The 284683-nt window shown below is 44.5% G+C and overlaps 1 protein-coding gene across 1 annotated transcript; it reads left to right on the top strand.

Annotated features, from left to right (window-relative positions):
- Positions 1 to 41467: 41467 nt before the first annotated feature.
- WNK3 (WNK lysine deficient protein kinase 3) lies at positions 41468 to 256055 on the top strand. Its single transcript, XM_077478893.1, has 24 exons — positions 41468 to 41999; positions 63419 to 64007; positions 109158 to 109330; positions 123257 to 123477; positions 128715 to 128872; positions 142132 to 142220; positions 145139 to 145358; positions 151481 to 151772; positions 157454 to 157650; positions 170256 to 170351; positions 173962 to 177522; positions 179044 to 179093; positions 181413 to 181539; positions 183742 to 183858; positions 201236 to 201379; positions 209409 to 209463; positions 209948 to 210061; positions 215335 to 216131; positions 220681 to 220771; positions 221361 to 221488; positions 228002 to 228483; positions 239075 to 239286; positions 244529 to 244731; positions 255216 to 256055. The coding sequence occupies exons 2-24, from the start codon at positions 63480 to 63482 to the stop codon at positions 255519 to 255521; spliced, it is 8361 nt and encodes a 2786-aa protein (XP_077335019.1). The 5' UTR covers positions 41468 to 41999; positions 63419 to 63479; the 3' UTR covers positions 255522 to 256055.
- The last annotated feature ends 28628 nt before the right edge of the window (positions 256056 to 284683 follow it).

The raw sequence follows: 284683 nt of genomic DNA, 5'->3' as shown, positions 1-284683 counted from the left end.
TGTAACTCTAGTTGTCTTCTAATTGCTTTGAGCTCGACATTGAGTAGTCCTATATCTTGGGAGTTTTTTTCCATAACATCATTTATTAAACTAGTGTAGTTATTTAATTTGTCCATCGTGGTTATGCCCCATCCTGTCGAGGATGGAAACCATGTCCATGACTTATCTGAAGTAGAAAACATAGGTGGGGTTTCTCTCTTGTATTTATAAGTTAACCTATGTACTGGACTTGAAGTAACTTGTATGTGATGTTCCTGATTCTGGCCTAGGGCTGACATGACTGGTACCAACTGTGCTAAATAACACCATCCTTTCACTCCTGCGGGGATCCATGGGTAACAAATTTTAGCACAGCATACATATGTATTGTTTCCCAATGAAAAACTTCTTAGAGAACTAGGTTGGGGCTCAGTTCCAGCCTCAAATGCAGCACTAACAAGTTTACTCACAAGTATCCCAGAGGTTGTGTTCCTGTATGTAGTAAGTTCACTAATGGTGTTGTTAAGGGATTGATTTTTGTAACTACACATATGACCCATGATAATGTTACTGGTGTGGAAGGGAATACCCTTTGAAATGTTAAATACAGACTTGGAACACATACCTATTCCGTTGGATGTATTGCCTAACTGAACACACCACTCAGGTTCATGTGTCTTTCCTAAAGTGTAAAACATAATACTCTGATTGCGGTACCCTTCCGAGACATTCTTAATACTTAAGACTAGAGTATTTTCCAATAATGACTTGAGGTTCAGAGGGACAGCTAAGAGTGGGATTTTAGCAGTTTCTGGGTGCAACTTACTACAAATCCAGCATTTTTCATATCCCGACTTTCTAGCGTAAGCATATTTAAATTTTAACAGTAACATTTTTCCAGAAAAACTTGTTTCTTTGATCAATTCATTAGAGACATCTCTTTTACTGCGATTTCTGAGGTGAAAGTCAGTATGGTTGGTGTGTATTTCGCTTTTACCACATATGAGTTTCAAGGCACCTAAGTCTTCAGGATGAAAAATACAGTTAGTTATTATCCACACTGGGACAAAGATCAGAAGTAGAAACATCACCAGAAGGCAAAAGGCCTTCCCAGAAGTCTGTGGTGAAATGAGTGACATCACTGTCCTTTATGTCTGTGCTTGTCTTTTGAGGACTTAAAACACCTGCTTCACCTCTTTTCAGCCTTTCTTGAATTCCTGGGCTTAGATCAACCTTCTTTACTCTGCTGGCATGGATCCAAGTAGGACTTTCCTCTGTAAGGATGGCGGTCCTGGTGACGGCTACCACTTTGGTCACTGGTCCGAATGGAACCTCTTGCGGCTTTCGACCTTTCTGAAGCCTCTGGACCACAACTTGATCACCGACCTGGAACGGGTGGGTTGGTACCTGTGAAGAAGAAGGAGAGGTGCGAGCAACTTTTCTTTCGACAATATCAAGAGTTTCAATCAGTTTTTTTTTACATATTCCTCCTGTATTTGTTCCAAATCACCTTTCTCTACCATCAAGGGATGATTAGTCCACGGTGTGGGGAATGGCCTACCCATGAGTACCTCAAAGGGGGAATAACCCGTCACACTGTGAGGGGTCATTCTGATTTCAGCTAATACAGCTGGGAGAACTTTTTTCCACTTGCCAAAATTCCCACCCGTAGCTTTCCTTATCCTGTCTTTAATTGTTCTATTCATTCTTTCTACAATTCCTGAACTCTGTGGATGGTAGGGGAGGTGAAATTTCCAGTCTATTTTTAGTACTTTTACAAGATCTTGGCAGATTTTAGCTGTGAAAGCTGGGCCATTGTCTGAATTTATTTGCAATGGACACCCCCATCTAGGAATAATTTCCTGTGTGAGGATCTTCACTACAGTTTGTGCGTTTTCATTGTTCGTGACAAAAATTTCTGGCCAGCGTGACATTATGTCCACGATAACCAAAAGATATTGTTGTTTCTTTCCTTCTTTGGGCATATGTGTAAAGTCTATCTGTAAATGGGTAAACGGTGTTGTTGGGTACTCAAGATGTTCATGCTTTGATTTCTTTGGGTTTGTTGGATTGTTCCTAATGCAAGTGACACATCTCCTTACAAAAGCTTTGACTAGATTAGGTAATCCTGCAATGAAAAAATCTGCATCTAGAAGTTCACATGTGGCATGCCATCCCTTGTGACCCAGTCCATGGTATTGTGCAATGAACAGGGGGGCGCTAGCAACAGGAATACACGGCTTCCCCTCTTTGCAGATTAATCCTGTTTTAGGATCCTTTTGTACCATCCCATCACAGTTCCATTGCGCAATATCATCAGGGGTGGCAAAAGCCTGCAGTTCTGTGAGCCAATGTGTCTCTTTCAGGGAACATGGCTGAGGTGTTAGCATGGGCATTTGAATGTTTGCCTTTTGTGTAGATGCAGCTTCTTTAGCTATTCTGTCAGCTAGTGCATTACCTTTGGCTATATCAGTCATTTGGCCTGTATGTGCCTTACAGTGCATGATAGCTAGTTTTGAAGGCAACTGAATTGCATCTAGTAATGCTGTGACTAGGTCAGAGTGTGAGATGCTCTTTCCATCTGCTGCCACATATCCTCTGCGAAGCCATATTACACCATGGTCCCAAACCACACCATGAGCATACCTGGAATCAGTGTAAATGTTTACCTCTATTCCTGCAAACAGCTGGCATGCACGGGTTAATGCTATCAATTCAGCAGCTTGTGCAGACTGATAGGGTATTGGATTGGCCTCGAGGACAGTATCCGGCAGTTGGTCAACAGCATATCCTGCATGATAGACATTATCACTTGGTCTGCTGCAAGAGCCATCAACAAAAACTGTTTGTGCAGTAGGAATTGGTACTGAAAGCATATCTGCTCTAGGTGAAGTGTCCTGATGTATTGATTGTGTACAGTCATGAGGTGGTGGTAAGTCATCCTGTTCTCCTTTAAGACCTAATAAGGCATTCAAAATTGGAGCTGGGCCAGAGTTTATGTTTGAACTTTTTATTTTCAGGTTTGGATTGGACAGGAGGATGACTTCATACCCACTCAATCTTTGTGCTGACATATGCTGAGTATGTAAAGTTTTGAGGAGTGTGGTAACGCTGTGTGAGGTGTATAAAGTAGTGTTATGGCCCAAGGTAAATGGTGCTGCCAACTCTGCGACCATAGAACAAGAAGCCAACGCTCTGAGGCAAGCAGGCATGCCTTGCACCTGCACTGGAACCACCTTTGAGAAAAAAGCTACAGGGCGCAGTCTCCCACCATGTTCCTGGGCCAGTACTCCCGCCATGGTTCTGCAATTTTCCCTAGCAAACAAGTGAAACATTTTGCTAAAATCAGGGAGGCCGAGGCTCGGGCTGGTAACCATTGCACTTTTCAACATGGTAAAAGCATTTAATATTTCATCAGACCATTTTACAATATCAGACATTTCAGAGAGGGTTGCTTGTCTCAATATATTGTCATAGAAAGAGCAGTCAGGTATCCATTGGCGGCAGTAACCAATCATTCCAAGAAAGGTTAGCAGGTCTTTCTTGGTAAGTGGGCGGGGCAGACCCACTATAGCAACAATTCTTTTGTGACTGACTTTCCTAACTCCCGGAGACAGCACAAACCCTAGGTACTCAACCTCCTGTTTACACCATTGTAATTTTTTCTTAGACACTTTGTGACCACACGTATGTAACCATTTCAATAAGGATAGGCTATCAGCTCGGCAGTCCTCCTCTGAAGAACTACAAATCAAAAGATCATCAACATATTGCAACAGTACAGAACCATGAGGGGCAGTCCAAGGCCTGAGGGTGGCTTGGAGTACTATAGAATAGACCACAGGTGAGTCTATATATCCCTGGGGCATTCTACACCAGGTAAAGTGGCGATTGTGTTGGTCAATCGACACAGTAAAAGCAAAAAGTGGCCTTGTCTCCTTGTCTACAAGGACAGAGAAAAAAGCATTCTTTAAATCAATCACAGTAAAACATTTGGCTGTTGCTGGAATGGAGGACAGTAGAGATGGAACATCAGGTACAATGGGTGCTATTGGGACTATGAGGTCATTTATGGCCCTCAAGTCCTGTACAAATCTGAAGGAGCCATCCGGCTTCTTTACAGGGTTAACAGGTGTGTTGTATGGAGAAATAATTTCCTCCAGGATTCCATCCTGCAGAAACTTTTTCACCATTGGCACTATGCCATCCATCTTTTCTTTAGAGAGTGGATACTGTTTGTGATAGATAGGAAATGCACCTTCTTTGAGAGTGGCCTTGTATGGTGTGCATGAAACAAGTCCTACATCCAGATCTGATGTAGACCAGACCTGGGGGTCTATATCCTCAAAATCTTCTTCACTATTTTGTTGTGACAGCATCAATGAACCTGGTTTGCATGCTACTATAGTGATTTTATCTGAGGAAATGTCTAGACCTCCTTCTGAGTTGGTTCTAATTGTGATTCCTAGTGGCCCAAACAAGTCTCTTCCCAACAAATTTACAGGACACCTTGGTATTATCCTGAAAGAATGTGTGCATATGGTGTACCCTTCATCATCTTCTATTGGTAGGGGTGGAGTCCTATATGTTTTTGTCAGTATCCCATTAATTCCCAAAGAGGGTTCTGCTGGTTCCCATTTGCCTCTGAAATGATCTTCACAAATAGTACTCCTAGTGGCCCCGCTATCAACGAGATAGGGGAGGAGTCTCCTATTTATTGAAATAGCAACCATTGGACTGTCAGTGAAATCATCTGAGACAAAAGGCCCCATCATTGTTGTTGATTTCCCCATTTGATTGGAAATGTTGGACCTTGTTGGATGGATGCCTGTGGTTGTTGTGTCTGGTTAGGGACAGACCTGGAATCGGGAGTCTGAGTAGCGGTGGGGTGAGGACACTGACTCACCCAGTGATCCTCAGCACCGCAATTGAAACATCCATTGTTTCTAGGGCGACTCATCCCTCTTCCATTTCTGCCTTTAAATCTGCCTCTAAAATTTCCTCTGCCTCTAAAGTTCCCCTTCGTATTCCCTTGTAAATGTTGTGTGGAGACATCTTTTTGTGAAAGAGCTTTGCCAAAGTCAGTTCTAGAAAGTGTTGACCATTCAGTAATCATTTGTTTGACTGGGACCACTAAATGGGGTTTGAGATTACCCAGGAAAGTCTGGATCAATAATGGATCCATAATTGTCAGAATACCCAAACCGGCTTTCTGTCCATCCTGCCATATGATCCACCTAAGGGTTAACTAGGCATTGCTCCGTACATTTAATTTTCCTATGAAAACAAAACAATTTACCATGCTTGACTGCCACCTAGCGGTGCAGACAATCAGACAACGGTGTGAATCAGACAATTAGACAATACCTCAACTTAGATTCCTTTACCAAAAAGAAATCAGTACTGTCCGTGATACTTTTTTGTACTAATACAGCTACAATCACTTCAAGACTGTAACAGAATAAATTTGGAACAAGTTCAAGAGTATTTTAGACATACAATAAACACACAATCTTGCTCATGGAGCTGCTGTTTTGTTTCAGACAAATTTAAACCACAGATGAATTTAACTTGCAATGTACATTAATCTGTTTACCTTTCACAAAATAGCTCTACCCAAATTGTAACTTTATAACCTTCAGGAATACTACTCACCAAGTATGCCTTTTGGTTCTGGAAACAAAATAGCAGTCCACATATACACACTCAGCGCAATTCATTCAGCGTGATACATTTAAAGCAAAGCAGTTATACAATCATACACAAAGCTTACACAATACATTGATCATCAGTCACCAGTTCTGTCCCGAACAGAACTAAAACTCTAGAGTACTCTGTAAATTTTTCTAGGTCCCCAAAACCTATTCTTCTAAGATCGCCAAGATCTTTTCTTTTAAGGTCACCAAAACCTTTACAAGTGTCCCCAAAACACTATATGACCTCCAAGGTCATGACCGGTCAACTTATGTATACTTATGAGAGGTTCTATAACCCAACAGCAATCTCTGTGGGATGGAAGCCAAGTCACACACCTGACACCTGGACTCCGGCAAGTCAATTTCACTCAATAAGAATAGAATTCACTTACAGAGCCGTTAAAAGTAGCAGCTTTCCACGTCCATTAAGGGTAAATAAACATCCATCCCGGGACGAGCCCTCAGTTCAGTAAGGGTTAATCCTGTGTCTAGGGTGGTCCCTTCAACCTCTCAGACCTTAGATCCAATGTATTGTATAAATTCAGATATATCTGGAATCAATTCTCAAAGGACAAATAAAACCACACACACACCATGGCGTCCTTCGAGAACTAATTGTATTGAGTTATTACAAAGCAATTGATATAGGATATTTCACGTCATACAGAATAAGACATGCGCAGTAGACATCAAGACGATTACAGCTGGTCAAGACAAAAACGCTATTGTTCTTTGTTCTAAGCTAGCTGAATTAATATAAGAAAAGATACATAATTCCTTCTGTAGCTAAAAGATGCTGAGAAACAGTGTGAAGGTTATAGATAAGTGTGTGAGAACACATGTGTTAGAAGAATCTCATGTTGAGACAGTTATCTGAGAAGTTAAAGGGGTGTTCAAACTGTACATATTGTGAAATGGAAGTTTGTGAATATTAAGATGGCTGACAGAAACAAGATGGATGCTTAACATAACCTTTCAGCCATGTCCAAGCCACGCCCCCCAGAAGAATCCCATTTTACCAGTGAAAGTGCCCAGAGCCTCATTGGGGAGATAATGTGGTGCAATCGTGATTTAGAGAATATACAAAAAAACATCAATGATGTTCAACAAAAAATTAAGAACATCATTGATGTTTTGGGGAGAGTCTGAAACACCCCAAACTAGCTAGGATCGTTTTTAGAATTTCAAAAATGCTTTAATATTTTTAGAAAAGCCAAATTTGGAAGATGCACACAGTGTGTCAACATGTACTATCTCCCATCATGGGGGATCAATGTACGCGTTTTGTGGGTGCAACCCCTTCCTTGCTACTACATGTACAATGTACATGTTTTGCACCCCCAAAACATGTACATTGATACCCCATGATGGGAGATAGCACATGTTGATATTAGGCATGGGATCAGGAGGAAACTGGCCACTTTTTGATTCACAATTTGTGTGCATCTTCCAAATTTGGCTTTTCCAGGGGTGACACCCCATCCGATGAAGGCAATATCAGCACAGTTTGTACATACTCATGTCTGATATTGTCTTCACTTTTCAAAGTTGAACTTTGTAAGTTCCTGTGTTCTGTATGTTATGCTCTAATACATGCCTGTTTACACAAAAATGTTACCCAAAATAATGTTTTCTATACACCAAATATGTTGGTTTGTTGTAAAACCATTTTCTAACCGCACATGTGAATGTGCTTTGAGTAAAAAGTGAAATTATCAACAATGTGTGGCTTCCTTTTTCAATGTGCAAAAGCAGTATTTGGAGTAAAGTTGTTGTTTTCTGTGGCAATGGGTGTTATTTACTAAAGGCAAATCCACTTTGCACTCCAAGTGCAGTTTCAGGTGCACTTTTGAAGTGCACTTGTAGTGCATAGTGTATTTGACTTTAGTAAATAACACCCACAGTGATGTTAAAATTTCCACAATCACGCCATTTTCATGACCCCACATATTTCTGTCATGGTGCTGAAAATGAGTAATATTTTTGTCAGTAATGCACCACATACATTATCAACAAAAACAAGGTGTGTGTGTAGCAGACCCACAACATAATAAGATTATCTGAAGTCACCTCATCTTGCTCAGAACTTGGGTTTGCACTGTTCTTAAAAAAGGCCCAAAAAAAAACAGCAAAAATACCTATGAGACACCTAAAACAAAGCCAAGCAGTAAATGAAAACAAAGATTATTGGAGTTTCAAAGAAAAATGTATTAAAATAATGCCTCTCAGACATTGTCTGGCATATCAATGGCCCCCCTACCCACAAAGTACTCCATGTATTGGTTTCTGACCTCGCGGGCGCTTGGGGGGGGGGGGGGCAAGCCAGGATGAGCAGCTTCAAGGGCCGTAAGGGTTGACATTTTCCGGCAAGTCTGCCTCTGGGCCAACTGAGACCACATAGTTTGATGAATGTTTTTTCAAAAAATTGTGCAGAACACAGCAGGCAAGCACAATGTTATTTACCGTATATACTCGAGTATAAGCCGAGATTTTCAGCCTCTTTTTTGAGGCTGAAAGTGCCCCCTCGGCTTATACTCGAGTCACCGCTGTCTGACTGCTCGATCAGCGTATCGAGCAGACAGACGGCGGACATTAAAATTCAAAAGCCGCGCCTCCTTCTCCGCCTCCGCCTGTGATAGGCGGAACACTGAATTTCCCAGCAGTCAGTGTTCCGCCTATCACGGACATCCGTTCATTCTCATACTACGGACGAGTATGAGAGGATGTCCGTGATAGGCGGAACACAGGCTGCTGGGAAATTGAGTGTTCCGCCTATCACAGGCGGAGGACGGAGGCGCAGCTTTTGAATCGTAGAATGGCCGCCGAGAAGAGCGGCGATCCATCGGCACGACACGGGACGGAGGAGGCACGGGACAGAGGAGGCACGGGACACCGGAAGGCACGGGACAGAGGAGGCACGGGACAGAGGAGGCTCGGGACGACGGCGGCTCGGGACGGAGGCTTGGGACACAGGTAGGCTGGACACACACACAAGGCTGCACGGACACACACACACACACACACACACACACACACACACACACACACACACACACACACACAGGGATGGATGGATGGATACACACACACACACACACACACACAGGGATGGATGGATGGATGAATACACACACACACACACACACACACACACACACACACACAGGGATGGATGGATACACACACAGGGATGGATGGACGGACACACAGGGATGGATGGATGGATGGATGGATGGACACACACACAGGGATGGATGGACGGACACACACACAGGGATGGACGGACACACAGGGATGGACAGCCATGTCTCACCCTCGGCTTATACACGAGTCAATAAGTTTTCCAGTTTTTTGGGGGTAAATTGGGGGCCTCGGCTTATATTCGGGTCGGCCTATACTCGAGTATATACGGTAGTTTATATTCCGCCATGTGTATTGGCATCAAAAATAGGCGGAACCGGCTGACCAGTATTCCGAAAGTGTTCTCCACGACTCTTCTGGCTCTGGCCAGCCATACATTAAAGATCCTCTAAACCGGGGTGAGGGTCCTCATCGGGAAAGGCCGCATCAGGTGGTTTGCCAGAGCAAACGCCTCATCCGTGACGAAAACGAACGGGAGTTCTTCTACATTCTCCTCTGGAGGTGGCAAGCCCAGACTGCCACTCTGGAGACGCCAGTAGAATTCCGTCCGTGCTAACACTCCACCATCAGACATCCGGCCATTTTGCCCCACGTCCACATAAAGGAAGTCATAGGTCGCTGACACCACCGCCAACATCACGATACTATTAAACCCCTTGTAATTATAATAGTACGACCCCGAGTTGGGGGGTGGGACGATGCGGACGTGTTTCCCATCAATTGCACCTCCACAATTGGGAAAGTCCCAACGGCTGGCAAAGTGGGAGGCCACAGTCTGCCATTCCTGTGGCATTGAAGGAAACTGTGGAGTGAAACAAGAAAAAAATATAGTAATTTTGCACATCAACATTGCAAGCAAATTAGACACAAACATTTTTGGACAATATCAGTATAAAATTTTGGGAAATTAGTATTTAAAGCATAAAGTATAAGGTCCCCTTATCAGATTCATCTCCCCCCCCCCCATCCCCCCCATCTGATGGGCCATTGCAAAAAATGAGCAGGGGATGTTTTGGACAGGTAACCCTCTCCACTACATTGAGAGCTGAATGCATAAATAATGTGTGATACTTTGGCCAGCCCCTCCTTACTTACACTATTGGCAGCCCACCGGACAGGTAAGAAGTGTCATAATACAAAAAAAGGAACAAATGGAAGCACATTTTATCAAGATAATAATAGGAGAAATATTTTTTTAAAGTGTAGCATTTGAAAGTATTGAGACAGGCCCTTGCACTACATGCTTTGGTGAATTAATCCATAAATCTGACCAGAAAAAATGTAGGTATAGTGTGTATTGGGTTTGGCAAAGTCAGCAGATAGAGGATTGCTATCAGCTGACCTAGCAGTTGGGGGGAGAGGGTTTCCTAATGAGTTTGGCCTAACCAAAAAAAAAAATCTGTCACTCTGCATGAATTTAAGCACACACATAACATTTGTACACATTTTAGGGGGTGTTAGGGGAAAGCAATACTATGGAGCTGATAAAATACATTGCTAAGTGACTAGACTATAGGTTTATAGCCCCAGAAGAGCATGCTGGGGAAGTTAGTGAAGGCAAATATGCATGAAGGACAAAAAAGGAACTTGAAAAGCTTCCAGCATGCATGAGGACAAAGGGGCACAACATATCAATTAGAGCATATTGCAATCATGGTAATTAGGGAATGAGGAAAGAAATCCAATACATTAGCAATCATTAAATACATAGAATGTGATGTTAAAGGAGAAAACCTACCTTCATATAGTTCTTCTGCAGGACCTGATGATGGCAGAACAGGTCTCTGGAATAATGATCCCCAGAGCCTGGGGGGAGATGCCTGTCGAGAACTTGAGGTCCTGAAGGCTTTTCCCTGTCGTCAAGTAGCGCAACGTGGCGATGAGCCTCTGCTCCGGAGTGATGGCTTGCCGCATGCAGGTATCCTGCCTGCTGATATAAGGGGACAGCAAAGCCAGCAGACGGTGAAAAACGGGGTCCGTCATGCGGAGGTAATTCCTGAAATCATCAGGATTATTCTCCCGGATCTCACGGAGCAAAGGCATGTTTGAGAACTGGTCACGCTGGAGCAACCAATTCTTGGTCCACGAACTCCTCCTCACTAGGGATGAGCTTCGTGTTCGAGTCGAACATACGTTCGACTCTAACATCGGCTGTTCACCCGTTCAGCGAATTCCGAGCGTTATGGGCCGTTTGCGCCAAATTCGTGTGGCGCTCACGGCCCACAATGCACTGCGATGGCGCAGTGCATTGCTGGCTCATGATTGGCCAAGCATGCACTGTGACCCCCGCATGCTTGGCCAATCACAGCGCCAGCAGCGAGGAGAGCCATGATTGGCCACAGGCAGGATGCCTGTGGCCAATCATAGCTCCGGCTGTGTAGTACACGCCCCACACTATATAAGGCCGCCAGCGCGGCGGCCTTGTGTAGTGTGTTGGCGTCTGAAGCAGTTAGTGGGTGTTCTGTGTACCTTCAACACAGTATACACTGATCGTTATTGGCCTTGATCTTGATCTTGCTCTTCTGTAGTGGTTGTTGTCTGTGTGCTCTGACCGCAGTATACACCGCTATATTCACCTCACCTATATAGCTAGTGATCTATCTTTTATAATAGAGCTTGCAGTCAGTAGTGTTAGGAGCTTGTGCGTGCTGTCTGCATGCTCTGTACCCTGTACACACCGCTATATCCACCTACATAGCTCTTCTCTATTTGAGCCAACTTGCCATCTGCAGGAGTTATTGGAAGTTGTGTGTGCCTCCAGCACAGCACAGTATACATCTGTATATACCCCTTTATCTCTGGTGTTCTATAAAAAAGGCATCTGCAGGAGTTAGTGGGTGTTTTGTGCCTCCAGCACAATATACACCTGTATCTACCCTTTATTGCTGTTCTCTAATAGAGCCATCTGCAGGGCGTAGTGGGTGTTGTGTGACTCCATTACAGTATACCCCTTTATCTCTGGTGTTCTATAATAAAGGCATCTGTAGGGCTTAGTGGGTGTTGTGTGACTCCATTACAGTATACCCCTTTATCTCTGGTGTTCTATAATAAAGGCATCTGCAGGAGTTAGTGGGTGTTGTGTGCCTCCAGCACAATATACACTACCCAACTGCTGTTTTACCCAACTCCCTTCAGGCCATTACCATGTCTGGAAGGCCAGCAAGGAGAGGCAGACAGGTGCGAGCCGATCAAAGAGGGCAAGCAGGCTCTGTGTCTAGAGACAACAGTGCTGGTCGTGGACGCGGTGCATTGTCATCAGCATGTGGCCATGGGACACGCTTGTCCTTCTTTTCGGCAGATGGACATGTTGAACCGCAACATGCCAATGACTTGGTAGAGTGGATGACCAAGCCCTCTTCATCCTCCTCATCCTCTCTCACCCAGTCTCAGGGTACTAGCAAAGCAGCTGCCAACGCATCGTCTTCCCTCGTCTCAATGTCATCATCAGTGACTCCTTCCCTAGACCCACCACGTCCTCCTGAGGAGTCTCCTGAACTCTTTGAGCACAGTGTTGGGTACATGCTCCAGGAGGATGCCCAGTGTTTTGTAGCCTCTGATGATGACACTCAGCTAGAGGAAGGCAGTAGTGGGAATGCAGAGAGAGGGGATGCTCAAGAAGGACAGCAATCTGGCAGTCATGTTCCACAAGCTGCAGCATATTGCCAGGTTTGCTACAGCGATGAAGAGGGAGGGGATGATGAGGGCACTGACTCCACGTGGGTGCCTGGTAGGAGAGAGGAGGAGGAGGAGGATGAGGAGGCACATGTCTAACGAGGCAGGATGCCCTCCGGGGGCCAGCTTAGGGGCAGCACACTGACTGAATCACACCGCAGAGCTCCGTCTGTGCAGGGCGCTGCCTCTGCGCGTTATTCTAAAAGTTCTTTGGTGTGGGCCTTTTTTGAGACGAGTGCATCAGATCGCACTGCTGCCATTTGCAACATATGTCTCAAGCGTATCTCGCGTGGCCAAAACATCAGCCGCTTGGGCACCACATGCTTGACCAGACATATGTTGACCTGCCATGCAGCTCGTTGGCAAGCGTACCTCAAAGACCCACACCAAAGAACAAAGCGGACCTCTCCTTGCTCCTCATCAGCTGGCATCTCCAACCCCACATGCCCAGCGGTTGAATGCTAGCTTGGCTAAATTGCTAGCACTTCAACTGCTGCCTTTTCAGTTGGTAGACTCGGCCCCCTTCCGTGAGTTTGTACAATGTGCGGTTCCTCAGTGGCAGGTCCCCAAACGCCACTTTTTCTCACGGAAGGCGATTCCGGCTCTCTACTGGCATGTGGAAGGCAATGTCCTTGCCTCGCTGGACAGGGCGGTCAGCGGTAAGGTGCATATTACCGCTGACTCATGGTCCAGCAGGCATGGACAGGGACGTTACCTGTCTTTCACGGCCCATTGGGTCACTCTTCTGGCAGATGGGAAGGATGCAGGACAAGGTGCCTCCAAAATGCTACTATTGGTTGTGACACACCTCTCTCCTCCACCCCCTCCTCTTCTTCTTCTTCCATGGCCTCTTCCAGTGCTCTGTCCTCAGAACCAGCGGTGCTCTGTAGGCGTTCCAGGGGCTACGCAAGTACGCAGGCAAAACGATGCCATGCCGTGCTTGCGCTGGTTTGTTTGGGGGACAGGAGCCACACTGGGGCGGATGTTTTGTCAGCTCTGTAGGGGCAGGCCGAGAGGTGGTTGATGCCACGCCAGCTTAAGCCAGGAATGGTGGTTTGCGACAATGGCACCAACCTCCTCTCCGCCCTCCGACAGGGACAACTGACCCATGTGCCCTGTGTAGCTCACGTCCTTAACCTGGTGGTGCTGCGGTTCTTGGGCAGGTACCCCGGCTTACAGGATGTCCTGAAGCAGGCCAGGAAAGTCTGTGTGCATTTCCGCCAATCATTTAATGCCTGTGCTCGGCTGGCTGAGCTCCAAAAGGAGTTGAACCTGCCCAAGAACCGCCTTATATGTGACATGCCCACCAGGTGGAACTCAACGTTGGCCATGCTGCAGCGGCTGCACATGCAGCAGAGGGCCATCAATGAGTACCTGTGCGACTACGGCACCAGGACAGGGTCAGGGGAGCTCGGTTTTTTCTCACCACGCCAGTGGGGCATGATCAGGGATGCATGCACTGTCCTGTCACCGTTTGAGGAGGCCACAAGGATGGTGAGCAGTGACAGTGCATGCATCAGTGACACTGTACCTCTTGTCCACCTCTTGGAGCATACGCTGCGTGGAATAATGGACAGGGCACTTGAGGCAGAACAGAGGCAGGAAGAGGAGGACTTCCTTGCCTCTCAAGGCCCCCTTTATCCAGACAGTGTTCCTGCTGTGCCACCCATCACACAGGAAGAGGATGAGGAGGAAGAAGAGGAGGAGGAGGATGATTGTGTCAGCATGGAGGTGGAGGCTGGCACTCAGCATCAGCAGCAGCAGCAGCAGTCTTGTAGGGATGATTTACAGTCCCAAGAAACACGTGGACTTGTACGTGGCTGGGAGGAGGTAGCTGCGGATCATGTTGTCCTTAGTGACCCAGAGGACTCCGGACCGAATGCCTCAGCTAACCTACGCTGCATGGCCTCCCTGATCCTGCAAAGCCTGCGGAAGGATCCTCGTATTCTTCGGATCAAGGAGAGGGACCATTACTGGCTGGCCACTCTCCTTGATCCACGGTACAAGGGTAAGGTTGCCGACCTTATCTTGCCATCGCAGAGGGAGCAGAGGATGAGACATCTCCGGGAGGCCTTGCAGAAAGGTCTGTGCAACGCGTTCCCAGAGACTGGGAGGTTACAAACTCCTGGTCCTGGACAACGTGTTGCTGAGGCATCGGTCAGAAGGAGCGGTGGGGAAGGTGGCCGTCTGACTGATGCTTTCAGACAATTTTTTAGTCCGCAGCCCCAAGGTATGATCGGTTCCAGCAACCATCGCCAGCGTCTGATTTACATGGTGTAGGAATACCTAGGGGCAAGGTCAGACTTGGACACCTTTCCCACCGAAAATCCTCTGGCTTACTGGGTCTTGAGGATGGATCACTGGCCAGAGCTTGCACAGTATGCAATTGAGCTACTGGCCTGTCCTGTATCCAGCGTTCTTTCGGAACGCACCTTCAGTGCTGCTGGTGGCTTTGTTACCGATCACAGGGTGCGCCTGTCCACCGAATCAGTTGATCGACTGACCTTCATCAAGATGAATCAGTCTTGGATCACCCACAGCTACCAAGCACCTGAAGCTGATGTAACCGAATAATTTTTTTTGAAATATCACATCTCTTCAAGACTGCCTATGCTGATGCTGAGTGACTGTCCTGTTATGTTGATTGTCTATCCACTTCCTCCTCCGCTGATATGTTGGAAGAACATTTCTGGCTCTGGATGATGCCATCAGCCCAATTTTTCTGCCCCTGTTTAACAGGGGCGTTTAATTACAATTTTTGATGCAATGCTTTGCAGCAGGGCTAATTCCTGCAATAAAACTAGAGTATATGGGAGAGGTTGCAGTGTGGTGGCACCAGCACCAGTGCATAAGGCCCAATTTTTCTGCCCCTGTTCAACAGGGGCGTTTAATTACAATTTTTGATGCAATGCTTTGCAGCAGGGCTAATTCCTGCAATAAAACAAGAGTATATGGGAGAGGTTGCAGTGTCGTGGCACCAGCACCAGTGGCTAAGGCCCAATTTTTCTGCCCCTGTTTAACAGGGACATGTAATTACAATTCTTGATATAATATTTCACAGGAGGGCCCGTTACTGTGCCCACCCAGAGTAACTGTGAGGACTTATAGTGTTGTGGCACCAGCACCACAACCACCAAAGGTCAATTTTTCTACCACTGTTCAACAATGGCATGTAATTACAATTCTTGATATAATCGTTCACAGCAGGGCGCTCCAGCGCCCACCAAGAGTCACTTTGAGGGCTTACAATGTTGTGGCAAAACCAACACCTTGTTCCGCCATTTCTGCAGAGCATATAGGGCAGGCCCCTACTTTCAAACGTCCAACTTACAAACATCTCCTACTTGCAAACGGAAGGAGACAACAGCAAGTGAGATGAAAAAAGATGGATGACAAAACAAATTATACAGGGGTGATAACCCTTCCCTATGTTTTCCAAAAAGCTTAAAAATATTTTTTTTGACTGGAGCTACACTTTAAAAATGTACCAGTTGAAAATTACAAACAGATTCAACTTAACACAACAAACCTACACAGTCCCTGTCTTGTTTGCACCGCCTGTATACTGCTGTTCTGAGTATATAGGGCCTGGGGGCCACACGCATTTCCTTTTTTTAATATGGGTACTGGGTTCCCCTTAATATGCGTACAAGACCCAAAGGGGCTGGTAATGGGCAGGGAGGGCTACCCATGCCATTTTTCTCAATGATTTTCAACCATATTGCAGGAACCAGATATAACATTAAAACCGCAAGCAGTTTTAAATGGTGTTATTTCCATTTAATGTCATTTTGTGCAGGGACTGTTCTAAACACGGGAAACACGTGGCACTTCACAGGCATACTACAGACACCCCCCAGGCACCATATTTAAAGGAATATTTCACTTTTTTTTTTTTACTTTAATCGTCATAAAAAAAAAATCAAAATCTGGTCAGAACAGACAACAGAAAGCACCGATAAACAGCAATGCCTGAAAGAACGACCTGAAAACCAGAAATGGCTTGAAAACGGTCGGCTGGTCAGAACAGACAACAGAAAGCACCGATAAACAGCAATGCCTGAAAGAACGACCTGAAAACCAGAAACAAGCAGACAATAAGCAATGAAAATCAAAGCGTACTATACCAATATATAGTCCACAATGAGCAAAAAATGCTAACTGAATACACGCACTAATAAGCAGATATGCACCGACAAGCACAAACTGTAGAGCAGTAACGAACTGAAGCATAAATCTGAAAAGCGCGAATCATCTCTAACCAAACTTCTACTAACACGCGATAAACACGAGATCAGCAGAAGGAGCCCAAAGGGTGCCGGACGTGGTGCTGTACTTCCCTTTTATAGTCCCATCGTACGTGACTTACATCACCGCGTTCTTGCCAACCGGAAATTCCGACAACTTAGTCAGACCGTGTGTATGCAACACCACTTCCGGACCACTTGTCAGAATGTCTGACCGTGTGTAAAAGGGCTTAGCCCCTGTACACACTGTCGGAGATTTCCACAACCAAATCCGTCGGATTTTGTCCGTCGGATCTTGTCCGAAACTGTTGCATACACACGGTCGGACAAAGTTGGCGAAAAATCCGATCTTTCAGAACGTGATGACGTCATTTTGTTACGATGGGACTACATTCAGGCTAGTAGCCAATAGCTTTGATGTAGGAATTTAATCTGAGCATGCGTGGCACTTGGGCCGGTCAAAATTCTGTACACATGATCGGAGTATGTCCGATCGGCCCAGTTGGTCGGGAAATATTTCCAACATGTTGGAAAATTGGGTCCAACGGATATTCCGACGGAATCAGTCCGATGCATACCACACACAGTCCGACGACACGGTCCGATAGGACACATTCCGACGGATTCTCCGACCGTGTGTACAAGAGCTGAGAGCTGCAGCCCCTGATGAGTGTATTTTGACAATAGCAAGTGCTGTTGGGGGGGATTCCTCTATCCACCCTGTTTGTGTGTTATTATTTTTTCTTTAGTTTTTAGGCAGCAAATAAGAAACCCAGTGGCGGCCGATGGGATTTTTTTGGGGCCGGGGGGGCATGGCAAACACTATGCCACCCCCATTCCCCCCGGTCTGTCGGTAGGTCAGTAGCACTTACCTCATCACTGGCGGCTTTCACTGCTCGGTGGCCTCCCGTTCTCCCACTCTCCACGGGTCATCACAGCGACTGCGGCTTCCTTTTACTCCCTCCTCCTCTGCGGCCAATCGGGAGTCTTCTCATTTTGGCAAATCCGAAATTGGCTGGATTGGCTGGATTGAGGATCAGTGTTTGAACAGCGAATATAAAAAAAAGACCAAAAATAATTTTTTACTTACTTTCTGTCAGTAAATTTTGCAATTAAGTATATTTCCCCTTCACTGATGTGCGCTGATGAGGAGGGACTAATGGGCACTGATAGGCTGAAATGGTGGGCATTGATGAGGCGGGACTTATTAAGTGCACTGATTAATTGGCACTTATGAGGAGGCACTAATATGCCGCACTTATGGGCATTGATATGTGTCACTGATGATCACTGATAGGCGGCACTGATAGGCACTAATAGGCAGCACTGGTGGGCACTGATAGGTGGCACAGATGGGCATTGATAGGTAGCACTGATGGGTATTGATGGGTGGCACTGTTGGGCAACACTGATGGGCATTGATGGACAGCAGTGATGGAAATTGATGGGCAGCACTGATAGGCGGGACTGATAGCCAGCACTGACTGGCATCACCAATGGACACTGGTGGCACTTGCGGGCAGTGGTGGGCACTGATTGCTGGTACTGGTGGGCACTGATTACTGGCACTGGTGGGCACTGATTGGTGACACTTTTGGTGCTATAATATTTACATGATTACATGTTTTGTTGCCCCCTGCAAGGAGATGCTGAATGCCTCTTCTCGCCACACACTCTGTCAGTGTGAAGCGAGGAGCACCGATTAACGGCTTACATGTGACCGGCTGCATGCCCCCACGGGCGTAGGAGAGCAGCCGTTCTGGGATGCCGTTATATATGACGGTATCCCAGGACGGTGCCGCCCTGCCATCATTTGACAGTGGGCAGGTGGCAACTAGTTAAAGTGAAAGAAAATCACACATTTTCCACCAGAAAATAATAGAGGGTAAATCTTCCAATGGGGACACTAGTTCTGGTGACCTGGGGGTCCCCAAAGAATTCCCTTAATTTGCAGGGATTTCCTCTCACTTCCTGTTTGGCTATGGGACAGGAAGGGAAGGGAAATCTCCATAATGGGACACAGATGCCGAAAAAAAAAATCTGACAGGGGTTATAACCCTTCCTTTGCTCTATCCAAAAAAAAAGTTTTACCTATAGTTAACACCATATGTGTTGAGCATTGTTGACCAACACTATCTCAATGCATAGGCAAGGCAATTTTGTTGGGTAGGTGTGAACTGAAAAAAGTAAAACATACTGCATTTTTGCACAGCGCATTGTGACATACTACACTATGCTGCAGTGCATAGATATGTAATGTCAATTGGGAAAAAAAAAGGAAAAGGTAAACATTTGTAACAATACATTGAACTGTCTCTACACAACGCACATCAGCTGGTGAGAATAGGCCTGCTGCCATGTGATTGGCTGATTAGATAGTTGCATGAATCAGCAGAAGTACAGGTGTTCCACATACATTTCTCAGGTAATGTATGTATGTATCCATGTAGCAGAGATTACAATAGGCATAGCGAGTTATGCAAACATTATCAGCAGCTGGTATTGTGAAGGGAATGTCAGTAAAAAGGTCTTTTGAGGCCACATCCTCCTCTCAGACATAAAAAAAATTATGACCAGGACTGGTAAGAGAAATGAAGGTAACTGCATAAACAACACTATCCCTTCTATCCAGATATTGCTTTATTTGGAACTAAAAGCACAATTACCTACCTTTGATTCATGGTTCATTGCCCCCGAGGTCCCTCGCCAGCGCCCGCATCTTCTTCTCAGCTTCTTCCAGGTGTTAGTCTTCTTGATTGGCTGGTGCAGGATGATGTAATTCCTGCTCATGCTTACAAGTCATTCATTCTGTCACACTGGCACCAGTGTTACCAACCAATTAGATTGAAATTTACTGACAAGACACCTGAAATTTACTGGCACAGCCACGTTTTTACTAGTTTTTCCAAAAGTTACAAAATTACAGTTTTAAGTGCAAATTTCAGTATTTAGGCTACACAAAAATTACGGTATGCAATATGTAATTTAAGGTAGATATTACGGCACAGAACATATTTCTTGTTTTATTTTCAATATGATAAGTAGCTCAGGGGCAGGGGGCAAGAAATTAGAATGGGTGGGCACAAATGAAATTGACTCTCACATTGACACTGACAGATTTGCAGGAGCACAGATCACAGACACGTACCCTTCCTGAGTCCCAGTGACAGCCTCTCTCCACGCCAGGTGGTCCCTTCAACCCACTCTAGTCCAAACAGCACTGACAGTTCCTCTCCTGGCTTGCCTTGCTTCTGTCTCACAGACCCGCACATGGGGTTTCCGGCCTCTCGGCTCCCTTGCTCCATGACATCACACAACGCTCTCAGGCACCCCCTTTGCCAGGTCCCCCTGCTGCCAGTGCCACAGACAGATTTTTTTACTGGCAACCTTTTCCTGTCACTGCATTTACTGGCAAGAGAAAAGTGCCCATTTTTTACTGGCTGCCAGTAAAATTACTGATAGTTGGCAACACTGTCTGGCACTATGCTGGGAATGTAAACAGAGCGGCGCATACGCCGCTCTGTTTACATTGTGCATAGGATTATGATTTATTTTTGGAGAAGAGACATTGGGGTTGATTTACTAAAGGCAAATAGACTGGTCACTTTGCAAAGTGCAATTGCTCCAGAGCTTAGTAAATGAGCAGAAGCTCCGCTGGCTTCCATCATCCAATCATGTGCAAGCAAGAATGCTGTTTTGCTTATTTTCCTTCATGTGATTGGGTATTTTTTGCAAAGTGAAGCTTTACCTCATTTACTAAGCTCTGGAGCAATTGCACTTTGCAAAGTGACCAGTCTATTTGCCTTTAGTAAATCAACCGCAATGCCTGCTTGTTCGCATTTTATTTTTTCTGTTATTTTTTTTAGTTCAGTTACGCTTGTATGTATAACTGAAGGTGAACTGACACTTGATGTCAGCATACTATACAAAACAATAATAACCTGATGCAGTTCAACAAACCAGGGTTTCTCAACCCATGGTACGCATACGCCTGGGGGTACATACACCAAGGGTAGGGGGTACGCCCAGGGGTCAAGTCCTGGGGAAAAAAGTGTGGGAACTCCCACCCAAGCTCCACTCCCCCACCAAAAAAAAAAATGATACGCTCATATGCACAAACGCTTCAAAAGTGGTATTTTTCATCCAATTTTCGTATTGTGTGTATGAAGCTTAACTGTTAGTACATTAAAAAAAAAAACAATTCTCAATAAACATAAATACAGTATTTCTCTGAATAATCAGCATTCAGTCAATTGTGCTTCCATGCAAATGTGAATATCATGTTCTGATCTTTATTGGGGAATGTTATTTTGTATATAGAGTGTTTATGTGGTAAGTTTACACTTTTCATTGAACAGAGTTTGGATAACACAGGGTTAAACGGAAAGGTCATAAATGAAGTGCACATTATCTGGACAGAATGCTTGCAGAGATAGTGATGTGTTCCTGCTTAGGAGATCTATGTTAGCATGGGGGGGCTGCAGACTCTGCAGGGGCTCCAACACACACTCGCTGCTATTCCAACTCTTCACATATTTCCACATAAACTTCCCTCCTGGCATTAAACTTTGCCAGGTATTGTGCTCAGCTTACCACCCCAAACTGATGTTCCTCCCTCAGCTCACCTCTCTCCCTGCATGTCATGTGAGCAGAATAGCTGTGCTCCTCCTCTGGGTTCTCTCATCATATGGCACTGAAGATAGAGGAGGGGGGGAATTCAGCGGGACACACAGAGCAAGTAGGGGGGAGGATGAGGAGACAGAAAATCAGGAGGGGCCGGCGGGGAGGAGCGCATCACGAGAGGTCTGACTAAATACAATCTCTTAGCAGCAGGGACCTGATCTACCCATCAGCTAGTTGTGATTGACAGGTAGATCGAAGCAGAAGCTGTCATGGGGCCCCCTACTGGCAATGCCTGAATGGTCAGGTGTGCGGCACTTACTATTGCGAGCTGTGTCGGCAGCTGCTGGTGTAGCACCTGCCACACAGCGCGCATACTTCAAAGTCTTGCAGGACATGGCTGCTAATGGGAACTGAGTTCCTGTTGTGGAAAAAGTACAGGGACTCCAGTCCCATGCGTTCCCGCAGGACTTGAGCCCTGGGTACGCCCAGTGCTGTGTCTCCTGAGCCCCACCTCCAGCACACATACAGTCCCCGGTGGCTTGCTGTAGCACTGCACTGTGTTATCAATGGGGGAAGCGGTCCACCCCGTGTGTGTGGTTGTGGTGGGGAGGGGGGGGTGTCAGGCCGGCCGCAGCTGCCCGGCATCCTGACAATGTAATGGAGCCCATTGCGCTGCCTGCAAGATGTTTACCCGGCCAGTAGGCGGCCCCATGCCCTCCCATCTCCTGGCTTCTCCCCCTCTCCAGCGTGCCTGAGATCTCCTGCCATGTGTGAAGAACCCGTCCGGCCTATGACTGCTGCGGCTCCCTGTCCTCCTCGCCACTCTGCAATCCTGCACATAGCCAGCACACTGCAGACAGGAAAAAAAGGTGAGTTCTGCCTGTCACTTTCCCATCTCCCTGTGTCTGCTCAGGAATTACACATCTCTGTCTCCCTTTATAGCGTAAAGCACTGTGCAAACTGTTGGTGCTATATAAATCCTGTATAGTAATAATAATTTTGTGAGCATATAATACACAAAATACTTGGAGGCACTGAGATCAACTCACAGGTTTTATGAATTGCCGGATCTGTTGACCGTTTTTGTTTAATGTTGCATTATTTCCTTTCCAAAGAGCACACCATTGATCATACGGGGGGGGATGTAGTTTGTAATACTGGATGTTATGCTTATGAATATAAATCATCACTGCACACAGATATATGAATAGTGGGAAGGAAATAGGTTACATAGAGAAAACTTGTTAAAACCAATCATATGGCTGCCCCCATTTCCAGCACATGTATGTGCTCTTCCTGGTCATTCTGCACTGCAGCTGTTCTTCCTCTTATGGTCTTTATGCACATGATGACTAAAGCAGATGGCATTCATATACCAGGCTTGAAGTACACTCAGTTAACAAGTTGCTGTTTCCAGTATGGACTGCAGTCACTTTATTCAGTGCTGCACATTCTCCCTTTCTGAGTAATATAAAGGTGGTGCATGGAGCCAGAATACACATAGGCTCAGATACCAAGCTAATATGTCCAAAGTATGTAAAAATTAGAGTAATGGAGAACTTTATAAGATTTTATGGGCCAGAGGCTGCTGTGATCTCCCACTGAAAATACAAAGTTCTATTGAACATCTTTGTGGCTGTGTTCTGCATGTAGAGCGGGCCATTTATTTCTATGGGCTGCAGTACCTGCAGAAACGCAAAGAAGTGCCCAAGCCTTTTTTTATTGTACTGCATCATACTGCATGGTGCCACACTGTGGTTGCCAACATGTTAGGATGCCATTGACGAGTCTGATATCCCATCAAGATCTGTAGGAGCAAGTTGCAACACTGGGCAGAACTGACAACCTTGAAAGGGATCTTCTGCTCACTGTGCAGGTGGTTTATGGAGTTGATGTGGAGGGTGGAGGGGTAAGTCTGGATTATTAGGTAGGAATATGGGTTACTGTAGTCAGGGGGAGTGGTAGGGGCTCACAGAAAAGGAAGGTCAGTCCTGGGTTTGAGCACTCAAACAGATTTGCCAAGTTGGGTAAAGATGTGGGGATGGCAAGCTCAGAGGGAAGAAGGACTGATAGAATAATTTGTAACCAGGATTGCCTCAACCAAAAGGTTTGCTGTCTCCCTGGTGCCAGGGTTCTGCATGAGGTGGACTGGGTTCACAAAAGACTGGGAGGGGCTGGGCACGACCCAGCTGCCTTGGTCCATGTTGGAACCAGTGACAAAATACATGGAAGGTGGAGGCTCTTTAAGATCAATTTAAAGAACGAGGCTGCATGTTTGTGATGGATTAGAACTATAAATTAGTTCTTGGTTATCTGCTGCTATTCCTAATTAAAAAGTATAAATGTGCATGCACATTAGAAGTAAACACTCTCTGAGATATGTTCAGCTCAGGCTACTTCTAAATACTGATTTATTCGTGGGCGGTGTTAATATTTTATACAGAAAGATACGTCATTGCTATGTCAGTCTAATTGGTACATCTTATTGGTTACAATACAAGAGAAATGAAGAAACTTGATGCTTGAAGTTTGGTTGAAGCTGGTTCTGTTATCTCGAATGCATTCTTTTAATGCGGGGGATGTAGGGTATAGACGCCATCTTGGCTCCGCAGAACAGGGTCAATCTGTATGCTACATAATAAGTAAGGAGCATGGGAACATGTATACACATAAGCAAATAGACATTTTCTGATTATCATTATGTACATTGGATTCCTTAACATGTTGAAGGGTAAGGCCTCCAAGGTGATATTCTCTGAAATATTGCCTGTGCATGGCGCAACACAGGAAAGACTAAGAGATTGGAGAGCTGAATGCTTGGCTAAAGACCTGGTGTAAGAGGGAAGGGTTTGGGTTTCTAGAGCACGGAGCTGAATTTTCATTGGGGTACAACATATATACTAAAAATGTTTGGCATCTAAATGGAAGGAGGTCTGCTGTGTGTATGTGTGTGTGTGTGTGTGTGTGGGGGGGGGGGGGGGGTTTATGGGAATTCTGGAGGAGTATTTAAACTAGGGTTGAGGGGAGAGGGAGAATAAGATTATATTGTTGCAGACAGGTCAGATAGGGGTCAGTCCCTATTGGTGGGTGGAATGGGTAAAGATGGGGGAGGGCTATGGCAGGTGATAAGAACATTCCCATGTTACAAACAACCACTGGGAATGGCACTATTTGTACTAAAATAAAAAGTATGCTCCCCAGGCGCGGGCGTCACAGACACCGACCCCATTGGTTTGGGCAGAGGAGTTTAAATATCTGGGGGTGGTGATCGCGAGGGAGACTCGGGCGTTTCGTCGGCTCAATCTTCAGCCCCTGGTGGCGAAACTTAAGGACCATTGCGCTAAGTGGAGAGACCTACCCCTGTCCCTATTGGGACGGATTAACATTCTCAAGATGATGTTCCTCCCGCGTTTTTTGTATATGTTCCGCAACTGCCCGGTGTGGCTCCCTGGTTCCTTTTTTTGGGAACTGGAGGGACACATGAGCGCCTTTCTGTGGAGTGGCGGGGTCCCTAGACTGGCTAGAGCAACCCTGCAGCTGCCGGTTCGGTGTGGGGGATTGGCTTTGCCGAACTTACAAGTTTATTATTGGGCGGCGATCCTAGTATCAGTGAGATGGTGGTTTGAGCAGTCTGGGGCCAATGCGGCGGTGGGCCTGGAGGCGGCGGCCTTGGGCTCCATGCGAGAGCTCGGGAATCTGGTGTACAGGGGCCCCAGGGCGTATCAGTCTCTTCCGTCTTCTACCGAGACAACCTTACGGGCATGGGCGGTGGCTAGAAAGCGGTTCCTTCGGGAGGACCAGTATTCGCCCTTTGTTCCGTTGTGGGGTAACCCGGGCATCCCCCACTTCCAGACGGTTCCGGATCCGCAGCTGTGGGCCCGCTACAACATTCGGACCCTCAGGGATATTTATGCCGAGAGGACCTTACTTCCCTTTAGAAGTCTAGTGGAGGGGTCGGGGCTTCCTGGGTTTATGCTTTTTCGATATTACCAATTGCGACATGCGGCCAGGGCCCAGTTTCCCAGGCCTATTGTGCTGCGGGCGGACCCGGTTGAGGACACCCTGGCGCAGGAATCCCTTGGAAAGACCCTTACCACGCTGTACCAGGTCCTTTTGCGCTCCGATTCTCCTAGGATGAACACCCTCTGGGACAAGTGGCAGGCGGACATCCCTAGTCTGGACAGGCAGGATTGGGAGGAGTGCTTTAAGGACGGGTCCCGGCTGCTGATCTCCTCTAGGGACCGGCTGATCCACACAAAATTCTTACACCGCGTGTACTTCATGCCGCAGAGGCTGCACAGAATTTATCCCCATAGGTCCCCGGAATGCCCCAGGTGTCATTCCCCCGAAGGTTCTTTCCTACACATGTTCTGGGAATGCCCCCATATTGCAAAGTTCTGGAGGGATGTTTTCGATTGTATTAATATTAGGTTGCAACTGGAAGTGCCTATGATACCCGAGTTTGCCCTTCTGGGGATTCAGGAGGATGAGCAGCGACCACGGTACAGTAAGCTGTTGCTTTTCCTCCTGGCATTTTACGCCCGGAGGGAAATTCTTCGGCACTGGATATCGTCTTCGCCCCCTACAGTGGAATCGTGGGATGCAGCGGTTAATGCTGTCCTCCCCCTGTATAAGCTGACTTATCTAGTTAGAGGGTGCCCGCAGAAGTTCAACCGTGTATGGTTACCTTGGGTGGAACAGTTTTGAATTCTTATGGTATTGAAGGTGGGCCCCCCCTCCCCTCTTCCCCCTCCCCTCTTCCCCCTCCCCCTCCCCCTCCTTTCCCTTTCCTTCCCTTCCCCTCCCCTCTTTCCCCCCCCCCCCTTCCTTCCTCCGTGCTTCTATTTATTTTAGGGGCATATATGTGCCCGACTGTGAGCCCGCTTGATCAAGAACATTTTTCTTTAATGTAATCTTTGCTTCATTAGCTCTCTAGTTATGCTGTATTACCTGTGGATAACCTTTGTACTGTACCAGTCTGTTGTGATGTCTGCATATGGCTTGTTCTGTACTGTCTTCTCAATAAAACCAACCGTGTTGTTAAAAAAAAAAAAAAAAAAAAAAAAAAAAGTATGCAAAATAAGTGCGCAAAATTAAAATATGACAATGAATTAACCGCTAGAGATCCGTGCTATAGCCGAATGACGGCTACAGCGTGGACCTGCTTTGCCGGGACTACATCTATTGACGTCGTCCCGTGCACGAGCGGCCTGTGCGCCCCCCCTGAGGGGTGCGTGCGGCGCGTGGCACGCTCTGTGATCAGCGAGTCTGTGAGACTCGCCTGATCACAGATCGTAGTAAGGGGTCGATCCCAACCCCTTACCACGTGACCAGCTGTCAGCCAATGACAGCTGATTATATGATGACAACAGAGCCGGTTATCGGCTATTTTTACTCCTCGCGCTCACAGTGCAAGGAGAAAAAAAAAGCCGATCACTGGTGGCCGTGAGAGGGACTTCAGTCCCGATCACGGCGAGCTTGCGCCAGCTCATCAGTGCCCACCTGCCGCCTGCCAGTGCCACCTAAGGAAAGGCAAAAGTGCCACCCATCAGTTCAACCCATTAGGGCCCATAGTGCCACCCATTAGTGCCCACAGTGCCAACCATTAGTGCCCACAATCTGCCTCAACAACAGTGCTGTACCTCAGTGCCACATATCCGTGCCCATCAGTGTCATCTACCAGTGCCCATCAGTGCCGCCCATCAGTGCCCAGCAGTGCCACCTATCAGAGCCACCTATCAGTGCCACCTATCAGTGCCCATCAGTCCCATCTATCAGTGGTACCTATCAGTGCCCATTAGTGCCACCCATCTGTGCCACCTTATCTGTGCCCATCTTTGCCCATCAATGCCGCCTTATCTGTGCCCAGCAGTACTGCCTTATCTGTGCCTATTGGTGCCACCTTAACTGTGCCTATCAGTGCCCACCAGTGCAGCCTATCAGTGCCCACCAGTGCTGCCTCATCAGCGCATTTCAATGAAGGAGAAAAATTACCTGTTTTCAAAATTTTATAACAAACTATTAAACATGATTTTTTTTTTTGCATCTTTTTTTGTTTGTTTAGCAAAAAATAAAACTCCCAGCTGTAATTAAATACCACCAAAAGAAAGCTCTATTTGTGAGAAAAAATTGATAAAAATTTCATTTGGGTACAGTGTTGTATGGGTGCGCAAATGTCATTCAAAGTGCATTAGCGCTGAAAGCTGAAAATTGGTCTGGGCAGGAGGGTGGTTTAAGTGCCCAGTAAGCAAGTGGTTAAAGTGCTTGTTCACCAATGCCAGAAGACAAGCAAAATAGGTGGGTTGGAAACTTGGTGCATGAAGAGACCTATGATTTAACCACTTAAATCCAGGGCACTTCCCCCCTTCCTGCCCAAGCCAATTTTCAGCTTTCAGTGCTGTTGCTGTTTAACGACAATTGTGCGGTCATGCTACATTGCATTCAAACAAAATCTATATAATTTTGTTCCCACAAATAGAGCTTTCTTTTGGTAATATTTTATCACCTCTGGGGTTTTTATTTGCTAAACAAATAAAAAAATAGTTGGCACTGATGGGCATTACTGATAAGGTGGCACTGGCAGGCATTAGTGATGGGCACTGATTGGTACCATTTGTGGGCACAGATTGGCATTCCTGATGGCCATGGGTGGCATACCTGGTGGTCATCAGTGGTAGCTATCTCTGGTGGTACCGGTGGCATCCCTGGTGGTCTTGGGTGGGCATCCTTGGGGGAGGGGGGTCTGCGCTGATAATCAATCAGCAGAGATCTCCCCTGTCAGGAGAGCAGCTGATCGGCTCTCCCATACTCACTTCTATCAGACACGAGTGAGGAAAACGCAGATCTTCCTGTTTACATCGTGATCAGCTGTGATTGGACACGGCTGATCACATGGTAAAGAGTCTCTGTCAGTGGATTGCAGTGGATTTTCACAGAGCAGCCCGGATCCCCTTCTTCTCGGGTTCTTCTGTGCTCCTCCCTCCTGTTCAGTGCCTCAACAGCAAGCAGCTTGCTATGTGGACACCCGAGCCAAGTCACAGTTCCCTGTGTCCATTCAGACACGGTGCTCCAACCCAGCCCCACCCCCTCTCTCCCCTGATTGACTAGCTGATTTTGATTGACAGCAGCGGGAGCCAATGGCTCAACTGCTGTGTCTCATCGAATCAAGAAGGAGAATATCGGACGGATATAGATGCATAGAATGCATTAAGCTAAGAAAACCTTCTGCCTTTACAACCCCTTTAATAAAGCAAGATCAATAGTGAACAACTACAAGTCTTCCGTTGGCACACATAAGATATTGGAGCATTGTGGCCTTACTCTTTTAAATGAGTGCCCCACACGTTTTTCAAGTAATACCACTAGTACATTCAACATGATCGAAAGACTCCTCAAAACTGAAAGAGTCGGTCTGCCAAATCGCAAACAACATTGGACGGGACAGCTTGCTCACTAATTAAATGGAAAAAGCTCACATCATTTCATAGCCGTCTTTTGCAGAGCAGAACATACTAAAACCCTCCAGAGTGACACCATGTCCATATCCCTACACTCTTTGATTTACTCAGCCACCTTGAGGACTTTAAACAGAACACTAGCTACCAAGACCTTGCCACAATTGCACAGGAAATGAAAGAGAATGTGAACCAGCGTTTTGCTTCATTTATTTTTAGATCCAAGTAACTGATGAAATGTTCTCTCCATTTGCAGCAGCTGCTTGTTTTGTCAACCCTTCTGTCTGTGGAAACCCTTGTTGATGGCTAATATTCAGGAACTGCTTAAGAGGGCAGAGGAGTATGACCATGCCGTAAGAAAATCCACATTGCCCCACATACACGATAGAGATCTATCTGACCCTGAAGATGATGTGTAAGAGGAGAAAATTGAAAAATCACAGGAAGTGGAAGAAGCACCATCCACAACTAAGCAGCCAGTCCTTCAGTTTATTTCAAAATGCCACAGAAGACCCAGGCAGAGCATCTCCCCAAACAGGCCGCATAGGGCAGCAGATCAGTCTGACTGGTGGTCCGGTGCACACAATCCATTCTGCTATGGCCTTCTCCCTGGCCTCAGTGGCCTGTTGTTCCTTAGAGTCAATTTTGTATTTTGAAGCACTTAAAAGACCAGTGCAAATGGTTTACTGTGGTGGTGCACTGGCTTGACTTGGCCCGTCATTAGAGGTTTTCTGTATTTGCGGGGTTGAATTAGGGAGAAAGAATCAAGTTATTCTGATTTTACTTTCTCTCTCAACCACACAGTCAGCTCTAAGTTGTCTCTTTATAATATACTACATGTATTGTCCTCCCCAGGGCTGGCCTTAGGTCTTTAGCTGCCCTGTGCCGTGCCAAAATTTAATGACAGTGCCCCTCCCAGTAACCACATCCCTCTATATATATTTCTGAAGATACACAAATCACAGTCCCTTTACCTAGTGTATCATCACAGCGCATCTTCTATATATAGTTTGGTGAGAAACTTCAATTCGGGGGAAGCAGCAGCTGTGTCAGAAATCATGAATCAGACTGGGACACAAGTACAGTTAAATCTCACTTGTTTAAAAAAATAAATAAAGGTAAATGGAGTAAACATAGTCAAAACATAGTCAGAGTTCAGGAACTGGAACGGATAGTTAGGCAAGCCAAAATGTCAGGGAGCCAGAGATGAGCGTAGTAGAACAGCAAGCAGGATCTGGAACCAGAAGGAATTTCAGCCAGTCTTTAACAGGAACACAGGAGAGCATCTCTAGAGATGTGAACAAGGCAAAGGCAGAGATCATCTGGGCTGGACGGCTTAAAGAGGGAGTCCACTGGAAAAAAAAGTATTAAAAGCCAGCAGCTATAAATACTACAGTACTACAATACTTTAATAAATGGACACTCACCTGTCCCAGTGTCCAGCGATGTCCCCAGCCAAGGCCGATCAACTGCTCGGCTCTCGGCTGCTGCCGCCGCCATTCTCGTTGAGGGAATCAGGAAGTGAAGGGTTGCGGCTTCACTTCCCGTTTCCCTACTGCGCATGCGCGAGTCACGCAGTGCAATAGGAATGGTCCGCGCTGTCTCTGGGACCCGTGTGTGTCCCAGCAGACAGCGTGCTGGGCCAGAAAGAAGCATAGACTCCCGTGGGAGTCTATGCCCAGAAGTGGGTGCAAATACCTGTCTTAGACAAGTATCTGCACCCCCCCTGCCCCTGAACCCCTGAAAGGTGCCAACTGTGACATCGGAGGGGGGAGGGTTCCGATGAGCGGAAGTTCCACTTTAGGGTGGAACCCCGCTTTAAGTAGGCAGGACTGATGAGCAGGATATCATCAACAGGTAAGTCACTGTGGAGAGAGATGGGATCTGGCAATTATCCGACAGCTGAGCAGCCAGCTCAGAGAAGGAAGGGCTGAGCCCAGCCCTGACAAGCTGATAGATATTATGAAATCAGTCCCTTTAAGATTCAATGACTAAGTGCACAACATGACCAACAAACAAACAGCTATTTTTTCAGAATAACAAAAGATATGTAATCTGACTGCAAGAATGTTTGTTAAAAAAAATCCCTGCAACGTACATAGATAAGACTATTCTCAACAAAAGTGTATTTAAGTGTGCTGTGCTGGAAATATCTCCTAAACCTTCATGGTTTAGGAGATATTTACCATATAAGCTTGTGCCAACGTCATCGGCGCATGCGCACTGGACAAAAGGCATGATTGTGCCATTTCTAAAGGGCCCGCACCATCATCGGCAGCTTATGCATGAGAGTGATGTCACGTGACTCTGGCCAGTCACTGACCTGGAGTCCACGGCCCCGGAAAGAAGGGGGGTGAAGATGGATGCAGCCACCAGTGGGGACATCGGGGAAATCGCTGGCTTTGTTTGCAGGTAAGTGCAACATAATGGGCATGCGATGCTACAGATGGTGTGCTTGTTACCGGATGGAGGGTGACAGCTTCCAGTTAAGTAAAACGGGAGGGCTGGGGGGCTGCAGAACTAAAAAAAGGTTTTTACCCTTAATGCATAGAATGCATTAAGGTGAAAAACCATGAGGGTTTACAACCCCTTTAAGAGCTATAGGGGGGAATGCGCGTGTGCCAGCCGCTGGAGCCAATGCACGTGGACGGCGGCCCCGATGTCTGCCGGTGATCCGCAATCGTTCTTTAGAGAGCCAGAATGGGGATTGTCAATGTAAACAGACAGATCCCCGTTCTGACAGGGGAGAGAGATTTGCGGTTCATAGTGATCTGTCCGCAGCAATGTCGCAGTCCCGCTAAAAATCGCTGCTCACTGCCATTACTAGTAAAAAAAAAGATATATATTATTAAAAATGCCCTAAATATATCCCCTATTTTGTAGACACTATAACTTTTGCACAAACCAATCAATATAAACTTTGTTGTGAGTATAGTATGGAATCTTAATAATACATATGAGGAATTTGAATTACATAACATTTTTGTGTTTTGCGCAGTGCCTCCAACCTTACGGTAAAAATGTGAACTTTGTTCAGACAATCAGTAACAATCAGTAATTTCCTGAGTTTGTTAATCTGTGGGGAATTCTTACCAATGTATAAATATCTCCCAATAAAATTAATAAGTAAATAATTTACAATTTACAAGTATAATTATACAATTTTATACAGAAACGGGATTTCTGATGATTAATATTTCATACACTCTACCAAAGACATCAACATGGCAATAAAACTATTTTACTTAATATTTGATAAATAAGGGTAGCCCAAACATCTGTGTTAAGAAAAAAATTGCGGTAGTCGAGCCTGAAGTTCAAAAACACAATATCTCTTGTTGCTTTGAAAAACAATCCTCTGAATTTCTCCGGCCGGAGGGAATACGAAGTATGTCTCGTGGAGTCAACAGATATATAGTATGAATTTGAAGGAAATATTAATTTAATAGAGCTACCAGATTGAATGGGGCAATAAATAATTTCCATGGGACCGCAGTAGCCAAATTTGTTGTAATACAGGTTGATCTTGATTTCACCCACAAGCGGCTTCAACACACAAGGCCAATAACATGGGACAATTATTAAATACCGTACTAAACTACCCTTCACACAGTATTGGATAAGATAAAATGTAAAAAGTAAAATACGTTTCCTATAATCTTCTTTTCACACAGTATTGGATAAGATAGAATGTATACAGTAAGATGCAGTTCCTATGATTTTAGGAAAAGAAAATATTATCAATAATTATATGGTCGGTATCTCACCACTATTTAAAGGAAAGGATGTATATTCGATTCGCCCTAGCAGCAATGTCCAACGAGATGGAGAGTGGTCGCTTAGTACCAAATTTGTGTCTGTCCAGAGGTTGTATGTCAGCGTATGGCTCTGTGGTCCTTCTCCCTGTGCCACCTCACATACTTTATACCATCTGAGACAATAAGCTCATAAAATTATAATAAACTCAGCTCAGAAGCTATGGCTTATTTTCCATTGATTGGAAAAATCTAATAATTTACTTTGATGAGTTCAGGTAATATCACCTTCAACCACTAGGCATGTCTGAGGCCAGAAGAACATGTTCTGAACTATCTGTTAAATAATATGTTCTCTTTTCATAATGTGTATCTGTTTGTATATTGGTGCTGGAATATATATATTATTTAAGTACTCTGGTAACCGGTCCAATATAAAATACGCTCAGTATAATTTTGATGAATCAATATCACATAAAATGGTTTTATATATATATATATATATATATATATATATATATATATATATATATATATATATGGACATTGATCCACTGCTTTTTGGCAGGAAGTTGCTCTTAATACTCTAACTAACCTCAGCCTTCCTTCTATTCCCCTATCCCCACCCTCCAACATGCTCACACTAATCTTTGTTATAACGTTCTCTCTCCTCAAACTCTCATTTCTCTATCCGCCCTCTCCAGCCCCCAACCTTTACATATCTCCCTCTCTTCTTCCCACTCAATATCACTCCACTTACCACCTCCTGTTCATTCTAAGCCCACACAGTATCACCACGTTCATTCCACCACAGCATCTGCCCCCCTATAAATCCCACTCCCGCCTTACCACCCTCACCCTCCTACTGCTCCTAATGTCTGATGACATCGCACAAAACCCCGGCCCTCCCACATCCAATTCCCACCCCCAAAATATGCTGTCTACCTCCTTCAACTGTTGTAACCCTACCTTCTCACCCCAATTCCCCTAATTCCACAAGTCGGCCCCCCTCTTTCATGTGCCCTCTGGAATGCCCGCTCAGTCTTCAACAAACTAACCTCTACCAATGACCTTTTCCTCTCCAAATCCCTTAATCTATTCGCTATAACTAAAACTTGGCTCCAGGAATCTGACACTACCTCTCCAGCTGCCCTGTCCCACAGTGGCCTCATTTGGACTCAATCCACCAGACCCAATGGACGAAAAGGAGGTGGTGTCGGACTTCTCCTCTCCCCACAATGCACCTTTCAGGTACTTCCCACACCTCTCTTTCCCCCTGCTCTTTCGAAATGCACTGCATTTGTCTTTTCTCTCCAGTTTGTCTGAGGGTCGCAGTTATTTATTTATCGACCTCCTGGACCAGTGTCATGCTTTGTGGATGACTTCTCTGCATGGCTACCCTATTTTCTCTCATCTGAAGTACCTGCTATCATGCTAGGTGACTTTAAAATTCCAAACAATGTTAATACTGCTACCACTTCTAAACTACTCAACCTAACCTCCTCTTTTAACCTAACACAATGGACACAAACCACCACTCACTCCAACGGTAACACACTCGACCTCATATTCTCCCATCGCTGCACTCCCTGCAATTTCTCTAACACACCCTTTCCTCTCTCTGATCACAACCTTATACTTTTCACTCTGACTTGGAGCCCCTGATAGAGCTGACAGGAAGAACCGAGATGCAGAGTCGCACGAGTGCCTGGCGGGATCGCTGATCCTGGAGCAGGATTGGAGCACTCGGCCGGGCTGTAGAGGTGTTTGTAGGAATCCCAGAGCAGTGGTAGGCATGTAGCTGGAACAAGTAGACAACCGGTCCCCACAGGCAGGAGTGCAGATGCAGCAGAAGGGATGGTGGCATCCTCAAGGCTGAAGAGAAGGCAGGTACAGGCAGGCCGGGTCATACACAACGGGCACGTCAGGAACAGGGGCTGAAGCAGAAGCGGAATCAGATTACAGGCCGGGTCGTCAACAGGCTGGCAGCGCAGTGGCAGAAGGAGCAGGCATGTGCGGAGTGGGGGATAAGCCGGGGTCAGATGCAGGCAGGAAACAGGAACGTCAGGCAGCAAGCCGGGTCACAACAGGAATAGAAGGCAGGTAAGTAATTGCAGGTTACACAGGGAATGCTGTAGAGCAGACAGCACTGAGTCTGGAAACTGGCTGAGTTTAAATAGCCTGTTTGGGCGGCAAAAGCTGTCACATGGTGCGTGCGCACCAATAGCATCCTGACAGGGGCAGAGGTAACAGGTCATCTTCTTCTGCAGCCATCTTTGGTGCTGGCATGCCCTTCCTGACATGAAGAGGTAACAGGTCGTCTTCTTCGGCAGCCATCTTGGGTGCTGGCATGCCCTTCCTGACACCTACATCCCATGCTGCCAACCTACAAATCACTACCCGCAGAAACCTTCGCAACCTCAACCCTTCCCTTCTTCATTCTGCTATTGATGGCCTTTATGACAAAATCGCACCCCTGTCCTGCCCAGACCTAACCACTTCCATCTACAACAACACGCTGTCATCCTCCCTAGACATACTTGCTCCTCTTTCTACTCGCAGAACAAGGCCTCGTCTGCCACAACCCTGGCAAACAGACGACACCAGAAGTCTCAGGAGACACAGCTGTGCTCTTGAGCGAGCGTGGCGTAAATCTAAGTCCCTGCAAGATTTTACCCTCTACAAATCTGCCCTTCTCAAATACAACTCCTGCCTCCACACTGCTAAACAAACCTATTACAACACTCTAATCAAAACCCTCTCATCCAAACCTCCTCAACTCTTTTCTACCCTTAATTCCTTACTTCACCCCCCACTGCCCCCACCCACCAACTTGCTTACCGCTCAACAGATTGCCAACCATTTCAATAGCAAAATTTACACAATTCGCAAGGAGATATCCAGTATTCAACTTCCTCCCCTACCCAACACTGCAGGTCCAACACCACGCTCAATACTCTCTTCTTTTTGCCCAGTTACCACAGATGAAGTTAATAAACTCCTCTCCACGGCCCACCTCACTACCTGCTCCCTGAACCATGTCCCCTCACAATTACTGCTACCACCTTCCCACCTCTATCCTTAACTCCCTAACCCACATCTTCAACCTCTCCCTCTCCTCCAGCACCTTTCCTTCTCTGCTCAAACATGCACTGGTTACCCCCATACTCAAAAAACCCTCACTAGACCCCACCTGTTTGAACAAATTAAGACCCCTCTCCCTGCTCCCGTTTGCCTCCAAGCTCATTGAATGCCTTGTCCATGACCAAATGAGTCGCTACCTCATGGACAACAACCTTCTCGACCTCCTACAGTCTGGCTTCCACCCACAACATTCTACTGAAGCTGCCCTACTAAAACTCACCAATGACCTACTAACGGGTAAAACCAACGGCCACTACTCCATACTCATACTTTCAAGGTTGAATATTTGTTTATTCTTACAATTCAGGTAACATTTTAATACAGTAAGAATGGAGGGAAGGAGGGGGGTACAGAATAAAGAAAGTTAGGGAGGGGGGACAGGGTAGGGAATGCATTGTATACACGACATCTTATAAGCATCCTAAGAATTCGTACAGCTGTTCGTCCAGTCATAACCGCTCAAAAAGGTGATACTCGGAAGGTCTCCCATGTGGTGTCAGCTATCTATGGACCAAACAGGTATGGGACAGGTCAACTGTACGTGTGACCTTACGGGTCATACTCATACTTTTAGACCTCTCTGCTGCCTTTGACACAGTTGACCACCTGCTCCTCCTCAGCAAATTACGCTCTCCTTGGCCTCTGCGATTCTGCTTTATCCTGGTTTTCCTCCTACCTATCTCAGTGCACTTTCAGTGTCACTTACAACTCCAACTCCTCCGCTCCCCTTCCTCTTTCTGTTGGGGTACCCCAAGGTTCTGTCCTTGGGCCCCTCCTATTCTCGCTCTATACCTCTTCCCTGGGCCAGTTGATAAGCTCCCATGGTTTCCAATACCACCTCTATGCCGACGACACCCAGATCTATCTCTCCACTCCTCAACTCACCCCCTCAATCTCCTCACAGATCTCCAACTTACTGAATGACATACCTGTATGGATGTCACACCACTTCCTCAAACTCAATCTTTCTAAATCTGAGCTTGTTATATTTCCTCCTTCACGATCCCCCCCCTGTGACTTCACTATTAATATCAACAACACAACCATTGGTCCCTCCACACATGCCAGGGTCCTGGGTGTAATCCTTGACTCTGACCTCTCCTTCAGCCCCCATATACAATCACTGGCTAAATCCTGCCACCTTCACCTCTGCAACATCTCCAGAATTCGACCCTTCCTGACTAATGACACCACAAAGCAACTAGTTCACTCCTTGATTATTTCCCGCCTTGACACCTGCAACTCTCTCCTTAATGTCCTACCCTTAAGCAGGCTATCCCTCCTTCAGTCTATTATGAATGCTGCTGCTAGACTAATACACCTCACCAATCCTTCCATGACTGCTGCCCCTCTCTGCCAATCCCTTCACTGGCTTCCCCTACCCCACCGTGTAAATTTCTAAATGCTAACCATAACATACAAAGCCATCCACAACATCGCCCCCATCTACATCACCAACCTCATCTGCAGATATCGCCCAAATCGTCCCCTCCGCTCCTCCCAGGACCTCCTCCTTTCTAGCTCCCTTGTTACCTCCTCTCATGCTGGCCTTCAAGACTTCTCCAGAGCCTCTCCCATCCTCTGGAACTCCCTGCCCCAGTCTATCCGATCAGCCCCTACCCTGTCCACCTTTAGGAGTTCCCTGAAAACTAATTTATTCAGGGAAGCCTATCCCACACCCACCTAACTGTCCCCGAGCCACCCCCATCAAACCATTCTTTGCAGCTATTACCTTTTGTACCACCACCCCCTCCCTTTAGAATGTAAGCTCTAAGCGCAGTGCCCTCCTGTACCTTTTGTATTGTACTGTAATTGTGTTGTCCCCCCATACATTGTAAAGCGCTGCGTAAACTGTTCGCACTATATAAATCCTGAATCATAATAATATAGATAAATGTATAATTCTGGTATATCCTGTGAATACTGGTTTATCTAGGAAAACACATGCTAGAGGTATATTTTTATACGGTTAGAGTCATGATTCATATGTCTTTCATAACACTGATTGGCATTTTAAAACAATTCTCACTTCTAATTTGTTCTTACATCTAATGCCCTGTACACATGGTCGAACTTTTCGACGGAAAATGTGCGATCGGATTGTGTTGTCCGAAATTCCGAAAATTTATGACACACTAAGTTTGAGATCTGGATCTAAAATTTTCTGACAACAAAATCCGATTGTTTAAATTCCGATCATGTGTATACAATTCCAACGCACAAAGTGCCACGCATGCTCAGAATAAATTACGAGAAGAAAGCTATTGTCTACTGGCCTCTTTATAGTCCCGTCGTACGTGGTTTACGTCACCTTGTTCTGAACGATTGGATTTTCCGAAAACTTTGTGCAACCGTGTGTATGCTAGACAAGTTTGGGCTTAAATCCATCGGAAAAAATCTGACGGATTTTGTCGTCGGAATCGTGTGTACAGGGCATAAGTCTTATGTTTTTACCATTAGCTCTTGTACACACGGTCGGACATTCTGACGTAAAATGTCCGATCGGACCGTGTTGTCAGATAATCCGACCGTGTGTGGGCTTCATCTGACTTTTTCCGTCGGAATGTCCGACCAACAAAATTTGAGAGCTGGATATAATAATTTTCCGACAACATGATCCGATCGGACTTAGTCTGATCGTTTGTAGAGAATTCCGATTAGACAAAGTGCCATGCGTGCTCAGATCAAATTACGAGACCAAAGCTATTGGCTACTAGCCGCAACGTAGTCCCGTCGCAATGAACGAATGTCATCACATTCTGAACGATCAGATTTTCTGACAACTTTGTCCGACCATGTGTATGCAACACTAGTTTCAGACAAAATCCGAAGGATTTTGTTGTTGGAATGTCCGACTGTGTGTACAAAGGCTAAGAGAGAATTATTATTGGGTCAGTAGACACTAAAATCATAATTGTATCCGTGACCTGGAATATAATATATCATTTGAGTGACTTATAATCAAATATAGGTATTTCAAAATAATGCTAAATGCACAACTTTCAAATATCTTCCTAAAAGTCTTTTGAAGTGAACTTTGGACAGACTCAATGAATGTTTAGATTTAGAGTTTAGATGTATACGCAATTCCTAGAGTCTTAAAAATGCGTTCCGTTAGATAAGGGTGAATTCTCTATGAGAACCTTTTATGGCAGTGTTGGGTTTATCCTTTTATCTACCCAACAAGGACAGGTAAATATCTTTGATTTCTGCTTCACAATGAGGTAATTGTCTGAAGAACCAGTTTCTCTCTATTCTTGTCTTAAGTGGTTTCGAAAAGAGAACAAAAGAGCTAAATATCTATTGTTTTTGTGAAAAGGGGACGTATTGTTCAGGTGACTTTGTTTCAACATAAGGTTTGTGTGTTGACCTCCACCCTCCACTTCTAGAAGATTTTCTGGTGTGGGGGGTATGAGGACTCCTTAGTTGAGTGTTTCATTAATTCTGAATTTTTTTTCTGTATCCCAGCCATGACAGAGGAAGAAATAATTATTTGTATTTGAATATTTTTTTTTTTTTTTTCAAAACCGTCTGTCTTTTTTTTTTATAGTGTGAAAACTAAAAACTACAGAGGTTATCATATACCACCAAAAGAAAGCTCTATTTGTGGGGAAAAAAGGATGTCAATTTTGTTTGGGTACAATTTTGCATGACCACACAATTGTCAGTTAATGATGATGATGCTGTTTATTAACCACTTCCGGACCACCGCATGCCGATATATGTCCTTAGACCCCTTTCACACTGGAGCATTTTACAGGCACTATAGTGTTAAAATATTTAAGAGGTTGTGTTATGTTTTCTATTACGAGGGATGTTTACATTCCTTTTAATAGGAATAAAAGTGACACAATTTTTATACATAAAAAACAGTGTAAAAATAAAAGGAAAAATAAATAAGAGAAAAAAAATTTAAAACACGTCCCGTCGAACTCACGTGCAGAAGCGAATTCATACGTGAGTAGCGCCCGTATATGGAAACAGTGTTCAAACCACATATGTGAGGTATTGCCGCGATCTGTAGCGCGAGAACAATAATTCTAGCACTAGACCTCCTCTCTAGCTCAAAACATGCAACCTGTAGAATTTTTTTAAACGTTGCCTATGGAGATTTTTAAGGGTAAAAGTTTTTTGCCATTCCACGAGCGGGCGCAATTTTGAAGTGTGACATGTTGGGTATCAATGTACTCAGCGTAACATTATCTTTCGCAATGTTAAAAAAAATGGGGCTAACTTTACCGTTGTCTTATTTTTCAATTCACAAAAGTGTATTTTCTCAAAAAAAAAGCGCTTTTGTAAGACCGCTGCGCAAATACAGTGTGACAGAAAGTATTGCAACGACCGCCATTTTATTCTCTAGGGTGTTAGAAAAAAAATGTATAATGTTTGGGGGTTCTAAGTAATTTTCTAGCAAAAAAACAAACAAGCTGTTTTTAACTTGTAAACAACATGTCTATAAAAGAGGCTCAATCCTAAACTGGTTTCCGACCGGCGCACACCGATGTATGTCAGAAGAATCGTACAGCTGGGCAAATGGGCGTACCTGTACGTCCCATTCAATTTGCCGTCATGCCATCGCGTGCGCGCTGTCGGCCGGGACCTCCGTGAGTTGGGCCGCGGGGATACCCACATTCGCTTCACGGAGAGGAAGAACGGGGAGATGCTAATGTAAACAAGCATCTCCCCGTTCTGCTTAGAGACAGTGTCACTAATCTCTGCTCCCTGTGATTGGGAGCGCTGATCAGTGACGTGTCACATGTATGCACGCCCCTCCAAAGTTAGAAACACTCCCCAGGGCACACTTAACCCCTACACTGCCCCCTAGTGGTTAACCCCTTCACTGCCAGTGTCATTTACACAGGAATCAGTGCATCTGTATAGCACTGATTGCAGTATAAATGCCAATGGTCTCAAAAATGTTTCAAAAAATGTCCAATGTGTCCACCATAATGTCCCAATCACGATAAAAAAAAAAAATCGATGATCGCCGCCATTACTAGTAAAAAAAAAAAAGATTAATAAAAATGCCATAAAACTATCCCCTATTTTGTAGACGCTATAACTTTTGCGCAAACCAATCAATAATCTCTAATTGCGATTTTTTTTAACCAAAGATATGTAGAAGAATACGTATCGGCCTAAACTGAGGGAAAAAAATGTTTTTTAAAAATATATTTTTGGGATATTTATTATAGCAAAATGTAAAAAAAAATGTTTTTTTTTTGTTTTTTTTTAATTTATGCTTTTTTTTGTTTATAGTGCAAAAAATAAAAACTGCAGAGGTGATCAAATACCACCAAAAGAAAGCTCTATTTGTGGGGAAAAAAGGACATCATTTTATTTGGGAGCCACGTCGCATGACCACGCAATTGTCAGTTAACACAACGCAGTGCCAAATCGCAAAAAAGTGCTCTGATCTTTGGCCACCAAAATGGTCCGGGCTGAAGTGGTTGAATATTGATGAATTGTTGTTCATCATTGTTGAATGATGAATATAATTAGTAGTGTTATATCAGCGTATTGTTATCGTCATCAGTAGACACAGTGCTGTTGTAGTACCATTAGTGTCCACCAGTAGCGCCAATCCCCGAATTCAGCGCCCCCCTTGTGCCGCAGGTAAGCCTCCATCCCTCCTCCTTTTCTCTCCTCGCACAGACTACATCTCCCGGCATCCTCCACTCCCGGCGTCGGACGTACCCCCCCCCCCCGTCCGCGCCGGGCGCGCGCCTCCCCTCAGTCCTCCTGCTGCAGTTGAGCCAGACACGCGCGCGAGGCGAACAGGGTGCGCGCTCCGGCGAGAAAGCGGGGTAAAGCGCGGGCACGGCAGCACAGTCACGGCTCGCAGAACCCGTTTCATTGTCCGTTAAGTGTGTGTGTGTGTGTGGGGGGGAATAATGATTTGTATATAGGCCGGTGCGGGCTTTTCCCTCACACACGCACAGCCGCGCCTCCGTCTCCTCCATTGTCTGCCCCCCCACCATTCATCCCGTTTTGTTTAATTTACCGCCAACCAGTATGAATTATTAATCCTAGTCATCTACGGGGCTTTTTTTTTTTGTTATCGGGGACGCGCGTGAGAGAAGTGCGCGCTCCCCCTATTCGCCCCCGCGTGCGCGCTCCTGTCGGTCGGTGTGAGGTGAGAGGCGGCGGCTGTATAAGAATCGGCGCCCCCCTCTCCGCACCGTACACACCCCCTCCCCCTTTACCGAGAGGATTCCCGGATCATCCCCTTTCCCCCCTACAACTACCAGGAGAGGGGGGCGGCCGGGGACCCCCGACACCAAGCCGGTGAGATGTGTGTATGTGTGATGGGAGGGGGTCATGTCTGTCTGTCTATGTATGTGTCATCACCGATCTCTATAGATATCACATTGGGTACAATGCACATCCTCTCCCCATCTCATCTGTCATTGATCTCTAGAGGGATTAGATGACTTCCACATTGTTTGCATATCGTCACTTCATTTCAGGTCAGTCGTCTGAACAACTCCTTTAGACTCAAGAGTCTTACCTTTTTGGGGGTGGAAAGTTCCTTTAAATCCAATAGATTGGCCCTTTTGGTTAGGGTGGTGGACAGTCCCGGGCAGAGTCTTCCCTTGAAAGAGTGGACAACTCCTTTTAAAAGAGTTGTCCACCCTTCCACGTTTGGACTATATTGAGGTTAAGAGTTGTCCACCCTTCCACGGGAAGACTCTGTTGAGGTTAAAGGGGAGAGTTGTCTACCCTTCCAATCACTCTGTTGAGGATAAAACAGTTCAAGGGAAAATTCTATTGAGATTAACCTCAATAGAGTCTTCCCTTGGAAGGGTGGACAAGTCTTTTAAATTCAGACTCTTTACCTTTTTGGGGATGGAAAGCTCCTTGAAATCTATTAGGGCCTTCCGGGGGGTTAAGATGGACAGCCCACTTAAACTCAAGGGGCTGTACATCCTTGTAGGGTAGATTCTGTTGCGTTTGAAGAGAACGGTTTTGTTTCTTCAGAAGGAGATTCTGTTGAGATGAAGGGTCCTGTCTACTCTAAGTTGGAAGGGGCTGTCCACCCTCCGAGGTGGAATTCTATTGAGTGGTCTCCCTTTTACCCTCTTAAAGGGTAGATTCTGTTGAGTTTGGTAGAGACTGTGTACTTTTTGGAGGCAATTCTGTTGAGTTGGAAATATCTGCCCACTTCTTGAGGGGAGATTCTTCTTGGTTTAAAGGGGCTGCCCACTCTTCAAGGAGGGGGGGTTCTGTTGAGTTTTAAGGGACAGTCAACTTTTCAAAGTTGATTTTGAAGTTTGCGCGGGGCTGTCTATCTTTCAGAAGGAGATTCTGTTGATGCGGAAGGCTCTTTTCACTTTCTGTTGAGTTTGATGGGGCTGTCTACTCTTCAGGAGATTCTATTAAGGTGGAAGGTTCTGTTCACTCTTCAAGGGGCGATTCTGTTGAGTTTGAAGGGTCTGCCCACTCTTTGAGAGGAGACAATACATTGTTTAAAATGACTATCCAAGGGGAGATTCCATTAAGTTTAAAAGTGCTGTTAATTTGATGGGGCTATCCACCTTCCGAGGGGGGGGGGAGAGATATTGCGTTTTGAAGAGGTTATTCATTCATCAAGGGGAGATTCTGTTGAGTATGGGGCAGTCCACTCTTCAAGGGAAGATTCAATGGAGTTTGAGAGGGATGTGCACTAATTGAGGGGAGATCCTATTGAGTATGAAGGGGCTGTTCGTATATCAAGGAGAGATTCTGTCGAGTATGAATGCGCTGTCCATTCTGTGAGCAGAAATCTAGTTGAGTTTGAAGGGGCTGCCTACTCTTTAAGGGGAGATTCTATTCGACGGGGTTGTCTACCCTTCAAGAGTAGATTGTATTTGTAGGGGATGTTCCTTCATTAAGGGAGATTCTGTTCAGGTGAAAGGGGCTGTCTACTCTTTAGGTCAATAGCCTATTGAGTTTGCAGAATCTGCCAACATATTTGAGGGGAGATTCTGCTGAGCCTGAAGGGGCTGTCCACTCTTAAAATGTCTTGATGTGGTTTTCCACCCTTTTGAAGGGGGTGATCTACTGAGTTGGAACAGGCAGGCCACCCCTCAAGAGGCGTGTCTACTGAACTGGGAAGGGGTTGTCTACCCCTTTGAGAGGAAGGTCTACTGAGTTTAAAGGGTGCTGTCCACCCTTTAAGAAAGGGTCTTCAGAGGTCTTTGCATTTTGAAGGGGCTGCCTACTCTTCAAAAGGAGGTTCTATTAAGTTTAATTGAATATACATGATTTACATGCATGTAGTTGTGTACTTGCATACATATTCTACTTATCTTTTTGTTTTTTAGTTTTATAGAGTTTGGTTATATATGGTGGCTGCACATCTTTTCAGGAATAGTTGTAACCTGCAGCGTCAGATCTGCCCAGCCCATAAATAGAAGCACATTTAAATAAAGTTCTCCTTTTTGGATATAGTGGTAAAGGCTTAAAACCCCTGCTAGGTTTTCCTGCTGTCCGGGAATTTCCTCTCGCTTCCTGTTCTGGTGACAGTTTGAACTTGTGAGAATTGAGTTAAAATATTCAATAGCAACACGGGCAGAGTTAAAAGGGGAATACTAAAACTGTCAGCTTTTTTCTGTTTCCTTGTATATTCCTATTTGATCTCGTAATAAGTGTCACCGGGAGAAGGAAGTGAGGGAAGATCTCGCTAATGGATCCCCAGAGAGCTATAAAATCTGATAAGGTTCTAACCTTTACACAATCCATCCCGAAGATTTTTGGCTGTAGATATCCTGTAGCCATTGTTCACATTAAAGCGATTTTTGTTATGCGATTTGACAGGTCAAATTTTATGCTGAGTCGCAGCCTGTTGCCGGCGATGGCACTGTTCTAATCTGTGCGATTCCGACTTTGTGGTGCCGCACTGTTTTGCAACAGTAGCTCCTGCACTACTTTTGGAGTATATATATAATTATCTCTATCCAAATTTTATTTTTTTCGTTGTCTTTAAAGTTGGACCTGAGGTCGCACTGAAATGTGGCTTTGAAATCGTTTAATTTCTGATGAAGTTGCATGATTTCAAAGCTGCATTCAATGTGAACGAGGGCTAAAAGCAGTTTAAAACATAAAAGCAAACCTTTTTATTATCTAGCAGTTTACCAATTCTTAGATGTGATGGCTTTGTTATGTATTTTTTTTTTTTTTTTTTGGTGTCAGGCTTGATTCACTCCTATGCATTTTTAGTGCATTTTGCAGATTTGCACTGTAGCCCATTTTAACATGGTTTCCTATGGAAGACTTTCTGTAGAGCAAAATGCACTAAAAATGCTTAGGTGTGAATCAAGCCTTATGCCCCATACACACGATGAGATTATCGGATGAATGATCGTCCGTTTTTTATTGCATGCTAATCTCGGATCGAATCTGATGAGTTTACTAAAGTCACGAAAATTCCCGCACGACAGAAAAAAAATTCGGAAGTGATGTCATGTGTTGTAATGCATTTGTATTGCATTTTCGAACGATGGCTGTACTGATTAAACGAAAATCGTACGATTTGGCATCGTACGAAAAAAATTTCCGTGCATGTCCGATAGAATAATATCGGATGTACTGTTCTAATCGGCTCTCGAAAGCTCTGTACTAACGATCCGATTATCGTACGATCGCTTCGAAAGCGTTATTTTCCGTACGATTTTCGAATCGTGTGTACGTGGCATAAGGCTTTCTTTCTTTTCTATTTTCATCTGGTGATCCAGACAGCAAGTCTGTTTTTCAAAAGCACAAGTTCTCTAAATTGAAACTTTAAAGTTATCAGCTTCAATCCCAAAAGGGGAAAAAAAAAAAGTTTTTGCTGTACCTGGTTATAAAGGGTGAGCTGGAGCTTGGTGTCAAATTGTTACTGTATTTAAATGCGCAAATACATGTAACACTCTCCCCCCCAGACTGACAATGCGGCCGTGCCTCCTGTTCTCACTCCTCCAGAGTTGCCTCTCTAATACAGGTTTGTTTCTGACCAGATCGCCAGGTGGAAACGGTTGGGGGGGCAGCCAAAGAAAAGAAAAGAAAACAAATGCAAACACCACATCTAATGATTGGTAAGCTGCAATATATTGTAATCTGTTGGCACTATATAAATCCTGTATTATAATATAATTACATTATTGGGGTTATAGGTTTAATACCCCTTCAAACTTTCCAAGTAGAAATTTTAAAATGGTGAGGGGGGGTGTTATATGCCATAATGTGTTAGTATGCGTTGCATAGGAGCGCATTATGGCAGACTTGCCCTACAAAAGAAGCCCTCCAGCACGGAGCTGTCACTGCTTTCCGGTGTACACAGATTCCGAAGCTGAACGGCGCCTGTGCCATGAGTCCAGGTTCTAGCCCCACCATCCAAGTGGACATAGAGTTAGAATAAAAAGAGCCGAGCGCAGCGAGCCCATGCACGAAGCTTGGCGAGGGGCCCTCTAATATCGGCAGCCCTATGTCCACTTGGAAGGTGGGGCTACCACCTTCACTCATGGCGCAGGCGCCGTTCATCTTCAGAGATTTTCCAAAGCTCCTTCTGCTCCGTATTGCACAAGCACTGCGCCTGTGCAGTACGGGGCGGACAGTATCCGATGGCCGACGCTATATGCCAGAACACTGGCACTTTAATCTTTGCCTGTTCCTCCTTCTGGGTCTTTTTTTTTAATTTTTATTCTCCCTCTTGCTGTTTGAATGACGTTACAGCGCGATCTGTATTCATGACACGCTCAGTGGCCTGTGAATTCAGAGAGTTCTGCACTTGCGCCAGTGATGTTATCGGCTGATGTCAATATCTACTAAATGATACAAGTTCAGGATGTTTCCTTTGTCCTACAGGTGAGGCTTTTTGTAAGCTTACCTGTAAGTTAAAGTGATTATAAAGGCAGTAGGTTATATATACATTTTTTTTCTTTTTTTTTTCTTTATGCATTAAAGGGGTTGTAAAGGTAAATGTTTTTTCAGCTTAATGCATTCTATGCATTAAGGTGAAAAAACATCTCACAGTGCCGGTGTTCTGCCATATAGTGTCCGGCCATCATATAGTGTCCGTGCCATACTGCGCATGCGCAGTACGGAGCAGACGAAGCTTCGGACAATCTCCGAAGCTGAACGGCGCCTGCACCGTGAGTGGAGGTGGTAGCCCCACCACCCCACCATCCAACCCGACATAGGGTTGTGAATATTAGAGGGCCCCTCGCGGGCGAGCTTCGCTCACCTCGCTGAGCTCGGCTCTTTTATATTCCTACTCTATGTCCACTTGGATAGTGGGGATAGAACCTGGACTCACAGCGCAGGCGCCGTTCATCCTGGCCGTTCATCCTGGCCGTTCATCCTGGCCGTTCATCCTGGCCGTTCATCCTGGCCGCTATCGGATGGAGGACCTTATATGATAAGACACCGGCGCCCCTAGCCCCCCGTTTTGCTTACTTGACCCCTCGAAAGTCCCACACTCGCCCCGCCATCCTCTTCACCGCTCGGCCTGGCCGCTGATTGGCTGGAGTGGATGGATTGAAGGCAGCGCAGCCATTGGCTCGTGCTGCTGTCAATCACATCCAATGACGCGGCGCTGTGTGATACAGCAAGTGGCTATATCACGGGAGCGTGCCCGCAGGTGCTTCTCACCATGCGAGGGAGCTCGCATTAACGTGAGAAGTACCTGCGGGAAGAAGCAGAGACAGCTGCCGAGGGACCCTAGAAGAGCAGGTTTGGGGTCACTCTGTGCAAAACGAACTGCACAGTGGAGGTAAGTATAACATGTTTGTTATTTTAATAAAAAAAAAAAAATTACTTTACAATCCCTTTTAAGGTAAAAAGCCTTCTGTGGTCAGCTAACCCTCATCTGAGATCCCTCTCTGTCCCGTGTTTTCCACGATTATCTCAGCCGTCCGAGATTCTCCCTCCTGATTTGCTGAGACACACTGGCAGCATCATTGGCTGCTGGCAAAGTCGGCTAGCTAATCAGGGGAGAGAGGGGGTTGGGTGTCTGAATGGACACAGGGGAGCTGTGACTCAGCTCGGGTGCCCCCCATAGCAAGCTGCTTGCTGTGGGGGTCACTCAACAGGAGGGAGGGACCAGGAGCACAGAAGAGGGACCCGAGAAGAGAAGGATCCAGGCTGTTCTGTGCAAATCCACTACACAGAGCAGGTAAGTACAACAAGTTTGTTATTTTTATAGGAAAGACTTTACAATCCCTTTTAAACCTTTCACTCCAATAACGCTTTACCTGCATGATTTATTATGCTTTTTTCCTGGTATTGCCTGAAATGCCATCTTCAGAATGTGTGGGATATGTACGTTGTGCGAGTGTTGCACTAGTCTGCAGACGTTGTGTTCAGTATAATTGATAAATCTTAGCGATTAGCGTTTATCTTTATTTACACTGTGAACAAGGCAGTTATTTGGCTAATGATTGATCAGCCGAGCTCTTTATGTCTCCATAATGTCGACTTTCACGTTAAATGTAAGCCCAGCGGCACGGCACCGTGGGATTATTGCCGCCGGGAGTCAGCGTGGCTTTGTTTCTGGTTTTGGATTTTGTTTATTTTATATACGCCAAACTCCACCTTTTTGTATCATTGCCTGGTGTAATGAATAAGTTATGTAATTTGCATTGATTGAGGTTCCTGAGTATACCGTGTGATTAAATGTCATTGGAGTTAAAATGATAACCGGTTTCCACCGTCTGCCTTTTTTTCTTTCTTTTTTTTTGTAATCCATTTTCCGAAATGTTTCTCTTGGTGCAGATAAAAGTGTTTGCTTGTGTGTTGCCAGTTTACAAAGCCTTGCCGCTGAAAGCTTAAGCAGGGATAGCTGGGCAAACAGCTTTGTCCGTGCAGCCTGCTGTCTCCAGTGTACACTTCTCCTTCCTTTTTTATTTTTTTCTTCTCACACTTTTGTTTTTAGTGGACTTGTCACAGAAGAGTCTGTTGCATATGGTGTGCCTTCTCCTGCCAAACCAGCCATTGATTATTTCACACCATGGCACAATGTGCTCTCGTATTTGTTTTATTCCATTGTAAGCATTCCAGAAGTGTGGTAGTGATCATTGAGCATTACCGTTTGATGTATAACTCCACTTTTGTGCAAATATTGGAGGAAAAAAAAAACAACAAATCCAGCATATGCTATTGTGACATAGGCCATATTGCAACCCTTTTACACCTCATGCGGTTGGATGCATTTTGGACTGCACTCCAATAGCATAGACAGTCCAAAATCCAGGCTATCCTATGGGCATAGTTTACACCATTGCAGTGCATAAAAGTACAGCATGCTGCATTTAAAAAAAAAAATAAAAAAATTTTCCCCCCGTTCTGCGAACCTGTGAAAATGCATGCAAACACACTCCAACGCATCACAGTGCACATAGAAGCCCAAGGAAAGAAGCAAGTGACCTCCATAGGACAAATGCAGATGGGGAAAAGTGCATCAAATGCATGCATAGGTACAAGGAAAAATCTCGCCCTTACTTAGAAACTGCACATACTGTAACTGCGTTTTTTGACTGCATGTTTACATGCATTTGAAGCACGCTTGTCTGTGTTTTATTTATTTTTTGCACATATTTGCAGTGCATTTTTCTAGGTTTTTGGGCTTGGCTTTCTTGGCTGCTTTTGAAGTGAGATTGAAGCGTGTTCTCTGCATTTGCAGTGCAGAAAAATGCTGCATACTCTACTTTTATTTTATTTTTTTCCCTGCACTTGTGTAAACTCTGCCCATAGGATTACCTTGATTTTGGGCTGTCTATTCCATTGGGATTTCGGGGTTGTGCAGTTCAAAATGCAGCCAACTGCATCCAAGTGCGTTCGATGTAAAAGGGCCCTTAGGCTGCTTTCACACTGAGGCACTTTACAGGCGCTACAGCTCTAAAAATAGCGCCTGTAAAGAGGTGCTCCTGTCTCTCCAGTGTGAAAGCCTGAGTGCTTTCACACTGGAGCGGTGCACTTGCAGGACGTTAAAAAAAAAAAAAAAAAAAAAAAAAACTCCTGCAAGCAGCATCTTTGGAGCATTGTATACACTGCTCCTAAACCACTTCTGTCAATTGAAATCAATGGGGCAGCGCTGCTGTAGCAGTGCTTTTGTGGTGGTTTTAACCCTTTCTCGGTCGTTAGCAGGGGGCTAAAAGTTCCCAGATAGCGGCCGAATAGCGCAGAGAAATTGACGGTAAAGTTCTGCTAAAAATAGCGAAGCTTTACCATCGACCCACCCACCGCCCCAGAGTGGAAGTGGGGCCGTAGGGCTTAGTCACACATTGTGCAGTGGCATACGTATTTGCTGCATTGTAAAATGCCTGTCACCACAAGGACGCACAGAAAACAATTTTCTTATGTGTCCCGTTCACACTACAACACAGCAAAGAGCTGCGTAGCTGTGTGCTGTGATAAAGTGCAGACTTGCTGCATTTTACTGCAGTGCACCATAGACAGAATTTAATGTTGCTGTACAGCGGCATGAATGAAGTGCAGGTTTTGTACACTTCAAATAAAGTTTGTTTAAAAAAACAAAAACAAAAAAAACTGTGTGATGTGCTGAATCCGGCACCACACTGCCCCCTACCGCTATCAGCAACGGACAGTTGATGGATTGCTCTGCTGCTACGGCAGTTGTCCATAGCTGTGTGACACCCCCTCCCCCGTGTCTTATTGTTAAAAATTACTTTCCTTTTCAATCTGCAGCTCTGCGAGTCTCTGTAAAATACAATTCACTATGGCAAACTGGCGGCCCTCCGGCTGTCGCAAAACTACAAGTCCCATCATGCCTCTGCCTGAGGGAGTCATGCTTGTAATTGTCAGCCTCGCAATGCCTCATGGGACTTGTAGTTTTGCGACAGCTGGAGGGACGCCAGTTTGAGACCCCTGCACTATGGCAACCTGGAGGCACAGTTGGTGTTCCTGCTTGTGTGATTGGCTCACTGACATTTTATTTATTTTATTTTTTTCTTCACAGTAGTCTGCATGAAGATACAAGTCAAGTTTTAAGCATTTTCTGTAACAGAAATTTTGATAAAATGCTTCTAGGGTTACTTCTTAAGGGATATAGACCCTGCCACACTCGCCATTGCATTACAAATGTATCAGCTAATGAAAAAAAAGTCTCCTATTTAGGCTGCTTTCACACTGGGGCGGTATTCAGGCGTTACAGCGCTAAAAATAGCGCCTGTGTAGAGCCTGAAAAAAACCGGCCCCTTTCACTCCAGTGTGAAAGCCGGAGGGCTTTCACACTGGAGCGATGCGCTGGCAGGACGGTGAAAAAAGTCCTGCTAGCCGCATCTTTGGAGCGGTGAAGGAGCGGTGTATTCACCGCTCCTAAACCGCTCCTACCCATTGAAATCAATGGGACACCGCGGCAATACCGCCAGCAAAGCACCGCTGCAGCGGCGCTTTGCGGGCGGGTTTAACCCTTTTTCGGCCGCTAGCGGGGGTTAAAACCACCCCGCTAGCGCCCGCAGACCGCCGCTAAAACGACGGTAAAGCGCCGCTAAAAATAGCGGCACTTTACCGCCGACGCCGCTCCCGCCCCAGTGTGAAAGCAGCCTTAGGATCAGTCCTAAACAAGACATGACCTAAAAGAGAGCTCTTCCTTCAGAGCAGAAAACATTAACGTCCTTGCAATGTACATGGATCAAAAGTGGAGTTTCTTTAGCTTATCGCTGGAGAGAAGATCACCCTCCTCCCACCCCCTGCTAACTGATCTCTGGACTACAAAATAAAAACCATTCAGAATGATCTTTTTACTTGCCTGAAGCCACAGTCTTGTCAAAATTCCATCCTGAGTCTTTGTTGGGTCCTTCTTCAGGTAGCCATGTTATTGCCTGCGTGACATGCACACTTCCTGTCAGCTGTCCAGCAGCGCAGTGCTCTCAGTATCCTGAAGAGGAATAAAAGCAATGGGACTGTAGGGTTCCTTCTGAATTCCAGTGCATGTATCTCCTGGTTAACGCTTCAGGAATCTTAGATCTCCTGGAGATCTCAGTATTTCTCCTGACAATGACTTTGTCTGGTTTTCTCTCCTGGAAGCCTCCCAGGGTCAGTATCTACTTCCTGGATTAAGATGCCAGCTTGCTTGTTGGCAGTGAATTTCTGAAACGGATCAGCTCCTGCTTTTTGTAGCCTTTCATCTTGTGATTTGCTCTAAAGTTATGACGACCGAGGAAATGTTTCCTACTAACTGCAGCAGAGTTATGACATCAGCCTAGACCAGTGATGGCGAACCTTGACACCCCAGATGTTTTAGAACTACATTTCCCATGATGCTCTTGCACTCTGCAGTGTAGTTGAGCATCATAGGAAATGTAGTTCCAAAACATATGGGGTGCCAAGGTTCGCCATCACTGGCCTAGACAGAGTCCCAGAATGGCTTTTTTTAAAGTTCAAAATTTCAAAAACCTCTGACAAAAAAAAATCCTAATGGTCTTTTCTTTCATAAATGCTAATGATCTAACACCGCTGATTACTTGGTTCTCAGAACTCCATGAGCAGACAGGCAATGAATGTCAGATATCACTGTCTGCTCTTCCTAGCTCACTGATGCCCTGGGCTAGGGAGAGGGTGTGTCAGGCTGTCAGCGGCTCGCTGATAGTCTGAGCCGGGTGCTGTTCCAGGCATGTAGGCAGATCCCGACTCCATTATCACAATCTGGCCCAAGTCTGTACCGGCTCTGATGACAGCAGACTTCAGCCCGCTGTCTGCTGAAAATGAGTCACAGGAGTGAAGAAATAACTGGGATCCATAGGAGGAGTACAGCCAACTGTGGCTGTACTTCTCCTTTTAAGGTGTAACAAAACTGTATATGAACCCCACAAAGCAAAAACCCTATTTAAAGAGGAGTTTCCCTTTAAAAAAAAAAATTTTTTTTTTAAAAGTCAGCAGCTACAAATACTGCAGCTGCTGACTTTTAATAATCGGACACTTACCTGTCCCTGGGTCCAGCGATGTGGGGCAACGAAGCCCGCTTGTCCACCCCTCCTCTCGGCAGCGCCGGCATTGCAACTGTGGGCACCGGCTGTGGTTTCACAGCCAAACACCCACTGCGCATGCGTAAGCAGTGCCGTGATTGGCCGTGCAGTCATCTGGGACCTGTCACGTGTCCCAGATGACTAACAGGAGGGAGGGGGCGGGGTTGAGCCCCTCCTGCCCACGAGGGAAAGTGACGGCAGGAGCCAGACTACGAGGGACCCCCTAGCAACAGGCATTTAGAGGTGAGCTTTATTTTTTTATTTTTGGTTTGTGGAACACCACTTTAACTTTAAATAAAAAAACAAAAAACTTTTTTTTTTAACCGCTTCTGGACCGGCTAATGACGATATGTCGGCACATTGAAGAGGAATATTGTTGTTATAACAGCAGTTGGCTACCATAACCCCAATATTCTCTTCTTCAGAGAGGGGTCTGGTTTCAGAATAAAGTGGTCTCTGCGGTGGATTCACGCTAAGATTGCTTTTATCGGGGGGCGGGTGAGAGCCTCCCCGCCGCACTCCGGTCGTCTCCGCCACTTACTGGAGCTGTCAGTAGCGGCAGAGACGATCGTGTCCTCTTTGCTGGCTGCAGAGTAAGGGGAAGATGGTCTCCATTAGGCTCCACCCATTGACTGGCGGAAGTGACGTCAGACATTACTTGCACCCAATGCTCTTAAAGGAGAATTTTGTTTTTAATTTTTTTTCAAATTACTTTTTTTTATTGCATTTTAGTGTAAATATGAGATCGGAGGTCTTTGACCCCAGATCTCATATTTAAGAGGTCCTTTTTTATGCTTTTGTTTCTTTGTTTCTATTACAAGGGATGTTTACATTCCTTGTAATAGGAATAAAAGTGACACAATTATTTTTAATTAAAAGTTTGTCGCCATTCCACGAGTGGGCGCAATTTTGAAGTGTGACATGTTGGGTATCAATCTACTCAGTGTAACATTATCTTTCACAATCTAAAAAAATGTTGCAGGAGAGTCTTGGCTATACGGGGACTCTCCCTCATCGGTTGAAACAGCAGCAGAGTGCCATTGGCTCCTGCTGCTGTTAAAGTCATGAAAGAGGAAGTGGCGTGGCTGAGCTGCGTCTCCATGGCTGACTGGACACAGAGCAGTGGCTGGTTTCGGGTGCCCCTATAGCAGGCAGCTTGTTTGGGGAGGCTCACTCAACAGAAGGTAGGGGCCTGGAGCACTGCAGGCGGACCTGAGAAGAGGAGGATTGGGGCTGCTCTGTGCAAAACCATTATACAGAGCAGGTATGTAAGTTTGAAATAGAGAAAAAAAAAAAAAGACTTTAGCATCACCTTCAAACAAGTAAAACTAATAATACCTGCCTATCTATTTACTAACGCTAGCAGCAGAAGTATTTAAAGGGATGATGTTGTTTCAGAGTTTTGTGCCACTTTGAATTGTCTGTGTTAATCGTGGGAAGTGTGTGTGTGTGTGTGTGTGTGTGTGTGTGTGTGTGTGTGTGTGTTTGTTTATATATTTTTAATTCATTTTGCTACATCTTGCGTGGGGAATGGTGGTTTTCATATGCGGTGAAAAGTTTTATATAAAATGTTAATCGTTTCCTGAACGCCTATATTATGCAGCTAGGGATTGTTTCTGGCCTTCCTATCTGCATAGGTCATAACCTGTAGCTGAACTCTGTTTCTTCTTTTGGGGCCCGATGAGCTCACCCAGAATGAGAGAGAACTGGTTTAGCTAGTATCTAAACTTGATAGTTTCCTTAGGCCAGCTGCCTGTATTCTTCCATAGAGAATCTCTGTCCTCCTTTCTGCACTTTCAAGTTCTCTCTGACACTTGCCATACAAAGACTGCGTGGTGTAGGACCGGCCGGGGAGAGGAGTCTATGGGGATTATGCTGGTGTGAGCTCAAACCGATCGCTGCTTTTTTCCATTCTCACTGGTAGCTGTATTTGTATACCTTTTTTTTTTTTTTTTTTTTTTTTTTTTTGTCCCTCTCTTGGAGTTAAGCCTATTACTTTTTTTTTGTTTTGCACTTTTTTTTTATTTATTTTTGTAGATCAGCTGAAGTAGCACTGTGCTAGTCTGTTTTTTTTTTTTTTTCCATTGCATTCTTTTAGAGTTTTCATTCGCTTTTGCTTTTATGTACAGAAAGGATTCATTTAACACAGAAGGGTTTACTATGGCAGCCATGGGGTTAAGTGATTCATAAAGTACTATTGAGCGCTTGGTAGCATTACTATGTTGTCATATTATTCTTATCACTGTTGGTTTTGGAACAGGATCCCGCTATCTTGGGACGTTGCCCACTCTCAGTATATATAACACAGCACTATTGACTGCGGTAGGAGGCGGCGCTGTAGTATGACAGGGGGACTGCTGTGTGCATCTTTTATTTGAACATTGATTTGTCTGTACGTTGTTTCATGCATGGTATATTTCTTTTATGTTGTTGGCTAAAGCTATGCTATCTTTTTCATCTTTCATATTCTGCAGTTCTGGAGCTGTTTTAACCACTTAAGTCCCAGGCTAGTTTGCTGACTAGAGCACATTTTGCGATTCGATACTGTTGCTTTAACTCGCAATCGTGAGATCCTGCGACGTGGCTCCCAGACCAAATTGACGTCCCCCTTATTCATTTTTTATTTTTCCCCCCCCCCCACAAATAAATATTTCTTTTGGTGGTATTTGATCACCTCCTGAGGTTTTTATTTTTTGCGCTCTAAACAAAAATAGAGCAACAATTTTGAAAGAACACATATTTAACTTTTTGCTATAATATAAATAATATAATATAAATATAAAAAAAATACAATTTTTTATTTATTTTTTTTCCCCTCCAGTTTAGGCCTTCCAAGTATTTTTGGTAAAACAATAAGAGTTTGGTTTTCGCAGAAGTTATAGCACCTACAAAATGGGGTTTAGTGGCATTTTTTTATTTTATCGGGACTGCGACATTATGGCGGAAACATCGGACAATTTTGACACGTTTTTGGTACCATTGTCATTTTTGCAGCGATCGGTGCTATAAAATTGCACTGATTACTGTGAAAGTGGCAGTGAAGGGGTTAACCACTAGGGGGCTAGGGAGGGGTTAAGTATGTCCTAGAGAGTGATTCTAACTGTTGGGGGCTTGGATACAAATGACACTTCACTGATCATAGTGCCCAATCACAGGGAGCTATGATCAGTGTCACTAGGCAGAACGGGGAGATGCTTGTTTACATTAGCATCTCCACGTTCAGCTTCGTGAGACAAATGTGGGCGTCCCCACGGGCATGGAGTATGCAGGATCCTACCCGTGGAGCTTATATTTATATATATATATATATATATATATATTAAACATGTGGAGCAACTTTTAGAAATTCAGACTGATGATATCCTGTTTAATATATAATATCCACTTCCTAACCTCACCATAGCAGATTTACTGATACATGGTAACTGTTATGTGCAGAATCACATGAGTGTGTGTATATATAATCTGTGTGTCTATATCTATCTCATTCATACACACGTGTGATAATGCACTTGTGCCGCTTCTACTGTGAATAGTCACAGCAGATGCCTATCAGCGGGTGTCGGCCAATGGATATCCGCCGGCACCCACTTATCGGTGAGGAGAGGCTGGACAGAGCTCTGCATATGTAAACAAGGCAGAACTGTCAGCGGAGATGTGATGGATTTTCTTTCTCTACAAAGCAGGGAAAGCATATCCATTACATCTCTTAGAAAAAGCAGGCACCATCCTACACAAAACACTGGCTAGGCACACATTTAAACCTTTGATCGCCCTAGATGTTTAACCCCTTCCCAGCCAGTATTAGTACAGTCACAGTGCATATTTTTGGCACTGATCACTGTATTAATGTCACCATCTGATTATTTATTTTTTGTATGCTGCAATATCGCAGTCACTTTATAAGTTGCTGATCACCATCATTGCTAGTAGTGCAAAAAAACAAATGCAGAGGTGATCAAATACCACCAAAAGAAAACTATTTGCGGGGGAAAGACATACACTTTTTTTGGTACAGTGTTGCAAAAACTCCCCAAAAATGGCTCTGGGGGGGGGGGGGGGGGTGTAAATCTCCCAGAGGTCAAGTGGTTACACACACTGTATATGTGTGTGTCTGTGTGTATATGTATATATGTGTATGTGTATATATATATATATATATATATATATATATATATATATATATATATATATATATATATATATATATATATAATATAATTATATTATACTTTTTTTTTATTCTGTAGCAAAAAAAGTAAATTAAAAATGGGAAGTAAAATATAGAATGTCAAAGAAGTCCAGGGAACTTTTTTTAAAGAGGAACTAAAAGTCAGCAACTAAATACTGTGGCTGCTGACTTTTGACCTCCCTCCTCCCCCCCCCCCCCCCCCCCCCCAGGGAAGGGGTTAATATCAACTGCAATAGAATGGTTCAGTGTGGACCTTGGCACCCCAGATGTTTTGGAACTGTTTACCATGATGCTCATGCACTCTGCAGTGTAGGTGAGCATCATGGGAAATGTAGTTCCAAAACATCTGAGGTGCCAAGGTTCGCCATCACTGTCCTGGGGGGGGGGCTTTCTTACTGTGTGACTTACTGGGCCTGCCTGATTACATACAAATTGAAACTCCTAAGGTGTGACCTCATATTATATGGTTTTGGTAAATCTGAAGACAAAAATCAGCAGAAAATATGATAGTGTGTATGGGGGCTTTACTGTGGGGGGGGGAGTGCTATGACTGAAGGAAAACAGAGATTCGTGTTTCTGCTTAGCAAAAACACAAGGTCTCGCTCTTCCTCTCTCACAGACCGCCGTTCTGCCTCTCCTGTAAACGATCAGCTGTGTCCAATCACAGCGGGTGCTGGAATCCGATGGGATGCACGTCCCAGAGGAACTTAACTGGCCTGCACAGAGTCCTGACCTCAACCCGAACATCTTTGGGATGAATTAGAGCGGAGACTGCAAGCCAGGCCTTCTCATCCCACATCAGTGCCTGACCTCACAAATGCACTTCTAAAAGAATGGTCAAATATTCCCATAGACTCACTCCTAAACCTTGTGGACAGCCTTCCCAGAAGAGTTGAAGCTGTTATAGCTGCAAAGGATGGGCCAACTCAATATTGAACCCTACAGACTAAGACTGGGATGTCATTAAAGGTCATGTGTGTGTAAAGACAGGTGTCCCAATACTTTTGGTAATATAGTGTACCTTCCTGTCTATCTACTAATTATAGCTATGCAAGGAATATAAATGGTTCATGTTAGTTTAGAAAGTAACGTTCCACTGTAAAGCTGTGATGTGTGCAGTAATCCAATGTGAGACTTTCCCTCTGTGCAGGAACTTCCTGTACTAAAGATCAGTCACTGCTACTCACAGGCAGCCTGTAGTGGGTGGGACCTGCTGTCTGTACAAGTGGTGATGTCACTGGTACTTTTACAAAGTAATATTTGGGTTTGCAAAGGCATTTGGTGTTACTTTCTGGATTTATATTCTTTGTGGCTTTTAAAGTGGTTGTAAACCCTTACAAACCACTTTGACCTACAGGTAAGCCTAGATTAAGGCTTACCTGTAGGGCCAATAAATATCTCCTAAACCTATACAGTTAAGGAGATATTTACAAAAAGACAGCGGCGCGCACGGGGCAGGCCACAGATCGCGGCGATATGCCACGAGTGTCGGCTCCCGTGCGCATGCGCGGGAGTGACGTCATCGCTGCTCTGACGAATTACAGCGCCAGAACAGCGAGACCCGGAAGTCACTCCGGGATCCATGGCAGCTGCAGATATGAAGACGGAGGACGGCTTCGGAGGCTTCGTTCTCAGGTAAGTGAAAACACGAAGGTTTACAACCCCTTTAACCCCACTGCATGTCTCTTCTGCAATTGAAACCCGCCTGCTCGCAATTTGCTTCAGTGGAACTTCAGTTCTGCTTTAGTGAGATTGTTCCACAGATGCAGTGTTTCAAATTCTTTATAGACCATTTGCATTTTCTGCCTGAAATTAGGACTTGTCAGACTATTTGTTTTGCAATCTTCAGTTGTCTTGTTCTTCTGATTCATGGCCTGCTCTATAGTCCAATGTGGCCTAAGCTGCTGGCATGGTCTACCATTGCGGTGTCTTAGTCTCTTCAAAGTTCAACATGGGCGTTAAGAGATGACCTTGTGTACATGGAGGAGCCCTTGAAATTAACTTTCCAGTGACAAGGAACCCGTGCTTAAAATGACTACATCTACAACTCATGAGACATTTGCGTAATGATCACAGGGAAGGATGCCTCTTACATTTGTGGTCAGTGTGAAGAATTCAATGCTTACAGCTGGCTAAAATATCAGTGGTGTTGGGTTATTCATCTGAGTGGCAGAAGTTGCACATTGCTGAAGGAACCCCCTAACAACCTTTTGGAGGAACCCTAGTTGAGAAAGCTCACTGGGTGTCTTTTTATTTTATTTTTTATTTTTTTTATTCTTAGTTGTAATTGTTGGTAACAACGTGGTGGAAATGCTTCAGGATGACTATATTTTATATAATTAGATTGCTACAAACGTTTGACCATTTTTGTTTTTACTAAACTATTTATTTATTTTTTTTTAGAGAGAAATAAATGTGTTTTTTTTTTTTTTTTTTTTTTTAAACTTAAGGCTAGGTTCACACTGCTGCGATGTCCATAATCGGATGTGATTCGCACCACACTGCAGTGCAAATCACATGCGATCTCTGTGTGATGCGATTTCAGCTATACAGATAGTATGGCTGAATTCACATCGCATCCGCCCCAAATTCGTACAGGACCCTTTTTTTTGGTCTGCAGCAGAATCGGATCGCATGGGTGTTCACACCATGCGATCTGATTCCTGTCCGAGTTTGCAGATTGCACTGCTATATGCGAACTGATTTGGAGGTGTCATTAACTTTTAACTGACACTCCCAGCAGTTCGCATAGGGAAGTGTGAACTGCCGCCGTGAGACATGCGATGCGGGAACCCGCAGTGGATTCGCAGTGTTCCCGCATCGTGACAGTGTGAACCTAGCCTTAAGCACAACTAGCTAAATCTTATTTAAAAGTAACTTGGGCATATGTGGGAACATCTCTAGTTTTTATCATGAATCTTTGTTCTCATTAATGAGATCTCTTCACTCCGTGTTTGATCATCAGGATGGGAGGTCACATGACTAACTTTAGGTATCTGGCTTCTTAAAAAGGAAGTACACCCCCATTAACCACTTTCAGACCGGACCAATTTGCTGGTCAAAGACCAGACTACTTTTTGCGATTCGGCACTGCGCCGCTTTAACTGACAATTGCGCGGTCGTGCGATGTGGCTCCCAAACAAAATTGACGTCCTTTTTTTCCCACAAATAGTTTTCTTTTGGTGGTATTTGATCACCCCTGCGGTTTTTATTTTTTGCGCTATAAACAAAAATAGAGCGACGATTTTGAAAAAAACGCATTATTTTTTACTTTTTGTTTATAATATCCCCCAAAAATATATAAAAAAAAAATTTTTTCCCTCAATTTAGGCCGATACATATTCTTCTACATATTTTTGGTAAAAAAAATCGCAATAAGCGATTATTGATTGGTTTGCTCAAAAGTTATAGCATTTACAAAATAGGGATAGTTTTATAGCATTTTTATTAATAATTTTTTATTATTATTTTTTTTTTTACTAGTAATGGCGGCGATCAGCGATTTTTTTTTTTTTTTTTTTTTTTTTTTTTTTTTTTTTTTTTTTTTTATATTGTGACTGCGACATTATGGCGGACACATTTTTGGGACCATTGTCATTTATACAGTAATCACTGCTATATAAATGCAGTGATTCCTGTGTAAATGACACTGGCAGTGAAGGGGTTAACCAGTGGGTGGCAGTGTAGGGGTTAAGTGTTCCTAGGGGTGTGTTACTAACTGTGGGGGGTTGGGCTTTCATTTAGTGAACACTGATCTCTGCTCCAATCACATGGAGCAGAGATCAGCGTCACTAGTTGCTAGGCAGAATGGAGAAATGCTGTTTTCTGTGTGTGTGTGTGTGTGTGTGTGTATATGTGTATATATATATATATATATATATATATATATAATATATATCTATCTATCTATCTATCACACCGAAATTTTGGCCGCCGAAAATACCGATTTCGGCAAGTTTCCCACCACCCCACCCCCCCCGGTGCCGCCCATCATGAAAAGATATATCGTGCTATAGTGCAGGAGAGCCGCCTCCACCACCTGTTTGATCACAGCACGGGAACATCACAGCTGTGTGTTCCCGGCTGCGCGCCGTCACGTGCAGCCCCTCCCCCTTGTCCGAGCACTTTGATAGACAGATAGATCATCCGTCCAATCCTGCGGGTTATCTGTCTATCAAAGTGCCCTGACAAGGGGGAGGGGCTGTACGTGACGGCGCGCGGCCGGGAACACACAGCTATTGAACTGAAAGCTGTGATGTTCCCAGTCTCGTACCACGTCCCCAGTCTCTGACCGTCTCCTGTACCACGTCCCCAGTCTCTGACCGTCTCCTGTACCACGTCCCCAGTCTCTGACCGTCTCCTGTACCACGTCCCCAGTCTCTGACCGTCTCCTGTACCACGTCCCCAGTCTCTGACCGTCTCCTGTACCACGTCCCCAGTCTCTGACCGTCTCCTGTACCACGTCCCCAGTCTCTGACCGTCTCCTGTATATGTATGTGTGTGAGAGAATGAAACTGGCAGCCGTTTACCATAGAGCTGGCTGGGGACCGGATAGTCCCTGGCCATTTTTATAACCCTCAGAGGTCAGAAGGGACATAACTTCCTTCTGGCGCCAGTGGATATAAACTCCGCTTGTTGTTTTATTTTATTTTTTTCGATATCTCAGGCTTTTCAGTATAGAGGAGAGATGTGGGGACTTATAGACCCCTGATCTCTCTGGAAAGAGGACCCATCATTTCCTATTACAAGGGATGTTTACATTGATCATAAAGGAAAAGTGTGGGAAAAAAAAACCCTCCTTGTGCTTGCACACAGAAGCAAGGGCTATGTAGGTCGCACCCGCATATGTAAACAGAATTCAAACCACACATGAGGTGGGAGCAATAATTCTAGTGGAAGACCTGCTCTGTAACTCTAAACTGGTAATCCCCCCCCCCCCCCCCCCCCCAATACAATCACTTTTAAAAAATCGCGCAAATAGTGTGACATAAAAAAAAAAAATTGCAACAACTGCCATTTCATTCCCTAGGGCAGTGATGGCGAACCTTGGCACCCCAGATGTTTGGGAACTACATTTCCCATGATTCTCAACTACACTGCAGAGTGCATGAGCATCATGGGAAATGTAGTTCCAAAACATCTGGGGTGCCAAGGTTCACCATCACTGCCCTAGGGTCTCAGATAAATATCTAATGTTTGGGGATTCTAAGAAATGTTCTAGCTAAAAATAAACACATTTTTACATATGTGAGTGAAATGTCAGAATTGGCCTGGATGGCAAGTGGTTACGTTTGTTGGATCCAGGTGGTTATATTTACAGCAGCTGTGGACTACCACTTGGCAAACCAAGATTGTAGAATTTGGGGTTCGGAATGAGGCATTATCGATTGGCTTATAACAGGGATATGCAATTAGCGGACCTCCAGCTGTTTCAGAACTACAAATCCCATGAGGTATAGCAAGACTCTGACAGCCACAAGCATGACACCCAGAGGTAGAGGCATGATGGGACTTGTAGTCTTGCAAAAGCTGGAGGTCCACTAATTGCATATCCCTGGCCTATAATATGTATGAATACACAAATCACTCAGGGAATGTTACACTCAATACTCTGGAAGTGGAATTTTCTTTTCTTCCTCATCCTAACCCTCCCGGTTGACACAGGGGCGATTTGTCAGGCGACTTAGCCGACCTGACGAGTCACGCTCTTTTCTGTACTATGGAACCCTTCTAATAGGAGCGACTTTTACTACTTTGGGACGACTTCAGGGCAACTTCTATACAGAAGTCAGTTTGCAAGCCGCCGCTGAAGTCGTGTGCAGATCGCCTTGCAAAGTCGTGCTGCCCTGTGTGAAACGGCACTAAAAGGTCATAGATCTTGGCACCAGATGGTTGGTTTTACATTCAAATGAGTGGACTGTCAAAATCCACCTCACAGGGAAAGCGCAGGTTCCTATGTGAGCCGGCCCTAAATGTTGATGTTCTGCTTTATGATCGCCTTTTTTTTATTTTATTTTATATATATTTTTTTTTTTACATGGCTCTTTTTTTTTAGGCTTGTTTTGCTACCTCCTTTTTTGACGTATAAAATTTTTAGCTTGACACACGTCCATCTGCTCATAGAAAAGGAGTGCAGTTGAATGCAGAACATAAAATGCAGGCTTATCGCTCGTGCTTTGCTTTTTGAATTCCTTAATCTGATTCAGGTGGCGATTGCATAGCAATGGTTTAGGGACAAAATGGGACATTGTTATCGCCGAGCCCCCAAGCTATTGCTGCATAGCTTAGCTGGCATACAGCTAGAAGTCCATGAATTCTAAACATGCCGGGATCGACCATGTGTTTTACGTTGTTATTTCTCTTTTCCTGAACAGTTAATTTGGCTTGCTTATGAGAGTCCTGACTTCACGGTTTTGTTTACTGTGTCTATATTAAAATACACAGAAGAATGCCATGATTATCATTCTGCCCTGGAGCACTTTTATTATAGTTCTTTGTAACTTGCTGTTATATGCACATACTTCAACGTTGCTGGATAGATCCTAATAACATGTTACTTTCTATTTCTGCAGAATTTGTAAAGGATTAGCTCTTCTACATCGAGTGCACATTTGAACCGCAAATCTGAGGAAAATGGCTACCGACTCCGCAGAGCCTGCCACCGATGAATCTGATAAACCAGCTGGATTTTCTGCAGAGAGGAATTTGGCCCCTCAGGACTCTTCCTTGGCCAGACAGGCAAGCGTAGAGAGCGCGGACATGCCCAGTTCTGCTTCAGGCACTAGCGAGAGAAAAAGATTCTTTAGGAAGAGCGTGGACATTACTGAGGATGATAGGATATTGGAGCAACCCCTCAAAGAGGAGGAGAAGGCTCCTTCCTGTGGTGGCCAGCAGCAACTGGATGGTCATGTATCGAATGCTACAGACTTGGTGCAAGAAGGCAAGAGTGAATCCAAAATGGTATCGGAGGCCAGTAAAGACACCCCCAGAGAAAAGACTGAAAAAGAGATGGAGGAGGAGGCCGAGATGAAAGCCGTGGCAACGTCACCCAGCGGACGATTTTTGAAATTTGACATCGAATTAGGCCGAGGGGCCTTCAAAACTGTTTTCAAGGGCCTGGACACGGAGACTTGGGTTGAAGTCGCATGGTGCGAGCTGCAGGTTGGTCCAGTGTTGTTGAATTCACAGTTTACAGATGGCTTTTTGTAGAGTGTGGGGGTTTTTTAAGCTGCACGGCTTGCTAAATCCTGTGTTTGTTTGCTTTTGAACTTCCTGGAACGTCATAGGGTTATGACTGTGCCTTTCATTGACTTTGGAGGCAGTGGTGAGGTATATGTTCACATTTATTAGAAATTGGAGCCAACGAGGAAAAAAGAAATATTGAGGTGGAATGTATGGGGTTTTTTTTTTTTTTTTGCCAGTGCTTTTTGTGGAAAAATGGAATTCAATGTTTTCATGACCAGAGGTTTGAAGCATAGACATCCAGACCAGATGTCAATACACCTCTGTTAACTTGATAAATGCCCCGCTCAGGTTTTTTTTTTTTTTTTTTTTACCGATTAAATGGATGGAAATGTGATGTTTAAAGGGTTATTTCGCCTTTACTAAAAAACTGCCTATGCAGGTAAGGGGCAGCTGTAGATGAAAACAAACTATGCAGCTTTGCCCGAAGTTGAATAATGCCATTGTTATAGGTATAGGACATTTTATGTACCTCATGAAGCCTGACTGGAATACTCCCAGGACATTGCTAAGTGAAGCCTACTTGTTAGTGCTTATCTCCACCATGACAGGAGTGAGCCTTTTCTCTGTTGCAGTAGCTCTGAGCTCAGAGTTTGAGAGCTCACTCCTGTGATGGTGGGGGTGATAAATAATGACTAGGCTTCACTAAGCAGCATCCTAGCAATGTCCTGGGTGTATTCCAGTCAGGGGTTCTTCTATAAACCTCCCTGCCTCTCCTATCTGTGAGCAGACAAATCTGACAACCCCTATAGTTGCGCCCCTGATCCATAGCAACCACTCATATGATGGTATATAAAAACCTAGTTGCTATTGTACTAAAAGTATAGCTGAATATACATTCAGATATCTATATTATGGCTGGAGAAAAAATCGATTTAAATCTTGAATCGAGTTGAGAGGTCAAATCGATTACTTTTTTTTTCCACCAAGAGCTGCGGGCAGGAGTTTTTAGGCGCGGCTGCGGCTTCGGTCTGGTCCGCAAGGCCGGACGCTGTGGACTAGGTCGAAGTTGCGGCCTCGCCTAAAAACTCCTGCCCGCAGCCCTTCAGGACCGGCATGGTGTCAGCAAAAAAAATTCAAATCATCCAGGATTGTTTTTAAATCGCAGAATTAATTTTTTTTCTCGAGGGGAAAAATCACACAGCTCTAAAAAGAAATATATAGAACACTCACTCACTCGCTTCTGACTTCTTTCCTTGAGCTTTGTAAGATGTCATTACAGGTCCAGACCAGTGTAAACATTGGGTTTCTTTCCATGTAGCCTGTCTATAGCTGCCCTGTTACTCCAAGCATAGAGTGAGGACAAAGGACGCATTTGGTTCACATACCTATTTTAATCCCTCCCTTCGCTGCTAAGAGACATGCACAAGAATATCAATCCTAGGTTCTGCTAAGCCCTGCTTAACCACTCATTTTGGTGTGGTCCCTAATATCGTCTACTGGTTTAGAGATCTATGAGGGATGAGTTACTAAATGCCAAATAGACTGTGCAGTTGCTCTAGAGCTTAATAAATGAGGTGAAGCTTCGCTTTGCAAAGAATACCCAATCACATGCAAGGGTGAAAAAGGTTTGCACATGATTGGATGATGGAAGTCAGCAGAAAGTCCCCTCATTTACTAAGCTCTGGGGCAATTGCACTTGCAGAGTGTGCAGTTTGCTTGTCTTCAGTAAACCAACCCCATGGTCTTTTTATACTGTAGCTCAACACATGTAGTCGCTACTTGCTTCTAGAAGCTTTGTGATCTTCAAAGGTTGCATGAATTTACTGCAGAAATATTCCTTTCATTGCCTACTGACAGACTTTGGATCAAATAGTCCAATTCTGAAGTTACTATCTAGAGGCAGTCGAGCCGAATGTGGACAGAGCAATGTTTGCACTTTCCTAGATCTGTGATAAACGCAGGCAAAGAAAGTAGTAAGGTATAGTAGGCTGTTTTGTTTTTCTGATTACTTTAGGGTCACAGCAGTGTGAAACGAGCCTTAAAGTCCTGTGACTTCCAATGTGACTTTGCATTGCGACTTGATGCAAGTTTGATGTTTTGTGACTTTGGCAAAGCATACCAGTGCAGAGTGTGACGCCTTACTTAACTTATAAAACCCTCTAAAATTGCAGCCAATGTTACAAAGATAAGACAAACAACTTCCTTGTGACTTTTTTTTTTTTTTTTTTTTTTTTTTTTTTTTAGTGATTGTAAAGTCTTGTTGTTTTTATTGGGTAAATTTTTTTTTTTTTATACTTGCCTCCTTTGTTGCAGTGGGTTTGCACTGAGCAGCCTGGAACCTCCTATTCTTGAGTGCCTCTTTGGTGCTCCTGGCCCCTCCCTCCTGTCGAGTGCCCCCACAGCAATTAGCTTGTTATGGGGGCACCCGAGCCGAGTCACAGCACCGTGTGTCCATTCAGACATGGAGCTCCGGTCCGGGTCCACCCCTCTCTCTCCTGATTGGCTGAGTGACTTTGACAGCAGCGGGAGCCATTGGCACCACTGCTGTTTCAGCCAATCAGGAGGGAGCACCTCAGACCGCTGAGACACTCATGGACATCGCTGCACAGAAATGGACCTCAGGTAAGTATTAGGGGGTGCTGGGGCGGCTGTTGTGCTCAGAAGGCTTTTTATCTTAATGCATAGAATGAATTAGGGATTGACCGAAAATCGGTAAGGATGGCTATTGCAGGCCGATATTGGCATTTTCCCAAAAATTGGTATCGGTCGCAAACTAGACCCATATTACAAATATTGGGTCTAGGGTTTTACCAGTGTGATGCATGCAGCTGCAAGCATCGCCCCGCTACCGTTCTTTAGAGTGGATGGTCAGCTTCATTGTAATAACTGATGTGGCTCAGCAGCCGCTGAGCTTTTTTTAATTTTTTTTTTTTACGAGCTACAGGAGGGGGGAGACTACCCCCGCCGCACACCCAGGCTCTCGCGTCAAAAACGCTCATCTTGATGTTTTGAATACTGTGAAGAGGATAGGTTTGGGGTTTTAAAGGCCCCCAATCCCTTCATAAAGAGAACCTGTCACTGCCTATTACTGTCACATTCCTTGTGACATTGTTTACATTCCTTCTGACAGTAATAACAGTGGTAAAATGTTAAATGTACAGAATATTGGCACATAGCAGCTATCGGCCTGAGAGATGGCCGAAATATCGGTGTCTTATCGGCACTGAAAAAACAATATCGGTCAATCCCTAGAATGCATTAAAGAGGAAGTAAACCCTGATGGGTTTTACTTTCTCTTTGTTTCCCTGCAAAGGTAAAGCATAACGGGCTACTATGCATTGCATAGTAGCCCATTATGTGGCACTTACCTGCAGGAGAAGCCCGCGATGTCCCTGTCTTCCTTGCTAGCAGCGAGCGTACATTCTTCACACCCCTTCCTTTGCGGGCCCGCAAACTCTGGCTCTGTAACAGGCCAGAGTCGTGTGACATCACGCGGGAGCCGCCAGTCACAGCATGACCCGAGCGAGAAATGGCACTGCATGCCATTTCTAACTCCGACGGATGTGCAGAAGAAATCACTGCACACCGATTTGCAAATATCTCCTAGACCGTGTAGGTCTGGGAGATATTTCAAACACCTACAGTTAAGCCTTAATATAGGCTTACCTGTAGGTTAAAGTGGTCTGTAAGGGTTTACAACTAACTGCTTTAAAGATAAAGGAGTTGTAAAGTCAGAAGGTTTTTTAATGGTGCATGTCGGAGCACAGTCGCTGCAACCTGATTAGCAGCAATTAAGACGACACCCAATGAAATGAATATGTTTTGACTTGTAATGTGACTTTGTATCACCAGTCACAGCAGTGTGAACCAGGGATAAAAGTGCCTGGGTTCTTACAGTAGCCCTTTTTAAAGAAAACTAATTCTGAGAAATATTGGTGGACTGCTATTGCTGATCTCTCATGAAAATGCTGGCTGCATGTTTTTCCCAGATGATTGATTTGGGTACTGAAACAAACAAACAATGGGTAAAATCTTGAAGTCCACAATGGCAGCCTGTGTTTTCTGTCAGTACTAGATTCTGTTCTTTTTCTCAGCTTAGATGTCATTAAATTAGTAATAAAGTCCTATCTTTGGGTTACACTGCATTCATCATCACTTAAACTTTTTTTGTGGCACAAGTTTTTTCTTCAGCTTTTGAATCTTAGTTTTCAGATTACTCATTATCTAAGAAAAAAAAGGTCCCTTGGAGTGGTATACCCTTACTGAAATCTGAGACTTTCTTTGCTGAGGCTGATTCTTGCTGATGGAGGTCCCCTATGTTACCATACTAAACCTTGGCTTCCCTTTTAGATGTTGAGGCCTAAAAACGGAATGGGATGGGATTACTAGCTGCATGTTAAATCAGTCCTCACTGTCTGCTCATGTTTCTTTTTACTGAAGGCAATTACAAAATTAGGTTCCATTCCTGTGCTTTCCGTTATGTTTAAAAAAAAAAAAAAAAAAAAAAATTACGTTCTACATGTTAAAAGTAGGTTACATGCTGTAAGTGTTATAAAGAGACCATTGGGAAAATGGTTTAAGTTTGTGATTTCACCTTCATTATATCTGCCTTTTCTGAGAAATTATTTTTTTATGTATCATCCTCGCCTTAGAAGTTTGAAATAAACCTTTCCCCAAAGAGACATGGCGGATACCAAAGCTATCTTATGTAAAAGCTAGTTTCCCAATTGTTATGCTGCCCCCTTGTTTCAATGCAATAAGTTACTAACCCCCGACTATCCTGATTTGCATACTTTTCTTTTTTGGTTAGAAACTCACATTTATTGAAGGTGCAGGGTTCATTGGGGGTCCGTAAGTCTATTGGAAGTACTTCTGCAGGCCTACCTGGGCCCGGAACACGTCGCAGACCAACCGCAGGCCTACCTGGGCCCGGAACACGTCGCAGACCAACCGCAGGCCTACCTGGGCCCGGAACACGTCGCAGACCAACCGTGCTTTTTAATCTAAGCAATAGTAAACGGTCAAGACAAAGATGGAGTATGTGTAGAAGATCGAGAGAGCCAGTCTAGGAAGGAGGCATAGCAGTGTGACAAATAGCCAGGAGGCTGAAAAAAATCTTTGGGGAGGTCTCGTGGTGAAAATCCCCTTCATGGGAAGAAGCTCCCCCATTCTACTCTGTTGACAAATGTTGTCAGGAAGCCATAAAATGCAGGTAGTCAAGTAAGGCTCCTTTCACACTTTTGCGACTTATCCTGTGACTTGAGACTGCAAAGTCGCATGACAAGTCATACTCCACGATTTCCAGTGAGTACTATTCATATCTGTGCTACTTCAAAGTAGTCCCTGCACTACTTTTTGTCCGATTTTAATGCATCTTGAGGTCCATAGACCTCCAAGATTACACTGGCATTGCTTTAAGTCGAGCGACTTTCAGGTCGCACAAGTTTGAAAAGCGCCTAATTGAAATGCTTTTTTTTATTTTTTTTTTTTTTTTTTACCTTACAAAATAGATGTACGTGCTTTTAAAAATAAACTTTTCATTAAATAACAAAGCATTCCTAAAGCTGTTTGGGTTGGGTAACAAGCCAGAGCAACAGACTTTCTGCTGGTCTTGCAGCACTCTGTCTCATTGAAATCACGCAATGAGCCATTTTATAAGGGACAATTTGCTGTATATAAACGGAGAACGGGCTGTAAATGGATAAAACTGAGAATGTGAAAAGTAGCCAAGAAATCCACCTGCTGGCTAAGGAACGAAAATATTAAATATTAAAGCCTAAGTGCAGCTAAAACAAAAATCAGCACATGGGACATCATTTAGGAAGTGTCCCTTGTGCTGATTCTTCTATTTAGTGAAAATCTTCCTCCACCGTAGAAGACGAGCACAAGGCATCAAAAGATGAGGACCACACTCTTTTTTCATGGTGGTAGATGGGTGCTCATGATTACTAAAGCAGATGATTCTGCAAAATTCTCAGTAAAACAATGAGACGTCACCAGCATTCTACTATCCAAATAACAGACCACACACGGCTCACGGTTTCCCCATGATTAAAGTTGAGTTTCAGTCCCCCCAGACACCTTAATTTTTTCTTTGACTGCTCTGTACTTGTTCAAACATGAACTTTTAGAAAAGGGATGCCCAACCAGTGGCCCGCAGAGCCCTCTGATGTGGCCCACGACCTCCTGCTCTGGGAATGAATAGAAAGAATACGTTATTAAAGGTCAGTTTATTACTAAAATCAGTGTATATATGGGCATATCTGTTCTGCAGTGGTTACTGGGCTGCTTTCAAACTGATCGGCCGGTGCAGAGCAGTTTACCTGCGGGTTACCTGCACTGAGCCATATGCTTCTATTACCTGCGAGTTTGGTGAGCTTTCTGAAAGTGCACCAAACCTGCAGAATATAATAGAAGTCTTGCAATCTGCTGGAAAGCCAAAGGTACACTGCGTTGCACACGTGGTGTGGGCAAACCGCAGCGCATCAGTGTGAAAGCAGCCTTGGACCCCTTTCACGCGGTCAGTGCGACCAATTTGACCCTCCATTCACCTCTAAGTAGTGGCAGACATAAACCGACTTGTGTTCTACCTCCAATACGATCCGTCAAAAAGTATCGTGGGCTGCATCTGTGTCTGCGCTGCAAATGCAGCGTGGACACGGATATGCCATCCACCCGCTCCGCTCATTGTGGCCCACGACTGGGTTACCAAGTCGCTTAAGTGGCCCTCGCTCTTCAAAAGATTGGGCAACCCTGTTTTAGAACCTGTCATGTGTTTTATTTATTTATTTATTCTTTCTGTAAAAATAGTTTAATACTAGCAGATCCCGGAAGCAGGCAGGTTCCATGTTGGCTGTGGGCATCTAAAGCCCTCATGTCTTAATTTCTGGGATTACCGTGCAGCTGGCTACCCAGCATGCACCTCCCGAACTCCCACATGCGCAGTAATGCCGCTGTGTGGCTCTCAGCCTTCCTGACAGGTTGCCAATGTGAGATTTCAGCAGTAGGCAATTCACAAGGAAGGACTCCTGGAATACATGATGCTGGTATCCCAGGAACCCTTGCAAATTGCCTAGTGAGGTAATCGTCTAGGCAGGGACTGCCGGAAGTGCAGGAGAGAAAAGCATCTCAAAAGTATTTCCATTTCAGGGGAAAAAAAAGGATTTGCATTGGGAAAAGGATGCGCAAAGGGGATTCCATAGAGAATGCATAAAATGGGTGGAACTCCGCTTTAAAGCGGGGTTCCACCCTAAAGTGGAACTTCCGCTGATCTGAACCCACCCGGCTGATTGCAGGGAATTAAAGGTGATAAAGGCTAGCCTATGAGTAGTGAAAGGCATTGGGTTCATCACCAGTACTCTGTATCAAACATATACAGTAGACCAATTTATTAGTGCAATGTCACATTAGTCATTGGTCAAATAAATGAAGCACAAGGGACACATCTCAATAAAGGTAATGTCCGTTTATGTTTATTTTTTTATTTTTTTTTTGGCTTAACTTTTGCTTTATTCTAAACTTTTGGGTCCAAAAATAAATAAATAAATAAATTCATCATTATACATAGGATATTTGTATAATGTCCAGTCTCTCTGCCCTGCTGCTGCCCCCCCCCCCCCCCCCTGTACAGCAATTGCCGGTGTCATGTCAAATCGTGTCCCCTGTGCAGTACACATGACAAACAGATTCCAAAAATATCCGAAGATGAACGGCGCTTGCACCGCGAGTCCAGGTTGAAGCCCCACCATCCAAGTGAACATAGGGTTAGAATAAAGAGAGCCGAGCAAAGCGAGCCCGTGCCCGAAGCGAGCCTGCGAGGGGCCCTCTAATTATGTGCAGCCCTATGTCCACTTGGATGGTGGGGCTTGCTCCTGGGCTCACGACGCAGGCGCCATTTATCTTCGGAGATTGATGTTACGTTTGTCCAATTCTGTTAATTCATCTGCAGATCAAAGGAGTTGGCTTAGATTTGCAGATAAATATATATTAGAAGCAATTTTTTTTATTTACAATATTATTTATGTTTAACCCTTTACAATCACTTTAATTAGGGCGAAGAGTAAACAAAGTCTTGTTTAAAAAAAAAAAAAAAAAAAATCACAAACTTGTTATTTATCTGCTCTGTGCAGCTGGTTTTGCACAGAGCAGCCCTGATCCTCCTCTCCTCAGGTCCCTCTTCTCTGCTCCTGGCCCCTCCCTCCTGTTGAGTGCCCTCACAGCAAGGCGCTTGCTATGGGGGCACCCCAGCCAAGTGACAGCTCTGTGTGTCCATTCAGACACCGAGCCCGGACACGGCCCCTTGGCTGTTAATCCATTAGCCAATAGCGCCGCTGATGTGGCTCAGCCAATCAGGAGGAGTGTCCTGGACCGTTAAGACACTCATGGACATTGCTGGAGAGAGATGGGGCTCAGGTAAGTAATTAGGAGGTGCATAGAGTGCATCAAGATAAATAACCTACTGCCTTTACAACTCCTTTTAACGCTTTATTCTCCTCCCTTCAACTATTTTCCTGCTGATTTTTTTTTTTTTTTTTTTATTTTTTTTTTTTTTTAAAGCCCTGCAAAGTAAAGGCATAATGTGCTAGTATGCATCACATTCTGGCACGTTATGAAATACCTCAGAACAAAGCCCTGCACCGCCACGCCGTGAGCTCTTACAGACACTTCCATCTTTATCCGGTCTTCCTTCCGGGTTCGCATCTTCTGGCCATCTGATTTGCCATGCCGCGATGACGTCACTCCCATACACTCCCTATGTTTATTTCATAGTATTTACTTGATAAGACATGGAGAGTGTGCCGTAAATCTGGGCACGCTCAGTGACGTCATTCTAAAGAACAAAAAGGATTACAACAATGCTAAGCAAGTAAGGAGATATCTACAAGCCATGTTCATTAGGGTTTTTTTATGCTGATTCACATGGGAAAAAGTTGTAGGGGAGGGTGTATAACCACTTTAAGGGAGTGGGCAACTGCATGGCAATTGAGATTTAATGTAGAAAATGTAAAATAATGCATTTAGGTGGCAAACATGTCAATGCAATCTACTCACTGGGGGAGGGGAAGGGAACCTCTGGGGGGAATCTAGGATGAAAAAGAACCTGGGGGTCCTAGTAGTAGATGCTAGGCTCAGCAATTGCAATCAAAACAAACAGAATATTGGCATTAAAAATTAGATTCACTCCAGAGATAAAACAATAATTCTCTCGCTCTACAAGACTCTGGTCTGGCCGCACCTGGAGTATGCTGTCCAGTTCTGGGCACCAGTCCTCAGGAAGGATGTACTGGAAATGGAGCGAGTACAAAGAAGGGCAACTAAGCTAATAAAGGGTCTGGAGGATATTAGTTATGAGGAAAGGTTGTGAGCACTGAACTTATTCTCTCTGGAGAAGAGATGCTTGAGAGGGGATATGATTTCAATTTACAAATGCCATACTGGTGACCCCACAATAGGGATGAAACTTTATTTTTTTTCTGTGAAAGGGAATTTTAAAGACATGCGGACATTCACTAAAATATTGGAGGAAAAGCGATTTAACCAGAAACTGTGTAGGGGGTTCTTTACGGTGTAAGTGGTAAGAATGTGAAATTTCACAAGTGGTGGTTTCAGCGGGGGGCATCGATAATTTAATTTAATAAAATGATTAAAGCACCTAAACGACCACAACATACAGGGATATACAATGTAATACTGACATATAAACACACACACACACACACACACACACACACACACGTTGGACTTGTCTTTTTTTTTCAACCTTACCAACTATGTAAAGTTTCAGGTTGATAACGGCACAGAAGGTTTTTATTTTTATTTTATTTTTTTAAGCCCAAACGACACATTGGAAAGTTCTATTTTCTAATTCGCAGCTAGCTTCCTCTACTATAACCCAGTACAAAAAAACACTGGCTTTTTGCCTATAATGGCAGCTTACATCCAGCCAATAGGATGTAGAATAATGAAACCAAAGTTTCATTATTTGTCAGAACTCAGCTTTTTACGCATCTTTTACACCATGCCCACACAATATTTTATTTTTCCGCTTTGGTAAATCGTGATTGTTTTAGGGCAAGATACGTGTAGCAGAAAGTTGGGAACGGATGCAGACCTTTATTGCAGATACCATTCACAGTTTAAAATATGTCCTGTTTGTGAAGGAAACCAGCAGATTGCTGCACACAAAGGCTTGTAGTTGGTGGGCAGCTGCTGCAACCAGTCATGTTCTGTGAATTGTGAAACCGGAATTTCCAACTGCTGACCTTCTTGCCACTTTTTTTTTTTTTTTTTTTGTGTCCACCATTTGCTACTTGGAGACATATGGAGAAATATATTACACCTATTTTGACAGCTTGGGCACACACATTGGTGATACGTTAAAGTAAATGTACATTTAGTTTGCTAAAGCACTGTGTATGAGCAATAGTGGTGTTTTTAATTTTTTTATGCAAATGGGAACACTTCCCCTTTTTTTCCATCTGCTGTTAAATTCTAGGTCTCGTTCACACGTGTGTATCGAAACATACATCCGTGAAGAGGGCCATGTTTGCCTGCATGGGAGGCACAGGTATTGAGTGTATGTATGACAGTCCCATTCATGTCTGTCGGTGTGCAATGGCTGCACATACACAACTGTTGGTCCCAATTTGACAGAAGTGTGTCCCGGAACTGCATTTGGGGACACGGTACCTAAACCTGCATGGGTGGCAGATTGGGCCCAGCGGCAGTGTCAGTATAGCCAGTGCACTACAATAGACAACAGAGCAAGCAGACTGGAGAAAGAGAGCATGGTGACCTGACGTGTGAGGTGACGTTTGTGACATCAATACGCTTCTCCTTTAGCTATCATCTGCTCACTCTGTTCTCTCCTCCTGTCAGCTTGTTCCCTCTCAGTACATGTGCATGCAGTAGAGCCTAGTTGGCTCCTATCCTTTCACAGTGCTGTCATTTAAAAAAAAAAAAAAAAAAAAAAAAAAAAAGACAGCCGATATCGCAACTGTTTTTAAGGTGGTTGTAAAGGCTGAAGTGTCTATTTTATTTTTTAACCTTTTCTATGCGCTAAAGCGTTTGTTACCCTACAAAAATAAAAACTAAAAACGACAGAGTTCCCTTAAAGCATGAAGCACAGCAGAGTGATTGTGCTGTGTAATTTGGCCCATTCTATCATCAAAAAAAACCCTAGCTGATCCTGCCTGGTTATACCCACCCCCCCCCCCCCCCCCCCCGTACATTGACCACGGTTTATCATGGCTGCTAAGCCCTGACACTGTGGTCAGTTTACTTGCCTCGGTCAGCTGCAGCCTGCTCTGTCCTTGTCAGAAACCATGAATTAGACCGAGACAGAACTACAGTTAAATTACACTTGTTTAGTAATGAAAGTAAAAATAACAAACGTAGTCAAAACATAGCCAAAGTTCAGTAACCGGAACGGGCAGTCAGCCAAGCCAGAAGTCAGGGATCAATGTAGTGGAACAGCAAGCAGGATCTGGAGCCAGAAGGGATGTCAGCAAAGCCAGTCTTTAACCACTTAAGCACCGGACCATTTGGCTGGCCGAAGACCAGAGCGTTGTTTTGCTATTCGGCACTGCGTCGCTTTAACTGACAATTGCAGTGTCGTGCGGCGTGGCTCCCAAACAAAATTGACGTCCTTTTTTCCCCACAAATAGAGCTTTCTTTTGGTGATATTTGATCAACTGTTTGTGTTTTTTTTGTTTTTTTTGTTTTTTGCGATATAAACAAAAAGCAACAGTTTTAAAAAAAATCACATTATTTTTTACTTTTTGCTTTGATATTCCCAAAAAGTATATAAAAAAACATACGTTTTTCCTCAGTTTCAGCCAATACGTTTTCTTCATAATTTTTCTTAAAAAAAAAAAAAAAAAAAAATCGCAATGTGTTTGGTTTGCGCAAGTTATAGCTTTTTCTAAATAGAGGATAGTTTTATGGCATTTTTATTAATATATTTTATTTTTTTATTAGTAATGGCGGTGATCAGCGTTTTTTTTTATTTTTTATTTTTTGGGACCATTCAGTTATCCAGCGATCAGTGCAATAAAAAAATGCATTGATTACTGTGTAAATGTGACTGGCAGTGAGAAGGGGTTAAGTGTGTCCTAGGGAGTGATTCTAAGGGGGGGGGGCTACATGTGACACATCACTGATCACCGCTCCCAATTACAGGGAGAGCTGATCAGTGACAGTGTCACTAGGCAGAACGGGGAGATGCTTGTTTACATCAGCATTTCTACCTTCTTCCTCTCCGTGAGACATTTGCGTGTATCCCCACGGACATCGAGTCCGCGTGACCCGCGATCACGCTCATGAAGCTCCCGGCAGACGTCCTCTTAAAGGACAATGTATAGGTACGTGATTCTGCCTGTACGTGCCCTTCTGCCGCATTATATCTGCGTGAGGCGGTCGGGAAGCAGTTAAACGAGAACACAGGAGATGTTTCTTGTAATGGTGACCAAGGTGAAGTCAGCGCTCCTCCTCTGGACGGCCAATTCAGAGAAGGCAGGCCTGAGCCCAGCCCTGACTGTCCTTCCCTGTCACCCCCCCCCCCCTTCCTGCCTGTCTGCTCGTATCAGTGCCTGCCCCCATTCCTCCTGCTGCTATCATAACTACAATGAAAACATCCCATCACCTCTGTAACATAATGTTATGTGTTCTATAAAAAAGATGCCGATCCGTACCCTATATCAGAATGCCTCCCGGCGTTCACATGACTCCTCGGCCCTCTCTTCTCTTTCCTCCCCGGCTGATGTCAGAGGGAGTGCTTGGCCCACCTGCTATAGCTGAGTAGAGAGCCGAGGAATCGCATGAGCGCCAGGAAGAGCTCTGATATAAGGTACAGATCGGCAGCTTTTTTATGTAACAGACACTGGGGCACATAACGTTTGAAATAAAAACATCCCAACTCCTCCATTTCATATCGTCGTGTGTGTGTGTTTTTTTATTTTTTTTATGTTTTTTCACGTGAACAAAAGGGAACAATTAAACAGTCTGTCATGCAGTAATACACGGTGATAAGCATTTGAGTAAGGGTGCTTGACAAAGCAAATTATCAGATATAAGTGAACATTATAAAATACAAGTACCATGTATAGGGTGTGTGGTGTCACTCCACCCCTCGGGCACCCCATCTGGGAACAATCTGTGCCAAGGAGACGGGAGACAGCACAACCCAGCCCAATCCTACTGGGTTTCCATACAAGCAGTGAGTTATTCTCATGTATGTTACTACTGCGAAGGCATGCAAGATTGATGTAAACGTGTGAAATCGATTTAAACACAAAGAACATAACACAACTAAACGTGGGTGAGAGCACAGTCATTGTAGGTTTCGTGGAAATTATAGATGCAGATGGACTTGAAAGCAACCACTTTATGGGTGTTGATGTTGAGGCATTCCATACCTCCCAGGTTGAGCTCACTATCTGATATTTTCCCACCAATAGATTGGAATGTTTTTATTGTAGTGGCTTTAAGCGAAGGTTCACACAAAAATTGAACCTCCGCTTTTCAGATACCCCCTTCCCCCATCGCCCCCCCGGTGTCACATTTGCCACTTTTCAGGGGGGAGCTGGCAATCCACAGCGCTAATCACAGGGAGTGAGATATTTCCCAATCCGTAGCTGTACAGATCGGGAAATGTCTTGCTACCTGTGATTTGCGCTGCCGAGTGTCAGCTTCCTGGCAGACGCGGGCACGTGGATTTGCAAACACGCCTGAGCTCATCCTTGGTTACAACACATCTGCTGGTGTGCGGTGCAGTTGGATCTCCTCAGTGCTGATTGCAGTGCATTACACTAACTTATATATTTTTTTTTTCTTTTAAACTAGCGTTGTACAAAGACAGATATCAGGTTCAGTGCCGATACTAAGCATTTGCATGAGTACTTTTACTTGTACTGCGGCTAGCCCGCCCACACATATGTGAACTGGTGCCATAGAAGGCCAGTTAGGTTTGCCTATCATGTGAATCGGAAACAGTCACATGACCCTAAAAATATGCATTGGAAATTGGTGATTACTTGAGAAAAAGTATTGGTAGTCCTACTTAGTCTTTAAAAACAAACAATGGTATCGGTGCAATCCTATTTTAGGCTGGATTCACACCTATGCATTTTTAGTGCTTTTTGCAGATTTGGACTACAGTCCATTTAACATGGTTTCCTATGGAACACTATCTGTAGTGCAAATCTGCAAAATGCATAAAGCACAAAAAATGCATAGGTGTGAATCCAGCCTTAAAAAAACTTTATTGAAATGTCACACAGTGACATTTTGATTAAGTTGTTTCGGCCGCCGTGCAATGCGAGATGGTGGATTGGCTCTCATTGCGCTGCTTTGAGAAAAAAAAGTGCGGCCTGCCATACTTTTTCACCACACAACACCCCAGTATAATGCAGTGGTGTGAACCGGGCACATAAGAGACGTGGCATTTTACGTGGTGGTGGTATTGAACCCAATGCAGTCCCGTCATACCTGCTGTGAATAGACCCTGAATGTTTTTTTTTTTTTTTTTTTTTTATATATGCATGGAGTATAGCTTTAACAAACTGTACAGCAGCTATGAAGGGCTCCAATGGCTACCATATGCAGTCCCCCCCGAGTAAAGAATAGCTGATAGTCTCTTTTACATGGTTTACTAGTCTTTAAAATGAAGAGTATATAAAGATTTCTTTCAAGGAGGTTCCAGAACGGAGCAAATGCATATGTAAGCCTTAGACTTTGGGCGCCAGCTGACCTTTGTACTGCGCCCTGACCTCTGTGTAACTTTTAGTGCTGTCTATCTTTTTAAAATCATCGACTCTGCTGCCTTTCTCGTTACATCATCCGTTGACTGTAAGCAAACAAAGCCAAAGTTACCCTTCTGTTTATTTAAAAAAAAAATGTTTGTACAGGATGTTGGCACGGACATGTGCCAGCTCAACATTAGCAAAGCTCCTAGTTGACAGCAGAGGTCCCGCAGTACAATACATGGCAGTGTACTGAGGTTATATAATAAGAACTAGCCATGCGAGGCATGAAACTTTTCAATGAATCCTGAGATGATTAAACAAATGCCTCAAAGTATATACACCGAGAACCAGTCAGTCAGAAGAGCACAGTTAACCCTAAACGGAGTGGAAATTGGAAAGTGAATGGTACTTTGCAACCACATTTGAGACTCTTGCCTTTAGGCCTCATGCACACTGGACATAAAAAAAATAAATAAATAAATAAATGGTTATACAGGTATTTGGCTTTTTATTTCTTTTCCACCCTTAAAGAGGAAGTAAACCCTTACAAACGACTTTGACCTACAGGTAAGCCTAGATTAAGGCTTACCTGTAGGTCCAAGAAATATCTCCTAAGCCTATATGGTTTAGGAGATATTTGGCCGAAAACGGGCACCGCTGTCTACGGCGCATGCGCCGTAGACAGCGGCGCGCAGGCGCACTAAACGCGGCAGTTCCAAGAATGGAGCTGCCGCATTTGTCGACTCCCGTGCGCATGCGCGGGAGTGACGTCATCGCGGCTTTGCCAAATGACAGCGGCGGAGCTGCGAGACGCCACTCCCGTGCGCATGCGCGGGAGTGACGTCATCGCGGCTTCGCCGCTGTCATTCGGCGGAGCTGCGAGACGCCACAAGAAAGATGGATGTGGCGGACTACAGGGGACAGCGGTGACTTCGCTGGCTCCTGTGTCAGGTAAGTGACACATAATGGGCTACTATGCGATGCATAGTAGTCAATTATGCTTTACCTTTGCAGGGAAAAAAAGAGGAAGTAAACTCATCAGGGTTTACTTCCTCTTTAAGGCTTAATGTACACGGGACACCGAGGCAACCTCCTCAGAACGATTTATTTATTTTTTTGACAGCTTGAAACCGGCGTGTAACAACTCCCATTTTGGCATCTTTAGCCGCATTTGCGTCTAGGAGCGTTTTATTTAACCACTTTCAGACCGGACCAATTTGCTGGTCAAAGACCAGACCACTTTTTGCGATTCGGCACTGCGTCGCTTTAACTGACAATTGCGCGGTCGTGCGACGTGGCTCCCAAACAAAATTAACGTCCTTTTTTCCCACAAATAGAGCTTTCTTTTGGTGGTATTTGATCACCCCTGCGGTTTTTATTTTTTGCGCTATAAACAAAAATAGAGCGATAATTTTGAAAAAAACGCATTATTTTTTACTTTTTGTAATACTAAATATCCCCCAAAAATATATAAAAAAACATTTTTTTCCCTCAGTTTAGGCCGATACGTATTCTTCTACATATTTTTGGTAAAAAAAATCGCAATAAGCGATTATTGATTGGTTTGCGCAAAAGTTATAGCGTTTACAAAATAGGGATAGTTTTATAGCATTTTTATTAATAATTTTTTTTTTTTTTTTTTTACTAGTAATGGCGGCGATCTGCGATTTTTATTGTGACTGCGACATTGTGGGGGACCCATCGGACATTTTTGACACATTTTTGGGACCATTGTCATTTATACAGTAATCACTGCTATATAAATGCAGTGATTCCTGTGTAAATGACACTGGCAGTGAAATGGTTAACCAGTGGGTGGCAGTGTAGAGGTTAAGTGTTCCTAGGGGTGTTACTAACTGTGGGGGGGTTGGGCTGTCATTTAGTGAACACTGATCTCTGCTCCAATCACATGGAGCAGAGATCAGCGTCACTAGTTGCTAGGCAGAATGGAAAAATGTTGTTTATACAGCATTTCCTCCATTCGGCCGCTCCGTGAGACGATCGCGGGGATGCCCGCGGCGATCGAGTCCACGGGTCCCGCGAGCGGACTCACGGGGGTCCCGACCAGCGCGGGAGCGCGCCGCCGGCGGTGCGCTCCCGATGGCACGGCGGCAACGAATATTGGACGTACATGTACGCCAATATGCCTGCCCGCGTCATTCTGTCGACGTACATCGTCGTGCGCTGGTCGGGAAGTGGTTAAGATAACATCATAGGACCCCCCAAAGCCCAAAAAACTGCGTTTAATTATTTTGGCCATTCTGTGAGACCAGAGTGAGTAGCAGCAGTGGTGTACTTGTAGCTACCTCAATTTTCGGTGCTTTTACTATAGATCCAATAACGAGCATATGTGACGAAATGCTCCTGACGTTGCTGTTGAATTCTGGAAAGACGTCGGAAATTGCGTGCGAGGACCAGAAACCCTAAACTTGTTCAAGGGCAAAAACCATAATACCCTAATAGGAAACCTTAACTTGTTCTTCAAGGGGAAAACCCTAACCATAACACCCTATCCCTAATGGGAAACCCTAACCGGAAACCATAACGCTTACCATAACCCTTAACTTGTTGTTCAAGGGGAAAACCCTAACCATAACCCCCTAACCCTCACCAGAACGGGAAACCATAACCCTTATCATAACCCTAAACTTGTTCCTGTAACTTGTTCTTCAAGAGGAAAACCATAACCATAACCCCCTAACCCTAAATGTGTTCTTCAATTGGAAAAACCTAACTATAATCCCCTAACCGGAAACTCCAATGGAAAACCATAACCTTAAACTTGTTCTTGTAACTTGTTGTTCAAGGGGAAAACCCTAATCATTGTCAAAGCTACCTAGAATTTAACATGAGGTAAAAAATGCAATTAAAAAAGCCAGTTATTAAATTTCATGCAACCCCATTTGATCAAGTGGGGGGTGAAGCTCAATGGTGGTGGGGTCATCTGGTTGAAATCTAACATGTAGGTCAAATTCCAATTATACTTTGGCTTACAGCAATGCTAGTGGTGGATTGGATCATGGGCTCATTATGGGTATATAAATGGTCTATGAAGCATAACAAGCAATTACACGTTTTTTAAAATATTTTTTTTTTGTGTTTTTTCATTATTTGCTATCATTTTAAATAGGGCAACTTTAAAAATGCTTCTAAACTAAAACGCAGCTAAATGCCGGTACCGTGCTTAGCCGTGTTTAGCAGGGTTTTACATCTGAAACGTCAAACTTCGGCATCTGAACTAATTTTTTTTTTTTGCCTTCAAAGAAAAGCCTCTAAACGCAACTGCCTAAAAACATTAACCCGGGTATATGTACACATAAGATAACATTAGATGAGTTCAGAGGCAGCTGAAAAAAAGCATCCAACTGCCTCTGAACGTCCGTTTACCAGCAGCTGTGTACATGAGGCCTTAGAAGCAACTCTGGTAGCCGTTTTGAGTCAGTACACATTTGGGCATTTACAGATGTTTTTAAAGAGGCCGGAAAAAAAACCTTTTTGAGAGGAGCTTTAGACCCCTTTCACACTGGGGCGCTTTGCAGGTGCTATAGCACTAAAAAATAGCGCCTGCAAAGCGTCCTGAAAGAGCTGCTGCTGTGTCTCCAGTGTGAAGCCCCAAAGGCTTTCACACTGGAGCGGTGTGCTGGCAGGACGGTAAATAAAAGTCCTGCTAGCAGCATCTTTGGAGCGGTGAAGGAGTGGTGCGTTATACCGCTCCTGCCCATTGAAATGAATGGGGCAGCGTGGCTATACTGCCATCGAAACACCGCTGCAGCACCGCTTTGCGGTGGTTTTAACCCTTAGCCGCTAGCAGGGGAGTAAAATTGCTCCACTAGCGGCCGCATACCACCAATAAAACTACGGTAAAGGGGCGCTAAAAATAGCGTCATTTAACCGCCAGCGCCCGGACCGCTCCAGTGTGAAAGGGGCCTTAGGGTAGAAAAATGCTTTTCGCACATTAAACGTGGCATTTAGGTGCATTCAGGATTTTCAAGTGTAAATGGATTATAGTAAAAAAAAAAAAAAAAAAAAAAAAGTAGAGTGGAATGTTTTTGAAGTTATACGGTCGGCAAGTGGTCAATCAGTAGAGTTTCCCACTGGGAATACAATAAAACGCATGACGTCCCTTCTGAATTTTTATTCTATTGTAGGAGAATTTTCGTACTTTGTTGACCTCTTCTTCATTTTCGATCTGCAGACTAGCATGCAAAATAAAAACAGACGATCATTCATCCGATAATCTCATCATGTGTACTAGGCTTTATCACCAATCCTTGTTTCCACAAACCAACATTTCCAAAATCCGATTTTTTTTTTTTTTTTTTTTTTTTTTTCACCGGGACAAAGTGAGGTGCAATCTTCTGAACAGGGGCACAGATGGCAAAAAAAGTTACAGGGGTGCTAAACCTTCCCTATACAAAAAACGTAATTGATTTTTGGGATCGAGTTACACTTTAAAAAAATTTACCTGTTCCAACTTGCATACAAATTCAACTTAAAGCAGAGTTCCGGTCACTGAATTTTTTATTTATTTCTTATTTATTTTTTAACAGGCATCCCCTCCCACTGCATTAATGCACATAAACTATATGTGTATATGCTAGTTGATAGTAATATTATATATGTGTGTGTAATTTATGTTTTCTTACGATTTATCCGATCCTCTGCTGGACATTGCCATGAGTGTGAGCATATGAAGCCCACTTGAAACCTCCTCCTAGATAACCTATTGAGAGGTGCATTGCTGGCTAACCAGAACCTTGTTATGGCAACCTAGAGAGATCTGCCTTAAATCGCGTAATTTCGCCATTAGGAGAAACTAGGCAAAATTGTTACACAATACACAGAACTTTAATCCCTCCCCGGGGAGGGGGGGGGTCCGTGCTATCAACCCTCCTTCTTCTCCCAGCAGCTTCAGTTTTTATTTTGCCTAGCAAGGAGAATGACCTAGGAAACCCTGCGGGCCTCTCGGTCCATATTTTTGTTACTTTTTGCGCAAGATAGAAGATCTCAGGATTTTTCATATCAACTGCCGGCTGGATGACAGGCTGATTTAATGATATCCTTGTAGTCTCCCCAGTCCGGCCATCGAGCGTGAGCAGGCCGCAGCTAAGGCTCGGCAGGCCACGACAAGCCTCGGCTCCAGAGGTGGTCGGTGAGCTTCAATGCTCCGGGGTATACATATGACCGGGCTACTGATGTCTGGATCACAGTATACCGAGGCCGACAGCTACCCTGTAACTGCGCAGGAGTAGGTCTGTGATGGAATGTCTCCCAGCTCTTCAGGACTGGTAAGTATGACTCTCCCTGTTTCGGTGGGGTGAGCAGCTGGGCATTCCCTGGGGGGTCGATTCGGGGGGGCCACCTCGCCTCCCTATCTTCTCTCCCAAGTCCCTATCACTCCTCCTTTCCCCCTCTGAGGGGGGTGTCTGCATGCGCTGCGGGCGGGGTGTGTCGCTGTTTCTCACCTGTGGAGGTCTGTGCAGCTGGCGTTAGTCCAGGTCTGGGGGTCCCAAAACAAGTTTATGGAGGTTTTTCTGACTGTTAGCAGGCAGCACGTTTTTATTTTTTTCTCTGTCACTGCATGGCGCCGTTCCGGCGGCCATCTTGGATTTGGGAAAGCTATAAATTCCCCTGGTGTGCTTCAGCAGCCATTTTCTTTTGGATTCCCATTGATTACTTTAGCGGTCATTTTCTTAAAGCCTGAGTGCTTTTTTCACCGTTGTCCTCTTGTGGCAGCATAAGGCCCCTTTCACACATGTGGATAATATGTCCGTATTTCATCCATCCGTTTGCGGATGAAATACGGGCATACATTCATCCCTATGGGATAGCGGGTGTCTGCGGATGAACATCCGCAGACGCCCGATTTCCTCCGCCTCCGCAACAGTCCGATTCAGCAGACGGAGGAAAATCCTATTTTTCTATCCGTCTGCAGAGCGGATCGGATGAACACGGACACACGGTCCGTGCTCATCCGATCCCCATAGAGCAGTGTGCGGAGACCGCTCTGTCCGCAGCCGGCTCAGCGGGGACAACGGAGCGATCCCCGCTGAGCGAGCGGATCATCAGGGGGCGGATCATTACTGATCCGCCCCGTGTGAAAGAGGCCTTACATGTGCTTTCACTTCCTGTATCCACTGTGTACAGGACGCTGGATGGCTCTTTGCTGAACGCTGAAGCTGCTCTGCAGATCGTTGCACTGCTGGTTGGAGCTGCTGCTGCTGACACAGTTTTCTCCTTTCTGCAACTGGTAACCTCCTAGGGACTACAGGCACTGCTGTGGCTATCACAGAACGCCCCAGGGTGGTGAGTCTAGCACTAAGTAACCCCCCCCCCCCCCCCCCCACGGCGGCAGCAGGAAGTTGGGACCTTCACTGTCCTAAGTCCCCTTGCGGGTGACAGACGGGCTAGGGTCAGCGTGGCTTCAGAGACTGCTATTTTCCCCCCCCCCCCCCGAAATCCAGGCTATAGCAACCGGGTCACCTGCAGTTAGCGCGATGTGCGTGGACACCCTGACGGCGGGGGGGGTGTCGTCTTTGGGAGTTTGCAGCCCGGTGGACCTCCCGGTTATCAGACCAATGGTCTGCGATCTGATTTCCACAGGCTACAAGATAGTTTCTCTCTTGGCCGCCAAACAGATTCCTTCCCTCCAGCATACCAGTTTCGCCGGGAGGCCCCTGTTGAGGGCGGTGAGGGATTGGCTGAATCGGGGTGATTGTACCGGTTCCGGAATTGGAACGCTTCCAGGGGTTCTACTCAAATCTGTTTGTGGTTCTCAAGAAGTACGTCCAATATTGGACCTAAAAGCCCTAAATCACTTTGTAAAAGTGCAGAGGTTCAGAATGGAATCGGTTCGCTCAGTAGTCACTGCACTCCATTAAGGGGACTTCCTGGCGTCCTTGGACATTCAGGATGCCTACCTGCACATACCCATATGCCTTCGGCATCAAAAGTTTCTGCGTTTGTCAGTCGGGGAAACCCACTACCAGTTTGTGGCTCTTCCTTTTTGGCCTGGCATCAGCCCCCCCGAGTCTTTACCAAAGTACTGGCTCCAGTATTGGCGTTGTTCAGACAACGCGGGATCGCGATCGTGGGTTACCTAGATGATGTCCTCCTGAGAGCTTCTTCTGCCTCAGAATTAGAGGAGGATGTGGCGATCACCTTTCACTCCCTGCAAGAGTTTGGGTGGCTGTTGAACCTAAGGAAGTCGGTGCTTGTACCAACTCGGCGTCTGGAGTACCTGGGGTTACTGTTGGACTTCAGGGAAGCGAGGGTTTTTCTCCCCTCAGACAAATTGCTGACTCTCAGATCTGCGGTCAAACTACTGATGAACCGCAAGTGGTCATTGCTCCGCTTTTGCATTCGGGGGCTGGGCTCATGGTAGACTCCTTCAAGGCAGTACCTTATGCCCAGTTCAACACCAGAGTCCTGAGGAAGGAGATCTTGACAAAATGGGACAAATCTCCATTGTCCCTGGATCGGTAGATCCAGGTGAGCCAGCCGGTCAGGGACTCCCTGATCTGATGGTTGAGGTCCCCAGTGATTCAGTCTGGAAAATTGTTCCTTCCTCTGAAATGGACGGTGATCACTACGGACGCCAGTCTATCCGGCTGGGGTGGAGTGATGGGGATTCAGTCGGCTCAGGGCCTCTGATCGACGGAAGAATCCAAGTTGCCGATCAATCTACTCTAATTGAGAGCAATCAGGTTGTGCCTCCACACGTGGTCGATGACCCTCCAAGGGCGTCCAATCAGAATACAGTCAGACAACGCCACGGCTGGGGCGTACATAAATAGCCAAGGAGGAACAAGAAGCTCAGCCGCTGCTCGGGAGGTCACTCATATACTTCAGTGGGCAGAGCGACATGTACCGGCCCTGTCGGCCATTTACATCCCGGGGGTGAAAAAATTGGCAGGCGGACTATCTGAGTCGACAGATGCTGGACCCAGGAGAATGGGCATTGCATCCGGAGGTGTTCAGGCTGCTGTGCCTGAGGTGGGGCACACCAGATGTGGATCTACTGGCCTCCCATCTCAATCGGAAGGTACCGAGATTTGTGTCCAGGACCAGAGATCCGTGGGCAGATGCGCTGGTGGCTCCGTGGGATCAGTACCAGCTGATCTACGCCTTTCCTCTGCTGAAACTGTTGTCCCCCGTCTGCTTCACAGAGTGGAAGCCGAGGGGATTACAGTAATCCTGATTGCCCCTGATTGGCCTCAGCGGACCTGGTGCGCCTGGTGGCAGACGCTCCCTGGCGACTGCCGTTGAGAGAGGACCTCCTATCTCAAGGTCCAATCCTTCACCCTGCTTTGCCATTGCTGGCTTAAAGGCCTGGCTGTTGAAAGCCAGGTATTGAGGAACCGGGGTCTGTCGGACTCGGTGATTCCAACTATGCTGAGGGCGCGGAAATCTTCATGAAGATAAACCATCATACTTGGAAGGCCTATATCTCCATGTGTGAGGAGAAGGGGGTGGCATCCGCGCTCCTTCTCTATATCCAGGATCCTGCTGTTTCTTCAGCAAGGTGTAGACCAGAGGTTGGCGTTGAGCACCATCAAGGGGCAAATTTCAGCTCTGGCTGTCCTTGTTTTTTAAAAAAAAAAAAAAAAAAAAAGAGAAAAAAAACCCCTGGCATCTCACTGAGTGAGTACCTTTGTGCAGGGGGTGCAACATGTAGTCCCTCCGGTGCGTCCTCCGTTTCCTCCGTGGGATTTGAACCTGGTGTTGGCGCTTCAGAAGCCGCCATTTGAGACTATCAGGGAGATTCCTCTGCTGACCCTTTCACAGAAGGTGGTCTTTATAGTGGCCATCACATCGGCCAGGAGGGTTTTGGAACTGGCGGTCTTGTCCTGCAAGTAACCTTATCTGGTCATCCACAGGGATAAGGTGGTGTTGCGTCCGCAACCGTCCTTTCTACCGAAGGTGGTTTCGGCTTTTCATATCAATGAGGTCATTGTATTGCCATCACTGTGTCCTAAGCCGAAGCACCCCATAGAGGTGGCCCTTCACACTCTAGATGTGGTTAGGGCTCTGAAGGTGTACTTGTCTGCCACAGCTTCATTTCGGAAGTCAGACTCACTGTTTTTTTTTGTGGCTGGTCCTAAGAAGAAAAATAAATAAAATATACATTTTTGTAATTGATCATTTGCAGCTGGTGACAAGACCCATCCCCCCGGGGCTCATGATGGATCAAAACGGGGCGATCCACTGCATAAACCTCTCACCGCGGTCCTCCTTGTACTAGCGCCCCCCCCCCCCCCCCCCCCCATGATCAATGCCCATACCGTACCACAGTAGAGGTGCTGGGAATAAATGAATGTTCCTCAACTTGGTTTTATCTTGTGGTTACTGTGAAATTGTGTGGATGCACCAATGCAGTGCATGTTTATCTCCGGTTGCAGAGCTTGGATTCATGGAATGAGTTTACCAAAAATGGAAATATTGAATAATATACAGCCTCTTGCTACATTTTATGCTAAATAAATTAAATCATTAATGCATCTTAAATGGAAAACTATCTTTAGATTTTTTTTACTCCAAAAGCATTTTGTGAAATTTGTGTTTTATAAAAAAAAAAAAAAATCAAGAATTGTTTATTTTTTGGTTGGTTTGTTTCTTGTTTGGTGGTGTTTATTTAAAAAAAAAAAAAATAAATCATTGATTTATAGCCATCCTGGCACCGACACCACCAAGAGCCCAAAAAATAAATTGGCTGTATTTATCCAGTCGAAGTGATGCTGGCACTCTAGTAAGCATTTGTGTGTGTAAATGTGAACACATTACAAATATTGATACAGGCCTTTATGAAGCTTTGCCCAAGCTCAAACAAAGGATGTCAGATGAGCCCTTACCATGTTCAGGCCCTGCGTTTTTGTTTACAGTTGCATCGTGTGGTTTCTCCTTAGTTGTGTCAAGCTTGCCAAATGTCAATTGGACTGCTAGCTGTTTGGTGACCTTTGGAAACAGAACCACGTAATCCTGGTACAAGCCTCTATAAAAAGCCATGTAGGGTGTTTGTAGTAGCAACTTCACAGATAATGGGGTTCTTTTCATTTTGGGCTCCATTTACACCTGGGCTTTTTGAATCGCCACAATTCTGCCTGCGATTCAAAATGCGGTATGTATTTGCGATGCCATTATTTCTCAGTGGCTCGCTGAATGTGGTACAATTTTGCCACTATTGTTGCTTGACAAATTGTGGAAAAATCTTGCAAAGAAATTTGAATGATGCGTGTTGCCCAAAAAATATTAGGTGGCAAAATTGCACTGCGTTTGGGGTGCCATTGAGAAATACAGTAGCCAGTAGCCCAATTATTAGACTTGTATGCCCAATTTTTTTCCAATCCTGGAATTCAGCTTTAGGAGACCAGACACTGTTTTACTAAAATGTAATAATCACACAATAAATTGCGTGAACATTCACGTCAATTATTCAGACAAAAAAGAAGAAATGTTTTGACTTTTTTTTTTTTTTCCTCTGCACAAAATTGGGGAATTTTAACCCGTTTTCCTCACAGTAACTCATGTGCGGTGGTAAAAAGCTGTTGCAGGGGATACCAAAACCTGACTTGTATCTTAGTTCATACTTCTGGGAAGATCAGTGAGCCAATCGGACAAGCAGGAAATTACATTTCTGGGAGGGGGGGTGGGCCGCTCTGTTCACCATGTGTGTTCAGAACCAATCCCTGTTGCCATATTGCATTGAATTTTACGAAAAAAATGACAGTGCTGCAGATTGAAAATGCAAGGTCATTTTTAATAAGACCCCTTTCACACTGGGGCGTTTTTCAAGTTAAAAAAAGCGCCTGAAAAGCGCTTGAAAGAAGCCTCATCTGCAGTCCCAATGTGAAAGCCCAAGTGCTTTAAGAGCCCTTTCACAATGTCAGCGCCCGAAAAACGCTCGTAAAGCGCCGCTTAAACTAGCAGCACTTTACCAGCGTTTTTCGAGCGTTATTGGGGCGCTTTTAACCCCTGCTAGTGGCCACATAAAGGGTTAAAAGTGCCCACAAAACGCTGCTGCCAATAGCGTTTTTCAGGCGTTTTACAGGCGCTTCCCATTGATTTCAATGGGAAGGGGCGCTTTAGGAGCGTTGTATTCACCGCTCCAAAAGCGCTGCAAAGAAGCTGCTTGCAGGACTTTTTTTGGACGCTCTGCCAGTGCAGTGCCTCAGTGTGAAAGCACTCGGGCTTTTACATTGGGATTGCAGTTGCAGCTTCTTTCAGGCGCTTTTTTAACGCTAAAGCGCCTGAAAAACACCCCAGTGTGAAAGGGATCTTGGTGTGAAAGCACTCGGGCTTTTATATTGAAATTGCGGCTTCTTTCAGGCGCTTTTTTTAACGCTAAAGCGCATGAAAAACCCCAGTGTGAAAGGGGTCTAACATTAAATTACAATATGACTTGTGCAGAGAATAATTTTATATATATATATATATATATATATATATATATATATATATATATATATATATATATATATATATATATATATATATATATATATATATATATATATATATATATATATATATATTAAAAAAAAATTTAATCTGACAATTTTCCCTCCCCCTTTAAGTCGGTGGTTCTGAACTCCTGTCCTCAGGGCCCACTAACAGGCCAGGTTTTATGTATTACTTTGTGGAGATACAGACTAGAATACTGCAATCACTGAGCAGCAAATGATATCACCTGTGATGTATTTCAGTTATCTCGCAAACCTGGCTTGTTAGGCCCCTTTCACATATGCGGACGATATGTCCGTATTTCATCCATCCATTTGCGGATGAAATACAGACATACATTCATCCCTATGGGATAGCGGGTGTCTGCGGATGAACATCCGCAGACACCCGATATCGTCCGCCTCCGCTACTGTCCGATTCTGCAGACGGAGGAAAATCCTATTTTTCTATCCGTCTGCAGAGCGGATCGGATGAACATGGACAGACGGTCCGTGCTCGTCCGATCCCCATAGAGGAGAGCTGACAGAGCGGTCCCTGCACAGTGTGCGGAGACCACCCTGTCCGCCGCCGGTGTTCTGCCTAATAGAGTCCGGCCATCCATATGTGTCCGTTCCGTACTGCGCATGCGCAGTACGGAGCAGACGAAGCTTCGGAAAATCTCCGAAGCTGAACGGCGCCTGCGCCGTGAGTGGAGTAGGTAGCCCCACTATCCAAGCGGACATAGGGTTTCGAATTTTAGAGGGCCCCTCGCGGGCGAGCTTCGCTCGCCACGCTTCGGGCTCGGCCTCGCTGCGCTCGGCTCTTTTTTATTCTAACTCTATGTCCACTTGGATAGTGGGGATAGAACCTGGACTCACGGCGCTGGCGCCGTTCGTCCTCGGCAATTTTCGGAATCTGTGCTCCTGTGTACTGCGCATGCGCAGTACGCAGGGGACAGCATCTGATGGAGGACACTATTTCACAAGACACCGGCTCAGCGGGGACAACGGAGCGATCCCCACTGAGCGAGCGGATCATCACGGGGCGGATCATTACTGATCCGCCCCGTGTGAAAGGGGCCTGAGTGGGCCCCGAGGACAGGAGTTGGGAACCACTGATTTAAGTGAACATGTATATATTTATTTTAAAATATGAAAGATGTTACACTGAGTAAATAGATACTCAGCATGTCACGTTTTTTAAATTACGCAAGCTTGTGGAATAACGACAAACTGGTGTTTTTAATACGCTATATATATTTATATTGTGTTTTTTTGTTTCTTTTTTTTTATTTATTGAAGTGCATTCCCCCCCCCCCCCCCCCAATGCACTTGTAAAACTGTTGTGCAAACACTGTCACATAAAAAAAAAAATGCAATAATCACCATTTTATTCCCTAGGGTCTCTGCTAAAATATTTAATGTTTTGGGGTTTGAGTAATTTTTCTAGCAAAAAATACAGATTTTAACAAAAGGTCTGGTCTTGAAGTGGTTAACAATTTCTAAATATTTAAGAGCTTGTCTGTCCTACAACACATCTATGACTTTCCCATGGTCTTTATAGTTGCCTGCATTAAATGTTGCATGATATAGATTGAGAGCAGTTTACTTCAGACCATGTAGAAATCAATCCCTGGAGATCATTCTGTGAAGCCTAACCAATCGACCTATTTACTAACAGGTCCCATAAGCCAGTTCTAGATTTATTGCTTGTGTGTATCTGTTGTAACAGGCTAGAGGTACATGGTATATGTGAGCAGTGTCAGGAACTGGTGTTGTGGTTAGCTTACTGTCAGTAGCAAGGAACTTTACACATTTTGCAAATGAAACCTTTGTGTGTGATCGCAGTCTGCTGCCGCTTTTTTGTGTTTTCGCAGAGAGAGAAAAAAATATGCTGGCTGTGATATTTTTTACCCTGCTGTACTCCAACTCTGCCCCAAGCAGTATGTGTTGCTGCAATAATCTTAGTTCCGTTCCCATTGTTTATCAGCAGTGTAGAGAGCTCTTTACAACTGCTTGCTTTTAGCAGATCTTTCATGAATGCTCACAAACCTCGCAGGCTAATTTTTATGTTTACAGTTTTCTGAGCTGATATCTAAAATACACTACATTACCAAAAGTATCGGGGCGCCTGCCTTTATATGTACACTCACACACACTAACTTTAATGGCATCCCAGTCTTAGTCCGTAGGGTTCAATATTGAGTTGGCCCACCCTTTACAGATATAACAGCTTCAACTCTTCTAGGAAGGATGTCCACAAGGTTTAGGAGTGTGTCTATGGGAATGTTTGACCATTCTTTCTGAAGCAAATTTGTGAGGTCAAGCAACTGTTGTGGATGAGAAGGCCTGGCTCACAGTCTGCACTCTAATTCATTCCATAGGTGTTCTATGGTGTTGAGGTCAGGACTCTGTGCAGGCCAGTCAAGTTTCTCCACCCCAAACTCACTCATCCATGTCTTTATGGACCTTGCTTTGTGTACTGGTTCAAATCATTTGGTGGAGGGGGGATTATGGTGTGTGTTTGTTTTTGTTGTTTTGTTTTTTTCTTCTTCAGGTTTTTGTCTTGGCCACTTAGTTCCAATTAAGAGAACCCTTAAGGCGTCAGTATACCAAGACATTTTGATCAAGTTCATGGTCCCAACTTTGTGGGAACGGTTTGGGGATAGTCTCTTCCTGTTCCAACATGACTGTGCACCAGTGCACAAAGCAAGGTCCATAAAGACATGGCTGAGCGAGTTTGGGGTGGAGGAACTTGACTGGCCTGCGCAGAGTCCTGACCTCAACCCGATGGCACACCTTTGGGATGAATTTGAGTGGAGACTGCGAGCCAGGCCTTCTCATCCAACATCAATGCCTGACCTCACAAATGCCAATCTGGAAGAATGGTCAGGCATTCCCATAGACACACTCCTAAACCTTGTGGAAAGCCTTCCCGGAAGAGCTGAAGCTGTTATAGCTGCAAAGGGTGGGCCAACTCAATATTGAACCCTACGGACTAAGACTGGGATGCCATTAAAGTTCATGTGCGTGTAAAGGCAGGTGTCCCAATACTTTTGGTAATATAGTGTATTTTCAATTACTAGTGTAGAGTACACTCACCAAGATTTTTATTAGGAGCACAATACTGAGAGCTTGTGTACACATGCTGTTGGAGGGGGTGGTAAAAGTAGGTGGTGGTGTCCCTGGACAACCCATTTTTTAAAGCCTAATTTCAGGTTTTATTTAACCTTTAAAAATCAATCAAATCACAATTTGGCCGGTTCAGCAAGGCATGTCCAAATTTCAATCCATGTATGGGCAGGCTTCTTGCACAGAAGACGATCTACCGATTTGACTTCTGTACAACCTGCCTGTTGGATTTTCCCTATTCGATCAGCGTCTCCATTAGACTTCTCCTGGACAATTTAGCCAATCTGCAGGTAGGGAAGATTTGGTAAAATGAACTTATTGTGGTGAAGTGTATTGGTGAGATTTCTTGTGACCACAATGTATCTTGATCTCTCTGGGCACTGCCAGTTTCCAGCAGTTTGTGGGCCCTGCCCATTTTCTGAGGTAGAGAATGAGGAGACTGGGAGCACCATAGAAGCACCAAGTGCCTCTTGGGTACTTTGTGAAATTCTGGATTAAATGGGAAACCAAGACTATATACTAAATATCACTATATGTACAGAAACTTCTGCCTGCTCTGATTTTATACTTCTACATGGACAGGTGATGAGAGACTAGTAGAGTTCAAGTAATCAGTTTTCATGCTTCTTTCTAGTTATTTCAATCGGCATAAAAGAGCCTGAGCTAGAGCCAGGGAATTGATGACAGTGGTATGGGAGGACCCGTGACCAGTTGCTTCCAGGAACCAGAAGACCGCTGGCAACACATTCAAAAAGTAATTGGATCAGGTCTGACTGTAGGGAGCTGGCTCCTCCGGGAAGTAATTTTTCTCTGTCAGTGAGGGTGTCAGAGGTCCAGGAAATCCAAGTAGGGACTGGTGGTGTGTGAAGCCAAGTCGTGCAGAAGTACTAATGTGAGCATACACAGAGGATGTGCATGTGCTACTGCCACTAATACACATCTTGCACCTGACTCATGATATTTTATAGAAGAGCTCTCCGAAATTTCTAAACGGAGGGTGACTTTACTGCCCTTTTAAGACTTTAGGGGGACCAGACTGTGGCCTGCAGGAGTAGAAAATGTCAGTGTGAGTAACAATGCCCCATTGCTTCTGTCAGTGGGAGGAATTGTGACCCATTGTTTGTCAGTGGGAGGAATTGTGCTAAGTAAGAAAGGCTGGGGTATCTTATGATCAGGGAATTTTTGGATAATGTTCCGTACTTCCTTCCAGTATGTTGGTATTTCTGGACAAGGCCAAAAACTGTTTAGCATTGTCCCTCCCTCCTCCTCCTGGCATCTCCAGCAGCGGCCCAGCCTATCGGGATAGAATTTGTAGCATCTGTGGGGCGTGGTACCGTGTCAGTATCTTATAATTAGTCTCCTGAATCTTCGTGCAGATAGAGGACTTCAATGAGATTCTAATCATGTTTTGTTTTTGACTAGCCATGAACTTACAGTTCATTTCCCTTTACCACTTCTCCATCCAGGATAAATGTGGCATTTCCAAGGGGTTGTTTAATTGTACATCTTTGAGAGCACTTGCAGCAACGTCCCTCTTGCTCCGAGCAGTACTCTTTTTTTTTTTTTAATTGTGAACAGTTGTCTGCCGAAACTCTCTGGAGATTTTAGGGAGTGAAGAAAGTGGTGTAGCTGTAAGGCACTCCAGAACGGCAGATGGAAGAGGCCTACAGGCTCCATTAATGCCAAAATGGATGGCCAGCCGTCTGATAGTAAGAAGTGCTGTCAGAACTGTGGCACTTGGAATGACAGTTGTGCATTCTGTAAAACTGTACCCATATGACATTTTTATCATTTTTATGAGAGCAATAGAGCTTTCTTCTGGTGGTATTTAATCACCACTGCGGGTTTTATTTTCCGCTAAATACAAGAAAAACATTTTTCTTAAGACCCCTTTCACACATGCGGACATTATGTCCATATTTCATCCATCCGTTTGCGGATGAAATACGGACATACATGCATCCCTATGGGATAGCGGGTGTCTGCGGATGAACATCCGCAGACACCCGCTATTGTCCGCCTCCGCTACAGTCCGATTCTGCAGACGGAGGAAAATCCTATTTTTCTATCTGTCTGCAGAGCGGATCGGATGAACATGGACAGACGGTCCATGCTCATCCGATCCCCATAGAGGAGAGAGGAGAGCTGACAGGGCGGTCCCTGCACAGTGTGCGGAGACCACCCTGTCCGCCGCCGGCTCAGCTGGGACAACGGAGCGATCCCCACTGAGCGAGCGGATCATCACGGGGCGGATCAGTAATGATCCGCCCCGTGTGAAAGGAGCCTTAGTTCTGTTATAAAACTTTGAAAATAGGTAATTTTTTTTTTTTTTTTTTTCTCTTCATTAAGCTGAACTGATGGGGCTGAACTGATGGGGCTGAACTGATGGGGCTGAACTGATGGGGCTGAACTGATGGGGCTGAACTGATGGGGCTGAACTGATGGGGCTGAACTGATGGGGCTGAACTGATGGGGCTGAACTGATGGGGCTGAACTGATGGGGCTGAACTGATGGGGCTGAACTGATGGGGCGTAAGGCCCCTTTCACACATGCGGATGGTATGTCCGTATTTCATCCATCCGTTTGCGGATGAAATACGGACATACATTCATCCCTATGGGATAGCTCATATGCTCATCCGCAGACACCCGATTTCCTCCGCCTCCGCAACAGTCCGATTCTGCAGACGGAGGAAAATCCTATTTTTCTATCCGTCTGCAGAGCGGATCGGACGAACACGGACACACGGTCCGTGCTCGTCCGATCCCCATAGAGGAGAGCGGAGATCTGACAGGGCGGTCCCTGCACTGTGTGCGGAGACCGCCCTGTCCGCAGCCGGCTCAGCGGGGACAACGGAGCGATCCCCGCTGAGCGAGCGGATCATCACGGTGCGGATCATTACTGATCCGCCCCGTGTGAAAGAGGCCTAATAGGTGACCACAATGGTTCTACAGGATGTAGCAGCTCTTTGGCTGCTCAGATGCCAACTGAGTCTGTCTGAGCCCATCTAAGGGGAAACTGGAGCAGAGAGCAGCAGGGGAATCCATGCTTTGCCTGGCTGCGTCCCCCATGCTAGCCGCTTGGGCTGACAATTTTCCACTCACTACGGCGACTCAGTGCCTGGTGTTTTTGTCAAGCCCTGTCTTCTTAGAGTGTAAGCTCCTTGAGCAGGGACTGATGTGAATGTACAATATATATGTAAAGCACTGCTTAAATATGGGGCAATAAAGTGCCTTGAAAAAGTATTCACACCCCTTGAAAATTTCTATATTTTTATATATTTACAGTTTTGGTTGTAATATGACAGTGTTTTATACTGAGATTAAATTACACACAGGTGGACTCTTGACTAATTAGGTGACTTCTGAAGGCAATTGGTACCACTAGATTTTAGGTGGGGGTATCGGAGTAAAGGGGGCTGAATACAAATGCACTCCACACTTTTCACATATTTATAAAAAAAAATTCAAATCATTTATTTTCCTTCCACTTCACAATTATGTGCCACTTTGTGTTGGTCTATCACAGCCTTTCTCAACCTTTTCAACACAGAGGGACCCTTGAAATAGTTCTGCGGTCTCAGGGAACCCCTGCTAAAAATTAGAAATCTGCAACTCATGATACCCTTAGTGTGATGGTAAGTGAGAAGAATGGTCCTTACACTTGTGGTTATTGGTAAGAATTACCTCCTTACAGATAGTTAAAAAGATCAATGAAGTCAGTGGGAAATTATCTGAGAGGCAGAAATTGCCCAATGCTGGAGGAAGCCTGGTTTAGGATCACTGCTCTATCACATAAAATCCCAATAAAATATTTACATTTTTGGTTGTAACATGACAAAATGTGGAAAATCTCATGGGGTGTGAATACTTCTTCAAGGCATTGTATACAAGTACCCAAAATAAATAACATGTCTGTTTGCAATGGAATTGCCTGACACTTTAGATGAAGGCCACCTTTCTTCACACAAAATGGGACACTTGCATACTGTTCTATGGAGGCCGCACAAGTAAATTTTTATTTTTATTTATTTTTGGCTAAAAAATGTTCTTTAATAAAACAAATTACATGGATCAAAAGGTTTCTAGTGCGTACAGGTATATATGCTGCATACATTAGAGGTTTTTGTACCTGGCGTTAGATGAACCTTCCCTTGAAATGCTGTTAAGGATAGTTTTCCAGCTGATGATTAACTAGTTATGGAATGTATGTGAAGACTCTGACCTACAAGTGTAAGGTGATGAGCTTTGTCAATCCTTCACATTCCTTTTGCTTTCTGGGTTACCACGCAGTTTAAAAAAAAAAGAATGTAGAACTCCTACAGCTAGTTGGCCTACCTGTATATTATTCTCTGCCTAACCAGTTGGTTTGCTTTACATATTGAGTTATTTTGGCCGAGGGAGGGTTTTTGCTGTCATGACTAATCTATACCCCCCCTTCGACTTGCAGCTTCAAAGCCTTTCCTGCAGCAGTTAATTATAGTGAACATAATTGCTATGAATTACCCAATTTTTTTGGGGTAAAATAAGAGTATATGGCGAGAAAATAGATTACAAACATGTCAAGCCCTTAAGTGATTCTCAAGGCTCGCTTCTTTTTTATTTTGTAAAAGTTAACAAACATGTCACACTTAATGGTTTTGCACAGAGTAGCCCCAATCCTCCTCTTGTTGGGTTTTCCGTTGGAGCTCCTGGCTCCTTCCCCCCCCTTGCTGAGTTCCCCATAGCAAGCTGCTTTCTCTGAGGGTACTTATGCTTGCTCGCTCCCGAGCCAGCTCTGTGTGCCCATAAGACAAGGAAGTCAAACCTACTTTTATGTAAAAATAAAAAAATAAAAAACATAGTGCTGATGACAGGTTCTCCTCCTGCAGATTGCATAATGCTTATATGCAGCAACAAGATGGGTAAGATTCAATGCCCAGCCACTGCACAAAAAGCAATCACAGTGGCAGGAGGTTGTGTGCTGAGAGCACCAACACACTGACCAAGCTTTCGCCGACAGCTCTTGGTAGAGGTGCCCTGCTGTATCTCGATCATGTCACTATTGCAAGCCAGTCACATTGGTCCCATGATACAGCAGCCACACCACCTCCCAGGCATTAAAGTGGTATTGAAAGCTTGTGTTTTTTAAAAAATGACAAACATGTTATACATACCTTCCCTGTGCAGTTTTTTTTGCGCAGAGCAGCTCCGATCCTCTTCTTTGCAGGTCTCCCCTGCCTCCTGGCTCATCCCCCACAAACAGTGCCACCAGAGACAGCTGCTTGCCCTGTGGGCACCGCTGCCTGGTCGCTCCTGAGCTGCTGCTGTGTGTGTTCACAAGACACATAGAGCCATGGCTCGGTCCCACCCTCCCTGGATACTTGCCAGCCTAGGGGTCCAGCTCTGTCATCTTCAAGGCCGTTTCTTCACCTGTCTTCAGATCCTTGGCGCTACCATCTTGACTATGGTTAGTCACATGTGACATTCTACTGGCTCAAGGATGTCTCCCCTCTGTGCATACTCGAATTGGGCTGCACCATCTGAATGAGCCTGGACTCTAAAATGTAAACCTAGGCAGGGTTTACCTTTTTGGTGATCGATGTGATTCGCCATCACAGGGATCATGAGGCACAGAGCCACTCTGGTTGGCTCACCACCATTTATAAATGGTAGCTTAGCCTCCCCCCCCCCCTTTTTTTTTCTCTAGGCTGAAGTTGGGCTTTTAAATTATTTATAGCCAATTGCTTGGAAATTGTAGAAAGTGTTTGCATGCCTATCAGCAGTGTGGCTTACATTTGTTTGTATTATGGACAGGTTTATCAGCATTGTTTGTCATATCTCATGAGATCTGTTTTGCTGCAGAGTGGCCATTATTTATTTTGAATGATAACCAGATAAATTGCCAAGAAGGAAGTCGTGAAATACACTTGCCGAACAACGGTGCCATACACGGCTAAACAATGCGCATTGATCACAAGGGTTAATTGTAACGTTGATGTGACCTTGCAACATCATTCTCAGTGTTAGACTATTCTTGTTACTTTACCCCCAAGCTGTTTTATTAATTCCTGCACCTAAATCTTCCATGTGTGACTATATTAGGAAGTTTTATTATTCGTAACAATAAATGCTCATTTTTAATTTTATGGAGCACTATTGCTTTACTGTGGCCACATTTTTAGCCCTGTTTTCTTACAAATGCACATTACGGTCCATTTATTTTGGGATGTCAGTAAATGAGGTTGGAGGAGCCAGCTGCACAAACTCGTGGTGATTGAATAAACTACACGTCTAAACACAAACCTACTCACCGGGATATATATATATATATATATATATATATATATATATATATATATCTATATCTATACTTTATTTATTTTTTCAATCTGTGTGCCCTTCCTGGCCCACATGTTTGCCCTAGACCAATTTGGAAATACCTCTACCTTGAAAAGAATGGTTTGGTACCATACAGAAGGTACCTCAGGCTCTTGTATGGAACTGTAATTGCTATTTGGTAGGAGGTGAATATTTGGGGCAATGCACACTGCAGTTATTACACCTCCGGCATCACAACAAGATCATAGTTGGTCATCTGTGTCTCTAAGGGTTGTTGGACAGCTCGGGGGGTGGCATATGACACCCAGAATGTCCTCAACTTGATGGAGTTGACATTTCCCACTCTCAATCAACTTTCAGAATGCCTTAGATCTTTTCTTCAAGCTTTACAAAGCTAAGGAATCTTAGGAATCCTGAAAGTGTGATATGGGGTGATGACTCAGAGATTGGGAGCGTTTAAGTGAAATCACATCAGTCCGAACCGTATTTAAGGTCAAAGCAAGCAGCCCACTTTTTATTCAAAAGGAAAACCAAGTTCACAAACGAGTTGCTTATGCAGCAAATCTTCTCCAGCGACCATACATGTTAGCCCACCTGGCTGCACTTAAGCAGCATCCCTGCTGTTACCACTGGTCTCCCAGACCATGGATTCTTGCACACCTCTTGTACTCCACCTCCTCCAGCCCCCTAGACTGGCTAGTCACCTCTGCTTTCCCAGTCACTCCATACCCGTGCAGTAGTTATTCTGACTCGCACCCCCCCCCCCCCCCCCCACCATAGGGTCTCCTCTTCCGGAGTAGGTAACCCCACCTGCCTGGAGCACACCACCATCTTCACACAAAGACCCTATATCCAAATGGCAGCAACTGCTCTGAGCCTTTATCAGACCTGGCTTAAAACGACCCTGCACACCTGTGCACTCACAAACTCTGCAGGCGTCCAGCTAAAGCCCGGGCACCTTATTTAAGGTTTAGTCCCACCAAAGACACTTTTTAAAGCCTTCAAACTCCAGGTCCTGATCCGAGATTATAAAACCCAGAGAAAATGCAAATAACTCTTTGCTCACAATACATACACTGGAGCCTTCCAAACTGTAACTTTAAGAATCCTGTGTCCTTTACATATCCCTTAATCTCACACCATAGTCATCCTTTACATAGTATAGATGACCCATCATCGTCAGTGGGAGGATTAGTGCCCCCCCCATCATCGTCAGTGGGAGGATTAGTGCCCCCCCCATCATTGGTGTCAGTGGGAAGAATAGTGCCCCCCCATCATTGGTGTCAGTGGGAAGAATAGTGCCCCCCCCCCATCATTGGTGTCAGTGGGAGGAATAGTGCCCCCCCCCATCATTGGTGTCAGTGGGAGGAATAGTGCCCCCCCCCCATCATTGGTGTCAGTGGGAGGAATAGTGCCCCCCCCCCATCATTGGTGTCAGTGGGAGGAATAGTGCTCCCATCATTGGTGTCAGTGGGAGAAATAGTGCCCCCCCTCCATCATTGGTGTCAGTGGGAGAAATAGTGCCCCCCCCCCCATCATTGGTGTCAGTGGGAGGAATAGTGCCCCCCCATCATTGGTGTCAGTGGGAGGAATAGTGCCCCCCCCCCCATCATTGGTGTCAGTGGGAGGAATAGTGTTCCCATCATTGGTGTCAGTGGGAGAAATAGTGCCCCCCCTCCATCATTGGTGTCAGTGGGAGAAATAGTGCCCCCCCTCCATCATTGGTGTCAGTGGGAGAAATAGTGCCCCCCCTCCATCATTGGTGTCAGTGGAGGAATAGTGCCCCATCATTGGTGTCAGTGGGAGGAATAGTGCCCTATCTTTGGTATTGGTGGCTGGCATTGTCCCCTAAATGGGTGAATAAAGGCAAATAAAGGGTCACATTCAGCCCACTTGCTGTAGTTTGGAGACCACTGTGATGCACTGTACCTCAGATGTGTTTAGCTCTACTGTATCTGTTTTTGGCATGATATTTAGTATGAGTTTTAACACACTGCTCCTCTCCACCTGTCTCCTTGCCAGACGATGAATCCGCATCATCCCCTGCAGGGAGCTGGCTTAGATGCTAGCTTAGACCTCTTTCACACTGGGGCGTTTTTCAGGCGCTTTAGTGTTAAAAAAAAAGCGCCTGTAAAGCGCTTGAAAGAAGCCTCATCTGTAATCCCAATGTGAAAGCCAGAGTGCTTTCACACTGGGGTGTTTTTCAGGCGCTTTAGCTTTGAAAAAAAAAAAGCGCCTGAAAGAAGCTGCAACTGCAATCCCAATGTAAAAGCCCGAGTGCTTTCCCACTGAGGTGCTGCGCTGGCAGGGCATCAAAGTCCTGCAAGCAGCTTCTTTGCAGCGGTGAAGACACCGCTCCTAAAGCGCCTCTTCCCATTGAAATCAATGGGAAGCGCCTGAAAAGCACTTTTGGCAGCAGCGCTTTGTGGGTGCTTTTAACTTTTATTTGGCCACTAGCAGGGGTTAAAAGCCCCCCAATAACGCTCAAAAAAAATGCTGGTAAAGGGCTGCTAGTTTAAGCAGCGCTTTATGAGCATTTTTCGGGCGCTGACATTGTGAAAGGGCTCTTAAAGCACTTGGGCTTTCACCTTGGGATTGCAAATGAGGCTTCTTTCAAGCGCTTTACAGGCGCTTTTTTTTTTTACCGCTAAAGCGCCTGAAAAACGCCCCAGTGTGAAAGGGGTCTAAGTGTGTACCATTCTGGAAACCTCAGTGTTTCACAAGAATTGCTGCTCGTAGCCTTCTAAATTGTCTAGCACGTGGAACAAAGGAATACAGTGAGTATAGAAAAAGACACCCTCACACCCCCCCCCATTTGGAAATCACATTTTGTTGCTTTGCAGCCTGAAATGAAGACACACAGAATGTCCTCAACTTGATGGAGTTGACATTTTATCCAGCTGTATTCATTAAGGGTCCTTTCACACGGGGCGGATCAGTTCTGATCCGCCCCGTGGATGTCCGTTTGCTCAGCGGGGATCACTCCGCCGATCCCCGCTGAGCAGGGAGATGACAGGTCTGTCTCCGCACACTGTGCAGGGACGGACCTGTCACAGCGCCGCTCTCCCCTATGGGAGATCGGATGACGACGGACCGCAGTGCCCGTCGTCATCCGATCCGATCCGCAGACGGATGGAAAAATAGCTTTTTCCTCCGTCACACTTTTTCGGATCGGAGCGGGTCGGATGTCAGCGGACATGTCACCGCTGACATCCGACGCTCCATAGAGCTCTATGGAGCACCCGTTCAGGTCCGCCTGAAAAACTGACAGGCGGGCCTGAACGGGACGTTAGTGTGAAAGGGGCCTAAGTGTCACTTCTAACATCCCAGCAAAAGATGTAATCCCAACATGTCAGAAAAAAAAATTGAAAACAGAATCAGAGATGGAAAAAGTATCTCCCCCTTATGTCAGTGTTCTGTTTTGAACCACCTTTTGTCGTAATTCCAGCCTTTAGTCTGCTGGTATTTGTCTCTACAAACTTTGCACATTTAGACTTTGCAATATTTGTCCACTCTTTGCAGAACTGCTCAAGTACAGTTAAATATGTTTGTGACCATTTGTGGACTGCAGTCTTCAAGTCATTCCACAGATTTTCAATGGAGGTTTAAAGTGGTTGTAAACCCTTACAAACCACTTTGACCTACAGGTAAGCCTAGATTAAGGATTACCTGTAGGTCCAAGAAATATCTCCTAAGGAGATACTTACCTGAAGACATTGGCGCGCAAGCGCACTGGGTAAGCCGCAGATCGCGGCGATATGCCACGAGTGTCGGCTCCCGTGCACATGCGCGGGAAAGAGGTCATCGCTACTCCGGCGAATCACAGCGCCGGAGCAGCGAGACCCACGGAGACCCACCAAGATGATGGACGCTCGAAACTACAGGGGGGCAGCGGTGACTTCGATGGCTCCTGTGTCAGGTAAGTGACACATAATGGACTACTATGCGATGCATAGTAGTCCATTATGCTTTACCTTTTGCAGGGAATCAAAGAGCAAGTAAACCCATTAGGGTTTACTTCGTCTTTAAGTCTGTGCTCTGACTAGGCCATGCAAAGACATTCACTTTTCTCCTTCAACCACTGTGCTAATTTTTGCCGTGTGCTTTGGGTCATTGTCATGTTGGAAGGTAAATCTCCTTCCCATTGTCAACTTTCTGGCAGAGGACAGCAGATTTTCAACAACATTTTGGTATTTTTTTTCTCCATCCATTTTTCTTCTATCCTAACAAGTGCCCCAATTCCTGCTGCAGCAACCCCCCCCCGTAATGGGATATTTCCACCCCTATGCTTTACTGTAGGAATGGCGATATTTGGATGGTGACTTTTTTTTTTTATTAGCGTTGATGTAAAAATAACTTTAAAGTGATTGTAAGGGTTCGTTTTAAAAAACAAACATGTCATACCTCCACTGTGCAGCTCGTTTTGCACAGTGGCCACGAACCTGCTCTTCTGGGGTCCCCTGGCGGCTTCTCCCTGCATCAGATAACCCCCTAGTAGAAGCGCTCTCCCGAGGGTGTTACCTTGCGGGTGCGCTCCCGAGTCAGCATTTGCGTCCATAGACACAGAATGCCGGACTCAGCCCCCGGCATCCGTATCATTGGATTTGATTGACGGGAGCCAATGGCTGCGCTGCTGTCTATCCAATCAAGACTCGGGACATCACATCCCCGCCGAGGAGATGAAGGGGATGCGGGGGGGCCAGAGGCTGCCAGGGTTTTTTTCACCTTTAATGTATAGAATGCATTGAGGTGAAAAAAACACACAAGGGTTTACAACCCCCCTTTAATTTTAGTCTTATTTTAACAGAACACCTTTTTTCCATGTGGCCTCGGAATCTTCAAGGTGAGTTTTGGCAAAGCTCAGTCATGACTGCATGTGGCTTTTCTTGCACCCTCCCATACAAGCCACATTGGAGAATTTGTGATATTGCTGTCACATGCACACAATGACCACTCCTTATCAATTCCTGCAACTGCTTCAGAGTTGCTGTAGGCCTCTTGGTGGTCTCTCTGCCCAGTTTCCTCCTGGCTCCTTCATCCAGTTTGGAGCGACATACTGATCCAGGGATAGTTTGCTTCAGTAGCACTACCAGGGACTGAAATGCACCGGGAAAGCTCTTTTCATGCTGAGCTAGTCCAAATGACCGCAGCTGATCAGTTGAAAGTCAGATGGCTTTGTGTGCCATTGAGAAGGGGATTAGCTACACCTGATTGAGTTTCCAAGTCCTTTTTAGGAGAGAGGGTGATCCTTTTTTAAACTTGGTGATTCTGTGTTTGATTTTAATTTATTTTTTTTAAAACCTTTATGACATCTTGATCTTATCTTTCACGCTTGGATGTTACAAGTTGCACAGCTGGATAAAACAAACACTGTGTCTGTCTTCATTTCATGCTGAAAAGCATCAAAATCTTATTGTTTTAAAGGGGGAGGGGGGAATTTATTTTCTATAACCACTGTATATTTACTAGGCTAGGTTCACACCTTTGTATGTCAGGACCGCGTGAAAAAGTGCATTCTTTCCCGACACGCACAGAAATACGCTGCCCTTTATCAGATGAGTGGTGGTGCCATTATTTGTTGAAGGGCCCCCCTGATGCATCTATAAATTTGTGCTGTTCAAGCCACATAGTACCGCACATTTTTGGAAGATGCATGGAGGTGCCCCTAAATGTTGGCAGAAAATGGTTAAAAAAGAAAATGGACGGCCGCACTCCAAAATAATGCCTTTATTGAATAAATCTTAATCCATACATCAGACAGGTCCTGATGAAACTGACGCGTTTCACACCGTTAAAGGTGCTTAATCATAGCCCCTAATTGTTAATGGCACCCCAATGCATCTGCGAACGCATCCGCCACATTTCTTGCACGTAGGGCAGCCCATTGAAATACATGGACTGCCCTACATGCGATGCGCGGGGAACACGTGCTCAGTGTCACACCACCATAGCATAAACAGCCTTAAAAAGGTATATTTAGTCGCTTGGGTGGAATTCCACTTTTACCGCTTCCCGACTGCCTCACGCAGATACTGCGGCAGAAGGACACGTACAGGCAGATTAACGTTACCTGTACATTGCCCTTTTAAGAGGCGGCTCGTGGGCGATACCCGCGAGCGTCAAATGGCGAGGAAGAACGGGGAGATGCTAACGTAAACAAGCATCTCCCCATTCTGCCTAGTGAGAGCGTCTCTGATCTCTGCTCTCGGGAGCGGTGATGGGTATTGTGTCCCAGACAGCCCTACCCCCTCAGTTTAGAATCAGTCCCCAGGACACACTTAACCTCTACAGCGCTACCTAGTGGTTAACCCCTTCACTGCCAGTGACATCGTTACAGTAATCAATGCAATTTTTAAGCATTGATCGCTGTATTAATGGCAAAAATGTGTCAAAATTGTCCGATGTGTCCGCCATAATGTCGCAGTCACGATAAAAATCTGATTGCCGCCATTACTAGTAAATTTTTTATTTTATCAATAAAAATGCCATAAAACTATCCCCTATTTTGTAGACTCTCTCACTTTTGCGCAAACCAATCAAATGCTTATTGCGCTATTTTTGGTAAAAAAAATTTTTTTTGGAATACGTATAATACGTATCGGCCTACAATAAGGGGGAAAAAACAGTTTTTGCTATATCCCCAAAAAAATTTTTTTTTCTTTTTTTTTTTCTTCCAAATTTGATGCCATTTTTCGTTTTATAGCGCAAAAAATAAAAATCGCAGAGGGAATCAAATACCACCAAAAGAAAGCTCTATTTGTGGGGGGAAAAAAAGATGTCAATTTTGTTTTGGGAGCCATGTCGTACAACTGCACAATTGTCACTTAGTGCGGAATCGAAAAAAGTGCTCTGGTCAGTAAGGGGGTAAATTCTTCCGGGGCTGAAGTGGTTGGTGTGTGTGTGTGTGTGTGTGTGTGTGTGTGTGTGTGTGTGTGTGTGTGTGTGTTGTTGTGGTGGTGGTTTTTATTTTATTTTTTTTTTTGTTTTTTTCCTCATTGTAGGCCATTGAATCATTTCAAAACTTTGGAAAATAACTGTCTACATTTGCATACCGTTTTTTTTTTTTTGTTTTTTTTTTTTCCCTTAATCCTCAGTTTAATTTTAGGTGCTTACTATGTACAATTCGGGCAGTGCTTCCATCAGATATTTATCTGGACTACCTAGCTTTTAATTAAATTTCCACAAAAATAATGCTACTCTGCAGTACTCAATAAAGCATCTAAATGCGAGCTCCCTAGAGGCTTGCATTAATAAATTATAGCTTAATAAGTATGTTCGGCTCATACATACAGGGCTAAAACGTGTCTGACTCTAGTGGTAATAAAGGTTATTCATTAGTCGGGCTTCTGTTTTATAGCCATTCCTCGCTTCCTCATTCAGTAGATGAAAAAGATTTTATGGTAATGTTCCCTGGTTGAGGGGAGCTCAGATGGGTGCAAATTCCAGAATTCATTTTTATTGCCAGCCTAGGGGTTTGTTTGTATGAGTCTCAAATGTCGCTCTAAAACCAGTCACCTTCCTTCATTAGCACAATAATAAGGAGCTGCTTTATGGGCTATTAGCATTATTATAGTTTACTAATTGAATTTGTTTGACTTCCGAGTTGCTGCACCAGTTGATGAATGTGTCCTAATGTTGTTGTTTGTTTTTTTTTTTTTTTTATTATTTTCTTGGCAATATGGGTTAAAATTAGGGATTTTTCTTACTTTGTGTGTGTATATGTTTAGCTATAATACATTATCTCACAAAAGTGAGTACACTCCTCACATTTTTGTAAATATTGTATTCTATCTTTTCATGTGACAACACTGAATAAATGACACTTTGCTACAATGTAAAGTAGTGAGTGTACAGCCTGTATAACAGTGTAAATTTGCTGTCCCCTCAAAATAACTCAACACACAGCCATTATTGTCTAAACCGCTGGCAACAAAAGTGAGTTTTTTTGTTTTAAGTTTGGGATAGGTGTTCTAATCCCTTGCCACTTTTTTTTTTTGTTTTGCTGTCTGTGTCCCCGTTAAAGCGAGGCAATGGCATATAATGGTTTACAACCACTTAAGGTAAAAACCCTTCTGCGTGCAGCTCCTCCTTTACCCGAGCCCAATCCTGATCCAGTGATGTGAACAAAAGCAACAGCTCTCTCGCTGCTCTCCTCATTGGACAGTAAGACAGAAACCATTGGCTCCTGCTGCTGTCAATCACAGCCAGTGAGGCTAGAGCGGGGGGTGGCGAGCAGGGCCAAGCTGTGCTTTGTTTGTCAATGGACACACAGAGCCAGTTCAGGACTGAACACGCATGAGTGGCACTGTAGCAAAAGGCTTGCTATGGGGGTACTTTGGCAGGCGGAAGTGGCCAGGCGTGCCAGTAGGGACCCCAGAAGAGGATCAGGGCTGCTCTGTGCAAAACCATTACACGCAGTTAAGTTTGTTTTTTTGTGTTTTTGTTTTTTTGTTTTTTTTTATCCTTTACGATCACATTAGTCTAAGTGAAATTTAAACGAAAATCACAAATTTTTAGTTGTCACCAGAATACGAAAATAAGTTTAAATCTTCCACTAGGGACACGGGTTCTGATGACTCTTCTGACCTGGAAGGATGGTGACCAGTGGGTGGACTTCCTGCTTTGTCTCTAGGACAAGAAGTGTGGTTAAATCTCCCCCAGTAAGACGCAGATGGCAAAAAAGTGGTTATAACTCTCCCTTATTGTATCCAAAATGAAAATTAAAAATAGTTTTGCCTTTAGTTCTACCTTTTAAGGAATGCACCAAAAATGCACTGCAACACACTTGTCCTGAAGGCTAAGAAAAAAGGGGGGGAGCACTGAACTGCATCAAAAACGCGTATGCAGAAAAGCACCTGGAACGCATCCGGACTGCGTTTTCTATGGTGTGAACTGGCCCTTAGGCAAGACTAAACTCGAACAACATCATTTTATTCTCTCTCTCCCACTTAAGCAAATGCTAGAACATTTTATTATATTTTTTTTTTACTGTTTTTCTGTATGCGCTGCAAATCAGCGCTTCCGGGTTAGGCTCTACTGCCTTCCGGGATTGTTACATCGCAGCTTTCCCAACAGGCAGTGGTCTACTTAGCTGTGCATCTACCCCTATACAGCTAGACCCCGTATTGCCCTTCTGCCAGACACTGGCGCCATTTGTGCACATTTGTGTTGCTGGTTTCTTTCAGCTCCCAAATGCCCAGAAGAGACCAGCGGCACATCTTTCTCTGATTTGAAATTTTATAATGGAGTCTGATAAACAGATAAATGTAAAAAGGAACCAAGAGCTGCATATAAAATACAGAAAGCAATATTTTGCTCCCTGTTTCAGTGTACATTGCGAATCCACTGATCACAATTTTTTTTATTTATGGCAAGACAATGGTCCATTTTAATTTTTAAAAATTTTTTCCTTACAAAAATATGTCATGTTGCCGAAGTGTGTACTTTGAAATGAAATTAATTTAATAACTGTTAATTTTTTATTTTTTCAGGATCGAAAACTAACCAAAGCAGAGCAGCAACGATTTAAAGAAGAGGCAGAGATGTTAAAGGGGCTTCAACATCCCAACATTGTGCGGTTCTATGATTCCTGGGAGTCCACATTGAAGGGCAAGAAATGCATAGTCTTGGTGACAGAACTGATGACGTCTGGCACGTTAAAAACGTAACTATCCTTACCCATGTTTCAGCAGTAGACTGCTTTTCTATTGCCCCATTGCACAGTGCTGTCTGACAGGTCCTCACATTTGGGGAAATTCACCTTGATGATAATAGATACCCTTTTCACCCTTTCAACAGTCAATGTCTACAGGGAGAGGGAGGAGATGTCTTTGAAGAAATATGAAAAGCTTTTCCTTTCTAACTTGGATACAATTTAAAAGTGTTTGTTGTTGTTATAGGGAAAAAAACATGTTATACTTACCTGCTCTGTTGCAGTGGATTTTTTCACTGAGCAGCCTGGATCCTCCTCTTCTCGGGTCCCTCTTCTGTTATTCTGTTCCCTACCTCCTGTTTAGTGTTCCCCACAGCAAGCAGCTTGCTATGGCAGCATCCGAGCTGAGTCCCAGCTCAGCTGGGACGTCTCCTCCCGCTGCTTGTAATAACAGCCGAGCGGTTGATTAGCCATGTCTGTTATTACAAGAAAGTCGACTGTCAGCTCTTAAAAACAGTACCAGGGTGATGCATGCAGCTGCAGATTTTGCAGGATTCATATTTGCTTTACGTCGGCGTCAAGGGGTTAAATACCACCAAAAGAAAGCTCTATTTGTGTGAAAAAAATGTATTTTCAATTGGGTACAGTATTGCATGACCGCGCAATTGCCTTAACCACTTAAGGACCGCCGCATGTAGATATACGTCGGCACAATGGCACCGACAGGCACAAGCACGTACCGATACGTGCCGATACGTGCCTGCCTTCCAGCGGGTGGGGTGTCCGATCGGGCCCCCTCCCGCTGGCTGCGGCGGTCCATTTAGCTTCAGGAGCGATCCGGGGTGAGGGGATGGCCATTGGTTTCTGGCCATCCCCTCTCGATCGCTCCTGGCAAATGAGAAGCTTCCCCTGCCTGTGTAGTGTAAACGCAGGCAGGGAGGAAGTTATGTCACTCTCCTCGGGGCGATCTTTTTGACCGGACTGCGAGGAGAGCAGAGATAGTGCACCAACACTACACTGACACGTAGGCACACAAATCACCCCCCGATTCCCCCCTCCTAGTCACAGTGTCACTGATTGCAGTGATCATTTATTTACTGATCACTGCATTTAGTGTCAGTTGTGACAGTAAAAACTGTCAGGTCCAGGGTAGCCCCCTACCCACCCAATAAAGGTTTAACCCCCTGAGTCCCCCTAGAGTTAACCCTTTCACTCCCTTTTGCCAGTGTCACTAAGCGATCGTTTTTCTGATCGCTGCATTAGTGTCACTGGTGCCGCTAGGTAGCGAGTTATTTTTTATGTTCACCGCCAGGTTTTTTATAACGTTGGGTACCCCCATATATTACCCAATAAAGATTTTAACCCCCTGATTGCCCCTAGAGTTAACCCTTTCACCAGCGATCACCGTATAAGTGTCACTGGTGACGCTGGTTAGCCAGTTAGTTATTTAGGTTCCCCGTCAGGTTTTTATATAGCGTCGGGAACCCCCATATACTACCTAATAAAGGTTTTAACCCCCTGATTGCCCCTAGTTAACCCTTTCACCAGTGATCACCGTATAAGTTTTACGGGTGACTCTGGTTTGCTTTTTATAGCATCAGGGCACCCACCATTTATTACCTAATAAAGGTTTAACCCCCTGATCACCCGGCGGGTGATATCAATTAGGTTTTAGGGTCGTGGTCTGCATCGCCCCGGGCAGTGCTAGGTTAGTGCCAGTACCGCTAACACCCACGCGCAAAGCATACACCTCCCGTAGGGGTTATAGTATCTGAACAGATCAATATCTGATCAGATCTATACTAGCGTCCCCAGCAGTTTAGGGTTTCAAAAAAACGCATTGTTAGCGGGATCAGCCCAGATACCTGCTAGCACCTGCGTTTTGCCCTTCCGCCAAGCCCACCCAAGTGCAGTATCGATCGATCACTGTTACTTACAAAACACAACACACATAACTGCAGCGTTCGCAGAGTCAGGCCTGATCCCTACGATCGCTAACAGTTTTTTCCTGAAGGCGGTGCTTGGTTTTCGGGGTCCCGTGCGCAGCTAGGCTCCCAAAAAGTGGTATCCCCGTACTCAGGAGAAGCAGCAGAATATATTTTGGGGTGCAATTCCACATATAACTATGGCATGTGTGAGCAATATATCATTTAGTGACAACTTTTTGTAAAAAAATTTTTTGTGTCATTATTCAATCACTATTCAATGGGCTCAACATGCCCCTCAGCAATTTCCTTGTGGTGTCTACTTTCCAAAATGGGGTCATTTGGGGGGGGGGGGGGGGGTTGTACTGCCCTGCCATTTTAGCACCTCAAGAAATGATAGGCAGTCATAAATTAAAAGTTGTGTAAATTCCAGAAAATGTACTCTAGTTTGTAGACGCTATAACTTTTGTGCAAACCAATAAATATACGCTTATTGACATTTTTTTTTTTTTTTTTTTTTACTAAAGACATGTGGCTGAATACATTTTGGCCTAAATGTATGACTAAAATTTTAGTTTATTTTTCTTATAACAAAAAGTAGAAAATATATATATATATATTTTTTTTTTTTTTTCAAAATTTTCAGTCTTTTTCCTTTTTATATCGTAAAAAATAAAAATCGCAGAGGCAATCAAATACCGTCAAAAGAAAGCTCTATTTGTGGGAAGAAAAGGACGCAAATTTAGTTTGGGTACAACATTGCATGACCGCGCAATTACCAGTTAAAGCAGTGCAGTACGAAATTGTAAAAAGACCTCTGGTCCTTAGGCTGACAATTGGTCCGGGGCTTAAGTGGTTAAAGTATCACAGTGCTGAATAGCAAAAAAATGCCCTGGTCGTGAAGTGGTAAAACCTTGCGGCGGTTAAGGTGACCTACCTATGGAAACCATGAAAGTCATGGTAAGCTGGCCATGCACTTGTTCAATTTCTTTAAAAAATGTTTGTTCTAAGAACATTCTTTGATTTTCTAATTGGTATTAGACACCTTTCACACTGGGGTGTTTTCAGGCGCTTTAGCATTACAAAAAGTGCCTGTAAAGTGCTTGAAAGAAGCCTCATCTGCAATCCCAATGTGAAAGCCCAAGTGCTTTCACACTGGGGCATTTTTCAGGCGCTTTAGCTTTAAAAAAAAAAACGCCTGGAAGAAGCTGCAACTGCAGTCCCAATGTAAAAGCCCAAGTGCTTTCACACTGAGGCACTGCACTGGCAGGGCTTCAAAAAAGTCCTGCAAGCTGCTTCTTTGCAGCGCTTTTGGAGTGGTGAATACACCGCTCCTAAAGCGCCCCTTCCCATTGAAATCAATAGGAAGCGCCTGCAAAACGCCTGAAAAGCACCTGCAAAGCGCTTTTGGCAGCAGCACTTTGTGGGCGCTTTTAACCCTTTATTTGGTCACTAGCAGGGGTTAAAAGCGCCCCAATAGCACTTGAAAAATGCTGGTAAAGCGCTGCTAGTTTAAGCGGCGCTTTACAAGCGTTTTTCGGGCGCTGACATTGTGAAAGGGCTCTTAAAAAAGCACTTAGGCTTTCACATTGGGATTGCAGATGAGGCTTCTTTCAAGCGCTTTAAAGGCGCTTTTTTTAACGCTAAAGCGCATGAAAAACACCTGAAAAACGCCCCAGTGTGAAAGGGGTCTTAAGGGTAAATGGACGTGCCTTTTTTTTGACTGTAGTAAGGAAAAAATTACAAGGAGCAGTAGCATTCCAAAATTGAAAGTTAAAAGCAAAGGGATGTCATTGTACTGGGAATTTTCATATGAATGTTTATTTGGAAACCTACTGGTGTATAGTCAACTTTATATAGTTACAGAAATGCTGAACCAAAACTAAAAGTGGGACTTTATATGAGGCAATATGAACTATATACATACACCTCCATCCCCGATATCTTGAAAAAAAAATAAAAATAAAACAAGGAAAGTGGGACTTTATATGAAGCACATCACTAGACCGAATGAGCCAATCAATAAACACATTGTTTATTATCAAAAGTCATACACATATATATATACCACCATATATAATAAATTAATGTAGTAATAAAATAATGGATCTCAGTTGATAAATATAGACATACCATAGTATTACATGATTAGTTCAATATAGAAACGTTGTTTAAAAAAATCATATCAATAAGTAAAATCTAAACATTTCATGATAATACACAATTCAATATAGTATATGTATGTATATATGTGTGTGTGTAATATATATATTAATAGACTTTTAGTATGTGTAGACTGAGGTATACATAATAGTAACATTTAAAAGTTAGCAATAATGGTGGATTGGTTTATTAAGGTATGATATAGTCCCGATATGTATACATGAATACTGTGACAACGCATCATGAGAAAGCTCTATGCGTTTTGTGGTTACAATACCACTCATCAGGAGCAGATGCAGGATTTTGGGGTATCTATAATGAAATAAAATTACCAAATGAATATAATAATCCAAAATATACAGATATGAAAGGGAGAGGGGAGCCACAAAAGTCCCAAGCTCCCCTATCTGTAGTGTATAGGTACAATTGTTGATGACATCAAAAGGTAAAAAAACATTTTAGAAAACGCTACTCCCAGGAGATGAGGAGAACTCTGAGGCACGGCTATAACACCACTGACCAATAGTAGACGTAAGGGGGAAGTAAACGGTTTCTTGCCATGGTATGTGTACTGAATGGTATGCATAATTCATCTTAAAATTGGTTCCCAGACATTTCTGTAGGGATCAAAATAGTAAAAATAGAAATTAATAATAAAGACTGATTCCACAGCTGAAAAACTAGAAAGAACCTCCCATAGTAGAAAATGCACCAGAAGGAAGTGAACAACTGAATAATAAAGGAAAAAGTGATGGAGTGTAGTTGGAGCAGGAGATTTAGGTTATAGAAGAAGATAAAACAATGTGCAATGTAGCCAGGATACCTTAACAGGCTTATAGGAAAGTTACAAAACGTGCAGTGGTAGCTTGTGGGTAAGGCCAGCTAACGTGTCGGCATTGAAACCAGGGTGGTTTAAATAGTAGCCGTGTAACAAGGACATCCCTCAACGTCACGCAACGTGATGATGGGATAGCGGCGTCATCGCCCAGGCAACAATGCGTGCCCGGTGTTTGGCGTCTAAATCCCCCACTTGTGCAACGCCAAAGGAAAAAACATGCTGGCGACGCTGCGTCATGAATGACGCCGCTCACTCAGCATGTGGGCGTGGCGTCGACCCGCAGCAGACACCTGACCCGCTCCCCATGGAAGGAGGAGAGGGAGAGGCCATGGTACGGGTCGCAGCTCCCGGAAGTAACGAGGCAAAACCTAACCCCAACTATCGAAGCCATTGTCTAGATATGGAAGAGACATAATAGCCAAACTGTCACAGTTAACAATATGGATATATATATAGTGATTTAGTGATGTGCTTCCATCCCTAATTGAATACAGAAATGCTGAACCAAAACTAAAAGTGGCACGTTTTCTACTATGGGAGGTTCTTTCTAGTTTTTCAGCTGTGGAATCAGTCTTTATTATTTCTATTTTTACTATTTTGATCCCTACAGATATGTCTGGGAACCAATTATAGGATGAATTATGCATACCATTCAGTACACATACCATGGCTGGAAACTGTTTACTCCCCCCCTTACGTCTACTATTGGTCAGTGGTGTTATAGCCGTGCCTCAGGGTTCTCCTTCTCAGCTCCCGGGAGTAGCGTTTTCTAAATTTTTTTTTTTTTTTACCTTTTTTGATGTCCTCAACAATTGCACACACACACACACACACACACACACACACACACACACACACACACACACACACACACACACACACACACACACACACACACACACACACACACACACACACTTCAATATAGTGTATATTATCATGAAATGTTTAGATTTTACTTATTGATATTTATGATTTTTTTAAACAATGTTTCTATATTGAACTAATCATGTAATACTATGGTATGTCTATATTTATCAACTGAGATCCATTATTTTATTACTACATTAATTTATTATATATGGTGGTATATATGTGTATGACTTTTGATAATAAACAATGTGTATATTGGCTCATTCGGTCTAGTGATGTGCTTCATATAAAGTCCCACTTTCCTATATTTTTTTTAATGTTATTTTTTTTCAACTTTATGTAGTTGGCAACAAAAAAAAAAAAGACCTAGTTCAACCAATAGAAAATAAACAGCTTAAATCAGGGCTCAACCAAACCACAGAGGCCAGGTTGCCACTGCAACCAAAAACCCCACCCGCAGTAGAGACAAAGTCCCTTTCCTTTTCTCCGCGCACTGGCACCACTGCACAAACTCTCGTGCATTGCAGCTTACCTCTCTGCCACCCTGCCGTACGCAGCGCCAGAGGCATGCAAACGGTGACCATGCCACACGACCTCAACACACGCACATCAAAAGCTCTAGCCCCAACAGCCTCAAGCGCCAAATCTCTTGAATCCGAGAGCTGCTAAGGTGTTGTGCATCCCCCGAAACTACACAGTGAGTAAGCCGCCTGACCCAGCAACATCGCAACTAAATGATACAGCCTCATACCACTAAAAATAAAATAAAAGTCACAACATACTCATAACTGCCCGCCCCATGGGACCAGCTGGGCAAGCACAAGTAACTTTCTAGTATTCATCTCATTCTGCCAGCTCACACTCTCAAGAGAAATCTGACCCCGAAAAAAGACACATTGCACACAGCCAGTGTGGCACATCAGAACACAACCACTATCAGCAAAACGCCCATGATGCCAGGCTCCAGTCCTCCCCATGTGCAATTCCAAGACCTTTCACCTTCGTTAAAGCAGAAATATGTCACGGCAACAAATACCATAACATTAGCAGCGCTAAAATAATCCAAATGTTTTAGGATTTGTTAAAAGTTCACTAAAGTAGTAAAATAAGTATGAAGTCATATATATATATATATATATATATATATATATATATATATATATATATATATATATATATATATATATATATATATATATATATATATATATATATATAATGGATTATCCATCACAGAAAAAACGACGTACATAGTAATTCAAAACAATCGCCTCCTCCACACTGCACGTGTCACAATCCCCCTAGGAAATGCACTTACCAGATGATACTGGGTTATACTCTTATATGTCAATGGATGATGTCTGCTCATTGCATACACTCAGTCAGATGATCCTGGGTTATACACTTGGCTTGCAATGGGTGTTGTTAGCTCTCTGCATGTTATTCATCTAGAGGTTTGCTCGTCACAAGCGGAGAACAAAGATACACATAGTAATCCAGTACTAAAAGGTATTATACACTTAGGTGGTTCAAAATGAAAGAGCATTTAATAATGTATCACAAGTCGATATTCCTGACTCACCATTCCAGCGGCGTAGGCAAGCAGGAAAGCTGATGATGTAGGTTGTTGCGTGGTCGGGCCGGAGTAGTTTCGCGATTGCTTCGTCAGAGGGTGCCATCGTTGCTGATAAAGTGCCGCCGGTCAAAAAAAATAAAAAATCTGACTCCTAGATTCAAAGCAAAATTGTCAAGCCCTGTAATAAATTGCCTTGATTTCTCTTTTGATCCAAGACTGGTCAAATGCCTTTGTAGTTGCCCAAAAATGTTTTTTGTGTGGCTTACTTGAAGTTTTCAAACCTGAGATGAACTGAGCTGGATAACCACAAATAAACTATATCTTGGGGTACCCATAAACACAGGTCCCTCACAGAAGATGACCGTAAATAAGGAATCTGGTTGTCTTCCATGTGACCATGCGGCCATGTTTTTCTTTTATTAAGTGTAGGGAAAATGAGAACACCACACTAAAGACCCAGGAGTCCAACGGTAGGTATTTCATTGTAGAATACTTTGACTACTATGAAGAAATGAATACTGTAGGACTCCTAGACCTTTTTATGAAGCTCTTGTTTCCATGGCATGTTGGACGCTCCTTTTTGCGTTTGAGAGCTGCCTAATCAAGGACATTTTACTCTACTGTAAGGACTTCGCTGCACACTTGGATTCAATGCCTCGCACATGTTTCAAGTTCTTTAAGACATGAGCAATACATTATTTGGATGGATTAAATGCATTGAATTTTCTTTTTCTCTAGAGATAAATGACTGAATTTTTGAGAGTTTTGCAGCATGGTGAAAAATCTCACATTTAGCAACAAGACCCTTGCACATATTAAAGTCATTCTAAACCTAATTTTTTCTTCTCGTGTGTGTATGTATGTATGTATGTATGTATGTATATAATATTTTTTATTTTTTTCTTTAAAATAACAAACCTGCAATAGATCCTCCTGTTTTCAGGTCACCCGCCAGTGCTCTGGGCTTCTCTTCCCCCCCCCCCCCCCCCCTTTGCTGAGTGCCTCCATAACAAGCCACTCATGTGTGCTCGCTCCTGAGCCTTCGACACACACAAGGGTCCTGCCCCTCTTTACTGGCTCTGATTGACAGCTGCAGAAGCCAATGGCTCCCGCTGCTGCCTTTTTTCGATGAGAGAGCTGGAAAAGCTGTTGCTCTCATGCACGTCACTGGATCGAGATAAGGCTCCATTAAGTTTTTGGGGGGCGGGAGCTGTATTCCAGTGTTTGTTCTTTGTTTTTTTTTTTGCTTTTTGCTTTTTTTTTTACCCTAATGTAGAGAACACATTAAAGAGGAGGTCCATCTAAAAAAATAAATAAATAATTAATAATAATAAAAAAAAAAAAAAATATATAAAGCCAGCAGCTACAAATACTACAGCTGCTGACTTTAAATAAATGGGCGCTTACCTGTCCCAGGGTCCAGAGATGTTGGCTCTCAGCAGCTGCGGCCGCCGTCCTCCTGTGAGGAAATCAGGAAGTGGATCGTTGCAGCTTCAGTTCCCTACTACGCATGCGCGAGTCGCGCTGCATGTCTTAGCTGGTCCCCGCTATCTCCTGGGATCTGTGTGTGTCCCAGCAGACAGCATGGGGGGACGGGAAGAGGCGTAGACTCCCGTGGGAGTCTATACCCAGAAGTGGGTGCAAATACCTGCCTTAGACAGGTATCTGCACCCCCCTCTCCCTGAAAAGTGCCAAATGTGATACCTGAGGGGGGGAGGGTTCCGAAAAACTTGGGTTCAATTTTTGTTTGACCCTCCGCTTTAAGTTAAAAAAAAAAAAAAAAAAAAAAGAACTTCTGCCTTTTAGAACCACTTTAACCCTGCTACTGGCAATTGTCAATAGAGAAGTATTTGATATATATGTGGATTGCCTACCATTTTATGCATGCCCAATGTTAAAGGCTAAGTTCAGCTTTTGTATAAAATGTGCAGTCAAGGTCCCAGTAGATAAAAATTCACTTGGGGTAATCTATCAGAATCGGGAGCAGATGTGCTTGACAATCAATCATCTATTTCCAAAGTCTAAATATTTTTATAGTTCCAAAATGTGTAATGCAACTGTGTGTTTGAAGCTTGCTATAAAATACAGACAATAAGGTAGTATATACGTGGTGAGATCCTGACGGTGCATAGGGCTGACTTGATCAGGGTGGCAGCTTTGTAGCGCCTGATCCAGTCTTCTGCATTCCCACTTGATCTGTGCATGCTCTATTCTTTGTTTAGGGGAAGCAAGCCACTTCCTTTTTCCTCCCCAGCAGTCCCCCCATGTGACATTCTTACACGTCATATGGGATGGTCCAGTCTCAAGACGAACAGTGGGTGACTTGTTCTTTTCTGCCCATGTGATCCTGCCCACCTGATGCATGTGGTCACGTGACCACGAGTAAATTATGGGGCAAAAAAGTGTCAAATCATGAAAAAGATCATGGAGTAAATACTTTCCTATGTACTTTGACATTTGTTTATTTAACCACTTGACCTGCGGTAGATTTACCCCCCTTCATGACCAGGCCATTTTTTGTGTGATACAAGCCTGCGTTACTTTAACTGACCATTGCGTGACTGTGCAATGCTGTACCCAAATACAATTTGTCAGTTTTTCCTGCACAAATAGAGCTTTCTTTTGATGGTATTTGATCACCCCCAAAAAATACTTTCTGCTATAATGCATATCCAATAATAATAAAAAAATTAACAAATCAATTTTGTTTGTACATTATCATACTATGCGTTAATGTGAAAAAACTGTCAGTGACCGGGCCCCCAGCCCCCTTTTTTACTTGCCTGAACCCTAGAACTTGACCTGATGGGGACACGCTGTCTCTCTGCTCAGGGTTCTCAGCTCTTGATTGAGTAGATTGATAGTAGCACAGTCATTGGCTCCCGCTGCGATCAATCAAATCCAATTACCTGTGGGGCGGTGCCGACTTCTGCATTCAGCCTCTATGGCCGCTGAACACTGGACTCGGAAGTGTGCCCGCAAGGTAACCCCCCCGGGAGAGCGCTTTTGCCAGGGGGTTATCTGATGTTGGGAGAAGTCGCCGAGGGAACCCAGAAAAGCAGGTTCGAGGGCCACTCTGTGCAAAACGAGCTGCACAGTGTGATATGATGTTTAGAAAAAAAAAAAAAAACGAACCCTTAGTGTCGCTTTAAGGCCAATATGTATTCTGCTACATGGTAAAAAAAAAAAAAAATCCCAATAAGCATATATTCCATACTTGAACGCTATAGCATCTACAAACGATGGGATATTTTTATGGAATTTTTATTTTATTCTAGTAATGGCTCCAATCATCGACTTATAGCGGGACCGCGATATTGTGGCGAACAATCGGATACTGACGCTTGACATTGCCGCTGGGAACCAGTGACACTAATACAGTAATCAGTGCTGAAAAATATGCACTTGTCACTGTACTGATGACACTGGCTGGGAAAGGGGGCTAAACATCTAGGAACGATCAAAGGGTTAACGGTGTGCCTAGCCAGTGTGTTTGCGTATGGTGTGAGGTGCTTTTACTAAGGCAAGAGATGAATTTTGTTCCTTGCAGAAACACAAGTCATCAAAAGATATTATTTATATATAATCTCTTATATATAATCTTATATATAATCTCTTATATAAAAATATATATATATATATATTATATAATTTACTGTATTGGCGTATAACACGCACTTTTTTTCCCCTTAAAATCAGGGGGAAATTGCGGGTGCGTGTTATACGTCGATCCTCCGCGATTTCTGTGCGATTTTTGGGCTCTGGGCGGCTTTCGGCTGCCTTCGGCCTTTCCTCAGCGCTTTCGACCGCCTTCGGCCCTTCTCGGCGACCGAAAACCACCGAGTACAGCTGAAAGCCGCCCAGTACGGCCGAAGGTGGCGGCCCGAAAGCCGCCCAGTGCGGCCGAGGACTACCGGGCGCTGCCGAGATAAACAGGACATCTCGGCGGCGCCATTTTTAAAAATAAAAGCTGCCAACGATGCACAAGGCTGCAATGACGGACAGGCTGCAATGACGGACACTGACGAGGCTGCATCGATGGGCATTTAAATGGAAGTGTGTTTTTTTTTTTTCCTTCAATTTCCCTCCTAAACTTGGGGTGCGTGTTATACACCGATAAATACGATATATATTAGTGTGATTCTGCACAGGAGACCCACCCAAGTAGCCGTAAAACTTTTATGGGGCATTCTTTAAAGCGGAGGTCCACCCTAAAGTGGACCTTCCGCTCATTGGAATCCCCCCCCCCGGCGCCATAATTGGCACCTTTCAGGGGGAAGGGAGGTGCAGGTACCGGTACAGTACAGGTATCTGCACCCACTTCCGGGATAGCTCTCTGCGGAAAGGGGCGTAGGTCTATGCCCCTTTCCGAAAGTCCCCCGCTGTCTGCTGGGAAACGCACAGATCCCAGAGGCAGCGGGTCCATCCTTATTGCGCAGCGCGACTCGCGCATGCGCAGTAGGGAACCGGGAAATGAAGCCGAAAGGCTCCACTTCCTGATTCCCATACCCAAGATGGCGGCGGCAGCACCCGAGAGATGATCGAGAGATCGGCTTCGGGTGCCGACATCGCGGGCGCGCTGGGCGGGTAAGTGTCCTTATTTTAAAATTCAGCAGCTGCTGTATTTGTAGCTGCTGGCTTTAAAAAAAAAAAAAACGGCGGAACTCCCAGCGGACTCCCGCTTTAAGTGGTTAAACACACAATATTCTTTACAATCATTTCAATGATGATATCTAGCCATTTCAGGTTTTCTAGCATTTGCATTATATTGTATACATTAAATTTCCTTTGGGTGACTATTTTCTGGGCACAGCCCTATTCACCTGCTTGGGTTGCATTTTCTGGTGGTACTGCCTTGCAAGCACTGCATGCTGCATAATTGAAATATGTTTCCATAGCTGCCACCGCACCGTTTTAGGTGGGCAGTCAGGCACGGTAAAACCACGGATGGACTGCCCCAGACGCTCATGTGAACGAGGTCTAAAGGAGCGTTCTGACTAGTAACTTTCATTTCTATTTTGCCCTTTCATAGCAAGCTTTTGTTGGGACTTAACTTTTCTTAAATCCAGCAAATAGTGTCACATTGGCAGTAACATCCCACACCTTTTTAGTGTTGTGTTTAATCCACAAAGTCTGACACTTATTGGGTGCCAACATTATTTGTTTAAAACATCAGCAGTGACAACATGTCACATGTCTGTGACAGCGCTCCTCCTGTAGGCACTATTCTCCATCCACTCCACCTCAGGGGTAGGCTCTCCCGGGATTTCCTCCAGCCTGACACAATAGGATCTAAAGAATGGCAGCCGCACACTAAGTGATGATCTCCAGTACTTATCGAAGATGTTATTGTTCTAAGTGTCACATTACAAACTCCTCCACTGACGCATTTCACCCCCTAAGGGCATAATCACAGAGACTATATGGTTAAGCCCTGGGGGGGGGGGGAGTTAATAATAATTGGTGGAATTCGTATTTTGGTGTGTGATTCCCTTTTCAGGTTTTTTTTTTCAGCTATAGATATTTGTAGCTGAGTTGTTCAGTTCCTTTTACTAGTAGCTCTGTTCACAGAGCCTTTATTTGTTTTTATGTTACACGGTTTGTCTTTTCAGTCTTGTTTCCTAAAACGTTGCGATTATCACTTTACTTCCTAATCCTTTTTTTTTTTGTACTTGCTACTTGTTTTCAATGTTTTGCCAAGATTTTGTCAGAAGATGAAATAATACGTTATTGCTGTTTGTAGAATAATGCCCGGTGGATTTCATTTAAAGGGTAACTCCACTTTTGGGGGGGGGGGGGGAGGAGTAATATAATTTCATGATATTCAAAAATGTTCAATCTGCAGCGCTGTAATTTTCTGTAAAATGCAATATGGCTACTGTACAGCATTTGTGGAAAAAAAAAAATCCCAATAAGCTTATGTTAATAGGTTTACGTGAACAAAGTGTGTGCAGACACCAAACGCCCAACCCCCCCCCCCCCCCAGGAGTCTACACTAAGATTCAAGTCAGATTTTGGGTATCTCCTGCAACAAAAATTTAATTTTTGGTGGGATATTCCCTGTTACTGAGTCAGATTTAAAGCTCTGCAATCGGGAAAGCTCACACTCCCTGCTAATTGGAGAGATCTGGCTCTGCCTCAGCAATGGATGTGTAGGACCACTGCTGTGAGATCGCTGCTTCCACACAGAGAAAGAATCCCACTATGCAGCATGCTGGCAGGGGACAGGCTTTTCTTGTCGGGCTGTGGCTAATTCAAAAAAAAAAAGAAAAACCTGTAAAACTTTTGTGCATGCCTTTTTAATTTGTTGTACCTGGATGGTATTTAGAATTTAGGTAATTTAAACAATAGGAAGAAGTAGTCTTCTTGTGGCTCATAAATGGTCGATCTAGAATGTTTTATTAAAATGTAATAGCCTGCAGTTTAGACCTCTCCAATTCCACTTTATGCTTTTGAGAACGTTTACCAGTTACGACGAAATTCAAGACCAAAGGAGTTACTGTTGATGCTTTTAGGGGTCTGTTACAGTTTTTTTTTATTTTTATTTATTTTTTATTTTGCAGTTACTTGAAACGTTTCAAGGTAATGAAGCCCAAAGTATTAAGAAGTTGGTGTAGACAAATTTTGAAAGGTCTTCAGTTCCTCCACACTCGGACTCCACCGATTATCCATCGTGATCTAAAATGTGACAACATCTTTATTACCGGGCCCACTGGCTCCGTGAAGATTGGAGACCTCGGTCTGGCCACTTTGATGCGGACATCTTTTGCAAAGAGTGTGATCGGTAAGTCTCCATGTTTGTACTAAGTTTAGCTTGGTGACTTCTGGCATATCACTGCCATGGTAAGTAAAGACTCAATACACTGAGCAAGGACAATTACATAAATTATGGGTCCCCCCCCCCCCCCCCCCATCTATCACCACTTGCCTCCCCTTACCCCTTCCGTACAGCATTGTATTCCGTACACTTGTATTTTTCCTTTTTTTTTTTTTTTTTTTTTTTTTTTTCTGTCCTAGTCTTTCCAAATTCTTTAGTTTCTATGGAAATTATGTGTGTACGTGCTACTACCTTCCCACATGACCACTCACACCTCGAGGCTGGCCACACCTCCACCATACTAGAATAAGAGAGGGGATGGTCGGCACTCAGGATTGCATCCAGAAATTTATATTCCTTTATTGAAAAGACATGTACAACGCTGTAAAAACAGCCTACACATTTTGGATGTTCTTACGCATGACTAAGGTCTACCGTCCAAAACACGTAGAATATCTTTACAGCATTGTACATGTCTTTTCAATAAAGGAATACTATTTTTGGATGTCATCCTGACCATCCCTTTTCTTTATTTTCTATAGTCTTCTGTTCATCTTAAAGTGGTTGGAAACCCTTACAACACTTTTTTTTTTTCTACAGATAAGCCTATAATAAAGCTGCACTTTTTAGGAGATATACCCTGTATTTGCATGTGCCGACATCATCAGCACATGCGCACTGAAACAATGGCATGTATGCGCCGCTGCTTCAGTTAGACCTTGCCGTTACCAGCGGCTCACACGCGCATATGACGTCATCACGGCTTAGGCCAATCACAGTGCTGGAGCCCGTGATACCCGCAAGTAATTCTGGGGGTGATGTTGGTCTCGAGCGGTGTACGAGGACAGCTGCGTGGGCTTCGATTTCAGGTAATACATAATGAGCTAGTATGTCGGACAATTTTGACACATTTTTGGGACCATTGGTATTAATACAGCGATCAATGCTAAAAAATTGCCTTGATTACTGTAAAAATGTCACTGGTAGTGAAGGGGTTAACCACTAGGTGGCGCTGTAGGGGTTAAGTCTGTTATAGGGAGTGACTCTTAACTGTGGGGGGAGCGCTGTGTGATACGTCACTGATCAGCACTCCTGATTACAGGAAGAGCTGATCAGTGACAGTGTCATTAGGCAGAACGGGGAGATGATTGTTTACATTAGCATCTCCCCATTTTTCCTCACCGTGAGACGATCATGGGTATCCCCGCGGATATAGGGTCCGCAGGACCTGCGGCCACAGAGCTCCCGGCGTGCGCCTGTGAGCCACCTCTTAAAGGGCAATGTACAGGTAAGGGATTCTGCCTGTACGTGCCCTTCTGCCGCAGTATATCAGAGTGAGGCAATTGGGAAGCGCTTAATTTAACAAGGTAGAAGCTGATTAGCTACCATGCACAGCTGCACCAGATTTTGCACTCAAGTTTTTGTATCCTCCACAGCCCCCCAGTGTTCATAAAACAAGGATGGACAGCTGGATCCCTTCCACCTTCAGGGAACATGAGGTGCATGTCCTGATCACTTTCAGCCAGCCATAGATAGATTAAAATTTGGCCAGTTCAGCAGGGACCGGCTGAATTTGGATCCATCTATGAGCATGCTGGTTGTACAGAAGTCAATCGAGAGAGCCTGACAGGTTGTTTTGACTCGATCACTGCTGACGGTTATAGCCAGCAACACTGATCATTGTATTTTGATGGTAAGGAATTTTTTGCATAAAAGCAGATCATTGTAAGCACCTTGGTCAGTGGGAATTAGTTTATCTCAGCTCTCTAACTGCTACATTTGCAGGACATTTTGTTCTGTTAAAAAAAGACTTTCTGCTAGGAGAAAATAAAGGAAAGAAGGCTTAAAGCAGTGTCTCTAAACTGGCCGGGGGCCAGATGTGGCACTTTGCTTTTATCCGACTCTTGGCAATATTTCATTAGGGCATATTGGGGCATAATTTCCCCTATTTACACAATGGGGCACAGTTCCTCCCAATGACTCCAACGATGGCGCATTGTGTACCCCCAACTGATGCCGGGACATGGGAAATTTTCCATTTGCCACAGTTCGGCCCGCCTAAAGCCTGGCGGCCAGTAAACTGGCCCTTTTTTTACAAAGTTTGGAGACCCCTGGCATAACCACTTCAGCCCGGACCATTTTGCTGGCCAAAGACCAGACCACTTTTTGCGATTCGGCATTGCGTCACTTTAACTGACAATTACGCTGTCATGCATCATGGTTCCCAAACAAAATTTACGTCCTTTTTTCCCCCACAAATAGAGCTTTCTTTTCGTGGTATTTGATCACCCCTGCGGTTTTTATTTTTTGCACTATAAACAAAAATAGAGCGACAATTTTTGTTATAATAAATATCTTCCAAAAATATATAAAACAAACATTTTTTTCCCTCAGTTTAGGCCGATACGTATTCTTCTACATATTTTTGGTAAAAAAAATCGCAATAAGCGATTGATTGGTTTGCACAAAAGTTAGTGTTTACAAAATAGGGGATAGTTTTGACATTTTTATTTAATTTTTTTATTTTTATTTTTTTTATTGTGACTGCGACATTATGGCGGACACATCGGACATTTTTGACACATTTTTGGGACCATTGTCATTTATACAGCAATCACTGCTATACAAATGCAGTGATTCCTGTGTAAATGACACTGGCAGTGAAGGGGTTAACCAGTGGGTGGCAGTGTAGGGGTTAAGTGTTCCTAGGGGTGTGTTACTAACTGCGGGGTGCTGGGTTTTCTTTTAGTGAACACTGATCTCTGCTCCAAATCGCTAGGCAGAACAGAGAGATGCTGTTTACAACGGCATCTCCCAGTTCAGCCGTCCTGTGAGACGATCGCGGGTATGCCCACGGCGATTGAGTCCGCGGGACCCGCGAGCGCGCCCGCCGAAAGGGCGCTTTTAGTGGCAGGGCGGCATATAAGATTGGACGTACCTGTACGCCAGTATGCCTGCCCATGCCATTCTGCCGACGTACATCAGCGTGCGCCGGTTCGGAAGTGGTTAAAGTATACCTTAAGACAAACTCCTTATATTTTTTTTTTTTCTTGTTTTGGATAGAGTGAAAAAGAGGGATTATAATACCTGTAAGTTTTTATTGCTGTCTGTGCCCTCATTAGGGAGATGCACACTCTCTATTTTTCCTGTTTACCATGGTCATTGAAGATGACGTAAAAGAAAATCCCAAATATTGGGTTGTCCCCAGAAAATAGAGGGGAAACCTTCCAATGGGAACACCAAGGAATTCCCTTTATTTGCAGGGATTTCCTCTCACTTCCTTTTTGGCTATGGGACAGGAAGAGAAGACCATTCACAAAGGGACACAGATGGCGAACAAAAACTGACCGGGGTTATAACCCTCCCTTGCTATTTCCAAAATAAATAAGTTTTGCCTATACTATAGTTCTGTTTTTAAAAGCGAAAACCAATGCAGCCATCAAATCTAAGAATTGTTAGGGTGTAATGTAATGTTTGCTTTTGGAATTCAAGCGCTTGTAAAGACGGTTCGTGTGGTTTTTTTGTTTTTTGTTTTTTTTTTTGTTATATTTTTAGCCTACTGAATTCTGTACAGTAATGTAAAAAACCTTCTGCATGCAGCTTCCTGGGCAGCCCTCCCCTAAATGCATACCTGAGCTATCCCAGGTCCCAGGGATTTGCACGAGAGCCGAGGCTCTCTTGCTCCTCATTGGCTCAGATACAGCAGCTGAAGCCATTGGCTCCCGCTTCTGTCAGAGCCAGTGAGGAGGGAGGTGTAGGGCCAGGCCAGACTCTGTATCCTATGGACACACAGAGCAGGGCCTGAGAGCGAGCATGAGCGCACCCATAGCAAGCAGCTTGCTGTGGGGGCGCTCAGCAGTGGTTGGGAGCCAGGAATGCCAGCGGGATACCCGAGAAAAGGAGAATCTGGGCTGCTCTTTGAAAAAAACATTACACAGAGCAGGTAGGTATGACATGTTTGTAAAGTTTTTTTTTTTTTTTTTATGCTTAAAACAACAATCACTTTTATACTTCTTTGAACCCAACCTGGCTGGGAAGCTGACTTTAAAGATCTGTAAACTGCAAATTTGATATTCATGCTACTACGGGGGCAGTGACATTGAAAACTTCAATGAATGCAACGTCGCCTCCAATGACCTAAAATAAGACATGTGCAGTTCGCCGTAGACCAGGGGTTGGCAACCCGCAGCACCTGGCCCGCCACAGCTATATGTCCGGCCCATCAGTGGCCATGATGAATTCATGGGCACCAGGCCCACTGACATTTTTATCGCTGTGCTCTTCATTGTATATCTGCAAGAATCTGTATCACAGGACTGGAGGGGGGGCAGGAACCGCTGGAGTTAACTTTTTACATTACACAGCAGGTGATTGGTTTCCAGGCAACCCTAGCAACCAGTCACCAGCGTGTTAATGTGAAAAGTTAACCAGCAGTTCCCGCCCCCTTCCAGCCCTGTGATGTCGATCTCTAGTAGAGAAGATAGACAGAGGACACTATTGGGGGAGGGTGGCACAGGGGCCCAGACCATGCTGGCTGGCAGGTGCCAGGATTGGGCAGGGGGCAGTAAAATCCAAATCCCCAGCCACATGCTCCCTCAGGATCTGGCTTTGTATAGGTAAGCCTGTACTGTTATTATTACTATGTTAGGATTTTTATTATCTTCAATTATTAGCAGGTAAATGCGGCCTTCCATGCATTCACATACATTGCATCTGGCCCTTAAGTGAAAAAAGGTTGCTGACCCCTGACATAGGCCAAAAGTTGCATGTTATTACAGAGTAATAAAAGGCCATAGAAAATATGTAAGTTTTGCCCTTTGACATGTTGTTCAGATCCTTATCATGCAGGTTTAGTTTTCAAATGACCTTTTTTTAGTAAATTGATTTACAGAATGGGATTAAACTTTGTACTTTTTTTGCTTTTTATCAGTATCTATTATGTTGTGACAAAATGAACAAAAAAAAAATAAATAAATCTAAAGGTTTAGTTAATGATGTTGCGCTAAGGGGTTTCTAGAAGCTTTGGCCTATTTGATGCATGAATAGCATTTAGGGGAATAGAACTGTTTTAACAACAGGTTTTGTTCCTTGTTTTCTTCTTGCTAAAGCTGTTGCTTTATTGAATTTCACATTGATAAGCTGTATGTGTGTCAAGATGGGCTTTGCAGGTGAAGGTGATGCATTCTATAATAATTTCTCTCCAGGAACGCCAGAATTCATGGCCCCAGAAATGTATGAGGAGCATTACGACGAGTCTGTGGATGTCTATGCATTTGGCATGTGCATGCTGGAAATGGCTACCTCAGAATACCCATACTCTGAATGCCAGAATGCCGCTCAGATCTACCGCAAAGTAACCAGCGTACGTTGGCTTTCTAACATGGTTTTGCTTTCTGCCTTCAACCTATAATGTACTTCTGCTTTTGTTTCCCTCTGGTGCAATACACTCTTAACTAAAGAGCAGCCTTTTATGTAAGCGACTGTTTTCACCACTTCTGCCAAAAAGTGCCTTCATAATATCGCTCTTGGTTGTATATTTAAGTTTAAAGCCTGCAAATGTATCAATGATTTTCTAAACTTTATCAGGCTTCTTCAGCAAGGCAGGATGTTTGTGTGATGATGCTGGACTGATTGAAGTGAAAATTGGTTCCAATGGAGTACCTTTTTTTTTTTTTTTTTTTTTCTTTTTTTTTTTTTTTTTTTTTCCTTTCAAAGTAGCAGATTTGTGATTGAAGTATAGTATGGGTTGACCCTGTTCTGGTTCTAGGCTGTTACTACTCTGATAGCGACCAAGGCGGCATTCACAGGTTGCAAAATTCTTGGATGTGTCTGGAGGAGTTCCTGGAAGCGACCTGTCTAGAGTTGGGGTGGACAGCTTGAGCCGAGCAAAAATTCGGCCTGTTCGCCCTTTCGGCCAACAGCTGAATTTGTGGGGCGCTCTGCGGGATGTTTGCCTGCCGAGCACCCCACAATGCACTGCATTGCACGGTGCATTCTAGGGCTCTAATTAGATAAAGCAACGCACTTGATTGCTGATCAGATGCAAGGCTTTGCCCAATCGGGGCACAGAGCACAGTCAGAGACTTTGCCCAATCATGGCTCAGTGTTCATTGTCCCACCCTACACTATATAAAAGGGGTCCTTCACAGGGACCTTTTGCAGTGTGTTTAGTGGAGATAGAGCAGGGCTCTGTTTGCTACCCAAGGCCCAGTTTTTCTGCACATGTTAATTCCATCCAAAGTCTGCAAAAGAGACACCAGACTTTATCTAAAAAAAAAAAAAAAAAAAAAGATTATTTAGGCCTGAGGGTACTGTAATTTTGGCTTCTTCAATCTCTAATCTTGTTCTGGGTGCACTAAATTGTGGCCTCATCATACAGACTGGCTTTCCAAGCCGTTGTTAACTTGATTGTCCCTGCAAGCTTTCTTTATTTAGTAAAGTGCGTTTTTTTTGTTTTGTTTTGTTTTTTCTGTCTTATATTCACCGACCGACGCAGCTCCTCTCTTTGCATTCACACCTGAGTGTAGCTCTTTCAAGAGTTTTTTGCGGCGTTTTTTACCGCGATTTGCGGCATTTTTTGCCGCGTTTTGTCGCAAATTTGTGCAGGGCAAAAGGTCACCAATGTTAAGCATTGAGCAGATACAGCGTCAAAACGCCCATAGAAACGCTCGTTGTCACGCTAAACGTTTGAATCGAGCGTTTCCATTAGTTTCTATGGGAATGAAAACGCCCAAATCAGCCCGATTCGCGCGACAAAAAAGGTTCCGGAACTTGTTTGAGCTTCAGGCGTAGGGCTTCAGGCGACTTGGAGTGGAGATGTGAACCATCTCCATTGAGAATAATGTATTTTTTCCCCTCCAGCGTTTTGTAGCTTCTGGCGTAGGGCTACAAAACGCTCAGGTGTGAATGGGGTCTTAGACCATTGGGTTGTATACCTGGCCCTTTAGGAGACACTAAGCAAAGTTGTAACACAACACTCAGAACTTTCAGTTCCGCCCAGTGGGCGCCCCCCCTAGGTATCAACCCTCCACCCTGCCTTGCAGTAATCAGTTTTATTTTGCCTAGTGAAGGAGACAGACCTAGGAACCCTGCGGGCCCATAGATCCGTGTTTTTTTTTTTTTTTTTTTTTTTTATGCAGAAGCTTTGCTTTTTGCGCAAGATGAGTGACCCTGTGATCTTATATCAATAGCCGGCTGGGTGACAGGCTGGTTCACTTATCCTTGTAGTCTCCCCAGTCCGGCCATCGAGCATGTGCAGGTCGCAGCTTCGGCTCAGCAGGCTGACATACCTCAGCTCCAGAGGTGGTCGGTGAGATTTTATGCTCTGGGGCATACATATGACCGGGCTACTGATGTCTGTCGCAGTATGCCGAGGCCAGTAGCTACCCTGTACTGATCAGGAGTAGATCTACAATGGAATGTCTCCCAGCTCTTCAGGACTGGTAAGTACAGCTCTCCCTGTTCTGATGGGGCTGAGCAGCTGGGCATTCCCTGGGAGGTCGATTCGGGGGCCCCCTCACCTCCCTATCTTCTCTCCCCTGTCCCTATCTTCTCTCCCCTGTCCCTATCTTCTCTCCCCTGTCCCTATCTTCTCTCCCCTGTCCCCTTCGGGGGGAATGCTGCATGTGGCTGCTGAGCGATGTGTGCCTATATCGGGGCTCTCTGAGGGCTCTCACCTGACATGGGGGGGGGGGGGGGGGTCTGGCTGAATGGCGGTGGTCCTGGGACCTGTATGGTAAGCTCCTGGAAGGTGCTTGTGAGGGTCTGCTGGGAATGGTGCAGCCCTGTGGCTTTGCAGGGAGTTTTTTATATCTACCTCGTGCCGATGTATGGCGGCCATTTTAGGTGTGGGCAGAGCAGGCTGACTTTCTGGGCTTCAGCGGCCACTTTCTATGTGATTCCTATTCAAGGCACTGGTGGCCATTTTCTGGTAGCCTGAACATATTTTAGTGTTCTCTGACAGCAGCATGGCTCATGTGCTCTCACAGCCCTTTTCCCCGTGTTTCCCTGTGTTTCCCATCTGTGTACTGGACGCTGAGCGGCCAATTTATGGAAGCCTGAGCATTTTTTCTGATCGTTTTAGCGATCGTTCGTTCCAGTGGTTATCACCAACTCAGTTTTTGGTTTCCTCTGCACCTGGGCGCACTCAGGGACTACAGGCACCACTTGTGGACAGTGCAGAACTCCCCAGGGTGGTGAATCTGGCGGGAATGAGTCCCTCAGTCAGCGGCAGCAGGGAGGGTGGGACTGTCACTGTCCTAAGTCCCCTTTGGGTGGCAGACAAGATAGGGTCAGCATGGCTCAGAAACTAGTGTTTCTTCTCCCAAAGTCCAGGCAATGGCAACCGGGTCACCTGCAGACTGCGCAGTGCCCATGGACACCCTGATGGGGGTCCTCAACTCGTTCATTGCTAGATGGAGTCGGTGCGTGGGAAGATGGGTGCAATAAGGTGGGCCCCCCCGTCCTCTGGGGAGAGCTCTGGCACAGACTCGAGCTCTGCTGAGGCTGGTGACCCCTGCTCTGTCTTGTCAGATGACGCTGACTAGGACCGTTCGGACAGTAAGGATGAGTCCCCGTCTGGGGCCGTGCGCAACAAAGCGCTTGTTGGAGCACTTATCACAGCTGTGCGTGATACCCTGAAGATTCAGGCCCCCCTGCTGATGTACTGGTCCTTTTTGGGTCCCGAAAGCCAGCATGTTCACCTATAGTGTTCCCGTATCTGACTTATTTACAAGTTCACTTACAGGTAGTGGGGTCGCACGCAACTGACCTTTTTGGGACCCAGACACATGGCGGTGCGTTACCCTTTTGAGGAAAGCCTTCTCCTCCGGTCGTGGACCTCCAGTATCCAGGTTAAATAAGTAACCATGATCCCGGTAGTAGGAACTCCTGCATTTAAGGATCCCGCGGATAGGAAGGCCAAGGCAGTGGCTCGTTCCTGGTTTACGGTTGTGGGGTCCTCTGTGCGACCAGAATTGGCATCGGCACTTGTGCCACAGACACTGACTGAGCGGGCAAAACGTTTGCACCACAAATTGGGAGAGCAACAGGCTTCTCCTGTCCGTGCTAAATTAGCAGACCAACTAGTGCGAGGCCTTAAGTACGTTGTGACGTGGCCCTGGATACCCTCCCTCTGTATCTAGGGCTTCAGTGTCAGCTGTGGTGCTGAGACGCCCGATTTGGCTAATATGCTGGTCTGTTGACCAGACATCTAAAAAAGCCCTGACGGATCTTCCCCTCCTTGGTGACCGTCTCTTTGGAGCCTCTTTGGCATTAGTAAAAATGCCAGCGGTGGTAGAGTACACTACTCCCACAGGCCAGAAAGGCTAAGGAGCCACGCCGTAGGCAAGGGCCCCTTTTTCCGTTCACTAATGGCTTTTCAGTCCGCCTGGAGCTTCGGTATAATGTCCCTAGCCTGACAGGACGACCACGGATGGACAAAAACGTTCCTGGAACCGCAAGCCTGCGAGTATAAGTGCTACCGCATGAAGGTTTGTCCCCACCCATGTCTCGGGTGGGGGGTCGTCTTCGGGAGTTTGCAGCCCAGTGGTCCCCTCAGTTTTCGACCAATGGACCTGCGATTTGATTTCCTTAGGCTACAAGAGTTTCTCTTGGTCACCAAACAGATTCTTCCTCTCCAGCATACCCATATCCCCGGCTCACCTGGAGGCCCTCTTGGGGGCAGTAAGGGACCTGCTGAGTCACAGGGTGGTTGTACCGGTTCCGGAATCGGAACATTTCCAGGGATTCTACTCAAATATGCTTGTAGTTCCCAAGAAGGAAGGGGTACGTCCAATCTTGGATCTAAAAGCCCTCTATCACTTTGTTAAAGTGCAGAGGTTCAGAATGGAATCCGTTTGCCCAGTAGTTGCTGCAGTCCATTAAGGGTCCCTGGCACCCTTGAACTTCCAGTATGTGTACCTGCACATACCCATATGCCTGAGACAGCAGAAGTTTCTGCGATTTGCAGTCGGGGAAGCCCACTACCAGTTTGTGGCTCTCCCTTTTGGTCTGGCATCAGCCCCCTGAGTCTTTACTAAGGTTTTGGCTCCGGTTTTGGCATTGCTACGGCAACGTGGGGTCGCGATCGTGCGATATGTAGACAATCTCCTGAGAGCATCTTCCATCTCAGAATTAGAGGAGGATGTGGGGATCACCATGCAGACTCTGCGAGAATTTGGGTGGCTGTTAAACCTAAAGAACTCAGTGATTGTACCGACTCAGTGTCTGGAGTACCTAGGCTTGCTGCTAGACTCGATGGAAGCGAGAGTTTTCTCCGTTCAGACAAGCTGCAGACTTAGATCTGCGGTAAAACTGTGGATGAACCGCAGGTGGTCGTCGCTTTGCTTTTGCATGCAAGTCCTGGAGCACATGGTGGTCTCCTTTTGGGGCTGTACCGTTTGCCCAGTTCTACACCAGAGTCCTGCAGAAGGAGATCTTGTCAAAATGGGACAGATCTCAGTTGTCCCTGGATCGTCAGATTCAGGTGAGCCAGTCAGTCAGAGAATCGCTGATCTGGTGGCTGGGGTCTCTGGTGATTAAGGCCGGAAAGTCGTTCCTACTTCTAAAGTGGACAGTGATCACGCAGGACGCCAGCCTTTTCGGCTGGGGTGGAGTAATGGGGGTTCAGTCGGCTCAGGGCCTCTGGTCGACAGAAGAATCCAAGTTGCCGATCGATCTGCTCGAACTGAGAGCGATCAGGCTGTGCCTCGCCACATGGTCAATGAGACTGCAAGGATGTGCGATCAGGATCCAGTCGGACAACTCCACTGCAGTGGCATACATCAATCACCAAGGGGGGGGGGGGGGGTAGCTCAGCCGTGGCACGGGAGGTCGCTCACATACTTCAGTGTGCAGAGCGAAATGTACTGGTTTTGTCAGCCATTTACATTCCCGGAGTGGAGAACTGGCAGGCGGACTGTCTTGAGTCGCCAGATGCTGGACCCAGGAGAATGGGCATTGCATCTACAGATATTCAGGTTGCTGTGCCTGAGGTGGGGCACACCAGGCGTGGCTCTTCTGGCCCCCCGTCTCAATCGGAGGGTGCCAAGATTCGTGTCCAGGATAAGAGATCCGTGGGCAGACGCGCTGGTGGCTCCGTGGGATCAGTACCAGCTGATCTATGCCTTTCCTTCACTGAAGCTGTTACCGCATATGATTCGCAGAGTGGAAGCCGTCCACCGTTGCCCCCATGGGATTTGAACCTGGTGTTATTGGCGCTTTAAGACCCGCTGCTTGAAAATATTGGGGAGTTTCCCCTGATGACTCTTTCCCAGAAAGTGGTCTTTCTAGTGGCCATCACCTCGGCCAGGAGGGGTTCGGAACTGGCGGCCTTGTCTTGCAAGTCGCCTTATCTGGTTATCCATAAGGATAAGGTGGTGTTGTGTTCGCAACCGACCTTTCTACCAAAGGTGGTCTCGGCTTTTCACATTAATGAGGACATTGTTACCATCTCTCTATCCTAGGCCTAAACGCCCTAAGGAGGTGGATCTTCACGCTCTGGACGTGGTTCGGGCTCTGAAAGTGTATTTGTCTACCACTGCTCCCTTGCGAAAGTCAGACTCGAATGTTTGTCTCGGTAGCTGGTCCCAAGAAAGACATGGCGGTCTCATCAGCCACCATTTCCAGGTGGATCAGACAGCTTGTAGTACAAGCCTACGCCTTAAAGGACCCATTCCACAAGGGCGATCGAAACGTCTTGGGCCTTCCGACACCAATAGTCTGTCGCTCAGGTGTGTAGGACGGCGACCTGGTCGCCTGTCCACACGTTTACCAAGTTCTACATGATAGACGTCAGTGTATCGGCTAATGCCTGTTTGGCCGCAAAGTTTTTGCAGGCGGCTGTATAGAAGAATGCACTGTTGCATTCCGCTTTTTTTTTTTGCGCGGTTGTGGGTAGTCACTCCTGTTGAGGGTACCCTGATTTTGTGGTGGAGGTTTCCACGCACTATTGTTTTGTGGGTACAGTTTTACTAGTTCCCACTTGCCATGATTGATGGATGAGGTTTTTATGCTGTTTTTCTCACCCCTCGTTTGGCACTGCTTGGGGACGTCCCAATGGCTAAGAGAGGAGCTGTGTCGGTCGGAGAATATAAGAGAAAATAGCATTTTTTGTACTCGACGTAAAATCCTTTTCTCTGTAATTTCCCCGACCGACACAGCACCCGCCCCTCCTTATCTTTACGTTATACTGCTTGTTTATGTACTGATTACTGCAAGGCAGGGTGGAGGGTTGATACCTAGGGGACCGCTCCCTGGGCGGAACTGAAAGTTCTGAGTGTTGTGTTTACAACTTTGCCTAGTGTCTCCTAAAGGGAAAGGTATACAACCCAATGGTCTAAGAGAGGAGCTGTGTCGGTTGTGAATTACAGAAAAAAGGATTTTACGGTGAGTACAAAAAATACTATTTTTTTTTTCTTTAGAAATGTTAGTTTTGTTGCAGCAGGTTCTATACATGGTATAGATGCGCCACTTTACATCATGGCTCAGTGCTCGTAGTCTCACCCTACACTATATAAAAGGTTCCTTCGCACAAGAACCTTTTGCAGTGCGTTTGAGTGGATATAGCTAGAGCAGGGCTGTTTGCTACTGTGAGTGTAGTTTGTCAGTATAGTGTAGCGTAAGGTTAGTGTAGTAACATTTAGTGCTATATACAGTGCTGTATACCCCTTTTGTTTTTATTTTGTCCCGTGCCTGCCCCCCATTTTTTTTTTTTTAAAGCGGCTGTTTAGTCATTTTTATGACTTTTACCTACAGGAAAGCCTATAATAAGGCTTACCTGTAGGTAAAAAAAAATCTCCTAAACCTGTATGGTTTAGGAGATATTCCCCTCGCAATGCGCTGCTGACTGCAGCGGCGCATGTGCACAGGGGATTCTCGGCTGAAAGTCCGGCAGACGCTGGACCCTGCCGGAAAGAAATCTCCCGCGCGCATGTGAGGGAGTGACGATATCGCGGCTCCGGCCACTCAGCGCCACGATACCCGGAAGAAACGCAGAGGGAACATGTCGGCTCCCTCGGGTATACAACCGCTTTAAGTTGCCAGTGGCAGTCCTACAATTTAAAGTGCCCCAAACACCACTTTTCATTGAATAAAGTGCATAAAATTACACATTTCCCAGTATCAAATTTGGTTCATAAGCTGCCCCCCCATCCTGTCTGGGAGGCAAACAATGAGAATCAGATGTTCCCATGCCACTATGAGAGGGCCAGCAGCGTATGTGTCCACAAGATGGACGCGGTCAGTCCTCAGGCAGGTTAGTGATGTTGCCTGTGCTATCCAGCCACAGCATGCAGAGGAGGTGGTGAACTGGCTTTCTAAACCATCCTTATCCTCCGACACCCAAGACTAGTGCGCAGTCCACCACAGCTGCCAGAGCAGCTTATTCTGCTTCCTTGTCCATAGCTACTCCTGCCATAGCCTCAGCATCATGCATTTGACGAGCCAGCTGGGTTATTTGAACACAATGTCATTCCTGCACCCTTCAAGAGTAACACTGTGGAGTTACTGTGCAGGCACCACCAGCACCCAAAGCCCAGTTTTTCCGCACCTGTTAATTTCATCCAAAGTGTGCGAAAGACACCAGACTTTATCTAAAAACAAAAAAACTAAATAAAAAAAACATTATTTAAGGCCTGAGGGTACTCTAATTTGGCTTCTTCAAAAAAGGCTTGCCCACTGTGGCGTAAAACTTTATTTACATCCAAAGTCTGCCAAAGAGACACCAGAATTCATCCACAAAATCTCTAATCTTGTTCTGAGTGCACTAAATTGTGACCTCATCATACAGACTGGCTCTCTAAGCTGTTGTTTCCTAAATAAAGCTTGCAGGGCAAATCAAGTTAATTTTTTTTTTTTTTTTTTTTAGAAATGTCAGTTTTTCTGCAGCAGGTTCTATACATGGTATAGATGCTCCACTTTGCAGGCAGACTAATAAGGGGACCCCCCCCGCACTATATTTGAAGGAATTTTTCATTTTCATTGTTTCACTTTAAGCATCATTAAAAATCACTGCTCCTGTAAAAATTATCTGTAAAAAAAAAAAAAAAAAAAATTTGCATTGATACATGTCCCCCAGGGCAGTACCCAGACCCCTATTCCCTTTTTCTAATGGCCGATAACTTGCATATAAGATTTCAAAATGGGGACTTGTGATTCTTCAAGTTCAGGTACCATAGACTTCAAAGAGTTCATGGTTTGGGTCCCAACTATTGCGATGTTTGAGAGTTCTGGCACAAATCGAACTGGGGGGTGTTCGGCTCAACTCTAGACATGTCACTTCCAGGTCCCCTTTCAGTTTCCCTGGCCATACTAGCTGTCACCCAAAAATCATCAGATCGGGGACTTTTTTTTTTTTTCCCACATACATGCACATACGAGCATAAATGCACGCATCAGGGGTGCCTACGCAAGAAAATGACGATTGCGATACACGTTGCTTATCGCCGCGCGCGATGGAGTAAGAGCAATAGTACAATAGCTCCTAACTGATAACCTGTATGGGCTTTTAATGCATCGTCCTGAAAATATAGGATGCAGATTGTCGCCATTTCACGGACGCACACAATTTTTTAATGTTTGACATGCTGGTTCTATTTTGCGCAACCGCATATTTGATATTTTACTACAAAATTGGGTCATTTATTGCATTTGTGTGTCCTAAAATTAACTTTACTGGATTTTTTTTTTTTTTTTAACTGAATTTTTGTGTTTTCTAGAACTTTGTGCTAATATCATGTGATATAAAAAAAAAAGTGGAGCTACCACGCTTGGCATACAGCCAATTTTCTTCCGGAGGGTAGCTGGTAGCCTTTCTTCAGGGCTTGAGGAGTCAATATTAATAAAATCACAACAGAATGCACTGTTGAATGCACTGTAGGAGGGACCTGTGTTGGGGTTTGTTGAAGGCTAGCTCCCCTTCATGGCACTTAAAGCAGAGTTCCACCCATTTAAAAGTCAGCAGCTACAAAAAGTGTAGCTGCTGACTCTTAAGAATCAGACACGGACCTGTCCCACTGTCCAGCGATGCGGGCGCACAAAGCCTCGCTCCTCCCCCTTCCCCCCCCCCCCCCCCTCTCCACAGCGGCGGAATTCTAACTGTGGGCGCTTGGCTGTGGCTTCACATCCGAGTACTGGACTGTGCATGCGCGAGCCATGCTGTGAATGGCCAGGCAATCTTCTGGGACATGCCCCAGAAGATGGGAGGGGGGAGAGGTGAACTTCCTTCCTGTGCCGCGGAGCCAGAGGAGGAAGTGGGAGCTGGGTGCCCATAAAAACTCCACCATCACTTAAAGCGAAAGTTCAATTTTTGGGTGGAACTCCGCTTTAAGGCATCAAGCCTTAAAGTGAGTGATTGTAAAGTCTCGTTTTGTTTTGCCATAAAAATAACAAACCTATTTTACTTGACTACTCTATTGTAGAGGGTTTGCACAGAGCAGCCTGGATCTTCTGTGCTCCTGGCCTCTCCCTACTGCTGAATGCCCCCTCCAACAGCAAGCTGCCTTCAAATTGGGGCTCCCGAGGCCAAAGCCTAGTTTTAAATGTTATACTTGCCTGCTCTGTTGTAGTGGATTTGCACAGAGCAGCCCAGATCCTCCTCTTCTCGGGTCACTCTTACGTGCTCCTGGCCCCTCCCTCCTGTTCAGTGCCCCACAGTAAAAGCAGCTTGCTATGGGGGCACCTGAGCCGAGTCACATCTCCCTGTGTCCATTCAGACATAAAACCCTGACCTGGCCCCAACCCCTCTCTCCTGGTTGGCTAGCTGACTTTGACAACAGCGGGAGCCAATGGCACCGCTGCTGTGTCTCAGCCAATTGGGAGGGAAAATCTCAGATGGCTGAGACACTCGTGGACATCACTGGACAGAGTGGGACCTCACGTAAGTGTGAGGGTAACTGCTGCAGACAGAAGGCTTTTTATCTTCATGCATAGAATGCATGAAGAGAAAACAAAAACCTGACTTTACAATCCCTTTAACACAGGTCCCCTTAGTGCATTCTGTCCTGATTTTATTAACATCGACTGCCCAATCCCTGAAGGGGAGTTTTTTTTTTCCCTTGAAAAGCACAAGTGTTTCAAAAAGTCCTTCAAGTGACAAACTTTCGTACCTGGCGCTGCTCCATACACATCCAATAATTAACCGTCAATCTTTTTGGCATTTAAAATTGGTTATTTGGCAACTTTCCTATTTTGTAGTCTCATAGCTGCATAGTAGGTTAGGTGAAAATACCAAATTGGAATTATCTTATCTTTAAAGGAAATGACTGTTTTCAAGATAAGTGCGTAAGTGCTTCTTATTTTTAATTGCTGTGTTGGCATAACAAATGCTATTGGCTTATGCTAGATAAGCTATAAAACATGCAAGTTGTCAGTTTGAGAGTCGCTAGCCAATACTTTGTAGCCATGGATTCATTTGGTGACCTTCTCAACATTTTTTTTAAAGGGGTAGTTCATGTTTCCCCAAAAACTGTCTATAAAGATAAGGAGACGTGCTAGATAAAAACTGCAGCTTTAACCAAAGTTAATTAATGCCCTTGCAATATTAACTCCCAAAGCCTGGCTCAAAAACTCCCAAAGGTGGCATCCTCCTGCCCTGCCTTTTTGCTAGGATGTTGCTTAGACACAATCAGTGGCATCAAACCCCCTCACATGCACTCTCTCCTCTGTTAGAGTAGCTCTGAACTCAGCAAGACTGAGGTGAATAGTGCACCATGCTTGCAGGAATTTGGGAGCTCAGTCCTGTGATGGTGGGGGTTATCAGTAACAGCTGGCAGTGTCTTAGCAATGCCCTAGCAGCAAGGCAGGACTGGATGATGTAAATGTCCTACACCTATATAGCAGGGAAATTGTTTAACTTTAGTCAAAGCTGCACGGCTTGTTTTTATCTATCTCTAAAAGCTCCACTTATCTGCTTAGGAAATTTTTTGGTAAAAGTCAGTTATTACCCAGTACATTACCCATCAGTCAGAACAGCCCCCCTCAAGATCCATCTGTACAAGTCTTCAGAACAGTCTCCCTAAAGATTCCAGATACCTGCTACCTGAAATAGTCTCCCTCAAGGTCCATCTATATTCCTCACCCAGAACAGTCTACCTCCAGGGTCATCCATGCTCCTCACCCAGAACAGTCTACCTCCAGGGTCATCCATACCCACCACCAAACAGTCCACCCATACTGGGAACAGTCTAAAAAAAAAAAAAATGTATCTTGTTAAAAACGTTGTCTCACAAGGACACCAAGGAAATGGCCTGCTTAGTTCAGTCGTTACACCCAATGTCAAGATAGGAAATCTACAATTCAAAAAGTGTATTGTTAATCAGGCTTGTTGAAATGTTTGAGAATCCATGCCTTTTGGGCCTTAGCTGACTGTAATATCACATATGTAGTTTTCCAAGGCAAAGAGAGACTGGGTTTATTAAATGATGTATCTCAGCATGGTGTTTTTTTTGTATTTATTTTTTTTTGTGGGTAAAGTTTTTTTCCCACGTTGACAAGCTTTAAAGCCTAACTCCACGTTTTATTGTCCCTTTTTAAATCGTTACTTTGGGCCAAGCTGGCTCATACTTTTTAATGCACTTGCAGGTGCGGTTGCTGGGCACTCTGTATTGATTATGTGTAGACTGGGCTACACACAGTATATAGCACTGTGTTCTGTCAGTGGGACAGGGATTTGCTGCCCCGCTCCCGGAAGAAAGAAAAATCGAGCTAAGCACTGCTCAGCTATTCATAGGAGGCTTTGCTTTCTGTGAATAAATACAAAGCTTCCCCTGATTGGCTAAGGCGGAGATCATGATGTCATCCTCCTGCCTCAGGCAATTGGAGGAAGCTTTGTATTCTTTCATAGAATACAAAGCTTTCCATTGCTAGCGATTTGTCCAACTTGATTTTATTCTGGGAGTGGGATGCAAGTCCCTGTCCTGCTGCCAGAACACAGGACTGTATAGTGTGTGTGTGTGTGTGTGTGTGTGTGTGTGTGTGTAAGCTGAGGCTACACACTGTTAATTCAGCATGCCTGTTAGTGCAATTAATACTTTATTTGTTCCAAACAAACTATTTACAGGAACATTAAATGTGGAGTTGGACTTTAACATGGTTTGCTTTTTGCATTATGCTGGGAAGTTCTGCAAGTTAGGCTGGTTTTCACGCAGGCGGTCTTCTTAATGCGCCTCTTCCCCTCTGCTGTTCCCTGCTGAGCAGGCAGATGGGTCTATGTCCACTCTGCTATGCAGAGTGGACATAGACGCAGCCCCACTCTTCTTTATGGGGTTGTCAGATGGGAACGGACTGACTGTTTTCATCTGATTGTCATCCGATCCGTCAGATGGATGGGAAATGGGTCTCCCATACGTCTGTTTTTGGCAGACAGGATCAGATCGAATGCTGGCGGGTGCCGGCGGACACATGTCCGCTGACATCCACCGCTCCGAAGAGTTTGTGACAGGTGGACCTGATTGGACAACTTGTAGGAAACAAGCTTTAGAGTGATTTTTTATGGGTGTTGCTTATTCATGTTGCCAACCCAAAACCTTTGTTTTGTACAATACGGCCCATGGGAAATGTTTTCGTTTGTGTCCTAACATTTCCTCTAGAGACCTAACAATTGTTTCTTTGCTGACCATATAGGGTATTAAACCTGCCAGTTTCAACAAAGTGACGGATCCGGAGGTAAAGGAAATTATAGAGAGCTGTATTCGGCAGAATAAGACAGAAAGGTAAGGGAAAGGAGCAAACTAAACGCTTCATTTGTGTCTTAGCATTTCTGCAGAAGGGTTACATACAAAGCAGAGCGAAAAGCTGTTTCTTGTGATTAATTAGCTCACAGCATGATTGGACTCCTGCTAGTTTGACACTTGACCTAAAATGTGGACTTTAGCCTTAGAAAATTGCACACTTTTATTTATTTTTTATATTATAGTAAACATTTTTCCAGGTAGGTAAATTGATACCAAAGGCAACCTTATTTAAAAATTAAAAAGGTGATTATATTTTCCTGCTCTGTGCATTGATAGTACACAAGTCACTTTCCTCCTTTTCTGGCATTGCCTGCCGGTCGCTGTCAGCTCCTCCCTCCTTCAGGTGCCTCCTGTAACAAGCAAGATGCAAAGGGGGCACATGGGCTTGCATGATCCTGTTGGGCCCCGAGCCCAGTGCAGTGTTGATGTTCCACTTTTAAGCACAACTCTGGCCCAAAGCAATATTTTTGGACATATGCTTTGTAAAAAAGAAAAAAATGCAGTTGTGTTTAGATGTCAGCATTCTTTAAAACTCTTAATTTCTTTCACCCCCGCACAGTATGATGAGCACCAAATGGCTGGTGCTGAGGTCTACACTTCCATCTGAAGTCAACTCTGATAATGGATCAATCGCTGTACAGATTATCCATTCAGTAAAGGTCTTACATCATTGGTCATCAACCCTGTCCTCAGGGCCCACTAACAGGCCAGGTTTTATGTATTACCTTGGGGAGATGCAGACTAGAATACTGCAATCACTGAGCAGCAAATTATATCACCTGTGATGTATTTCAATTATCTTGCAAACCTGGCCTGTTAGTGGGCCTTGAGGACAGGGTTGATGACCACTGTTTTACATTCTTTTTAGGACTTCCTCTCTATTCTTGTTTTGAGGACAACCCAAAATTTGGGATTTTCTTTCACTTTTGAACGATGGCTATAAATCTAACAAATCGAGGGGGTAAATCTCCCTCGATTTGACAATAATAAAAGCCTGAGAGTGTTCTAATCCTTCTCCACTTTATCCAAACCTAAAAAGAAATGCTTTGCCTGCAGTTAATAGGGAACTTTAATGAGAAAATGCAGTCCTGATTACTTCAGATTGGCCCCTTTCGCAGGCATAGATATGTAAAACATTAAAAATAATTGCCTATACTGCTTGAAATCCGCTAAAACACTGTCTCACCCTGCTCTGCACATGCTTAGTAGTTCTCTATTTTTAGGTACTGGGCCTAATTACTATAGACCAGTTTGCTGGCAACCTAAAGAAAAAAAATGGCTGCCAATGGGGCAGTGCTGGAAGCAATTTACAGCACACGCTAATTTTGGTAGCATACTTATTAATGCAGACTGTATGTTTCTGCTAAAGAACATTATTTGTTAGCAAGTGGTTATGGGTAAAATGTTGCTTTTAAGCTAAATGCACACGGTCACCCGGTTCAGCTGGACCAGACCCACTTGACTTCCGGTCAGTGTGCACTCCTCGACAAAAGCCAGTCTGTCTGCCATTTGTCAAACAGTCATGCTGGAAAACCAGCATTTTTTCGGCACATGCAGCCAATGACTCTAGCGCTGATCTGTGAATTTTGATTGGGGATGGGGGGGGCGCACACACTGTGAAAATACAATCCCTCCATCCATGTCGCATATACGACATATTTCTTTTCATCACAGGCTATCAACCGTGCATGTATATTCAGTTTTTAGTTGGAGTCTAGTGGTGGTACTTGAGGTTAGGCAGACATTGGCAAACTTGCTGTTTGCATCTCTTCTAGACTTCAAACACGAAAAATGAACACATTACATTTATTTTTCTTATTGACCTGCCTCCAATGGATTCTCCACATAACTATACAGACTTAAGCAGGCCATAGATGATACGATTTTCTTTCCTGCAACCACAGTTTCTAGGAAAGAAAATTGCTCAATTACCCCATCAATACAGTGTTAGGGGAATCCCTCCTGTAGAGCTGTTGTGCTCTCATGGCGGGGAGCCGTCCTGGCCAGGGGAACAAAGTGATTATTGCTAACGGGTATATCCGCTGATAGTAATCACATATAAAAATCCAGCATGCTGGTTGTACCCAAATCAATCCATCAATTCAGCCTGCCCATAGGTGATATAAATTTCGGCCAGTTCAGCAGGGATCAGTCGATGACCAGCTGTAGGTCTGTGATAACAGGAGCTTGGCTGAAAGCCTTGCTACATCTGTACTTCATGGTAAGAGTATGGATTTAGGCTGGGTTCACACCGCTGCGGCAGCGAGAACCGGATGTGATTCACACCGCACTGCAGTGCAAATCACATCCGATCTCTGTGCGATGCGAGTTCAGCCATACAGATAGTATGGCTGAATTCGCATCGCACCCGCCGCAAACTCGCACGGGACCCTTTTTTGGTCCGCAGCAGAATCGGATCGCATTGGGGGTTCACACCATGCGATCCGATTCCTGTCCGAGTTTGCAGATCACACTGCGATATGCGAACTGATCTGGGGGTGTCATTAACATTTCACTGACACTCCCAGCAGTCCGCATAGGGCAGTGTGAACTGCCGGCGGGAGGCATGCGATTCGGGAAAACGCCGTGGATTCGCGGCGTTCCCGCATCCCTCCAGTATGAACCCAGCCTTCAGCAGATGGAACAGCAGTGAATGGTAAGGCAGAATTGACCTATGGCTCACTACAATCAGAGACGTTTTTTGAGAGTAGTTGCTCTTTATTTGGAATATTCAGCAAAGCTGGGTCACTGCTGCTTGTATATTTTTCTATGATCAGGCTTTCACCTTTTCTTTAATCAATGTCGTTTTTAACATCTCTGTTTAGTCTTTGAATGTCCTTTCTTATAAATTGACTTGTGCAAGTGAGCCTTTTGATTCTGTGTTTCTCGTGGTCTAGGTTGTCTATCAAGGACCTCTTAAACCATGCCTTTTTTGCTGAAGACACTGGGCTGCGGGTGGAACTGGCAGAGGAAGATGACGGCATAAACGCCTCTTTAGCTTTGAGACTCTGGGTGGAAGATCCCAAAAAGCTCAAAGGGAAACATAAAGACAATGAAGCTATAGAATTCAGCTTTAACTTGGATCTCGACAATCCGGAAGAAGTGGCTTTTGAAATGGTGAGATCTTGCAACTGCAATTGGCATTAGTTGTAAAGGCATGGTTACATTAACCCTTTTGCTGCTGGAGCCATTTTTCTTCATCTGATGGACACCTGTTGATATGCACGTTTTAGGCCCAAAGATTATGGTTTAGTTACCGACTGGGAAAGGGACAAGACCTATAAATGTTATTTTAACTGCAGAAAAGAAGAATAAAAATTCGGGCTCCTTTGCACTGCCAGACAGGGTTGTGCTGTGCTTCAGAGCCCTATAAATTTTAGAACTGAATGGATGGAAATGCAAATTATTTAACAGGTATAAAAAACAGGAGCTTACAGTGGGTATAGAAAAGAATCACCACCCTTTAAAATCACATTTTGTTTCTTTGCAGCCTGAAATAAACAGACAATTTTTGTTTTATCCAGCTGTGTTTACTTAGTGCACCTTTATAAGATCCAAGTAAAAGATAGAACACCAACGTGTCATAAAAAATAAAGGAATCGCTGAATTGTAAAAAGGATCACCCCTCTCCTAAATGACAATCGGGTGTAGCTAATCACCTTCTCAGTGGTACGCACAGCCATTTGACTTTCAACTGTGATCCGCTGTGGTCATTTTGATTAGCTCAGCATGAAAAGCACTTTCTTGGAGGATTTCAGGAGCAACTGAAGCAAATAATCAACTCTGGGTGGCAAGACACTGTCATCATGGATCTCCGGGATAAAATTGTGGACAGGCACAGGTCTGGAGAGGGATACAAAAAAAAAATAAAAAAAATCAAAGGCTTTATCAATACCTAGAAGCACGGTGAAGTCAGAAGTGGAGGGTATTTGGTCCCTGGATTAGGATGTCACTCCAAACTGAATGAAAGAGCCAAGAGGAAACTGGTCAGAGAGGCTACCAAGAGGTCTACAGCAGTTGCAGTAATTTATGACAAGGAGTGGTCATTGTGTGAATGTGACAACAATATCACAAATTCTCCCCAAATGTGGCTTGTATGGGATGGTTGCAAGAAAAAAGCCACCCCTCAAAGGCCACATGCAGTCACCACTGAGCTTTGCCAAAACACACCTTTAGACCCCTTTCACATGCGGGCATTTTTCAGGTGCTTTTGGGCTAAAAATGGCGACTGTAAGGCATCTGAAAAATGCCTACCCTGCAGCCCCAGTGTGAAAACCCAAGCGCTTTCACACTGGGGCGGTGCACTTGCAGGACATTGGAAAAAGTCCCAGAAGCACCACTGCCCCTGCCATTGAAATCAATGGGCACCGTTGCTGAAGCACATGCAAAGCACTTTGGTGGCGCTGCTTTGAACCCTTTATTCGGCCGCTAGTGGCTGAAAATCGCAGCTATAGTTAGCAGCGCTTTACTGCTAAACCCCCCCCGCCCCAGTGTGAAAGTAGCTTAAAGACTCTGAGGCCACATGGAAAAAGGTGTTGTGGTCAGATGAGACTAAAATTTTAATTATTTGGCCTCAACACAAACCATATGTCTGGCGGAAATCCAATACATCCAATACATTCCTACAGTATAGCATGTAGGTGGTAATATCCTGTTATGGGGGTGTTTTTCTGCAGCAGGGACTGGAGCACCTGTTAGAATTGAAGGAAAAATGGATGAGGCAGCATACTGTCAAATTCTGGAGGAAAATCTGCTTCCCTCTGCCAGAAAGTTGTCAATGGGAAGAAGGTTTACCTACCAACATGACAATGGCCCAACGCACTCAGCTAAAATGATCACACAGTGGTTAAAGGAGAAAAAAAGGTGACTGGCTTTCCATGGCCTAGTCAGAGCCCAGACTTCAATCCCATTGAAAATCCATGGAAAGACTTGAAGACTGCAGTCTAGAAATGGTCACCATCAAATTTAATTGAACTTGAACAGCTCTGCATGGAAGAGCTGGAAAACATTGCAAAGTCTAGATGTGCAAAGTTGGAGACAAATTCCAACAGACTATAGGCTGGAATTAAAGCAAAAGGTGGTTCAACAAAATACTGACATAAGGGGGTGATCCTTTTTCCAACTCTGTTTATGAATTTTTGAATGGGTACCTGTGAAAACCAAAGTGCCAAATGTGACAGTGGAGTACTTTTTATGAAAAAAAGTCTTAAGTAGAGTTGGTGCTAAACCTTTAAATTTTGAATAAAAACTTTCCAATAAAAAGATGTTGTGTTTCTTTTTGTGCTGTGATATATACCCTTCCTACTGGGTATTAGATTGGATAGTTCAATGATGACAGTGATTGAATATGTCAGTGGTATTTTACCCCCTGAATTAATTTTACGTCCCTCTTCAATGTGATGAAGATAAATAGGGAAGAAAAAAAAAACATATTTTTTTTTGTGATAAAAATGTGTAGAACAGTGAATTACAGTGCCTTGCGAAAGTATTTGGCCCCCTTGAACTTTTCAACCTTTTGCCACATTTCAGGCTTCAAACATAAAGATATAACATTTTTTATTTTTTGTGAAGAATCACCAACAAGTGGGACACAATTGTGAAGTGGAACGAAGTCTATTGGATTTTTGAAACTTTTTTAACTAATAAAAAAATGAAAAGTGGGGCGTGCAAAATTATTCGGCCCCCTTGCGTTAATACTTTGTAGAGCCACCTTTTGCTGCGATTACAGCTGCAAGTCGCTTGGGGTATGTCTCTATCAGTTTTTCACATCGAGAGACTGAAATTCTTGCCCATTCTTCCTTGCAAAACAGCTCGAGCTCAGTGAGGTTGGATGGAGAGCGTTTGTGAACAGCAGTTTTCAGCTCTTTCCACAGATTCTCGATTGGATTCAGGTCTGGACTTTGACTTGGCCATTCTAACACCTGGATACGTTTATTTGTGAACCATTCCTTTGTAGATTTTGCTGTATGTTTGGGATCTTTGTCTTGTTGGAAGATAAATCTCCATCCCAGTTTCAGGTCTTTTGCAGACTCCAACAGGTTTTCATCCAGAACGGTCCTGTATTTGGCTGCATCCATCTTTCCCTCAATTTTAACCATCTTCCCTGTCCCTGCTGAAGAAAAGCAGGCCCAAACCATGATGCTGCCACCACCATCATGTTTGACAGTGGGGATGGTGTGTTGAGGGTGATGAGCTGTGTTGCTTTTACGCCAAACATATCGTTTTGCATTGTGGGCAAAAAGTTCGATTTTGGTTTCATCTGTCCAGAGCACCTTCTTCCACATGTTTGGTGTGTCTCCCAGGTGGCTTGTGGCAAACTTTAGACAAGACTTTTTATGGACATCTTTGAGAAATGGCTTTCTTCTTGCCACTCTTCCATAAAGGCCAGATTTGTGCAGTGTACGACTGATTGTTGTCCTATGGACAGACTCTCCCACCTCAGCTGTAGTTCTCTGCAGTTCATCCAGAGTGATCATGGGCCTCTTGGCTGCATCTCTGATCAGTCTTCTCCTTGTCTGAGCTGAAAGTTTAGAGGGATGGCCAGGTCTTGGTAGATTTGCAGTGGTCTGATACTCCCATTTCAAAATGATCGCTTGCACAGTGCTCCTTGGGATGTTTAAAGCTTGGGAAATCTTTTTGTATCCAAATCCGGCTTTAAACTTCTCCACAACAGTATTACGGACCTGTCTGGTGTGTTCCTTGGTCTTCATGATGCTCTCTGCGCTTTCAACAGAACCCTGAGACTATCACAGAGCAGGTGCATTTATACAGACTTGATTACACACAGGTGGATTCTATTTATCACCATCAGTCATTTAGGACAACATTGAATCATTTAGAGATCCTCGCTGAACTTCTGGAGTGAGTTTGCTGCACTGAAAGTAAAGGGGCCGAATAATTTTGCACGCACCACTTTTCAGTTTTTTATTTGCTAAAATAGTTTAAAATATCCAATAGATTTCGTTCCACTTCACAATTGTGTCCCACTTGTTGGTAATTCTTCACAAAAAATTAAAATTTTATATCTTTATGTTTTGAAGCCTGAAATGTGGCAAAAGGTTGAAAAGTTCAAGGAGGGGGGGGGGGGGGAATTCTTTCGCAAGGCACTGTATTATACGTGTCTAAGATCAATACCTAATAATCTATAACAGTTAACCATTATACGTGCATACATGCCTATGGTGTATATAATAAACTGTTAATTATACAAGAATGCATGCATATAATAATGTGCATTGGTAAAACTAAAATTAATTTGCATTCAGTCTACATAAATAGTCCCAAAAATAATATTGAGGGTGACTTGTGCAGACAATCTGAAACTACGGCTGCAACTATTATTTTCATAATCGATTAGTTGACCGATTTATTGTTTTGATTAATCGATTAATCAGTTAATAACCTTAAAAAAAGTGTAGTGTATAATTTAGTTAATATGTAAAGTTTAAAAAAAGGTAATTTATTCTTAAATATCTCTATATGCAGTGGTAAATATAAATAACCAACTATATGGTTAGGGAGCAAAATCCACTCTGAGAATAACAATCAGAAGAGATATACTGTATAAGAGGGAATATATACTGTGTATATACTATTAGAGGAGAGATATCCTGCATATACTATTAGAGGAGAGATATACTGCATATACCAGGCATATGCAATTAGCGGACCTCCAGCTGTTCAAAACTACAAGTCCCATCATGCCTCTGCCTCTGGGTGTCATGCTTGTGGCTGTCGGTCTTGCTATGCTTCATGGAACTTGTAGTTCTGCAACAGCTGGAGGTCTGCTAATTGCATATCCCCAGTATATACCATTAGAGGATATATAGTGTATATACTATTAGAGGAAAGATACTGTATATACTATTAGAGGAGATATACTGCATATACTATTAGAGGAGAGATATACTATTAAAGGGTCATTCTGGTAAATATCAGACTCACTAGCTTTAACCCCATTTTGTTACTGGCCGATTAATCGATTATGAAAATAGTAATCGATTAATTTCATAATTGATTAGTTGTTGATTAGTTGTTTCAGCCCTATCTGAAACGATTCCAAAGATGGAAAGAGCTCCTGGTGCGCTTTTCGGTGCAAATTAATGATGCCCTCACCAGATACCCTGCCCCTGCAGGGGTAGATTCGCCTTCACAGTGTAAGCCCCTGTGCCGCTCTCTGGTGTTTTTGCCTCATTCACATATTGAATAAAAAAGAAGGGTATCCATAGTGTAGTATGTTTCCACAAATAGTTTATTAAGAGAGAAAACTACTCACATGTGACAAAAATTAAAAACCGCAATACATGTAAATCCACCGCCGGCCGCTGTTTACTGTGGAGAGTGTACATCCTATGGCCACGCCCTATGCGCTTCATCATCAAGATGTCACCTGGAGCCATCTCTTTTTATTGGCAAGTTTTTATTCACAATTTAAAGATATAGCGCCAACTCTACTTAAAGCGGGAGTCCGCGTTTTTTTTTTTTTTTTTTTTTTTTAAAAGCCAGCAGCTACAAATACTGCAGCTGCTGACTTTTAAAATAGTGACACTTACCTGTCCAGCGCGCCCGCGATGTCGGCACCCGAAGCCGATCTCTCGATCGTGTCTCGGGTGCTGCCGCCGCCATCTTGGGTATGGGAATCAGGAAGTGGAGCCTTTCGGCTTAATTTCCCGGTTCCCTACTGCGCATGCGCGAGTCGCGCTGCGCAATAAGGATGGACCCGCTGCCTCTAGGATCTGTGTGTTTCCCAGCAGGCAGCGGGGGACTTTCGGAAAGGGGCGTAATCTACGCCCCTTTCCGCAGAGAGCTATCCCGGAAGTGGGTGCAGATACCTGTACTGTACAGGTAGCTGCACCCCCCTCCCCCCTGAAAGGTGCCAATTGTGGCGCCGGAGGGGGGGAGGGATCCAATGAGCGGAAGGTCCACTTTAGGGTGGACCTCCGCTTTAACCCTTTTTTTCATATAGCATAGTGTACCTTTTAATTGGTTGGACATACAAGGTAGAGGTAGCTCTTACCCACTGTGTCTTTACTCACTCTAATATCAATCCATAGCGCAATCTCCCCTTTATCTTTTATTTAGTGGAGTACTTTTGGCCAAATCGATTTAATTTTAAGGGGCATTCTTCCCTCTCTTTGTGTCTCTGGCTGCGCCTGTTTCAAAATGCTTTACAGAGAAAAGTTTGCAGCTAAATGTTATGAAGTATCTCCTAATTAATTTTTTTTTTTTTTTTTTTTAAGGTAAAATCTGGATTTTTTAATGAAAGTGACAGTAAAGCTGTGGCCAAATCTATACGGGATCGAGTATGCTTATTAAAGAAGACAAGGGAAAGGAAGTTGCTTTCGGGACAGTTAGAAGAACGCCGTGATTCACAGGGCAGGTCTTCTGGGGCCCCCTCTCTCCAGTCCGGCACCTCTGTTACTGCCAGCTTTACACAGCCAGGCATTAATGAAAGTGAAGAGACAGAGGTGGATCAACATGTACGCCAGCAACTGCAGCAACAGCAGTGTCAGCAGTGCTCCTCAGTCACAGGTCTGAATCTCCCAATGAATGCTCAGTTTTTGATTGCTATGTTTAAAGAATAAGTTCGGGGGGGGGGGGGGGGGGGGGCTGTGAAGCATTGCGCCAGTGATCAGTAGATCGCTGGCGCCATGCTGGTCTGCCTGAACTACCACAGCACTCCATAGCACCGTGGTAGTTCATTGAAAACTACAAGCTGACAGCTGCAAAGGCTGTGGGACCTTGTAGTTTTCCATCCACAGAGCACTGTCAATCAGTGATACAGCTGGGCGGCGGAGCCCTGCTCTGCCATTTTTGTTTGTTTTTTTTGTTTTGTGTTTGTTTTATATTTTTTGACAGCTAGCGGGCAGGAAGAACAACCCTGCTAGCTGTCGCAGTGGGGATCGGGTAGGTGCGAGGGCTGGTCTTTTCGTAACATGTTACACCCTGATTATTGGTGTAACATATTTGCAAAAGGGGAACTTATCCTCTAGGGCAGGGATATGCAATTAGCAGCCCTCCAGCTGTTGCAGAACTACAAGTCCCATGAGGCATAGCGAGACTCTGACAGCCACAAGCATTACACCCAGAGGCATGATGGGACTGCATGGTGAGATTGCTGACATCCTGTTACAGCAGCAGTAAAATCGTTAAATAACTTTTGGTATGGCAATTTTTACTTGCATTGGTCCAGCTTGGATAGATTACTAATTTTTCAACCTGTATTATAGTAGTCTAGGTGTAAGTGAGGCACTTATCCCCTTATGCTGTAAAACCTGCATTAAAATCCTTAGATTTTATTTCAATAAGTCTGTTGAGTAATATGAACGATGGCCATTTTCTACTTCATTACCTGCTTTCTAAAGGAAATCGGCTTTTTGAGGACAATCCTTCTTTCATTAAGCCCCAAGAATTATGTTTTTAATGCTGCTCAATGGTTTTCATTCAAAGCTTTATATATATATATATATATATATATATATATAAAAAAATCAGAAATGTACCCATTTCAGACAGGCAGGGCTGGGGAAATGTTATGTTATGTTAAACTATTTTAACGGGTAAGATGTACAGTAAAGGAGTGCAGAGGGTATGACAGCAGCTAGTATATGTAGGGGAGAGGTTCTGAGGGTATGACTGCAGCCAGTACAGTGAGGGGAAAAAAGTATTTTATCTGCTGCAGATTTTGTATATTTTCCCACTGAAAAATGATTAGACTATCATTTTAATCGTAGGTTTATTTTAACAGTGAGACAGAATAACAAAAATATCCAGAAAAATGTATTTCACAAATGTTATTGATTTGCATTTTAATTAGTTAAATAAGTATTTGATCCCTTATTAATCAGCAAGATTTCTGGCTCCCAGGTGTCTTCTATACAGGTAACAAGCTGAGATTAGGAGCACTCTTTTAGAGGGAGTGCTCCTAATCTCTGCTTGTTACCTGTATAAAAGACACCTGTCCACAGAAGCAATCAAATTCCAATCTCTCCACCATGGCCAAGACCAAAGATTTCCAAGGATGTCATGGACAAGATTGAAGACCTACACAATCCCACACTGTTAAAATAAACCTACCCTTAAGAGAAGTGTGTTTTTTTTTTTTTTTTTTTTTTTTTTTTTTTGCCCATTCATACTTGCCTAGATGGATGCAGCATCTGTCACCTGGCGCCTCTGCACTGAGAACCGAGCGATCGAACATCACTGATGGCTCAGTTCTCACTGCTCCCCAAGCAAAGAGCTGCTGCCTGTCAATCAGCAGCTCTCCTCTCTGCTCCTCCACACTCACTGGAGCGCTGAGCTGTGGTGGGGCGGGGAGCAGCCATCTCGGTGGCTAGCTGAGACTATCAGTCCAGGCACCTGGCATCTCCAGACTTTGTTGCCGTGATGACACAGTGACTTTACGGATTCCACTGACGTGTCACAGGAGTGCAAAATCATGCACTCCTGTGATCCATAGGAGAAGCTCAGCCAAACAACCTCAGGCTGGACAAATGTACAAAATCACCAGGGGATAAAATATTTACCCTCCACTGTGTATGTAGAAGAAAGGTGTGAAGGGTATGACAGTGGGGAGTATGTGCAGGAGAGGAGTGTAGAGGTTATGATGGCAGGCAGCATGTACTTTGAGGGTTGTGTATAGGGTATGATAGTGGGCAGTATGTGCAGCAAAAGGAATATATAAAGTTTGGTGGCCAGCAGTGTGTGCAGCAAAGTAGTTTAAAGATTATCTTTGTGGACTTTATGCGCAGGAGAGGAATGTGTAAGGTATCCCACCAAGCAGGATGTGCAGCAGAGGAGTGTGCTGGGCAAGACAGTGGGGGTTATTTACTAAAGGAAAATCCATTTTGCACTTTAAGTGCACTTAGAAGTGCAGTCACTGTAGATCTGAGGGGGACATGCAATGAAAATAAAAGTAATTTTTCCTGCACATGATTGGATGATAAAATCAGCAGAGCTTCCCCTCATTTCAGATCTTCCCCTCCGATTTACAGCGACTGCACTTTCAAGTGCACTTGCAGTGCAGAGTGGATTTACAATTGGTAAATCAACCCCATTGGGTAGTGTGTGTAGGAGAGAAGTTTGGAGGGTTTGACCATGAATAGCGTTCTTAGGAGAGGAGGGCATGAGTGGATAGTATGAGCAGGAGAGGCGTATGTAGGGCATGACACTGGGAAGGAGAGCACCGTGCAGGGTAATAACAGCGGGCAGTACTGAAGGCGATTGGTATGCTTAGGAAATTACAGGAGACAAAATGCTCAGGAGAAGGGGGTGGGGGTTATGACTGTGTTAAGTAATGGATATGAAAACCAGAGTTTAGAGCTAATGGATTACTTGGTTGCAGAAGGCTGGCTGTGCAGTATGGGATTGAGGGGAAGGAGATGTGGAATGTGGGGGAGGATTAGATTGTTTTACACTCTGCAGGAACGTTGATCTGGAGGTATTGGAGACAGTGGGGAGGGCAGGGGCGGCTCATGCGTTGTGGGCGCACTGCGCCACCCCCCATCCATGTACCCAGCCCCTTTCCGGACGCATGGATTCCTATGGCGGGCCAGGAGAGTGCGCACCCTGATCCCACCCAATTGTGTGACGATAGCAAATTAATTTGATTGGCCAAAGCGTCAGGTCATCCTATTGGATGCCTAGCGCTTAGCAAGAGGTGACACAGAGGAGGCATGAAAACGGACATCCCCACCACCACGGTTGCTCTGATGGACTCGGGACTAGCGGTAAGTGCCGATCCACCTGCGAGGGGGGGGGCAGTCAGAGCCGCGAGCGGAGGGGGGGCTGTCAGAGCCGCGGGGGAGGGTTGCTGTACCCTAATCTGTAGTATACCCTGATCTGTACCTTTTTTTATTTTTTTTTTTTTTTTTTTTAAATCTGTAAGGCTAAGTCATATACTCTGTCCGGTGATGCTGAGCTGTATACTCCTGACACTATGGGTGGAATACAGGGGACGAAGTGGGTGAATTCTATAAGGGGTGGGGCTTATAAGAACTATGAGGGGTCAAAAAGAAGGGGCTGGGTCTGGTGCCCCCCCCCCCCCCCCCCATCCTAAAACTTCACCAGCCGCAACTGGGGGAAGGGAATCTGGGGAAGCACAGGGGCTTAAATCAAGCAGATGGATTCTGTCCCCAGGCTCTATTACAAGTTTCCTGTATAACGGTGAATGGGATTGGGCAATAGAAGGGAGTGTCGGGGGACCAGGCAGGAAGGATCACCCACTGGCAAACCAAAACTTAGATTTAAGCGCTCTCCCAGAGGGATGGCAAAACTATGCTGACAAATGAAAACACTATTTTTGCTTTTATGTTAAATGGGTACCTGCCTTATATTTTTCCTTTTATACATACATGCATTACATTCTAAAGTTTATTTACGAACGTTGAAGAGTACAAAATCTGAAGCAGCTGTGCATGGTAGCCAATTAGCTTCTAACTTCAGCTTGTCTAAATAAGCTTTGACAATCAAACATGGAAGCTGATTGGTTTCTATGCAGAGCTGCATCAGATTTTACACTCAATCGCTCTATCTCTCTAAGTATGCAAATCAAAATCCAGCATAGTCCTTACCTGTACACTTGAATCTGGTCACTGACAAAAAAGGGGTTTATTTTCTAAAACTGAAGTGTGCAAATTCTGAAACAGTGCTGCGTAGAAACCAATTAGCTTCCAGATTTTTTTTTTTTTTTTTTTTTTTTTTTAAGCTTGATGGAACAAGCTAAAGTTGGAAGCTCATTGGTTACCATGCACATCTTCACCAGCTTTTACAATCTCCAGTTTTAGTAAATCAACCCCAAAGTATTGAAGAAAGCAAGTAGCATGACAGCCAGTATTTAACCCCTTCCCGCCATCAGTATGCATATATGTGGCCTCACGGAAGTAGGCCTTTATCTGTGGCACAGCATATATGCATATCTTTTTTAGTGCTGGGAGTGTGGCTCAGTGCACACTATTGTTTCTGGGCTATACTACGGGTAAAAAACAGCTAACCTACACATAGTTGATATTGCTGCGATCGTCCGGTGCAAGAGAATTTATTTTGCTTTGTTCTTTAGTAGGTAATGGTTGTAGCAAGGAATATATAAAGCTAAAATAGAAAAAAAAGTGTGTGTGTGTGTGTGTGTGTGTGTCAGTGCTCAGACCATACGTCGCACACTTCATCCAATTGGTCTGCTTGGCTGTCGTCCCAGAAGGAAGCCTCTTCTAAAGATAATGCACAAGAAAGCCAGCAAACAGTTTGTTGAAGACAAGCAGACTAAGGATATGGATTACTGGAACCATGTCCTGTGGTCTGATGAGACCAAGATAAACTTATTTGGTTCAGATGGTAACCTGTGAATCTCTGGTGAACTCCATGCCCAAGAGGGTTAAGGCAGTGCTGGAAAAGAATGGTGGCCACACAAAATATTGACACTTTGGGCCCTATTTGGACATTTTCACTTAGGGGTGTACTCACTTTTGTTGCCAGCGGTTTAGACATTAATGGCTGTGTTTTGAGTTATTTTGAATGGACAGCAAATTTACACTATTATACAAGCTGTATACTCACTAATTTACATTGTAGCATAGAAAAGATAGACTAACATGTGAGGGGTGTACTTGTGTGTGTGTGTATGTATGTATGTATGTATATGTGTGTGTGTGTATATATATATATATATATATATATATATATATATATATATATATATATATATATGTATACACACACACACACTTATATATATATATATATATATGTGTGTGTGTATGTATTTATATTATACACACATGCATGCTCTTCTCTATAATTTAGCTGTATATTCCTTGCTACAACCATAACCTACCAAAGAACAAAGCAAAATAAATTCCCCTGCACTGGACTATCACAGCAATATCACATATGTGTAGGTTAGCTGTTTGTACCCGTAATACAGCTAAGAAAACAATAGAGTGCACATTTTGCTTTTTTTTTTTTTTTTTTTTTTTTTTTTTTTTTTTTTCCATTCTACCTAAAGCTCACCAGGTGAAAATAAAAGAAAGGAAGCCTAAAAAAAGTAAACATACAAAGCCATCACTTTTAAGAATTGGTAAGCTGCAATATAATAAATGTTTGCTTTTGAGTTTAATACTGCTTTCATTTTGTATGATCAGAACTCTGCTTAGAACTGTTCAAATGAAAAGAGCTGTTTGATTTGCCCTAGGTAATCCTGTATTTTTTCTCTGTTGCAGTTGATAGCATGTCTGATGCAGGAACAAGTTCTGTTACACTGTCCGATACTTCCAGTCAGCACAGTGCCATCTATGCGGCTTCCCATGATGTGATAAGCACACAGCAAGTCCCTGGTATGCCACAAACAGAAAGCAGCCATATGGGGCAGTTCTATTCACCACAACAAGTCATAGGACACTATCAACAGACACAGGCGGTGAGTCCCTGCTAAAGATGGAATTGTCTATTTTCAGTGACATATAAAAGAGGCTGACATAAGAAAAGGGAAACCAGATGAGGATGTTGTAACCAGATGCAGCTTTTTTATATTTCTTATTTTCTTCAGAAAGATGATGCTGTGGTAAAAACATGCATTGGAACTTTCAATACCTCTATAGAATATTTCTCTCATGTGCTTTAATGTGCAGTATATCGCTTTTTCAGTGATGGGCTATATGTATGTAATCAGGTTTGCCCAAATTTTCCTAACACGTAAGGGAGTGGTACAAACCACAGATAAAGGCTGTTCTGACCCCACTTTATGTCTTTGGAACGAGATGAATTTTTAGTAAGTACATATCCTTCTCTGTTCAGCATTAGCTGGTCAGTCTTGCTGGAAAATCGGCATTTGATCAGCACATACAGCCAATGGCTGCAGTGCTGATCTGAGTATTCTGAAGGGGGACGTCCACGCTGTCAGACTACAATAGCGCAGAGGAGGAAATGCCTGCATCCACATTGCTTGTGTGGATGCGGGGTTCTGTCAAGTTTTTTTTTTTTGGGTTCAACCCACTGATTGAACCAAAAAACAATTTCAATATGTACAATATCAGGTGTGACAATTTAATTCCTAGAATGGACTGTGAAAAAAAAAGTCCGTCTCCTTCTTCAAAGCAGTCCCCTTGTGAAGAAACGCCTTTTTCTAAATGACTGTCCCGCTGCTGGAAACATTCCTGAAATGTTGTTTTCCACCAGGTGGTGTGTCAGGGTAATAAGGTGGTTCGTCAAGTTTCATAATGGATATCTGGGCCAGGAACGAGCGAACACTTAGGCTAGGTTCACACTATAGCGATGCGGGAACACCGCGAATCCGCGGCGTTTTCCCGCATCGCATGACTCCCGCCGGCAGTTCACACTGCCCTATGCGGACTGCTGGGAGTGTCAATTAAATCTTAATGACACCCCCAGATCCGTCCGCATATCGCAGTGCAATCTGCACACTCGCACAGGAATCGGATCGCATGGTGTGAACACCCATGCGATCCGATTCTGCTGCGGACCAAAAAAAGGGTCCCGTGCGAGTTTGCCGCGGGAGCGATGTGAATTCAGCCATACTATCTGTATGGCCGAACTCGCATCGCTACAGAGATCCGATGTGATTTGCACTGCAGTGCGGTGCGAATCGCATCCGGATCTCCCCCCACAGCGGTGTGAACCCAGCCTTTAAAGAGGGATTCCACCAAAAAAAAAATATTAAAAGCCAGCAGCTATAAATACTACAGCTGCTGACTTTTAATAAATGGACACTCACCTGTCCCGGGTTCCAGCGATGCCGGCAGCCGAGGCCGATCGATCGCTCGGGCCTCGGCTGCTGCCGCCACCATTCTAGGTGAGGGAATCAGGAAGTGAAGCGAATCAGCTTCACTTCCCGGTTCCCTACTGCGCATGCGCGAGTCGCACCGCGCAATAGGAAATCTCCGCGCTGTCACTGGGACCCGTGTGTGTCCCAGCAGACAGCGCGGCAGGGCAGGAAATGGCGTAGACTCCCACGGGAGTCTATGCCCGGAAGTGGGTGTAAATACCTGTCTTTGACAGGTATCTCCACCCCCCTCCCCCCTGAAAGGTGTCAATTGTGACACCGTATGGGGGGGAGGGATTCGATCAGCGGAGGTTCCACTTTAGGGTGGAATCCCGCTTTAACGCATCATGTGCAGGAGCATTGTCATGGTGGAGAGTCCACTTGTCAAGCCAGAGTTTCGGTCTTTTCCTCCGAACTGATTCCCATAACTGTTACATTTTTTACATTTGTATCTGTCCTTTGCGTTTTTGGCCGCCCGCTTCTTTCATCGTTGTGGACTTCTTTCCACCCCTCCTTAAACCACCTATGCCATTCAAAAACACTTGATTTTTTTCATGGAATGTTCAACATAAGCTTGTTGAAACAGAACTCAAGTTTCACTCCCACTTTTACAAATTTTAACACAAAATTTGATGTTAATCCGCCGCTTCAGATTCCTTTCACTCATTTCTAGGAAATATCGCAACACACTTATTACTTATGCTACTCTGCAAAGACTGAGTCAACTGGTCTGTACCCCAGGCGAGTGCAACTTGGAACATGTCAGAACATGCTTGAGTGCGAATGGCTGTGTGTCTAGCCACCATAGTGCTATGCCGTGGGCATTCCCGCGATTAAATGGTGATACTTTGTATACCCTGCTTTAATCAAAAGACCATCCTGAAAAGACCTCTCGAAGTCTTGTACACACTAGAATTTTTTTTTTTTTCAACCCAGCAGGCTGAAGGAAAAAAAAAAACAAAGCGCTCAGGAGGAGAATGTTGGTACAGTGATCTCCCTCGCTGAGCTATTGTGTTCCAATAGGGTGGATGCCACCCCTGCTAGAACACACCAATCGGCGCTTTCAGCCATTAACTGAGAGCGGTGATCAGGAACCGATCGGCAAACCTTTTTTCGGTTGGCTTTTTTTAGAATGGCCGGCTTCTGTTGGACTGGCTTCCGTACAAAGGGGTGGAATGTCGGCCAGTTTCTATTGAACCAGCGGATGCCGTCCGATATTCAGCCCGTGTGTACAGCCCTTAAGTCTGGTCCAAGTCGCCATTGCACATGATTGTCACATTGGCAACAGGCTGGTTGTTCACGAGTCTATTGATGGACAACAGCCTGCGTGTTGACAAATTCTTTGTAATTCTGAATATGCTGTACTGTGTTGCCATATACATGATTGAGTTGATGTTGCTGCCGCCTGGTCTTAGAGGTCCCCTCTGTATAAAACACAGCTTAAAGAGGAAGTAAAGTCTCTGAAAAAAGTAAAAATAAATACACCCTGCAAGACAAAGGCATAATGAGCTAGTATGCACAGCATACTAGCTCATTATGAATTACTTACCTGAGATCGAAGCCCCCGTATCAGCCCTCGTTCGCCTCCCCCGATGCCGCCATCTATCCCGGAGTGACTTCCGGGTATCGCGGCTCCGGAGATGTGACTGGCCGGAGCTGCGATTACATCACCCCTGCGCGCGCTGGTGCCGCCACTAACTGCATGATCGCCGTTAGAAACGGCATGCTATTTCTGCAAATATCTTCCTAAACCTTTTAGGTTTGGGAGATATTACTTGCACCTACAGGTAAGCCTTAATCTAGATTAAAGTGGTTGTAATGGGTTTACAACCACTTTAAGCATTTCAGCTTGAAAGGGCCTCAGTCATACTCCATGTTCACACTTTTGTGCATCAGGAATGCAAGCAAAATGGTGCACTTTCCTGACAAGCACAGAAATGCACTGTCCTTTAGCAGACATGTGGTGTTCTCACTTCTTAATGGCACCCCCATGCATCTGCTAATGCATAATAAGAAAAGAATGCAGGCGCCTCTCAGTGCAGACTGTTAAAATATATTTGTAAATCACAATAGTACAACTCACATTTAGTAATGCAATGACAGGCACATCTTATGGTGGTTCATCTGGTGATGCATCCATAGCACTGGTCCGCAAAAAGAGCCTTCGTGGCCGCCAAGATGGTTGAATGGTGGATGAGTGGAAAAGGAGGGGTGGAACGCTCCTTGGACCGCATTGCTGGTCGGGATGACGTCACTGGCATGCTCACGACATGTTTTCAAGCCGGCGCACCCTGGTGGTGGGAGAAAAAAGATAAATACAGAACATTTCATAGCTCAACTCACTAACCAGTCTGCTGACCAACCAGATTAACCTGTCCAACAGCATGCGTTAAACGTGTTTAGTTAGCACGCATTTGCAAACAGATGCGTAAGCTGCAAGGCCTCTTCATGGCACCCTGTGTTTGCTTGCAGACCTAAACCTTACTGAATTTATGAGCGTCTCCACAATGGGAGAATTCAATGGATAGATGAGGGGCACGCTCCTTTTCTCGAGTTTGAGATTGGCTTGAGAAAGGAGCACGCATTCCTCCCACCACCAGGGTGCGCCTGCTGGGAAACGCGTCGTCAGTAATGTCATTCCGACCAGCAATGCAATCCAAGGAGCGCTCCATCCCTCGTTTTCAGCTATCCCTCACCATACCACCATAGCTGGCGGAGTGGCCAGGACGAGAATTTTTGCGGACCAGTGTCATGGATGTATCACCAGACAAACAACCACAAGATGTGCCTGTCATTGCACTCCTAAATGTGAGTTGTACTATTGTGATTAACAAATATATTTTAACAGTCTGCATTTAGAGGCACCTGCGTTCTTTTATTTTACATATCCTGGAAATTGTTTCTGCTTCCCTGATACAGTGGACTTCTGTTTTATTTTTTTTTTTATTTTTTTCCATACTTCTCAGTACAGCAGGGATCTATCTTGAATTTGAGCCACACATGTATGTTTATCTGCTAATGCATAATGCTGCGCGGATTTGCACAAAAAAGTCCCTGACTTTTGCATTTCTCCCATGCAGGGCAGCTGGTTGAAATAAATGGTCTGTTCTACACATAATGCATGCCTGCTCCTTTGTGTCAGCATGGTATGAATAAAGCCTTAAGATGGCCATAGACTGTTAGAATTTTGGCCAGTTCAGCAGGAATCAGCCAAGATTCAAACTCTGTTTTGGCAGGGTGAATGTACAAAGTTGATTGATCGATCAACTAAGGTACAACCAGCCTGGCAGATTCACTTGTGATTATTGCTAGCGGCTGCTTTAGTCGCTAGCAATAATCACCCCCCCACCGCATACCCCTCACCGCCGTCAGAAGACAATGGCTTGACAGTGATTCCCCTTTCAGCACTGTCTGTGATGTTGGGGGAATCGTGGAAAATTTGCATGGCCTGCCTGTGGTTTGTTTTGTTTTTTGGCCTGAAATGTTTAAGCTTTTGTATTATGGGTAATTTGAACGTTAAGTTTTGGAGGATCTTTTTGTGCAGTTGGTTATTGAAGATGTTGAGAGGTGGAAGTTAGAATTTAGCAAAATTTATAAATAATCTATATTCGAAACTCTAGAATGGGTGCCCAGTTTGGAAACGCTGAGAGAGAGCGAGGGGGAAGCTTCTGATCAAATTCCAGCACCTACTATGGAGCGTGCAGCAACCTCAAGTATAGACTTAAATAGAAACTTTCCAACTGGCTCTAATTCTTTGTGCATAGCACTGAGTGGCTGATATGACAGTTACAGATTCCAGCCTGGTTTGACTTTTGGTTTTCACTTGTCTCTTTTGCTTGTTAATGGTGTTTATAGAGTGTTCTCTGATCTGTTTGTCATAGGAAGATGGGTTCCATTCTTCAATACCTGATAACTCCTTGTAGGTTACATTTGCCCAGTCCTCCTTGGCAGCTTTGTACGTATACAGTACATTAGCAGTGTAATCATTTTGCAGCAGTGGACCAGAGCATGATCTATTACGCTTTCTGGGTTGTTGAAACCTCAAGTTTAAGCTTTTTGCTTGGTACAGATTTTACAGTGTCGCCACAGTTCCAAGTGCTCTGTGTTAGTGATTTTCCTAATATAGTGATATTCATAGATATAATATACACACACTCTCACATAGCAATATACACCGATCAGCCATCTGATCAGCCATAACATTATGACCACTGACCAGTAAAGAGAATATTTTTTTTTTTTTTTATTGAATCTGGAAATTGGTGGGATATATTAAGCAGCAAGTGAACATGTTGTCCATGAAGTTTATGTGGTGAAAGCAGAAAAAAAGGGGCATCAGTTTGTTTTATATGGGGCTGTGAAGCCCATGGTGAAACGTGTCCACAGCCAAAAGCTTCTACAGTTGTCACATGAACATCAGAACTGGGACAACGGAACAATGGAAGAAGGTGGCCTGGTCTAATGAATCCTGTTTCCTTTTACATCATATGGTTGGCTGAGTGCATCACTTACCTGGGGAAGAGATGTCACCAAGATGCGGTAGAAGAAGGCAAGTCGGCAGAGCCAGTGTGATTCTTTGGGCAATGTTCTGTTGGGAAACCTTGGGTCCTGTCATTCATGTAGATGTTACTTTGGTGTCCATGCCTCAATAGGTCAAGGCTGTTTTGGCAAAAGGGGGGGGGGGGGGGCACGGCCATACTCAATATTAGGTGGGTGGGTGCATATACATTTTAGGAAAATAAATTCACTTGGTGAATCGCTTGGAACTAATTGAATTCTTTCAGCTAATATGTAAAGGCACTTATTACACACTGCTCAAAAAAATTAAACAAACCCTTTTTAATCAGAGTATACCAAGTCAATTAAACTCCTGGGATATTGATCTGGTCAGTAGCAGAGGGGGTTGTTAATCAGTCTCAGCTGCTTTGGTGTTAATGAAATGAACAGCTGCACTAGATGGGCAAGAATGAGACAACCTCCAAAACAGGAATGGTTTTACAGGTGGAGGCCACTGACATTTTTTATTTTTTTTTCCCCTACTTGTCTTTTCTAGCTGTTTGTATTAGTTTTGCATCTGGCTAGGGTCAGCGTCACTACTGGTAGCATGAGGCAATACCTGGACCCTATATAGGTTGCACAGGCAGTTCAACTCCTCCAGCATGGCATGTCAATACGTACCATTGCCAGAAGGTTTGCTGTGTCTCCCAGCACAGTCTCAAGAGCATGGAGGAGATTCCAGGAGTTAGGCAGTTACTCTGAGAGAGCTGGACAGGGTTGTAGAAGGTTCTTAATCCAGGGCTTGACAAATATTTGCTTGGAATCTAGGAGCCAGGTCCATAACGGCAGTCCGGACCTGTCCCTGGCCTGACATGTTTCCAAGTCATTGCCCATAGCTCTTAGAGGGACATATTTTTATTTTATTTTTTCAAATGAAAATTGTTTTTTTTTTGTTATTTTTTGTTATTTTTTATTGCATTTTAGTGTAAATATGAGATCTGAGGCCTCTCTGACCCCGGATCTCATATTTAAAGGACCTGTCATGCTTTTTTCTATTACAAGGGATTTTTACATTCCTTGTAATAGGAATAAAAGTGACTTTTTTTTTTTTTGTGAAAAAATAAAAAGTTAAAATAAGAAAACTTTTTTTTTTTTAAATGCGCCCTGTCCCGCCAAGCTTGTGTGCAGAAGCGAACGCATACGTGAGTAGCGCCCGCTTAGGAAAACGGTGTTGAAACCACACATGAGGTATCGCTGCGATCGGTAGAGCGAGAGCAATAATTCTAGCCCTAGACCTCATCTGTAACTCAAAACATGCAACCTGTATAATTTTTTAAACGTTGCCTATGGAGATTTAAAGGGTAAAAGTTTGTCGCCATTCCATGAGCGGACGCAATTTTGAAGCGTGACATGTTGGGTATCAATTTACTCAGCGTATCATTATTTTTCACAATATAAAAAAAATTGGGCTAACTTTACTGTTTTATTTTTTTAAATAAATAATTTTTCCCCAAAGAAGTGCGCTTGTAAGTCCCCTGCACAAATACGGTGTGACGGACAGTATTGCAACGACCACCATTTCATTCTCTAGGTTGTTAGAATAAAAAATATATATAATGTTTAGGAGTTCTAAGTAAAGGGGAGGAGATGGGCGGGCAGTGAAAGCTCCATTAGCATTGTTGGCTGTCATACCAACAGCCACCACTAGAGGGCGACAGATTCCAGAAGGAAACATAGGACCGCAGAAGGCCTCAAAGCCGCAGCCTCAATTACCAGCCGGCGGCAGCGCGGCCCGACGCGATCACGCCGGGGGGGGGGGGGGGGGGGGGTGCAAGGAGACAGGATACACCCAGCTGTGCTGCGCCAGGTCGCTAATTCTAGTCGCAAATGCGACCTGGCGCCCGGGGTTTGTCGAGCCCTGCCTTAACCCATCAGCAGGACCGGTATCTGCTCCTTTGTTCAAGGAGGAACATGAGCACTGGCAGAGCCCTGCAAAATGACCTCCAGCAGGCCAATGATGTAAATGTCTCTGACCACACAATCAGAAACAAACTTCATGAGGGTGGGCTGAGGGCCCTACGTCCTCTAGTTGGCCCTGCGCACACTGCCCTGCACCATGGAGCTCGACTGGCATTTGTCATTGAACACTAGAATTGGCAGATCCGCCACTGGCGCCTGGTGCTTTTCACAGATGAGAGCAGGTTCACCCTGAGCACATGACAGACGTGAAAGATCCATGTATGGCCGGCTTAAAGCGGAGTCGCCCCCCCCCCCCCCCCCCAATATTAAATGTCAGCAGCTACAAATACTGTAGCTCAGTGATTCTCAACTAGGGTTCCTCCAGAGGTTTCTAGGGGTTCCTTCAGCATTGGGCCATTTCTGCCTCTCGGATAAGTTCCCACCGACACCATTGATATTTTTAGCCATCTGTAAGGAGGTAATTCTTTCTAATGACCACAATTGTAAGGACCATTCTTCCCATTGACCATCACACTAATGTATCATGAGTTGTCGATTTCTAATTTTTAGCAGGGGTTCCACGAGACCAAAGAACTATTTCAAGGGTTCCTCTGTTGAAAAGGTAGAGAGAGGCTGCTGTAGCTGCTGACTTTTAATATTGGTGCAATTACCTGTTAAGGGATCCTGCGTTGTTGGCACCACAGTCAATTTTCAGATCGGCTCCAGGGTGCTGTCCTGCTGCCGCTGCCATTCGTGGAAGCCGGCTTCACAGCCGATTCCCTGCTGCGCGAGGAACTAGGTGGGGGGGCGCGAAATACCGAGGGACGTTTCCATGGTGCTGTCTCCCAGAAATGGGGACTGGTACCTGTCAAAAACGGGTACCCTCCCCCCTGAAAGGTACCAAATGTGGTCAAAAGCAGCCACTTTTTGGGTGGAACTCCACTTTAAGTCTCCCTATGGCATCTAATCATTATTTTAATTACATCCACTGCTCCAGCCCTGAGGAAGGAGGTGTGTTATTCCCCAAAACGTGTTGTATTCACTTATCTTCAATAGGCGTCTCAAGTAGACACTCGAGTGAGACTATCTTTATACACTGATTGCTGCTCTATACACCTCGAGTTGCTTTGTAAATAGGAATGAAACTTGCTGTCCATCCATAGAAACCTCAGTAAACACATGGCTAAATAAAAGCATTCGATCATATAAAACATTGCTGAAATAAAAATTGTTTTGTCTGATCACTGGCATTTCAAGGACCTCGCTAAAAGGAGTGGAATTTAAATAGACCGTTTCCATCCCTTTTGTTTATTGAATAGTATGCGGTTCTGTAAAAACAGTATTAATTACCTGAAGCAACCGCCATTGTTTTACTCGGTACTAATGCTGCCATTGTCTGCAACCCTTGATTAAACTGTTTCAGCTCTCTGAGGCTTTGCTTGTTTTGTTTGCCAAAAAATTAACCTGTTCAGGCATTTTCTGTATATTAGACATAGCCAGCCCAGATTTTATTTGCCACATCTGGTTACAAATGTAATGCCTATTGCTTGGTCCCGAGTTGTCTTCCAGCAATAAGTGTCATCTGCAATATGTGCTTTAATTTCCTTGGTCCTGAGTTGTCTTCCTTGGTCAGTGTCATCTGCAATATGTGCTTTCATTAAAGTACCTAAAGAAGTTATTTTTTTTAAATGTTTTTTAGTTTTACAAACTATAGGACTGCAGGTTTTTTTCTACACCTGTGCTGGGTAATTTATTTTTTTTACACATCAAAAATTAAACTCATGATTTTCATCTAAAAAAAAGACTCATAAACCCTGAACATTATATATTTTCTGAACGCAGAGTCCCTGGAGAATAAAATGACGGCTGTTGGATTTTTTTTTTTTTTTTTATGTAGTAAGTAAGAAATAGTCACATTATTTTTATTGCACACAAACACAATAGAATACCAATTTTTATATAGATGCTTAACCTATCAAGACTCCAAATTGTGTGTGCCTGTAAAATGGTGACAAACTGTTGTTCCTAGAATTTTATTTTTATAGGTGTCACTTTAAAAGCCTTTATAGGTTATCATTGTAGCGTTAATAGTGAATGATGGCCCTAGAATTCTTGCCCCCCACTCTTGACTTTTGCGGCAATACTTATTTTTGGTGTAGTCACTGTTTACAGCGTGCCCTAAAATACAGCTAATCAAGTGCAGTTCTGAAACCGTAAGTGATTACGTCATGGTTGTATTTGGGTTCATTAGTTACAAAGGAGATTGGGGAATGAATGTTCTTTGATCTTCTCTGTAGCTTGCTATTCCTGCAAAGCAGAGATCCATTAGTAAAAGCAGCACACATTACACACATTACGCATTGTTAGGCACACACTTAACCTTTTAATCGCCCTAGCTGTTAACCCCTTCCCAGCTATTGTCATTAGTACAGTGATATTATCACTGCTCACTGTATTACGGTCACTGGTGATGTCAGTGGCAGTTAGGTCCACCAGCGTCGGTTAGTGTCAGATGGTTTGCCACATTCCCATTAAAGAGGAAGTAAGCCCTGATGGGTTTTACTTCCTCTTTATTTCCCTGCAAAGGTAAGGCATAATGGGCTACTATGCATCGCATACTAGCCCATTATGTGTCATTTACCTGAAACCGAAGCCTGCAATGTCCCCACTAGCAGTGGGTTTCCATCTTCACCCCTCTTCCTTCCGGGGCCACGAACTCCGGCTCTGTGACTGCCCGGGATCGCGAGACATCACTCCTGCGCATGCAAACAATCAGTCACGGCATGACCTCCTTTAGAAACAGCACAGTCTGCCCTTTCTAAAGTGCGCATGTACCGTAGACATCGGCGCATGGCTTTTTTGTAAATATCTCCCAAACTATATAGATATATATAGTGTATGTATGTATGTATGTATGTATGTATGTATGTATGTATAATTTATTATTTTTACAAGTGCGGGCGGGTTGAACTTGTTTATCATCAGTCTAAAAGCCTTAATATACGCTTACCTGTAGGTAAAAACTGGTTGTACAGGGTGTACAACCACTTTAAAAGTCGCTGATCACCACCATTAGTAGTATTTAAAAAAAAAAAAAAAATTCTAGTATATATACCATGGTTGGTAGATGCTGTAACTTTTACACAAACCAATCAATATACACTTATTGCATTTTCTTTTCTTTTTATTCAATAACTGTAGCAGAATACTTTGGCAAAAATTTTATAAAGAAATTTAGATCTTTTTTTTAAATGGGTATGTTTTGTAGCAGAAAGTTAAAAAAATCGTTTTTTCAAAAAATCATTTTTATATATATATATATTTTTTTTTTTTTGTTTATCATAAAAAACCCAGAGGTGATCAAATACCACCAAAAGACAGCTCTATCTGTGTGGGGAAAAAAAATTATATAAATTTTTTGTTTGGGCATAACTGTGCAATTACCAGTTAAAGTAGAGCTGTGCTAAATAGCAAAAAAAAAAAATTGGCCTGGTCATGAAGGGGGTAAGAGAGGTCAAATGGTTAAAAAAAAAAAATACTTTGTACGCAAATCAAGGCTTTAAAGCCGTCTTCTTTGAACTCTTTCCCCCACATAATGGTGATGAAGCGATGTGTGGACATGTCTGTACTCCGTGCCAGGAGAGCAGCCTGTGGGAGAATTATAGCTCACTCCATAGAGTAGAATGAATGACATAGCTACCGAAATGCAGGGAGTGTATTATTTGCAGCATTTTGGGTGAAAATAAAGGGGGGGGGGGAGGGGAAGAAAGGTATTGCAGCCACCAAGTTGAAGGCCTGGTAATCGACATAGTAGTACATTTTAGTTTCTGGCTTAAATTCTCTTTTAAAGTGGATGTAAACCCTATTCGTGAAATGTGACCTAGGCACAAATATCTGTAGTGTTTTCTTCTCTCTCTCTAAAGCCCTAAGTCCTGTCTCTTTCTGCTCTTCTGTTAATCTGTTCTCAGCATGATAACTTCTGACTAGGGATAAGCTCAGGTGTGTTTGCATGCTCCACGTGCAGAGCCCGCCAGGAAGTCGGCGCAGCACTGTGCTAATCACAGGCAGTGCCCGATCTCTGCAGCTGCGCAGCGGTGCAATGTCTCACTGCCTTTGATTAGCGCAGCGCTGCGCCAACTTCCTGACGGGCTCTGCATGGGAACACGCCGGAGCTCATCCTTACTCCTGACAAGTTCTCGACAACCGAGTTGAAAGCGGCTGAAAATTTGTGTCAGGGAGGTTGCTATAAATAGATTAGCAGATAGCTTGTCTATTCACAGCACAGCTCTACAAGTATTCATCTGCTTATGTGGAGGTGGGGGGCATTTCCTCCAATCGGCTGTCGCACAGTGTATGGCAAGACTCTACAACCAGTGCTGGAACAGGCAGAAATATTTCTAACACAATGTGCACTTTCTAAAGTGTATGTGCATATGTATATATATGTGTGTGTGTGTGTGTATACGTATATGTGTGTGTGTGTGTGTGTGTGTGTATATGTATATATATGTATATATATATATATATATATATATATATATATATATATATATATATATATATATATATATATATATATATATATATATATATATATATATATTGTGTGTGTGTATATATAAGCTGAAGACAGCAGATATACATGCAAAACTTATGGAGGGAGATTTTGTTTAATCACGGTTTACTGTCTGAGGCTGTTCACTTCACTGGGTATCAGAGGGTTTACAGCCATTTTAAATTCCATATTCTGACAAAGCTGACTTTGTGTTCCCTCTCCCTCCCCCCAGATGCCCTTGGCACAGATGTTACCAATGCAGTGCTTGGCTCAACCAAATTCTCCATACCAACAAGTAACAGTGGTGGAAGGACAACTTACTGCACAGGTAATATGTATGTGTGTGTGTGTGTATATAGTAGAGCATAGAGTTGACATAGAGGTTCTTTTGCCCTTCTCAGCCAGTCATTCTGGCACTATAAGATGACCTCCCCCCTCCCCAACCAGAACACTTTAATCGGCGATCTCCACCATTGGCTGAGAGTGCTGATCAGGAGCTGGTTGGCTGCTGGTTTTCCAGCACGCTAATTTTGACAGAAATCGTGCGATGAGCTCCCAGCACAAAGGGAGAAGTGCATATATGCGGCCCTGCGTAAAAAATCCCAGTGCAGTGAGGACGCATATGTGTTACACTGGCATAAAGGGGTTAAGGGAGAGTTTTAACCCCTGTCAGTTTTTTTTTGCCATCTTTGTCCCATTGGGCAGATTTCCCTATACATCCTGTCCCATAGTCACAACAGGAAGTGAGGAGAATTCTCTCTAAAGTTGAGGGAATTCCTGGTTGTCACCGGAACTAGTGTCCCCCATTGGAAAATTTTCCCTCCATCGTGGTGGCAACCCAAAATTATGGATTTTCTTTTCTGCTTTCACTTTCGGTGATCATGGTAAACAGGATGAATAAAGAAGGCTATCTCCCTAATGGGGACACAGATGGCAATAAACACCTGACAAGGGTTCTACTCCCTCGTTACTCAATCCAAAACTAAAAAAAAAATGTCTTTAGTTATACTTTTAAAAGAGAAGTGTGGTTTTCTTTTTTCCTTTCTTTTTTTTTTCCCCCCATCATAATTGCCTAGGTGGATGCAGCATGAGGCCGATGCTGCATTTGTCTCCCGGGGCCTCTGCACTGAAAATTGAGCGATCGTACATCGCCTATCGCTCGGTTTTCAGAGTCAGTCACGGCTCTCTGCTCTTCTCCCTCTGCACTCATTGGAGCACTGGGCTGTGGAGGGGTGGAGCGACTGTCTCAGGGGCTCACTGAGATGGGTGTCAGTCCAGGCACCTGGTGAATCCAGACTCCCATTGTTGGGATGAAATCCGTGACGTCAGTCGAGAGCGGACTTCAGCCCGCTCTCTGCTGAAAACTGGTCACAGGAGTTGCACTCCTGTGATCCATAGGAGAAGTACAACCAAACAAGCTTTGGCTGGACTTCTCCTTTATTGGTAACGTGGTCTCTTGAATCTTTCATTAAACATATTTGATCTTCAAACTAAGTACATTATTTCTACACGTTCTAAATCAAGGCCTTAAATACATACTGTTTATTTATTTTTTTTGATCATGAAGAAATTTAACGAATTCAATGTTCCCTCAATTCCTTTTTTGTAGTTCTAATCCCTTTTCACTCTATTCAAAACTAAAAAAAAATTTACCTTTTTAGTTACACTTTTTAACATTTTAGTGTTTTTTATTTTTTTTGTTTTTGACAGTGTTCAGGATTCAAATCTTATAGATGGTTTCCCTGTACTTCTATTTTCCATGTATTGCGCCATCTAGAGGCAGCTTCCCATATTGGTCTATAAACCTTGGCACTTTTATATTTGAACAAATCCAAATGGAATTGAGTACTGTCCCTGATACTTTTTTTTTTATTTGCACTAACATACAATTTTTCAGGGAAACCTTTCAAGCAGTACTGATTCACAATTTTTAAGCAGAATGTAAAAAAAAACAAAAAAAAAAAACACACATCTCTGAGGGAAATGAGAGAGAAAAACAAACACAAATCAATAGTAATAAAGATAGCAGCAGAGTTAGTGAGATAAGACAGAGGGAGAGCTATGGAGGGGGGGGGGGGGGGGGGGCATAAAACTGTAGGTATACTGGGTAAGGAAACTAATATCTAAATTCAGGCCATTATTTTTTGTGTCAAAGAATTATCATTCTAAAACACTGAGGTCTTCTATAGTGTGGTCCAGTTGAGAGAAATGATGTCCCACAGATGTGCATAAACTGTCGTCTTTATGTTCCTTGACGGTATGTCTGTGCATCATCGCTTGCAACTTCTGTTCTGTTTCACCACCATAAGATCATCAGTGTTTTAGTTCTTAAAGGGAATTTCAGAACTATCCAGGAAAGGAAAATGTTTGAACTAAGAATGATAATTCTTTTTGACACAAATAATGGCCTGAATTTAGATATTGGTTTCCTTACCCATTATACTAAAGTTTTACGACCCCCTCTGTGACTAGCACCCCCCCCCCCCCCCCCATCCCATCACTCTTCCTCTGTCTTATCTCACTAACTCTGCTGCTATCTTTATTACCATTGATTTGTATGTGTTTTTCTGTTGGTGCAAATAAAAAAAGTATCATGAACAGTATGCAATTTTCTGTCGCAATTGCACTAATACGGCTACAATCACATCAAGTAACATATCCAAATAGAATGGAAAGTATTAATATATTATCCGCTTTCTTCTTTTCTTTATACTATAGGGCAACCATATAAAAAAAGTTAAGACACTTGAGTTTTTTTTTCATGTTTCACCTACCTGTTGTTTTATGTCTCTTCTATGTGGCTCCTTAGGATCCTCCTTCAGTTCTGTCAATTAAAGTGATTCTCAAGGCATCATTTAAAAAAATAAACATGTTATGCTTACCTGCTCTATGTAATGATTTTGCACAGAGCAACCCCCGTCGTACTTATCTTGGGTCCCCTGCCGATGCTAAAGGCTCCTGTTCCTGCAGTTTTCCCCCCACAGCAAGCCGCTTGCTCTGGGGACCCTCATGCATGCTCATTCCCAAGCCGGCTGTGTGTCTATAGACACAAAGCACGCCGCTCTGCCTCAACCCCCACACTCTCCTCACTGGCTGTCATTGACAACAGCAGGAGCCACTGCTGCTGCCTCTCATAGAATGCATTACGGTAAAAAACAAAATTGTACCTTTTTAGCCCTGGTTCACATTGGTGCGTTTTGACATGTCAAATCTACAGCAATTTCCGGCAATGGCACCCTCCTAATCGGTGCGATGCTGCATTTGCGGTGCCGCAGCAATTTCAAAAAGTAGTTTCTGTACTACTTTTTGCAAATTTGGTGTGCGCTTTCCATTGACATCTGTGCAGAAACACGCACAGATGTCTGTGAAATCGCAGGCCGACAACGGGACTGACATGGGGGAGTGAGTGTGGACTCGGTGTGAACGTAGGCTTAGGACCACTTTAACTGTTTTAAATATGAGCTCTAGTTTTGATTTTCAGGCTCAAAATGTGTGTGATCTCTCTATATCTTTCAATAAAGCAGGACAGTCTACATTACATATATATTGAACATTTACATCGGTCCCTGCCCTCCAGGAGCTTACGATCTAAGCACCTATCTCTCACATAGACAGACCATGCATGCATATAGACATACACTGGGGCCAATTCAGACAGGAGACAGTTGGCCTACCAGCATGTCACAAAGGCACAGGCAGAACATACAAACTCCAGGCAGGTAGCTGCCATGTTTAGAGTTTGAATTAACAATTCTACTGCTGCCAGGTGAAAGTGCTATCCACTTGGCCTCTGCCCAGTAGAGCTCTGACAGAGATTTTAACAGTTTTTCTTCAAACATGTGGTGTTGGGAATTAAGAATAAAGCTGAGTGAGGCTATATAAAGGCTTTGGAATGGTTATTCACTTTCTTTTTTTTCTTTTTCTTTTTTTTTTTTTAGTCAATGGATGCGCAGTTGTCCTTTTCGGCGGAAGGGAAAGCTCTTCCACACCCCAACGCAGTTGATGCTTCAACATTGCCGGTGCTGCAGCCTCCATATTCTGCACTGTCCCCTCAAATAATATCTGGACAGATGGCAACTCAGCAGACAAGGGCTGGTGTCCCGGTTGACAATTGTGGCCTAGCAGGGGTACAAGTGCTTTCTGCCCCCACTGGTGACAATCAAGTTCCAACACTAATGTACGGTGTACAGAATGTTATGGGAGTCCAGACTAATACTCCGATGTCTACTCTACAGCAACTGCCTTTACAAGATTCTATGAAGTTCCCAACAAATGTACAGCACGGGCAGAATTTTCACATGCATTCACACCTGGAGCAGAATCCAATGCCTCAGCCGTCTTACCAGTCTCCACCTGCACAGCAGCAGATTGTATTACAGCCGGCAGTGGCTGAACAGTCACCTCAGATGATATACCCAGCTGCTGTTACACAGGAAGCCATCGCCCAGCAAAAACGCATGGAGCAGCAGTATGAGATGGAGCATTTGTCATTCAATGCCCAGACATCGGCGGTCCCTGAAACAGCAGGGCAGATGCAGCAAACACTGACTGTGCATGAACAGCTTCCTTACATTCAGCCCCCTGTGCCACAGTCTTCTGAACAGGAGAAGTCAGCCTGTCCCTCGCAGATGTTTAATGCCTCTGTTTTAGAGCAGCCAGTTTTATCTCAGCCTTTAGCTGTTTCTTCAGAGCAAATGCTTTCCCAGCCTAATGTAATGCAGAATCCTGCAGAACCTCTTTATATACAAATCCCTCCTGTGGATCCATATAGACAGCAGCCCTTGGCTCCTGACCATGCTCTGTGCACGCAGACAGCTATTGCTGCTTCTGCTGTCTTACCTGAACAGCTAATGTACAGTCAGCAAATCCTGCAGCCTTCTGACCCGCCGTGTTATGTGCAGCAAACGGTATCCATGTCTGAACAGCTGAAGAACACCCAACAGGATAGAGTAGATCATATTATGTATTCTAGGCAAGCCACTCTGCCAGCTGAGCAACCAGTTTACCCACAGCACTCGTTATTGGCTGAAAAGCCTGGGTATCCACCACAGGCTGCATCAGCTGAACTGCATGCATATGTTCAGCAAACAATGCCAGTTGAAAAACAGTTTGTACAGCAAGCTGAGCAGGCCATATGCCCACAGCTGACAAAACATTCATCTGAGCAGCCTATTTATGCCCAGCAACCTGTACCATCATCTGAAAAGATAGGGTTTGGCCAGCAAGCTATGCCACCAGCTGAAGTTTTGCAGAATGCGAAGCCTGCAGTGCCATGTGAGCAAGCAAAGTATATCCAGCAGGTTGTTCCAGCTAACCAGATGGGATATGCTCAGCCAATGCCACAGTCAGTTGAACAGTTGGTGTTTTCACAGCAGGTTATACCACAAGTAGATAAAGCATTGTATGCCCAGCACAGTGTGCCACCATCTGAGCTGCAGCCAGTGTGTTCACAGCAAGTCTTGACTGTTTCTGGACAGCAGCAAGGGATGCAAATTCCTGAGCACCAAGCTATGCCAGTGTGTGGGCAGGCACAAGTATACGGTCAGCAAGTCCTTCCACCACCTGAACTGCAGCCTGTGTACACCAAGCAAGGAATCTCTCAACCTGAGCAGGCAGCTGTCTTCTCCCAACATGGAGTGCTGCAGCATGAACAGCAGCCAGTCTATGCCAAGCCTTCTCTGCTGCCACATGACCAGCCCGTTTATACTGTAACTGCAGTACCTCTGCCAGAGCAGCCCATGCATCCTCAGCATAGAAAACCACCACCAGAGAATTTGGTTTATAGCCAGCATGTACCTCAACAGACTGACCAACAAATCTTATATGCCCAACAAATGTATGCACAGCATGGAGTGATAGGATCTGAAATGCCTGTTTTTAAGCAACATGCGGTAACACAGATGGACCAGCCTGTATATGCTCAGCATGCTGTGCCACCATTGGAGCAGCCTGTGTATGTCCAACATTCTGTGCCGTCATCTGAGCAGAGTGTCTTTATAGCACATGCTGTACAACCAAGTGACCAATTAGGATATCAGCAACACATACAGAAAACAGATCAACCCGTTGGAGTATTACAGGGCCAACCAATAAATATACAAAATGCCCCTAATGATCAATTTCTATATGCCCGCGAAGCAGCTTTACCCAATGAGCAGAAATACAGCCAACAGGATGTAGCACCACCTGTTCAGTCAACTCTTGTGCCCCCACCTCAGCTAGGTTGTAACCAACAAGTAGCCCCTACAGCTGAACAGCAGGCCTATACCCAGTCAGCAACTCATCATATGCAAGCCAACACCCATTTGGCTGCAACTGATCAGCTTCCACTTTCCCAGCATGGCGTACCTTTGGCTGAACAGCAAGCACATCTACAAAGAACATTATCTCCACAGCCAATGTTTGTTCCTCAACCAGCTTCGCTGGCTGAACATGTATACATCCAACAGGCTGCTCCTTCTGTCGACCAACAGCTGTATACCCGTCAAGCAGTTCCCCAGCCCAGTCAGTCTCTTTACATGTCCCAGCAAATGACAGCCACACATCAGCCATTGTATGCCCCAGTGCAGCATGTCCCTGTTGCAGAACACCCAGTCATGTATAGCCACGGAGTTCCTGGTCATTTGCCTCCTTCAGATAGACTTGCATATGTGCACAGCCCAATACCCTCCTCAGAGCAGTTGGCTTATGGACCTAATTCTATATCGTCTGCAGAGAAAACAAATTATGCCCAAGCCAGTGATCAGCTAGCCAATCTTCACTTACAGAAAACTATGACACCACCACAAGAGCACAGGCCAGACCTTCAAGCTGAGAACCATGTACATCATGCTCAACAGTCTGTTCAATCTTTGGATCAACAAACCTTGTTGATGCAGCCAGAAACGGAACAAAATGCTCAGACAGATCCCAGTCAAGTAACTCGCTCTTCTTTAGGATCACAGCACACTAATCAGGTTTTTGTGCCTCCCGTAGGGCCGACTCAGCATTTTCCTGTTGCAACTCCTCATGTGCAACCATTAACTTGTGTACCTTCTTCTGAGCATGGTCAAACAAGTCAGCTCTTAACTCTTCAACAGCCGCACAATGACCTTCAAAGTAGCCTGCATGTCAATGCACCCCTTGCTGCTCAAGAATCACTCATTCAAGCCACCTATAATCAGCACCCCCCTGTACAAGCATGTGAACCACAAGCGTCAGAAAGTTTGGATTATATGGCCATGTCTCATAGTCAGCCTGCGACAGCTCAGATGTCATTTCAGAGTCAAGTGCCCCCTATGTCATTAGAGCAGCCGGCAACAGGGCCAGTGTTACAGCCCCAACCAAGTCTTCATGTGGACATCAATGACTCGCCTCAGTCAGTTTGTTATCCTAAACCCACAGGCTCCACTTCAATTGGATTGACGACAGAGGCACCTCTCCTTAATGCTCACCAAGTTCTTACCCCTGCTTTGCAGGCCCAGAGCCAAATGCTGCAGCCAGTTCCAGAGTCACAAACAGTAAGTGCTTGCTCTTAAAATGGAAAGTGGTGGTTAACCCATATTATTATTATTATTATTATTATTATTATTATATATAATTTTTTTTTTTTTAAATAACATACATGTCATATTTACCTGGTCTGTGCAATGGTTTTGCACAGAATAAAAAATAAAAATAAAAAAAAGTGCAGCACTTGTAAAAATCTCACAATACTCCTAAGTGATTGTAATGTGCTTAATATAAACATCAACACGGGATTAAACATCAAACACATAAAGTGCATAAAAACTTGTAAACTGAAAAGTCCAAAAGTGAGCTATCTTCTTAATTTATAGCAGAAAGAGTAGTTGAATGTGTGTCCAAAAGCGATAGGACCACCAGGGTGTATGAAGGTGGAGGCTTAACAGATAAAGATGACCCTCGCTGAGGAGAGGTCAATTAGTGCTGCTTATATTTTAGAGAACCTCCCACTTCCTTCGGGTCTCTTAAACCATGATTACACTTCTGGGTATACCATCAGATCAATATGCAGTAGCGCTTCATGCAGAAATTATGCCATGCAAAAAGGAAGAGACACTCTCCATAGTGCAAATCTGTCAGTTAAAACAAGTTTTAATAGGGGTAAATGCACTTGCAGCAAAGACGTAGAACAATCGGTTCCTGACCCATGGCTGATATATTCGCCCAAAACCAAGATGGTTGCAACTAATTTGCATGTGCACAGTGGCATGTGTTCTGTCTCCGCCCAACATGTTTAGTCCTACGTGATGACGTCATCACGTAAAATCATATGTGATTTCTCCAAGCTCTGCACTGTTTTTTTTTTTTTTTTTTTTTTTTTTTTTTATATAAATCTCATCTATGTGTACTTGCCTCAGTTCAAAGGACGGAGTCTGATTTCTAGCTTTTCTCTTCTACCTCTGCTCAAGTCACTTCTGATCAGTTATCCTGATACTAGATAATCCTTGGAGACCCTTCCCCAAACACCTATCCATAAAGCACACAGTAGGTGATTGACAGCCTCAGCTGTGCATGTTTCCCAATGAGTGTGTAAAATCCATTAACTCAACTCAGGTCTCCGATTACCCTCAGCTCTCTGCTTTATGCTACAGTGTGCGACATCAGATCCCTGCCCCCTGCCTTTTAGAGGAGACAAATGTATAAACAGGTACAACTTATGTAGGAGGATTTGTTTCATCTCTGTGTTTTACCTGAGGCCAGTTACTTTAAAACCACTTTAATTTTTTTCTATTGATCGGAACTGGAGATGAACTTGTGTATTTTTTCAACTTATGTAACCCCCTATATTGGCATGATGCATGCCTTGTACAGTATTGTATAGAGTAAAATTAGGTGATTTTTATGTTTTCCAGCAAGCATGAACCCACTGATGTGCTTTTGGATTTCAGTTATGTAACGTTTATGGGGAACATTGTTGGCATTGTGAACTTATACAGTTCAAGTCAATGTTTGCAGTACCCATGTTGAGATGTCCTCTATGGTTGCTAATGTATTTTTATTTTATTCATTGCTTTTAGGTACAAGGGATGGAACAGTCAGGTGTTCAGAGATTGGAAACCATTAATAGGTAAGGGACTAATACATTACTCAAGCCTTGTTTAGATATGATTTGTCTGTGTGTTATATTTATGTCTGTATCTTTAGTAGAACATTTATATTTCAGCATTTTTGTATGACTGTTTACATAGAACTTACTATAAATTTGAATATATGGTATGAATAGACTGACTCTACCCATTGGATTTACTTTTATCTGTTGTATAATTTTACTTGTGAGATATATCTTTTTATGGTTTTTAAGTGTGCTGCAAATTGCTAGAAAGAAAGAATGTTCGTTTTGTAATAACAAAACTTTACATATGTTTATGGGGGACGCGCAGAAGGGAACTATAAGTTTGCAGACACCTGATCACTATATATATATTCTGTAAATCTGAGCGGAAGATCTGAAATGAGGGCAAGCTTTGCTGATTTTATCATCCAATCACGTGCAAGTAAAAATGCTGTTTGTTTTTTTTTTGTTTTGTTTTGTTTTGTTTTGTTTCGTTTTGTTTTTTTTTGTTTTGTTTTTTGTTTTGTGTTTTTTTTTTTTTTTTTGTCCCCCTCAGATCTACACTTGTAGTGCAGAGTGGATTTGCCTTTAAATCCCACTATTACCAAAAGTATTGGGACACCTGCCATTACATGCACATGAACTTGAATGGCATCCCAGCCTTAGTCTGTAAGGTTCAATATTGTGTTGGCCCACCCTTTGCAGCCATAACAGCTTCAACTCTTCTGGGAAGGCTGTCCACAAGCTTTAAGAGTGTATCTATGGGAATGTTTGACCGTTTTTCCGGAAGCGCATTAGTGAGGTCAGGCAGTGGTGTGGACAAGAAGTCCTTACTCGCTGTCTCTGCTCTAATTCACCCCAAAGGTGTGCTATCGGGTTGAGATCAGGACTCTGTGCAGGCGAGTCAAGTTCCTCCACCCCAAACTTACTAATCCATGTCTTTATGGACCTTGCTTTGTGCACTGGTGCACAGTCATGTTGGAACAGGGAGGGACCATCCCCAATCTGTTTCCACAAAGCTGGGAGGATGAAATTGTCCAAAATGTCTTGGTATGCTGACGCCCTAAAGAGGAAGTAAACCCTGATGGGTTTACTACTTGTCTCCCTGCAAAGGTAAAGAATGGGCTACTATGCATCGCTTAGTAGCCCATTATGTGTCACTTACCTGACACAGGAGCCAGCAATGTCACCGCTGTCTCCAAAGTGGATTGTAAGGGTTTACAACCACTTTAAGCGTTCCCTTCACTGAAACTAAGGGGCCAAGCCCAACCCCTGAAAATCAATCCCCCACACCATAATGCCCCCTCCACCAAAATGATTTGGAGTGCACAAAGCAAGGTCCATGTAAGCAGTAAGTATACGGGTAAATGCCATAGAATTTATAGAATCTTTGGAAATAATATTGTTTTGATTAAAGTTTTACTGTCCATGACCCCTAGGGGAAGCCTGTCCCATATCTGTTTTTGGTTTTAATGAGAGCATATAGAGGTTCCACCTTTAGGGGCACTGGGCCGGTGTACAGGTAGTACATACTCCTAAGTATTGGATAGTTCTGACCCTTGCAAGCGGGAGGGATCCCTTTTTTAGAGGAGGAACTTGTCCTAATTAACTCATGGACCAGAGTATTCTCCAAATTGTTCTATGGTGGGAAGTGCAGTTAGCAGTGAAGGGCCAGAATCTTTCAGATATTAGGAGCATGCCATCCTCATATAAGCTAATAGTCTCAAGCATGTTCCCTGCATGCAGACCCCAAATATCTGGGTAGGATTTAAGGGCAATGGCCAGTGATAGTCGTGTTCCTGTAAACAGAAATTGTTGGAGACCATTCTCTGCCACCCACGCCAATGGAGCTTAAAATGGTAATTTAAAAGAGTTTTAGAAGGGTGGAGGCCGTTAATGGCATTTTATTAGATGCTAATGGTTTTCAAACAAGCTCATATAGGTGTGATGGTCAGATGTTCGAATACCTTTGGACATCAGTATTCCCTGTATTCATTTTATCTCTTTTAAAACTATTTCAAAGTACTTTTTTAATATTGAAGTAATTTGACTTTAAGAAATATAGCACACTTTTAACTGTAGGTGAAGAACCTTCCATGAACCCTAAACTGAATAGGTAATTTACTGTACACTTTTTTTTTTTTTTTTCCCCCATTAAAATGGACCATACATATTGAAATACCACAGAACACTTTGATCTATTTTAACTATATATATTGATCTTTATTTTCTTTTGTTTTCTATGCAAAATTAATAAGAATCATCTTTAAAAAAAAAAAAAAAAAAAATTGTATTTCTGTTGGCTCACATGGTATCATTCTGTTCAATTTTTAGTGGCTATGTTGATGTCGGCAGTGTTGATTCTCCAGTGGGAAATGGCAAGCATGAAAAGATGAAGCAACGCAGAACTTCTTGCCCTCGGCCAGATAAGATGAATCGGTTTAACTTGTCTTTCTTAGGGGTATGTGTTTCTTCCTATGTGTTAGGTGTCCAACTCCAGCCAAAACTTTTTTACATTTTTTTTTATTATTCTTTTAAAGCTTTGGATAGAGAAAGTAAAAGTAGTTTTAATCCATGTCCCCGTTATCCGTGTCCCTATTTGTCTCAGATTCAAAATGCTTAGTGTTCCCATATGGGAGATATTCCTCGCCTTCCTGTTATAGCGAACACCTGTCATCTGGAAAGGAAATTGAGGGAATTCCCCCTCTTAAGGACACATTTAGTAGTAAAATCCTGACAGGGTTTCTGAACCTTCCTCTCTACTAGAAAATGTGTCATAGTAGAGAAGGCAGGGGGTATATATGTTCCTCTATCTTCTCTGTGGGCAGCAGGCCTGACCTCTTGCAGCAGTCCCAGGCTCCCTTTTGGAACAAGAGAGCCTGGGAACGTCAGCAGTGGGAGGAGGTGGACCCTGTTTTGAGTCCTGTAAAAGTGATGGGGCTGCTGTAGAGCTGCTTGGATCATTTTGACATAAAAGTCAATTAACGGCTGTATAAAAAAAAAAAAAGACACCAGGATCATAGCTTCAGCCATGATCCTGGCATAGCCACGTCTCACCCTGGACATTTATATCCACATTTACACTGGACATGAAACGATGAAAGAGTCGCTGGGATTTTTCAGTTGTATATATGTAATTGGTTGAAGGAAAATTTTCAAACAAGCTTAATGGTGTGGCAGCACTCATATCGGAAGGCTTCCCTTCATGGGTACCTGAGTATAGCTCAAACCTTGAAATGCAGAAAGGAGTGCCCGACCAAAAGAATGAAAGAGTCCAAATTTTAATTGATGGTAAAAAGGTTATATAAAAACGGCCAACACATTTTGAGGGCCAGAGTTCCTCAGGGCTCATTGCTTGTTAAAAGTTGAATTGACTCAGAGGAAACATTGTCCATAAAGGTCTTTATTAGGACTGGTATTAAACTATATACATGTATGTGCTTTATCACTTTAAATGTTCCTTAAAGTGGTTGTAACCCTAAAAAAAGATCTGTTCCCTTATAGCAGGTCAAAGAGCACAGTGCTTGTGCGGTCTAACTTGTCTCTGTTAAAAAAAAAAAAAAAAAAAAAACCCTGGCGGATCTTGCCTGGTTCTGCCCTCCCCCTGTAAACTGACCACGGTTTATCATGGCTGCTGAGCCATGATGTGGAGTCATGTGACCAGACAGAAGATGCATGAAAAAAGGTATTTAGAGGCAGCTTTTTAGAGTGCATGATGGGGGGCTGGCAGTGAATTATGGTGTAGGGTTACAAATCCTTTAAGTGAAATAAGGAAGCTCCTATTGCCACTCAGTAGCTATTACAATATCATTTCACAAGGGGAGTTTAATTCCAGTCCTAATATAGATTTATGTGGTCAATGTTTCCTCTAAGCTCATTTAACTTTTATCAAGTGTTGTGCCTCGAAGAAGGGGTGGTTTGGTGCCCGGCATGCTTTGGGCATTTGTTTTTTATTTATTTTTTTTTATTTTTTTTTTTATCTTTTTATCCACAATTTAAATGTTTTCGGGCTCTTTCATTGTTCTGGCAATCATTCTGTATTTCTGTGGGTTGAGTTCCTTTTCTGTCTGACAGAAATGAAGAGAATTGAGTACAGACAGCAGTAAAAAGTTGATGCATTCTAACTTTTCCATTCCATGCAAAACTGAAAAAAAGTGTTGACTGCATTTGTGCTTCAAAGCCTAAGTACAAGGGACATGACTTATGATCGTTGTCATGTTTCACTTGTACTGCTTTCTCCTCCTTTTAGTACAAAATCCTCCTCTGAACCAATAAGCTATAATTGTCTTAGCAAACATCATTCGAGAATGCAACGATATATTCCAACACACCTGATTACTGTGGCAGTCTTCTAATATTTTTTGGACATCATAATCATTGTTAAATGATGTTAAACCTAATTGTGTTGTGCTGTCAACAAATACAAAATAGTGCTTCACAAAAATGAATAAATAGGAAAATGAATATAAATAGTCTCCTCGTGTGGGGGGGGGGGTTTGGTCAGTGATGACGTCACCTCTGTAGCTCCGCCCGATGTGTTTTGTTCTATGAAACATCGTCAATAAGGCAACAGTGTATTGTGTGACATTATCTGTGTATGGCTGGTGGTAGTGTTTGTGAGGCAATATTGGTGCTAAATTGTTTTAATTGACTTACCTTTTAGGTTTCTAAATTTGGAGATAATATGGTGGAATGCCAGTTAGAGACTCATAACAACAAAATGGTCACTTTTAAGTTTGATGCAGATGGGGATGCTCCAGAGGACATTGCTCTTTACATGGTAAGCTTTGCATGGGACATATAAAGATATATAATTTCTAGTGTTTCTATTTGGTTTTTGTTTTTTTTAATTTGGAGCAAAAAACAAACAGTATATTGTTTATCAGAGGTGTTTTTTGAATTGTCTATTTCCAGCTATAGAAGTAGGAAGAAATAGCCCGACCGCCGCGATTGTGATAAGGTCCCATAGCACTGCATTAGACGCGTTCGGCGGCAGCGCTTGCCAAGCGCAACATGCAGTATAAGTTTTGCCACAGCATGTGTTCAGCTACAAACGGCCGTATATTGGCATTCATGCCCCCTGGCTGCACGTGTGAATCAAAGCCTAACATTGACCAATTTGACTCAATTTTTCAGCTTAATCCCATAACAATTGGACATAAAATAGTGGTATTGATTGCCCACAAGGAGATGGAATGGAAATTGCCCCAATCTAACCCACTGGGAAAATACAATAAATCTAGATGAAAATGTTTTTTTCTTCAGTTTTCATTTCCATAAATCAAAAAACTGCGCTGTCAATTTGGTCGTCCAGGTTAAATTTCACAATTGACAGACTTCTGGTGGTTGAACAAACTTCTTGTTGTAGATTTCTTCATTTCTGGTGATTACTTAAAGTGGAAGTAAACCCATCAATTTAAACAGTTAAAAAAAAAAAGGCATGCCGGGAATGCTAACTGCACATTGGCTGTGCTCTCAGCCAAACTATCAAACCATCCAATGGCTGGTGTCATAACGAATCACATGTGCAGAACCATAGCAGTTGAAGATTAAACAGAGGCAAAGATGGCAGCTTCCTTGGCTGAAAACGATAGGGGAGTTTACTTGGAGTTTACTTCCACTTTAAATTTGTGCAATGCCCAGTGAATGAAAAGTGGGAACAATTGTTACATGTATGGTCACCTTAAAGCAGAGCTAAATATCCAGTTTAAAAAAAAAAAACTGCAAGCAGGCATGCTATTTTTTCAACAATACCATAAACCTACCTAAAGATGGCTGCAGCCCACCGCCCAGAAAAAAAGTGGAAGAAGCCAGTGAAAGACTTGGGACTGTTGAACCAGAGGTAAGTATTGTGGACTTTAGCTTTAAAGCCAAACTAAAAATGTCACTTTAATGGTTTTCTCAAACCGTTACACTCAAGGCATGATGTCATGAGTGATAACTGTCATATTTGTTTGTGCTCTCAACCGAACTGTCAAACCATCAAAAGGCTTGTATAATCACACGCGCATCAGTATAGCAACTGCAGATCAAACAGAAGCTAAGATGGCAGCCTCCTTAGCTGTAGAAGATAGAAGGATTTAGCTCAACTTCAAAGGGCAACTTCTGCTTGTTTTGTTTTCCTTGTTAAGATTAACTTGTGCCTTAAGGCCGGTTCACACTACTGCGAGGCCAGACATCCCATGTGATTCGCACCTCATTGCCGTGCAGATCACATGCAATGCAAAAATTTAGCCATACAAACTGTCGCATTCGGCCCAAACTCGTGCAAGACCCCTTTTATTGGCCACACCATAATCGGATCGCATGGGTGTTCGCACCCATGTGATCCAGTCATGAAAATCGCGCTGGGGGTTGTCCTAAACTTAACATACACGCCACAGTCAGTTCCCGTGAACAGACTGCGATTTTGATGTGGTGCAGATTTTCAGCGAATTCGCACTACATCTAGTGTGAACTGGCCATTAGATTTAAATTATTTTTCAGTTTGCAGAGGAAATTAAATACCATCCCATTTTTTTTTTTTTCAGTAAGAAGAAATTCCATCAATTTAAGTATACAGATGAATGTTTTCTTTCCTATACATCTTGTAAATCTGATTTCCAGGGCTTACAGTTGGCACAAAAAAAAACTGCTGCTCAGAGTTGCAGAATAACTGGCGCTCAGCATATACAAAATAATGCTAATATAGATGCCAGAAATCTGCTAATTCCATCGGAAACAGTATATTATCCCCAAACAATTTTTTTGTGTTTTTTGACTGACTTGCCTCTACATGTAGTGTACCTCTGTGGTAGAATTTCTGTAAATTACAGGATTTTAAGTGGAAAACCTAGTTGATTTCTGATCAATTTTTCTTTCGATCAGACTGCTGAGTTATGCACTGTGAATATTCTCTTATAGTACATCTGGCAATAAACACAATCATCCTGGTCTGCTGAGGTTTTATTACCATGGTAATGCAAGTGGAAAGATTTTTCAGGCTGTAGAGTTAAATTTACTGGAACATTTTCAGGTGTAGTTTAGTACAAGTCTTTCCACTGTTCTGATGAAACTCCTTTATCTACCTTGAGGCAATGTCCCTGGGACCATGTCATTTTATTTTTAGTTTTTCTGCAAACATTCATTGGAGTACGCAGCAGACAACTGGATATTGGCTCTGTGCACCATAGGATGGATTCCAAGTAACAGGGCATACAGCTCCCTTTATCCCCCGGTTCAGGAAGTAAGGTCTTTGTTTTAGGATTTAGGACTTAATATAATTAACAAAACCCCCAGAGTACACTGAGTGTACAACGGCCTGCAAACCAGACACAATTAAAAAATGCATATATTAGAGTAAGGGCCAGTTCACACCACATACAGTCCAGAGCTGCTTTTTTTGCTTTTTTTTTTTTTTTTTTTATTTTTTTTTTCCTGCATTAAAAACTGGAAAACCTGGAACTTGGGTTATATGGTTCACACCAGTGCGGTCAGTTCCGGGGCTTGGCAATTCCAGAAAAACAGTAGAACATGCTGCATTTTTATTTTTTTTGGATTGTCCTAGAACGCGTCGGGACCCTTCGGGGTAAGACCACGCTATATTAAGATTCCTCTCAACTCAGCTCAACGTGAAAAAACATCAAAAATGCACTGGAAAAAAAAGTGTTAATTTCGTCGACTAAAATGGCTAAAACATTTTAGTCGACTAAATGAATACTATTTTAGTCTACTGTAGATGGCGATATCAGCTGCGAAGCGCTGGGAAAGAAATCAGCTGTGTTCAGATATCTGTAGAGGCACAATCCAGCCAGTCGAGATGGCGTATGGGGACGCAACAGCGTGTGACGTCAGAGGGAGACACAGAGGACACGACTCGTTTCTGAGCATGCGCCAAGTCTCAAACAGACCTGCGCGTTCCTTTGTCAAGTGTGGGTGTACAAGAAAGTGCTGTGAACGGCATTTAAATAGAGGAATAAGCAGGCAATGAGTTTAACCCATCGTATGCATCATTTGGCAATCCCCAAAGGAGATGGCGGCTCTATTGGTGGCGAGACAATACATTTAAATATAAAGGGACATTTAGAAAGGTGAAATTAATAATGATAAAAAATCAACAATAAAAAAAATAAACAATAATAAAATTAAAAATCAAGGAATAATCAATAAAAAAATGTGAAAAAAAAATGATAATAAAAGTAAATATAAATAAAAAATGGGGGGGGTAATGATATTGATAAAGGTAAATTAAAAATGAAGTAAATGACAATACGTATAAATTCATAAAAATAAGTAAAGATAATACTAATAAATATGAATCATTAAGACCCCTTTCACACCACACCGCCCTTTGCAGTGTTTTACCGCCGGATTTGCGGCGGATTTCGGACGCTAGCGGGGAGATTTTACCCCCGCTAGCGGCAGTGAAAGGGTTAAAACTGCCGGCAATATGCCGCAATAGCTGCGTTTTGCCGGCGGCATTACAGCGCTGCCCCATTGATTTCAATGGGGAGCAGCGGTGGAGGGGCGATAAACACACTGCTCCTTCACTGCTCCAAAGAAGCTGCTGGCAGGACTTTTTTTCTGACATCCTGCCAGCGCACCGCTGTAGTGTGAAAAAGCCCTTGGGGCTTTCACACTACACACAATGGTGCAGCTTCTTTAGGGCGGATTGCAGGCGCTATTTCTAATGCTATAGCGCCTGCAAAACGCCCTGGTGTGAAAGGGGTGTAAATAACTACATATGATTCAGGAGAGGAAATGCAAGAGTAATGATAACTGCTACTGAAAATAATTAATTAAAAATGTCAATATAAACTTGCAGTAGAAAAAAAATATATATACTGTACTCTAATAAGAGTACATACTGGTCCAAGTATCGGGTATAGGGGTACACATATAGAGCGATAATTAAAATAATAAATAAGAGGATCAAATAGTTTCATAAAATTATTTATTTAAAAAAAATTATATCATCCCAAATATATAGGCAAATAAATATCAAGGTATTTGTGGAAAAAAAGGGGAAAAGACCAGATAAAAAGACAGGACTTAATTTTTGGACAGTTAAAGAATAGTATGAATCTCAATTTCTTCATTGAGGCCATTTGGGGCAAGAGTGTCCAAAGAGAAAATCTAAAAAGTTTTGCTCTCACATAATTTGGAGAAGTGTTCTGCCTCGGACACTCCTGCCGGTATGGACTCAATGACCCACTATGGGTTTCCCATTTGCTACAACCAACAAGTGATTCCCTCTGGATCCACCATACTACTTAAAGTACTATTATATTTTTATATCTCTGAACGATCTCTTGATATCAGACTGATCTAATTAGACATTTATGGTCTTAAAGCGCCAGCACTTTGCATTATTTTTAATTCGATTTCAGTTTACTGAGTTTTAGTAGACTAAATGAGACTAAAACTAAAATGCCATTTTAGTCCTAAAACTAAATAGAAATTTGCTGCCAAAAATTAACACTGAAGAAAACTAATCAAAAACGCACCAGACCCCAGTACAGTAAAAAAAGGCATAAAAAATTCTGGAACGCGTTAATGGGCATGTAGAAACACATCTGGGACAGATCTGGAGTTTTTTTTTTTTTTTGTCCCATTGAGGTGTAACTCATCGTGCATAAATAGTACCAGTAATAGCGTAACAGTCTGATTTACAATCAAATCAAGAAAAAAATACAAACAGCACTCCCAGGCACACCCAGTCATATACACACACTTACACATGCCTCCCCTCTTCCCCCAAGCACACTCAAAAATCCAAGAAACACCTGGAAACTGGTACTCTAAGAAGTTAAATCCAAAGAGGGCACCTCTGAGTACGAGGCCATTGAGGATTCTGGCCAATGGATTCCAGATTTTCTGAAATATTGTGGGGCGTGCTCTGCGTATTTTATTTTAAACTTGGGCATTTCTGCATCATATGAAAGACTTGCAGCGGGGATAGTGGGGCAGATTTCTTCCAGGCAAGCAAAATAGTCTTCCTTACTTGAAAAAAAAATATCAGGTGGTACATGTTTTGTGTATGGACAAAAGTGACAAAATCATTTAGGGATACGAAGGAGGGAGGCTTCAGGTGTTCTAGGAACTGGAGAAACCAAGATTATTTTCTAATGTATTCTTTAACTCATCCCAAAAGGCGAGGATTCAGGGACAGGTCCACAAACATGGTATAAAGTAGCTGGAGATATTCCACATCTGAAATATTGAGTATCCAGGAGAGGAGACCTATACAATGTATCTACAACTGTCTACTGTATAATGCAAATTAACTTTAAATTGGATGAATTGGTTTGCTCTGCTAATTATGTCGTTAAACCAGGTATCTGTCGCCTCCTCCCAGCTATCCTTGGGAAAGTCTCACCCGAACCTCAATTATTATGTATAAAATAATGCATATGGTTGTGGTCCTGCAGAATTTGGTAGAAGGTGGTGGTAAATTTCGGCCTTTCTTTAGATGTGCACAGTTGTGCAGGCTGCTGCTTATTTCCGATTTCACTGCGCACTTCTCGCACTGCAAATTAGGAGCTGCAGTAAGTCTGCTAGAGGTGGCCTCTTTTCCTGGCTAGATGTTCAGCATTATCTAGCAGTTTCCTCCCCAGTCTTGCTGTCCCTTCGCCGCCGTTCACTGGATTGCAGTTCTTTCAAAACACCTAATACATGTGTAACATAGTGCTAAAGCAAGGGTTAGCCTTTTAAAAAAAACCTTGATCAACAAGAAAAACAAAACATCTTAGATTCAGCAAAGACAGTCAAGTTTGGACATTCCAGTCTTTTTTCAGTGACAAGGGCCCAAGCAGGGAAAAACTTGATGCAGGCAGAGTTGCGGTGAGGTTCAAGTTGCTTTTGTTACCTGTTGCGTAGAGTAATCTGAGAGTTGGACCATGAACATGTTATGAATTCTGGTGGTGGTAATGTTTCACCTTAAAACTTTGGAAGCCAAAAAGACAAACCAATAGACCATTAACCTTATTGATCTTGAACATTTGCTTAAAGCGATACTAAAGTCTCTATTTTTTATTTTATTTTAACCACTTCCCACCCAGCCACTGCATATAAACGGCCAAAAGTACTTCTGACTGGATGTTCCTGAATGTCCTGTCAGAAGTAGCAGGATCGCGCAGGTGCGCTCCCGCACAGCTGCGCGATCCCAATGCGTGCGTGTCCCCCCACACGCTGCATCTTGGATTGGCACGAGGGCAATGTAATTTGCCTCCTGATCCGCACTATGGCTGTGTCTAATCACCGCCATCTTAATGTAAACAAAGGGGGGTGGGTGGCAGATGACAGGTGATCGCGCTGCCGCGTGCCCACGCAGCAACACGATCCCAGATCTGCCTGTGCCCCCCAGAGACTGCAGAGCAGTATAAGACAGGAGGGCCATGTGATTGGCCCTCCTGATCACATGAATGTGTCCAATCACAGTTGTCATGTAATGTCACTAGAGAGCAGTTGTAACTGCTCTTATCTCTTCTGCTCCTCACACAGTCTGTCAGTTAGGAGAGGAAGAGAGATCTGTGCTGCAGCCGGGAGATCAGTGAGTGTATAGCTGATTGTCCGCTGTTTACATTGGGCACATCTGTCTGCCAACATTGGGCACATCTGCCACCCGCCAACATTGGGCACATCTGCCGCCCGCCAACATGACTAAAAGGTCGTACAGCGCAGAGGAGGCTTTCCAGATACTCCAGAGTATGTCGGATGAGAGTAGCGGGGGAACTCTCTCCGTCAGACTCGGATAGCGACTATGAGCCAGTGGAAAGCAGTGGCTCAGAGATGGAAACTGAGCAAGATACAATCCTAACAAGAAGTGGGAGAAATGAGCAGGCGCAGACATCCATCATCAGCGCAGCACTCCAGGATGATATGCAGGCACCCACTGGCAGCACAGCACTCCGCGATAGGCAGGCATCCACCAGCAGTACTGCAACCTTCCTAGAAGATAGGCCAGATGCTAGCAACGGAACAGTGCCCATACTAGCCTTCCAGATGTTCTACTGTATCCAACATGGCTACCGGATATGTCGGTAGAACCTGTAATTCCCCTTTTTACAGCCTAGCCAGGCCCTCAGATACAGACGGAAAATGTAACCCCACTTTATTATTTTTATTTATTTTTTACCAATGATCTCCTAACCGACATTGTGGAGCAATGTAATCTATACGCCAGCCAACAATCCAAGTTCTTCATATGCCCGTCTTTTTATTTGGAAACCCCTCACCGTGGAAGAATTAACATTTTTCCTTGGCCTAACCCTCAACATGGGGCTGACAAAAAAAAATGAATTCCATTCCTACTGGTCTACCCAACCTATCCACCACATGCCGGTCTATTTGTCAATGATGCCCAGAACCAGTTATGAGATGATCATGAGATTTTTACATTTCAATAACAATGCCCAATGCCTCCCTCTAAATCATCCCAGTTACGATAAATTATTCAAAATTCGGCCCCTAATCAATTTTTCTCATATCGTCTTCCAGGACAGCCTTTGAGATATAGGGCTCCTCCCTCCGGGACAGGAAACACGTCAAGCCAATTAAATAAAAGGTGTGGTCCTCCAGGCCCTCCTCAGTTTTTGTGTTTCCTGCCGGACGGGAAGGAGCATGTTTGGAACTGATAAGGGGAGCTCCTTCTCAGGGGTTTTGCCTGGGGAGAGCACCTTGATGGACCTGACCCTTAGCACCCCTCGGTCCGTACGAAGGGAGGAGAGGGTAGCTTTCGGTCCCCGCTGCCATTTAAAACGTTCGGAGAGAACGGGACCCCGATGCGCGGCAATCTCCCCCTCGGAGCGCTAACCGCTAGTACCTGTCGGTCGGATGGCGGCGGGAGACGTTCGTTTCACCGACCGGCGTCTGGGTACTGTGAGCAGTGCGTTCGTAAGGAACGCACGGCGTCGGGGCGGAGACTTTGCGTTCTGGCGTACGGAAGTGGGAGAGACGCACTTCCGCCGGATTCGCGTCATCAGGGGGCGCCGCAGGACCTGTTCCAGTCCTTTGGGCGCGGCGGTGTGACTACAGGGTTGCCTGGAGCGGTGTGAAGGCTCAGAGAGACTGAGTGAGACACAGGAACCATGGAGAGTGCAGTTGTGCAGGTGGACTCCGGTTCAACAGGCTCCAGTACCTCTCAGGTAAGCTTGGTGAGGGCAGACCAGGACTTACACTGGGGGGTGGGGGGTCACTTTGACCCGTAGTACCTTCCCGGGGTGGAGAACCTGCTGGTGAAGGGGGGCACTTCCTAGACAGACCCTAGAAGCACAGTGGTGTGGTCAGGGGTGGTATTTTAATGGGACCCTGTGTTTCCTTGTTTTTAGGTTAAACAGGACAGAGCCCAGATACCTTTGCCCAGAAGGAAATGTGCCGTGTGTGGGGCTAAGTTAGGCACCGGTTGGGGGAAGCCGCTTTGCCCGGATTGTGTCAATAGCCTGGTGAAAGAGGACTCGGTGGCAGCTTGTCACAATGTTTTAACATCTGTAAAGGATGAGATTGCATCCACCTTCCAATCTTTCAAAAACATGATGGATAGGATGCAGGGTCCCTCTGTCCCTTTACCCAGGGCCGTGAGTATGCCTTCCTTATCCGAACCAAGTCAGGAGGAGGAGGAGGTGGATAGGGAGAGGTTACCCAGGTCATTAGCCTCCTCTAGGACAGAGTCTACTTCTGAATCTGAGGGGGAGGAAGAGACCATTAGATCAGCCAGATACAAGCTGTCTTTGGATGATGTGGGTGACCACCTCAAGGCTATATATGACACTTTGGAGATCAGGGAAGAACAGGTCCAGCTTTCAAAACACGACATGATGTATCAAGGGTCTAGTGTAATGAAAGACAGGGTATTCCCCGTCCATAAGTCGCTAGTGGAGGCGATTCTGCTGGAGTGGGAACAACCGGAAAAAAGGCCATTTTTTTCAGGTAGCCTTAGAAGGAGGTTCCCTTTTGAGTCGGATGCGGTGCATCCCTGGAACAAGGTTCCCAAATTAGATGCTCCCTTGGCTAAAGTCTCTAAGAAGACAGATTTGGCCTTTGATGATATGGGTTCACTCAGGGACCCTATGGATAAGAGGGGAGATGTGCTGCTTATGAGAGCCTGGGACGCCTCTTCCATCGGGCTTAAACCGGCCCTAGCAGCTACCTGTGTGGCCAGAAACTTGGAGTGTTGGCTTACACAGTTACAATCACATATTTCTACGTGTACTTCTAGGCAACAGCTGTTGAAGTCCTTTCCGCTACTGTTCAAGGCTGTGGGCTTTTTAGCTGATGCCTCTGCAGAATCAGTCAAAATGGCTGCTAGATCTGCAGCACTAGTGAACGCCGCCAGAAGGGCCGTTTGGCTTAAAACCTGGTCAGGAGACACAGCTTCAAAATTGAAGTTATGTGGATTACCCTTTTCGGGGGATCATTTGTTCGGGCCCGGCCTGCAAGAGGCGTTAGAGCGCACGCAGGATAGGAAGAAAGCTTTCCCAGAAAGGAAAAAGAGACCTGAAGGGAAGCGCCTTTTTCGAGGCCCCTGGCAGCAGAACCTGCAGGAAAGGGAGGTTCGCCCCAAAAAGCATTGGACAGGTCACAAGGGAAGAGGCAGAGGAGGAATTTTATTCAATCCTCCTCAACCCTCCCCTAAAACACAGTGACTCCTGCGTCCCGGTGGGAGGAAGACTGGGGAAGTTCCTCCCACAGTGGGAAGCTTCAACCGAAAGTCCGTTCATTCGAGATGTAATAAGGAACGGCTACAGGTTGGAGTTTGGTTCAGTTCCCCTCCCAAATTTTCAAGTAACAAGGTTACCAAGGGACCAAGAGAAAGCAGAGGCTTTGGCTCTTCTTCTGGGGGATCTGGTGGACCAAGAAGTAATGGTGCAGGTGCCTCAGGAGGAGCGAGGCTTGGGGGTTTACTCCCACGTATTCGTGGTAAAGAAACCTTCGGGGAAGTTCAGGTTAATACTGAATCTCCGCCCACCTGAACAGATTTATAAAATACAAGCGGTTCCGGATGGAGTCAATCTTCTCGGTAACCAAGTTCCTGTTTCAGGGCTGTCACATGGCCACAGTGGATCTCAGGGATGCATATTTACATATCCCGATTCATCTGGAATCTCAGAGGTTTCTCAGGTTGGCGGTGAGGTTGAACACTGGTGTGTTACACCTCCAGTTTCGAGCTCTCCCCTTCGGGCTCTCAGCCTCACCAAGAATTTTTACAAAGGTTCTGGCAGAGGCACTGGCCCCATTAAGGCTCAAGGCTATAACAGTGATCCCATATCTGGACGATCTACTGTTCATAGCCCAGTCGGCCCAACAACTGCAGAGGGACATACAGGAGGCCTTGGTTTTCCTGCGCTCACTGGGGTGGCTGATAAACCAGGAAAAATCCCAGCTGACCCCCTCACAGGAGGTCCTGTATCTAGGATACAGGATTTCTTCGGTGGAAATGAGGGTATTTCTTCCGGAGGAGAAGATCTGCAAGCTAGAGCAGGCGGTAGCCCAGCTTCAATCTGGTCGGGAAGCCCAGGTCAGGGAGGTTATGAGAGTCCTGGGGTTGATGACATCATGCTTTCCAGCGGTGGCCTGGGCAAGGCATCATCAGCGTCCTTTACAGAGGCTCATGCTCCGTTATTGGGATGGCAGGCAGGAGAGCCTGGATCAGGTTATGCCCCTATCCTCGGCAGTCAGGAGGTCTCTTTGGTGGTGGCGGGCCCAGGTCAACCTAGACAGGGGTCTTCCCTGGTCCCCACAAGCTACGGTGGTGGTCACGACCGATGCCAGTGCGCTAGGTTGGGGTGCCCACCTAGAGGGAACCTTAGCCCAGGGTTCCTGGTCGGACCTAGAGACAGGTCGTTCCTCAAACCAGAAGGAACTTCTGGCAGTTTGGAAGGCTATAGAAACCTTCCAGTCCCAGTTACATGGCAGGGACCTGCAGGTTCGCTCAGACAATGTGGCAGCAGTAGCCTACCTGAACAAGCAAGGGGGAACAAGAAGCCCTGCTCTCCAGGTAATTGCGGACAGAATCTTTTGCTGGGCAGAGAAGAACCTGTCCTCAATATCAGCCATTCACCTAAAGGGAACGCAGAATTTACTGGCCGACTTTCTCAGTCGCCAGAAGATAGGTCAGGACGAGTGGTCCCTCAACAAGGAAGTGTTCGAGGAGATTGTGTCATGCTGGGGAAGGCCAGAAATAGACCTATTTGCAACAGAAGGCAACAGGAAGGTGACGCAATTTTTTTCAGTTCACCCACAGGATCGGGCCAGGGGGGATAGACGCCCTTGCCAATCCATGGCTGTTCGGCCTGTGTTATGCCTTTCCTCCCGTAAGGATGGTGGCAGAGGTCCTGCAGAAGTTCCGCTCGGAGACTACGGACCTTATTTTAGTAGCTCCTTTTTGGCCAAGGAGACCCTGGTTTGCCAGCATAAAGAAATTGGCCGTCCATCCTCCGCTGTTTCTGCAAGTCAGGGAGGACTTACTTTCCCAGGGGCCGATACTGTGCCCTCAGATAGAGAGGCTCAAGCTTGCGGCCTGGTATCTGAGGAACAGATCTTAAGGTCACAGGGTTTCTCAGAAAGAGTGATTAAGACCTTGTTAGAATGCCGTAAACCAGTTACTAGGGCAATTTACGCCAAGGTAGGAAAGAGGTTTAATTCCTGGTTGCGAGAACAGGGAATTGCAAGCCCCGGGGTCCCGGCAGTCCTGGACTTTCTACAAGCAGGGGTAGAACTGGGCCTATCTGTCAGCACTCTAAAGGTACAGGTGGCGGCCTTAAGCGTTTTCCTTCAGTCCTCCCTTCAGCAGAATCCATTTGTCAGGAACTTCTTCAAGGCTCTATCTAGATCCAGGCCTGTGAGAATGAGGTCCTGTCCTACTTGTGATTTGGCCTTGGTTCTTAGGGCTTTGACCCAAGATCCATTTGAACCATTAGAGGGAGCATCACTTAAGTGGATGGTACTAAAGACTGTGTTTTTGATAGCGATCACGTCAGCTAGAAGGGTCAGTGATCTGCAGGCGCTCTCGGTCAGAGAGCCATTTCTGTTAATCTTAGAAGACAGGGTAGTACTTAAGACTGACCCTAGTTTTCTTCCTAAAGTGGTGTCCACTTTTCATAGGACACAGGATATTATTTTGCCAACTTTTTTCTCAACCTCAGACGAGGACGAGGCGAGATCTTTAAGTTTGTTAGACGTCAGGAGAAGTCTATTAATTTTTTTAGAAGCCACTAGGGTCTTCAGGAAGTCAGACTCACTTTTTGTTAATTTTTCGGGCGCCCGCAAGGGCTGCAAGGCGTCCAAAGCGTCTATCGCCAGGTGGATACGGATGGCGATAGTTAAAGCCTATGAGTTAGAGGGGAAGCAGGCACCCTTAGTTAAGGCACACTCTACAAGGGCGGTTTCTGCATCATGGGCAGAGAGGGCTGGAGCCTCTCCGGAGGAGATCTGCAAAGCAGCAACGTGGTCCAGCTACTCAACGTTTGCAAGACATTACCGTCTGGATTTATGGTCTGATAAAGAACAGACTTTTGGACGTAAGGTCCTCCAGGCAGTGGTCCCGCCCTGACAAGGTGAGCTCCTTGCTTATCTCAAAGGCTGTCCTGGAAGACGATATGAGAAAACCGGAGTTAGACTTACCGGTAACTCTTTTTCTAGGAGTCTTCCAGGACAGCCTGGCTTCCCACCCAAAGTTGTTTAAATTGGACTAAGTGGTGAGGATGTGTATTAACGTGTTTGTTAGTGTGTTATGTCTTTCAGAGCCTCCCGGCGGTTCTTGGAGTAAAACTAAGGAGGGCCTGGAGGACCACACCTTTTATTTAATTGGCTTGACGTGTTTCCTGTCCCGGAGGGAGGAGCCCTATATCTCAAAGGCTGTCCTGGAAGACTCCTAGAAAAAGAGTTACCGGTAAGTCTAACTCCGGTTTTTTTTTCTGCCAGTTTCAAGCAGATGTTTACCCCTGATAGAAATATTTGTGTAGATGAATCCCTATTACACTTCACTGGAGGACTTGGAATACAACAATACATCCCCAGTAAAAGAGCCAGACGTGGGGTAAAATTTTATAAGGCGTGTGACAGGGCCACGGGTTACACATGACTTTATAATTTAAAAAAAAATTGTCTGGCAGCTGATCCAACCATTGCTTGGGAAAGGTTACCACCTATATGTAGATAATTTCTACACAAGTCTCCCACTTTTCCGCCATCTGTACCTAAAGCAGACACTGGCCTGTGGGACAGCACAGACCAACCGCAAAGGCTTCCCCCAGACATTGGTCGGAAAGAAATTTAAAACAGGGTGAAATGGCCAGTATGCGGACTGAAGAGGTACTAGCGCTGAAGTGGAGAGATAAAAAAGAGATGTGTACATCCTTTCCATAATACACAATGACACCTTGGTGGAACGGCAGATCCAATTCGTATATTTTTTTTTTCTAAGAGCAGCCAAAGTTCCTTGACCTATCTAAAATTCCAAGATGTTATCACAGCTCTTATCCCCATGACCAACCCACTCAACTAATTCGCTCTGATGCAGTAGCCAGACTCCATAAAAGGCATTTTCCCGAAATCCTCCCTCCTACCCAAACAGGTTGCAAACTCCCCAAAAAATCTTGTGTGTGTTCAAGTAGAGGAATTCGCCGCGACACCCAATACTACTGTCCAGACTTCACTACACTATTAGTAAAGTGAAGATGATTTCTTTCCAGTTTCCACTTTCTGCCATTTCTGTGTATGACCCGGACTGTTAAACGACTATGCCTCTGCCAAACATGTTTCTGCCTTCAACGTGAATTGACCTCGGCCTGTTAAATGATCATGCTTTTTGCCTGCCTCCTGAACTGATCATTTGCCCTGCCACTGTACAGCACAGGGGTCTCACATGTGAGGAGCTCCAGAAAAGGTTTTCCGAGTGGAAAAAACCTTTTTCTCCAGGTTTTTAGTTTTCTCTGATTAGGGTCTGGAGACTGAGGCTTCATAGAGATTTGGGTGGGAAGAAGCCTCTGCCCCTGTACTCAGGTCTTACCTGACCAAGGCCCAATGTAGTGCCACCTGCTGCCACCTGAACTTGGCCGTGCCTTTTTTGCCTGCCACCTGAACTTGGCCGTGCCTTTTTTGCCTGCCACCTGAACTTGGCCGTGCCTTTTTTGCCTGCCACCTGAGCTTGGCCGTGCCTTTTTGCCTGCCACCTGAGCTTGGCCGTGCCTTTTTGCCTGCTAAACCTTGGACTGTACTAAACCATGTTCATACTTTTCCATATCTGCTGCCTGGACATTTCCTTTGGCTGTCTAGACAAATGCTTTGACTGCTCTGAAGCGGTATTCCTGCCTGCTAAAACCACAGGTGAGCTTTTTTTTAATTTTTTATTTTTTTTTAAACCCTTTGCTCAGCAGAATGTATTTTGGGGTGTAATTCTTGGTGTGTACATGCTATATGTTAGAAGCCTGAAGGTGCTACTTGCATGTTGGGCTTCTGTATGTGGCCAGGCTGTGGAAAAGTCTGACACATGGGGTATCGCCATACTCAGGACGAGTAGCAGAATGCATTTTGGGGTGTCATTTTGGCTATGTACATGTTATGTGTTAGAAAGATCTTCTAAATTGACAACTTGGTGACATTTTTTTTCCCACATTTTCCAAAAACTTGTGGAAAGAATTGACATGTTCAGAAGACTCATTAGGCCTCATTGAATATACATTGGGTGTTTTCTTTCCAAAATATGGTAATTTTGTGGGTAATTCCATTGTCCGGTTGCACCAGGGCCTTCAAAAATGTGATAGGTACTCAAGAAATGAAATGTGTAATTTATGCCTTTAGAACGCCTGATGGTGCTATATGGATGGTGGGCCTCTGTATGTGGCCAGACTGTGGTAGTCTCACACATAGGGTATCTCCATACACAGGACGAATGTATTTTGGGTTGTAATTGCAATTATGCCTGCACCATGTGTAAGAAATGACTTGTAAATATGATAAGTTAGTGAAGAAAAAATAATTTATATATAATATATAATCTCGATCTTAATTTTCCAAAGCATTGTAGGGGAAAAGTTGCAACTTCAAAAAATTCACTATGTCTCTTACTAAATACCTCAGACTGTCTTCTTTCCAAAAAAGGGGTCATTTGGGGGGTTATTGTACTGTCCTGACATTTTAGGGCCTCAAGAAATGTGCATTAGGATTGATACATTTTCAATAATGCATGGCTTGTAGGCGCTCTAACTTTAAAAACAAACCAATGATCATACACTTTATCAGGATTTTTTTTTTACCAAAGACATGTAGTAGAATACAGTTTGGCCTAAATTTTCGACAAAATTAGATTTTTTTTTTGGTTTCTTTTAAAAGAGAAAGTAGAACATTTTGTTTGTTTTTTGTGTTTTTTGTTTTTTTAAATATTCGCTCTTTTTTTCGCTTATATTACAAAAAAAAATAAATGAAGTGGTGATTAAATACCACCAAAAGAAAGCTCTATTTGTGTGAACAAAATGATAAAAAATTAATTTGGTTACAGTGTAGCATGACTGAGTAATTGTCATTCAAAGTGAGAGAGCACGGAAAGCTGAAAATTGGTCTGGGAAGGAAGGGGGTTTAAGTGTCCTGTATTGAGGTGGTTAATAAAAAGAGGTCTTACCTGCTCTGTGCAGCAATATTGCACAGAAAGCACCATATTCTGCTCTTCTGACATTCCCCCAGTAGGGCTGCCACCTTCTTCCTGCTTCAGGGGCCTCCTGGGCAAGCCAGGTGGCTTGCTCAGGAGGCCCATATGACCTGACTGAAATTAGTTTTGAACACATTATGAGGCAATCAGATTTCTAAAATAAAAATGGTTGGATAAGGTAGATGTCAGTAGAGTAAAAGTTAGGCCATAAAGATGGAAACTATTGCAATTGTAAATTGAATCGCCAAAACAGCCTTCAGACACAAACTGGAGACAGAACTCTTTGGAGGCAATGCACATCATTGCTAGGAATAGGTCTTGACTCCATGGCAGCTAATTGAAGAAGAAATCTATTAAAAAAGCTGATACAACAACAGTAAAAGGAGAGTAATACCTTTTAAAGGGATGCTTCTGAAGAACCGAAATAACCAAATTCAAGTCCCATGGTGGTAACAGGGACAGGAGGCACCAGATGACGAACTCTTTGAATAAAGGTGGAAAGCAGGTAACAACGTGGATGAGAGACAAGCCGATTGCTCACAGCTCTAGGACAGTGATGGGCACATGAGCTACCTCCGAAGTCCAACGGTATTGTGCCAATTCCAAACCCAGGACTCATCCCTAGCTGGACAAGCTAGCCTCTGTCGTGACTACCATCCAGTGGAGGGGAAAAAATGAATTCCCAGCTTGCAGGGGACTGGAGCCACCAGCGGTGGGAGGCCCTCATTGACTGGTGTAGACTAATCTGGTTTTCCAGGGAGGCTGTAGATTTGTCCAATTTGGACAGGACATGCATGAGAATAGAGGACCCAGAGGAACCTGCCATAAAAAAAGGGGATCAGTGCCCGAGTCTCCATATGCAACCCAGCCACAGGGGGCACTGCTGCAGAGGAGGACATCCTAGTAAGGAGGGGAGCAGCAAATTCACCAGCGTGTCACATCCAGCGTCTCCTTGCTGAGCTCTGTGGTTTAACCAGCAGGCTGCTACTTCCCTAATGTGTCTTCTTTAAAATGCTTGCTTCATATACAAGTAAACTTCTTCTCTTTTTACTTTTTATTTATTTATTTATTTTTTAATATTGCTAGCAGATATTTGATCTTGTGTATTCTCCCAGCTTTATGATATAAAAAAACACAACTTTAAGCTTTCCACTTGGCTTCAAGAAATGCTCTCTAAGATTTGCGAAGCTTCCATTATATTCTCTAAACCCTTCACCTTATTGAGTACAGCCAAAATATAGACTGCAGGGTTGAGGGCAAATGGCAAAAGGTTTTTAGGTAACTGGTCATCACGCTTTGATCTGATTCTGCTGATATGTCTTATTGTAGGACTATAATATGGTGCTTACTGGGTCGATGGTTATTTGGTTTTGTACATTTTGTTTTTGGTTGTAACGTGACGACATGAATAAAGCAATAAAAAAACAATATATACACTTTCTTAGCACTGTAATTAAACTGAAGCTTGTTATTAATTTGAATGTTGACTTTGTATGCTCAGCTTGCATTTATTACAAAAATAAATATTTTTAAACAGGTTGAAGATGACTTTGTGCTAGAACCAGAAAAGGATAAATTTGTGGAGGAACTGAAGCTAATTGTTACCCAGGCCCAGGAGATCCTGCGCACCATTCCAGCTGTGGAGAGAAGCGAATACACCTCAACAGAATTCGGCAGCCAAGTAAGCGATCTTCAATAAAACTTCTTGAGTTTTCAAGTGTTTTAGTGCCAAGTCCACCTTTTTTGAAAAAAAAAAATCTAATAATTGCACATATTTGTGCAGAAAAAAAATTGCATTTTTTTTTTCGCAGCAGCCTGCAGAGCACTGCACTCGGGGTCAGCGGATCACGCGTGCAATGTCAGGCTCCTGCAGAGACACACGTCCTCCAGCTTTCTTTGCCATACCACTGTACAGGCTTTCTGTTTCAAAGCTGGAGGAAGTGTCCATGAAGTACAAGGTGCTCATCAGCATGATGACATGAAACACCCTTGCAGTCCATTAAAGTGATACTAAACTCGCTGTTTAACTTGCATTGTACCCTCTAGTTCTGTATGTGGATGAGAGCACTGTAGTCATTTCGATTAAAAATAAAACAACTAAGTACCTTTTTCCTAATCAAAATACAGCTGTCACATGACCCAGCTGTTTCTCATCCTGTCTGCAGGGAAACATAAAAACAAAAAAAGTTTTGCTTTTACAACCCCTTTGAATATTTATTTAACGCTACACTCCAAATACTTTTTTTTTATATTTATTCTGAACATGTGACCAGCAGCAGAGGATGAGAAGCTCATCCAGCTTCTCGTCCTCTGCTGCTGGTCACATGTTCAGAATAAATATTAAAAAAAAAAGTCTTTGGAGTGTAGCGTTAAATAAATATTCAAAGGGGTTGTAAAAGCAAAATGTTTATTTATCTTGATGCATTAGGATACAAAGCCTTCTGTGTGCAGCAGCTGCCCCCAGCCCCCCTGATACTTTCCTGAGGTGCCTGTCTGTCCAGCGAGTGTGTCTCAGCCATCCGAGATTTTCCCTCCCTGATTGGTTAAGACACAGCAGCGGCACCATTGGCTTCCGTTGCTGTCAGCTAGCCAATCCGGAGAGAGAGAGGGGGCGGGGCTCTGTGTCTGAATGGACACAGGGAGCTGTGACTCAGCTTGGGTGCCCCCATAGCAAGCTGCTTGCTGTAGGGGCACTGAACAGGAGGGAGGGGCCAGGAATGTCGGAGGGACCCGAGAAGAGGAGGATTGGGGCTGCTCTGTGCAAATCCACTGCGACAGAGCAGGTAAGTCTAACATGTTCTTTTTATAGGAAAAATACTTTACAATCATTTTAATATCATAAACAGTTTTAAATTGTCATGCAAATATACATTTGAAATCAAATCTTTGTGGAAATAACGTGATATGGGTGGTTTTCTGCCAGTAACAGACTGTGTTTAGCTGCTTAGGAGGGAGGGAATGCGCTGTCATTTATCACTGTGTATACACCCACATGTTTGACTATAGTCACATGGGCTACACAGATGTGACAGGGAGGAATTTCTCAGCATAGATACTGAAAATTGAGCATGTGCAGAGTTGCCACCACAGCTTCAAAATCCCTAGCTGGATTGGGGACATGGACAGGAGGGGGAGATGGAAAGCAGCAGGATCAACCAGGTTTTTTGCAGAATACAGAAAAAAAATGTTGTAGTGACTGAGTAAGAACAATGTGTAATACAACATTTAGTGATTCGTTTTTTGTTTTGTTTTTATGATGTGTGTTTAGTGACACTTTAGGAAATACAAGCCGTCTACCGCAGTGGAAAATGGAACTTGTTTCTTCATTCGCAGATTCTTGTGAATGAATGACACTGATGAAGCTGATTTTAAAAAGTGATAGCAGCTGGGGAGAGAGGAACTCGTACTCATTGTCACAGGACAATGTGTGTGTATTACATGTTACATCCTAAATATGGCTGTAGCATGATTAAAAGATGAACTTATCCTTTAAAGAATAAATGCATCTTAGCACATTTTAATATGTTGATGAGAATTTAGCAAGTTATAGCTTTTTACCTTTTTGTCCTTTCCTTTTTTTTTCCGTGGAGCCTTTCAAGGATCCTTAGTGGTTATGTCAGTTTAAATTTCGTTAGGACCTCATCAGCCTTGAAATGTAAACTGACATAACTACTGAGAATGCTTTGTTTATTTCTCTTTTTAGCACCGTACTTTTTATACAGACAAATGTAAAAGAAAACGTGCTAAAACCCATGTAAACACTCTTGCTAGCAGCTCACAATCCTGCAGGGGTTAGGCAAGAAGCTAGGGCATGTTAAGGGGTGACAGCAGGCAGAGGGTTCTGCAAGCCATGGGCCTCTCCTTAGGCCTTAATTTTATTCAAGTGGAATTCAAGCCTTTGCCAATGTGCCTACCTATCCTGTATATCCTGTCTAAAAAAAAATATATATATCTGTATACTTGCCTGTCTTTAATTCAGTTAAACATTAAATTATCTGTTATAAATAAAATGTATCACAGAAATACATTTTATTATGTAAATAAAATTGCAGCTCATATGTGTGTATGTGTATATATAATACATTTTTTTTTTTTTTGTGTGTGTACTTTCTAGCTGGCTAAATGTAAGTTTTCCTGTCTATTATACTCCTGTCCCTGAACTTCTGGTGTATAATTGGGTTGAATTAAATACATTGTCAACCTTTTTTGCCCAGAGATTGTTGCCTAAATTCTCCGGCCTAATTTAGCAACATCAGCATGTATCGCTAAAGACCCCTTTCACACTGGTGCACTTTTGCCGCACTAAAAAGCACCTTTCCAGTGCAACAAAAGCGCATGAAAATTGGTCCCCTTTTACATCCTATGTAAATGTTCCACATTACTGCATTTTCAGAAGTCCTGCATATGCTGCACTTTTTTGATGTGTTTTTTTAAAAGCACACCAAAAATGCATTGATCGTTGTGATTAAATAGGAACGCACAAAAAACAAATCAAAAACACACCCATGGTGCATTTTGGTGTTTTTGTTTTGAGTCATATGTCCAAGGTTCACAGGTGTATACTGGGAGTTGGGAATCCAGAAACTGGATTACAAATGCATTAAAAACACATAAAGCAGTTTTAGGCGCTCCAGTGTGAAAGGGCCCTAAATTGGCCATAACTAATGCATACCTATATATATTTTTTGCATTTTATTTCTTAAGGACATATAAGGCTTTTATTTGGTGTACTGTTTTCATAAAAACTCTACCCTGTTTTATAGGCTGGCAAGTATATATTTAACACACTTATTATATTTCACAATTACAGTATTAAACAGATGCACACAGCCTTCTTCAGGCTGGGGTCTGGCAGGTCGCAATCATGTCACTGGGGTTACCATAGCTCTAAAATCTGACCATACAATACAATCTTTGTCCAATCAACTTTCCACTGTAAATGCAGTGAGGGGGGAAAAAGTATTTGATCCTCTGCTGATTCTGTACGTTTGCCCACTGACAAAGAAATGGTCAGTAACCATTATAATTTTAATGGTCCGTTTATTTTAACAGAGATAGAATAACAAAAATATTCAGAAGGAAACGCATTTCAAAAAGTTATAAATTTGCATTTTAATAAGTGAAATAAGTATTTGATCCCCTATCAATCAGCAAGATTTCTGGCTCCCAGGTATTTTCTATATGGGTAACGAGCTGAGATTAGGAGCACTTAAAGGCAGTGCTCCTAATCTCCGCTTGTTGCCTGTATAAAAAACACCTGTCCACAGAAGCAATCTATCAAATTCCAATCTCTCCACCATGGCCAAGACCAAAGAGCTGTTCAAGGATGTCGGGGACAAGATTGTAGACCTACACAAGGCTGGAATGGGCTAAAAGACCATCGCCAAGCAGCTTGGTTTAACGGTGACAACAGTTGATGTGATTATTCACAAATGGAAGAAACACAATAACTGTTGTTCTCCCTCAGTCTGAGGCTCCATGCAAGATCTCAGCTCGTGGAGTTTCATTGATCATGAGAACGGTGAGGAGTCAGCCCAGAACTACACGGGAGAATATTGTGAATGATCTCAAGGCATCTGGGACCATAGTCGCCAAGAAAACAATTGATAACACGCTATGCTGTGAAGCACTGAAATCCTGCAGCACCAGCAAGGTTCCTCTGCTCAAAATAAGCACATGTACAGGCCCATCTGAAGTTTGCTAATGAACATCTGAATGATTCAGAGGACAACTGGTTGAAAGTGTTGTGGTCAGATGAGACCAAAATTGAGCTCTTTGGCATCAACTCAACTTGCCATGATTGAAGGAGGAGGCATGCTGCCTATGACCCCAAGAACACCATCCCCACCATCTAACATGGAGGTGGAAACATTATACTTTGGGGGTGTTTTTCTGCTAAGGGGACAGGACAACATCACTTCATCAAAGGGACGATGGATGGGGCCATGTACCATCAGATCTTGGGTGAGACCCTCCTTCCCTCAGCCAGGGCATTGGTAGTGGATAGGTAATTCCAGCATGACAGTGACCCAAAACACATGGCCAAGGCAACAAAGGAGTGGCTCAAGAAGAAGCACATTAAACGCTTGCTGACCAGCCGCCGCAGTTTCACTGCGGCAGAATAGCACGGCTGGCCAAAACAAAGTTGCCTTACATTGTTTGGCCTTTTTGCCACTAGGGGCACGCACGTGACACCATGACAGAGCGAGAACTGGGATCTGTGTGTCTAAACACACAGATTCCAGTTCTTTCAGGGGAGAGGAGACAGATTGTGTGTTCCTACGAAGAGCTCTCTCTCTCTCTCCCTCTCCCTCTCCCTCTCCCTCTCCCTCTCCCTCTCCCTCCCCCTCTCCCAGAACTGGAAATATCGCAAAAAATAAAAATTGCAGAGGCAATCAAATACCATCAAAAGAAAGCTCTATTTGTGGGAAGAAAAGGACGCAAATTTCGTTTGGGTACAATATTGCATGACAGCGCAATTACCAGTTAAAGCAGTGCAGTGCAAAATTGTAAAAAGACCTCTGGTCCTTAGGCTGAAAATTGGTCCGGGGCCGAAGTGGATTAGCCAGTCTCCAGACCCTAATCCCATAGAAAATATATGGAGGGAGCTGAGCGTTAGTTACTAAAAATCTGTCTCAAAAACCTTAATGACTTGCAGAGGATCTGCAAAAAGGAGTGGGACAAAATCCCTCCCAAGATTTGTGCATCTCTGGTAGCCAACTACAAAAAACGTCTGACTTCTGTGATTGCCAAAAAGAGTTTTGCCACCAAGTACCAATTCATATTTTGTGAAAGGGTCAAATGCTTATTTCATGCATTAAAATGCAAATCATTTGATCGCTTTTTTTGAGTTGTGTTTTTCTGGATATTTTTGTTGGTATTCGGTCTCTCACTGTTAAAATAAACCTACCAATAAAAAGATTGGTCATTTCTTTGTCAGTGGGCAAATGTACAAAATCAGCAGGTGGTCAAATACTTTTTTCCCCTCACTGTATGAGCACCTGTCTACTATAACCAATCAATGTGTATCTCATGGCTGCTCCTCCTCCTCGGGTCCCCCGGTGGTACTCATGGCTGCTCCTCCTCCTTCTTGGGCCCCCCGGTGGTATTAGTGGCTCCTCCTTGTGTCCTCCGGCGGTACTCATGGCTGCTCCTCCTCCTTGGGCACTCGGCGGTGCTCGTGGCTCATCCTCCTCCTTGGGTCCCTCCGGGGGTGCTCGTGGCGCCTCCTCCTTCTTGGGTCCCCCCGTGGGTGCTCGTGGCTCCTCCTCCTTCTTGGGTCCCCCCGGGGGTGCTCGTGGCTCCTCCTCCTTTTTGGGTCCCCCCGGCGGTGCTCGTGGCTCCTCCTCCTTCTTCTTGGGTCCCCCCGGCGGTGCTCGTGGCTCCTCCTCCTTCTTGGGTCCCCCCGGCGGTGCTCGTGGCTCCTCCTCCTCCTTGGGTCCCCCCCGGCGGTGCTCGTGGCTCCTCCTTGGGTCCCCCCCGGCGGTGCTCGTGGCTCCTCCTTGGGTCCCCCCCGGCGGTGCTCGTGGCTCCTCCTTGGGTCCCCCCCCGGCGGTGCTCGTGGCTCCTCCTTGGGTCCCCCCCGGCGGTGCTCGTGGCTCCTCCTTGGGTCCCCCCGGCGGTGCTCGTGGCTCCTCCTTGGGTCCCCCCGGCGGTGCTCGTGGCTCCTCCTTGGGTCCCCCCGGCGGTGCTCGTGGCTCCTCCTTGGGTCCCCCCGGCGGTGCTCGTGGCTCCTCCTCCTTGGGTCCCCCCGGCGGTGCTCGTGGCTCCTCCTCCTTGGGTCCCCCCGGCGGTGCTCGTGGCTCCTCCTCCTTGGGTCCCCCCGGCGGTGCTCGTGGCTCCTCCTCCTTGGGTCCCCCCGGCGGTGCTCGTGGCTCCTCCTCCTTGGGTCCCCCCGGCGGTGCTCGTGGCTCCTCCTCCTTGGGTCCCCCCGGCGGTGCTCGTGGCTCCTCCTCCTTCTCGGGTCCCCCCGGCGGTGCTCGTGGCTCCTCCTCCTTCTCGGGTCCCCCCGGCGGTGCTCGTGGCTCCTCCTCCTTCTCGGGTCCCCCCGGCGGTGCTCGTGGCTCCTCCTCCTTCTCGGGTCCCCCCGGCGGTGCTCGTGGCTCCTCCTCCTTCTCGGGTCCCCCCGGCGGTGCTCGTGGCTCCTCCTCCTTCTCGGGTCCCCCCGGCGGTGCTCGTGGCTCCTCCTCCTTCTCGGGTCCCCCCGGCGGTGCTCGTGGCTCCTCCTCCTTCTCGGGTCCCCCCGGCGGTGCTCGTGGCTCCTCCTCCTTCTCGGGTCCCCCCGGCGGTGCTCGTGGCTCCTCCTCCTTCTCGGGTCCCCCCGGCGGTGCTCGTGGCTCCTCCTCCTTCTCGGGTCCCCCCCGGCGGTGCTCGTGGCTCCTCCTCCTTCTCGGGTCCCCCCCCCCGGCGGTGCTCGTGGCTCCTCCTCCTTCTCGGGTCCCCCCCCGGCGGTGCTCGTGGCTCCTCCTCCTTCTCGGGTCCCCCCCCCGGCGGTGCTCGTGGCTCCTCCTCCTTCTCGGGTCCCCCCCCCGGCGGTGCTCGTGGCTCCTCCTCCTTCTCGGGTCCCCCCCCGGCGGTGCTCGTGGCTCCTCCTCCTTCTCGGGTCCCCCCCCCGGCGGTGCTCGTGGCTCCTCCTCCTTCTCGGGTCCCCCCCCGGCGGTGCTCGTGGCTCCTCCTCCTTCTCGGGTCCCCCCGGCGGTGCTCGTGGCTCCTTGGGTCCCCCCGGCGGTGCTCGTGGCTCCTTGGGTCCCCCTGGCGGTGCTCGTGGCTCCTCCTCCTCGGGTCCCCCGGCGGTGCTCGTGGCTCCTCCTCGGGTCCCCCGGCGGTGCTCGTGGCTCCTCCTCCTCCTCTTCTTCTCGGGTTTCCCGGCGGTACTCGTGGCTCCTCTTTTTCATGTGTTCACATAGCAAGGCATTTGTTGTTGAGGCACACAGAGGGATATTTAGTAAAGCTGGTGCACTCAGAATCTGGAGCAGCTGTGCCAAGTAGCCAATCCACTTCTAATTTTAGCTTGTTCAGTTGAGCTTTGACAATAAAACCTGGAAGCTGATTGATTTCAATGTAGAGCTGCACTCCAACTTTAGTTAATGACCCCCCACAGTGTCTCCGTGCTCCTGAGCTGTGTGTCTATGGGGCCGCGCTCCATAGACTTACACATTGGGACTTAGCCCCGTCCCCCACTTCCTCCTCACTGCATTTGATGGCAGCAAGAGCCAATGACTCCTGCTGCTCAAGTGCTGTGTGAAGTGGAAGGGATGCAGCTGTGCACAGTGCTGGATCTATTCCCCCTTCTCTTCCCCTTCTAACAGGGAAGAGGGCAGGGGCGCAGAGAAGTAGAAAATGTGTTTTACCTTAATGCATGTTTTTAACTTTAGTATCCCTTTTAAGCCAGAGCGACCACTAAAATATTCAGATGGAAGTCGGCATGGAAGCTCTTGATAAAGTAGATAAATGAGATATATATATATATATATATATATATATATATATATATATATATATATATATATATATATATATATATATATATATATATATATATATATATATATGAGAGAGAGAGAGATCTGCTGAAAGTTTAGGTACAACTTACTATTGCAAAATTCCTTTGGTTTATTTTTTATAAAGGAATTATTCTTTTTCTTTCCTTATTACAGTTTGAAGTACATAAATGGTACGTGCCATATTAACGTCTCAATTTCTTCATTCAGGCAGGGTCATCTGAACATGCTCAGATAGCTGTCCAAGCCTCTGCTCAGTCAGGAGGTAAGTCCCTTTTACTTTTATTCTACATTCACCTGGCAGTTTGTCTATGCTCAGAGGCAGGCACCGGCAGTAATCGGATTCTTGCCAGCGGTTGGAAATGCAGCTTGCACATACTGTGTGTGAATAGCTGCAGCTGTCAGATTTGTACTCTGTACAAATCTATGGCTGGTGCCGCCGCTGTTCGTGTGTCACCACTGAGGACCATAACTTGCAAATAGAACCTCAGACCGGCCCTACTGCAGCCAGTATGCAGCCAAAGTCAGCAATTCTGTGAGGTTTTGGCCACATACAAATTGACCTCAACTAATTGGCTAGTTTATATGTGGCCATAGCACAGAGTTTTGCTGTGTTCAGAGGCAGCATTTGGTTAAACTGTATGAATTTACAGTAGCCGTATCGTGATTCGGTAAGCAGCTGATATAGGGATTGACAGAATGAACTGTTTTTGTGTTATGTTTTAAAATTCTTCTCTTCCCCTCCATAGGGGAGTCAGTATTGCAGTCCTCACCAGTTGGTCGATGGAGATTTTTCATTAATCAAACAATTAGAAATCGGGAAGCTCAGGCTCCAGTTACTAATGTTCCTCAACAAGCTACAGGTGCGTGTGTGCATAATCTATCCAGACATGGATACATTTGTTGGTAATCTTGCAGCTCATTGAAACAATGCTGTATTCTGTCTGAATCTTTTTCATGTATGCCTAAAATGCTTTTGGTATGTCATAGAGTAAAGCAAAGAAAAGCGTAAAACGAGATAAACTATTGCTCATTCTACATAGATATTCCAAAATCGCCTGGTCAGATTTGTTAGCACCCCTAGAAAAGATTATAAATAAACGGATCATATTGATATTTTAAACTAATTGTTTTCTGTAATTAGAATTGCACGTCCTTCATCTCGTAATTGGAGAAAAATGGTCCCTGTCTGTTGCACTCATTGTGTGCACCACTCTGACCAGATAAAACAGTGTTGTGTCTGAGGAGATCAGATAGAAAATGAACAAACGGCATGCCAAAGATAAAGACCATCTTCAAATAGATTGATATTCTTGTTGCAAATATTCAAGTGGTTCTAAAGCCTTATGGTTTTCCAGGTTAACGCATTCTATTCTGGGTGAAAAACCTTCTGTGCTGCAGCTTCCTAACTGAGCCCGGTCCAGTCAAGCGATGTGCATGACAGCAGTGACTTCAGCCGCTGTCTCCCTCCCAATTGGGCAGATAGATAGCAGTGGGAGACGTTGGCTCCCGTTGCTGTCAATCAAATGCTGTGACATGGGAGCAAGGGGCAGGGCCGACTCCTGGTTTTGTCAATGGATGTAGCAGTGGGCTCGGGAGGATGCGGTGGATGAACTTTTTTTTATATTACTGAGTTTAATAACACTTTAAGCTTTTTTTTTTAAAACAAACACTTTATACTTACCTGCTCTGTGCAGGGGTTTTGCACTGAGTAGCGCCAATCCTCTACTTTTTGGATTCCCCCGCCAGCACTCCTGGCTCCTCCCCCTTGAGCAGTGCCCCCAGAGAAAGCCTCTTGGCCAAGCTGCTGCTCTATGCTTCCATAAGACAATTAGAGCTGTGGCACCCCCCCCCCCATTCCGCCATCTTCATTTTGGCTCACTGGCTGACCAATGGACTCCCGCTGCTGTCTCGGACAATGACTAGAGAGGGTCCCCATAAAGCCAAGGCCATCAAGAACATTGCTGGATTGGAGGGGGCTGGGGGGAGCCACTGCACACAGAAGGTTTTTTTCACCTTCATGCTTTTTATAAAAAGCCTTTAGTACCACTTTAAGGTCCATGGGAGTGTAGCTTACCTTTCTAGATATGGACAGAAGAGGGTAATTGACCCCAGATTGAACAGTTAATGTGAATAGTAGATAAAGAGCCATAGAAAACTTCCATATTCATGTGTGTATACAGACTTTTAACTGCTTCTTTTCATATTACTAAAGCTTCAGGTTATCATACTGCATGTAGCAGATGAAACAGAATTTAAAGATTAATTTCACCTTTTGTACAAAAAAGAAATGTACATCTTTTTGCAGGTAACAAAATGTGCATTTAATATTTTTGGTAGTAAGCATTTTACCAGTAATCAGGAGATGGCTGATGCCATGCAGGTCTCTTGCACACACTGTCAGTGTATCTTGTGTGCCTGTACATCCCATACAGGTAAGCCAATACTCCCTGATGGACTACATGGACTACCACCGCACGCTCCACAGCCCGTGGTAGTTCATTGAACCACAAACCAACGGTGGCTGCAGCACTGGGAACATGTTACATGTTCCACCGTAAAATTGGGTGGAAGATGTAACATGTTCCCAAAGGTGAACTTATCCTTTTAACCTGGGTACACACTATGAGAAAATTGGAAGAAAAATTCAGTATGAGGAATGCTTGGTCAGTTACCTGATCATTCGTAATAGTGCTTTTGACAGCTGATTCCGACTGATTCGGACGTAAAAAACCGAAGGTGCAAGCTCTAAAAAATTTTAGCGTACGTGAACACAACGTCCGATTTTTTATTTATTTATTTTTTTTGCTCAGAATCTACAGTAATTGTACAAAAATAAGCAAATAGAGGAAAAGGTGCATGATCAGAAGCAAAGAATGACCAAGAAGAAAGTGGTAACAAACATATAAATCATTCACAAAGAGCATTTACATTGTCGGTTACATTGTGATACGCACCTTTGTGGAAAATCAGACAACCTGTTAATTGATTTTCTCAGTGTGTACCCCACTGAAATCTTTTATAAAAACGTATATGGGTTCCTTTTTAGGGCTGCAACTAACCGTTGTTTTCATAATCGATTAGTTGGCCGATTATTGTTTCAATTAATCGGTTAATAACCGTTAAAAAAAAGAAAAAGAAAAGAAAAAGTGGGTCAAATTGACGTTCATTTTACAGGAAAATTTGGAAATAGAAAACTTCTTGGTCAAAGGAATTTTCAGACGGTGCATGTGGTTTTTGTTCAGAAATGAAGTGAAAATTTCAAACAAAATTGTTTCATTCAGGGAATGTACGAAGATTTTTCATCTGAATATTCTCACCTGAAAATTGATCCATGAGGCCAGCATAAGGCTTGGTACACACCTATGCATTTTTTGCTTTTGATCTGTTTCTGCAATGTCTTTTTGCTGTGCGTTTTGATTTTTGCGCACATGATTTTACTGCAATTTGCGTTTTTTTTTTGGGGCAGATTAAAAAACACAAATTGCTGCAAAAACGCATTACATTCTTTTCTGCAGCTTCTCCATTGAGGTGTTGAGGTTTGCGTTAAAAGTCCCAGACCCTTTTCAAATATGCAGCAGCTGAAAAAAGCCCAGATATGAACGTGTCCCATAGGAAACCATGTAAATGAACTGTAGTGCGTTTCTGCAAAAAGCACCAATAAACATATAGATGTCAACCAGGCCTAAGACGTTTAGTAACATAATGGGGTTAAAAAGACTAAAATTGGCCCTTTATAGAACAAAAAAGCAGATGATCGCTACTGGAAGGGGTTAATTTTTTTTACTGTAGAACAGTGAAAGTAATATTTACAGTAGTGATTATATTTTTGTAGAGGTCGACTGATATGGATTTTTCTCTGGCCGATGCCGATATTTAGAAATCATGGCGGCCGATGGCCGATATACGATGCCGATTTTTTTTTTTTTTTTTTTTTTTTTTTTTTTGTGCCGATATGTTAGGCCGATTTTTTTTTTTTTTTTTTTTTTTTTTTTATCCCCCTTCATCTCATAAAACCTAACAGACACCTTTCCCACTGGGGTGTTTTTGTAGGCGCTTTTGGGCTAAAAATAGCACCTTTAAAGTGCCTGCAAAACGGCTCCCCTGCAGTCTGTGTGAAAGACAGAGTGCTTTCACACTGAGGCAATGAGCTGGCAGGATGTTAAAAAAAAAAAAAAAAAAAAAAAAAAAGTCCTGCAAGCAGCACGTTTGGAGTGTATACCACTCCTCCACCACACCTGCCCATTGATATTAATGGGCACCACTGCCGAAGGGCATGCAATGCGATTTGGCAGCGGTGCTTCACGGGCACATTTAACCTCTTCTTCGGCCGCTAGCTGGGTTATATGTGCCCCACTAGCAGCCGAATAGCACCGCTAAAATGAAGGTAAAGCGCCACTAAAACTAGCAGCATTTTACCATCAACGCCTGCCCGCTCCAGTGTGAAGGCAGCCTATAAAATAAAAACAGGTAGTCAAAACTTTTGTCGAAAAAAGAAATGGGCTAACTTTACTGTTAGTTTTTTTTTTTTTTTTTTTTAATCATTTAGTGTATTTTTTTTCTCAACAAAATTGCATTTGAAAGACCCCTGCGCAAATGCCGTGTGACATAAAATATTGCAACAACCGCTATTTTATTCCCTAGGGTCTCTGCTAAAAAAAATATATATAATTTTTTGGGGGTCTAAGTGATTTTCTGGCAGAAAATACAGGACTTTTATTTGTAAGCAACAAGTGTCAGAAAAGATTTAGTCTTTAAATGGTTAAACTGAGAACTCTACACACAGAGTTGAGTTCATTCATTCAAATGTAAAGGTTGTATCTTTTTGCTCTTTTCTTGGCAGACTGCCCAGGGAGGAAACAAGTCACTTCTATGAACTCAGGCAACTTACACTGACTTCTACTACAGAAGTCATTTCCAAGTTGAGCTGTAGTTCTAAATCGGCCTTTTTATCAGCTCAATCGGCCGATGACGATTAATTAAAAAACTGCAAATATCGGCCGATATATCGGTTGACCTCTATTTTTGTACTATAAAGGGCTCATTTTAGTTTATTTTTATTTTTTAACCCCATTATGTTACTGGCCAATTAATCGATTATGAAAGTATTAATCAATTAATTTCATAATTGATTAGTTGCCGATTAATCGATTAGTTGTTTCAGCCCTAGTTCTGTTAATGCCAACCTTTTGCAGAAGCAGCAAGTTTCTGGGCTGTTGATTTAATCTTCTGGCTTTGTTACTCTTTTTGGATTCTGTCTTCGTGATGTAATGTATAAGCTAATCCCAAAACTGCATTAGGTTGTGAAGGTATGGTACGGGGATGACAGTCCCAGAAATTGAAGATCCTAAAACAAAATGGCAACCACAGCATTGTTTGGGTTTTATCTGATTCACTTGAAAGGCTGACAGTCAAAAATAGAAGCTGTTTCAAGCACTGCTGCTGATATGTAATGAAAATTAAATATTGCTCTGTCATGGTTTGCTTGGCGAAATCTTTAATAGCTATATTGATTTTTAAGATTCCCACGTTCAGCTGTCAGTAAGTGGTATCCTTGTGACCTGTGTGTAAAGCAGAATTAAACCTCCAAGCTAAGAAGTAAAAAAAAAAAAAAAAAAAAAAAAAACGCAGGGAGCTTTATGCCATAATGTACTAGTATGCATTGCATGTTTGCATTCTATGGCAGCGATCCCCTCCACACATAAGCGCTCTCTGCTGTGATGGGCACTTTCATCTTCTCCCTGGGTTCAAGTTCAGACTCTTCACCACTTGATTAGCCAGACCTTAATGATGTCACTCCAGCACCTGCGCACGGGAGTAGCATCATGGCGCAAAACGGTGGCGTAAATATATGCTGAGATGTGCTCATACATGGCTTAGTGTACATTAATGTTGACAGGCAGGCAGAAGCAGTTATGACAGAAGAGACCAATAGGCCTCTTAATAGCATTTTTTTTTTCCTCCGAGTTTAATTCCACTTTAAGTTACAAGCCTGGACCTATGCATTTTTTTTTAGTTTTCTCAGATTATTGTTTACACATTTAATCTGTGCATGATATTGTAATAAGGATTTGGAAAATTTGTTTTATGGTTTGTATCTTGTTTTTTTCTTTTTCTTTTTTTTTTCTCCTAACAGGAGTACATAGTGAACCTAATAGCCATGGTCTCTCTGGGGATTATTCTCTCATTGGGCACAGCTGTTCCGATCAGGAAGAGCACTCTGCTCTCACCACTTCAGCAGATGGCCAGGTGTCTGTCACAGAAACTAAGCCTATGGCATCCACAGTGCCTGTGCCCTCTCCTGCTAATGGCATGTCCTCACAAACATTACACACCAAGACAGAGGGTGATGTCTCAGGGAGCAATATTGCTGTCTTACCTGAAGGTCAGCAGACAGGCTTACAGCTCTGTAGTGATCAAGATGTACAAGTAATAAATGGCTTGACGTACACGGTGGAGACCAACACTCATCCCACTTCTGGCCCCTTACCTGCCCAAAGTACTACAGGTTTGTCCTTCGGGCTTGCTTTGTCAGACAATGGAACCCCTCCAGATGGAGCTACATTTGCTCAGACACCTGTCTCAGAATCCTCACTTGCACACTCTGCTTCAGTTCAGGAGTCTGACACAGAAGGTCCCCCAAAACGAGACTTTGCAGACAACCGCATCAAAACTCTGGATGAGAAACTGAGAACCCTTCTGTATCAGGACAGCTCTGCCAGTTCCTATGCCGACAGTCAGAAGGAGACGCAGAGCACAGAGTCTCCTCTTTCTTCTTCTGCTGAAGATACCCTGTCTTGTCCTGCTCCTGAAGCCTCCAATGTGAATTCTGGCAGCATTCAGGCCACACCAGAGGAGGCGGAACCTATTGATTCCATGGTCGCCAAAGATCCTGAAGCTGTCATTACTGTACCTGGTCAGTTGACGCCATCTGTAAGTAGTACTCATCTTCAGACTGCTTCAAAGATTAACGTGGTGTTATGTGCTCATTTGGTAGGTCGTATATGTGTGGAAACCTTTACAAAAAATGTACCTTTTTTTTTTTATTTTTTTTTTAATACTCTTTTTCCTGGGCATGTCATAGCAGCATGCTGAATTGGCAACAGAACAGACAGATTTAAAGGGATAATAGGAACTTTTCTTGAGTATTATGTATTGCGGCTCCCACTGATTCTTAAGTGCTAGAATGGATAAAGAGCAATAAAAGGAAGAGAAGGACTGAAATATGACTCCCCCCCCCCCCCCCCCCAAAAAAAAACTAACTTAAAGGAGTTGTAAAGGTGGCAGATTTTTTTATTTTATTTTTTATTTTAATAGATTCTATGCATTAAGATAAAAAAAAACCTGTGTGTAGCAGCCTCCCCAGCACCCCTTCATTACTTACCAGAGCCCCATCTCTCTCCAGCGAAACCCACAAATGTCTAAGTCATCGGGACTCTCCTCCTGATTGGCTGAGACACTACAGCAACGCCATTGGCTCCCACTGCTGTCAGTCAGCCAATCGGGTGAGAGGGGACAGGGCCGGGTCGGAGGCTCCTTATCTGAATGGACACACAGCTGTGAGTCGGCTCCAGTGCCCCCATAGGAAGCTGCTGACTGTGGGCCCATGATAGGAGGGAGGGGCCAGGAGCAGCAAAGAGGGACCAGAGAAGAGGAGTATCCGGGCTGCTCTGTGCAAAACCAACTACACAGAGGAGGCGAGTATAACATGTATGGTGTTTTTATTTTTTTACAAGACGTTACAGTCACTTTAAAGTCTAGGCATTTTGTTTGTGTGATTTTTGCAAAGGATCAGCAGCCAATATTACTAAAATGACTATTAACATAGGTCAACCTTTCAACAATATTGCCCAAGTCAACAAATTATTCTGGTAAATTCACAAAGGCAGCCCTCTTGTTGTTTTTTGGGTGGTTATACAAGGGCTGTACGTAAAGCAAAGGTGGGCATAGCTTTTTTTTTTTTTTTTGTGTTATTGGTGACTCTTGTCAGCATTCTGTAGCCTTCTGTGAATGTCAGTCTGCGCCCCTCCAAGAACTCAATGACTGCACATTGCTTCTTCTTGAAATCCTCCATTTACCTGCAATGAAAATGAGGAGTTGCTATAGAGGAAGAGTGACTCTACAAACGTGAAATTTGAATGACCTATGTAAGTTAACCCCTTTGCTCCAGCGCCTCCTGGCGCTTTAAGAGATTAGATGCCAGGAGGTGGAGCAGAGTTTATGGTCATGTGACTGCCGCAATTGGATGTCACATCGCTTCTTGCAATCGGGAGCTTTCAGTTAATCTCACCTAACTGCCTTGGGAGATTGGCACAGCTGTGTCTGTTAATTGGTGCGCCAATGTGCAGCCTCTTGGCGCCAAGGCCCACCCGTTGAGAGGCTATGTATTTGCGTACCATCAGCACCTAGGGGTTAATAAAGCCCACCTTTGCATCACTTTTGGTATACCCCTTGTATAGATTAAAAACTAATTATAGAATTTTTTTTTGTTTTAGACTGGAATAATTTAAACAGCCACTGTGCTTTTTTTGGAGGAAACTTGAGGGTTTCCTGATAGAGCAGAGTTGCAGTGTAAATGAGCAGTTGAATCCCAAATGGTTTTCTCAGTTTTCGACCATAAAAATACCATTCTTAAGCTGTTCTGGTAATGCATGTGATCCTGTATGCACAAATGTGGGTTTGTTATAATCCTACACCCCTAGCAATGAATTTCCTTTCCTTTTGCTGCGACACTCATTCGCTCCAGAAGCCAAAGGAAATGCTCATTGCTACCTGGTATGACGAAACATGCGACTCCTTCGATACCTACACTCTAGCCTCTGATCATTTTGCATAAAAAAATGGGTTCAGGGGAATGAGCAAATAATCATATTCCTGGTTGAGTATGCAAAAAAAATGGATGAGAATGTGTTCTTTCTTAAATTGACCTCTTAGGCTAGAGTGATACCATATTGTTTGTTTTAATTTGGATGAGTTTGGTCATATCAGAAAATCTTCACATGATTGTGAGCTCTCCAGCCTTTACATAGATCCCTAATAGGCTCAGGTTTCACTCAAGTGATAATCTGTAGTATTCCCTTTCACTCTTCTGGTTGCTACATAAAAGGTTATGTGGGCAGAGGAGGTGTGGGGGAGCTTGGCCAGCACAGAGTATTTAGACACGACCAGAAGAGGAGAGAGCTATGACATGCAAGGGGGAAGGTGACTGTGCTCGGAAATTGGCTCTACCTGAAGTAATCAAATTACTTAAAGTGGAGGTCCACCAGGAAGTGGAAGCTCTGCTTTTGCCCCCACCCCCCCCCCATCCACTGACACAGTTGCCACTTTGTGGGGGAGAAGGGGGTGCAGATATCTGGTATGAAGGTTTTCACTTCCGTGACGTTCTCTGAGTTTCCAGCCCCTCCTGCTGCCTTCTGGGACACACACAGGTCCCAGTAGACGAGGGGACCATTCGTTTCCCTTAGCAAAGATGCTGGCACTTGCACCCAAAGCAGATTGAAGAAGCAGCTTGGGGTGCTGACATCACTAGATCCCTGGACAGGTATGTGTCCTTATCTTAAAAGTTAGAAGCTACAGTATTTGAGACTGGAGCTCCTCTTTAACAACTTCAGAGGCACAAAAATATTGTGTTAATAAATTTCTGCACTGCTATTCCTCCTTATACCAAAACCCAGTAGCCACCTTCCATGATCATGTGTTTTACACATGTAAAGATAGAAAATAGAACTTCAGAGGCATAGGGAAACTCAGTAATAAGTTGTTAATGGAAGGGAAAAACACTTCAAGTGAGCATTTAAAATGCTTGTTTTTGGTTGGAAAAGGAAAACCACCTTAATGTCCCACATCTCTGCAAAACCATGTAAGAAGGTGTATGCCAGCCTCAGCTCGGGCTCCAACCACGTGTTTCACTCCACCCACGAAGCTTCAGAGCCCAGGCTTAAGTTTTCATACACCACCTTACAATGTTTTGCAGAGATGCGACTTCCAGAAAGTTTACCTTTTTATATTGGGTGTCTAGAACTGGGGCGAGCTCTGTCCTGGTCTGCACTCCAAGTGTTTGCTACATAAGAGGACCTGGAGCAGCCTTGAGCGGCACCTATAATTTTAGTTTGGGTCACACTTGATTTTGATTACAGGGTTCGCCTAAAGCTGCTTTCGTAAAACTGAACTCCAGAAATTCAGCAACATTTCAAAAGGTGCAGACAGTTGAGTCCAATTTTAGTACTCCGGCTGTGAGAGGAGAGAAGGACACAGAGCAGCTATACCCGTCACTCCCTTCTGCCCATTCACAGAAGCCTTTGTGTTTTGTAAATGAGTTCACTTAATACAAAGGCTTCTGTAAATAGGAGGGGCTGGCATAGCCTTCTATCGAGGCTGCTCTTGAAGGACCTCCGACCACAGTGAGCAGTGTCAGAGCACCAGAGTTCTTCCTGGAACAAAAAATGTGAATAGAGATGTGTACCAGGTGGCAGGCACCTCATTAGCCTTAACTTCATAGTATGCCTGCCATGGCAATTCCTGGAATTCAGTTTTAACATTACTGAAGGTGTCTGAAGTATAATCCTGTCCTGAGATGTTACAGTATTGATATTTTGCTACTGATTTGTCATGCTGCTACTTGACTATGAGGGTGTTGTGAATACTATCAAGTATCAGTCATATGAATTGGAACTGCCCCCCACCCCCCATAATTAGCATACCCTTCATCTCTGCCAAGCATTTTTTTTTTTCAAGAAAGATGTATATGGCAAATGAAAAACAAAACCAAAGTGCCCTGAATTGTGTTGAAAAGAATTTAGGACTAGGTGTGTTGCTTTTGACTTACTCGTTTTGTCTAGCGCCCTGTGGGAGCGCCTCTCCCCCATGATGTCAGTGGACTGTCCCTCGGCATCCTCTCATTCAGTGCTGGGCTATGGGCTAGGGGCACTATTCCACAACTAGGTATAATTCCTTCCTGTAACACCAGCACCATTCCTCTCAGTGACACCATCGATGGGGCACAATTTCTCCCACTGACCATAACAATGGGGCCCAGCTCCTCCCACTGGCGCCACACATGGGGCAAGGCTCCTCCCACTGGCGCCGCAGGACATTTTCTACTCCTGCTATCCACAGCCTGACACCCCCCCCCCCCCCCAAAATTTGGAGAACACTAAACTGGGCTTTATTTTGAAAGCTTGGAGACCCCTGCCCTAGACAGAAACAAGCATGTCCGCCTTGCAAGGGATAATTTATTTGCCCAGATTGGCGTTTTATATCTTTTGCATAACTCGGTACACCTTGGCTTTGTTTTACAGTAAATAATATTAAGATTACTTGGGTTCCTACATTGGTATACTGTGGCAGTATTTTATATCATCTCATGCATGGAAGCACAAAAAAATAGTGATATGCACATAAAATAATTTTCAAGAACAGTAACAGATTAATTCTTACATATTCTTGTTTGCTCTTTTTTCTTCGTTTCTTCCACTTACTCCAGGAAAGCTCTGAAGAGGCCTGGCACCCTGGGAGTTCTCATACCTGCACCAAGCGCTCTTTGGGCAGCGGAGCTGCACATCTACAGACAGGAGGTGGATATTTTGGCCTAAGCTTTACTTGTCCTAGTCTCAAAAACCCTATTAGCAAGAAACCGTGGGCTCGCAAATTAAAAAGCTGGGCATGCAGGTTGCGGCATTCCAACAGCTTATTCAAGAGGTCAAGAGTCCGCCAAGGTAGTGTTGCTTACAGTTAGGCCCCGTATCATAGGAAACATCCCTTTTGGTTATTTCCGTACGTATATATTTTTTTAATGCGTTACCTTATTATTTTTGTTTTTTACTCATCCTCAGAAATGTTCCTCACGTCTCTTGCTCCCTCACTTTGCCTTTTTTTATTTTTTTTTAATTTTTTTTTGTGTTTGTCCAGCTTTGTGTCTTAAAAGGCACAGTTGTAAGAGCCCTGGGCTTTCATTGCTTTTTTTTTTTTTGTCTTTCATGTGTTACCACTGGTTTCAGCCTGAGCATGGCTATGTGTATTATCAACTGGAAGCCGCACTCGTCGTTGTATTCTTCTGCCGTATACCCCCTTTATTTTGGTTGGAGGATGTAAATCCCAGAATTTACTGAGCAGTGTGACCTGTTTTCTTTCTTTTTTTTTTTCTCTTTTTTTTTTTTTTTTTAGTGGATGACGATGGCACAAGACGGGAAGTATCTGATGCCACGCAAAGGGTTGTAGAAGCACTGGCTGAATGTGCCTTGTCCGAGGGGACCGCCTCTGGAACCAGTGCCTTCAAGCGTGGGAGGTTTCAGGTGTGTGGCCCAAATGTTAACCAACAGCAGTCTGCATATGCACGGGAACTTTACCTGATCAGTTGTTTGCAGTTTTTTGTGACATCCAGGCAATTGGCTCATTTTTCTCGCCCCTTGGCATTCAGAACTTTTAAAGGGATGCCAGGGCAGGCAGGAAGTTCAAGTGGAACTTTTGTCAGAAAATGAAGTGTAGCAAGGCCCCAGGCCTCCTTTTGATCTAATGAGAACCTCTAGGGCCAGGGATAGCTGACATCCTTCTGTATGTAGTGGGCTGTGAGACTCCAAGACTTCAATAGGAGGACAGCCATGCAGGGAAAGATATCCAGCAAAATGCCACATCTGAATGCTATCTCCTATGGCAACAGTCTTGAACAGTTCCTAACACAAAGCGTAACAGTTCTTTTACTACAATTGTTTCTTGTAGTCCTTCAGCCCACTGAGTCTCTAGAGCTCCTCCAATCTTCACAGTGTTATCTTCCTCAAGCGCGCCCCCCCCCTCTCTGCTGGGTCACTGACCACTAAAGTTTCCTGATTCTTCACTGTCCCCTTCTCCGGTACTTCAGTTACTCACTGTGGTCCCTGGTAATAAGGTGGATGGTCCCTTACTGGTGCCAGCTTCCCCTCTACCTCCTACCCAACCATGACAGGTTCTCAGGCCAGCAGATCCATCACCTTTGGTTGGACTGCAAGCCGCCGTCCCATTCCTACACTGCTCTTTTTTCTGGATAGGCCCTCAGACAGCATAGCAGCCAGATGTGCCTGGGATAGGCCCAATCTCTGGCCTGTCAGCCCGGGCAATACAACACACGTCCACCCAGACAACCATCTAGGTGGTACAGAACCCCGATCACCTGACTCCACCCAAATATATACGTTCTCCCAGCAGGCCAAGGGTTTCAAGAAACCCCCTGCCCATTGGCAGAAATGCACCATATACCCATAATCTGACCTTGCGTTGCCCTCATCGAATCTAGTACCACCAAGTACCCAGCCACCTAGTGGTAGAAAAGTGCAACCAGGCCAAACCTAGGGAGAAATCAATGAATCTAACAATTAGCCAAGATGGCTATTCCTGGCAAGTAAATTTCAAGGCGCAACCCTGACTAAACTCCAGGGTGCTATGCATGTCCTGATAGGTCATGTCAGTGTGGCCCCTTTTGCAGGTATAGCTATGTAAAATATTTCAAATAAGTGCCTACATTGTTTAAAATTCAGTAATGCAACAGGGTTGATTTACTAAAGGCAAATAAGTTGTGCATTTGCGCTCTGCAATTGCAGTTGCTCCAGAGCTTGGTAAATGATCAGAAGCTGTGCTGACTTCCATTATCCAATCATATGCAAGCAAAAAATGCTTTTTTTGTTTTGTTTTTTTTCAATTTTCTTTGCACGTGATTGGATATTCTTTGCAAGGTGAAGCTTTACCTTATTTACGAAGTTCTGGAGCCAACTGCAAAAGGAGAGTGCAACTTTGCTAAGAGCACAGCCTATTTTGCCTTTAGTAAATCAACCCCACTTTCATCCTGGTCTGCATGTGCTCAGTTGCTCTGTATATTAGGCACTGTGCTGAAAATGTAGAGGCTGATCTGACAGCCTAAAGATTTAGTGCTGTTCAAAGGCTCTGGGCTTTAGGAAATTGGCAGCCTCCAGCAGGAAGAAATGGGGGCTATGCTGGAGGCAATTTACAGCACACACTAATGTTGGTAGCATAATTATTTATGTGGAATGCATGTTCCTTGCTAAAGAAAATTTATTTCTATCAAGTTGTTATGGATAAAGTTCCACTTTAAAAATGTTCTAAAGGCAGAAGGTTTTTTTTTCCCCCTAGTGCATTCTATGCATTCAGGTAAGAAACCTTTTGCATGCGCTCCCCCTACTATGTGCCTGAACCCAGTCTTTATCAAGCAATATGCATGAGAGCAGAGGCTCTCTCAGCACTCTTGCTCATTGGCTCCGACACCAATAGCTCTGGTGCCGAGCTGTGCTCTGTGTGGCTATGGCCTCACAGAGCTAGCTCAGGAGATAGCATGCAGGAGTTCCCCCATAGCAAGTGGCTTTGGAGGCATTCGATAGGAGTGGGCCTGGGAGCACCGGCGGGGGACCCAAGAAGATGAGAATTGGGGCTGCTTTGTGCAAAACTATTTCTCAGAGCAATATTCAGTCATTCTATTCAGTCGTTTACAATCCCTTTTTAAAATAATAGAAAAAAATTCCTCAACCAAAGTTTCATTTAAAATGAGAGAGCCAAACAAAATACAAACTTTGCAAGCAATTTCAACCCTTTTGCTTCCAGGTCCATACATTCTATGGACCTGACAACGGGGGGTTTCGCACACAATCCAGTGGCTATAGCCCCCCTGGGATTGTGTGTAAAACTGACAGGCAGACTCCTGTCAGGTGGAGGCATTCGACGGCAGCTGTCCAATTTGGCTCCAACACCCCCAGTACCGGCGTCCCCGCTAAGTATTCCGGGCTCCGGCTTGCCCATCTGCGGGCTCAGGACCTACATGGTGTGTGGAGGGGAAGAAGAAGAGAGGACACGCGTCTGCTCTCTTCCCCTTCTTGCTGTGACCCAGAAAGCGATGTCTATGATGTCACTTCCAGGTCAGTCTCTCTTGTGTCCATGGCTAGCATAGCCAGGAGGGGATGTATTGCAGTGTGATCTGTGTTGCAATACATTCACTAGATCCCAGAGGAGACATGCAGGGTCTAAAAGACTTTGCATGCCTCATTAAAGAGAACCTGTTACCTAAAAATCATCACATAGGTGACCAAAAGTCCCCTATGTGATGAAAAAAGAAAAGAAAAATGCTACACCCAAGCACATAAAATCCCCCCTCCCAAACGTTGATTGCGATACACTTGTTGCATATCACCACACATGCCGGAGTGAGAGCAATAATTCTAGCACAATACCTTCTTCAGAACACTAAGCTGATGACCTTATAGGGGACTTTTTGAAGCATCCCCTATAGAAAATCTAGGGTACTGAAGTTTGTCGCCATTTCACGAGCGTGCACACACTTAATGGAAAAGTCCAGCCTGAGCTTGTTAGTGCATCGTTTTGCACTCCTGCGACACGTCAGTGGAATCAGTCCGATCACTGCATTATCATGACAAGGAAGTCTGGAGCCGCCAAGTGCCTGTACTGAAAGCCGTCTCAGCTAGCTGCTGAGATGGCCGCTTCCCACCCCTCCACAGCTCCGCACTCCAGTGAGTGTAGAGGAGCAGAGAGGAGAGCTGCTGATTGACAGGCAGCAGCTTTCTGCTCAGGGAGCCAAGATAACCGAGCCATCTTCGATGTTCGATGGCTCCGTTCTCATTGCAGAGATGCTGGAGGACAGGTGCAGCATTGAAATGATGCTGCATCCACCTAGGCAAGTTTGGTTACGGATTAAAAACCGGATTCCCATACTTTTAGGTTTAAAGTGGTTGTAAAGGCAGGATTTTTTATTTATCTTAATACATTGCTGCTGTCAATCAAACTCTGCCAATCAGGAGAGAGCGGGGACGGGGCCGAACCCGCGGCTATGACTCTGGACACACGGAGCTGCAGCTCGGCTTGGGTGCCCCCATATTATATTGCAGAAATATATATGAATATAAGGTGACATAGAAAATTGTCCACCGCTATTTTATTCTCTAGGGTACATGTGTCAAACACAAGGCCTGTGGGCCAAATCCGGCCCTCCAGGCCATTTCATGTGGCCCTTGCACCCCTGGGCTCTGTGCGCACCGCACCCCTGGGCTCTGTGCGCACCGCACCCCTGGGCTCTGTGCGCACCGCACCCCTGGGCTCTGTGCGCACCGCACCCCTGGGCTCTGTGCGCACCGCACCCCTGGGCTCTGCATTCTGTACGCAGCGCATTCCTGAACTCCGGACATAACTCACTCCTGGTATTTATTGCCCCATTTAAAGAGGAAGTAAACCCTGATGGGTTTACTTCCTCTTTCATTCCCTGCAAAGGCAAAGCATAATGGACTACTATGCATTGTATAGTAGTCCATTATGTGTCACTTACCTGACACAGGAGCCAGCGAAGTCACCGCTGTCCCCTGTAGTCCGGCGCATCCATCTTCTCGGTGGGGTCTAGTAGCTCAGCCGCTGTCATTCGGCGAAGCCGCGATGACGTCACTCCCGCGCATGCGCACGGAAGCCGACACACGCGGCATCTTCGTTGTTGACGATGCCGCGCTTAGTGCGCCTGCGCGCCGAGGTCTGCGGTGCATGCGCCGTAGACAGCAGTGCCTGTCTTCGGGCAAATATCTCCTAAACCGTATAGGTTTAGGAGATATTTCTTGGACCTACAGGTAAGCCTTAATCTAGGCTTACCTGTAGGTCAAAGTGTGTTGTAAGGGTTTACAACCACTTTAAGATCCTCCTACTATTAGTGAAAATTGGCAACACCCATTGTTCGATGAGGTTCAGTGGGGGGCATTGAGTTCCAGCTCCTATTCTCTGAGAGAAAAAGTCCTGCATACATTTTAGTCTTACAGATGCAACCAGACCTTTGAGGACAACCATAATGTTGATGCGACCCACAACAAAATTTAGTTTGACACCCCTGATCTAGGGTGCCTAGATCAGGGGTTCATTGTGGGCCCCATCACACCCCTGATCTAAGGTGCCTTCAGGCCTGAAATTATTTTTTAAAAGTTTGCAAAAAAAAAAAAATACAAAAATGGCTCTGGCAGCGAAAAAGGTAAAGATATACTGTTAGTAGGGATGGGTAAACGGGTAATCCGTATGCTTTCTCTGCACTGCCTGGCAGAGTACACTGCTCTGTGGGCACCAGGACTCATTGTCAATATACAGCTGACACTCAACCAGTGCTGGTCAGTGTGCACAGCCCAACACCCCAAACAGCTCCCCTTCCCCCATTAGAGAACTGGGAAGGGGAGGCGGAAGCATTCTTCTCTTCACTGACTCCACCTGCACAGCCGCATCATTCATTCATTCACAGGGATTCTTTACGTCCAATCATGTTGCACGAATGCTTGTTTAACTGCATTACAAGCATGGACATTATACAAAGTATCTTTATACATGCATACTGTACTGTGCTATTAAATGTACTGTATTGTTGCTATCGCATTCAATAAAAGTTTGATAAGGAAAAAAAAAGAAACTGCCACAGAGGGACTGTAGTTCTTAATGGAGCACAAGCACGAGGATGTCGCCCCACTTGCAGCCCATTGACACTTCCTCCAGCCCAAAAGTTTGTACAGCCAACCGGCTGCAGAAGCTAGAGCATTGCACCCACGATCCACTGATTCTATGCAAAAAAAAAACACAATAAACCCACATTTTGTTTATTCATTATTATGGGTGCATTTTTTTAATTGTATTTTTGGCAAAAAGGCAAACTTAGTGCTGAGAACTAAAGTAGGGTACCGTCATGGAATATAGCAGAAAGTTCTAAAAGGCAATAAAATACATAAATTTGAGTTGGTCCTTGCAGTTTTGTAGGCACAGTGGTTGGCAACAACTATAAGGCCTCATTTAGACCCCCATACACAATATTCATTTTTTGTTGTCTGATTTCCTTTAGATTTACCAAAACCATGTAGTGCAAGGGCCTGCCTGATTGCACACAAATTGACACTCTTAAGGTTTGACCTTATATTATATGCGTTTGCTAAATCTGAGTAAAAAAATCTACAGAAAATTGTATAGTGTGTATCTAGCTTTAGACAGGGTGGGTGGGGGTGCCTGATAAAAAAAAAAAATATGTGGTTGAGCCGCGTTTTTAATCTCTCTTCCCAAGCTGCAACAGGCAGCGGACGGTGGTGTTTACATGCTATGCCCGTGATGCTTTATTTTGTGGCAAAAACTACCTGACGTACAGGGATTGGGCAAACGGGGAAGCGCAGCTTACGCCCCACAATTGTGTTCAACGCACGTGGTTGCAGTGTGTTTATCTAAAAAAAAAAAAAAAATTTGGGTTGAAGTAGGCTGTGAGGAGGCGTCAGATCGCTCTGCAGAGAAGTGGATTTAGACCCACATCTGAATCTACCCTTAGAGCAGGCGTGAAAACTGGCGGCCCTCCAGCTGTTAAGAATCTACAAGTCCCATCATGCTTCTACCTGTAGAAATTGTGCTTGTAACAGTCAGCCTTGGAATGCCTCATGGGACTTGTAGTTCCACAACAGCTGGAGGGCCACCAGTTTGACACCCGTGCTTTAGAGTGTAAGTGCTTGTTTAGATGCCCATTAATGCACCTATCACCTTAAGATGCATTATTTGACGTGTTTTGCTTTACGTTAAATAATGCTTTCCACACTCCTCTGTAGTGATTATTTTCTGTTTCTAGGGATATTTGTGGCATGTTTGCAGCATGTTTACATTATGATGAATACAGGTGTTTGGGGAGCAGTCAGCCGAATGCTACATATCCGATAAAAATAACGCAAAGTGATCCAAAAGTGACGATGTAAATTACACTGTCTGCCGCAATGCACCTAATTGACAAATGCAAAATTTCAAAGTTCTAATGCTTTTTGTTTTTTCTGCAGGTTGTTACTGTCCCACAACAAGAGCAACGCGCTACTAAGGAATCTGCCAGTGTCCCACCCACATCCCTGCAAACACAGAGTCCCATCCCTTTAGAAGAAACGGGGTCTGTTGGTACCAAAGCTGAGGAGACACCGCAGTCGGCTAGCACGGCCTTTGAGACCGATAACTCTTCTCTAACTCCTGATGGGGAGCTAGAAGAGACCTCTGCAACTGGCAGCAGTGCTCAGTATAGGCCGGCAATGTGGATGGATGGCAAGGCAGAGAATAACTTTCCAAAGCAGCCAAGTAGTGATTCTGAAATGTCTGCAGTTCTAAGCAAAGACCAGGAACGAGAGGATGGAGAAAACTCTAACGGGGACAAGGTGTTTACCCCAAAGCAAAATGCCCAGCTCTACTCTCCATCATCTCCCATGAGCAGCGATGATGAGTCTGAACTAGAAGATGAGGAGCTGAAAGTGGAGCTGCACAAATTGCGAGAGAAGTTAGTGTGATTTTATTACATTTGTGGCAGTGCACGGAATACTCTTGTTGCACCGTGGGGGGTTTGTCACTTTCTTTTAACTGTTTTCTAATGTTGGCCCCCAGCATGATAAGTTTCTAAATTACCACTTGCATTCCCCCCCCATCTTGAACCTTTTTTGCTCCATTGCTTTGTGTAGTGGTTGTTGTGTTTAACGTGGTAGAGACAAAATGAGACAGAATGGGGCCCTATGCAAACAGATTTGGCCTTTTCCACTTCCTCTTTAATTGGTATAAATAAGAATTGCAGAAGGCGCAGAAAAGCAGCACCATTTGCATTGTCTGTACTGTCACACCCCCTCCCTATCATCCACTAACTACATACAAGCACATTCTCTTTTGGGAAGTGACGGGTAGATGTGCAGCTTTCACCATCTGTGCTATCCTGCTGCTTTAATGCAAAGGATATAACCCCCCCCCCCCCTTACTGGGAGTACCTCAGTTTTTTCGCTAGTGTCCAAGGTGTTGGTCACGAGTAAAGACGTGCTGTGCTGAGCTCCGCTGGAGAAATCTTTACTGGGGCAGGCCATGCAACTGGATCCATTTAAAGTGTCTCTTCCAGGCTGAATTGAATGGTACCCGGGCCTCGTGTCGGAAGAAACAAGGTTTTGCCTGTAACGCTTCTCTTTCCAGAGAGCTGGACCCCGGGATCCAGTGTTTGGTTTTTTTCAGCCATATTTTCCTGGCTGGGTGCTTTACAGGTCCAGCAGTGTGGATCCCCTGATAACAAGGGGCCCCGGTTCCTGAATTTTTTTTTTAAGAGCCCTCGAGTGGTGAAGATTGGGTCTGTTTGGTTTACCACAGAACCCTGCAGCCAGATAAAATGAGGGAGATTCCGAAGGAATTTTTCAAATTCTTGTGGATTTTTTCCTTTAAGTAAATGTTGCTCTGCCTAAAATGGCCACCGGGGGGCTGTCAAGAGCACGTACCTGTTCCATGCTTGTCGGACTTGCGCTGTGTCACAAGCTGCATGCTTCCTCCAAGGTTTTTTTTTTTTCTTTTTAGGAATGTCCCCACACAACTTTTCTTCCAGGCTAGAGGTCATGGGTCAGTCGGCGGTATGCCACACCGCTCCCGCCGCCATTATGGCAGCTCACCATCCACCTACCCTCTTCCCTTCTCTGCCCCAGCCCCCCTCCACATGCAATCAGATCGGAGCCCCCACTTGCGTGGGAAAGCGGCCTTTTTTGAATAAGATGGGGGTGGTCGGAGGAGGGGGGGCGGAGCATCAGGTCGACGTTGTTCAACGCCCATGAACGCAGGCACTGCATAGCTATACAGGTGCACACAGCTAAAGGAGGCACACAGCAGATGGCTGGCGTGTAGGTGTCAGGCATTCCCAGGCACGTTTACTGGGTACATTTCTGGTAGTACCTCTGCATTTGTGCTTAGCACTATAGGCAGAAGGGGAGGTACAAATAACCAGAAAAATAGGGGCTCAAAGGGATCTCCCTCAGGCTCCCCTCTGCAAAGCCATTTCCCCCTGAAAGACCTAGGGAGGCTGGTTAGAGTGAGCCATCAGGGGCTGCAACTGCTTCTGCCCTTTCAGCCCCTGTATATTTTACTCAGGAGGTTTTTTTTTCTCTGCCATGGGTGGATTAGAGGAAAGATTAGTGGCCTTAATCGCAAAGTGGAAAAAACAGAGGAACTCTGGGAAAGGGGAGATGAATCCCTCTCAGGGGACTGGGATGAGACTACTGACTCCTCTTCTGGGGAATCAAGTGAGGAAGGACCCTCTTCAGCTCCACGGGCTAAGAAATTGCTGGTGCGCACCACATTTAAGTTACGGAGTCGGTTGAAAAGCCCACTTCTTCTTTGTGTTCACTGAAACCTCCTTAACCACTTTCAGACCGGACCATTTTGCTGGTAAATGACCAGAGGTCTTTTTACAATTTGGCACTGCGCTGCTTTAACTGGTAATTGCGCGGTCATGCAATGTTGTACCCAAACAAAATTTGCGTCCTTTTCTTCCCACAAATAGAGCTTTCTTTTGATGGTATTTGATTGCCTCTGCGATTTTTAATTTTTGCGATATAAACGTAAAAAGACCGCAAATTTTGAAAAAAAATGATATTTTCTACTTTTTGTTATTAGAAAAATCCAATAAACTCAATTTTAGTCCTACATTTAGGCCAAAATGTATTCAGCCACATGTCTTTGGTAAAAAAAAAGTCAATAATTGTATATTTATTGGTTTGCGCAAAAGTTGTCACATCTACAAACTAAGGTACGTTTTCTGGAATTTACGCAGCTTTTAGTTTACGACTGCCTATCGAATTTCTTGAGGTGCTAAAATGGCAGGGCAGTACAAAACCCCCCCAAATGACTCCATTTTGGAAAGTAGACCCCCTAAGGAAATTGATAAGTGGCATGTTGAGCCCATTGAATATTTTATTTTTTTGCCTCAAGCGATTGAATAATGACAAAAAAAAAAATTTTTTTTTTTTTTACACAAAGTTGTCACTAAATGATATATTGCTCACACATGCTATGGGCATATGTGAAATGACACCCCAAAATAAATTCTGCTGCTTCTCCTGAGTACGGGGATACCACATATGTGGGACTTTTTGGGAGCCTAGCCGCGTACGGGGCCCCGAAAACCAAGAACCGCCTTCAGGTTTTCTAAGGGCGTAAATATTTGACTTCACTCCTCACTACCCATTACAGTTTTGAAGGCCATAAAATGCCAAGATGGCACAAAACCCCCACAAATGACCCCATTTTAGAAAATAGACACCCCAAGCTATTTGCTGAGAGGCATGTTGAGTCCATGGAATATTTTATATTTTGCCACAAGTTGCGGGAAAATTACAAACTTTTTTTTTTTTTTTCACAAAGTTGTCACTAAATGATATATTGCTCACGCATGCCATGGGCATATGTGAAATGACACCCCAAAATAAATTCTGCTGCTTCTCCTGAGTACGGGGATACCACATATGTGGGACTTTTTTGGAGCCTAGCCGCGTACGGGGCCCCGAAACCAAGCACCGCCTTCAGACTTTCTAAGGGCGTTACAGTTTTGAAGGCCATAAAATGCCAAGATGGCACAAACCCCCCCCCCAAATGACCCCATTTTGGAAAGTAGACACCCCTAAATTTAGGGCTACACTAGTGAGACTAGGTAATAAATGGCGGGTGCCCTGAAACTATAAAAAAATAACCAACCAGCGTCACCTGTAACAGTTATATGGTGATCACTGGTGAAAGGGTTAACTAGGGGGCAATCAGGGGGCTTTATGCGGTAGTATATGGGGGTCCCTGGCGCTATAAAAAGCTGCGGCGAACCTAAATACCTACCTGCCTAACTAGCGTCACCTGTGACACTAATACAGCGATCAGAAAAACGATCGCTTATTAGGCTGGGTTCACACTGGAGCGATGCGGGAACGCCACGAATCCGCGGCGGGTTCCCGCATCGCATGCCTCCCGGCGGCAGTTCACACTGCCCTATGCGAACTGCTGGGAGTGTCAGTGAAATGTTAATGACACCCCCAGATCAGTTCGCATATCGCAGTGCGATCTGCAAACTCGGATCGCATGGTGTGAACACCCATGCGATCCGATTCTGCTGCGGGCCAAAAAAAGGGTCCCGTGCGAATTTGCGGCGGGTGCGATGCGAATTCAGCCATACTATCTGTATGGCTGAACTCGAATCGCACAGAGATCAGATGTGATTTGCACTGCAGTGCGGTGCGAATCACATCCGTTCTCATAAACCGCTGCAATGTGAACCCAGCCTTAGTGACACTGGCGACGGGGGGTGATCACGGGGTTAAACCTTTATTGGGGGGGTTAGGGGGGTACATTAGAAATAAAGGGGGCTAACCCTAACTGCCCTAACAGTTATTACAGTCACAAATGACACCAATGCAAAAAAAAAAAAAAAATGACATTGGTGTCACTGTGACTGGGGGGCAGGGGTAATTGGGGGTCGGGGGGGTGTGAGTGTGCCTGGCATGTTCTACTGTGTAGTGTCGTGTTGGTGCAACTCACCGATCCTCTCTCCTCGGTGTCGGAACGAAAAATACCTACACGGAGGAGAGATTACATCACTTCCTCTCCTGTGTTTACATTACAGGAGAGGAAGTGATGTCACGGAGGATTTTCATTCGTCGGGAGCAATCGCGAGGGGGTGGCCATGAATGAATGGCCGTCCCCTCATCCGGGATCGCTCCCGAACGAATACCGACCGCCGCAGGCACCGGGCGGGGGCCCGACCCGCGGGAAGGCAAGGACGTACATGTAAGCCCTTATGCCTGCCCGTGCCATTCTGTCGACGTACATCGTCGTGCGGCGGACGGCAAGTGGTTAAGCTGTGAATGCTTTTCCTGTTCATTCATTGCTGTAAAACTTATTTATTCTGAGTGTGATCATCCAGATAAACATTTTTTCCCTCCTAAAAAGTTTTCAACACTTTATCCTATGGAGGAAAAATTTACAAAGATGTGGGGTATACCAGAAATTGAAGCTGCTAGATCCTCTGTAAATAAGATTGACTTGTCCTGTTGACAACGCTCAAATGCTTAGGGATCCAACCGATAAAAAATTTGAATTCCTGTTAAAAAAACATTTTTTTCCTTGGCAGGTTCAGTAGCTCAACCTGAACAGCTGGCCCAGGAGTTAGCCAAGCTGCCAGCGGCTTTGTGTGTTGCAGTTGGCACAATGAGAAATTATATCCAAAAAATCAAGTGGGAAAAGTACCCTTTTGCCAGTTAAGAAAAGGAGTAAACCTCCCTCATTTAAATGGGATCTTTCTCCAGTGCTAGGGGCATCAGCCTCCAGGCAGTCACAATGGCCTCCATGTCAGGTTCAAGAGGTAAAACTCCGAGTCAATCTCGGGGATAAAAGAAGTCCTGGGGGAGGAAATCTACAAGACAGAATGCTAAAGCTTCTTTATGAAGGGCTGCCCCCGCTCGTTTGATTGGGGTGGAGGTGAACTGCTACAGTTCTCAAGGGCCTGGCAGGAGGATTGTCAGGACAGATGGGTGGTCTCCACAATAACTCTAGGTTACAAACTAGAGTCCAGAGAATTCCCATTTCCTCGTTTGCTCAGATCAAATGTTCCCAAAGACCCAGAGAAAAAGAAGTCTCTCTCTCTCTCTCTCAAGAGTTGGAGCGACTTTTGTCACAAAAAGTAATCACGGTGGTTCCCGTGGAAGAGCAGAGGTTGGGGTTTTATTCAAACCTTTTCACTGTGCCAAAGCCAAATGGAGATGTCAGACTCTCAAAGATCAATAGACATCAAGGATGCATACCTTCATGTACCTATTTCCCCTGCTCATCAGAAAGATCTGTGTTTTGAAGTGGAAAAACGTAATTTTCAGTTTGTAGCTCTACCTTTTTGGTCTAACTACTTTACCTCAGGTGTTTACAAAGGTCCTGGCCCCTCCTCTGTCCAGATTAAGGGCTCAGGGTATAACAATTATAGCTTACCTAGACAACCTGCTCTTAATAGACTGGTCGGTAGCCCGCTTAGACCAGAACTTGGTCACCACAATCAACTACCTGGAATACCTAGGTTGGGTCCTCAACCTAGAGAAGTCTTCTTTAAAACCAGTAAGACTAGAGTACTTGGGTCTGGTTACAGATACAACCCAGAAGAGGGTATTTTTACCCCAGACAAAAATAAGCGCCATAAAGAGCTGGTTCAGATAGTCAGGGCGAAGAACGGCCCTTCTATTCGCCTTTGTATGATGTTGGGAAAGATGTTGGCTTCATTCGATGCAGTTCCCTATGCTCAATTTAATTTGAGACTAGTATCCTGTCTGCCTTGAACACTGTCCAGGTGTTAGATTTTCCAATGCCTTTATCGCCAATAGTGTGTCAGAGCCTCATTTGTTGGTTGGTACCCAAGAATCTGCGGAAAAGGGATATCCTTCTTACCAGTTATCTGGAAGGTGGTATTAACAGATGCCAGCCTTTCTGGTTGGGGAGCAGTGGATTCGGAAAGTAATTATTCAAGCTTATGGTTTGAAGAGGAAAGTGCCACCTTTTCAAATGTCTTCAGTCCATACATTCACCAAATTCTATCAGGTGCTTGTGAGAAGACATGAGGATATTGCCTTTGGGCGCAGTGTGCTGCAGGCAGCAATATAGGTCCTCAGGTCTGATTGCACCCTACTTTTTGTGTCTCCCCCTCCCCTCAGATAAAATTGCTCTGGGACATCCCGTGGAGCTGTGTCCCGTGGTGTTCAAATGAATCTGCATTGTTTGGTTTTAATTTTATTCTGGTGGCATACAAAGCCAAAAGTATGAAAATTGTGCCTTTGCCAAAATATATATGGTCCTAAATGTATATATAGTGTTTACACTTAGTGTGTGGGCTATGTACAGTGGTTAAGTGTAATATATGTATACCTGTAGAGCTGAGCAGTGTAGTGTTATGTATACCTGTACAGCAAAAATCGGTGTAGTATATACACTCACCAGACACTTTATTAGGTACCCCTGTTCAGTTGCTTGGCAATTGCTAATCAGCTGATCACATGGCAGCAACTCAGTGCATTTAGGCATCTAGACGTGATGGAGACAACTTGCTGGAGTTCAAACAAAGCATCAGAATAGGAAGAAAGGGGTTTTAAAAGACTTGGGACGTGGCATGGTTGCTGGTGCCAGACGGGCTGGTCTGAGCATTTCAAAGACTGCTGATCTACTGGGATTTTTACACACAACCATCTCTAGAGTTTACAGGGAATGGTCCGAAAAAGAGAGAACATCCAGTGAGCGGCAGTTGTGTGGAATAACATCCCTTGTTTGATGTCCGAGGTGAATGGGCAGACTGGTTTGAGGCAACAGTAACTCAATTAACCGCTCGTTACAACCGAGCCATGCAAAATACCCTTTCTGAATGCACAACACATTGAACCTTGAAGCAGGTGGACTACAGCAGCAGAAGACCACATTGGGTGCCACTCCTGTCGGCTAAGAACAGGAAACTAAGGCTACAATTCGCACAGGCTCATCAAAATTAGACAATAGAAGATTGGAAAAACGTTGCCCGAGTCTCAATTTCAGCTGCAACCTTCAGATGATAGGATCAGAATTTGGCGTAAACAACATGAAAGCATGGGATCCATCCTGCCTTATATCGCTGGTTCAGGCTGGTGGTGTAATGGTGTGGAGGGCATATTTTCTTGGCACACTTTGGGCCCCTTAGTACCAGTTGAGCATGGTTTAAACACCACGGCCTACCTGAGTATTGTTGCTGATCATGTCCATCCCTTTATGACTACAGTGTACCCATCTGATGGCTCCTTCCATCAGGATAATGCTCCATGTCACAAAGCTCAAATCTGACCACTGGTTTCTTGAACATGACAGTGAGATCGCTGTACTCCAATGGCCTCCACAATCACCAGATCTCAATCCAATAGCGCACCTTTGGGATGTGGTGGAACAGAGATTTGCATCATGGATGTGCAGCCAACAAATCTGCAGCAACTGTGTGATGCTACTATGTCACTATGGAGCAAAAGCTCTGAGGAATGTTTCCAACACCTTGTTGACTCTATGCCACAAGGAGTAAAGGTAGTGTTTAAGGCAAAAGGAGGGGGTCCAACCCGGTACTAGCAAGGTATATCTAATAAAGTGGCCAGTGAGTGTATATACAGTGCCTTGCGAAAGTATTCGGCCCCCCCTTGAACTTTTCAACCTTTTGCCACATTTCAGGCTTCAAACATAAAGATATAAAATTTTAATTTTTTGTGAAGAATCACCAACAAGTGGGACACAATTGTGAAGTGGAACGAAATCTATTGGATATTTTAAACTTTTTTAGCAAATAAAAAACTGAAAAGTGGTGCGTGCAAAATTATTCGGCCCCTTTACTTTCAGTGCAGCAAACTCACTCCAGAAGTTCAGCGAGGATCTCTGAATGATCCAATGTTGTCCTAAATGACTGATGGTGATAAATAGAATCCACCTGTGTGTAATCAAGTCTCTGTATAAATGCACCTGCTCTGTGATAGTCTCAGGGTTCTGTTGAAAGCGCAGAGAGCATCATGAAGACCAAGGAACACACCAGGCAGGTCTGTAATACTGTTGTGGAGAAGTTTAAAGCCGGATTTGGATACAAAAAGATTTCCCAAGCTTTAAACATCCCAAGGAGCACTGTGCAAGTGATCATTTTGAAATGGAAGGAGTATCAGACCAAGTCTCGTCTAATGTTTGCCACAAGCCACCTGGGAGACACACCAAACATGTGGAAGAAGGTGCTCTGGTCAGATGAAACCAAAATCGAACTTTTTGCCCACAATGCAAAACGATATGTTTGGCGTAAATGCAACACAGCTCATCACCCTCAACACACCATCCCCACTGTCAAACATGGTAGTGGCAGCATCATGGTTTGGGCCTGCTTTTCTTCAGCAGGGACAGGGAAGATGGTTAAAATTGAGGGGAAGATGGATGCAGCCAAATACAGGACCATTCTGGATGAAAACCCGCTCTCCATCCAACCTCACTGAGCTCGAGCTGTTTTGCAAGGAAGAATGGGCAAGAATTTCAGTCTCTCGATGTGCAAAACTGATAGAGACATACCCCAAGTGACTTGCAGCTGTAATCGCAGCAAAAGGTGGCTCTACAAAGTATTAACGCAAGGGGGCCGAATAATTTTGCACGCCCCACTTTTCATTTTTTTTATTAGTTAAAAAAGTTTCAAAAATCAAATAGATTTCGTTCCACTTCACAATTGTGTCCCACTTTTGTTGGTGATTCTTCACAAAAAATAAAAATGTTATATCTTTATGTTTGAAGCCTGAAATGTGGTAAAAGGTTGAAAAGTTCAAGGGGGCCGAATACTTTCGCAAGGCCCTGTACATGTACAGCAGATGGGTATTGTGACAGAACATCTGGCAGCCCGCTTGTGTGCCTCCGTCAAGATACAGCTGCCTCCAGTCTGGAACCAGGAACAAGGTATTATAGCTGAATAATGCACCCAAGGACTAGATGACACTAGCTGGGTGCAAACTGGAACACTCTTTTATTGTAAATTCACACAGAATTTAGCACACAAGATGATGATGTAAGAGCCTGATCACATTACCCTAACAATGCAAACTGTACACCGTAAGATAATTAACATAGCCAACTTAAACATCATTCTAACAACTAGTCATCTAATCTAGCCTAATGTCTTCCTTGCTTTGTGCACTGGTCCAAACCATTTGGTGGAGGGGGGATTAGGGTGTGGGGTTGTTTTTCAGGGGTTAGGCTTGGCCCCCTAGTTGCAGTGAAGGGAAATCTTAAGGCGTCAGCATACCAAGACATTTTGGACAATTTCATGCTCCCAACTTTGTGAGAACAGTTTGGGGATGGTCCCTTCCTGTTCCAACATGACTTGGATGGGTGAGTTTTTTGGGGTGAAAGAACTTGACTGGCCTACATACACTGCTTACATGGAATTTGCTTTGTGAACTGGTCCAAATCATTTGGGTGAAGGGGGGATTATGGTGTGGGGTTGTTCAGGGGTTGGGCTTGGACCCTTCGTTCCAGTGAAGAGAACTCTTAAGGTGTCAGCATGCCAAGACATTTCGGACAATTTCATGTTTCTAACTTTGTGGGAACAGTTTGGGAATGGCCCTTCCTGTTCCAACATGACTGTGCACCAGTGCACAAAGCAAGGCCCATAAAGACATGGATGAGTTTGTGCAGTCAGGTTTCTCTACCCCAGAGCCCTGACCTCAACTTGATCGAAGACCTTTTGGGATGATTTCAAGCGGAGACTGCGAGACAGGCCGCCTTGTCCAACATCCGTGCCTGACCTCTCAAATACGCTTCTGGAAGAATTTTCAAACGTTCCCATAGACACACTCCTAAACCTTGTGGTCAGCCTTCCCAGAAGGATTGAAGCTGTTATAGCTGCAAAGGGTGGGACAACTGAATATTAAAGTTCGTGTGTGTAAAGGCAGACATCCCAATACTTTTGGTAATATAGTGTATTTGCCGGCTGTACCATATACGTGTGTTAAAAAAAAAAAAAAAAAAAGTATCCTATTCTCTCTGTATTGCTTCCTTTTGTGTGAAATCCTTGGAGTTCCTGCTGATCCCTCTAATTTCCTATCAAAAGCAGACCACACTAGGCATGTGGCCAGTTTTCTGGCTGTGCTGGGAACTCAGCCTGTCTCCTCCAATGATTAGATTTGTGCTGACATGCCTGTCCTCTAATCCCTGTGGATAGTACACAGCAGGAGTAATTAAGGACATGGGTACTGTAACTTTGCCAATTTAGGGCAGGGTCAGGGTAAAAGAACATTCCCCCATCTCACTGATGCCTAGCCAATGTTGCCTGTTCAAGAACTGTAACCATGCCCCAAATGGGCAAAGTTACCGTGCCTCTATAAACGTCAGGATAGGTCAGCCTTTCTCTCTTTGTCTACGTTTTGCACGGGAGGATGGTCAGGAGCAGACCTTATTCTCACGCTTTGACGTTTTCTGGGCATTTTGTTTCACGCTTCCGTTTTTATGTAGTTGCTTCCTTTAAAATATACACTGTATTATACACGCCTCCAAATATATTTTGGTAAATGTTGTGTTTGTTCACACCACAGGCACATTCAAGAGGTTGTAACTTTACAGGCCCAGCAGAACCGAGAACTCCAGGAAGTATACATACGCTTACGTTCTTTGAGAGAGAACAAAGCACAGGTCTCTGATACTTCCTCCCAGCAAATGTCCCCACGTCGTCCCAGGTCACTGAAAAATAAGCAGCGGAGCAGGACCCATTCTTTCACACACATGGACAATGGAATTGTGCACTCAGGTGGGTACTTAAAATGGTAGGATTTGTATAGAAAGTGTCTTCTAATCTGTCGTGTTACTTGGCACTGTTGCTGTATGATTTTTGGAGCTGATTTGTATTTAAAATTTATGTAAATAGGTGAATGCAATCGCATGTTCAATACCAGCGTGCCTTTAAAAATCAACAGAATCTAAGATGGCCTGGCCAGGGGTCTTGCCCTGCAACTGGAAAGCCTTACTCCCCCTTTGTGCGACTGCTGCTAATGCAAATGTGCTGGGGAAAGGAAGCCACAGCCGCCCACAGCATCAGTCCTGTATACATAGGGAGATTGTGTATGGCTCAGATGGCTACATCAGTATACAGAGCACTAGCTGGGAGACAGTAGCAGGTTGCAATGGTTATGACTTGTTTTGGGGCATGCCTCCCCTTTCTCAAGCATCTTGAGAAAGGGGGACATTCCCCTGAAACGAGTTATATCCAAGGCTTTCCTCCGGGTTTTTTTTTTGTTTATGTCGCGACAGTAGAAAAGTAGTATCGATGTTTGACTTATGGTTTTGCTTGTGGGGTTAGAGTTAGGGTGTGAAGATAAGGTTTAGGACCTGCAATTAGGTCCAGGTTTAGAAGTAAAGTTTATCAGTTGGGGTCATGGCTTCATGGGAAAGGTTTGGGCATAAAGCGGTGATTCAGCTTTAGGGTATCTTAAACCACCTATACTTTACAACTAAGGACAACTACAACTAGGCCCTTTACATTGATCTGCAGTTGCCATGGTACTGCCCACACAATCAGCTATGACGATAGTGATTTATGGGCTTGACTGTTCAGTCAAGAGATGGCATACAGCTGTCAAACTGGGAGGCGGCTGGGCAGATGGGGGGGGGGATGTTTTTCCATGTGCTTGTTTGTTGGGGCCTATTTTTGAGCCCTGCAGGGTTGAAAGTTGTGTTTGTAACTTTTATATAAAGACCAATAAACAGAAAATTACCAAAAAATAAAAAAACTGGGAGCAGGTTAGCTCTTTTGCAGAAGAGACATGCAATTTCTATTGCAGAAGAGACATGCAATTTCTATTGCAGAAGAGACATGCAATTTCTATTGCAGAAGAGACATGCAATTTCTATTGCAGAAGAGACATGCAATTTCTATTGCAGAAGAGACATGCAATAGAAAATTGCAGAAGAGACATGCAATAGAAAATTGCAGAAGAGACATGCAATAGAAAATTGCAGAAGAGACATGCAATAGAAAATTGCAGAAGAGACATGCAATAGAAAATTGCAGAAGAGACATGCAATTTCTCTATTGCAATAAAATACACCTACCTGCTTGCTGTCTTTTGTGGCTTGTAATCTGAGCTATGTGCAGCTCAGCTTACATCACTGGCATAGTCCCTGTGTGCCAGGATTACTCCACTCCTGTGTATGTGCAGGAGTAAGGTCACGCCAACCAATGAAGATGGCTGAAGACTGGCACCTAGGGAAGGATGGGGACCATTCAAGGAGAAGAGTAAATTTATCACCACTTATGCATGCTGGCAACTGTGCCTGTTATCACCACAGACATGCCTTCAATGTAACTGTTTTGGGAAAACATTAAGGCTGGGTTCACACCTCCGGCTGATGTGGCTTGGAGCAGGGGTCTGGTGCATCCCTGTTCTCCGTTTCAGAGACCAATCGGGCCGAATTTTTGCCTGAATTTGGCCCTGAAACGGAGCCAAAGACACACAGTGTTCCTGTACAAGCTGCTTCATAGCTGCAGTGGAGATATGTGAACCTGCTCCATAGAGAGCCGGTCACAATCTCCTGTCAATTCACATAGGTGTGAGCCCAGCCTTGAAAGAAAGCTTGCATCTTTTAAAAACTTAATTGGCTAATAAAGTCTCACACTTTCTGAACTGATTGATGGTTAACATGGTACAAGACTCTACTATTCCTATCATGGATCTTCAAGTACAATATTTGCTGCTTCAGAACATCAAATACGCAAATATCGAGTTTATATGAAGCAGAGAGTACAGTAGGTTTTAGTGCTAAAAGTGCTTAAAGAGGAAGTAAACCCCTGATGAGTTTACTTCCTCTTTCATTCCCTGCAAAGGCAAAGCATTATGGACTACTATGCATCGCATAGTAGTCCATAATGTGTCACTTACCTGACACAGGAGCCAGCAAAGTCACCGCTGTCCCCTGTAGTCCAGCGCATCCATCTTCTTGGTGGGGTCTCGCAGCTCCGCCGCTGTCACAGGGGAGCCGACACGCGCGACAGCTCCATTGTTGAAAATGCCGAGCTCAGTGTGCCTGCGCATACGCCGTAGACAGCGGTGCCTGTGTTCGGACAAATTTCTCCTTAACCATGTAGGTTTAGGAGATATTTCTTGGACCTACAGGTAAGCCTTAATCTAGGTTTACTTGTAGGTCAAAGTGTGTTGTAAGGGTTTACAACCACTTTAAGGCCTCATGCACGCTGGATGTTAAAATAACGTTATAAAAAAACGGCAGTAGCTTTACAGTTGAGTTTTTGCAATAGCTTTTTTCCGTGTTGGCGCTTTTTTTTTTCTAATGGATCAAAAACGTAAAATGATGGTGAGGCATGTTTTTGAGCGTTTATCGGCATTTATCAGTATTTTTACAGCTGAAAAACTCCTCTCAGAACCCACAAGTTTTTTATTTTTTTTTATTTTTTTTTATTTTTTTTAAGCCACAAAACTCCCCAGCCAAAAACAGCTGATTACAACCAATGTGTGCATGGGCACATAGGATAACCTAGGATAACATGATGGAGAGTTTATTAACTGTAGAAAAAAATGTCTGAAGCCAAAAACAGCTGTTGTGAAAACATCCAAGAACGTTCGGTGTGCATGAGGCCTCAAACTTTGCTATTCCTGCGCCAAAAGTAGTGACTGTAATGCTGCGTACACACGGTCGGATTTTATGACAGAAAATGTTCGATGGGAGCTTTTTGTCAGAAATTCTGACCTTGTGTAGGCTCATCTGACATTTTCCATCGGAATTTGCACCACACAAAATTTAAGCTCTGGATCTCAAATTTTCCAACAACAATTCCGAAGCACAAAGTTCTACGCATGCTCGGAATCAAGCAGAAGAGCTACACTGGCTATTGAACTTCAATTTTCTCGGTTCGTCGTACGTCGCCACGTTCTTGACGTTCGGAATTTCCGAAAACATTGTGTGTCCGTGTATGCAAGACATGTTTGCGCCAACATCCGTCGGAAAAAATCCCATGGATTTTGTTGTCAGAATGTCTGATTGTGTGTATGCGAGTTTCAGAATTATGAACATGCAACTTCTGATGCTCACAAATAGTATCACTTGTCCTATATTCATAAGAATGGGGCAAAGGGGTGTTTTGGCTACATTTAGTTTTCATTTTGTCTAATTTAAAGTTGAATTCCTGGTTTCTTTAAAAAATTGTTCGCTCAGGCCATAACAATTTCTATTACTAATTAGTACAATAATATAGAACCCATTGAACAGCACCAAGGTACAATCGTTCCTGGGAGAACATTATTGTTAAACCAGCACAGATCGAAAAAGTATGAGTTTAAACATACCAGAATAACATATCAAGTTAAAAATGACAAATTTACTGAATACATGAAATCCAACCACAGTATTAAACATTGTAACATAAATGATAAAAAAAGTAAAAATTGTGATCATTTTAAGCTGCAAGTAGATGTCTCCAACCTGTTTCGCCTGTTGCTTCTTCAGGGAGAATTTTTAACTACGAGAAACATTGCATGTGTTAGCTTATTTTCTCAGACGTAGCAGCGTGATTAAAGTGATTGTAAAGTCTTTAATTTTTATATATATATAAAAAAAAAAAAACCTGTTATACTTATCTGCTCTGCTGCAGTGGATTTTCACAGAGCAGCCCTTGATCCTCCTCTTCTCGGGTCCCTCCATCTGTGTTCCGTGCCCCCCAGTTTGCTGTGGGGGCACCTGAGCCGAGTCACAGCTTCCTGTGTCAATTCAGACACGGAGCTGAAGCCCGGCCCCACCCCCTCTCTCCCCTGATTGGCCGACTGACTTTGACAGCAGCGGGAGCCAATGGCGCTGCTGCTGTGTCTCAGCCAATCAGGAGGGAGAGTCTCAGATGGCCGAGACAATTGTGGACATTGCTGGATAGAGAGGGGGTTCAGGTAAGTAATAGGGGGGCTAAGGGCTGCTGCTGCACACCTGCAGACTATACAACTCCTTTAATAGGTTAGCTCGCAATATATTTGGACCACTTATAGATTAGTACACAAAGAATTATATTAAAATGTTCCAAATAACTTAATATGTAGACATTCAAAGGTCGGATTAGACCACCCTGACCAGCGGGCACTAGGTGGTATATTGGCTCACTGTAGGAGAGCGCAAGCTACCTATAAAATATTTATTTAAAAAAAATTAACATCTATTTCTATTACTAAGTGATTCTGCTACTGTACACTATCATACTGTAGTACATTAGCTACACACAGCATGAGATGCTCTTCTCAGAAGTGTGGGCAACCTTGCATCTGCTGGCAGAAAAAAATTGTGTTGGCTTGAATGCTTCCGAGCCATTCGAGAAAAGCATTGGCCCAAACAAAGTTCACCTTTCTGCAAAAAATACTAAATGCACATATTTTTGCAGCTAAAAGAAAAAAAGTTACATTTCTTATTTCTGGCTCAGGAGACTGCAGAGCATTATATCCGCGATCAGTGGATTATGGGTCGATTGTTTGGCCCCTACAGACATGTCCTCTGCCGTCCAGGTTTTTTTGTTAGAACGCTGGAGGGCAGTTCACTAGGCTATGAGGGAATTCATAAGCGCCCTCACAGTCCATTGTCAATTACAAGCCGTCTGCCTCAGTGTTAGATGGGATTCATAGTTCATTCTCAGATTGCTGTGAATGAATGATTCCGCTGTACCAGCAGGGCTCTGCAGAGCTGTGCTGTTTTCATATGCGGTTTTGGGTGCAGGGAGAGGAACCCCTGCCTGCTGGGGGATTGGGGTGTGGGGAGAGGTACTGGAGCATGTTGCACTTTACACCAGAAATATGTTTTAAGTCTAATAATTGCAGTCCCCGTAAAGTCTCACACTTCAGCGTACATGTGAGACTTTTGCAGGGGGCACGAAACAGGACTAGGAGCCCAAGAAAAGAGAATTAAAATTGTGCTACTAATATACAGTATATGTTACTTTAATAACATTTTGTAAAGTACTGATCATGGAAAAGCAGACTGTAGACTGACCTTTTCTCTTCACTTTTTAGACCAGCAGTGCATAGAGAGCAATTCTGATGCTGGTCAGCAGTCTGTTACAGAGAAGAAGAGCATGTTCACAGATGAATTGCACAAATTAGTGGATGACTGGGCCAAGGAGAATGCAGGCAACGCTCTTCAAAAACCCAGTCTAAATCAGATCAAACAGAACCAGAACCGCTCAGAGCCAGACAGCTGGAATCGGGTTCATGAGGTAAGAAAACAGTGGTGCTATTCTTGCTTGGCTTAAGCAGCTCATAGGTTATACGATTTTCACACAGTCAGTGTTAATGGAGGCATCACTCCCGCATTGCTATTGTGTTCTGTTTACGGGGAGCCTTCCCCACCGGCAGAACACAATTACTGGTAGCTGCCTTTAAAAAAAAATAAAAAATCTGAAAGGCTGGTTGTACTGAAGTTAATTAATGGATTGACTTTGGTAAAACCAACCTACCCATAGATGGGTCGAATCTCAAATGGTCCCTTCTGAACCGGCCAAGATTCAATCCATCTATGGCCAACTTTACCTACAGCTGATATACCTAAATCTGTGACCCAAGCTTTGTATATTATCTCAATTAGTACCTTCTAGTTCAGTATATCTATTGTTAAAACTTTTATCTTAAATAGGAACTTATCTTAAACATTACAACAAGGGCACCTTTAAGCCCCATATACGCGGGCCGAATGTTTGGAAACATTGGCCAGTAAAAAAAAAAAAAAAAAGTCTGAAATTCAGCCCGTGTGTATGCCACCCTGTCTGACAAACGGGCCGTTCAGCCGACTTCTGTTGGACGAGTATGCTGGAAAACCAGCACCCGACCAACTCCCGATTGGCGCTCTCAGCCAATGGCGGAGAACTCTGATCGGATTGTTCTGGCTGGGGGGACGGCCCTGTCAGAACACAACAGTTCAGCAGGGGAGATCACTGTACGAACTTTCCATAGTTAGTACAGCTGCTCTGACAGAGACTGACAGTTTTTTTTTTTTCTTTTCTTTTTAGTTGAATGAAAAAAAACTCTTAAGTGTGTACCAGGTTTTAGAAATGTTTAGTAATGGCAATCTACAAACAGATACTTGGATAACCGTGGGTTTTTTATTCTTTGCACACTTTCTTTTTCTTTTCCTCCCTATGCTTCGCACAGTGGCCTTAATCATCTTGATTAAGGGCAGATGATTCCATCTCCCTTTTACTTTCTGGAACTCTGGGTTTGCCTCTTGGAACCGTGCACATTATCTGAGGGGGGAAAATGGCTTGCCCCTGAGAACTCAGTGTACCAACGAGATTTCCCAGGAAGGCACCGGTGATGTTGCCTTCCCAGGATGCAGGTGTGAAGCCAGAGCTACTTCACCAGTGACTCACTCAACCTGGAAGTGGAAAACCGTAATTGTAAGTAAAAGCAAAAAATGTTTAGTTAATATAAGATTTCATATTGGCATGCTGCCTTTAGGTGGAATTGGACATTGGCAAAGGTAAAATGCTGTTGGCTAGCCAAGTATAACCCCTAACATGATTTAGTTTTTTGCTAGTGTCCTAGGAGGATAGACACTTTCTCCTTGTAGAAACATTTACCTCCGTTTTCCTGACAATTTTTACCTTTTTTTTTTTTTTTTTTGGTCAGTCTATTTTCTCTTATATTCACGGACCGACACAGCTCCTCTCTGTAACTAAATGTGTTGGTTAGCCCTATCACTGGAGATACTAGGCAAGTTGCAATACAACACTTCAGAACTTTTAGTTCCGCCCACGGGGCAGTCCATAGGCTACAACCCACAGCCTGCTCAGGCAGAACTCAGTTTTTTCTTGCATAGCGAAGGAGATAGACCTAGGAACCCTGCGGGCCCATAGGTCCGTGGTTTTTGATGCAGAAGCTTGGCTTTTTGTGCAAGATGAATGATCCTGTGATCGTCTATCAAGAGCCGGCTGGGTGACAGGCTGGTTCGCTTATCCTTGTAGTCTCCCCAGTCTGGCCAGCGAGCGTGTGCAGGTCGCAGCTAAGGCTTGGCAGGCCATGACATACCTCAGCTCCAGAGGTGGTCGGTGAGCTTTATGCTCCGGGGCGTACATATGACTGGGCTACTGATGTCTGCGTCACAGTATGCCGAGGCCAGTAGTCTTCCCTGTACTGATCAGGAGCTGACTACAGTGGAATGTCTCCCAGCTTCAGGACTGGAAATTACAGCTCTCCCTGCCTGGCAGGGTGGAGCAGCTGGGCATTCCCTGGGAGGTCGATTCGGGGGGCCCCCCTCACCCCCTCTCTTCTCTCCCCGGTCCTTGACTCCCTCCTTTCCCCCCCTCACGGGGGGGGGGGGGGGCTGCACATGTGCTGAGCGGTGTGTGTGTGTGTGTGTCTGGGCTCTCACCTGGGTGTTTTAGCTGTGCTGGGTGCCTGGGTCCTGAAGCTTAGTCCCGCTGGATGCCTGTGTAGCCATCCCCCTGTGTTGGTGCAGCGCTGTGCCTTGCCACATGTTCTTTCTAGTCCCTCAGAGCGCTGTTCGGCAGCCATTTTAAGTATGGGCAAGGGTCAGACTGGCTTAAGTCGGCCATTTTTCTGGTGATTCCCTATTGAGAACACCAGCAGCCATTTTCTTGTAGCCAGACCACGTTTTTGCGCTCTAGCAGCTGCCTCTGGACCCTCCTACTTCCTGTTCGGTCATCAGAGTGCTGGGAAGGTTATCCTGTGTTTTGAACATGTGGGTTTGATCGTCCACCGATCATTCACCGATCGTGCGACTGGCCGGCCATGACAGTTTTTCTGCTATCTCTGCATCTGGGAGTGCTGAGGATCACCAGGCATTGCAGTAATACAGCACAGAGCGGCCCAGAATGGTGAGTCCAGCGGGTTAGAGCCCCTCGCCAGCGGCAGCAGGAGGGTGGGACTGTCACTGTCCTAAGTCCCCTTCGGGTGGCAGACAGGGTATGGTCAGCATGGCTTCAGAAACTGGTGTCTCTTCCCCTGAAATCCAGGCAATTGCAACCGAGTCACCTGCGGACTGTGCAGTCCCTATGGACACCCTTACAGCGGTCCTTAATTTGTTTATTGCCAAGATAGAGGCAGTACGTGGGAAGAAAGGTGCTAAAAAGCGGACCATGCCCCCCCCCCCCCCCCCGTCCTCTGGGGAGAGCTCTGATGCAGACTCGGGTCCTGCTGAGGACGGTGACCCCTGCTCTGTTTTGTCAGATGACGCTGACCAGGACCGTTCGGACAGTGAGGATGAGTCCCCGTCCAGGTCCGTGCGCGACAAAGCGCTTGTTGGAGCACTTATCCCAGCTGTGCGTTATACCCTGAAGATTCAGGAGGCAGCGGATCCCTCTGCTGATGTACTGGTCCCCTTTGGGTCCCGCAAGCCAGCGCGTTCACCTAAGGTGTTCCCGTATCTGACTTATTTCGATAAGTTTATTCCCAAGGAATGGGGTCGCCCACAACGGACCTTTTCGGTCTACAAATACATGGCGGTGTGCTACCCTTTTGAGGAAAGCCTTCTCAAGAAATGGTTGTGGACCCCCCAGTATCCAGGTTAAACAAAGTAACCACGGTCCCGGTTGAGGGGACTCCTGCATTCAAGGATCCCACGGACAGGAGGGCCGAGGCGGTGTCTCGTTCCTTGTTTAAGGTTGTGGGGTCAACCATGCGACCTGTACTGGCATCCACACTTTTGTCACAGACACTGACTGAGTGGGCAAAAGTTTTGCACCGCGAATTAGGAGAGCAACAGGCCTCCCCCGTCTGTGTGGAACTAGCAGACCAACTAGTGCAAGGCCTTAAATACGTCTGTGACACGGCTCTGGATATTCTCCCTCTGTTATCCAGGGCTTCAGCGTCAGCTGTGGTGCTGAGGCGCCGGATTTGGCTAAAATGCTGGTCTGCTGAACAGGCATCCAAGAAAGATCCCTGACGGATCTTCCCTTCCTTGGCGACCGGCTCTTTGGAGCCTCGTTAGATGACATTGTTAAAAATGCCACTAGTGGTAAGAGTACTCTACTACCACAGGCCAGGAAGGCTAAGGAGCCACGCCGCAGGCAAGGGCCCTAGTTTTCCACTCACAAGCGGCTTTTTTGTCCGCCCGGTGCTTCAACAAAAGGTCCCCAGCCCGACAAGGACCCCCATGGACGCTCAAAAACGTCCCTGGAACCGCAACCCTAACAAGCCTGCGAACAAAAGTGCTACCGCATGAAGGTTTGCCCCCATCCATATCTCGGGTGGGGGATTGCCTTCGGCAGTTTGCAGCCCGGTGGTCCTCCCGGTTATCCAACCAATGCGTCTGCGACCTGATTTCCACAGGCTACAAGTTAGCTTCTCTCTTGGCTGCAAAACAGATTCTTCCCCTTAAGCATACCCGTATCCCCGGTTCGCCGGGAGGCCCTGTTGGGGGGGGCGGTGAGGGACCAGTACTGTACCAGTTCCGGAATCGGAATGCTTCCAGGGATTGTACTTAAATCTGTTTGTGGTTCCCAAGAAGGAAGGGGTATGTCCGATCTTGGACTTAAAAGCCCTTAATCACTTTGTAAAAGGTTGCAGAGATTCAGAATGGAATCAGTTCGCTCAATAGTCGCTGCACTCCATGAAGGGGACTCCCTGGCGTCCTTAGACATCCAGGATGCGTACCTGTACATACCCATATGCCTTCGGCATCAAAAATTTCTGCGTTTTGCAGTCGGGGAAGCCCACTACCAATTTGTGGCTCTTCCCTTTGGCCTGGCATCAGCCCCCCGAGTCATTACCAAAGTACTGGCTCCAGTATTGGCATTGCTGAGACAACGCAGGATCGCGATCGTGGGCTACCTAGACTATCTCCTCCTGAGGGCATCTTCCGCCTCAGAATTAGAAGAAGATGTGGTGATCACCATGCAGACCCTGCAAGTATTTGGGTGGCTGTTAAACCTAAAGAAGTCGGTGATTGTGCCGATCCAGTGTCTGGAGTACCTAGGTTTGCTATTGGACTCCAGGGAAGCGAGAGTTTTTCTCCCTTCAGAAAAATTGCAGACTCTCAGATCTTCGGTCAAACTACTGATGAACCGCAAGTGGTCGTCGCTCCGCTTTTGCATGCGAGTACTAGGACTCATGGTAACTTCCTTCAAGGCAGTGCCTTATGCCCAGTTCCACACCAGAGTACTGCAGAAAGATCTTTCTGAAATGGGACAAATCTCGGTTGTCCCTGGATCAACAGATCCAGGTGAGCCAGCCAGTCGGGGACTCTCTGATCTGGTGGTTGAGGTCGCCGGTGATTCAGTCCGGAAAATCGTTCCTTCCTCTGAAATGGACGGTGATCACTATGGACGCCAGTCTATCCGGCTGGGGTGGAGTGATGGGGATTCAGTCAGCTCAGGGCCCCTGGTCGACGGAAGAATCCGAGTTGCCTATCTGCTCGAATTGAGAGCGATCAGGCTGTGCCTCCACACATGGTCGAGGTGTCGTCAAGGGCATCCGATCAGGATACAGTCGGACAACGCCACGGCTGTGGCGTACATAAATCACCAAGTGGAAACAAGAAGCTCCGCTGCTGCTCGGGAGGTCACTCACATACTTCGGTGGGTGGAGTGAAACATACCGGCCCTGTCGGCCATTTACATCCTGGGGGTGGAAAATTGGCAGGTGGACTATCTGAGTCAACAGATGCTGGACCCAGGAGAATGGGCATTGCATCCGGAGATATTCAGGCTGCTGTGCCTGAAGTGGAGCACACCAGATGTGGCTCTTTTGGCCTCCTGTCTCAATCGGAAGGTGCCAAGTTTCATGTCTAGGACAAGAGATCTTGGGGCAGATGCGCTGGTGGCTCCATGGGATCAGTACCAGCTGATCTACACCTTTCCTCCACTGAAACTGTTGCCACGTCTGCTTCGCAGAGTGGAAGCCGAGGGGATTCTAGTAATTGCCCCAGATTGGCCTCAGGGGCCCTGGTACGCAGACCTGGTTCGTCTGGTGGCAGTCGCTCCCTGGCGACTGCCATTGCGAGAGGACCTCCTATCTCAAGGTCCAATCTTTCACCCTGCTTTACCATCGCTGGCTTTAACGGCATGGCTATTGAGAGCCAGGTGCTGAGGAACCGAGGTCTGTCAGACTCGGAGATTCCAACTATGTTGAGGGCGCGGAAGTCTTCTTCACGGAAGATATACCATCGTACCTGGAAGGCCTACATCTCCATGTGTGAGGAGAATGGATGGCATCCACACTCCTTTTCTATATCAAGGATCCTGCTGTTTCTTCAGCAAGGAGTAAACCAGAAATTGGCGTTAAGCAGCATTAAGGGGCAAATTTCAGCCTTGGCTGTCATTTTTTCAATGACCCCTGGCGTCTCACTCATTGGTGAGTACTTTTGTTCAGGGGGTACGACATGTAGTCCCTCTGGTGCGTCCACCGGGGATTTGGACCGGGTGTTGTCGGTGCTTCAAAAGCCGCTGTTTGAAAATATTAGGGACATTCCCCTGTTGACTCTTTCACAGAAAGTGGTCTTTCTAGTGGCCATCACAACGGCCAGGAGGGTTTGGGAAATGGCAGCCTTGTCCTGCAAGTCGCCTTATCTGGTTATCCACAGGGATAAGGTGTTGTTGCGACCGCAACCGTCCTTTCTACCGAAGGTGGTCGCGGCTTTTCATATCAATGAGGACATTGTATTACCATCGTTGTGTCCTAAGCCGAAGCACCCCAAAGAGGTGGCCCTTCACACTCTCGACATGGTTAGGGCTCTGAAAGTGTATTTGTCTGCCACGGCTCCCTTTTGGAAGTCAGACTCGCTGTTTGTTTCTGTGGCTGGTCCAAAGAAGGGTATGGCGATCTCGTCTGCCACCATTTCCAGGTGGATCAGACGGATTGTAGTACGAGCCTACGCCTTGAGGGGGCAGGTGCCCCCCTTTCCGGTCACGGCCCACTCTATAAGAGCAATTGGAACGTCTTGGGCCTTCTGACACCAAGCGTCGGTCGCTCAGGTGTGTAAGGCGGTGACCTGGTCGTCTGTCCATACGTTTACCAAGTTCTACAAGGTAGACATCAGTGCATCGGCTGATGCCTGTTTTTGGCCGCAAGGTTTTGCAGGCGGCCGTGTAGTTGCAATTGAGATTTTTTTCCTGGTTTTTCGATAAAAACACAGTACTGTTTTGTTAATGCACTGTTGCATTACTTCTGCAAATGGTTGCGGTGTTGGGGATCTCTCCGGTTGAGAATACCCGGTTATGTGGTGGTGTTTTTTCCATACACATGCTGTTTTTTTGTGGGTTTAGTTTCACTAGTTCCCACTTGCCACGGCGGATGAAGTTTTAATGCTTTTCCCACCCCTCGTTTGGCACTGCTTAGGGACGTCCCATTTAGTTACAGAGAGGAGCTGTGTCGGTCGGTGAATATAAGAGAAAATATGATTTTTGTACTCACCGTAAAATCCTTTTCTCTGTAATTCACCGACCGATACAGCACCCGCCCCTCCTTTTTCTCTTTACGTTATACTGCTTGTTGACGTACTGAGTTCTGCCTGAGCAGGCTGTGGGTTGTAGCCTAGGGTCCGCCCCATGGGCGGAACTAAAAGTTCTGAAGTGTTGTATTACAACTTGCCTAGTATCTCCAGTGATGGGGCTAACCAACCCATTTAGTTAGAGAGGAGCTGTGCCGGTCGGTGAATTACAGAGAAAAGGATTTTACGGTGAGTACAAAAATTCTATTTTTCCTTCAGTCAGGATTCTTTGGTAATCTGCTTAACTGGGATCATCTTATTTTCGGCGCTGCCTTGAAGGCAGGCTATACCCTAACCCCACTAGACCAAGGATTGCAGGGCTAGCCTGTAATGTGACCTTTTGGTCACCAAGCTCTGCTTCTGGCTTTTAGCTCCAGATACTTTGTGTATTTTTTTTTTTTTTTCTTTAGCAACAATCCTCTTAGAGGTCCAGGGGCAGTGATACACTGCCTCTGGTGTAATCCTGATCCCTGAAGACTCCCTTGAGAGTGTGCCCATAGTGGGAGTGAAGAATGCTTGCCGTGTGACCATTACACTAGGTTATGCATGTGGCACTCTTCAGTACTTGGTTACTGCGCTTCTTGGCCATAGAACACAGTCCATGCCTATGACTGTGGTAAGTCTGGGGATTGTCATTTTATGAGCGTGGCACATTACTGTTCTCTACAGGTTTTTTCCCTGAAAGGCATTGAAGATTTTATTACTGGGTCACTCATACCTGTTATATGTACACTCACATTACCTTTTCCTACTTTTCCAGCACAAAGCAGTTTCTCACCATTGCTTTCAAGGGTCAAAGGGTTTTCTTCTGTTTATCTTTAACGTTGCCTAACAGTGACAGGGTCACCTCCTGCAATACAACCTTTTCTGCCTCTGTAATGGATTGTGAGTACCTGAAGTTCTTAGTTGTACCGTAATGTAGGGATCGACCGATTATCGGTAAGGCCGATTTTATTGCAGGCCGATATCAGCTTATTACAAGCAGGCAAGGGCAGATATCCCCCTCCTGCCACATTTCACTGCTCGCCTGGGCTCTCCTGTCCCACTGGGAGCCCCGAGCAACCAGCCGGCACATCCACCAGCTGGCCTAAGACCCAAACAAAGCCAATGCTTCGTTAGGGTTTTCAGATCTAGTAATCCGGAAGCGATGTCATAACATCACTAACCGGATTACGGGCATCTTAAAGGCACCAGATTTAAAAAATAAAGTATTTAAAAATGCATTTTAATACTTTGAAGTGCAGAGGAGGGGTTTGGGGGGTCTCCATAAAGAGTATCTGTCACTGCCTATTACTGTCACAAGGGATGTTTACATTTCTTGTGACAGCAATAACAGTGATAAAAAACAAACAAAAGTAAAATGGCAGTGTAAACATTTTTTAATTTTTTTTTAAATGTACAAAATGTTGGCAAAAAATATCGGCAGGAGAGGTGGCCGAAATATCGATATCGTAAAAATATCGCTCGATCCCTACCATCATTTGTCGGATCCTAAGCACAAGGTTAGTGGCGTTGCGGGCACTTCCAACTCCTCTAACAATTCCAGGACAGCCTGCAGAGTTCTTCCCTATAGTATCTGATGTTGATAGTTTGTATTGTTGTCTCCTGCTTGATTCTAAACTCTTTTAGGAGTATCCTCTAGCTTCCATGGGCCCTGCCAGACATAGACGTTCTGAATATGCTGTCCCAAGGACCTATTTGCTGTTCTGCTTCTCAGTCACTGGCTTTAATGCCATGGCTGTTGAAACCCAGCTTCTGTAGGAAAAGAAGCATCTCTGAGTCTGTGATTTCTGTGATGCTCAAGGCTAGAAATCCACTATCCACAAGGTCTGTCGTCAGACATGGACGGCAAACTTCACTTGGTGCAAGTTTAGGAACATTAATCTCAGGAGTTTCTTCTCCCTGTAGTTGTATGTTGAGCAGGGTTTGGCTCTTGGCGCCATCAAAGTTCTAATCTCTTCTACTATTCTGTTTTAGAGATCATTGCCCGGTCACTCTTTAAGACCTTTGTGCAGATGGTCTCTCTTATGTGGACTTCCTGTTCATTCCCTTGTGACACTCTAAAATCTGAATCCCGTTTTCTCTGCACTTCAGAATATGCAGTTTGGGCCACTTAGAGCCATTTCTCTCTACTATCACCCACAAGGTTGTTTTTCCATTAGCTATCACCTCTGTGAGGTCAGCATCTGAACTGATGGTCTTATCTTGCAAAGAACACTTTTTTAGTCTTGCAAAAGTTGGTCTTCCTTCTTGCCTAGGCTAGTCTTTGCACTTTAACTTTTAACCAGGGCATTGCTCTCCGATCTCTGTCCATCTCGGATTCATCATATGAGAATTTTCCGCCATTATCTGGACATTGTTTAGAACACCGGTCCCCAACCTCCCAAGCACCAGGGACCGACCTCGGCAACCTAAACCCCTCTGTCTGTCACATCTGGGTGTAGGGGAGCATTGGTGCAGCCTGTGACCTCATGATGATGTGCAGTTTGTCACCGTGTGTGCATGCGCCACCCCTGTCACCTTGGGTGGGTGTGTGTTGCTGCAGCCTGTCACCTCTTGGCCCTCTTCCTTCTCTGTAGGTAAGGTGATCACAGAGAGGAAAGAAAGTAGTAATGTTGGGAGAAAGAGAAAATGGGCGCCCTCTGGCGGTGAGAGGGTGGCAGTGCAGTTGTGCTGACTTGCCCACCTGCTGTCCAGCACCGGTTTGCGACTTGGGGACCCTTGGTTTAGACTGTGAGAGATCAGCAGATTGCGGGTGCAGTCTAAGGCTCCTGCAGACTCTCAGGATTGCTGTCTGCCCCTACCTCTGATATGGGCAGGCAGTTAATTGAGAGCAGGAAGATCAGTGAACTAAGAGCACTCACCAGTGCCCTCATAATTCATTGAGAACTACCAGCTGTCAGCCGCAATGGCTGACAGTATTTGTAGTCTATTCATTCACAAGAAACTGTAAATGAACAACGCAGCCGTGTGGTTAGATTCCCACACAGCCGTACGGTTTTCAAAATGTGACAGCTAGTGTGGGGAGAAGATTTCCCACCCACTGTCGCAGAGAGGAGGTGGTTGAGCATTTTACATGTTGCACCCTAAATACAGGTGTAACATGTTCAGAAAGGTGAACGTAGTCCTTTAAGCTGTTCTAACTTGATAGTATAGTGTGAACAAAAATATGTTTTATTTGGCTTGTGGTTGTTTTTTTTTTTACTGTAACTTTTGTCTTATATTATTTGCATTTATTAATTTTTTCCTCTTTCCTAGAATTCATCACCTGCCCCTGGCTTCACATCGACCTGGATGCCCACAATATCTCAGATACACGGGACTGTTCCTGCTGCTATTTCTCCATCTCTTGTACTCCCCAACTTTCCCGCAGGAGGAATTCAATCATACCCCCCCTGCCAGTTCAATGCAATCGGCAGCACTGGCTACTCAGTACAGTGGCCCAATCAGACACCAGGCCTTCCTGCACAGCATCTTGCTGCATTCCAACCTGGAATTGGGATGCAAGCATTTCCATCTGCTACAGCCCAGAAAGCTGCTACAATACCATCATCCCCCAAATGAATCCTGCAAAAGACTTTGGACTGTTCTCGGGGATTCATACCACCATGCACCCATGCGCTCTTGGTTTAGTCGTTTGTAGCCTACCTGATTTAGGAATGGCTGTGAAGCAGAGGGGGTATGCTGTAATTTTCTCCTCTGTCTTGGGGATTTTTTTTTAATTTTTTTTCCATTTTTTTTTTTCCAGTAAGTGCTGTGTTGTGTGAATTGGATTTATAAGTAGCCAGTCTGCTACGTCTAGTCACTCTACAATGTTGTTCACTTTTTACATTTGTTGTGGATGAAAAAATTCCTGGTGCCATACTGGTTTATGAATGTTTTCCAGCCTAAAACAGAAGCTGCAGCCAATCCAGTTATTGGGTGAAATGTTAAGGGGGATAATTCACGTGACTGCATTCTCCAAACAGCACCCCGGCCTTTTGTACAGGGTTGCATACAGCACAACCGTATCTTGTCTTTTTACTGGAAAATTTCATTATGGCTTCAGTCTTTGTATTCTTGTATTTTGGTAATTGGTGCAAAAAAGGTTTCCCCAGACACCTATTTTCTGTTCTTTGTCATTTTGTAAGATAGAAAGTTTGCTGATGGTACACTATTATGCCTTTTTTTTTTTTTTTCCACAAATAGAACATGACTCTATTGTGAACTGTTCTAAAGCAGTGATATCTTTTCACCAGCTAAAAGAAAAATGTGAATGGTTTATGCTGTTGTACGACTTTGTTAGTGGCCTCTTCCACATCGGTTAACAAACAAAACACAAAACTGGCTGTTTATATGCTTTTATTTTTTTTCATTGCCTTTTCACCAGTGACTTGGGTTTGCTGCCCCTGAAAATGGGGGGCTGTTTTGATTTGATCAGCTCTTTGTAAGGCCTTGCTTTGTTGTACAATTTTTACGACTTCTCGAGCTTGCATGTGCTTACCCCCCAGTACCTGTAAAACAAAGAGGCCTTTTAGTTTCTGTCTTTAGCACAACTGCTGCTTCTGCTTTGCCTGCAGACTTCTTGCTGTGCCTTTTTGGGGGATATTTTTGCCATCTCTGAATAATTAACCTGTCAGATTGTCTTTCTGTGCTTAGACACAGTGTATGGGCTAAGGCAATTTTTCTTTAGCTTATTGTAGTTACATTTTTTTTTTTTTTTTTTTTATACTTGAATTTTTTTATTTTATTTTTTTCTCTATTTTGACCCTTTTCTGCTTGTATTCTTTTAAATGAGGGCTATTGTCAATACACAAACAACTCTATTACGCAGAATGTCAACCTGTCCTTTTAAATATATATATATATATATATATATATATATATATATATATATATATATATATATATATATATATATATATATATAAATATAAATTTTAGCGACTCTCATGCTAAAATGTCTGTCCAATAGATGGCTGCAAAAAAGACTTGGGATGTTCAACTCACCTGCTGCACACAACTGGTGCCAACCAGCTACAAAACCGTAAAGTAGAATTCCAGCCTTAATCTAACTAGTCATAAAGATGTCCTCTTCTCCCTCCTAACACCTAAAATAAATGTATATACTTAACTTTTCTCAGTCCAGTATGGTCATACGATCACCTGTGTCAGCCAACAGCGACCACAAGGGAGAGGAGAGTACACACTCTACAGTGGCTGTGAGCAGTGACATCTCCTATAGGCTCCCATATCCCAGCTGTTGCTGGTGCTCTCTTCTCTTTCCTGTGGCTGCCACTGGCTGAGACAGGGGAGCTGGATCATGTGATTGGACGGGAACAGGCTGGAAATGTTTGTGTATACATATTTTGTACACAGGTTAGTTAGCATAGGTGTTAAGAATGGATGAGGGGCATTAAGACTGGTTAGGTTTAGTGTCAAATTCCTGTTCCCTCATTGCCCATCACAGTAGTGATTTAGGGGCCAGTGGATTGAACCACCGAGTGCCGCGGGGGACTAGGAAATAATCAGACCTTCAATTTTTGAATGCTTCTGGGTAGCTGGTGGTTTTTATTCGCTACTGCAGAGATTGGGTAGCTGAAGAGATGAGTATTGCTTCCCTTCTTTTCAGGGAGCCCTTTAAGATACAGATTTAGATTTGCAACAGAGTCACTTTAAAGCAAACCTGTCTGGTTAGAAATACATCTGCCACTGTGTGTGTGTTTTATTTTTATTTTATTTTTTTCCCCCGCGATTCAAGCTGTGGGATTGTCATCCTGATTCACTACCTGGAAAAAGAATTCATTCAGCTAGTGGAGTGTTGGGCCACCACACATTATAAACACTTGTTTCTAGGTCAGCAACTTACCAAGTTGTGAAACAAGGGGAAAAGATTGCAGCCACCATTGCTTGTACCTTGACAAAAAAAAAATGGCAATTACAGCTGCCATATTTCTATCTCTAACCCTCCCCCTGATTAATTGTACGGATTGTATCACGTGAGTGTTATTCATGCCTGGGATTTTTCCTAATTGAAAATTGCATTCACGGGCCATCTCTGATTGGAAGTTAGTGGAAACCTTCTTGGCCCTTCTGACATGCATTGTTGTGTGGCTAATCAAAACCTCTCTGGATCACAGGCATGAAAATCTCTGAGGACCTTGGCCTAATTTAATGTGGTAACAAGAACTGTTTTGAACAGAGATTTACTCAAGATAAAGAGGGCCTCCATTCCCACGACTGAATCGATGTTTCTGACCTTCTGTAGTAGAACAGATGCTTTCCTGCTACCAGTCTAAGCTATACCAAGACCTTTTCTGTATTTTGTTTAGGTGGACTACGTCTGTCCATGCAGATATGAAGGATCATAGGAGCACCAATACACCTGGATGATTTAAAAAATAAATAATCTGGTACATTTATGGTATCTTAGACAAACAAAGCAGGGAGCACTTTTTTCTTGCGAATCAGAAAAGAAACAGAGGTCCACTTTGGAGTAAAGTGGAAATTCCCTTTAAATTAAATTCTCCATGTATATAGCTGTGGGAATGTCATCCTGATTCTTGTTTCATCACCTGGAAGAATCCAACTGGTGGAGTGTTTGGATATACATATAAACATTTGCTCCAGAAGTCAGCAATTTACCAAGTTGTGAACCATGGAAAAGGATGGCAGCCTCTAAAGTTTGCACCTTTAGGCCGGGTTCACACCGCTGCGATGCGGGAACGCCGCGAATCCGCTGCGTTTTCCCGCATCGCACACCTCCCGCCGGCAGTTCACACTGCCCTATGCGGACGGCTGGGAGTGTCAATGTTATGTTAATGACACCCCCAGATCCGTCGGCATATCGCAGTGCGATCTGCCGACTCGCACAGGAATCGGATCGCATGGTGTGAACCCCCATGCGATCCGATTCTGTTGCGGACCCAAAAAAGGGTCCCGTGCGAGTTTGCTGCGGGAGCGATGCGAATTCAGCCATACTATCTGTATGGCTGAACTCGCATCGCTACGGAGATCGGATGTGATTTGCTGTGCGAATCACATCCGGATCTCCCCCCCGCAGCAGTGTGAACCCAGCCTAAAGAACAAGTTGGAAATTTCAGCTGCCATATTTCTGCCTTGCTCAGTTCCTTGTAAGGTCCCTTTCACATGGGTGGGATTTGGTACATTTTGCAAGGGATCCATAAATGGATCCCCTGCTGAATCCAAACTGAACAAATTTCACTTTTGTGATAACAATGTCTATTAAACTGGAGCTTTCCGGACCAGTGTTAGATCTTTGGGCAGTCTGGTGTAAACAGACTTGCATCTGTTTACATCAGACTACCTCTGATCCACCCCTGTTTAGAGCTTGAAAAATGGAAAAATACACATCTTTTCCAGCACCCCCCCCCCAATCCTGTCCTCAAGTACCCCCAACCGGCCCTGTTTTGGGAATCTCTCAGAAGATAAAATAGCTGTCCAAAATACCAAGCCATTGACTCTGATTATAAAGCACCTGTGCAAGATGATAAAGGAAAACCTGCAAACATGACCTGTTGGGGGGTACTTGAGGACAGGGTTGAGAACCACTGATTTAGCCTACTGATACACTTGCATGGAGCTTCTGATCAGGTCCCCTGGAAAAACAGACCTGATCGGGCCACCTATGGTGAAAGAGGCCCATAAGAGTTGCCAGCTGAGTGCTTTTCCTAATTAGACTTTGGAGCACTGGGTGATTTACTAAAACTGGTGCAGCTGTGCATAATAGCCAGTCGGCTTCTAGCTTCAGCTTGTTCTGTTAAGCTTTGACGATAAAACCTGAAAGCTGATTGGTTTCGATACGGAGCTGCACCAGATTGTTTGCACTCCAGTTTTAGTAAATCCCTCCCCCCCAAAGGTGTATATACACACAGATATAATATCTGAGCAATAATTTCAGTGTTGCTATCTTCCAGATTTGTTTCTTTTTTGGAGATCAAAGCCTCTTTCTTTGGCCGTTCTCAGGTGTCTAAATGTGAAGCGATGGAGATTGACTTTTCATAAAGCTTAGGGCAGATACACGTCACTTTTTTTTTTTTTTTCATATGCGAACGCAAGCTCGTAAAGGTTAGCGCTGGCTGTATAATATATATTTTTTGTGTAATTTTTTGTATTAGTAGAATGTATCGCTTTCAATTGTTTGCTGTAATGGTTTCATTTTTTTTTTTTTTCCCCTCTTGTATGGGTTTGCTTTTAATAATTTTATTTTCAATCTACCTCGTCTTGTAGTGCCCATCCTAGACAGAAAAAGTTCCCATTGACGTGGTTTCATCCATTAGAAGAGGGATTTCTCTTTACCTTCTGCCTTTCTCTAGACTCTTCCTCTGGCTGATTTGCTAGAACGTACTCTGCCGTGACATTTTCATGACCTCTCCCGTGGCCTTTTCTAAAACCACGAGATGACTGCCACGCAAGAAAATCCTCATAATAGGGATAGATTTCACACTGCTTCCAGAAACTACGGCATTAGCAGAAGGTTTTTTTTTTTTTTTTTTGCAGGACGTTTCTCATCGTACAATATCGGTTACCCTGGTAAATTGGAACTTAACCATATTCTGAATTGTTTATTTCATATTGTTAAATATTTTGTTATGTACGTTTCCTGTCCTGAGGGCTACTTTGTATAAAATGGGGATAGGTGCAAAAGATTACACTGCTCTTTGTTCTTGGTTAATGTTTTCTTTGGAGAACGTTGGGTTCAACTGGAAGGACAATCCCAAATGTCTTTGAGTCCATAATTTTTCCTAGAATATGGAATTCTTCTAGAAAGAAAGCTCCTAGAAACAAAGGAAATTCCTTGTTTGGTGATTTATTGTGCTACCTTTAGGCTACATGCACACAGGTGGTTTGGCTCGTCAACGTTAAATTTTGGTATTTTAAGGCTGAGTTTGAGAGGCTCGAGTGCAGCGTCCAGCCCCGTTACCGGCAGCCTGTCAATCTATGACTGGCTGAAATACGAAGCTGCTAGATGCTATACCCAGTGACACTCGCATTTAGGATCGTATCTTTCCCAAATGCAGAAATCCTACGTTTTAAGGCATATGTCCCTGAACGTGAGTACCGCTCTGTACCACATCCTGCCGTTATGTATTTCAGCCTGTCACAGGCTGGTGACTTTTTTGCACCCGGGCACCTAAAAACGTCAGGATTTGACCCTGACAGACCCAACTGCACATGTGCAGAAGGCCACAAGTGTTGACAGAAAAACAACCCCAATTCACGCAGCTTCTTTTTGTCTTACCTGAATACAGGGCAAATGTTTTTTTTTTTTTATAGATCACATGCAGTCCCTCCTGCATTGCAGCACGGTACTGCATGTGTTTTTTATATTGATCCCAACGTATTGTTATAATCTTGATATCAAGAATGTTCGAGAAGGGTGTGGGAGGTGGGTACAGAATCACCTTTGGTGTCGGGAATTTCCATCTCCCTCAAAAAGGCAGTTTATTGGTAATTCTACCTACTACCGATTCAGTTGAATATTTTCCATTGATGTATGTTTTTAATTTAATGCTGTTTTCTTTTGTTTTCAGTGTTAGATACGTGATTTAGATGGGAATAACATTATGGTGTAAGCAAGCAGTTTGCAGCCATAAAACTATCAGGGTGGGCACAGAGGGAATACCCTTGTTTTCTTTACCTTCCCTCTTTTGAGGTGTCATGCCGAGCTCCTTTCACTTTTTTGTGTTGTGTGTCCTTAATTTGAAACTCAGTCTGGCACTTAAAGAAGAAATAGTTGTCAAAGTCTAGACATGATGCTTTCTAAATGTGAATTTGCCATATTGAACTATGTGGTTAGTGAATATTAAGGGGCCCAAACACGTGCCATGTAAATGGAAGATGTAGATGTTTCGAGGATTTGTTTATCCTGCTGAAAAGTTTTAGTCCCTGGAATCCGATGAAAGCACACATTTGCAGCCATTGGTTGGTCAGGACCTGGTCCCTTTTTTGTTTGTTTTTGTTGAGCTACTGAATCGCCAAATATTGTAGCAAATCAGTGCTATTTGGATTTCTGTACCATGGAAATGGTTTTTGGATGGATCATTGTTGTAAAAAGTCAAACATGCAGCTGGATGGAAAATAAGTTGAAACCGTGATTTTCTCTTTTTTTTTTTTAACTGCACTGTACACCTTTAAAGCGGACGTGCCGGGAATGTAACTGTCACATTGGTTGTACTCTCGCCCAAACTGTCAAACCATCCAATGGCTGGTTTTATAACGGATCACATGTGCAGCACCATGGCAGTTGAAGATTAAACAGAGGCCAATATGGCAGCTTCCTTGGCTGAAAATAACGGGGGTTTACGTCCACTTTAAAAAATGGTATTCCTTTTATTTTTATTTTTTAGACTGACTATACACACACAGATTTGTTTTCAGGTTGAACGAAAAAATTCTGAAGGTTTCCTCCATCCACACTTTATGGATGGATGTATATCCCTCTATGGCTGTTGTATTTTAATAGTCGAAGCCAGCAGCTGTTTCAATCAAAGGAGGTCAGGCAGGAGTGGGGTGACCAGGATAGCCCAAAGCCAAATTTGGCTGGCCGGTCCAGTACCATCTGAAATTCAATCCGTGTATACCAGCATTACCCTTTTTTTTTTTTTTTTTTTTTTTTTTTGTTAACCCATTCCAGCCTAACACCTTCATCTCTTGCCGTTCTGGATTAGCGATTAAGTGACCACTCTGATTTGCTGTCTCAGGAGACAGTCCCACCATGTACTAATCGCTAGTGGGGGCTGAGAGCTGTCTTTAACAGCTCGTCTCTATGCTGAGGACATGCACTGAGTGCACTCAGCATAGAAGCAGACTTCCCAGGGACGTGCAAGTGCAGCCTGTGAGTGTTAAAGGCCACCCTTTTTGCAGCCACACATGTGCTACACGGCAGCAACAGTTTAACATATCCACCTACCCATCCAATCCAGTACTGATCTGCTGTGATCCACCACTCTGCTGTTGCACACCAATCCCTGAGCCGCCATCCTTTTCTGAAATCATTGAGGCTGTTTCGTTGGTTCCTTCAGCCGGCCCTCTGATGTGGCGCCAGGTCCTTCTAACACCAGCCGCTGTGAGGAAGCAGATGCCTCCCTGGGATATGTGAAGTCTATCTCAGGAGGCACCAGGAGCAGGACACTTGTCATTTCTGTTTATGGTTTTGAAGGTTGAACTTTGGTCAAAATAGCTCCAGTATTATCCGTTTACACTTATCGTGCTTGGGTCCCTTGCACATCTTATATGTAGCATGCTTTGAAGATGGCGCATGAGAACCGAATTCTAAACATCACCATAAGGTGGGGGGAGATTTATGGAAAGTGAAGAACATCCTTTAAACTAACCTCTAAAAAGATTCACATGACAACCCACAAAAAATAAACCACCCGATTCCCAATAAAAAACAAAATAAGACGAAATGGATCCACCTCAGAATGTTACAATGACGATCAAATAAAACATGAATGTGGCTCTGCCCAAAAAGTAAGCTTTTGGCAGTCAGTGCAGCGGATTGCTTTGGGCATTGTGGTGGTACATGTTGATCCTGTACGTTTTGGGACGTTCGCCTAGAAAAGGGATGGCTGTGTTGATCAAGGGCTCATTCACATGGTCAATACGGACTGGGCAGCTGCAAGAATCAATGTATGGCTTACAGGTGGATGTAATTGGGTATGGAAAGGAATGACAGGTACTGCAGCAGTTTGTGACTTCTCATGGGACCGCACATCCACCGTTAGGAAAAATGTATCGGCCACACTCTACTCTTGGCTCCTCTTGCAATTTTAATTAGTTATCAATGGAAAGGATGCATAAAGCAAAGTCTTTACCTGAGAACCAACCTTCCTTGATGAGTTTACCACTCCTGGCTTGCTCTTAAGAAAGGGGGACGTCAATGTGTGCAAGCCAAGATTGGCAAAACGCGTCAAGGAAGATTGGTTCCCAGGTGAAGACATTGCTGCATGCAACCATTCCTTTGATAACTAATAAATATGGCAAGAACAAAGAGTGGGGTGCAGCTGATACATCCCCCCCCCCCCAATTCTGATGGGGGAGTGGAGATGGTTCCACTGGCTGGCACTTGTATTGTCCATGTTCAGGAGAGTTGAGCCTTGAGCAGAGCTGTGGATTTGGATAAGTTTCCGCACATCCAGTGGTTACATGCAACTAAAGACAGATTAATGACCCCAGATGCATGCTGCCTATAGCAAGGTCGCTCACCCGTTCCTAGCTGCATGTAACTGTTGGATGTGCAAATACTTAGAACAGCCGAGGACAGCTGCAGGCCCATCATTGATTTCTTCCACCTTCCTGTCCACGCTTGATGGCAATTCAGTTTTTATTTTTTTTTATGCAGTAGGCTGGCTATTTTTTGTGGCGTGTCATCTGAATTTCTTGTTCCTGTCGTATCGTTCCCCTGCAGATAAAAGCCTACATACTTTAAATACTTGAAAAGCAATGCAGAATTATTCTCCTATTTCGTTATCGTCATACTGTAACTTTGTTTGCTGCGTTCCCCCCCCCCCCCCCCCATATCCTTAAGCACAGAAAATATTGCAGCAACCAAAGCTGAGGTTTATTTTTGGGGTTTCCATGTAGCGTGTTTGCTGCTCTAGCAGCTCAGAATATTGTATAGTAGCAAAATCTGCTGACTGTATATTTTATTTTTTTAACTGTACTGTGAGGCTTTAGTATGCTGGAAATTGATGTTGGGTGGCTGCTACAGACCCAGTAATATTAAAGTTAGCATTACTGATACCTGCTAACATTTTTTTTATTTGTTTCTTAGTGTTCTAAGGTGAATGTTGCATCGTGGAATGTAATCTTAAATATTTAATTCTCTCGTCTTGCTAGTGAAGCCATGTGAGCAAAAAACCCACACATTGCAGTCAAGTTTTTCCGTATTCCAATCGGCCTCCATCAGTGATTTGTTAATCAGAACAGTTGTTTCTGCTTTGGTGTTTGCAAAGTGAGCTGTGCTATACTGTCTTTGTGTGGTATGAAGACTTTGTATTATATATATATATGACGATGCGATAACAACTAGAGGAATGCCATGTACCATGAAGGGGTGTAACTTTGGTTTTTGTGAAATTCCTCACATTTTTATACTTTGCCATAAGAGCTTTATCAGTAGTTCTGATGAGTTGAATCATTTTGCTGTTTGTTAGCAAAGTTTTTTCCCTTTACCAGCAGAACTAAGCTTTATTTTTAACATGCAATGGTCTGGGGGTAATGTTGACCTTTTGCCTTGAAGTATACATGTAGGATAGTGAACAAGTTGGCCTTAAACAGGACAGTTGTTGACTGATGCATCTAAGATTTTGGATACTGCTTTACTATGTTTTAGTTTATGGGGGGAATTATGATTACAAATGACTGCTGTGGAGCAAAACAACTCTGTAGCTTTAGTGGAATGTGGGTTTTAGGCTGGCCGTACACTTGGATTTCTCTCATTCAGCCACACAGGCTAAACAAGAGAAATTTATAGATTCTTCCATCAAAGCATCCCACCTCCCTTGCTGGTTATCGTATTCTGATAGCTGTAACCTGTGGCTGTCAGAATACCCTTAACAGGTTAAAAAAAGGCTGCGCCGCTCAAGGTTCCATATATGATTCTCTGGTCCTTCACTGTAACAGGTGCTGGTTTCAAAGAGCTTGTCCCACTCGGTTTGCATGGCATGGTAGAGAATGAAAACTGCACTCCGCAAATGTCAAACCGCTTAGTTTTTATTCAGTAGACCAGGCTTCTAACATAAGCCAAACCAATATTCCTAATACACGCTTTCCTGGGAATGGCTGAAGAGTAAGTGGGTGCTGTAGTATCCACCGACTGGGGATTTGAATGTCTCAAACCAAGGAATAGGTCACCAGCACACCAAGGAACTCCATTAAAAAGGTTTTATTAAACAATCGCATCACAGCAGAAGATAGCGATGTTTCAGAGCCATTCAGGACTCCTGCATGATAAAGGGGTCCTACGTGGCACCGAAACATCGCTATCTATTGCTGTGATATGATCATTCAAAAAAGCGTTGGCTCCTTTTTAATGGAGTTCCTTGGTGTTTTGGTGACCTATTCCTTGACCAAGTCCCCTTCTGACACGTTTCCCCCCAACTGGTCTTATTAGAGGTTACCTCTACGAAAAGCCCATTCAGGGTGAAACATGTCTGAGTGTCATGGCTTAGGATGAGGAACCATGTCAGAAGTCTGGTCTGTTGAATAAACTCAATGGTTAGACATTTTCTGAGTGTGGTTTCGTTCTCCACCTTGCCATACTCTTTTCCGTGGCTGGAGACACTGATCAGCCAACAATTTTCCAACTGGCTCCTTTAATTTTCAGATTGAAGGAGATCAGGCAGAGTTGCTGTGATTGGCCATCCATGGCTTGAAATTTGAGTGGCTCACCAGGAATTGGCCAAAACTTGATACAGCCTTAATTCCCCTACCCCCCTCCCCCCGGGTCCAGATTTCTACTGTAAATATAAGGAACTATTGGAATGTTACGGCGTCTTTTGTGACTTTTTCATAACTATAACAGGTGAGGTGAACATTGCTCACTGCTGATGTGACAAGGCAAAGAAAGCATGACCTAGATGCTTATACCAGCTGGAGGTGTCTGGTGCCAGACTTGGTCTAATGTATTCCCCAGCCTGACCCTGAAATTGTTTTAATAGCGGCAGTTATAAGAATCTGACACAGTCCACTCTGTAGGCATTTACCTTCTGTAAGACATGTGCCCAGGAGATAAAAAGGCCTTCACCTTGGTCTCTGTGTGCTCTGAAGAAGCAGCATGGAGTATGGTTGGCCAAAGATCTACCTGTGTATGGCCAGCATGGACACCTAATTGTGAAGGCAAGATACAGTTTAATTGCTGAACATTATTCTCAATGGGGGTTTCTTTTCCTTCTATGTGATTTCTTTTTTTTTTTTTTTTACTTTTTTTTTTTTTATTATAAAGGTGCAGCTGTCCATGTAGTGAAAAGATGCTGGTTGTGAATTATAACTGCTGATTTAGAACGATGTTAATGTACACAATTTTGTTCCTGTCATTTCCAAACTGTGAATAATTTTTTTTTTTTCCACTCTCCAGGGATTTGTTCAGAATGTCTGCCTCCCCCTTTCATTCCCCTTCATTCCTTTACTGCTGGAAACCAAATGGCAGTGAACATTGCAATGTTTAAAGGGCCGGAGCTAAAACTGCATTTCAGTTCTGTAGAAATGGCCGCTCTGGCTCTCTTTCTTTCTCTCTCTCTCTCTTTCTCTCGTCCCCCTTTTCCTTGGCTTTTTTGTATTATTTCTTACAAATCTGAACAGATCCCTGCTTTAAAATCTACCAGTGGTTTGTGTTTTATACATAATATATATATTCTTATTACAAGTACTGTGTTTATTTTTGAAAGTTTGTCTTTTACTGCAATATACTTATGTTTAGAGACGCAGCATGCACTTTTTTGGGGTATTTTAGAATACTAACATTCCATCACTGGAATTGTAATACTTGTTTAACTACAGGAGGGTCTTGTAAAGTTTGCATTTAAAAAAAAAATCATTAAACAGTCATTATTAAATTGTTGTTTTATATTGTCTTTCTTAAAGTTGAACTTCGCGCTCTCAATCAACATTTATTATTTGTAATGCTTACGCTGCCAGCATCAGTAAATCGATAGAAAAGTGTATCATATTTACTTGTGTTAAACTTTAATTTATTTTTTTACATTTCTTCAGTTACTTACTAGTTTCCAGGCCTAGGCAAGTGATGTCATACATTCCAAGAGGGGAGTTTCTTGGCTAAACACACCCTCATGCATGCCCAAGCGAAGGACAGATGGATTCCAGGAAGTAAATTCTACATAAATCTGGCCTTACTCAAGGTGGCTGCGGCTATATATGTTAAGCAGTGTTTTTCAAAGTGCTTTCTTAGCAAAATAAATCATTGAGACATTAATGGGATGGGTAAGTTTGCTTTGAATATTAAAAATGAATTGGATATTGTTGGTTTGTGGTACTCAGATGCAGTGTAGTTTGGCTTTATGCGATAAAGCAGGTCCATACAGCACTCTTAACATTTATTTATTTTTTACCACTTCCCGCCCACTGTGTAGTAAAAGGACGGTAGACGGGATGCACTCTCGTTCTGGGATGTCATCATATGACTGCGCCCCAGACCTGCTACGCTCACGGCCGCGCCGTGTTCCTAGGACACTGCGCAACCTCTGTAAAGAGCCAATGTTACAGCTCTTTACCCATGTGATCGGCTGTGTCTAATCACAGGCGGTCACATGTAAACAAGGAAATGCCGTATATGCACTGACTGTGTGTGTGGTGAGGCGAGCCGATCAGTGGCATTTCCTCAGTGGAGACCTGTACAGGTAATCGGGGCACTGATTACAGTACAGCTCCATCAGTGACACCAATTAGTGCCCATTAATGATGCCAGTCAGTGCTGCCTTTCAGTGCCACCCACCAGTGCTACTAATCAGTGCCGCATATTGATGCCCTTCAGAGCTACCTCATCAGCGCCCTTCAGTTCTGCCTCATTTGCGCACATCAGTAAAGGAGAAAAATTACTTATTTACAAAATTTGCTGACAAACTAAATCTTTATTTTTATTTTTTGTCAAAAAAAGGGTTATTAAATGCCACCAAAAGAAATTTCTACTTATAAATTTAACTTTTAAATTATAAAAATGTTTTATTCGGGTATGGTGTTCATTCAAAGGTACGGTGGTCATTCAAAGTGTGACAGCGCTGAAAATTGGCCTGGGCAGGAAGGGGGTAAAAGTGCCCAGTAGGCAAGTTGTTAAAGATATCTTCATAAAGAGTTTTCAATTGTCGTACAGAGAACAAACAACAATGACAGTTTGCTGTAACATATTTTGTTCCGCTAAGGTGCATACCACTCTTAAGAATGGGGGAAACATCTAACCAACAGCAGTGACAACTCTGCCTACTTTCACTTGAGTTATGGTATTCTGGACCTCCCTACTGGTTATAAATCCATAGATTTCCTTCATTCAACCTGCAGGCCGGATTGGCCAAATCTCCTGTTGGCTATTGTAAACTGATAGCCAGCACCAGTGGCTGCCAGAATGCCCAAACAGTGCATGCATCTGCTTGGATGCTGTCACTGTTCAACTGACAATTTTCTACCCAGTTCCTACATCAGTTAACTTTTTATTTTTTATTTTTATTTTTATCGACTGTGATTCAATTTCTGGAAGCCTTTACTCAATATTAACACCCAATATTAAAGCGAAACTTCACTCTCTCATACAACATTGACTATTTTTAATGCTTCTGCTGCTAGCATTAGTAAATAAAGTATATCCTGTTTACATGTTTTAAACTTTTTACATTTCTCCAGTTAACTTCCTGGTTTCCAGGCCTAGGCAAATGTCATACATCCCAGGAGTCTTCAGAAGGGAAGGAGGTGATTTTCTCAGCTAAGCAGACCCTCCCCCTGCCTGCATGCCTGAGCTAAGGGCAGGTGGATTCCAGGAAGTAAAATCTACATAAATCATTAGTCAAGATGGCAATAGCCAGAAATGCTAGGGCGTTGTTTTTCAAAGTGATTTCTCAGCAAAATAACCTGTGGAGACACTGGTGGGTGGATGGGGGAAGTTTGCTTGCTTTGAATATAAAAAATGAACGAAACTCTGTTTTTGGTTTATCGCTTTAACAAATGACCCCTTTTCAATGAAAAACTTCAGAGAAAAATGAACAATTACTTGCAGAATTTTTACATGTTTGGAAAACTCTTTTGTAAAAACATGCTGTTATTAACCACATAACAACCGCCCTATAGCCGAATGACGGCTACAGGGCGGTTTCTTAACTCTGGGAGGCCTTCATATGACGTCCTCCCAGAATTCCGCTCTTGCGCGATCCCTTGGGCCCCCACTCGAGAGCATCCGTGACCGCCGGGTCCACAGGACCCGGCGCATCACGGATCACGGTAAACGGCCGCTCATAGCGGCCGTTTACCACGTGATCGCTCCGTCAAATGACGGAGTGATCACTTGTAAACAAACCGGCATCATGTTATGATGCTGGTTCCTCCCTCCCCCTCTCTGTACCAATCGGAACAGCGGAGGGGGAAGAGATCGGTGTCAGCAGCGATGTGGGCTACATCTGCAGTGCCCACATCGCTGCTCACCGAAAATTAACCCCTCAATTCCCTGCCAATACTCTGAAATACTCTGTATTACCCTGCAATACCCTGCAATGCTCTGCAACACCCGCCAATACCCTGAAACACTCTGCAATGCTCTGCAACACCCGCCAATACCCTGCAACACTCTGCAATGCTCTGCAACACCCGCCAATACCCTGCAACACTCTGCAATGCTCTGCAACACCCACCAATACCCTGCAATGCTCTGCAACACCCACCAATACCCTGCAATGCTCTGCAACACCCGCCAATACCCTGCAACACTCTGCAACACCCGCCAATATCCTGCAATGCTCTGCAACGCAATACTCTGCAACGCCATACTCTGAGATACCCACCCATACTCTGAGATACCCAGCCATAGTCGGTGATACCCTGCAATACCCAGCCATAGACAACCTCCCGCCGCCCTCCGGTGCTTCTACCGACTCGCCAATACGATCAAATCCAGAATCTTTTTTATTTATTTTTTTTATTTTTTTTTATTCAGGCTTCCCAGCTTAGAGGTGAGATGTGGGGTCTTATTGACCCCATATCTCACTGTAAAGAGGACCTGTCATGCCATATTCCTATTACAAGGGATGTTTACATTCCTTGTAATAGGAATAAAAGTGATCAAAAAATTTATTTTTGGGGAAAAAAATGTCAAACTAAAATAAATAAAGTAAAATTAACAATAAAATGTTTTTTGTTTTGTTTTTTAAAGCGCCCCTGTCCCCATGTGCTCGCATGCAGAAGCGAACGCATACCTAAGTCCCGCCCACATATGAAAACGGTGTTCAAACCACACGTGAGGTATCGCTGCGAACGTTAGAGCGAGAGCAATAATTCTAGCCCTAGACCTCCTCTGTAACTCAGAACATATAACCAAAAAAAAAATAATTAATCGTCGCCTATGGGGATTTTTTTTTTGCAAATATCATTTTTATTAATTTCACACATACGGGGTAAAGCCCCAAAACAAAGTAACAACTGAATCAATGAAGGTCGCAGCCTCCCAAACATGCCTTACAATTACAGATGTTGCAGCGAATAACTTTTCAGTTTAACTTAAATGGTAATTCGACCTCATAAACATTGCTTTCACGGTCAGATCTGGCAGAGAGGCCAGTGCCACTCCGTGCCCATCTACTACTCCGAGGTCTCGTCTAGCAATCTTAGGCTAAGGTCATTGTGAGCAGGCTAGGGGCCACAGACCAGATAAAAAGTAAGAGTACAGATAAGAAAAGAGAAGGACAGAAGAGAGGGGGGGTGATGGGGGAAGGGGAGGGGAGTAGGGGAGGAAGAGAGGGGGGGAGGAAGGAAGGAAAGTGGTGGGGAAGGGAAGGAGGGATGGGGAAGCGAGTGGGGAATGGGGGTGGGTTGATGTTCCCTGCGCGAGCTTCTGCGAACTGACATGCTATCAACTAGTGTCTGAAAAGGGCCTTGCCCTCATCTGAGTACACAAACTCATTCCAAAGAGACCAGGTCTTTCGATAGATTTCCTGCCGATCTTGGGCTGTCAGTATCAAATCCTCAATTTTGTTGATATCTTCCACCTTCCATAGCCACATTGCTGCGGTCGGGGGAGTTTGTTGCTTCCAGAGTAGAGGGATACAAGACTTGGCTGCATTTGTGAGGTGGCGCAGTATCGATCGAGTGTATTTCCTAGGGGGCAGGGTCGACACATGTAGTAGGAATAACGCTGGGTCATTCGGGATTTGCCACTCCGTGAATTTTTGAGATATGTTTCGGACCGCTGTCCAGAACTCCGTTAGCTTGGGGCAGGACCAAAAGATATGTAGGATCGTACCTCTATCTTCACAACACCGCCAACAATGTTCAGGCGTGTCTGGGAAGATAAGGTGGAGAAGACTAGGTGTCAGATACCACCTCATAAGGATTTTATAATTCATCTCTTGTATCTTTGTGCTTATTGAGGACTTCAGGGCGAACCGCAAAATATTATTAATTTGGGTTTGCGTAAAGGTGCGACCTAAGTCTACTTCCCATTTCGCGAGATTTGACATGCAGGGTGGTTGTGTTGGCGTGTTTAGTAATAAGTACATTTTAGAAAGGATTTGGGGGATTGGTTCCGTGTCAGAAAAGTATTATTCAAATGCAGTCATCGGTCTGGCATAGTCTGAGGGGTTCGGGATGGACTGAAGAAAGTGGTGTAAACGTGCGGCGTTCCAGAAATCCAGGCGATAGGGACCGATAGGGTCCATAAGGTCTGGTATAGAAGCCCAGTCCCCACGTATTACAAACTGAGAGGCCGCAGTGAGGTTGGAGTCTCGTAATGGCCGGAACTGTGTGATCGGCAGACCCGGTGGAAACCTAGGGTTACCAAGGACCGGCGTCAATGGCGACGCCGTGGTCGTCAAGGAGTGTTGTAGTGCTGTCTTCTCACCCTGGCAGAGGGTGTTACCTATAAGAGGGTGGGTTTTTGTTTCCCTCGGTAATGCATCTCTGCACCAGAGAGCAGTCTTTAGTGGGACAGAGCACTGGTTTTGCTCAATTTGGGCCCATAATTTAGTGGTCAAATTGCGACTCCAATCAATCATCCTACTCAAATGGGAAGCGCGATAGTACTGTTTGATATCTGGTAGCGCCAAACCTCCGTAATGTTTTGGAAGGGAGAGTTGAGACCATATTATCCGAGGTTGCTTTTGTGCCCAAACAAAGCGGGTGAACAGTGCCTGTACCTGCTTAAAGTATGCAGGGGGAATTTTAATCGGTAGGGTTTGAAATAGATATAAAAATTTGGGCAGAATGCACATTTTCAGTAAATTACACCTACCGAACCAGGAATGAATCCCTTTGTGCCATGAGTCCAAAAGCAACCTCACCTTCGTTAACAGAGGGGGGAAATTGTGTGCATACAGGCCCGATAGGTCAGGTGGGATGTTAGTCCCTAGGTAGGTCAGGGTGGTCGTCGTCCATTTGAAATGGAAGTTAGATTGTAGAGTGGGAAGTAAGCGCGGCGGTATCAATATCCCCATGGCTTCTGATTTGGTAAAGTTTATCTTCAGGTTAGATAACTTCCCGTATTTCTCAAACTCTTTAAGCAAATTTGGTAGTGAGATTCCTGGGTTGGTCAATGTGAAAAGCTTATCGTCAGCATAGGCCGAGAGTTTGTTGCAATCGCCCAACAACCACTCCTTGTATATCAGGGTTCAGTCTGACCGTGGCCAAAAAGGGTTCTAGAGATAATGCAAACAGGAGAGGGGACAGTGGGCATACCTGTCGCGTCCCGTTGGTTATCGGGAAGGAATTCGACAGGGTCCTGTTAATTTTAACTTGGGCCGTCGGATTGGAGTACACTCCAGCTATCCGAGCGATCATCCGTTCTCCCAATCCCACATGTCGGAGCACTGCAAACAAACGACCAGTTCACACGGTCAAAGGCCTTCTCGGCATCGGTGTTTAACAGGACACACGGGGTTCCTGCGTTTCTCACCACATGAATCAGGTTGAGCACTTTCGTGGTACTATCTCGGGCCTCTCTAGAGGGAATGAATCCTACTTAATCTAGATGTATTAGCTGTTGGAGGTAGTCTGCTAACCTGGTAGCTAAGATCTTAGTGTAAATTCTATGGGGATTTTTAAGTAGCGACGTTTGGCGCCATTCCACGAGCCTGTGCAATTTTGAAGAGTGACATGTTGGGTATCTGTTTACTCGGTGTAACTTCATCTTTCACATTATGCAAAAATTGGGCTAACTTTACTGTGTTTTTTTTTTTATTTTTTTTATTTTTTTCAGCACAAAACTTTTTTTTCCAAAAAAAAGCATTCGAAAAATTGCTGCGCAAATACCGTGCGAGATAAAAAGTTGCAACGACCACCATTGTATTCTCCAGGGTCTTTGCTAAAAAAAAACATAGATAATGTTTTGGGATTCTATGTAATTTTCTACAGTGCAGCCACTTCTCCCCCTCAGGATCCCTAATGCTCCCATTTTGGATGTGAAATCACACGCTGCAGTGAGACTGCAGTCTTCAGGGCTGTGTGACGTTGGGGGGGGGGGGGGGGGTGAGACCAGCAATGTTATTCCTGAGGAAGTGGGAGCGGGTAATGACAAGGTGCCCTGTAAAAAGAAAAAAAGACTAATTTGTTGGGTGGGTAAGAGGATGAGCAGTGCTTCCTGTTTTTGGTCAAGGTTCCCTTTCAATCACTTCAGCTCTGGAAGATTTACTCCCTTAATGACCAGGCCATTTTTGCGATATGGCACTGCGTCGCTTTAACTGACAATTGTGCAGCCCTATGACGCTGTACTCAACATTTATGTCCTTTTTTCCCACAAATTGCTTTCTTTCGGTGGTATTTGATCATATCTGCGGTTTGTAATTTTTGCGCTATAAACAAAAAAAAGACCAATTTTGAAAAAAAAGAGCTTTATTTGTAGGAAAAAATGAAATTTTATTTGGGTACAGCGTAGTGTGCCCCCACAATTGTCAGTAAAAGTAACGCAGTGCAGTATCGCAAAAAATGGCCTGGTCATGAAGGGGGGTGGGGGGTAAAGCATCCAGAGGGCAAGTGGTTAATGAAAAGAATCGAACCACAAACTTTTTTTTTTTTTTTTTTTTTCTTTTGATAATCTTCAAAAGGCAGCCCAATGGGCTGCACAGTGGTGTAGTGGTTAGCACTCTCACCTAGCAGTAAGAAGGGTCACTGGTTCAAATCCCAACCACAACACTACCTGCCTGGAGTTTGCATATTCTCCCTGTGCCTGCGTAGGTTTCCTCCGGGTACTCCGGTTTCCTCCCACACTCCAAAGATATGCAGGTAGGTTAATTGGCTTCTGTCCAAAATTGGCCCTAGTATATGAATGGGGATCCTGGATTGTGGGCTCCTTGAGGGTGGGGACCAATGTGTGTGCAATGTACAAGGATGGGGACAATTGTAGACACTCACTCAGGTTGAACTGGATGGACTGGTGTCTTTATTCAACCTTGCTAACTATGTAACTATATAACAACTTTTGCTTGCAAATTAGAGGTGGTAGGCAAGGATCCAACCTCACAGGCTCTCCCAGGTATAGGCAATCTATACTGCAAATAGGCACATGCTACTGCCACTCACAGGATGATGGTTACATGGATTGTTTGGTGTCACTCGAAGGAGCGTGGACAAAATACAAGTAGGTAGGTATAATGTAAAACTCTCATTTTTGTTTTTTTTCCCCTAAAGGTGAACTACCACTACAATCTATTGCTTCTTACCAAAGAAAACATGGGATGGTCCTGGTTGCCCATAACACGGGAATAAGAAATAAATGGCAACATATTCCTACTACTTGTTACTGTGGAGCTACAGCGAGCGGGGGAAAAAAAAACTATGTGATCCCCTGCTGATGTTGTACGTTTGCCCACTGACAAATGATACGTCTATAATTGGTAGGTTTATTTTGTGAGAGACAGAATAACCAAGAAATCCAGAAAAATGCATTTAAAAAAAGTTCTAAATTGATTTGCATTTTAATGGGTGAATTATTTGACTCTGCAAAACATGACTTAGTACTTGGTGGCAAAACCCTTGGTGGGAAAACAGAGGTCAGACATTTCTAGTTGGCCACCAGGTTTGCAAACATCTCAGGAGAAGATTTTGTCCCACTCCTCTTTGCAGATCCTCTCCAAGTCATTAAGGTCTGAAGACTGGCTAGGACACTCCAGAACTGTAATGTACTTCTTCTCGAGCCACACCTTTTTTGACTTGGCCGTGTGTTTTGGGTCCTTGTCATGCTGGAATACCCATCCCTAACCCATTTTTAATGCTCTGGCTGAGGGAAGGAGGTTCTCACCCAAAATTTGATGGTATATGGCCATATCCAGTCCCTTTTGATGCGGTGAAGTTGTCCTGTCCCTTTAACAGAAAAACACCCCCAAAGCATAATATTTCCACCTCCATGTTTGATGGTGGGGAGGGTGTTCTTGGGGTAATAGGCAGCACTCCTCTAAACCCGGCGAGTTGAGTTGATGCCAAAGAGCTTGATTTTCACCCAGGTCTCCTATGAATCATTCAGATGTTCATTAGTAAACTTCAGACAGGCCTGTACATGTGTTTTCTTGAGAAGGGGGACCTTGCATGTGCCGCAGGATTTCAGTCCTTGTGAAGGACAAGAAATCAATTGGTAACACAGCGTAGCGTGTTACCAATTGTTTTCTTGGTGACTATGGTCCCAGCTTCCTTGAGATCATTGACAAGATTTTCCCGTGTACTAATGGGCTGATTCCTCACCGTTCTCATGATCATTGAAAATCCATGAGGTGAGATCTTGCATGGAGCCTCATACCGAGGGAGATTGACAGTTATTTTGTGTTTATTCCATTTGTCAAAAATCGCACCAAACTGTTGTCACCCTCACCAAGCTGCTCAGTGATGGTCTTGTAGCCCATTCAAGCCTTGTGTAGGTCTACAATCTTGTTCCTGTAGGCCATGTTTAATGGCAAGCGGTTAAACATGGCCAGTGAAGCAAGCCTTCATGAGTGCTCCCCATAGGAAGCCGCTTCCTATGGGGGCACTCACCATAAAGGGGAGCCTAGACGAGAAACTTTGGGGCCTCTATGTGCAATTCCATTAACCAAATTCTATATAGTCATATAAAAACAAAAAAAACATTATATCCAATGAAGGCTGTTCACATATATGTGACGAGAATTTGATCCAGTTCAAAAAAGTGATCTTAAGTGTTGTGCGAGTTAAGTGCTGTGTGAATTTCAGCTTCAAAGAATTCTATGTGATCAGATTGAAATCGCAGTCCAGTGTTCACATCACTGCAAATATATTTATTTTTTTAAGCCTAAATTTTTGAAAATAAAAACGTGACCCCCTCCCCTCAAAAATTTGTAAAAATTTGCACATGGCAAGCCAAAATCTCAATGAGAATTTGCAGTGCATAAGTGTGAACCAGAGCTAAACCTGTTTAGTTTTTTTTTATTATTTTACATTTACAATCACTTTAACCTGGCAGGCTAATGACCTATTTGTGGGCCACCTTTACTTTTCTGAACAAGCTTTTACAGTGAGGGGAAAAAAAACAGGATTTTTAAAATGGCTTACCTGTAAAATCCTTTTATTTGATGTACATCAGGGGACACAGAGCCATAGTAGTTACTATGTGGGTTAATAGGCCACCCTTAGGTGATGGACACTGAAACTCCCTAAGACCAGAAGTGCACTCCCTATATAAACCCTCCCATTAGCGGGAGTACCTCAGTTTTGTAGCCAAGCAATACAAGTGTATACCACGAAGGGAGGGACCTCTCTGTCCCCTGATGTACATCAAAGAAAAGGATTTTACAGGTAAACTTTTAAAAATCCTGTTTTCTTTTCTTACATCAGGGGACACAGAGCCATAGTAGTTACTATGTGGGATGTCCCATAGAAATGGCAATGCAGGGAGAGAGACACAACAAAAGATTCTAGAGGTCTCGTACTGCAGCCTGCAGTACACTGCGCCTGAAGGCAATATCCTCGTGACCTTTAAGATCGATTTGATAATATCTGGTAAATATATGAACTGAAGACCAAGTTGCGGCCTTACAGATCTGAGGCCTGATGATGCACCGCCCGAAAGGCTCTAACCGCCCTGGTTGAGTGTGCTTTAACATGAAAAGGAGGAATTTTCTTCTTTTAAGCCATAAGCTTGAACAATCACTTGACAAATCCATTTGTAAATCGTGGACTTTGATGCTGCCCATCAACTTTTTGGACCTTTTCACAGTACAAGCAAAACTTCTGTTTTGTGAACCTGAGCGGTTGCTTTTAAATGGACTCTGATCGCTCTTACTACAACGAGGGAATGTAGTGCCTTCTCTTCCCTAGATTGAGGCTCTGGGAAGAAGGTTGAATAATATCCTGGCTTAAAGCGGGATTCCACCCTAAAGTGGAACCTCCGCTGATCGGAAACCCCCCCCCCCCCCCCCCCCCTCCGGTGTCACAATTGACACCTTTCAGGGGGGAGGGGGGTGGAGATACCTGTCAAAGACAGGTACTTTCACCCACTTCCGGGCATAGACTCCCACGGGAGTCTACGCCATTTCCTGCCCTGCCGCGCTGTCTGCTGGGACACACACGGGTCCCAGTGACAGCGCGGAGATTTCCTATTGCGCGGCGCGGCTCTCGCATGCGCAGTAGGGAACCGGGAAGTGAAGCCGATTCGCTTTACTTCCTAATTCCCTCACCTCGAAAGGCGGCGGCAGCAGCCGAGGCCCGAGCGGTCGATCGGCCTCGGCTGCCGGCATCGCTGGAACCCGGGACAGGTGAGTGTCCATTTATTAAATGTGAGCAGCTGTAGTATTTATAGCTGCTGGCTTTTAATATTTTTTTTTGGGGCGGAATCCCTCTTTAAATGAAGACCTGCCACCACTTTCGGTAGGGATTCAGGATGAGGACGCAAAACCACCTTATTCATGATCAAAAATGGCTCTTTACAAGACAGTCGCTAGTTCCAATACTCTTCTAGCAGAAGAATGGTAACCAAAATTTCAAATTTTTCAAGGGAATTTCCCCTAAAGGCTCAAAAGGCTTATTCTGTAAAGCCGATGAGACCAAATTTAAATCCCAAGGATTTAGAGTTGCCTTGATAGGGGGATTAATCCATGTTACCCCCTGAATAAAATGCACCAGAGTGAGAATCAAGAGGCGGTTGGGAAAAACACTGACAAGGCCAAGATCTGGCCCTTAATAGTACTCAAGGCCAGCTTCATTTCTAATCCCATTTGCAGGAAATCAAGGATTCTACCTATGACATGCTTCCTGGTGTACCAACCCCTGGATCCACACCAAGAAACATATGCTTTCCAGACTCTGTAGTAAATGATTCTGGAAGCTGGCATTAACCAAAGTAGACACTACTGAAGGGGATAACCCACAGTCCTTTTAGAATGTGGGTTTCAATAGCCAAACCATTAAATTTGGCGTCCGTAAGGTAGGATGGAATACCAGACCTTGTGCGAGAAGGTCTGGCCACAATGGCAGAGTCCAATGGACTCCTACCGCCATCTTTATGGTCTCGGCAAACCAAGATCTTCTGAGCCACACTGGAGCCACTAGAATCACCTCCTTTTGTTCCTGCTTGATCCTGTGGAAAAGGTGCAGAAGTGGCAAAACTGGAGGAAATGGAAACTGGAGGAAAACTGATCCCATGATTAGACTAATGCGTCTGTTCCGCATGCTAGCGGTTCCCTTGTTTGAATCTGGACTCGAACAGGTCCACATCCGGAGTACCCCATCTCTGACATATCGCCAGGAAGATGTCGGGGTGAAGAGACCATTCCCCCGGAGATAACTGTTGGCGACTCAAGTAGTCCGCCTGCCAATTTTCTATTCCTGGAATGAAAAATCGCAAGGAATGTTTTCTGCCCAGACTAGAACATGATTCACCTCTTTTTGGGCTGCACGACTTCTCATGCCCCCCTGGTGATTGATGTAAGCCATAGCCGTGGCATTGTCTGATTGAATCCTGACAGGACAATCCTGTAGCCTTAGCGTCCAGGACTCTAGGGCCAGACGTATTGCCCGAATCTCCAAATTGTTGATGGGGAAAGTCCTTTCTGACTTGGACCAACTCCCCTTGACAGAATCCTCTTCCAGGTCTGCTCCCCAGCCTAGGAGGCTGGCATCCGTTGTCACCACTTTCCAGGATACTGGCAGAAAGGATTTCACCTTTTTGGAGGTTGCTGGATATCAACCACCAATTTAGGCTCTGACGTACATTCGGGGATAAGCGTATTGGAAAATCCAAAGCCTGAACTTTCTTGTTCCAGGACAGGATGGTGTTTCGTAGGAGTCTTGAATGAAACTGCACGTAAGGGACGGCCTCGAAGGAGGCCACCATTTTCCCTAACAATCTCATGCACAGCCGAATGGAAGGATTTTTCTTTGCTTTGACAAGTTGAATTAGTCCTATAATGGCACTGATTCTTGTCTGGGGTAAGAATACATTTTCCTGTACGTTATCTATGACCAGCCCCAAGTACTTTAATCTGCTTGATGGTTTTAAGGAGGATTTTTCTAGGTTGAGTATCCAACCCAGAGATTCCAGGTAGTTTACAGCTGTGATTAAACTTTGATTTAGACCAGAGACTGAATGATCTATTAAAAGTAGATTGTCTAAGTAGGCTAGGACCGTTATGCCCTGAGCCCTTAATCTGGCTAAAGGAGATGCCAGAATTTTTGAGAACACCCACGGTGCGGTGGCTAGACCGAATGGCAGGGCCACAAACTGAAAATTATGATTTTCTATCTCGAAGCGTAGAAATTTCTGGTGAGCGGGAAACATTGGCACGTGGAGATATGCATCCTTGATATTGACCGATGCCAAAAACTCCCCTCCTTGCAAGATGGAAACAACCGATTGGATTGATTCCATGCGAAAGGACCGGATATTTACGTGCCAATTCAGATCCTTGAGATCTACAATGGGTCTTACCTCTCCGTTCGGTTTTGGAACCGTGAAAAGGTTTGAATAAAACCTGTGCCCTGTTCCTCCAAGGGAACCTCTGATATCACCAGCTGGGATAAGAGATGATCCAGAGCTAGAAAGAGGCTTCTTTGGATCCCTGGGAATGTTTGATCTTAGAAAACAAGGAGACGGAGACTCTCTGGAAATCTAGTTTGTAACTAGAGAAATTGAGGAAGCCACCCATCTGTCTTGACATTGTTCCTGCCAGATCTTTGAAAATTGCAGGAGTCTTCCCCCCCTACCCGAGCGAGCGGGGACGCCCCTTCATAAGGAGGCTTTAGTATTCTGTTTTGCGGGCTTTCTGCCCCAAGACCTCTTTTAACCCTGGTCCGGCCCTTGGGGTCTTCCCCTTGAACCTGACGGTGGATCGCCGAGATGGCTGCTTAGTTTCAGCGCTCCGCGCCACCGGCCGTTCTTCACCCGGCTAGCAAAGCACCGCTACGAGCCACACACACGAAATTCAGCATCCCAGGCAGCGGACAGCGGCGGGGTCCCGTGGGAATGCACCGCTCGCAGAAGGGCAGGCAGAAAACCCCTAAACAGCACAAGATGCTACCAGCAGCAGGGAAGGGCAAGATGGCGCCGGAGCCTCCCGAGCCAGACGACACCACGAGGCTCTCCGCAGCAGGACCTGCATCGCCCGCTGACAGTCTGCTACAGTATCCCTCGGATCTGGAAAGCCCTGACCAACAGACCTCAGAGGATATGCTAGTCAGGTTCAGGTCTATAGTGAGAGATGAAATCTCGGTAGCCTCACGGGAAACTTTCCTCTGACCTCATGCGAGGTCTTAAAGAGATAGGCCATCGCACTAACCAGCTTGAGCAAAGAATGGACTTAACTACAACAGTGCTAGAGGGTCATGAAGAGGAAATTGAAAAACTGACTGGTGAGCTAGAGGGACTGTGGGATAAGTTGGAGGACTCTGAAAATAGAGCCTGCAGGGACAATTAGAATCCATGGGATTCCGGAGGTCATTACAGATCTGCAAGGTACAGCCACTGCCTTTTCCCAAGAGCTGGCTCCAGAGATTCCTGTCAAACGCCTGCAGTTTGACCGCATCCATAGGTCCCTGGCCCCAAAACCCACAGAAGGCCCCCCCAGGGATGTCATTATTAAGTTACACTACTATCGCACGAAAGAAAGACTCCTGCAGGCAGCAAGGGAACGCCAAGACCTCAGCTTTCAGAATCTTCCCCTTCAGCTGTTTGCAGATTTATCTCCAGTTACGATTGCCAAAAGAAGGGCCTTAAAACCTTACCTACTGATTCTGCAAAATCAAGGCATAAAATATAGGTGGGGGTTCCCTTTTAAGTTGTCCTTTACCTATCGGGGACACCAAGTTCACGCTTCCTCTGTGTCCGACCTGAAACGTCACTTCCAAGACTTACAGTTGGATCTCCCACCGTCTCAGAGTGACCCGTCTGTATCGTCCTCTCGCACCCGACAGGGGCACCCCGTCCCCCCCCCCCCCCCCCCGCAACTCCTCGCAGGCCTCTCAGCAGGGATCCCAGGCCCTGCGATCACGTCGGGCCCAACGCTACCAGGATGTCCCTACAGGATGACATTTGTTTTGCCTATGACCGGGTCGTTCATCTGCTCAGTGCTGTGAACAGTATTTTTTGCCACCTTATATATTATTTTATTTTTATTTTTTTCTACACATCTTGGTTCCAATTTAATTGGAGGTGCAGTTAATACCTACCTTGCCCTGTGCTCCAGGAGCAATTCTGTGCTACTCCTCACTCCCCGGGGACTATATCCCTACTATACTCTTCTCTTCTATAATTTCTATTAGCAAACCCCCTGTAAATAAATATTATCTTCAATGGGAGAAGGACCTAGCGAGACGGCTGGACCCGGAGGACTGGCAGACTATGACATTATCTCTCAGGAAAAGTTCAAGGAATGTTCTTATTCTGGAAAATGCATATAAAGTATTTTATAGGTGGTATTATACGCCCGACAGGCTAGCGAGATTTATCCCCTCATATTCCCCTCACTGTTTTAGGAGCTGCCCAATAACGGGGTCCATGGCACATATTTGGTGGACATGCCCAAAAGTCTGCAGACTCTGGGTCAGGGTCTATGCGCTGCTACGAAATATGTTCCATACCAACCTGAAAAGAGATCCATATGAAGCCCTACTATGTAAACCTATCCAAGAGCGCCTTCGCCCAGAGCGCCAACTAGCCCAACATCTTTTTAATGCAACAAAACTGACCATTGCGCGCTCTTGGAAGACTCCTGTACTCAGCTTCGAGGCAGTCAAAAACCGTATGAATGACATCATGGTCAACGAGAAACGAACGTCCCTAACCTCCGACACGCACAATAAATTTCTTAGAATCTGGAGTCCCTGCATATCTTGTAATCAATCCTCCAGATTTAATAGTTGCTTGCTGTCAATCTAAAGGCTCTGTGTGCACCCCCCTTCCCCTAGTGGGACGGACTCTCTCCCTCCTTTTTCTTCTGGCCTTTCCTATCTATCTTCTTTACCCTCCTTCTGCCTTTTGCTACTAACTTACTCCTTACTCTTTCTGTCTACATGTGTACTCCTTCCTCCGACCTAGGTTGTGAAGGACCCAAATTAGCCTTGTTGGTTATGGAGGTTGGAAATAGCCAAACCCGACAGATTGCACTATATTTCCATTTTTCTCCTCTTCTATATAACGATCTTTTGTTCCATTTATAAGCGTTTGTTCATTTTGGGTGCGTTTTTGTTTTTCAACGTTTCTCAGCACTCATATTGATGTACACAGTACTATATATGTATTATTTCGCTGTCGGGACTTTTTCTTTGTTGATATCTAATGTAACCAGCATTCATTTGGATATTCTTGTTATATTTTATTCTTTAATAAAACTTTTGTAAAAGAACCTGACGGTGGAGGCTGTCAAGACTGCCTAGAGGCTGATGCCTCTGGCACAGGTGAGGAAGCATGCTTAAAGGAGAAATGTTTAAACTTTACTGGTAAAAGAGCTTTTCCCATTAGAGATCCTTTGGATGTATTTATCCAGATCGTCCCCGTTCACCATGAAAGGGGAAACTGGCCAATAGTTTCTTACACGGTGCTTCAGCTGACTGATTTTTCAGCCACAGAGATCTGCGAGAATGCACTAGTCCTAGCATAAGCCGTGAGACTTGGATGATAGAATCTTTCATAGCATCTACGGTGAAACATAGTGCATCTGATATGCCAGCCTGTTGCTGGGCCTGCTGATCAGGCACAATCTTAAGTATCTCCACAAACTGTTCCTTAATGGATTGAGATACACCAAATGCCGCAAGAACCGGCTGTGCTACTGAACTTGCTAAAGACATATTGCTTTTAGAAATAAGTTCCAGCTTTTTACCTGTTGGATCTTTTAACATCAGCGCATTATCCACCCGACATCTTGTTCACTGAGGCGATTGCAGCATCAATTGCTGGAACCCCCCATTTCTTAGAGAAATTCTCCTTCATAGGATATAGTGTAGAAAATGTTCTGGGAGGAATAATACTGTTTATCTGGATGTTCCCATTCGGAATATAATAAGCTTTTTTAGCCATGAATGAATAGGAAAAGCATCCCCCAGATGGAGGTTTTTAGTGATCCCAAACCAAAGGTGGGTTCATCAAGAGCCTGCGCTGCAGGTAGTAAAAAGGTTGAACCAACAAATTTAGTAAGAGATTGTACAAGCTACCTGTTGTGTGATGCTACTCCCTCTATATTAGGATCCTTGGAAGAGGATATATTAGTATCTTCCAAATCTCTTGGAAGTTCTTCCTGATCTCCTGCCCCTTGCACCTCAATATGAGGGTCCTGAGCGCTAGATGGGGATCTGCTACGTTTAGACCCACTATGGAGAGTGATCATACCATCAATCTTCTTTTCCAAATTAGGAATGGTAGAAGAAAAAAAAAACCTGTTTGATTATCTATACGGACGGAGGTGTCCAGCGCAGCTGCAACAGTCTCCCCTGACGGCTCAATCTGACCGGCTATCGCTCTCGGAGAAGGATGACATTCTTTTGGAAATGGATTTAGTTTGTTGCAAAACCATTGAGCCCTTAGAACCCTTTGAGGAGTTCCTGGTCCCTCTTCCACTCATAGCCTAAAGCACAAAGCAGAGGCA

The sequence above is a fragment of the Lithobates pipiens genome, unplaced genomic scaffold, assembly GCF_037356315.1.
Source record: "Lithobates pipiens isolate NorthernLeopardFrog02 unplaced genomic scaffold, aLitPip1_a1.2 Scaffold_1, whole genome shotgun sequence".
NCBI lineage: Eukaryota > Metazoa > Chordata > Amphibia > Anura > Ranidae > Lithobates > Lithobates pipiens.
The sequence above is the reverse complement of the archived record's forward strand: the minus strand, read 5'-3'. Positions and strand labels throughout refer to the sequence as shown.

Bases quoted from the DNA above. Each gene is read 5' to 3' on its own strand.
- WNK3 (XM_077478893.1), top strand. From the start codon at position 63,480: ATGGCTACCGACTCCGCAGAGCCTGCCACCGATGAATCTGATAAACCA. The intron at 170,352-173,961 runs GTAATATGTATG...TTTTTTTTTTAG, and splicing joins AAGGACAACTTACTGCACAG to TCAATGGATGCGCAGTTGTC. The intron at 177,523-179,043 runs GTAAGTGCTTGC...CATTGCTTTTAG, and splicing joins CAGTTCCAGAGTCACAAACA to GTACAAGGGATGGAACAGTC.